Source organism: Sciurus carolinensis, chromosome 16 (assembly GCF_902686445.1).
Source record: "Sciurus carolinensis chromosome 16, mSciCar1.2, whole genome shotgun sequence".
Classification (NCBI taxonomy): domain Eukaryota; kingdom Metazoa; phylum Chordata; class Mammalia; order Rodentia; family Sciuridae; genus Sciurus; species Sciurus carolinensis.
The window spans coordinates 57,248,925-57,531,440 of NC_062228.1; the positions used below are offsets into that span (position 1 = coordinate 57,248,925).

Here is a 282,516-nt window from a genome sequence, read left to right on the forward strand (position 1 = left end):
GAGATCCTGTCATTCTGTCCCTGAAATAGAGTCTCTACTGGCCAGACCCAGCCTTTCCAGGACACCTCACTGTGTCAGGGACGCTGATTGCCTGGAACAGGGACCCAGCAGCCCTCAGCCTCGAGAGAGTGTGAGGTGGGAGCCCTTGTCTATATTCCCATTACCACATCTGTGCTACTGTCCTTCAGATTCTTCTTTGGGATATTATTTGTTAGAATACACCTGTATTTCCTCCTTTATTTTTATTGATACTACTTCTCTTTTCCTTCATGCGTGCTTCTATTGTCTTTTGTTTAATACCTTAGCCTCTGTTATAGCCTCCATATCTGCCTGTCTTCAGTCAGGTGAGTTTAAAACCGCATTTCGCCTCCTTGGTTGTGTCTTGACCTTTCAGGTCGGCTAGTGGGCGACAATCAACACATATTTGAAAATCACATTCTGTCCTACTTGTAAATGTGTATGTCTTGTATTCTATGATTTCTTTTATGCTCTTGTCTTCATTTCAATTGCTTGATTCATATTTTTAAAATGCTTTTATTAGTTGTTGATGAACCTTTATTTATTTATTTCTATGTGGTGCTGAGAATTGAACCCGGTGCCTCACACATGCTAGGCAAGTGTTCTGCCACTGAGCCACAACTCCAGCCCCCTTGATTCATATTTACTGACATTTAAAATACTTTCCACCTAACTTTATTTATTTTTTTTTCTTGTAAACAAATGGGATACATGTTGTTTCTCTGTTTGTACATAGAGTAAAGGCATACCATTTGTGTAATCATAAATTTACATAGGGTAATGATGTTTGATTCATTCTGTTATTTTTTTCCTTCCCCCCACCCCTCCCACCCCTCTTTTCCCTCTATACAGTCCTTCCTTCCCCCATTCTTGCCCCCCTCCCTAACCCTAACTCTAACCCTAACACTAACCCCTCCCACCCCCCATTATGTGTCATCATCCACTTATCAGCGAGATCATTCTTCCTTTGGTTTTTTGAGATTGGCTTATCTCACTTAGCATGATATTCTCCAATTTCATCCATTTGCCTGCAAATGCCATAATTTTATCATTCTTTATGGCTGAGTAATATTCCATTGTATATATATGCCACAGTTTCTTTATCCATTCATCAATTGAAGGGCATCTAGGTTGGTTCCACAATCTGGCTATGGTGAATTGAGCAGCAATGAACATTGATGTGGCTGTATCTCTGTAGTATGCTGATTTTAAGTCCTTTGGGTATAGGCCAAGGAGTGGGATAGCTGGGTCAAATGGTAGTTCCATTCCAAGTTTTCTAAGGAATCTCCACACTGCTTTCCAGAGTGGCTGCACTAATTTGCAACCCCACCAGCAATGTATGAGTGTACCCTTTGCCCCACATCCTCGCCAACACCTGTTGTTGCTTGTATTCTTGATAATCGCCATTCTAATTGGGGTGAGATGGAATCTTAGGGTGGTTTTGATTTGCATTTCTCTTATTACTAGAGATGTTGAACATTTTTCCATATGTTTGTTGATTGCTTGTACATCTTCTTCTGTGAAGTGTCTGTTCATTTCCTTAGACCATTTGTCGATTGGGTTATTTGTAGTCTTGGTGTTGAGTTTTTTGAGTTCTTTATAGATTCTGGAGATTAGTGCTCTATCTGAAGTATGATTGGCAAAGATTTTCTCCCACTCTGTAGGCTCTTTCTTCGCATTGCTGATAGTTTCCTTTGCTGAGAGAAAGCTTTTTAGTTTGAATCTATCCCAGTTGTTGATTCTTGCTTTTATTTCTTGTGTTATGGGAGTCCTGCTGAGGAAGTCTGGTCCTAAGCCGACATGTTGAAGATATGGACCTACTTTTTCTTCTATAAGATGCAGGGTCTCTGGTCTGATTCCAAGGTCCCCTGCTGCCCCAACGACCTTGTTTACTGGGCCTCATTTTGATGCCTGAGAGGAGCAATGGACCCTCTCCCAGTGCACAGTGACTCTGGGGGTTACTGGTAGGTTATTAATGAGGAGTGCTGAGTCATCCCTGGAGGCTGTGTTCCCTGGATGAAAAAATAAATAAATAAATAAATAAATAAATAAAGTTAGGTGGAAAGTATTTTAAATGTCAATAAATATGAATCAAGGGGGCTGGAGTTGTGGCTCAGTGGCAGAACACTTGCCTAGCATGTGTGAGGCACCAGGTTCAATTCTCAGCACCACATAGAAATAAATAAATAAAGGTTCATCAACAACTAATAAAAGCATTTTAATCTATTTTGAGTTTAGTTTCATGCATGGTGAGAGATATGGGTTTAGTTTCATTCTGTTGCATATGGATTTCCAATTTTCCCAGCACCATTTGTTGAAGAGGCTATCTTTTCTCCATTGCATATTTTTGGCACCTTTGTCTAGTATGAGAAAATTGTATTTATTTGGGTTTGTGTCCGTGTCCTCTATTCTGTACCATTGATCTACCTGTCTATTTTGGTACCAATACCATACCGTTTTTGTTACTATTGTCTTGTAGTATAGTTGAAGTTCTGGTATTGCAATACCCCCTGCTTCATTTTTCCTGCGAAGGATTGCTTTAGCTATTCTGGGTTTCTTATTCTTCCATATGAATTTCATGATTGCTTGTTCTATTTCTGTAAGGTACATCGTTGGGATTTTAATTGGAATTGCATTGAATCTGTATAGCACTTTTGGTAGTATGGCCATTTTGACAATATTAATTCTGTCTATCCAGGAACATGGGAGATCTTTCCATCTTCTAAGGTTTTCTTGAATTTCTTTCTTTAGTGTTCTGTAGTTCTCATTGTAGAGGTCTTTCACCTCTTTTGTGAAATTGATTCCCAAGTATTTTATTTTTTTTCGATGCTATTGTGAATGGGGTAGTTTTCCTAACTTCTCTTTCTGAAGATTCATCACTTATGTATAAAAATGCATTAGATTTATGAGCATTGATCTTATATCCCGCTACTTTATTAAATTCACTTATGAGTTCTAAGAGTTTTCTGGTGGAATTTCCTGGTTCCTCTAAGTATATAATCATATCATCAGCAAATAGGGATAGTTTGAGTTCTTCTTTTCCTATTCGTATCCCTTTAATTTCTTTGGTCTGTCTAATTGCTCTGGCTAAGGTTTCAAGGACGATATTGAATAGGAGTGGTGAAAGAGGGCATCCCTGCCTTGTTCCAGATTTTAGGGGGAATGCTTTCAGTTTTTCACCATTTAGAATGATATTAGCCATGGGCTTAGCATAGATGGCCTTTACAATGTTAAGGAACATTCCCACTATCCCTGTTTTTTCTAGTGTTTTGAGCATAAAGGGGTGCTGTATTTTATCAAATGCTTTTTCTGCATCTATTGAAATAATCATGTGATTCTTGACTTTAAGTCTGTTGATATGGTGAATTACATTTATTGATTTCCTGATGTTGAACCAACCTTGCATCCCTGACATGAAACCCACTTGATCATGGTGCACTATCTTTTTAATATGTTTTTGTATGCGATTTGCTATAATTTTGTTGAGAATTTTTGCGTCGATGTTCATTAAGGATATTGGTCTAAAATTTTCTTTCCTCGATGTGTCTCTGTCTAGTTTAGGAATTAGGGTGATATTGGCTCCATAGAATGAGTTTGGGAGAGTTCCCTCCTCTTCTATTTTATGGAATACTTTGAAAAGTATTGGAATGAGCTCTTCTTTAAGGGTTTTGTAGAACTCGGCTGAGAACCCATCAGGTCCTCGACTTTTCTTTGTTGGTAGGCTTTTGATGACTTCTTCTATTTCATTACTTGAAATCGGTCTATTTAAATTGTGTATGTCCTCCTCGTTTAGTTTAGGCAAGTCTAACTTTATTTATTAACCCCCTCTCAGCTCCACTCTTATTCTTGCTTTGTTTCCCTGGACCCCTGTTTTTATATCTAGTACCCTTCATTTCAAATCAATGGAAACTCACTTTATTAGAAATGATGTGGTCATATCTTGAGTAATTTATGCATTATTCCAGTTGCAGGTCTTGCCCAGTCGCAGACTTGTCGTGTGCTAACTCTGAGGCTCTACATAGTTTATTCTACTTACATGGTGTCTTTTTTTTTTTTAATTGAGGATTGAACCCAAGGGTGCTTTACCACCAGCCATATCCCCACCCCTTTTTATTTTTTATTTTGATACAGGGTTTTGGTAAGTTGCTGAGCTGGCCTGGATTTGGCTCCTCCTGCCTCAGCCCACCAAGTTCCTGGGATTACAAGCTTGGGCCACCATATCTGGTTAAATGGTGTCATGCTTAAGTGGTATTTTTTTTTAAGTTTCATGCTAGTATACAGGTATATAACTGATTTTCATACTGACTTTGACCACAGTAACCTTGAAAACTCTTCAAATAATTTCAATAATTTTCACAATGATAGTATATTTTTTTTTACTTAAGGTCTATACACTCTGTTAATGGTTTAAAGATAATGCTAATTTCTTTCCAATTATTATAAATTTAACTTTCCTTCTTAACAGTAAAGACTGTCCAGAAACATGAGGAATAGAAGTAGTGAGAGCAGAACATCTTCACTCATATCCAAACTCAAGGGAAGGGCTTTCAACATCAACCACAAATGTGATGCTCTTGACATTGCAGGTGCTTTTCATAGCAGCATATTTATTTCTATTGCTGCATCATAAAAATTTTAAGCACATATATGCTGAATTTTATCATGGTATAATGTATCCATTAATGTGATTATAAATCCTTCTCCTTTGATCTACTGAAGTGGATAATCATTTACAAGTTTAGAATGTTAATCCTACCTCAAGTCTTGGATAATTCTCCTTCTTGATATTGCATGATGTGGGATTCTTGTTTACAGTTACTGGGTTCAGGTTGTTTTCATTAGGTCTGGAAACAGATGTTCTTGTCACTACTTTTCAAACTGTAATGCATTTTGCTACCAAGGCCGTCCTTCCCTCATAATGTGATTAACAGACTACTCTTTTCCAGCCTGCAGCAAGTGCTGGTAGATTCTTTTACATTTGGTGTGCTTGACTTTCTTGACTGTTGAGGCACTCTTTGGGATTCCTAAGGAGTGACTATTCCCACTATCCAATCTCAGTACAGAGAAAACTGCACATTTATGATTTTCTACAATTTTAAAACATCTTCTGGTATATGAAGTGTTCTAGGAATTTGCCTATAACTGTAAACCTTCTAAATTTATTGGAACAATCAATCACAATATCATCTTTTAATAAATATTGTCAGTTTCTCAGTTTCCATCTCTAATTTTTTTTAATATTTTGTTTTACTTGTAGGTAGACACAATACCTTTATTTTATTTTTATGTGGTGCTGAGGATCAAACCCAGGGCCTCATGCATGCTAGGCAAGCACTCTACCATTGAGCCACAGCCCCAGCCCCCATCAAACTAACTCTTGAACTTTGCTGAATCTCACTCCAATACTGGTTTTATGGTCATGTTTACTACTTGCTACATATGTGCCTGGGAAGAATAATGGGTGTTGTAGAGGGAAAATGTATGTGTGATGTTTTTTATGGCATTTTGTTTGACAGCATGAATTGACCTGATCAGTTCTTACATATCCTTAGTGACATTTGTGTGTTGGTTCTGTTAATTACTGAAAAGTAATTAACATGTTGCGGCTGCATTTCATGTTGGTTACACTAGATTGATGGGTATTGTTATATTTGGTTGCAATTCTATATACATTTGCATTATATAATTGCAAATGCTATGTATTTGAATACACAAATTTAAAAACTTTAGGGTTAATGAAAGGGCCTTCTTCATATCTAGTAATTCTATTCCCTTACTGACTTTTTATCTAACATCATAAATTGGAGGTGAAACGGCTTCCTCTTGATGATTTCTGGTTTGTCATCTTCCATGTTCTCATCTTAAAAGTGTCTGTGCCTTCTTCACTGGAAATGCAACTCATAAACACGTGCAGCAGCCTTGAGGTCTAATGTGCCTGACATTCATGTGCACATTCCAGCTTTCCACTATAGGTACAACATCTCTTTTTCCGTCTTTTGCTTTTGATCTATGCTTGTGTTCTTGCTAAAGTCTGGATGTATCAGCACATTCCTAGGATGTGGTATTGTTCAACCTTGCATGCTCCGTCTCATTTAGTCTGTTTATTCTATTTTCTTTTTTAAAAAAGCCATCCTGGCTGTACTGAAGCCTGATTGACAAATAGCACATATAGTTTAATGTGTGCAGTGTTGCTAGTTGACCTGAGTGCTGGCAGAGGCGGTGTAAGTCCCCACTTGAAAAACACTGTGTTCTGTGAGTGTTTAATGATCAGTGAGTTAGAAGACTTGTGTGTGAAGTCAAAGCTCTAAAATGCATTTCAAGTACACATTATTCTCAAAACATTAGAAGAAAGGGTAGACTGTAGAACACAATTAAAGATACGATACCATCTGATACTCTGAAGAAAAAAAAATGCCTTTTAAGATGCATATTTGTGGGGTTTCAAGATGGCAAACTAGAGGGCGGCTGCATTTCATGTTGCTCCAGGACGCAGGATTCAAAAGAGGACACAGTGAGATACTTGGGACCAACTCAAAGCCGCCGGGTGAGTCTCTCCCGTTGGGGAGGCGTCCCAGATGGGGCAGTAGCCCCGGAACGCAGGGAACTTTGTGAAGTAGAGTTGCTCGGCGAGACGCCCCTCCCCCCACAGGAGCGGTAAACACAGACAACTGGGATCATCGTAGAGGAGGCAGCTCAGCACAGCGCTTGGACTCGGAGCAACCACTGGGGCTCCGGGCGGCTGCCTGAGGAGGAGCTGCGTGGCGAGCTGTTTGGACTCAGAACGACCGCTTCTGAACACCGAGGGGGCTGCCCAGAGGAAGAGGAGGAACGTAGCGAGTCGCTTAGTCTAGGAGTGACGGCATCAGAGCCACAGGCGGTTGCCAGAGGAGGAGGTGAGTGGTGAGTTGTTTGGACTCAAAGTGACCACTCCTGAACACCTGGGGGCTACCCGGAGGAGGAGGAGGAACAGGGTGGGTCACTTGGAATCGGAGTGACTGCCTAGGGCTATGGGCGGTTGGCGGGAGAAGGAGACACAAAGTGAGTTGCTTGAACTCCAAGTGACTGCGTCGGAAACCGGGCGGCGGTCCAGAGGACGAGGTGTGTGGTGGGTCTCTGGGTCTCGGAGCTATTGTACAGGGCTCCAGGTGGCGGCTCAGTGGAGGGGCCGCATAGCCAGGCGATTAGGTGCAGAGCAGGGTCCCAGGACCGGCTTCTTGCTGGAAGAGCTGCACAGAGACACGCCTAGGGGCGGAGCAAAGTTTCCAGGACTGCGGGCAGATTCTCTGAGGAGAGGCAGCCTAAAGAGACTCGTCTGCAAAGGGTGAGGCTCCCAGGCCCAGGAGGTAGGTCCGGGCCCCTGGGAACGTTGCAGAGGAAGACAGCCCAGTCCAGGCGGTAGTTGTAGATTGAGGGGAACCTCTAGGAGGGGAACTGACCAGCAAGACCTCCCCAATGGGTGAGTCTTCCCTGCCGGGTGAGGATTTCCCACAAGGATGGTAAAACCAGAAACACAGGCACAAACAGGCCTTGCCTCAGCCTGCAGCCTAGTTCCCCTTTGGATGACCACTGGTCAACAAGTGGAGGCACCTCTGTCCACTATCAGGGAATATACCCCACCTGAGGGTCACCATCCCTAGAGAGGCAACTTCCTTGTGGAGCACCACATTATCAACTTCCTCCAAGACTGCAGGCTACTGAAGGATAAGAGGGGATATACTAGCAATCCTCAGGGACATTATAAGTCAATAGAGGAAATCTGCAATATCTTAATGACCCACTGATTCCTGAATATGAGAAAACAAGGGAAGAAAATGCCCCAAACAAATCTAGATGTTACATCAATAAAATCCAACGACAGCATGGCAGAAGAACTGACAGAAAGGGAGTTCAGAATGTACATAATTAAAATGATCAGGGAAGCAAACGATGAGATGAAAGAGCAAATGCAGGCACTGAATGATGAGATGAAAGAGCAAATGCAGGCACTGAATGATGAGATGAAAGAGCAAATGCAGGCTTTGAATGATAGCACCAATCGACAGTTAAAAGAGCAAATACAGGAAGCAAAACATCATTTCAATAAAGAGTTAGAGATATTGAAAAAAAACAAACAGAAATCCTTGAAATGAAGGAAACAATAAACCAAATTAAGAACTCCATAGAAAGCATAACCAATAGGATAGAACACCTGGAAGACAGAACCTCAGATATTGAAGACAAAATATTTAACCTTGAAAATAAAGTTGAACAAACAGAGAAGATGGTAAGAAATCATGAACAGAATCTCCAAGAACTATGGGATATCATGAAAAGGCCAAATTTGAGAATTATTGGGATTGAGGAAGGCTTGGAGAAACAAACCAAAGGAATGAACAATCTATTCAATGAAATAATATCAGAAAATTTGCCAAATCTGAAGAATTAAATGGAAAATCAAGTTCAAGAGGCTTATAGGACTCCAAATACACAAAATTACAACAGACCCACACCAAGGCACATTATAATGAAAATACTGAACATACAAAATAAAGACAGAATTTTAAAGGCTGTGAGAGAAAAGAACCAAATTACATTCAGGGGGAAACCAATACGGATATCAGCAGATTTTTCAGTCCAGACCCTAAAAGCTAGAAGGGCCTGGAACAACATTTTTCAAGTTCTGAAAGAAAATGGATGCCAACCAAGAATCTTATACCCAGCAAAACTTGCCTTCAAATTTGACGATGAAATAAAATCCTTCCATGATAAACAAAAGCTAAAAGAATATACAAAAAGAAAGCCAGCATTACAGAACATTCTCAGCAAAATATTCCATGAGGAAGAGATAAAACACAAAGAAGCAAATCAGCAAAGGGAGGAATTATCCTAAAGGAACTGTCAAATAAAGGAGGAACCAAGATGTGTCAAAAAAATAAATAAATAAATAAAATTTAAAAAATGAACCACATGACCGGGAATACAAATCATATCTCAATAATAACCCTGAATGTTAATGGCCTGAATTCATCAATCAAAAGACATAGACTGGCAGATTGGATTAAAAAGAAAGATCCAACAATATGTTGCCTGCAAGAGACTCACCTCATACAAAGAGATACCCATAGACTAAAGGTGAAAGGATGGGGAAAAACATACCATGCACATGGACTCAGCAAAAAAGCTGGAGTATCCATCCTCATTTCAGATAATGTGGACTTCAAGACAAAACTAGTCAGAAGGGATAAAGAAGGACATTTCATACTGCTTAAGGGAAGCATAAATCAGCAAGATATAACAATCATAAACATCTATGCCCCAAACAGTGGCTCATCCATGTATGTCAAACAAATCTGTCTCAATTTTAGAAACCAAATAGACCGTAACACAATAATACTAGGTGATTTTAGAACGCCTCTCTCACCACTGGACAGATCTTCCAAACAAAAATTGAACAAAGAAACCATAGATCTCAATAACACAATCAATAATTTAGACTTAACAGACATTTATAGAATATACCATCCAACCAAGAGCAAATACACTTTCTTCTCAGCAGCACATGGATCCTTCTCTGAAATAGACCATATATTATGCCACAAAGCTAATGTCAGCAAATACAAGAAGATAGAGACACTACCTTGTATTCTATCAGATCATAATGGATTGAAGTTACAAATTAATGAAAGAGTAAAAAACAGAAACTACTCCAACACCTAGAGATTAAACAATATGCTACTATATGATGAATGGATAACAGAAGATATTAGGAAGGAAATTTAAAAATTCTTAGAGGTAAATGAGAACAAAGAAACATCATATCAAAATCTCTGGAACACTATGAAAGCAGTACTTAGAGGAAAATTTATTTCATGGAGCACATTTAAAAACAGAAGTAAAACTCAACAAATAAACAACCTAACACTACAGCTCAAAGCCCTAGAAAAAGAAGAGCAGACCAATACCAAAAGTAGTAGAAGACAGGAAATAGTTAAACTCAGAGCTGAAATCAACGAAATTGAAACAAAAGAAACAATACGAAAAATTGACAAAATAAATAGTTGGTTCTTCGAAAAAATAAACAAAATTGATAAACCTTTAGCCACACTAACAAAGAGAAGACGGGAGAAAACCCAAATTACTAAAATTCAGAATGAACAAGGAAATATCACAACAGACATGACTGAAATACAAAACATAATTAGAAGCTATTTTGAAAATCTATACTCCAACAAAATAGAAAATTTCGAAGACATCAACAGGTTTCTAGAGACATATGAATTGCCTAAACTGAACGAGGAGGACATACACAATATAAATAGACCAATTTCAAGTAATGAAATAGAAGAAGTCATCAAAAGCCTACCAACAAAGAAAAGTCCAGGACCTGATGGGTTTTCAGCCGAGTTCTACAAAACCTTTAAAGAAGAGCTCATTCCAATACTTTTCAAAGTATTCCATAAAATAGAAGAGGAGGGAACCCTCCCAAACTCATTCTATGAAGCCAATATCACCCTGATACCTAAACCAGACAGAGACACATCGAGGAAAGAAAACTTCAGACCAATATCCTTAATGAACATTGACGCAAAAATTCTCAACAAAATTTTAGCAAATCACATACAAAAACATATTAAAAAGATAGTGCACCATGATCAAGTGGGTTTCATCCCAGGGATGAAAGGTTGGTTCAACATCAAGAAATCAATAAATGTAATTCACCATATCAATACACTTAAAGTCAAGAATCACATGATTATTTCAATAGATGCAGAAAAAGCATTGATAAAATACAGCACCCCTTCATGCTCAAAACACTAGAAAAAATAGGGATAGTGGGAACATTCCTTAACATTGTAAAGGCCATCTATGCTAAGCCCATGGCTAATATCATTCTAAATGCTGAAAAAACTGAAAGCATTCCCCCTTAAAACCGGAACAAGGCAGGGATGCCCTCTTTCACCACTTCTATTCAATATCAACCTTGAAACCCTAGCCAGAGCAATTAGACAGACCAAAGAAATTAAAGGGATACGAATAGGAAAAGAAGAACTCAAACTATCCCTGTTTGCTGATGATATGATTATATACTTAGAGGAACCAGGAAATTCCACCAGAAAATTTTTAGATCTCATAAGTGAATTCAGTAAAGTAGCAGGATATAAGATCAATGCACATAAATCTAAGGCATTTTTATACATAAGTGATGAATCTTCAGAAAGAGAAATTATGAAAACTACCCCATTCACAATAGCATCGAAAAAAATAAAATACTTGGGAATCAATCTCACAAAAGAGGTGAAAGACCTCTACAGTGAGAACTACAGAACACTAAAGAAAGAAATTCAAGAAAACCTCAGAAGATGGAAAGATCTCCCATGTTCTTGGATAGGAAGAATTAATATTGTCAAAATGGCCATACTACCAAAAGTGCTATACAGATTCAATGCAATTCCAATTAAAATCCCAATGATGTACCTTACAGAAATAGAATAAGCAATTATGAAATTCATCTGGAAGAATAAAAAACCCAGAATAGCTAAAGCAATCCTTAGCAGAAAGAGTGAAGCAGAGGGTATCGCAATACCAAATCTTCAACTCTACTACAAAGCAATAGTAACAAAAACGGCATGGTATTGGTACCAAAATAGAAAGGTGGATCAATGGTACAGAATAGAGGACATGGACACAAACCCAAATAAATACAATTTTCTCATACTAGACAAAGGGGCCAAAAATATGCAATGGAGAGAAGATAGCCTCTTCAACAAATGGTGCTGGGAGAATTGGAAATCCATATGCAACAGAATGAAACTAAACCCATATCTCTCACCATGCATGAAACTAAACTCAAAATGGATTAAGGATCTCGGAATCAGACCAGAGACCTTGCATCTTATAGAAGAAAAAGTAGGTCCAGAGCTTCAACATGTCGGCTTAGGACCAGACTTCCTCAACAGGACTCCCATAGCACAAGAAATAAAAGCAAGCATCAATAACTGGGATAGATTCAAACTAAAAAGCTTTCTCTCAGCAAAGGAAACTATCAGCAATGCGAAGAAAGAGCCTACAGAGTGGGAGAAAATCTTTGCCAATCATACTTCAGATAGAGCACTAATCTCCAGAATCTATAAAGAACTCAAAAAACTCTACACCAAGAATGCAAATAACCCAATTGACAAATGGGCTAAGGAAATGAACAGACACTTCACAGAAGAAGCTCTACAAGCAATCAACAAACATATGAAAAAATGTTCAACATCTCTAGTAATAAGAGAAATGCAAATCAAAACCACCCTAAGATTCCATCTCACCCCAATTAGAATGGCAATTATCAAGAATACAAGCAACAACAGGTGTTGGCGAGGATGTGGGGAGAAAGGTACACTCATACATTGCTGGTGGGGCTGCAAATTAGTGCAGCCACTCTGGAAAGCAGTGTGGAGACTCCTTAGAAAACTTGGAATAGAACCACCATTTGACCCAGCTATCCCACTCCTTGGCCTACACCCAAAGGACTTAAAATCAGCATACTACAGAGATACAGCCACATCAATGTTCATAGCTGCTCAGTTCACAATAGCCAGATTGTGGAACCAACCTAGATGTCCTTCAATTGATGAATGGATAAAGAAACTGTGGTATATATATACAATGGAGTATTACTCAGCCATAAAGAATGATAAAATTATGGCATTTGCAGGCAAATGGATGAAATTGGAGAATATCATGCTAAGTGAGATAAGCCAATCTCAAAAAAACAAAGGACGAATGATATCGCTAATAAGTGGATGATGACACATAATGGGGGGTGGGAGGGGTTAGGGTTAGAGTTAGGGTTAGGGAGGGGGGCAAGAATGGAGGAAGGAAGGGCTGTATAGAGGGAAAAGAGGGGTGGGAGGGGTGGGGGGGAAGGAAAAAATAACAAAATGAATCAAACAGCATTACTCTATGTAAATTTATGATTACACAAATGGTATGTCTTTATGCCATGTACAGAGAAACAACATGTATCCCATTTGTTTACAATAAAATAATTTTTAAAAAGATGCATATTTGTCTTTGATACAAGACAGGATCCTCCATGCTGGTACCCTACAGTGCAGTTCGTTCGTATGGAAGTTCACCCCGTCAGGACACCAGTTCCGACTTCTGCACCCTAAGCTTAAGAAAACCTCAATCCAGTTTTGGTAAGTGTCCACCTGAGGCCTGAAATACAAGAGAACTGACCATCTCTCCCTCTCCGCACCAGCTGAACTGTTCATCAGTTCCACATTTTTAATTATCATTCCACAAAATAAACTTTTTGGCAGTTTGGTTTATCTAATTAAAGCATCATTAAGATAATGTTTCCAAGCAATAAGCGTTTGGGTTTTTTCCTCCTATTTCAGGTGTGTATCAGTGTCATGGGGAACATATTGCTCTTCATATCATGTGTGCACACCTTCTTAGTTCAGCCTCAACTGAAGAAGCCCGTGGATTTGATTTTCACACACCTGACATTGTTTTGACCACTGTATTCTGTCGTTTACCAGGTATCATGTCATCCTTTGGAATAAGGCAGTTTTTGAATGGTCTTGATTACAAAGCAGTTTTGTATAAAGTCACAGTGATCCAGGGTGTTTCTATCTGCACCTCCTCTCCCTTGAAGGCATTTAAAGCCATCATGGTCAGTCCCAGTAACTCTAAGTTACTTAAATTTAGGCTCCCTACATGGATGTGTCCCTCATTCCTTTTCTTCTGGATCCGCAACGTGCTCATTGACATCCACATCATTGAAACCATAACAGCCAGGAGCAATCTCACTCTGGTAGGTTGTAGCTACATTGTTGCACACTGTCGAGCCAGGCAGTTTGGCAACCAGAACTCAGGGATGTTTATGAGTATGATAATGATTCGAGATCTGGTGTTTGTACTCCTCATGGTCTGCACCAGCCTGTACCTGGTGAGTCTCCTCCTCAGACACCACAGGAGAGCCCAGCACGTCCACAGCCTGGTGTCTCCTCCCAGTCATCTCCTGAACACAAAGCCACCCACACCATCCTCCTTCTTGTAAGTTGCTTTATGTTCTTTTATTTCTGAAACAACTGTTTTACACTTTATATCTTTTATACACCTGAGAAAATTCCAGAATCGTGGAACATTTGTATAATGTTATCATCATGCTACCCAGTCATCTGCCCTATTTTGCTAATGAGAAATTTAAAAAATGATTTCCCAATTGCTTTTTTCCTTTTCAATGATTAGGGTTACCTGCTCTTGAGGAGCGTTTGTAGCTGATCTGATGCCCCACACTTTTGTCAAAGACAGGAGGGTTGTAAAGACTTACACAGAAGAAAAATACAAAAAGAAGCCAGGTGGCACTGAGCACTTGATACTGGCTTGTTTGTATGCGATATGCTATAAACTTAGGTCTCAGCATGAATAAAAGTGCATACATATCACATTAATAATTTCCATATTGATTACATGTTTAAATTATGATATTTGGGTAAAATATATTTAGATATACTACTTAAACTATTTAATCTCCTTGTTGTTACTCTTTTTATATGCTTATGAACAAATGTAAAATTCCATTTGGATCTTGCATTATATTTCTATTAAACTGTTCAGGTTTTTGGTAGTTATGTTATCCATTCAACAAATACACATTGCTCACCTGGTGAAGTTCAGGAACTATTTTAGGGGTTGGACATAATTAGTATCCTAAAAAGGTAAAACATATTAACTAAAGGGACTATGAAGAATGCCTACAAGCACACAAGAAGAGAGCAGTATAGATGGAGCCAACGAGCAGAAGGGGAGGGCTGGAAGGCACTCCTTCACCTGCAGAAGGCAGTGGTGCGTCTTCTGGTGTCTGGATAAGTCCACCCTGGTGAAATCTCTGCCTGTGCTCTGTTGGTGTATTTGTACTTTAGATAAACATGACTGCGTTTCAACGATTCTTCATCAGCAATGGCGAGACGTGTTCTCAGTGCACACTAGTCCATGGGCTGTAAATACAGACTGCAACCTTTCTGCCCAACACCATTTTCTTCCATTTTCATCTTGCCCATCTGGAAGCCACTGTTGTCAGTGAGATACCTAAGACCAAGATGATGCTTCACTATGATGAAACTTGTGTTTCTCCATGAGCCTTCGAGGATTCTTCTTTCTCCTGCTGCATCACAGTGCCATGTGGGTGTGCAGTTCAAGTGATCTTCAGCTTAGAAACTATCTGTCTGTTGACATTTCCCTCAAGAGTGCCTGCCTGCGTTACCTCTGGCACTGTCACTCTTTGTTAGCATGTGAGCAGCAGCTCCCAGAAGCTCCCTACACCCTTCTCCACCTTCCTACCCTGATGAATATCCCTTGCCACCCTCCATTCAGATTTCGCATTGGCCTTCCTGTCTTTCAAATGTACCCACTATTTTTTGTAAACATTTTTAACAAAAAGCTACAACAAATATGCAGAAATTTTACTGTTCCATGAATTTTCACACTGGACAACACAGTAACCAGATGATGGAACAGCAGCTTCCTTAAACCTCCACCTACCTCACCTTGTCAGTTCCTCTAAGTGTGTCCACTAAGTGGGCTAAAACCACCAACTGCTGTCATTGACTTCAGCTTATATACTTTACAATTCTTTGATTAATGCATTATATTATGCAAAATACTGAGGTTCATTCTGACATGATACAAGCATGGAATATAATTTGTTCCATTCGGTCTCCAGTACTTCCCTTCTCCCTTTCCTCTACTCTACTGGTCTTCCTTCTTTTTATTTATACTTTTTTTAAAAAATTAGTGTATTATAGATAGAAAGGTGAAATTCATGGTATATTCATATATGTATTTAGGAGAGCTTGGTCAGTTCCTTCCACCATTCCTCCTTTTCCTGTCCCTCTTCTGTCTCCCTCAATCCCCATCCTCTGCTCCACTGATCTCTCTTCTGTGCATACTATAGTGATCAGTCACATCAATGTTACTGCAGTGCAATTCACGATGGCCAAGTTACAGGACCAAGCCAGGTGCCTGTCACCAGATGAATGGATAAAGAATATGTGGTATATATACACAATGGGGCTTTACTCAGTCATAAGGAAGAATGAAATCATGGCATTTGCTGGTAAATGGATGAAACTGGAGAACATCATGCTAAGTAAAATGAGCCATACTCAGAAAGTCAAGGGTCAAACGTGAAAGCTAGAAAAAAATGGGGAGGATCTCAGCTCATATTCTTGATCATGAATTCCTGTCATCTCTATTGAGCTGTATCAAAGACTTCTCACGTTACAAGTTCATTGACCCTAATCTGAAGATCTTAAATCTAAAATGCTCTGAAAATGGAAACATTTTGATCACTGACATGATGCCACAAGTGAAAAATTTCATACCTGACCTCATGGGTGGTGAGTCTCATTCAGAATTCAGCCCCACTAAAAGTACTGTATAAAATCACCTTCAGCCCATATGTACAATGTGTATATGAAACATAAATAAATTGCTACTTAGGTATGACTCCTAGCTCCAAAATAACTCATTACATATACACATACACATATACACATATTATATATGCATATACATATACACAGATATATATGTGTATGTAAACATCTGTATATTTTATATGTGTGTGTGCAAATATGCAAGAATCTAAAAAGATTTTAAATCCAAACCACTCCAGTCCCCAGCATTTCTGGGGCAAGGGATGCTCAGCCTGCACTGTTTACCTGGTGAAGTTCAAGGCTGTGCCTAAGGTAGGCTGAGGTCCTGCTGAGGCCTCTCCTGCTGCAGCTGCTGGGCTCTCCCTGGTGCCAACAGTCTTCTGCCTCTGCTTGCTAGTGCCCAGGTGCAGAGCACATCCCGAGGCTACAGCCCTGTGGATGCAGAGTACAGTCATGGATGCACTGCATGATGATCTGCCTGTCCCCTGCTGAGGCCACATGCAGAAGCCTCTACATCCTCAAGTATGCTGGGCACCTATGGTATACACACTGTACCACATGTGAAAACAAAACACACACACACACATACATATGCACACATGCACACACCAAACTGTACAGGGATTCACAAATAAAAAAGTTGAAATTCATTAGAAATCCTGTGGCTTGAAGTGACCACCACTGAAGGACAGACTTCATCATGGAAATGCATTTTGTTGAAGCCACCATCAGAAAGCACTGTGGACTGAGTGCTTAAAGAATGAGAACTTGGGCTGGGGTTGTGGCTCAGTGGTAGAGCACTTGCCTTGCATGTGTGAGGCACTGGGTTCAATTCTCAGCACCACATACAAATAAATGAATAAAATAAAGGTCTATCAACATCTTAAAAATATTTTTAAATTGTTTTGTTGTTTTGTCTAAAACTGGGTTTTCAATTGCCCTTATCCTAGACCACTGTTTTTAAAGCCCTGTTTGAAGAAGATTCTGCCTTGGTTTTTCTACTTGAAAAACTTCATAAGATGTGACTGCAGGTGAGCAGAAACAGACCCTTTCCTTCTCTGATAATTTGTCTTTCCAAAGTTCCTAATAGGCAGAAACTAGAAAACTGTGTTGAAAGTTCATCAAACTGTGAAGTTAGCCAAGACGAGCAGTGTCAAAGCTAAGAACATGCTGAAGATCACGCACACTGAAATGTTGGCTTCAGGGTTAGATGCCACTTCCAGAGAAGCTTAGGGATCCTGAAAAGAGAGTCACTGCTCTGTTAGGTAGATGCTAATAAATTTAAAAAGGCACACTGAAGTTAGGGTTTGGATCTTAAATGTCCCTTGAAGACCCATTGCCAAAGGCCTGATCACTGCTGGGAGGTGGTAGAACCTTCAGGAGGTGGGGCCTATTGGGAGGAAATTGGGTCACTGGGGGCATGCCCTTGAAGGGGTGTTAGGAATCAAGCCCTTCCTCTTTCTTTCCAAAGTAAAACTATGAAGTTGCTTGATCCAAAAACTGTTCTTTCCAGTTGCCATGGGGTGAACAGTTTTGCTCCCCTATGTGCTCCGTGCCATGATGTTGTGACTTGTCACAGGCCCAAAACCACAAAACCAGGAGCCAAAATAAAACTATCTTCTTCAAGAGAGATCAAAGATGACAGACTAGAGGGAAGCTGCATTCCTTGTCGCTCTGTGACTCAGGATTCAAGCACAGGAAATGGTGTTTCTCTGTGAGGTGGTTTACCCCCAATTTATCCACCATGGTCACCCGCCATCTGCCAGCATATCACCTGTCTTTTGAGTGCAGATCACTCACTGACTGCTGCCTATCATCCACCATTTGCCCACTGCCTGCCTCTTGCCTGCCCATCACCTGCCTTTCACCTACCCATCACCTACCACCTGATGTTCATCTGCCAGTTGTCCACCATTAGCCTGCAGACTATCCACAGACTGCCAGCAGATCACCTGCTGCCCATTGTTGCCTTGAAGTCCATTATCACAGTACCTGCAGGTTTGAGTACACGCAGCCGCCACCACCTTGGGACACCAGCCAGGGCCTTCAAGTTTGCCAGTGCCTCTGCCACCATCTTGGGGCACAGTCACCTCCCTCTGGGGATACTGGCCAGGGACTGCGGATATACTGGGTACCTGCAGGTCTGGTTGCACTGAGGTCTTTCTGCCCCATGTGGTACTGACTGCCATCTGGCTGCCTCCTTGCAGGGTCATTCCTTTGTGTGAGCACATCCCTGGGTGTCTCTTTGTAAGTTGAAAGGGCATTGAGATCTTGGGACTGGAGCAAGACAGGGCCTGGGGAAGCTGAAACCCAGGTCCATCAGATTGCAGCTGGGTCTGCATGGGCCAGTCTGCATCTGGCAAGTCTGTGGAAAGTCAAGAGACCAGGGGCAGTTCCCTGGGGGGAGCATGGGTTGGAGAAAACTGAACTCTCTCCAGCGCAGGGTGTCCTGAAGTGTACAGGGATGGAAGGGGTCAGCTACAATGGGTGGAAAGACCAGAAAAGGGTGTGAGGGCATCTTGCTATCGGTCCACCCACGCAAATGGTACAGCACCCACTGGAATAGAGCTAACATCAAACTTCAGACAACCCCACCTATGGGCAGAGAAGAGAAGCTGAGAAATTTTTTGAAATTCAATGAAAGCAATCATTCAATTTTTCATTGAGACTTTCCTTCCTTTTTCTTTTTTTTTTTTCACTCTCTCTCTCATACCTCTACCATCTTTGAATCCAAATATTTTTCATGAATTGATTTATTGAGGAATGGGATGTCTGAATGGTATATTACAGTTTTGTTGTGTATTCTTATATTTTTACTTTTTTTAAATCAGCATACATTTTTGCTCTTACTTATCTGTCTCCCTGAATTCTCTTTCTCACTTTACTCATACTAACTGCCAACCTCTATTCATTCCTCCCTTGCTCTTACTATAAATTTTTACCTCTATCTTCTCTCTTTCTCCGTCATGAACATCACATCTTACACTACTTCTGTTCCCTCATTGTTCATCATTTAAAATGGTAAACTCTTTTAGCAAACTTACTGGTTATAATTTAGACAATTGAACACTTCATTTCTGCTTATTGCAACAAAACTGTAATTGCATTAATGGGAGTCATTTGGTTTAAGGCAGTATACTTTTTGCACTGGGTACTGTTAATATTGGTCTCCCCCCTTAAAGGTGAGGTATTGAAAACCTTTAGGGACACTCTAAGTCTACAGGGAAGAATCTGTACTGCCTCTGATACATACCAGTAGATGAGAGAATGCACAAACAACATGAAAAAAACATGGGAACAAAGAACTTCAAACAAACCAAGATGTTCCAACAACAGAATCCATAGACAACACAGTAGAGGAAATGTCAGCTAAGGAGTTGAGAAAATATAGTTAGATTGATCTTCAAAATAAATGATGGCATCAGAGAAAAAATACAGAAAGTGAAAGATCACTTCAATAAAGAGGCAGAGATTATAAAAAGGAATCAAGCAGAAATCCTTGAAATGAAGGAAACAATAAAACAAATTTAAAATTCATTGGAGAGAATCATCAACAGACTAGATCACTTGGAATACAGAACCTCACACAATGAAGACAAAATATATAATCTTGAAAATAAAGTTGACCACACAGAGAAGATGGCAAGAAACCATAAACAGAACTTCCTAGAAATATGGGTCAACATGAAAAGATCAAATTTAAGATTTATCAGACTAGATGAAGGCATGGAGATACGAATCAAAGGAATGCACAATCTTTTCAATGACAAATCTTCCCAAATCTAAAGAATGAAATGGAAAATCAACTACAAAAGGTTTACGGGACCCAAAATGTACACAATTATAGCAAACCCACGCCAAGGCACATTATAATGAGAATGACTAATACAGAATAAGGATAGAATTTTAAAGACTATGAGAGAAAAAAAATTACATATAGGGGGAAACCAATACAGATTTCAGCTGATTTCTCAACCCAGACTCTTAGTGCCAAGGAGATCCTGGAATAACATATCAAGCTATGAAAGAAAAGAGATGCCAACCAAGAATTTTTTATCCAGCAAATTTAAGTTTCATATTTGAAGAGGAAATAAAAACCTTCCAAAAATTCTTAACTGGACAGCCTGCACTACAGGACATTCTCAGCAAAATATTCCAAGAGGAGGAAATGAAAAAATAAAAAACATCAAAGGAAAGAACTATACTAATGGAAAGGTCAATCAAAGGAGAAACTAAGTCAAGTTAAAAACCAAAAATAAACTGAAATGACTGGGAATACAAATCATATCTCAATAATAACCATGAATGTAAATGGCATAAATTCATCAATCAAAAGACAGACTGGCAGATTGGATTTTTAAAAAGACAGAGCAATGTGCTGTCTTCAAGAGAGTCACCTTCTAGGAAAAGACATTCACAGACTGAAGGTGAAAGGATGGGAAAAACATATCACTCACATGGACTGCATAAACAAGCAGAGGTTTCCATCCCCATATCAATCAAAATGGACTTCAAACCAAAGTTAGTCAGAAGGGACAAAGAAGGACATTACATACTACTTAAGGAAATCATACATCCATAAGACATAACAAACATAAATATATATGCCCCAAACAATGGAGCATTTATGTACATCAAACAAATCCTTCCTCAATTTCAAGAATCAAATAGCCCACAACACAACAATACTAGGTTGTCGGGATTTCGGCCGGACCCCTGGCCCTAGGTGTGGCAAGGCTAAGATGGCGCCTGGCAGTGAGCCAGAGCAGTTAACTTTTGCACAAACAACTGACATCGTATTGAGGAAGTTTGAGGGATTGGCTGAGCTCCCTGATGGACAGTGCAGGTCCACTGTATGCCTGCCTTTGCTGCCTGTATCTGTGCATGCTCTCCCCTCGTACTCAAAGGCTGATTGGTTACAAGTACTGTATATATTGGAGTGTAAGTTCCTCAAAAAGAGAGAACAAAGAAAGAACTATGAGGAAGTAAGCGCGCAAAATAAAGAGCTCAAAAGAACTAGGTTTGGTCTCGTTTCTCTGCGGGCAGGGAGCGCGACACTAGGTGACTTTAACAAACCTCTCTCACCACTGGATATATCTTCCAAACAAAAACAAAACAAAGAAACTACAAAATTAAATAATACAATCAATGATTTAGACTTTAATAGACTATAGAGTATTTCATCCATCATCAAGTGAATACACTTTCTTCTCAACAACATGTGGATCCTTCTCTAAAATAGACCATAGTTATGCCACAAAGCAACTCTCAGCAAATACAAAAAGTAGAAATACTACCAAGCATTCTATCAGATCATAACAGAATAAAACTAGAAGTCAATGATAAAATAAAAAATACATGATACCCCAACACCTGGAGACTTAATAGCATGCTACTGAATGATGAATGGATAAAAGAAGAAATCAGGGAGGAAATAAAAAGTTACTTACAGGTAAATGAGAACACAGATACAACATATCAAAATCTCTGCATGATGATACATAACATGGTGGCAGGAGGGTAAGAGAAAAATGGAGGAACTTTGGATGGTGTAGAGGAAACTGGGGTGGGAGGGAGTGGGGGAAGGATAGATAGTAACTGAGATAGACAGTATTACCCTATGTATATGTATGATTACATGAATGGTGTGAATCTACATTGTGTACAACTATAGAAATGAAAGTTGTACTCCATTTGTGTACAATGAATCAAAATGCAGTCTGTAAAAATAAAAATTAAAAAGAAATCTCTGGGACACTATGAAGGCAGTGCTAAGAGGAAAGTGCAATGCATTGAACTCATTCATTAAAAGAATAAAAAGTCAACAAATAAATGACCTAACATCACATCTCAAAGCCCTAGAAAAAGAACAAATCAACACCAAAAGCAGCAGAAGACAGGAAATAATTAAAATGAGAGCTGAAATCAATGAAATTTAAATAAAAGAAACAATTGAAAAAATTGACAAAACAAAGTTTGTTCTTTGAAAAAATAAATAAAATTGATAAACCCTTAGCCACACTAACAAAGAGAAAGAAAACTCAAATTTCTAAACTTTGTGATAAAAAAGGAAATATGATGACAAGATACTACTGAAATACAGAAGATAATTAAAAATTACTTTGAAAATTTATACTCAAATAAAATAGAAAATCTCAAAGACATAAACAAATTTCCAGAGACATATGATCTACCCAAACTGAAACAAGAGGACACACGCAATTTAAATATATTGATTTCAAGCAATGAAATAGAAGATGCCATCAAATGCCTATCAACCAAGAAAAGCCCAGGACCAGATGAATTCTCAGCCAAGTTCTACAAAAACTTCAAAGAGAACTAATACCAATACATCTCAAAGTATTCCATGAAATAGAAAAGGAGGAAACCCTTCCAAACTCATTCTATGAGGCTAGTATCACCCTGATACCAAAACCAGACAAAGACACATCAAGGAAAGAAAACTTCAGACCAATATCCCTGATGAACATAGATGTAAAAATTCTCAATAAAATTTTGGTAAATTGAACACAAAAACATATTTAAAAGTTGGTGCACCACAATCAAGTGGGGTTCATCCCTGGGATGCAAGGTTGGCTCAACATACAGAAATCAATAAACATAATACATCACATCAATAGACTTAAAGACAAGAATCATATGATTATCTCAATAGATGCAGAAAAAGCATTTCACAAAATACAGCCTCTTCATGCTCAAAACATTAGAAAAACTAGGGCTAGCAGGAACATACCTCAACACTGTAATAGTTATCTATGCTAAGTCTAAGGCCAACATCATTCTAAATGGTGAAAAATTTAAAGTATTCCCTCTAAAAACTAGAACAAGAGAGGAATGCCCTCTTTCATCACTTCTATTCAATATCGTCCTTGAAATTCTAGCCAGAGCAATTGAACAGATGAGAGAAATTAAAGGGATAGAATAGGAAAAGAACTCAAACTATCATTATTTGCCAATGACATGAATCTACATTCAGAAGATCCAAAAATTCCACAGAAAACGTCAAGAACTCATAAATGAATTCAGCAAAGTAGGATATAAAATCAATACTCATAAATCAAATGTACTTATATACATAAGCAATAACTCCACTGCAAGAGAAATTAGGAAAACTACCCCATTTCACAACATTCTTAAAAAAAATAAGACTTGGGAATCAATCTAAAGAAGAGGTGAAAGACCTCTATAGTGAAAACTACAGAACACTAAAGAAAGAAATTAAAGATCTTAGAAGACAGAAAGATCTTCCTTGTTCTCGAATAGGCAGAATTAATATGTCAAAATGGCCATGCTACCAAAAGTATTATACAGATTCAGTGCAATTCCAATTAAAATTCCAATTACATTCTTCATGGAACTAGAAAAAGCAATCATGGCATTCATTTGGAAAATAAGAGGCTCAGAATAGCCAAGGAATCCTTAGCAAGAAGAGTGAAGCAGGAGGCATCACAATACCAGACCTTACACTACACTACAGAGCAACAATAACAAAAACAGCATGGTGTTGGCACCAAGACAGACATGAAGACCAATGGTACAAAATAGAAGACACAGAGACAAACCCACATCAATACGGTTATCTCATACTGGACCACGGTGCCAAAAAGATACATTGGAGAAAAGATAGCCTATTCAACAAATGGTGCTGGGAAAACTGGAAATCCATATGTAACAAAACAAAATTAAACACCTTTCTCTCACCCTGCATAAAAATCAACTCAAGTGGAACAGTGACTTAGACACTAGAACAGAGACCCTGGGTCTACTAAAAGAAAAACCAGGCCCAAATCTTCATCATGTCAGCTTAGGACCTGACTTCCTTAACAAGACTCCTAAAGTGCAAGAAGTAAAATTAAGAGTCAATAAATGGGATGGGGTCAAACTAACAGTTTCTTCTCAGCAAAGGAAACAATCAATAACATGAAGAGAGAGCCCACAAATTGGGAGAAAATCTTTACCACATACACCTCAGATAGAGCACTCAACTCCAGAATATATAAAGAACTCAAAAAACTTAACATCAAAAAAACAACCAAGAGATTCCAAGATGGCGGACTAGAGGGAGGCTGCATTCCTTGTCGCTCCATAACTCCAGTTTCAAGCAGAGGATATCTGTTTCTTGGTAAGGCAATTTTTGCTGCTTATCGATCCCCTGCTGTTTACCCCATTTGTCTGCTGTGATCACCTGCAGTCTGCCAGCATACTGACGCATTTTTTGAGTGCAGATTGCTCTCTGTCAGGCGCCTATCATCCGCCATTTGCCTGCCTCTCGCATATGTCCATCACCTGCCTTACTCCTATCCATCACCCAATGCATGAGGTTCACCTCCCGATCGTCCAACAAGAGTCAGCAAACTGATCGCCGACCACCAGTGGAGCACCAGCTGCCTGCTATTTCCTGGAAGTTCACAGTTACAGTACCTGCAGGTTTGATTACACGTGGCTGCCACAATTTTGAGACAACAGCCAGGCCCCGCAGGACCCCTGGCCGGACTGACTGAGCACCATCTCCAGGATCCCTCAGCCCGACCGATCACTCCCTGCCTCTGGGGCCCTCACATCGACTGACTGCTCCCTGCCGCCAGGAACCCCAGACCAACTAACTGTACCCTATCACCGGGCACCCGGCATCCAGGATCCCGCAAACACACCAAACACACCGAAACTCCAGGACCCCTGCCTGACCAACCACATCCCGCCTCCAGGACCTCCAGCTGACCACATCCACCCCTGAGCTGCAGCTCCCTGTTTGCCAACACGTTTCGAAGCCAGAACAGCCATCTTGGATAATCCTGGAAGCCGTAGCTCCGATCTTTAGGTGGGGCAAATCCCATCCTGAGACACCTGCTGGAGGCTTGAAGCTCATTATCAGGTACCTGTCAGGCATCAGGCTACTGAACTCTGAGAGGTTTCATTACTATATGACTGTTATACTGTAGATTTTCTTTTTTCTCCTTATTGAAAAAATTTGTTTTTATTTCGTTACTTTTCTTGCTCTCTTTTCCTTTTGTTTACCTGTTCCCTCAGAGTCTCGTTCTCCCTTTTTGCATGCTAATATCCAATTTCTTTTCATTACACTCTCATCCTATTATCTAGAACTTCTGTATATTCTTTTCTTATCCCACTAACAGCCACATTCTACATCCCTCTGCATCCTCTTTGTCCTCCATTAGAAACTGTAGACTTTATTGCAAATTTGTTTTACTGAAGATAATATTTGAACTCATTCTGTTTATTATGACAATTTTGTTATTGTCCTCATAGGGGCTATTTGGTTTAGGGTTGCACATTGTCTGTACTGGGCACTGCTAATATTGATCTCCCCTTAAAGAAAGGGTTTGGAAACCTACAGGACCACTATAAGCCTATAGGGGGAAATCTGCAATACCCCAGATCTGCACTGCTACAGGGGAAGATACATGAACAACAGGAAAAAACAAGGGAAGAAAATGATCCAAACAAATCTAGATTCTATATTAATAGAATCCAATGACAGTATGTTAGAAGAAATGTCAGAAAAAGACTTCAGATTATACATGATTAAGATGATTCACAAAGCAAAGGATGAGATAAGAAAGCAAATGCAGGCAATGAATGATAATACCAATAAGCTGAAAGAGCACCTGTAGGAAGCAAAAGATCATTTCAACAAAGAGAGAGATTCTCAAAAAAAAACCAAACGGAAATACTTGAAATGAAGGAAACAATAAACCAAATAAAAAACTCAATGGAAAACATCACCAAAAGACTAGACCACTTGGAAGGCAGAACCTCAGACAATGAAGACAAAATATTTAATCTTGAAAATAAAGTTGCCCAAACAGAGAAGATGGTAAGAAATCATGAACAGAATCTCCAAGAACTATGGGACATCATGAAAAAAACAAATTTAAGAAGTATTGGGATTAAGGAAGGCGCAGAGATACAAACCAAAGGAATAAACAACCTATTCAATGAAATAATATCAGAAAATTTCCCAAATCTGAAGAATGAAATGGAAAATCAAATACAAGAGGTTTACAGAACACCAAATGCACAAAATCACAACAGATCCACACAAAGGCACATTATAATGAAAATGCATAACATTCACAATAAAGATAAGATTTTGAAGGCCACGAGAGAAAAGCATCAGATTACATATAGGGGGAGACCAATACAGATAGCAGCCGACTTCTCAACCCAGACTCTAAAAGCTAGAAAGGCCTGGAACAACATATTTCAAGCTCTAAAAGAACATGGTTGCCAACCAAGAATCCTATACCCAGCAAAACTTACCTTCAGATTTGAAGATGAAATAAAATCCTTCCCTGATTAAAAGAAAAAAGTTAAAAGAATTTACAAATAGAAAGCCTGCGCTACAGAATGTTCTCAACAAAATATTCCATGAGGAGGAAATGAAAAACAACAATGTAGGTCAGCAAAGGGAGGAACTACCTTAGAGAAAAACCACTCAAAGGAAAAACCACGCCAACTTAAAAACCAAAAATAAGCCAAATGACTGGGAATACAAACCATATCTCAATAATAACCCTGAACGTTAATGGCCTAAACTCAGCAATCAAAAGACATAGACTGGCAGAATGGATTTAAAAGAAAGACCAACAATATGCTGCCTGCAAGAGACTCATCTCATAGAAAAAGACATCCATAGACTAAAGGTGAAAGGATGGGAAAAAACCTACAACGCACATGGACTCAGTAAAATGGCGGGGGTTTCCATCCTTATATCAGATAAAGTGGACTTCAAGCCAAAGTTAGTCAGAAGGGATAAAGAAGGACATTTCATACTGCTTAAGGGAACCATAAATCAGGAAGACATAACAATAGTAAATATTTATGCCCCAAACAATGGTGCATCCCCTCACATCAAACAAATCCTTCTCAATTTCCAGAATCACATAGACCACAACACAATAATTCTGGGTGACTTTAATGCACTGCTGTCACCATTAGATGGATCTTCCAAACAAAAACCAAACAAAGAAACCATAGAACTCAATAACACAATCAATAACCTAGACTTAATAGACATATATAGAATATTCCATCCATCAACGAGCGGATTCACTTTCTTCTCAGCAGCACAAAACAGCCCTTAGGAAATGCAAAAACATAGAGATACTGCCTTGTGTTCTATCAGATCATAATGAACTGAGAGTAGAAATCAATGACAAAATAAAAAACAGAAATTACTCCAACACCTGGAGACTAAATAATATGCTATTGAATGAAACGTGGATAACAAAAAACATCAGGGAGGAGATAAAAAAATTCTTAGAGGTCAATGAGAATGACAATACAACATATCAAAATCTCTGGGACACTACGAAATCCATACTAAGAGGAAAATTCATTGCACGGAGCGCATTCCAGAAAAGAATGAAAAGCCAACAACTAAATGACCAACTTTACAGCTCAAAGCCCTAGAAAAAGAAGAACAGAATAACAGCAAAAGTGGTAGAAGACAGGAAATAATTAAAATCAGAGCTGAAATCAATGAAATTGAAACAAAAGAAACAATTCAAAAAATTGACAAAACAAAAAGTTGGTTCTTTGAGAAAGTAAACAAAATAGACAAACCCTTAGCCACACTAACAAACAGAAGGAGAAAGAAGACTCAAATTACTAAAATTTGTGATGAAAAAGAAAATATCACAACAGACACCAATGAGATACAGAACAAAAGGAGAAGCTACTTTGAAAATCTGTATTCCAACAAAATAGAAACTACCAAAGACATTGACAAATTTCTAGAGACATATGCTCCTCCCAAACTGAACCAGGAGGACATACACAATTTAAACAGATCAATATCAAGCAATGAAATAGAAGAAGCCATTAAAAACCTACCATCCAAGAAAAGCCCAGGACCAGACGGATTCTCAGCCGAGTTCTACAAGACCTACAAAGAAGAACTCATTCCACTACTTCTCAAAGTAATCTAGGAAATAGAAAAGGAGAGTACCCTCCCGAACTCATTCTATGAAGCTAATATCACACTCATACCCAAACCAGGAAAAGACACATCAAGGAAAGAAAATTTTAGACCAATATCCTTGATGAATATAGATGCAAAGATCCTTAACAAAATATTGGCAAACCGTATCCAAAAACATAATAAGAAAATTGTGCACCACGACCAAGTGGGGTTCATCCCTGGAATACAAGGATGGTTTAACATCAGTAAATCAGTGAACGCAATCCATCATGTCAATAGACTTAAGGATAAGAATCATATGGTCATTTCAATTGATGCAGAAAAAGCGTTTGACAAAATACAACACCCCTTCATGCTCAAAACACTAGAAAAAATAGGGATAGTAGGAACATACCTGAACATTGTAAAGGCTATTTATGCTAAGCCCATGGCCAACATCATTCTTAATGGAGAAAAACTGAAAGCATTCCGTTTAAAAACTGGAACAAGACAGGGATGTCCACTTTCACCACTTCTATTCAACATTGTCCTCGAAACTCTAGCCAGAGCAATTAGGCAGACCAAAGAAATTAAAGGGATACAAATAGGAAAAGAGGAACTTAAGTTGTCACTATTTGCAGATGACAAGATTGTATATTTAGAGGATCCAAAAACCTCCTCCAGAAAACTACTAGACCTCATCAAAGAATTCAGCAAAATAGCAGGCTATAAAATCAACATGCATAAATCTAAAGCATTTTTATATGCAAGCAACAAAACAGCTGAAAGGGAATTGAGGAAAACAACTCCATTTGCAATAGCCTCAAAAAAAAATAAAATAAAATACTTGGGAATAAATCTAACCAAAGAGACAAAAGATCTCTACAATGAAAACAACAAAACATTGAAGAAAGAAATTGAGGAAGACCTTGGAAGATGGAAAGATCTCCCATGTTCTTGGATACGCAGAATTAATATTGTCAAAATGGCCATACTACCAAAAGTACTATACAGATTTAATGCAATTCCAATTAAAATCCCAATGACGTACCTTATAGAAATAGAGCAAGCAATCGTGAAATTCACCTGGAAGAATAAGAAACCCAGAATAGCTAAAGCAATCCTTAGCAGGAAGAATGAAACAGGGGGTACTACAAAACCAGAACTTCAACTATACTACAAAACAATAGTAACAAAAAAAGCATGGTATTGGCACCAAAATAGACAGGTAGATCAATGGTACAGAATAGAGAATATGGACACAAACCCAAATAAATAAATTTTCTAATACTAGACAAAGGTGCCAAAAATATGCAATGGAGAAAAGATAGCCTCTTCAACAAATGGTGCTGGGAAAACTGGAAATCCATATGCAACAGAATGAAACTAAACCCATATCTCTCACCCTGCAAAAAAAATCAACTCACAATAGATCAAGGACATTGAAATCAGAACAGAGACCCTGCATCTTGGAGAAGAAAAAGTAGGTCCAAATCTTCACCTTGTTGGCTTAGGATCAGACTTCCTTAACAGGACTCCCATAGCACAAGAAATAAAAGCAAGCATCAATAACTGGGATAGATTCAAACTAAAAAGCTTTCTCTCAGCAAAGGAAACTATTAGCAATGCGAAGAGAGAGGTTACAGAGTGGGAGAATATCTTTGCCACTTATACTTCAGATAGAACACTAATTTCCAGAATATATAAAGAACTCAAAAAACTCTACACCAAGAATGCAAATAACCCAATCACCAAATGGGCTAAGGATATGAACAGACACTTCACAGAAGATCTACAAGCAATCAACAAACATAAAAAAAATGTTCAACATCTCTAGTAATAAGAGAAATGCAAATCAAAACCACCCTAAGATTCCATCTCACCCCAATTAGAATGGCGATTTTCAAGAATACAAGCAACAACAGGTGTTGGCGAGGATGTGGGGAGAAAGGTACACTCATACATTGCTGGTGGGGCTGCAAATTAGTGCAGCCACTCTCGAAAGCAGTGTGGAGATTCCTTAGAAAACTTGGAATAGAACCACCATTTGACCCAGCTATCCCACTCCTCAGCCTATACCCAAAGGACTTAAATCCGCATACTACAGAGATACAGCCACATCAATGTTCATAGTTGCTCAATTCACAATAGCCAGATTGTGGAACCAACCCAGATGCCCTTCAGTTGATGAATGGATAAAGAAACTGTGGTATATATATACAACGGAATTTTACTCAGCCATAAAGAATAATAAAATTATGGCATTTGCAGGCAAATGGATGAAATTGGAGAATATCATGCTAAGTGAGATAAGCCAATCTCAGAAATCCAAAAGACAAATGATCTCACTGATAGATAAGCGGATGATGACACATAATGGGGGTTGGGAGGGGGGCAAGAATGGAGGAAGGAGGGACTGTATAGAGGGAAAAGAGGGGTGGGAGGGGTGGGGGGAAGGGGAAAATAACAGAATGAATCAAACATCATTACCCTATGTAAATGAATGTTTATGCAAATGGTATGCTGTTACTCCATGTACAAACAGAAACTACATGTATCCCATTTGTTTACAATAAAAATAAATTTAAAAAAAAACAAATAACCCAATCAATCAATGGGCTAAGGAACTAAACAGACACTTCACAGAAGAATATATATAATCGATCAACAACCATATGAAAAAATGTTCATCTCCACAATTAGAAAAATGCAAATCAAAACTAAGACTTTGAGCATTGTAGAGGAGGCCACTCAGCACAACACTTGGACACGGAGCAACCCACCGGAGCTCCGGGCGGCTACCCAGAGGAGGAGCTGTGTGGCGAGCTGTTTGGACTCAGAGCGACAACTCCTGAAAACTGGGGGGGGGCTGCCCTGAGGAGGAGGAGTGCAGCAGGTCGCTTGGACTTGGAACGGCCGCACCAGAGCTCCGGGACGCTGCCCGGAGGAGGAGGCATGCAGCGGGTCACTTGGACTCAGAGTGACCCCTCCTGAACACCGGGAGGGCTGCCCCAAGGAGGAGGAGGAGCGCAGCGGGTCAATTAGACTCGGAGCGGCTGCACCCGAGCTCAGGGCAGCTGGCTGGAGGAGGAGGCATGCAGCGGGTCGCTTGGACTCAGAGCGACCGCTCCTTAACACCAGGGGGCTGCCCAGAGGAGGAGGAGGAGCGTGGTGGGTCACTTGGACTCGGAGTGACTACACCAAGGCTACCAGCGGTTGTTGGGAGGTGGAGGCACACAGTGAGTTGCTTGGACTCCTAGCGACTGCAGCGGAACACTGGGTGGCTGCCCGGAGGAAAAGGTGTGCGGCAGGTTGCTGGGACTCGGAGCAACCGTACAGGGCTCCAGGTGGCTGCTCAGAGGAGGGGCCGCATAGCCAGGCGATTAGGTGCAGAGCAGAGTTCCAGGACCTAGGAGGCTTGTTGGTGGAAGAGCCGCACAGAGACAAGCTGAGGGGCGGAGCGAAGGATCCAGGACTGCGGGCAGATTCTCTGAGGAGGGGCAGCCTAAGAAGACTCGTCTGCAAAGGGCGAGGCTCCCAGGAGGTAGGTCCAGGCCCCTGGGAACATTGCAGAGGAAGGCTGCCCAGCCCAGGCGGTAGCTGTGAATTGAGGGGAACCTGTAGGAGGAGAACTGACCAGCGAGACCTCCCCACTGGGTGAGTCTTCCCTGCCGGGTGAGATTTTCCCACAAGGACGGCAAAACCAGAGACACAGGCACAAACAGGCCTTGCCTCAGCCCGCAGCCTAGTTCCCCTTTGGATGACCATTGGTCAACAAGTGGAGGCACCTCTGCCCACTAGCAGGGAATATATCCCACCTGAAGGCCACCACACCTAGAGAGGCAGCTTCCTTGTGGAGCACCATATTATCAACTTCCTCCAAGACTTCAGGTTACTGAAGGCTAAGAGGGGATATACTAGAAACCTTCAGGGACATTATAAGTCAATAGAGGAAATCGGCAATATCTCAGCAGTCCACTGATACCTGAACAATATGAGAAAACAAGGGCAAAAAGTGCCCCAAACAAATCTAGATGTTACATCAATAAAATCCAATGACAGCATGGCAGAAAATATGACAGAAAGGGAGTTCAGAATGTACATAATTAAAATGATCAGGGAAGCAAATGAGGAGATGAAAGAGCAAATGCAGGCATTGAATGATAGCACCAATCGACAGTTAAAAGAGCAAATACAGGAAGCAAAACATCATTTCAATAAAGAGTTAGAGATATTGAAAAAAAAACAAACAGAAATCCTTGAAATGAAGGAAACAATGAACCAAATTAAGAACTCCATAGAAAGCATAACCAATAGGATAGAACACCTGGAAGACAGAACCTCAGACAATGAGGAAAAAATATTTAACCTTGAAAACAAAGTTGAACAAACAGAGAAGATGGTAAGAAATCATGAACAGAATCTCCAAGAACTATGGGATATCATGAAAAGGCCAAATTTAAGAATTATTGGGATTGAGGAAGACTTAGAGAAACAAACCAAAGGAATGAACAATCTATTCAATGAAATAATATCAGAAAATTTCCCAAATCTGAAGAATGTAATGGAAAATCAAGTCCAAGAGGCTTATAGGACTCCAAATACACAAAATTACAACAGACCCACACCAAGGCACATTATAATGAAAATACCTAACAAACAAAATAAAAAGAGAATTTTAAAGGCTGTGAGAGAAAAGAACCAAATTATATTCAGGGGGAAACCAATATGGATAACAGCAGATTTTTCAATCCAGACCCTAAAAGCTAGAAGGACCTGGAACAATGTTTTTCAAGCCCTGAAAGAAAATGGATGCCGAATCTTATACCCAGCAAAACTTGCCTTCAAATTTGACGATGAAATAAAATCCTTCCAGGATAAACAAAAGCTAAAAGAATTTAAAAATAGAAAGCAAGCACTACAGAACATTCTCAGCAAAATATTCCATTAAGAAGAGATGAAAAACAATGATGTAAATCAGCAAAGGGAGGAACTACCTTAAAGGAATAGCCAAATAAAGGAGAAACAAAGTCTTGTTAAAAAAAATAAATAAATAAAATTTTAAAACTGAGCCAAAAGACCAGGAATACAAACCATATCTCAGTAATAACCCTGAATGTTAATGGCCTGAACTCATCAATCAAAAGACACAGACTGGCAGATTGGATTAAAAAGAAAGATCCAACAATATGCTGCCTGCAAGAGACTCATCTCATAGAAAGAGATACCCACAGACTAAAGGTGAAAGGACAGGAAAAAAGATACCATGCACATGGATTCAGCAAAAAAGTCGAGTATCCATCCTCATACCAGATAATGTGGACTTCAAGTCAAGTTAGTCAGAAGGAATAAAGAAGGACATTTCATACTGCTTAAGGGAAGCATAAATCAGCAATACATAACAATCATAAACATCTATGCCCCAAACAGTGGCTCATCCATGTATGTCAAACAAATCCTTCTCAATTCCAGGAAATAAATAGATCGCAACACAAAAATACTAGGTGATTTTAACACACCTCTCTCACCACTGGACAGATCTTCCAAACAAAAATTGAACAAAGAAACCATAGATCTCAATAACACAATCAATAATTTAGACTTAACAGACATTTATAGAATATACTACCCAAAAAACAGCGAATACACTTTCTTCTCAGCAGCACATGGATCCTTCTCTAAAATAGACCATATATTATGCCACAAAGCTAATGTTAGAAAATACAAGAAGATAGAGACACTACCTTGTATTCTATCAGATCATAATGGATTGAAATTAGAAATAAATCAAAGAGTAAAAAACAGAAACTACTCTAACACCTGGAGATTAAACAACATGCTTTTATATGATGAATGGACAACAGAAGATATTAGGAAGGAAATTTAAAAATTCTTAGAGGTAAATGAGAACAAAGAAACATCATATCAAAATCTCTGGGGCACTATTAAAGCAGTACTTAGAGGAAAATTTATTTCATGGAGCGCATTCAATAAAAGAAGTAAAACTCAACAAATAAATGACCCAACACTACAGCTCAAAACCCTAAAAAAGAAGAACAGACCAACACCAAAAGTAGTAGAAGACAGGAAATACTTAAACTCAGAGCTGAAATCAATGAAATTGAAACAAAAGAAACAATACAAAAAATTGACAAAATAAATAGTTGGTTCTTCGAAAAAATAAACAAAATTGATAAACCTTTAGCCACACTAACAAAGAGAAGATGAGAGAAAACCCAAATCACTAAAATTCGGATTGAACAAGGAAGTATCACAACAGACACAACTGAAATACAAAACATAATTAGAAGCTATTTTGAAAATCTATACTCCAACAAAATAGAAAATTTCGAAGACATCAACAGGTTTCTAGAGACATATGAATTGCCTAAACTGAACGAGGAGGACATATACAATTTAAATAGACCGATTTCAAGTAATGAAATAGAAGAAGTCATCAAAAGTCTACCAACAAAGAAAAGTCCAGGACCAGATGGGTTCTCAGCCAAGTTCTACAAAACTTTTAAAGAACTCATTCCAATACCCCTCAAAGTATTCCATGAAATAGAAGAGGAGGGAACCCTCCCAAACTCATTCTATGAAGCCAATATTACCCTGATACCTAAACCAGACAGAGACACATCGAGGAAAGAAAATTTCAGACCAATATCCTTAATGAACATCGATGAAAAAATTCTCAACAAAATTATAGCAAATCACATACAAAAATATATTAAAAAGATAGTGCACCATGATCAAGTGGGTTTCATGTCAGGGATGCAAGGTTGGTTCAACATCAGGAAATCAATAAATGTAATTCACCATATCAACAGACTTAAAGTCAAGAATCACATGATTATTTCAATAGATGCAGAAAAAGCATTTGATAAAATACAGCACCACTTCATGCTCAAAACACTAGAAAAAATAGGGATAGTGGGAACATTCCTTAACATTGTAAAGGCCATCTATGCTAAGCCCATGGCTAATATCGTTCTAAATGGTGAAAAATTGAAAGCATTCCCCCTAAAAACTGGAAAAAGGCAGGGATGCCCTCTTTCACCACTTCTTTTCAATATCACCCTTGAAACTCTAGCCAGAGCAATTAGACAGGCCAAAGAAATTAAAGGGATACGAATAGGAAAAGAAGAACTCAAACTATTCCTATTTGCTGATGATATGATTATATACTTAGAGGAACCAGGAAATTCCACCAGAAAACTTTTAGATCTCATAAGTGAATTCAGTAAAGTAGCGGGATATAAGATCAATGCACATAAATCTAAGGCATTTTTATACATAAGTGATGAATCTTCAGAAAGAGAAATTATGAAAACTACCCAATTCACAATAGCCTCGAAAAATATAAAATACTTGGGAATCAATCTCACAAAAGAGGTGAAAAACCTCTACAATGAGAACTACAGAACACTAAAGAAAGAAATTAAAGAAAACCTTAGAAGATGGAAAGATCTCCCATGTTCTTGGATAGGAAGAATTAATATTGTCAAAATGGCCATACTACCAAAAGTGCTATACAGATTCAATGCAATTCCAATTAAAATCCCAGTGATGTACCTTACAGAAATAGAGCAAGCAATCATGAAATTCATCGGGAAGAATAAGAAACCCAGAATAGCTAAAGCAATCCTTAGCAGAAAGAATGAAGCAGGGGGTATCGCAATACCAGATCTTCAACTCTACTACAAAGCGATAGTAACAAAAACGGCATGGTATTGGTACCAAAATAGAAAGGTGGATCAATGGTACAGAATAGACGACACGGACACAAACCCAAATAAATACAATTTTCTCATACTAGACAAAGGGGCCAAAAATATGCAATGGAGAAAAGATAGCCTCTTCAACAAATGGTCCTGGGAGAATTGGAAATCCATATGCAACAGAATGAAACTAAACCCATATCTCTCACCATGCACAAAACTAAACTCAAAATGGATTAAGGACCTCGGAATCAGACCAGAGACCCTGCATCTTATAGAAGAAAAAGTAGGTCCAGATCTTCAACATGTCGCTTAGGATCAGACTTCCTCAACAGGACTCCCATAGCACAAGAAATAAAAGCAAGCATCAATAACTGGGATAGATTCAAACTAAAAAGCTTTCTCTCAGCAAAGGAAACTATCAGCAATGCGAAGAAAGAGCCTACAGAGTGGGAGAAAATCTTTGCCAATCATACTTCAGATAGAGCACTAATCTCCAGAATCTATAAAGAACTCAAAAAACTCTACACCAAGAATGCAAATAACCCAATTGACAAATGGGCTAAGGAAATGAACAGACACTTCACAGAAGAAGCTCTACAAGCAATCAACAAACATATGAAAAAATGTTCAACATCTCTAGTAATAAGAGAAATGCAAATCAAAACCACCCTAAGATTCCATCTCACCCCAATTGGAATGGCGATTATCAAGAATACAAGCAACAACAGGTGTTGGCAAGGATGTGGGGAGAAAGGTATACTCTTACATTGCTGGTGGGGCTGCAAATTAGTGCAGCCACTCTCAAAAGCAGTGTGGAGATTCCTTAGAAAACTTGGAATAGAACCACCATTTGATCCAGCTATCCCACTCCTCGGCCTATACCCAAAGGACTTAAAATCCGCATACTACAGAGATACAGCTACATCAATGTTCATAGCTGCTCAATTCACAATAGCCAGATTGTGGAACCAACCCAGATGCCCTTCAGTTGATGAATGGATAAAGAAACTGTGGTATATATATACAATGGAATTTTACTCAGCCATAAAGAATAATAAAATTATGGCATTTGCAGGCAAATGGATGAAATTGGAGAATATCATGCTAAGTGAGATAAGTCAATCTCAAAAAACCAAAGGAAGAATGATATCGCTGATAAGTGGATGACACATAATGGGGGGTGGGAGGGGTTAGTGTTAGGGTTAGAGTTAGGGTTAGGGAGGGGGGCAAGAATGGAGGAAGGAAGGACTGTATAGAGGGAAAAGAGGGGTGGGAGGGGTGGGGGAAAGGGAAAAATAACAGAATGAATCAAACAACATTACCCTATGTAAATTTATGATTACACAAATGGTACACCTTTACTCCATGTACAAACAGAGAAACAACATGTATCCCATTTGTTTACAATAAAAAAATAAAAATAAAAATAAATTTAAAAAAATAAATAAAAACTAAGACTTCATCTCACTGCAGTCAGAATAGCAATTATCAAGAATACAAGCAATAATAAGTGTTATTGAGTATGTGGGGGGAAAGGATCACTCATACTTTGCTGGTAGGACTGCAGGTTGATGCAACCACTCTGGAAAGCAGTATGGAGATTTCTCACAAAATTTGGAACAGAACCACCATGTGACCCAGCTATCCCACTCCTTGGTTTATACCCAAAGGACTTAAAATCGGCACACTACAGTGACACAGCCACATCAATGTTTATAGGAGCTCGATTCACTACAGCTGAACTATGGAACCAATGTAGATTCCTTTCAACAGATGAATAGATAAATAAAATGTGGTACATATACACAATGGAATAATAGCCTTAAAGAAGAATGAAATTATGCCATCTGCCAGTAAATGGATGGGAGTAGAGAATGCTAAGTGAAATAAGCCAATCCCAAAAAGTCCAAAGGTCGAACATTTTCTCTGATAAGTGGAAGCTGATCCATAGTGGGGGGTTGGTAAGGACGAATGAAGGAACTTTGAATTGTGCAGAGGGGAGTGAGGGGAGAGGTGGGGCAGCAGGGAAGGGAAGGATGGTAGAATGAGACAGACATTGTTACCCTCTACACACGTATAATTACATTACTGGTGTGCCTCAGCACAATGAACAGCCAGAGAAATGACAAGTTATGCTCCATTTGTATGCAATGTGTCAAAAATGCATTCTACTATCATGTATGACCAATTAGAACAAATTTTTAAAAAATTTTTAAAACTTTCTTCTTCATAAGTAGACTATCTCAGGTATTTTGTCACAGACAAGGAAAACTGACTAACATAAGAAACATGACAATCTTTTCTCTGTGAGGATTCTAGACATTAAAGAATGTGCACATTAAGATGAAGGCAAAAATACCTGTTGAACAGTAGATATTCCATATAAATTGAAATGTAAATATACATATTTTTACACATTCATCAATCAAAATGTAACATTTCAAAATGCTCTGGACAGTGAATGTTAAGTAGTAATTTACCAAAATAATTATGAAGAACACACAAAAAGCAAGCAGCCCTCTCTCTGCCCTAGACACTTTCTGATCTGAATTATACATGGGGTATTAGTCTGTTGATGAGTCTATACTCAGAAGAAACTCTCTTCAAACCTCATTTGCTCTGGCTCACAGTCAGGCCCTTTGTTGCAAGGACCTTAACAGGAAATGTCTTTTCCTTTGGTTCCCTGCCGAATGTGTGTGCCATGGGCACACCCAGGGATGAACTAGACCACGTGCAGCATGAGAGGAGAGGGCAAATGTACAGAAAGGAAAACCACCAAGCTGTGCTTGATCCAAAGACAGTCCTCACAAGATAAGAGTATCTGAATCACATTTCATCCATTTTAACACCCTCAGTTTTTCAGTTTAACCCCTCTGAAAGCAGAATGCTTTATATAATAAGTGGTATCTCGGGTTGAATGGAATATGGTATATTGATTCATAGCATCTCAGCCTCAGATGTTAAGAGGTTTCACTTTAAAATCTGACAAGTTATCATTTATCCTTTGCTTAAACATTAAGTACCTTCTTTTTGGACAGCAGAGCATTTCCTCAAGAGTCTCTTCCTATTTTGTGTTTTGGCCTTCCTGCCTCCTTCTTAGAAGGACCTTTGTGGTCACATCACTGGGTCCACACAAATAACTCAGATGTTCTGAGTCCTACTTCAAGATTGTTAATTTAATGACATTTGCAAAGTCCCTTTTGCTGTACAAGGAAACATACTAAATTCACATAAATAATGAGTGAGATGCTTTATGGCATTTACCCAAATGAATTAAAGTCAGCATACTACAGTGACGCATGCCCATGTACATAACAGTGCAATTCACAACAGACTAGTTAAGGGACCGACCTAGGTGTCCATCAACAGATGACTGAATAAAGTATGGTAAAAATACACAATGGATTTTTACTCAACCATAAATAAGAATAAAATTATGGAATTTACAGGAAAATGGATGGAACTGGAGAACATCATGCTAAGTGAAATAAACCAGACTCAGAAAGCCAAAGGTAGAATGTTTTCTCTCATATGCAGAAACTAGAGCAAAATAAGGAAATAAAAAGGGGAAGATCTCATAAAAGAGAAGGGAGACCAGTGAAGCCAAGGAAGGGAATTGGGGGCAGGGGAGAAAGGATGAAAATGGGAAGAACCACTGAATGAAATTAACCAAATTGTGTTGTGTACATATATACATATACCACAGTGAATTACACCTTTATGTATATCTAAACATTAAAAATAACTTCAATATATCCAACGGACTTAAAATCAGCATACTACAGTGACACAGCCACATCAATGTTCACAGCAGCTCATTTCACAATAGCTAAACTATGGAACCAACCTAGATGCCCTTCAATAGATGAATGAATAAAGAAAATGTGGCATATATATATATATATATATATATGACTTTAGTCTTAATCATTTTTTATGTCTTTATTTTATTTATTTATTTTTTATGTGATGCTGAGGATCAAACCCAGTGCTTCACACATGCTAGGCGAGTGCTCTACCACTGAGCCACAACCCAGCCCCATAGTCTTAACTATTTTTTTGTAGTTATTATTTATTTATTTATTTTTAAATTTTATTTATTTCGATTAGTTGTACATGACAGTAGAATGCATTTATACATTTTATATATATACATATATATATATGATGGAATATTACTCAGCTTTAAAGAAGAATGGAATTCTGGCATTTGCTGGTAAATGGATGGAGTTAGAGAATATCATGCTAAGTGAAATAAGCCAAACCTCAAAAAAACAAAGGCCAAATGTTTTTCTGATATGCAGAAGTTAATTCACAATAAGGTTGGGGAGACAGGGAAGAATAGAGTTACTTTGTATTAGAACGGGAGTGAAATGAAGGGAAGGGGTATGGGGAAAGGAATGACAGTAGAGTTAAACAGACATTATTACCTCATGTACAAGTATGACTGCATGACCAATGTGATCCTGCAATATGTATAGTTTGAAAAATGAGAGATTATACTATTTATGTATGAGCTATCAAAATGTATAAATGCATTCTACTGTCATGTACAACTAATCGAAATAAATAAAATTTAAAAATAAAAATAAATAAATAAATAATAACTATAAAAAATAGTTAAGACTATGGGGCTGGGTTGTGGCTCAGTGGTAGAGCACTCGCCTAGCATGTGTGAAGCACTGGGTTTGATCCTCAGCATCACATAAAAAATAAATAAATAAAATAAAGACATAAAAAATGATTAAGACTAAAGTCAAGAAACACTGGGATCCAGATATGTAAAGATGTGGATGCAAAAGGTTAGCAGGGAGAAAGGTGAGACATGTAGATGGTAGGTTTGGTGAATAGGGTCTGAGCAAGTATAGTAGTCCTGCAGCCTTCCTTCCATCCCCAAAGAGAAATCTGTCACAGTGTATGGTCCATGAAATTGCAACACGTGCTGGGGACATGTCCCCTGTTCACAATGAAAATTGGGAAGTATGACTGTTGATGGTGACAGATTGTGAGAACAGAAACTACTATACATAGGGATCACAATACAAGGGTTAGGGCTGGATGCAGAGGCACTTACCTGTAATCCCAATTACTCAGGAGGCTGAGGCAGGAGGATCACAAGTTCAAGGCCAGCTGCAGCAACTTAGTGAGAATCTGTCTCAAAATAAAAAATATAAGGGCTTGGGATGTAGCTCAGTGGTAAAGCACCCCTGGGTTCTATCCCTGCTACCACACACACACAAAAACAACCAGGGTCACACAATACTACTATCGAAAGGGACATTCAAGAATGCACAGCCCGTTCCCCTCAACCCGTGGAATTCTCTACATTCTCTTCTTAATGAGTGAATACTCATACACTCTGAGTTATGGAAACGGAAAAGCTTCCCTGGCAGTGGTGGTCTAAATTCCACTGCTGATGGGAAGTATGTTACAGCCTCTGGATTCTATCTGTGCACTGGGTGATGGAAAAAAACTACTTTAGTCAGTTCCATCTGCGGAAGTGGATTAAACCTTATTAGCACCTTCGGCAGTCACTCAGTTGGCTGAGCTCCTAGCCCCTCATTCAACACCACCTAATAGTCCCCAGACTCCTTCTATAGATGCACAAATCTCATCTTTCTTCCGGAATATTTCAGCAGAAATTTGTAAACAAGAGTTATTCGCAGGTATTCTTCCCTTGGTTAGAGGCCCAGTCTAGTTCTTTTTCTGAATCCTCTTGTGCTGGGTCTGGACACTGGAGCTCAGCTGGATCTTAGCACAGGGTTGCACAATGCTGTTGTCCTGCCTCAGTGGCCACTGTGGATACCCATTCAGCAGGCACTTGCAGAGCACCCACTCTGCCTTTGTAGCACTAGCACATCCATAACCTGACTCTGCTGGAAATGGAGCAATGAGAAATGGAGGGTGATACAGAAGGAAGAGGCAGGAATACAAGAGAGACAGTCTCAGAGGAAAACATATCGAGTTTGATGATTCACGAATTCGTGCAACCTCACTGGAGAAGCAATTTACAAAGAAGGAAGAGGTTTCTCCACCAGTGCTGGCAAATACTGTGTTTTAGCTCTGGGCCGATTCTATCTTTGAAGAATGGCACAACATTGAGACCTCACTAGACAGATTAAACCACATATTAGGAAAAGCTCTGAAGAGATAAGTAGAAATCAGGAGGTGGTTTTGGAGAAATTAAACATTTTAATCTGTTTGACAAAGATGACCACTGAGTGTACTGGAAACAAAAAGAATCCCTATAAATTCGTAAGTGACTTTTTTTTCATCCTGAGCCCACCTCAGTTCCCAGCCTTGACTTGCTGTTTCTCCTTCTTACTTCACCCCCAAATCACCTATGATCACTTCCCTCAGATCCCACTGCTACCCCACACACGAGTCCAGGTGGAAATGACCTCGTTCCTTCCCCAGGCACCATCTCCACCCTCTGGCTTTGTACTCCTTACTACTGTGTGAGGGAGGCCTCGTGGAGAGCTCCCCACAACCCCTCTCTGCCTTCTCCTCTGGTGGCTTCATCTCGTTGATGAGCTACATTGTGAATTTTTTCTTTTGCTCAGACTAATTCAGCTTTCATTCCTTTCTTCAACTGTACTTACATTTTTTTTTTTTCTTTTTTTTGGGTGCTGGGGATCGAACTCAGGGCCTTGTGCTTGCAAGGCAAGCACTCTACCAACTGAGCTATCTCCCCAGCCCCTTGTACTTACATTTTTAACTCAAAAAAATATGCAACTGATTTATTCCTCTGCCATTTTCACAGTGGACACACTCACATCTCCAGCACACAGATCAAAAAAGAGAACATCACCAGTTTCCCCCATACCCCCTCTTTTCCCCTCCTACCGCCCTCAAAGGTGTCCACTAACTGGACTAGTACCACCCCCATCATCATTGTTTTTAAATTCTGGCTCATCAATTTCATAAAGTCTCTACTGTGCTTCATCTGGGAATTCTCAACAGTTACTAGTATGTAATTGAATTCTTTCCTCCTTTAACCTTAGTGTCCCAAAAAGGAGGACTAGAAATACTGGCACCTAAACTCTCTTGCTTTTCTCCACCCTTAGTCTTTCACTCTTGGTCTCCCTGGGCCCCAAACAGGAAAAACATACATCTATCCAAAAACATTAACATCACAATTCATCAACCTTACTAGCAAAGAACTGAAAAGTGAGATTCGTTTCCCCATTTAAAATGGAAAACAAATTTTTATACTTTATTCTAGAGATAGTAAAACATGTCAGACTATCTTATTCTTTACTTTTGATTTTGCACAATGTGACTTGTGCAAAAACTTTGAAAATTAATTTGGAAGTACCCTAGCTGCAAATTGGTTAATACTCTTTTAATCGGTAATTTCACTTAGGGTGCTCTAACCCCACAGGCAAAATATAAAACCATATACGTGGAAATATTTATTTAGGACATGTGTTATGAGAAATTGCCAGGAACTCTGCGCTGGATAATAGTGGTGTGATTAAAGAAGCTTTAGGGTTTTAGCTTACATGGCATGTTATGTCCCATTAAACTGCACAGAAATATACAGTAATCCCCAGTCAAAAGTATGAAAAGAAATCTTTGGTGGCTGTTGAGATAGTTCAGAGGGCTGCGCTTGGTTCCGGCTTCTGGACCTCTCAGAGGTGACGTCACTGTTCCCCAGCTGCTCGCTGGTGCGCAGGCGCAGAACTCCCCATGAGAAAGCAACCGCACGTACTCAGGGACCACCCAGCGACTCCGGAGGCTGAGGCCCAAGGGTCGTGAGTTCGCAGCCAGTCTCTGCAATTTAGCGACTTTGTCTCAAAATAAAATATAAAAAAGGGCTGGGGAATGTGGCTCGGTGACAGAGTGCGCGTGGGTTCACACCTCATCCGCCACAATCGGAGCTACCCACGACAACCAGCCCCTTCCCGGGAAACCGGAAGGAAGTCTCTCGGTCCCGGTTTCATAAACACCCAGCACATCTTTCCACACTGTGAAAGGAAATCGAACCCCGCTGGGACTGACAAGGAGCGGTTTACCGGAAACCCGGAAACCCCGGGACTGCCACGCGCAGCTCCGCCTTCGTCTCTGTCCTTGGGGACAGTGCACGTCCACTCGGTCAACGGAACCACATCACACGTTGTTTAACGCACTCTGCGGAGAACTCCTAGCCCGTTACTTTTGCTTACTTGCTTTCTTTTCGCTTTATAATGTTTGTCCCTCTTCTCCCTCGGTGGTGTGCGTTGCGGAACTCGTCCCCAGAGGGACCCCTGAACTCTGGTTCCGTTGTATTCTGCTCACCTGGAAATAATGCCCTGGCAGAATTCGAATCTAACTCAAAAGATTTCAGAGTAGTTACTACTGTGGAAACAAGTGGAAGAATCTTGGCAAGTTGCAACATTTTTCTTTACTAATCACAAATATGTTCTTTAAAAAAAAAAATCAAAAAGAAAAACTGTGTTAGTCATTTTACGTAGTTCCAAGACACCAGGTTCAGGTAACCGTTCAGCATTTTCCGAAATCATCTGTGGTTAAAATCATAGATTTCGGGCTGGGATTGTAGCTCAATGGTAGAGCGCTTGCCTAGCATGTGTGAGGCACTGGGTTGGATTCTCAGCACCACATATAAATAAAATAATTAAATAAAGGTCCAGCAACAATTTTGTAAAAATTTAATCATAGCTTTAGTTTCCTTTTAATAATGAAATTTTCCATTTTCCTGGCATAGTGGTGTCTAGGAGTGACATCTTGTCTCAGACATTTAATATCTATTTGTTAAAGTTGTTGCAGAGCTAACTTTACATTATATATTTCCTTTCATATTTTTGACTGGAGATTACTGTATATTTCTGTGCAGTTTAGTGGGACATAACATGCCATGTAAGCTAAAACCCTAAAGCTTCTTTAACCACACCACTGTTATGCAGCTCAGAGTTCCTGACAATTTCTCATAACACAAGTCCTGAATAAATATTTCCACGTATATGGTTTTATATTTTGCCTGTGGGGTTAGAGCACCCTAAGTGAAATTACCGATTAAAAGAGTATTAACCAATTTGCAGCTAGGGTACTTCCAAATTAATTTTCAAAGTTTTTGCACAGGTCACATTGTGCAAAATCAAAAGTAAAGAATAAGATAGTCTGACATGTTTTACTATCTCTAGAATAAAGTATAAAAATTTGTTTTCCATTTTAAATGGGGAAACGAATCTCACTTTTCAGTTCTTTGCTAGTAAGGTTGATGAATTGTGATGTTAATGTTTTTGGATAGATGTATGTTTTTCCTGTTTGGGGCCCAGGGAGACCAAGAGTGAAAGACTAAGGGTGGAGAAAAGCAAGAGAGTTTAGGTGCCAGTATTTCTAGTCCTCCTTTTTGGGACACTAAGGTTAAAGGAGGAAAAATGATCTTTCTGAAGTCACACCAACAAGAAGATGTAAAAGCCAGTTGTAAATACCAATTTAGCGCTCTTTGTCTAAGTATATCAGAGTGTAGGAATTTAATAAGGTGTCAGCCTTGCTCTGCTCATAGTGCCTAGTCCCCTTTAACTCCAAACAAATCAGCGCTCAGCAAGGGGCATCCCCCAGAGTCCCCCTTCAGACAAGATGCATTCCTGGCTATTGCAGGCAGGACCTTCTGTAACCATGGTTGACACCAAGAATAAGACACAATGTGTCCCTTCAACAAGAATGCTGTAATCATGAGGTAAGAAATGGCAATTGTAAAATGGGGTGCAATCGCTCCTCAGAGTCATCTTCCATTCAGAAAGATTTAAAAGCTAGACTCTCACCTCTTACAATTCTTTAAATTGTTTTTTTCCAGGAGTTATGGAGCTTGTTCCATAAGCACTTGGAGATTGGCATTATCAACATTTCTTTTTAAAAGTTCCTTTTAGCAGTTTCATTTTTAAAATAAGCATGAGCCCACCTTAATCTTCGAATGGCCATATTTAGTAAATTGTAATATCCCTATTTTATTTTTCATATTCTTAATTGACATAGTACTGGTACATTTTGAGGGTCTACAGTGTGATCATTTAATACATGTATATAATATGGAATGGTCAAATCAGGGTAATTAATATTCTTATCTCCTTAAATCTTTATCATATCTTTGTGTTGGGAACGTTTGAACTCCTCTCTTCCAGTTTTTTACAAAATATTGTCTAAATTGTTGTACACTTTTGTCAACATACCCTGCTGAAAAAGAGCTGATTCCTCCCACCTGACTACTTTGGCACCTGCTATCCAGCCTCTCTCCACCTCCTCTCCCCACCCAGTCAGCCTCCCCAGTAACCACGGTTCTCTGTCGACCTCAGGCTTAGTTCTGTCTGGCAGGAAGGTTAGCACCCATTCCTCAGGCCACTGTCCTTAGGAGTCCTGGGGCAGTGGGGTGCAGAGAAGAGACAAGGACCTAAAATCGCAGAGGCACAGGCTGATGCAGGGCTTCCCAGAGAGGCTGGACAGGCCTGATAACGTTCCTTCGGCAGAACTCTCCCTTCTCTGTCAGGTCTCAGATTTTGATCTGCAGAGGTAAGATGGTATCAGTAACCAGGAACCTTAGAATCTAACCCTTGTGGCTGGGTGTGGCTGTAATCCCAGCTATTTGGGAGGCCAAGGCAGGAGGATTGTAAATTCAAAGCCTGCCTCAGCAACTTAGCAAGACCCTAAGCAACTTAGAGAGACTCTGCCTCAAAACAAATTATTTTAAAGGGTTGGGGATATGGCTCAGTGGTTAAGTACCCTTGGGTTCAATTTCCAGTATCAATTTAAAAAAAAAAAAAAAAAGAAGCTAAGCTTTGTGTATTTGACCAGCAATGTGATGTTAAGACCTATGCTACTCTTCTTCCATGGAATATAAATATTTCCTGGAACAGTAAATTTAAAAGTATGCTGACCTCTCTCCCTCTGTGTTCACCTTGGCTAGAGATGAGATTGTGTGGAAAGCAGGGGCTGACCTCCACAGGTCAGTTGACTAGGAAACTAGTTGCCGACCCCATCACTTCAAGTCAAGGGGCTTGTTTCCTCTAGAAGCTGACATTGTACTACAGGAGCCCCGGTGAAATCCAGACCTTCTCTAAATTACATCCTGGATGCATGAAGGAATTGATTTAAATTGAAATTACTGAAAACACACACACACACACACACACACACACACACACACACACAGAAGACTTTGGTGAAACCATGTGGATAAAAATGTGAGACTGACATTTCTGGAGAGAGAAAAAACATGAGCCTCTACCACAGAGTTTCAGAGAAAATTTATTAATGGTTCCATCTCAGAGAAGAAAGGAAAGCTACTATCAGTTTATGCACAGCATGAAAGGCGGTGGCCTTGGTTCATGTCTGGGGAATACATGCTCCATGACGAGAGAGTGGAACTGGACGTCAGGGCAGAGAATGCCCACCTCTCAGACCTGGTGTGCGAGAAATAGGAGATCCCAATTATGAGAGTCAGAGGACCATAAGACTACTTCACGCCATGTGGGTGCAGTTTAATGGTCTCTCCTATACACCACCTTTCTTCAGTGTGGGGTGTTACTGCATTAGACAATCTGGCAGGAACCCCTGTAAAATGTTTTATGTATTCATACAAATTCAAGATCATGAACTTGATTTCATGATGTTTAAAAACTCCCAGAATACTTGCCGTAAGTCTGCTTCCAGGCTCTTGAGTCCCTGGATCACGTCCCTCACAGAGGTCACCTCTACTTGAATATCTACAATGATGCAGAAATCAGCATCTAACGGAAATCAATCATGGCCCTGAGCAACACGACAGGGAAAAACTCAGTAAGCTGTATGAAGAGGAGGGCATTAGAGTTTGCATAGCACATATAAATTGCTTTAACTTCTAAAATAGTAATATGGATGTACATTAATTTACAGAATCATCCATTGAACCAAAAACCACTTTTAGAAATCTGTACTACAAAACCAAAGCACCCATATGCAAAAAAATAGGATACAGTGATATTCTTTGAAGCACCATTTACAGATGAAAAAAAAAAACACCCTGTGACCACAAGTGGTATTATTAGTCCAGTTTGTGGACACCTTTGTGGGGCACTGGGAGTGAGGAGTGGGAGGGGACTTCAGGGAAGCTGCTAATATTGTTTCCTGATCTGGGTGCTGAAACCAGGATATGTCCACTGAGGATGTTCATGGGGCAATGTCAGTTTCTGCATATTTGTTGTGGTTTATTTTTTAAAGGTCAAGGAAAGAGCCATTGGTTATGTCTGAAGGGCAGGTGGTCTAATGTTGAAACCTGAATTGAGTTTGAAAGATCAAAGAAAAGAAGTTTTTTTTAAAAACGTATTTATCCAGGAGATGAAACCATGATGGGAAAGAGGGCAGAGGAAGGCGGTGAGAGCTATCCAGGAGGTTCGCATGTATGCCAAAAAAAGAGTGCAAATTCCAGAAGGCTATAAAGGAGCGGGTGGAGGAAATAATTTAATAATGAAATAATTTCCTTTTTCCCTATTTTTATTGGTGCATTATAGTTGCGCAGAATGGTGGGGGTTTGTTGTTACATATTCATATGTACACATGATGTGACGATGCAGTTTGGCCAATATCATTCCCCAGTATTACTCTTTGCCCTCTTCTGCCTTCCCCTGGTTTCTTTCCCTATTCTACTGATTTCCCTTCAGTTTTTGTGAAATGCTTACCCCACTGCTTTCTTTTCCTTTTTCCTCTCTAACTTCCACATATAAGAGAAAAACATATGAACTTTGACCTTGGTACATTATCTCGAAGACCCTATTTCCAAACAAAGTAACTCACAGCAGGGCTTAGGACTTCATCTGAGGATGGGACACAGTTCTACCCACTACGTGATTTCTTGGCAGAGTTGATCAAAGGTGACAGAGGCTCTTTGGCTCCAGAGCCTCAAATGACCCTTTCTTGAACTTTCTTGACCCTTTCACTCACTCCCAGTGCCCAGCAAAGGTGTCCACGAACTGGACTAATAACACCATTTGTGGTCACAGGGTGGTTTTTTTTTTTTTTCATCTGAAAATGGTGCTTCAAAGAATATCACTGTATCCTATTTTTTTGCATATGGGTGCTTTGGTTTTGTAGTACAGATTTCTAAAAGTGGTTTTTGGTTCAATGGATGATTCTGTAAATTAATGTACATCCATATTACTATTTTAGAAGTTGCATGCCAACCCTTTCTTTAGATGGTCAGTTTGGACTTCCAGCTTCTGGTCACACACATAAGGAATATGGAAGTCACCTGTCCCTTCCATACAACAAGGGGAAAAAAAGCTAAACAGAGTGAAAATCAATCATTATTCTTAGAACCATCGGGGAATTCAGGGCACAGGCTGGTCATTGCCCCCCAAATTGGAGAGAGAGACAGGCAGATACAGAGAACTACAATTTGACAGCAGAGACACAGGAGCAGAAACTTGCATGGAAACCAGTCCTAGGCAGGAGAAGCTAAGTATAATGGATGAATGGCTGGAGGCTTTGTGTGGACCAGGTGGAAAGCTGGAAACTCCAGGTGAGGGGCCAGTCTTAGGGGGAGGTGCCAAACTTTGGGGAATGCTCCCTCCAGCGACCCTACCAGATTTTCACAGTGAAGAACTGAGAAAACCCTCATCCTTCTATCAGGAGGAGGGGAAGCAGCCATTTTTAAATATACCAGAGCCTTCTATTCTTAGCAAGTTCTACCTTCAAAAGAGAATCAGATTAGACATTTAACTGAGTCTGAAAGGTCAGCGCCTTCTCTGGGTGAGATTGGTTCCAAAGTGTATAAGCCCTGGAAAAGAGCCTCTTGCGTCCACACCAAGGGTAATTACAGCCATCTGACCTGAAAATTTTACACCAGATGCATGTTCTTTCTTTCCAGAGAGGAACAGAAAATATCTTCAGGGCATTCACGCCTTTAATTTCTAGGCAAGCAACTCAATAACTCACAGAAAAATAAATCAAGCCCAAAGATTATTTTTTCCTCACACCTGGAATGTGCAGAGACAAGAGAAGAACAACGTCATTTGATCTCCTGAGATATTACTGGAGCTGCCATCAACTTTTTTGAGTCTTTCTCTTTTAATTGCATTATTTTGAGAGACAATTGGCTCAGTGGATCTACTCCTTTATAAATCATACTTCCATGTAAATGTCAGGAAAATAAAAATAATTAGCTGTGTATGTATATAACCTTCATAAGTTGATCAGCCATTTTAACAAAAAGATCCCTGATCCCTCTAAAGAATTGACTCCGGGAGTTGAGTGAAAATTTCGTAACTGAACTGCAAATCAAGGGCAAGCTAAACAAGGATCATTCTCCAGAGTTCATTGTAATTGACTAGGCAAGGCTAGCAGCTTCTGTTGTTCGATATTGCAATTTTGATTATTTAACTATGGAATCCACTATTCCTCCTCTAGATCTCTTTCCTTATATTTAATGTTAGATAAATGGTGTATTCCTGTCCTCTAGCTGCTGTGACAAGCTTAAAGCAACAGAAATCTATTCTCCCACAGATTTGGAAGCCAGAAGCCTGAAGTCCAGGTGTCAGCAGAGTGGCGGTCCCCCAGAAGAGAGTCCTCCTTGCCTCTTCAAGTGGCCACAAGTGTTCCTTACCCTGCAGTCTCTTTCTACTCCATCTTCATATCTCCCCTTCCCTATGTTTGTATGTCTCTCAAAACTCTACCTCTCTCTTTTAAGGATACAAGTGATTGCATATGGGCCCCTGTTGTGGGGATCACACAAGAAGCAGTAAACGGCCCTCAAAGAGTGACAGAAATCAAACTTTCCACCAGCAAGCCCAGAGGAGATCAGCACTCCAAATTCTGAGTGCCTTTACTAGTTTTTCACAACATTTATAAGCTATCTAGTGTCGAAATTTTTCTAGTTTAAAATGATACATAATTGGGCACAAGGTTTCAAAAAACACCATATAAGATTGTATGTAAGGGTTTTCAAGAGGGAAGTGTGTTTACAAAAGCAGTGTGATAAGGGAGGCTGGCTCCTCTTACAAGGCCTTCCTAAATCTCCCGCCTTCAGCCAACCCTGAACCTTCACAGGGGCATTTACACTTCAAAAGGACGTGGTTAGGTCCCAGGGAAGGTCCTATATAATCCAAAGGGAAGGACTAAATGGTTCTACTTAGGTCCCCTGAAACCCAGCTAGTGGGAACAGGGAGGAGAATTCTCTTTCCCAGTCACTAATTCTTAGAGACAGCATCCTTAGTTGACTTTACATCTAGGCCTGGGTCAGTTACCCACTACACCCCCATGGGTAATCCATGATGAATTCCTCCTCCTAACTTTAATTACATCCTTTGTTCTATAAGCTAACTAATATTCACAGCTTCCAGGGATTTTATACAGATGTCTACTTGGAAGCCATTGTCAGCCCACCCCAAAATGGTGCATTTTTAAATTCATCAACCAGTAAGGAAAAAATAGTGTAGGGATGAAGAGGAAATGTCCCCCTTTGCCCTCCAATGGTTCACTGGAATGAACTGACTACAGACAGATTAAAAAACATCCACATTCATTCATGTGCATGGAGCCGACCACAATTGCGTGTTGGCCCAGCTCAATTCAGACCCTCACACACCCCTCTTCAAAGGGGAGGAGGAGAATGGAGAACAGATACCATGTTTAGGTGGGTAGTAAGAGACTCTGGGAATTCAGTGGGCTTGGAGAACATAAAAAGACCTGGGCCAATGTCTGTTGGCCACAAGAGAGACAATGGTTTATAAATGGTTTTATAAATGGTTCTCTTGCATGCTGGATGGGACGGAAATAAAAGACAACGGTGTATGGACAAAACTTGGTTCAGGTGTGTTGACCTATTTCAGTCTTCCCTGCTGCTGTTTGAGCCTGATTTCTCTGGCTAATGAAATTCAGTAGGAATAGTTCAACGCAAGTATGCTCCCCTTTGGGTAGATCTGGTCAAGTAGATAAGGAAAGGTTGCAGAAAGCTGCCCCTCACTAGCCATTTTATGCTCTGTCTACCACTACAGTAACAGAGAGGAAGGTGAAGGGACCTTTCACCAAGAGGAAATGGGCTTGCTGTTCCCAGTGGGAGCAAGAGTGGTGTACTGTTTGGGAGCCATAGATTCAATGGGGTACCCTATTACTGCTCTACCCAGAATAACTGACAGTCATGTTATTTTTGGAGCTCCAACTATGATGTCTACATTTCAATTAGTAGGGAGGAAAAGCCAAGAAAGGAAGCCACGTGTCCACTAAGTCAGTTCTTTTTTCAAGAAACATAATGGTGTTGGTTTACAAGTATCTGTCACACGCCATAGTCTGATTACACAAACATTTCCCCCTAAGGAAGACTTAGAAGAGTCCGTTTTCTCAGCCTGGCATGTTGCTTAAAAAAATTCAACACCTCCAAAATTTCAGGTTTCATATAACAAGGCAAAAAGAGAAGGCGGATGTTAAGTGAACAACCAGCAGACAGAATGTTGGTTTTCCTGAGATGATCAATGATCCAGTCTGTCTTCAGAGTAATAGCTGAAGTGCCATGAATAAGAATTACTCGTGGTTTAATTTGCCTGTGTCACAGGATTTGACAACAATGATAATTTATAGAAGTTTTCTTGTTGCATCAATGGCCATAATGAAGGTAGAGTAACTCAAAAGCATCATCAAAGAGGGCACACACTTGGCATATCTCTGCAAGCACAAGTTCACGACCCAGAACAGAAAGGCTAGTGCTTCACAGGAGGGAGACTCAACCCTTCAAAGCCAAGAGCCTGTATCTCACTGCTAGTTGCATTGCAGAACTTAAAGCTAAATGCAGGGTAGGTTCTGTTTGCAGGATGACTGGGGCTTTCCAAAGTACAGCTTACTCTCAAATATTTAACATCTTTCATCCACCACCACACCAGAGCTCTCCATCCCCAATTTCATTGTGGGTGATTTTTTTATTTTTTCAGAGTCACATGAACATTTGCTGTTGTTGTTGTTATTGTTGTTGAATCTAAGTTTTCTCCATGAGCTGGATTTTAACCCCAAGCCATAGTATACTCTGGTGAGTTCTCTAATATGACAAGACCTCACACCTGCAATGGTACCCTCTCCTCATATAAGAACCTTTGACATGTCATTTCTTTTTTAAAAAAATATTTTTAGTTGTAGATGAACACAATGCCTTTATTTTATTTATTTATTTTCATGTGGGGCTGAGGATGGAACCCAGTGCCCCACATGTGCCGGGCAAGTGCTCTGCCATGGAGCCACAGCCCAGCATGTCATTTCTTCATCAGACCTCTTGTTCAATCTTTAAAGGTCATTTAGCTGTCCACTACTTAATGAAACACACCCTTTCCTCCTGGAAACAACTGATCAGTGTTCCTCCTATATCGTTATAGACGTCGAGAGCAAATCAGTGGTTCCCAGAGGCTGGAAAGAGTGGAAACCAGAAGGTGAAGGGGAAATGGTCAGTGGTTGCTAAGCAACTGTTCGATGGGAGAAATAAATTCAGGCATTCTACAGCACAACAGGGTGATTATAGATGATGTATAATATAGAAGGAAGGGTTTGCAATGTTTTCACCATCAGGCAATGACAAATGTTGGGGCAGGAGACATGCTTGCCTGATTGGAGTTTTACACAGGTGTCCAGTGCTGAAACATCGTGATGCCCCATAAATATGTGCGACTATTGTGCATCAAACAAACATGTGTGTGCTTCTCTCTGTCTAGCAACACTGGTCACACTTCCACTGCTATCGTTATTTGTTCAAATATGTACTGTGAATTGTAAACTTTTATACAGACAAGACATAACACAGCACCCAGTTAAAATTAGGGGAGAGGTAGCCTTGGGTGTCAAAAATTGTTTCTTGGACAGCAAATTAGAAGTAGTCTTAATCTTCCACATGCTGTTGTACAACGCGGAATAAAACTCATGGCAATTTGCTTTAATTTTCTATTTGCAAGACAGAAGAGCTCTCATTAAATGGACCTTAAAATGGAGGTATAAATATTTAAGGACTGGAAGTCACGGTGTGCACGTAATGTCTTTGACCCAAATGAACCAAAGAGAATTCTGATTTTGAATCAAACAAAAAAAAAAATCTGGTTTTTGAAATGGTTATTCATACATTGATTTGTGATTATGTTTGTTAATCTAAGATCTCCAACTTCATTTTCCTGAATTCTTCAATTACAACTCTATTGATTGCACTGTTAAGAGTTACCCATTGAGGACCAGAGCGACGCGGAGGTGGAGGCGGCGGTGTGAACACTCTCCTGGCTGTTCTAGGTGTTCGGCGCCCTCTGTGCTGGCTGAGGAGGGGGCCTCCCGCCGCAAGGTCACCGGGACCTCATGTCTCACTAAGTTGCTTAGGGCCTCAGTATGTTGCTGAGGTGCCTTTGAACCTGTGAAATGTCCTGCCTCAGCCTCCCAAGCCACTGGGATTACACACGTGCACCACCTCGCCCAACTAGATCTGGTTTAAATGTAATGCTGGCTTTTTTTTATCTCCTTTTAAGCTATATTAATGCAGCAAGTCCTAAAGCCATAATGTGGCATGCTATCCCTTTTGAGAGGTGAATAATATTGAATAAATTGAGTGACAGAAGTGGGAAGATGGTTCCAGGACAAGTGTATATCAGAGTGGAATATGATTATGAATATGAAGCCAAGGACTGAAAGATTGTGATAAAACAAGGGGAGCAGTACATCTTGGTGAAAAAGGCCAATGATGGCTGGTGGCAAGTTAAACTGGATGAGAATTCCAAAACCTTTTATGTGCCAGCCCAGTATGTCACGGAGGTCACCCACAAAGCTCTAATGCCACCTGTTAAAGCAGCTAGTTGGACTGCCAAATAATTCTGTGAAAATGATGCAGAGTCCACACCTTCAGAGATCGACAGAAAATGTGAACAAATTGCCTGAGCTTTCAAGGTTTGGAAAGCCACCATCGTCTGTTCAAGGAACAGGTCTTATTTGTGATGCCAGTCAGAATTTTGGACCCAATTTTAATCCAGGTCAGACTCTCAATCTAAGCCTGGACCTGACCTATAATAACGGAAAGTTTAACAGTGACTCACATTCTCCTAAAGTTTGTAGCCAGAACAGGACACGCTTATTTTGTCACTTTCCTCGTCTGGAGTTCTTGGACATTGAGAAAACTAGCTTTTCCCAGGAACAGTCTTGTGATTCAGCAGGAGAAGGCTGGGAAAGAATCCATCAAGATTCTGAATCTGGAGATGAGCTTCACAGGAGTTCCACTGAACAGGACTGCTCTGCATTATGCCTGTGTCTATGACCAGCCCAAAGTGGTGACACTCCTGATAAAGATGAATTCTGATGTCAACATCTGTGACAATGATAAGAGCACAGCACTCATTAAGGCTGTACAATTCCAGGCAGAGGAGTGTGCCATGATTTTGCTGCAGTCTGATGCAGATCCAAATGTGATGGATGCCAGTGGCAACACTGCCCTGCACTATGCCGTCTACAGTAAGAACACGTGCACAGCAGCAAACCTGCAAACCTGCTTAGGCACAAGGCGATGATTGAAGCAAAAAACAAGGACAGCCTCACTCCACTATTACTTGCACTGAAAGAAAACAATCAGCAAATGGCAGAATTCCTAGTGGACATGGGAGCGAGCATCCACGCGACAGATCATCACGGAAGAACATCACTGATGCTCGCAGCAGGACACAAAAGCAAAGGAACAGTCAGGCTGCTTCTGCAAAAAGGAGTTGACGTGTGTTTGAAAGATCGCTCTGGTAGGACCGCATTGTCCTATGCAGTCAATTGCAGTGATAACCTTAAAGAAATAGCTGTTGCATATGAAGAAAAGCAACATGAAATGTTTCAAAATAAATACCCAGAAGTACTTGCAGGAAAGACATCAGAGGAAGAACAGGCAAGACTTGATGTGCGTGAAGTTAACGAACTAAAGGATGAACAACACTGCAGGGGACCTGAAATAGAGGAAATCGAAACCCCAGCAATGTGGGAAGGTGGTGGTGCTGCTTCTGCCTCTAGTCATGACGAACTTCTAAAACCCAATAAACAGCAGTTGGCTCTTGAGAAGGAACATCACGATCAGGCAAAAATCGATATGGACAATGAGAGGGACATTGTCGAAGAGATTCTGCGCAATCAAATTTTCTATGAAAAGGAGTTGGATGATCTTAATGAACAGCTGCAATATTCATCTTCACAACATGCATATCTAAATATGGAAAATGAATTCCTGAGGCAGGAGGCTCTGTCTCTGGAAGAATTAAAAATTACGTGTGGAAAACTGGAGGAGGAGAAGAAGGAATTAGAAGAAAAACTATTAACCCTTCAATCAAGGGAAAATGATTCGGTGGAAATTGATCCAAGAGGACAGTATGAAGCAGCAAGTGAAAAGACAGAGAGGGAGAAAACATTGGAGGAAACGGTCTTTACAGGACGAAGGAAAGGCTAGCGGAAGTGAGTAATGAGCTTGGAAGACGTTGTAACGTTCAGGAAACATCAATGATCCTACTGCACACCAGCCATGTTGAAATGACAACATGCAGAACTGTGACTGCAAGCTCTACCTCTCTTTCAAGTGAGCAGTATTTTGAAGAAGAAACATCATAAAGTCAAGGAAGAAGAAAACCTTTCCGAAATAGTAAAGAAACCCATCTTGCAGGATGACATTGAAGATTGGTCTTCTGATTATATAAGATGATTATTTTATAAAAGACTTTCTAGTGTATAAGACACAGTAGTTTTCAACTGTATATAGTGGCCAGTTTTCTTCATTTTTACTTTGTTATCTGTGTTATGGCTGAATATGGATTTGTGTTTATACAAATTTTACTTGTATGATTTCCTGTTAAACCTCATATATATGTGCTTGCTTATGTGAAAAAAGAGGCACTATGACTTTGATACCTTTCTAAATTAAAAACAAATAGAACAGTGAAAAAAAAAAAAAGTTACCCATTGAATACCAGGATCTGGCACCAGGAAGTTTGGTGGCTGAGGGTTAGAGTTAAAAGTTTCCCTTAATGGAGTGCAGGGAGGGGGTTCCATCAAAAGAGAAGAAAGGTCAGTGGAGGAGAGGAAGGGATTTGGGTGGAATAAAGGAAGAGCAGTGGAATGAATCTGACCTAACTTTTCTTTCTTTTTTTTTTTTATTATAAACAATTGGGGTACAACTTGTTTCTCTGGTCTGACCTAACTTTTCTATGGACATGTAAGAACATACCACAGTGACTCGCACCTTTACATATATCCACAAGACACTGATTTTAAAAAACAAAAACTCTAAGTAAATAGTAGAAAGATCAGTAGAGGGAAGGGAACTGGGAGGAAGGAGAAGAGGAGTAGAGGAAGTCCTGGGGACTGATTTAGAGCAAGTTATATTCCATGCTTTTATAATTATGTTAAAAATGAATACTTATGGGGGCTGGGGATATAGCTCAGTTGGTGGAGTGCCTGCCTCACATGCACAAGGCCCTGGGTTCAATCCCCAGCACCGCAAAAAAAAAAAAAAAAAATGAATACTTCTGCATAACTAAAAAGAACCAATTTAAAAATACAAGAAGAAGACTCCCTTGAGCATTAACTATACTACCATGTTCTATGTAAGACCCTCAGAATACATTTGCAAAAATTTAGACTAGGATTGGGTCTTCAGCAGAGAGAAGTGATGTTGTATCCAGCTCTGAAAACCATAAAAGTATCAAATAACAACCACAATGGTGAATAGAAATTCAGAGAGGTATAGTAAGCCTTTGCCTCCAGACCTCTTGTTTTCTTATTTATTTTATATCGACTTTACTAAAATGTAAACTTGGCCAAAGCTATGTCAAGATGACTTATTTGTGTTGGATGCAGTCTGAAGGCACACTTCAGTGGACCCAGGCTGGGAGTAGATGGGGCACAGTTAGGAGGACCCAACAGTCGACAGGAAGAGTGAACACACCCCTGCCCAGACCCAAAGGGGAGCCCAGGCATGGCCAGCCACGTCCCTCCTGTTCTTTTTCCACCCTGCATGTTGAGAAGTGGACTGGAAACACACTGTCCTTAAATCTCACTTATCAATCGGAAAACTGTTTGTTTAAGGATCAAGTGTCAAAACTGACCCCTTTCTAAAATGCCACTTTAAAGTTCACTCCTCTGTACTCAGCGCCATTCTGGTGGCTGTTAGATGACGTGTCAGCAAATTAGAGCACGTGATCCGTAAGTGCCACATCAACACAGGGCCTCTATAAAAGCAGCCAAGCTCTCCTGCCGACCAGCAGTAAATTCACAAGAGCTGGAAGAGAGTGAGGACTTCATCGGGATGAAGGTGCGAGTTCTGACTCTCGCTCTAGGCCTGGCCTACGTTGCCCAGGATTTGAATGGAGAAACAGCATCAGGTCAGCAGAGAAAGGTACCAATGGGGAGGCCTGATTCAGAACTGTAGAGATATCTGCGAGACTTTCTGTTCCTTTGCATGTGTGAGTATAGTATGCCAACGTATGTGCATGCATGTGTGTGTGCATGTGACGTTGGGTGCAGAATTCAGTTTTACCTTGGCTTGCCTCAGTGACAGAAATCACTGAAATTATGACAGTACTTGTCACAATAATCAATGGCCACCTTCAATCTACAAGCTCATCACCCACAATTCTCCATGCTGTTCACAAGCACACACTCAAGCCTAATTTCACCAGTCTTGCTATATTTTCAGTTTTGCCCCTGAGTAATGCAGCAACATCAGAGGGGTTTTTGTTTTGTTTTGCTTACAGTTTTTTTGTTTTTGTTTTTGTTTTTTAGTACTGGGGATTGAACCCAGGTGCACTTAATCACTGAGTCACATCCCCAGCCTTTTTTATATTTTATTTAGAGACAGTTTGGCTGAGTTGCTTAGGGCCTCGCTAAGTTGCTGAGCCTGGCTTTGAACTTAGGATCCTCCTGCCTCAGCCTCCTCAGCTGCTGGGATTACAGCCACCATGCTGGCTCGTCAGAAGTTTTTATTAATCCAACAATTGGATTTGTTTAATTTTTTCATTTTTTGAAAGTCATGCACAGAGCAAAGGGCATCCTAATATGTCTCCCGTGAATGTTCTTTGCAGTTTTTAAAAGATTGAATACTGTGTACTTGGTGGCCAACAAACCGAAAATGATAAGCGAAAATGGACCACTAAGAATTTACCTCCGTAGCTTTGAAAAGCTGTTCAACAGAGACCTCAACATCACGTTTTATCTCAGGTGGGTGCTCAGTCACGGACCAGCAGAAGGTTAACGGCTTAAAAACCCAGAGGAAGAGAAATGCGAGATCACGTAGGCCTAGGAATGTTCACGTGGAAAATGAAAACACTTGCGTTGATGCTTCAGACGAAGAATCAGCACAGTGTGGGGGACCAGCCTATGCCAAAACACCAGAAAAAGAAATAACGGGGTGCGTTTGTGTCAAAGTTACCTGGTTAACTATGAGTGAGTAGTCCCCGTGAACAGGGCAGGAGTTTGAGTGGAGAGAGACAGAATACTTCGTGAATAACCAAGTAAGTCTTCACTAATTTGTAGGAAACCCTTGTGAATTACTGAACACAAGAGGGGCACACCCAAAGGCCACCCCGATGAGAATGGGCAGAGGCTTGTGCATTTCAGAACTTGCCAGGAAGTTGATCATTGTAACTTGCTGAGCAGAGCCTCAAAGGCAGGCAGAGGATGGGGAAAGTTTAGAGTGGAAAAAAAGAAAACCTCCAGGCGTGACCTGATTGGAGACCGCTGACACGAGGAAGCTGCAGTTTGTCCAATCAGAAGCAGTATCCAGTGGGATTGGCCAGGGATGCAAACTTGGCTTTCTCCCAAGTGGCCCTAAGTTAGAAGCAAATGCTAAAAATTAGGGAAGCCAGTCAGCTTCCTGGGCTGTTGGCTGCAGATTCTGGATCAGTTTTGTTTTACATCTGTATAGTCAGGCCCTTGTCCATTGGTACCCAAGTCTCTCCGCAATGAGATATAAGATTATTCAAGAGTTCCTCTGGATTGCCTGAAGAGAGAGTGTAGTCAAGCAAGAATTGGCAAGCCATGACCTACTGCACCTGGCCTCTGTCTAGCTTTTGGTGGCCACTCAGCATGAGATAGCAAGATCCTAGTCAAGCAAGAATTGGCAAGTCATGACCCACCGCACCTGGCCTCTGTCTAGATTTTGGTGGCCACTCAGCATGAGATAGCAAGATCCTAGACTTCCACAGCAGCAGTGATAGGAGAGACAAAAACAACTGTGAAAAGCATTTAGAAGATCAGTTAGGAGGAAAAGCAAAATGTGTACAATGGAAATCACACTCATCCAGGTTATCTGATTCTAGTCTCTGACCTATTTAGCAGCTCTGCAAATTGTAGATAACTGATAGCAATGCAAAAAGTAAATCTTGCCCAAAGACAAGTAAGTTCTGTCCTGTCCCTAGAGCTTCATGGACTTCCCTTGTTTCAACCAACATTCCTTTACTCCCTTCAGAGTTGTGCTCTTTTAGGCTTCTGTTCTGAGCCATTTGTACCATTCGCCTAGTTACCTTAATGACTAGTGGATTAGATAAAATCTTAACATGTAGATTTATGTAAAAGAAAAATCATAGCATGTTCCGTAGTACACAAACTAGAAACAACCAGATGTGCATTAGCTTTAAAATATATGAACCAATGGAGGTGTTCTTTTAAGCTGGCATATTTTATAGCATATGTGTTTTTAAGCTGGCATATGTGTTTTTATAGGCATAGCAGTGGAGAGGAGCAAACGGATACTACATACATGAACATGGATTAAGCTCACAACCACAATATTGAGTGAAAAAAGCTAGACAGAGGCCAGGTGCAGTGGGGCACGCCTGTAATCCCAGCAATTCGGGAGGCTGAGTCAGGAGAATTGCAAGTTCGAGGCCAGGCTCAGCAACTTAGTGAGGGCCTATCCCAAAATAAAAAATAAAGGTCTGAGATATAGCTCAGTGGTAGAGTGCCCCTGGGCTTAATTCCCAGTGGAGGAGGATGAGGAGGACGAGGAGGACAAGGAAGGGGAGAGTAAAAGAAAGCTAGACAGAGCTCACACATTGTACTCCATTTGAGTAAATCCAAGGCAGACAAATTAATGTGCGGGAATAGAAATCAGAATGTGGGTTAGTTTGGTGCACTTTAAATGGAAAGACGTAGAAGAGTCTCCTAAATTTCTGGAAATGCTCTTTTCTTAATCTGAGGACACATGGTTGTACACGTTTGTAAAAACTAATCTTTCTATTCACATATGCACACTTTAATGCATATTTCTCACATCTCAACCAAATAAAGGCAATAAAAGCACTCTGTGCTGCAGCACAGCTATATAATGACATAACCTGGGCGGTCTCTTCTACACTATAGGTGGCATTTTCTTCAGAGACACGGTTTTCATAGACCAAAGAACTCTAAGGGAGTGTAATGAAATAAACAGATCGCTTGTCCTGGCAGAATGCTACTCATAGATATTAAGTATTTCTTTTAATTGATGAGTTTAGTGAACATTTCACTAATTCAAAATTACTTTGTTTTCAAGGGTGAATTGCACATGCCAAAAATTCAGCCTCCTTGCCTCAAAAACTGAAGACATGTGGTACAGCATGTCCTGTGAGTATGATCGGTCCTCTGCAGTGCTTTTGTTTTAAAATATGGTCACGCCTTGCACAACAGCCTTTCGATCTACGACTGACCAAACATGACTGATCCCACGAGATTTCATTGCCTAGTGAAGTCCTCACTGTCAGCGTGTATAAGCACACACTATGATTATCAGACAACAGTGAAATCGCCTGAGGACTCCTTTCTCAGGACAAGTGTCCTTAAGTGAGGTGTGATTGCAGGAGTATGGAAAAATATTGTACTGCTTTGTTAATATGAGGTCAGTGACCGCTAAAGAGAGGCTGGGATTTCTACCAGGCTCCCAGGCAGCTGGTGCTGGGGCCGGCCTTGCATGACTTACTGTATTTGCTTCCCTGTTTAGAGAAGTAAGAAACGGGCACATAGACAAAGATTTGGAAAACTTCCCAAAGACATATAAGGTGGCAGAGCAGGACTTCCACCCCAAATACCTGACTCCAAAGTCATCTTCCTTAATATCCAGGCTATTTATTGGCAGCCAAGGACCCAGTATGTGCGTTCTGCCCTATGCAACAAACGAGGCTCACGATCACTCAGGTCCTCAATTTTTCACAGGAAAAAAGGAATTAATGTTAATGATAGTAGCTCATCATTGGGTCTGTGGTTTGGGGTGTCTCTTGTTGGGGTGGGGGTTGGCGTTGCTATTTGTTTGTTTATTCGTTTGAGACAGGATCCCCTAAATTGCTGAGGCTGGCTTTGAACTTGCAATCCTCCTGCCTCAGCTTTCTGAGTCTCTAGGATTACAGGGGTGCACCACTGCATCCAGCATGGGTCTGTGTTTTTTTCTTTTCTTTTTTTTTTTTTTAATTATATAAAGCACATTTACTTATTGTGTTACACTGATATTTAAAAAAAAAATACTGCCAGGCATGGTGGTGCAGCCTGTGATTCCAGCAGCTTTGGGAGGCTGAGGCAGGAGGATGGCAAGTTCACAGTCAGCCTCAGCAACTTAGCCAGGCCCTAAGCAACTCAGCGAGACCCTGTTTCTAAATAAAATACAAAAAGGGTCTGGGGATGTGGCTCAGTGGTTAAGCGCCCTTGGGTTCAATCCCTGGTACCAAAAAAGAAAAAAATTAATCTGTATAATAGTAAAATTCTTGAATGGTTTTCAAATAGGATCATGAGCAATGCAAAAAAAACATTTTTTTTGTAATCCAGACAGAAAATAATTCACATTTACCTTAGATTATCTTGCTTTCTCCTTAATCTCACTTAAGATCTGTATTTTTATTGAAATTCTAAAATAACAATAATACAGCATATTCATCATTATAGAGAAGATAACACCAAAATATTTGTATTACACAGACTTTCTTTTTTTTCTATTAGTTGTAGATGGACACAATACCTCCATTCCATTTTATTCATTATATGTGGTGCTGAGGGTCGAACCCAGTGCCTCACATGGGTAAGACAAGTGCTCCACCACTGAGCCACGATCCAGCCCCTACACAGACTTTCTTTAAAACCAATAGGACATCAGCTCTGACCCACGAACCTACTAATTGGAAAGAGCTCTGAAAGATGCCATTCTTGACCCTTCCAGCATAAAAGTTCTCAAGTTCATGACTGGGTATGCTTGTCGTTAGATAAAAATAATGGTTTGCATCCAAGTCTCATCTGTGTTGTGTGTAATTCTGTCCACAACCGCGTGAGTTGCCAGCCATATATGCAGCAACCAGAAGAGACGGAGTTGAAATAAATTAAATGTGCATTTTATTTTGAACCTTGCAGTCACCATTGAGAAGCCTGGTCTCTAGATCTTAATTTACTTCCCATTTGTTTTCCTATTTCAAAAACATCTTTGTTTTGTCTCCTCAATGTTTATGTTTTCCCTTCCAGATTTACTTCTCTTATTGCCTTTATCTTCCATGTTGTAGTTTTTGGGTTTTTTTTTTTTCTACCATCGTTTCCTCCCTTTTCACCCTTCTCTCATACCTCTGGTACAGCTGTCAATCACGTGGAGAAATGGATTTTCAGGCAAGATCTCTAAATAACTGCCTACAAAACTCACTGAAAAGAATTCAAGGAAAACCAAAGGCTTTATTGCAAGATAAGAAGAAAACAGTTTGCAAACATGGAAGAAGCAGCATTCAACACAAAAGGAAATCGAAGGAACAGAGGGAGGGGCCAGATTACACAAGGAATTCCCCCATCTTCTCCATTTGCTTATGCAAATGAGGGATGCAAATACAGGAGATGCAATCATGCTTATTTCTGATTGGTTGATATTTACGTATGACAGGCAGTTCATTAATCAGGCCTGGGTCGCAAAACTTTAGTGAGGTATGTTTATCTAAGCAGCTGAAACAGGAGCCAGCCTCAGAGAGGCTCGATTCGTGGTTCTTCCAAGAACACAGGACCTGTGACTACACCATCAGCAAATGGCTCTCAGGTTCTCAGCCACTTGTGACCCTTCTTGAAGATTCAGGTTTTTTGTTTGATTTTTATGTCTGTAGCACTGGAGATTAAACCCAAGGCTTCATCACACCTGCTAGGCAAGCACTCTACCACTAAGCTACACCCCAGCAAACCCCCAAGCCACCTTTGGTTTTTTAAGGCAGGATCTCACTTAACTGTGCATCTTGCCTCCACCTCCCAAGTAACTGGGATTACAGGCATGAGCCACAGCTCCCAGCTTCAGTTCTTTGAATAAGGAGAGATATTAAACAACTGTGACTGTAAGATCTGTAAACAGCCTGAGACCGCCCATTAAACTAGGAAGCCACAGAAGGAAGGTTTCACTGATCTATCGTCAGAAACATCATTTGGAAAGTTTGTCTGAATAATTTGTCTGTTGGTTGCTAGGATGCTCAGTATGAATACAATACAAAGGTGCACAACCTCACTAAATTGTTAATTAAACTCAAATTAATTAATAATTTGAATTTGAAAGTATAAAATATAATGTATATGCCAAGATATTATAAATTTCTAAATTAAGGAAAATACCTGTACTCCCAATGGCAGGAGAATCACAACTTCAAAGCCAGCCTCAGCAATTTAGCAAGGCCCTAAGCAACTTAGGAGACCCTGTCTCAAATTAAAAAATAAGAAGGCCTGGGGATATGGCCCAGTGGTTGAGTGTCCTGGTATGAAAGAAAGAAAGAAAGAAAGAAAGAAAGAAAGAAAGAAAGAAAGAAAGAAAGAAAGAAAGAAAGAAAGAAAGAAAAGAAAGGAAGGAAGGAAGGAAGGAAGGAAGGAAGGAAGGAAGGAAGGAAGAAAAGAAAAAGAAAAATAGTTTATAAAAAATGTTAGTTAGGGGCTGAGGATATAGCTCAATGGTAGAGCACTTACCTAGCATGCCAGAGGTCCTGGACTCCATCCCCAGCACCACAAAAAAATAATGTTGAGTTATAAAATATAATTCTACAAACACTCAAGATTCAGAGTTCTACAGAGTGCTTGTTTGATAAAATGACTGAAACTTAGACAGCAGTATGAAAAATCAGAAGTTGTTCTAATTTGCTGGAGAAAATGGTACTATTTTAATTGTTAGTGTTTCAAAGACAAGCATGCTGCATTAGGCATTCAAGGATCTGAATGCTTTGGGGGTTCAAAAAAGGAATCATTCATGCTAGGGTACAAGTTTCAGAATTTTAAAAAGTCATCATCCTAACTCCCTGAAATCAAGCACGGTACAGTAAAACATCATAATTTTTTTGCCAGGCATATCTGAGTCCATATTCTAAGACAGTCCTGTCAAAAAGAAATATACTACAAGACACAAATGTAATTTTAAGTGCTCTAGTGGCCACAATAGAAATTAATTTTGATCTTATATTTTACTTAATAGGTTCAATTTTTCATACAGCCAATATAATTAAAGTATTCATGAGATATCCTCAGTCCTGAAATCCTGCACCTACTCCACTCACAACACATCTCAGTTTGAACTTGCGGCATTTCAAGGGCTCAACAGCCATATGTAGCAAGAGGTCACCATATTGGATACCAGCAATTCTAGAATTTACCACTCATTAGTAAAGGAGCCTTACACATCTGTTTTCAACTGTAAAATCAGAACAGTACTAAACTTCCAGGGTTGTGGGTAGATTTATGCTAATGCCTACAGAGCTCCAAGGGTAATGCCAGGCTCATGGGTTCCCTGGGACCCCAGCTCACTCCTGCTCTTGGATGCCTCTGGGCTTCTCTCCAAGGCTATACCTTACGTTTGCTTCACCTCAGACACACAGCCCTCTGTCCTCAAAACACTGGCCATACTCATTTCTTGAGGATTTTGCATATGCTTTTCCATCTTTCTAGAACATTCCCTCCCTTCTTTCCTAAGCAGCTCTGCATTACATCCTCTTCAGCAACTGTCACAACTCCCCAGCCCCCTCAGAAACTCCTGTTGAACTCTACTTCTTGCTCCATCTTTAAATAAAGCACATAAACAGGAGATATTACCACCTTCCAAGTCCTATTACATCTTTATTTTCTTCTCTCAACAAAGGGAGCACTAAGCAGATGTGTTGATTCTGTGCAATATTCTCTTTGATTCAAACATGCCTGGCTTAAAAATTATTAATGAATAAATGAGCAAAAGGATAAATTAATGAAGAATACGAAGTCAGCCCATGTGAGTCTTGAGTGCCTCTCAGAACTGAAGGGAAATTCTCAAATATGATTTGCTTTTAGGCCATGATGATGTCTCACCCCTGATAATAGAGGATAAATACAAGGAAATTTCCAGTCTAACTTTAAATCCAAAAAAAAAAAAAAAAAAACCTCAAGATCTTAAGCATCTTAAAGGAGTGATGACCTCATGAAGAAATGCTTCTCCGGGAATATTTCTTTAGCATTAACCCGCAGAAAAGTTGATCAACATAAAAAATTGGGGAGTACAGTGAACATTTTCTTGCTTCAGTTTCCCTCCAAGTGAATTCCTAAGGTCCCTGATGCACTGTTGGGAAGCAGACGACCTTGCCACCCTGGGATGTCCTGCCTGTTACCGGCTACAGATGAGTCATGACTATTCCTTCAATGCTACAAATGAATCTTCTCTATCATTAAGGCAAGACTGTCTGTCTCTCTTTCACTCGCAGACTCCGGGATAAGCTACTTCTATTTCATAGAATATTTCAAGAAAGCGTATGCGATTTATCTCGTCAATATAAGCAAGGATGGCCAAGTGACTTCCATGATGTCTGCCTTCGGTAAGTGTGACATCCCTGCTTCTTGGGAGTAAGGAGGTGGTGGCAATAAGGGCTCTTCTCCCACCTGCTGTCACCAAGCCCTGTGCATGGTAAAGAGGAGGCTGCTCTCAGATTTGCCTTGTCCGGAGATCTGGGTGGAGCATCTGGAAATCCTCTGAGAGGCTGTAGGAGGAAAGGCGCAGTCCTCTGTTCTTGAGATTGTGGTATCTGAGGAGATAAATCCCTCCATCCTCCCCACCTGCATCAACTTCCCCTAACAAAACCACTTAATTTAGGGAAGCGTGTGCTGGAAAGGAGATAAAGAGGTCCAGGTGACCCAGTAATTCCACTCCTTGGAATTCATCATAAAGAAATGAAACCCCTTCGGGGGCATGTTTATAGCAGCTCTATTCATAGGCCACAAGAACTGGAAGCTCCTCAGATATCCTTCAGTGATCAGATGGATAAAACAACCCTCTTACATCCACAAATGGAGTCTCACCCAGAAACAAACGGCTGAAATGCCGTCCATCTGGACAAATCTCAAATGCGCCCCACCTAGAAAAAGAAGGCAGATGCAAGAGGCTGCATGTCGTGAGGTTCCCATTCAGGTGACCTTCCGGGAAAGGCAAAACTTTAGGGACAGAGAACCATCAGAGGATGACAAAGCTTAGTGCCAGGGAAGTGTAGGGCCCTGGGGCAGCGGGTGGGCACTGGGAGGGCTGGGGTCGTCGGGAGCACCTTCCGTGTCTTGGCGTGCTAGTGATTCAGAGACCCTACACTTGCTGAAACTTATAGAAATGCATCCTTAAAAGTCTGGATTTCACTGTATGTAAATTCAAAACTGAATGTTAAGGAGTTTAGATCCACGGGAAATGACACGACACAGCAGACCCAGTGGCTCCTGACAGCCACGTGATTGCCTCAAACCAGAATTTCCCATTTCTTTGGAATTTCCCCTGCAGAGTAAAGAACTGGGTAACATAATTCTTTAATTTGGCGGTTCCCAAACTTTTCCCCCACAATGAATCACCTGGGCAGGGGTTTATTTTTTTTTAATTGTGGTAAAATACACATAACAGAAAATGTATCATTTTGACCATCTGAAAATACCCAATTCAGTGGCTTTTCATACACTATGTTGTCCAGTCATGACTTCCAGGACCCTTCCATTACCCCAAAGGAAGCCCCACGCCCCTGAAGCAGTCACTCCCCGTTGCCCACCCCCAACCCCAGTCCCTGGCAATGGCTAACCTGCTTTCTGTCTTTCATACAAATGGAACCATAGGCTGTGTGGTCTTCTGTTTCTGGCTTCTCTCACTTGGCAAAATGTTGGTCATATCCATGTTGTACCTGCATCCACAGTCGGTTCCTCTTTACCCGTGAATATTCCATTGACCTCTAACCATGTCCTGTTCATCCATCTATCCGCCCACTGATGGAGACCTGAGTCGCTCCCGTCTTTGGGCTGTTGTGAAGAGTGTGCAGCGAGCACACATGTGTGTGTTGCCGTTTGATCTTGGGGTGTGTGCCTAGGAGTGGAATTGCTGGGTCCTGTGGTGACTCCACATTTAACTCACTGAGGAAATCTGGTACCTACGTCTCACCCCCAGAGATCGGAACCGAAGCTTGGGAATTTTCCCAGGGAGAAGACAAGTTTGGAAACCTCAGCTCTAGGCAGCATCCTGAGCACAAGCCCCGAGTGTTCAGCAATCACTCCATAGAGCAGATCTCCAAAATGTCCCACAGGGCATCTGAGAGATGTCCGTCAGTGTTCCACACAGTGGGATCCACATCTAGGAAAAAGCAGATGGGAATGAAGGCAGATGCAATAAGATCCAAGATTATGAATGATTTACTTTTTGTATAATTTTTAATTGGCACATAATTTGCAGGTACACATATTCAATAAATGTGATTGTTCAAGAAATATGCACAATGTGTAATGACCAGATCAGGATATTTAGCATTAATTATTATTAATTATTAACTAATAAGGATAATTTTGAGGGGGTGCCTCATTTATCAGTTCTTTTCCAAGAACATTCAAGATCTTCTCCCATCAGTTACTTTGAAATACGCCATTCATTATTGTCAACCACAGTTTTTATCCTGCTGTGCTATGGAGCATTATGTATCATTCTTATCCAGCTGTCCTGTACACACTGACCATTGTGTCCTCATCTCCCCTTCCCCTTGCCAGGCTCTGGTAACCACTATTCTGCTTTCAACTTCTGCAAGACCAACTTTTTCAGCTTTCACATATAAGTGAAAACAAGTTGTGTTTGTGTCTCTGTGCCTGGTTCATTTCACTAGCATACTGTCCTCCAAGCTCACCCATGTTGCCAGAAATATGGGATTTCATCCTTTTTATGACTGAATAATATTCCACCTATATATGGAACACATTTTCTTTATCCGTTCATCCACTGTTGGACACAGGTTGATTCTGTATCATGTCTGTTATGGATTGTGCTGCCATAAACATGGGAGTGCAGATGACTTTTTGACATCCCAATTTCCTTTCCTTTGGATATATACCTGGTGGTGGGGTTTCTGGGTCTGTGAATGACTTTCAAATCTCCAAATCACCCACAGGACATATGACAGATTCTCTTTAGTATTTCCAGTAGTAAGGATCAGATTTTGGAAAAATGGGAGAGAATTGGTGTCATGGGTGTCTTCATCCATGAGTTATTTCCTCATGGGGCTTCCAGTGACCCTGTCAAATGTCCCGCTCTTCCTTTCCAGCAGAGAACAAAGAGCCAGGGATCAGTCACCTGGGGTTTGACTGCAGGAGAGAGGGAGAGGAAATGATGCCCATTTTGGTGTTCTGACCTCTATGCCCGAGAGTTATGGTGTCTTTCTCCTTCCTCTGAACTCATAGCTGGAGTTCAGAGCCTCTTAAGAAAAGAACTTGATGAGTTTCTGGAAAGGAAAAGGGGGAAGGGTTCCTTCCATCAGAGAGGAGGACAGGCTGCCACCCTCTGAATGGCTCAGAAGAGCCCGGATCTCTGCCGTAACTGGCCTTGGAACTGCTTTTCCCTGGGAAACTACTTTGCATTTCATCTCTAATAAATAACCTTTTGGAATTCTGTCCTTTAACCCAAGCCCCAGTCCCAGAGCAGGATCTGATCCCTGAAGACTACAAGCAGTTCGAGGACAACATCAGAGAAATGAAAGTTCCACTCAAAAATATCATCAAAATCAGTGACACGGGTAAGTCACCATCTTCCTTTCAGGGTATTGCTCATGAAATAAACAAATGTAACGCTAAACTACAAACTGACCCTACTTCAGGTGATATAGTTCCCACATTTCATTAAGTTCTTAAGTGGTAGAAAAGCATTCATCTGCTCATCTCTTTTTGCAGACACCTGTCCCCACGATAACAGTTAGGTAAGTGGACGTCGATTTCACACAGACGGCTCCTGGATTGTGTTAGTAGGTGGAGATGTCTGATAATCAAGGGTCAATCTGTGGATTCTCAGACCTTCAATGCTCCTACACTGTTCTTTCCCAAAGTTATGGTTTACCCCTTACCCAAAAGCTGAATGTCTGCCCTCCAGAGAATTCCTTTGGTTCTTGAGTTTATTTTGGTCTCCAAGTTTCCATTCCTAAAGCCATGTTCTTCAGCCATGTGCTAATAGTGCAGCAGATGGGTTGGTTTGTGAATCCCTGAGAATCGTACTTATAATAAGAACTTAGGAGAGAGTCGAAAGAATCTGAATTTATCAAAGTACATGGGAAGGGGGGTTGACGTTGATGAAGACAGCAGAGATCTTCAGAGTTTGGCTGAGACTAGTGCCTATCTTTTATTAGTCCATGGCTTTGGGACAGGAGTTCATGAAGGAAACCACAGACAGATAATTCTTATTCCTATTTTTATTTTCATTTTTTGAGGACCTAGTAAGTATCACTACTTGTTCCAGAGGTATAGACACAGATAGAGATGAGTAGATAGATGGGGAGTTAGACGATGATAGATGATAGATAGATAGATAGATAGATAGATAGATAGACGATAGACTAACTATAAATCAAATGTCATTGTTGATTATTGATGAGTTAAGAAAATCAGCAATTTCAGAAGCAGGATTTAGGGAAGGGACAACAGACACCATGTGACTACGAAGGTGGCAAGAAGAAGCCCAAGAAGTTGGCCGAGGAGATGGACAAGGAACACAAGGCTTCCAAGCAGAACTCAAAGAGCAGCAGAAAAAATTTGAGGTGGTGGTAGTACACACCTGTAATCCCAGTGGCTCCGGAGACCAAGGAAGATAGAGTTCAAAACAGCCTCGGCAACTTAGCAAGGCTCTAAGCAACTCACTGAGACCCTGTCTTTAAATAAAATATAAGAAGGGCTGGAATGTAGCACAGTGGTTAGGCACTCCTGGGTTCAATCTCCAGTACCAACGGGGAGAAAGAAAAGATTTGAGGAGCTCAAAGCAAAGGCTGCAGGGAAGGGCACCTGGCCAACAGGTGCAATTAAGAAATCCAGCAAAAGAGGAAGCTGTCCCTTGCCTGGTGTGAGGGGGATTTTCCATTCCTATTTGAACATCGGATTCCCTGCCACCCCCTCTTTTGCCACCAAGAGCAGGAATAAGATGCGGTCTTAGGGCCTGTTTTACACTTTTGTTTAAAAAGAATTCTACAGTGGCAAAGGAAGGAAGGGGAAAGTCCATGAATTGAAGAGACTTAACACCATGCCTAATTTTTTAAATGGGAGCCAGGGGGTTTCCCCACCTTATGACACCCCAGCTTCCCTGAGAACACTGAGCTTCCCAGGGTTCTGAGGGTTCAGGGCACCAAAGGCAAGACCCGCTGCCACTATCACCACCCCTCACCACCCCCGCCATCCTCACTGCTCTGCCAGCTCCTGGCTGGGAACCACCCAGTGGCCCTCTATCCCTCCCATTTGAATCAGAGCCTCTGACGCCTCAGCCAGCACCCAGGGTGGCCGATGGGGCTGTTCCAGCCCAAGCAAGGGAGCACTTTCTCATCTGGCTTTTCTTTTTCTTCTATGACCTCCCTCTTCTTACTACACAGACGACACACTAAGCGGATCACACACTTTCCAGATGTTTCACTGATGAAAATTAAAGGAGTAAATACCCTGAACTTCAAAAAGTAAAAATTTTAAAAATAATAAAAATGGGAATCAGGGCTCCAATTTCACACAGTCAGTCGGACATGGTGTCTCACCCCTGTCTTCAGAGCTACTCAAGAGACTGAGACAGGAAGGGGTTTGAGACCAGCCTGGGCAATACAGTGAGACCCTTTCTCAAATAATAATAACAATAAAAGTTAATGTAAAATAAAAATAAACCTTAAATAGTACATGCAGTTTAGTTTTTCTACAATGATCTAAAGGTTTGACATCTGCACGATCCAGTTTGGAATCCACTAGCCTTGTGTGACTCTGGAACATTTGACATGTGTCTAGCACCACTAAAGCATTTAAGTTTGATTTCATTTAAATGTATTTCATTTTGCTGTAATTAACTTAGCTGAAATGACTGCATGTGCCTGGTGGCTGCTCTATTGGTCTGCTCCAAGCTCCATGAAATAGAGGCAGAACCAACATTTTCTCCAATTTATCTCCCACACCACTGAGACTTTCTATACTCTACACAATAACAGTGTTTTCCAGATGTTAGCTTTCAACGTATCACGACAACAAATTTTAAACCTTGTTTTGGAGTAGGGGAGTAAAGAAGTTCTAGGGGTCTATAGGGAATCAGGTAACCTCAGCCTACAACAATTAATTACACATTTTAAATAACTAGGGTAGAAGAGTTAGGAGGTTCCCAACACATAGCAAATATACTAGATTAGGAGATGGAAGTGCTGTTAATTACCATGATTTGATCATGACACATTGTACATAGGTATCGAATTATAATGCTCTATATCATAAATAAGTACAAATATTGTGTCAGTTTAAATACTTTCAATTTTAAATCATGTTTGGGGACAAAATTGGAAAGAAAACCTTTAATCCATGAATAATTGGTAAGCACATGACTGCCAGATCCAAGGGATAAATAATTTCTAAAGCTTAACTGGAGCAGAGAGAGGACCAAGGAATAACAGATAATGGCTGGGCATGGCAGCATCCCTCTCTGATCTCAGCTACTCAGGAGGCTGAGGCAGGAGGATGGCAAGTTCCAGGCCAGCCTCAGCAACTGTTTCAAAATAAAAAATAAAAAGGGCTGGGGATGCAACTCAGGTAGAACACTCCTGCCCAGTGAAAGAAGAAAGAAAGGGGAAGGAAGGAAGGAAGGAAGGAAGGAAGGAAGGAAGGAAGGAAGGAAGGAAGGAAGGAAGGAAGGGAGGGAGGAAGAAGGAAGGAAGGAAGGAAGAAAAAGAGCCATTTCTGGTTATCTTCTGGCCATTAATAGGCAAATGAATAACCACTGAAGTTTGAGCAGAGAACTGCCCCTGAGGTGCCTCAGATGCACTCACTAATGTCACCTTTTTGCTCTGCAGCTACTCCTTCCTCTTCTCCTGTCCGTTCTTCCTGAGGTCACGTCAGTTCAATGTTTTCTACACTTCAAAGATACAAACATCCACATCCATCATGAACTTGACACAACATCAGAAACCTGCCTTTGCTTTCAAAGGCGTTTTCTCTTCCCCTTTCCCCAAGGACATGGTAATCCCCCGGCCACACCTTTCTCCCAGGCAAGTCCCAGTTTGTTTCTTCATTTTAGATTTGTCAACCTCCACTCAGGAGTTGAGAGCAGAGGCAGAGTCCACACTTGGCATGTGTGAGGTCCTGGAGTCAATCCCCAGGGGGGGAAAAATCAAATACAATTACTTCTTATAAATGTCCTTGGAGACCACTATCTTGTTACAGGCAGAATAACAAGCCCAAAGATTTCCATGTCCTAATCCCAAAATCTGTGACTATGTTATCATACATGGCAAAAGGGACTGGCATTGTTAAGCAAGGGACCTTGTGTGGGAAAGATTTGCCTGGATCATTCAGATGGGCCCAATAAGCAGAAAAGGGAAGCAGAGGAGTTAAAGTCAGAGGAGAAGGGGCAATGGAGGCAGAGACTGGAGCACTCTAAGGATGGAGGAATGAGACATGATCTAAGGGAAGGAGGTGACCCTCCAAGTCAGAAAAAGCAAGGAAACGGATTTTGCCCTGGAGCCTTCAGAAGGAAACAGCCCAATGAGACTCACGCGGGACATCTGACCTCTAAAAACACAAGATAATTTGTGTTATTTCAAGTCACGAAGTTGGTGGTGGTTTGTTATGTATAAATGCCTGTGGGATTTTTTTTTTTTTTTTTTTTTTTTTTTGGTGGTGGTGGTGGTTTTTCTGTTATTAAAACTCTCAATCCTATGTAGAAAGCAAGATCCATTAATACTAACATGAAAAGAGCAAAAACTTTTGAATGTCACAGTGAAGGAGAAAATGCTAAACCATCACAAGGAAATTCTCACTTCTTTTGTTTTGCAGGGTTGTTCTTCCCCTCCCCCAACAGATTGGATCACTTTCAAATAAAGAAACAGAGTCATGTAGCTACACAAAATTATTTTCCAGTTTTTTAAAGAACACCCTAATTCAGTGTTTACCAAACAGAATCAAAGTTGGTAGCATTTGTGACTTCCGGCACCTTTTCCCATGTCAGGGGTAAAAAAACCTTTTCTTCTACCGGCTTACTTACTGTGTCTGGGGTCCATGAATTAAACTAACAAGGACACATTAACAGGAGGAAAGGCATACAACATTGATGTGTGTGCACAGAAAAGAAGGAAAACTCAAAGAAGCAATTAGACTTGGGGGTTTGTATGCTCTTTAAACAGAGGAATGATGAATTGTGGGAAATGACTAGGAAATATAAAGGGGGAGTTAACGGAAGATGAAGTTATCTCAGTAAAATTAATTTGTGCAGCTGGGCTTGTGTCAAACACCTATAATCCCAGTGGCTCGGGAGGATAAGGCAGGAGGAGCATGAGTTCAAAGCCAGCCTCAGCAAAAGTGAGGCACTAAGCAACTCAGTGAGACCCTGTTTCTACAGTAAGTACAAAACAGTGCTGGGGATGTGGCTCAGTGGTCAATCCCTGGTACACTTTGTCTGTGCAAACACCTCTTTCTTGGTGATGAGTCGCTTGATGATGAGTCGCTTTTCTCTCAGGTCCAGGGAGGGAGAAGGACATCTATCACAAAGGAAACCAATGCCCTGCTTCAGAAAGAGCGGGGGAGGGCAGAGGTCTCCTCCTGCACCTGTTGATTCCCAAACACTTTCAGCTCCAAGTACTGGCCAGCCAAACCTAGGTCTTATTATGGACCTCTAGAAGTAGACTTTCCTACTTGCCAACATTGAAACAGTGTGAATCAGTTAGACAAAAGGTCTCCGGAATCAAGATGCAGAACAGAAAAGAAATCCTTCCCTGCCTGTGGCGGATGAGGCTGGGGAAGTTTCCAGCCTCAGCGGTCAGTGCTGCTGGCTGTCTGCACACATCCTGGGTGGCATTGAGGTTGGAATGTGAAGCAAAAATACCACCTCCCTGTGGGACCTGCAAAGAGCAAAGAGATCCCAGCAAAGAATCCCTGGAGCTCAGCCTCCTGGGACAGACCACGGGCCAGAAGGTAAGAGAGTAAAATCAGAAGGCTCAGTGGAGACCACAGAGAAGGGTGGTGCTTTCCAGCCCCCAGCGTGACCTTGGTCTTCATGCGGCTGCAAAATACTCCTGTGTCTGAGAGTTTCCCCACCTTCCCAGCCCCCAGGCACTGCTGTATCTGCTTTATTCTCCTTCGAGGTCTCCGTTATTTTTCATCTGGGTACTTAAATTGACCTTAACTGGGATGCCCGCAGTCACCCCATGTTCTAGTGTGCCCATCACAGGCTCCACCCACCTGCTGTACTGCAGAACACACAGGGGCCCCAGGGATGCTTTATGTCTTCCTTTGTTTATTCTCTGTCTCTCCACTTTGAGTGAAGAGTTTGCTTTTCACTTACCGTTGCAACCTCATTATGTTGCACAATGCACAGCGCACAGTAGGTGCACAATACATATTCACCAAAGGACTCTGGGGACAACCCGACCGAACTCCCACTCAACAAAGATCGGGCAATCTGAGCATCAGTAAAGACAATAACTTGAACTTAGTGTATTTAAGTTCATCTGTTCATAGTGATGCTTAAAAAAAAATAGTCAACTTTGAAGAGAGCCACTTCGTTAATTAAAAATTGGCAAATGAACAGGGAGAAACTAAAGTACTATTTTGTCTTACCCGAATGAACTATTCTTTAGGGTAACCAAATCTAAAATGAAGGCATTTTCTCCTTTTAGAATAGTTCTAAGACTCTGGGTGAAGCTCAGTGGAAAAGCTCTCACCCAGCATGTACAAGTTCCTGGGTCTGATTCCCATCAATGAGTAATCCAGTGAATTGAATGATGGATGGAATGGTCACCAACAGCTACTAAAATCCAAACAATGATAAAGACATTGTGAGCCTCCCCAGGGGGAGTATCCCACCTTAACTTATAAACTAGATTCATTCTTCAGAGAGAATCTCTAACCACGAAACAGAGGCAGCATCGGGCTGATACATTTGCAGGATTTTGAGTGTCTCTGGTTGGTTGAGATGAAAGAGTGGGTTGAAAATATAAATTTAAAACTCAACTGAGGATTTGAAGTTATTCTAGTCAAAGATCCTTTGGTAGGAAGAATTGGAAACTCAAGTGTACACATAGTTTTTGTTGTTTTGTTTGTTTTTTGTTTTGGGTTTGTTTTGGTTTTGTTTTGGTGTGGTGTGGGGTTTTTTGGTGTTTTTTGTTTGTTTGTTTGTTTTTGTTTTTGTTTTTGTTTTTGGAGGGAATGGTACCAGGGATTGAACTCAGGGACACTCGACCACTGAGCCACATCCCCAGCCCTATTCTGTATTTTATTTAGAGACAGGGTCTCCCTGAGTTGATTAGTGCCTCACTTTTCCTGAGGCTGGTTTTGAACTCGCTCCTCCTGCCTCAGCCTCCCAAACAACTGGGATTACAGGCCTACGCCACCGCACCCCACCAAACACAGTTTTTAATTATGTAAAATAAGATAGGGAGATTCAAGGGGAAAAAAAAGTACAATCAGGCCTCACTAAAACTTCTTGTAGGAAATGTTAGGGGCCCTCTTTCCAGTCCCCAGCAGCCATGGAGTCTCTTGCCTCCACTTAGCTCCTCGGCCTGCCCTTTCTCTTTCGCTTGTGAGTTTCCTGTGTTTGCTTGTTTTTCCTCAAGGCTCCGCCCAGGATAGTGGCTCACCTCTCACATGTGATGAGTGAGGCCATCTTGTCCCAGTCTCACCACTCCAGGTGTTGCAGGACAGACTCACTGGTCATCTTTGGACAATGTGTCCACCCAGTCAGGTCACCTGGGGCTGGAAGGAGGCATCAGGAACCCGCTGCCAACTGAGCACACTGGGCTCCACCCTTGGAATGGAGTCCTGGCGAGTCCTGGCGGGGCTGAGAATCAGAGGCTTGGGTTTACTTTTTGCTAGGGTTGCTTGTTGCTCAGTTTTGTGAACTTCCAGCAACATTGTTACCCTCTTAAGTTGTGTTAACCTTGCCAATGTGAGTAAGGGCTCAACTGCACTAGCTGCCTCCCAGGGGCTGCCCTCCCTGGGGAGACCCCTGCATTCCATTGTTTGTCAAGTCCCTCTCCCTGGTCAGCTGTGGGTCCCTCAAGGCAAGGAGTGCACCCCAGAGGCCCACGGAGGGCCTGGCACATCACAGGACCTCCATCGATGTTGCTGTTTCTAAAAACAAATAACGTGTGTAAACTGGACTCTTAAACCCTGAACATGAATCAGGTCAAGGTGCTACATCTAACAACCAATTTTAAAGAAATTCAAGGGCCAGAAGGACGTGTCACATGACAACAAAAGGATGGAACTGGCAAAACTGAAACTAAGAAAAGGTGACGGAACAAACGTCCTGGTTTCTGCAGCAACAGGAATGACCACATTGGGGCAGGGAGAGGCTGCGATACGTAGAAATGCACGTTGACAAGTAGCCAGGAGACACAGAAACTTACTCCGTGGATGATTCCCTCCCTCTGCCAAGCAACAAGCTAAAACTAGATCAGACAACCAGGGGAGCGACCTTGCTTGGATATTGTATGAATTCATGAATGGTGGTCAGTTTTTAAACATGTCTAGAATCTTCATTGCTTAATCATGTATAGTGAGATACTTAGAGGTGAGTTGATAAACTGTTCTGTTTTCTTCAAAATATGCACCTAAAAGTGAGGGTGTGGGTGAAACAGGGCACTGGGACACCAGGAGAGAAGCAGGTTTTTAGAAAGGCAGGGTAAGGAAGCAGGAAAAGAAGTCAGGGCGGGAGGGAGAGTCCACCCAGAGCCGCAGAAGGGACTCGGACGCCTCTGGTCACTAGAGGGCAGGAGAGGACTACGCTTTGATGCCCTGAAGCCTGACTGGCTTCTAAATCAGGGCTCCTTGGGTCTTAACCTGAGATCTCCCAGGTAGGAGAGACTGCGGCAAGGGCTTATGTGCAGGGAGGAGGTCAGATGGGACAGGAATGGGGATAGGACTGGGATGGATAAAACGGGAAAAGAAAGAAAGCCAGTCACAACCCCAAGGTTGAGCTGGTTGCTGCTTTAAGAATCTGGACTAGTCAATCTGCGGCATTTTGAGGAACCTCTGGCGAAGCCACAGAACTGTCCTGACAGAGGAGGTGCAGGGGCATGTACTCTCTGGTCCCCATGCTCCCTCTCAGTGAAGGACTGTCTAAGGTTTAATTCCCTCCCACTTTCAGGTTTGCACACACAGATACAGTAGTCCCCCTTTTCTGAGGTTTTACTTTCTGGGGTTTCAATTACCCATAACCCAGCACCATTCAAAAATATTAAGTAGAAGATTCCAGAAATAAACAGTTGTAAGTTTTAATTTGTGTGCCATTTTGAGTAGCGTGATGAATCTCTACCATTGCGCTTCATCCTAGCTCAGACGTGAACCCTGCCTTTGTGCAGAGTATCCATGCTGTATACACTACCCACCCATCAGACACTCAGGAGCCAACTGGGCATCACAATGCTCGTGTTCCAAAAAAGCATCATCCTAACACTGCAGCAAGGGCCACTTCATTCACTTTACTTCGTCTCATCGTGTAGGAATTGTGTCACCTCACACTGTTGTCATGGAAAAGGTGACCACAGTACAATAAGAATCTAGAGAGAGAGAACACATTCACTTAACATTCATTACAGCATATTGTTATAACTTCTATTTTATTATTAGCTGTTATTGTGAACCTCTTACTGTGTCTAATTGATAAATTAAGCTTTATCATAGGTGTGTATATAGAAGAAAAAGACAGTGTCTGTAGAGTTCAGGACTAGCCAAGGTGCTCCAGCATCCCTGGAGTTCTTGGTAAGGCAGAGGATTCTGCACACCAAAATGGTTGGCCACACTGGTCGCTGCAGGTGTCCCATGTACAGCAACAGAGAAAGCCTGGGGTAAGTCTTGAAATTAAAGCATTTTTATTAATAATTCTCATCAATTTTATTAATAACCTCAGATTTCACATAGCTGAAATAAATAATAAAGAATTAGAAGGTAGGTAGAGAAAAAAATCCAAAATAGATCATGGTGTAAAAAAGAATGGAATATGAAAAAGAATGGAATTTTTAAAATGTAGAAAAGAGATGGGTTGATGTCTAAAAAGTGTTGGGAGCAAATGCCAATTCTGAATTCTAAACCCAGGAAAATGCACTTTAAAAATCAAGGTGAAATAAATTATTTCCAGGCAAACAAAATTCAAGAGAAGTTGCCACCAGCACCCCTACACTGAAGGGAAAAAAGAAGAAAATTAATAACAGGTAGAAGAGGAAATGCAAAAAGGAGAAATAAAGAACAACGGGAAAAGTATGTGGGCAAATTTCAAAGAATATTGGCTATAAAACAGCAATGGTGGCAACTCACAGGACTCACAATCAATAGGACACAACATCAATAGGTCATAAGTCCAGAGAAGGTAAATGCATTTGAGTTCTAAAGTCTATACATGATCTTTCCAATTTCACATTAGATGTTGTTTCAAGAATGCATTTTGGGCTGGGTGCAGTGGTGCACACCTGTAATCCCAGCAGCTGGTGGGTAGGGGGCTGAGGCAGGAGGATCTCGAGTTCAAAGCCAGCCTCAGCAACTCAGTGAGACCCTGTTTCTAAATAAAATACAACCCTACTTTTCCATGGGACAGGATCACCAGGTGGCTAGGAGATTCAGAACCAGCTATGCAGAGCTCAGCCACCAGCTGCAAACCTTGCAGAGAGCGGAGGGAACACGCAGGCCAGGGCTGGGTTGCAGCCCGACATCGGTGTTTGCTGGAGTTTTCAAGTCTCAGGGTTGTGTGGGGAGAAAGTTCTGCACGAAATGTGGATCTGCTGGTGTCTGGGTCAGACCCTGGATCCGCTCCAGTCCCAGCGGCTTGGCTCCACCCTCCCCACCTCTTTCTGGATCTAAAAGGTCCATTTGGAGGAGGGGGTCGGAAAGCATCTCTGGTGGGGGTCCTTCCTGGGGGACTCCTTAGGCTGGTTTTTGTTTAGTAGCATTACACGCCATCCCTCCTGTCTGTGCAAAGCCCTGCAACCCTCCTGGGCTGTGCCCACTCTTGGAGACATCTCGAAACCGGTGCAGATAACACGGTAAGTGTGCCCAAGTGTCGCACGTGTCCATGCGACAGCGGGACCTGGTTGGGACCTGGGAAAGCCGGATACTCACCTACCGGGGTCCAGCCCTAGCAGGGGTCGTGGTGGTCACAGGTGATGGAGTAGGCGTCGGCGAGGTGGAGAACAAAGCAACACAAACTCAAGGAATGGATGCTAAGTTCTAAATTTTATTTTTCCCAACCAGCTTTTTATACATTAAAAGGTTGACAGTTACACATGTTTTTCCAGAACAGAAAAAGATCACAAGGAAAAATAACAAAAATATCTTGTATAATCACTACTAGACCAGGTAATTTTAGTAATTTTTAGTAATTGCTTACTCGTGATAACCTATAACTAAACAATAAGTCATATTAATATTGCTTAACTAGTCATAAAGGTTAAAGCAAGTTCAGCAGGGTTGAGTAAATGTCAGTTGTGTGGCTACTGCTGTGGTTAATAAGTGCTAGACAGTTTAAGCTAACAATAATATGACATCATCTTATACTGTGTGAACTTAACATTGAGGAACTTTTTCTCCGGAGGATAGGTGGCCAATAATATTTACAGCAGTTAGTAAATCCTAATCTTTAAGAAATGGAATATCTTGCACTCTTGTATGTATACTTTCAAACCAGATTATAACATGTCCTGATTTTACATCTAAATATCCCATGGGAGATAAAGGAGGGTCTAAATCCGGGGGCTTAAGAGGCATCCCTCTGTAAGGATGTCATGGCTTTCCATTAATTAAATAAGCATTGTCATAAGGCGTTTTAACTGTAGGAACTCTATTTTCTTTATTTCTTCTGTTCCTGTTAATCATTCCTGATGGAGTTGGAGTTATTTGCCTACATACTTGAGGTCATCTGAGAATAGTCAACAGGGGATCGGCAGCTAGAATCTATTTTTGTATTTTCTCATAACATTCTTGGTTACTCAAAGTTTCATTACAAATGACTAAATCTGAAATCACTGTTCCATTAGATGTCTGGTTTTTATGTTTTAACCCTGGTTCTGTTAAGACCCCTGTTTTCAGGGAAAACACATAAAATATTAATAGTAAACCTACACATATTAAGCAAGCAAGGAAGCAAAGTCTGCAACCAAATTCCCAATATGATGAGACTTTGCAAACACCTTTGTTACTCAGCGGAATCCTTGTCAAGCACTGAGGGAAATTGCAGGTGGCGTAACACTCACCTTCACTCAGGTAAAGGGGGAAGACAGCATGTGACCTAAATGCTCAAGCCAAAATGCGCCAGGCGCCTGGCCAACTCCAGGCACCCTGTATCCCTGAAGACTCTCCTGCAGGCAGCGGCACTGGACATTCGTCAGGGACTGTGTTATTTGCTTGCATTAGTGTCAGGGCCTACTGCAATTAGGGCAAACTGAAAAACCTGGTACTGCCACTCCTAGAAGTGCCCACCCAGTCTTCTTCTAGGGAAAGGGCTTGGGGCTTTGAGTTGCTTTCTTCCTGTGAACTGAGACCTCTGTAAAGGAAGTTAATATAAAGGACAAGCCATAAGCGGAGTTGCCAGAATCAAACCCCATGACCCTAACAAGTTGCATTTTTATCTTTAATGGACTCAGGTGAGATCCAGTTCACCGGAAACTCAGGGCAAAAGTGGCTGTCTTTCTTTGGCCAGGTGTGTATGGTTTTCAGTTTCCTCCAGGACTGTCAGGTGAAAGCCAGCCCCGGTCTCCACTTGCTCACCTGAGCCAACCCAGAATGATGCTTCTTTTCTTTTCTTTTCTTTTCTTTTTTTTTAATCCTATTGTTCCAAGCTAATGTGCCTGGGATCACCAGGGAACAAAAACGCAGCACCAGTTATACTGGTTATTTGTGAGGAGGAACCTGCTGAAGCAGAAATGGAGATATTGGAGAAGTGGGGGAAGAGTAGAACTCAGGGGGAAGATATGCGAACATAGGTTCCTCTGTCTTCTTAGATTAAATAGGCTCACAGCTGAAATGGGGTTACTATCCCTCCCAACCTTGGGAACTCCAGGGTCAAGATCCATGTGGTGCTGACAGACTAAGCCATGGGAACATGAAGTTAAGGGAATAATTCTATAAATGGCCCCCTGTGCCTACCCCCACATGCTTTCACTTTTGAAAAGCAACTTCCCTGCCGCCCTCCCTGGTTTATGTGACAGGATATGTTAACATTCCTCAACAAACCCTGTTTTCTGCAGGAGAAATGCAGGGCTGAAATGTAGATAAGAACACAAGTTATTCTGAAGGTAGGGACTTTTATAAACCCTACCAGTGACCAGATCCCAGAACTCAGGGAGATACACATAATTCCCCCAGCCATAAAATCTGCAGTGTGGGCCAAAGCGACCCAGAGTTGTCATTGGCAGTGGGGACTTAAAAGTCTGATGTCCTCTGCTGTCAATCAAAAGTCAAGAGGTAGACCTGGGTGGGACTCTCTGGAAACTTCACTGGGATCCCCAATAAGACTGGAGGGCAGGAGAAGTGTGCCATCCCTCTCCTCTCTGCAAGGACCATGTCCCCCTTTCCCCTTTCCTGTCTCTTCTAATTAACTTGTGCCTTTTACTCTGGGTGACATGTCTGAAATTTTTCTGACTTGATCCCAAGAATCAATCTTTGAAGGGGGTCCTTCATGCTACCTCAGTATCCCATGTCACAGTGCACTGGTGGTACATACTGTAATCCCAGCAACTGGGGAGGCTGAGGCTGGAGGATTGCGAGTTCAAGGTTAGCCTCAGCAACTTGGTGAGAACCTGTCTCAAAATAAAATATAAAAAGGGCTGGGGATGGTGCTCAGTCGGGGATAGGAAGGTTTTCACACCATTGCACAAAGCAGTGATACCTCTGGTTTGCCCCAGCATTTAATAGTTTTATACACATTTAACCATCACATTTCTTTTTGTTTCATGAAGAACCAAGTTAATGTGGACTCCAGGGTGGTGAATACAAGGAGATCTCAGAACCCCATGGAAAGTTTTTTGATCCATATGTCACAGGAAAGCAGGGAGCTGAAACCCCAAACCTCAGTTGTGCTCCAACAAAATAAAATTTAAAGTCAGACACAAAAAGCCATGCAAGAGAATTTTATTATAGGTGAAAGTAAAGTAAAAGCAAAGTGAGGCTTAAGCAGAGAGCACTCAAGAGAGTGGCCATCTCTGAGCAGAGAACAATAAAGAAGACAATGCTGTCTCCAAATATATCACTCTTTGATGTTTACCAGGAGAGCTGGGGACCACCTTCAGTGCTCTGCCAATCAGTTGTTCACTTCCTTCTTCATGTCAGGTTTTGGTGTTTTTGACCTTAGTTGGTCCTCTCCAGAACTGTCATGGTGGCCATCCTATTTGGAGGAGGGATTCATCTACAAGTCTTTCCCATGCTAATGTGGGTACTGGGATCAGTAACTGGTCAGCAGCTACCTTAATGCACCTGTGCTACTAAAGGAATCATCTTTCCTGGACAAATGGAGACACCTATAGCCATATTCCCTAGCTTCACATCAATGTCATTGGACCATGTTATGGTTTGGATGTGAGGTGTCCCCCAAAATCTCACATGAGAGACAATGCAGGGGGGTTCAGAGGAGAAATGATAGGGTTGGAAGAGTCCTAAAGCAGTAAATAATCCCTGGTGGGATTAATTGAAGTGGTAGGGTATGGCTGGAGGAGGTGGGAATTGGGGACTGGCTTTAAGGTATATATTTTGTATCTGAAGAGTGGAGTCTCTCTCCCCCTCTCCCATTCTCCCCACCACCACCTCATGATGATGTGAGCTGCTTCCCTCTGCCACGCCCTTCCGCCATGATGTTCTGCCTCAACTCAAGCCCTGAGGAATGGACCCAGGCTTCTGTGGACTAAGACCTCTGAAACCATGAGCCCTCAAATAAACCTTCCTTCCTCTATAATTGTGCTGGTCAGATCATCTAGCAGCAGTGAAACAGCTGACTAAAACAAACCATCAAGAGTTTGTCCCATTAAGAGTTTGTCATTTTCTTTTGACATAACTTCCCATTAGCTCCTTTGCTTCTACAAATTAACTACCAGCTTTGCTTTCTTGTCTCTGAAAATAGTTTAAAGACCCTAAAGTAATTTAAAGGACATTCATGACCTTCACTTCTCATTGCTAATACCTAACACACAGTATACAGTAGGCCTCCCTTTGTGATTTGCTTCCCTCAATTTCAGTTCACAAGGGTTCATTGGAGTCCAAACATTAAATGGAAAATTCCAGAAATAATTCATAAGCTTTAAATGCCTTTTATTATGACATATAATTTTTAAAAATTTTTGTTGTCAATGGACCTTTCTTTTTATGTGGTGCTGAGAATCAAACCCAGTGCCTCACACATGCTAGGCATGTGCTCTACCACTGAGCCACAACCCAGCCCTCGTTATTATAATTGATATATCTTCTCACAGGTTTTCTTGTTGTCCATCTCTTACTGTTGTTAATTCATTAATTAAACATCATAGGTGCATGTGTATAGGAAAAAACATAGTATGCATGGGGTTTGGTACTATCCACAGTTTTAGGCACTCACTGGGGCTCTTGAATGCAGCCCCAAAGGATGAAGGGCACTCCTTGCTGCATTTAGAATGATGTGGGGAAACAGTTTAAACTGACTTCCAACTGTTGTGCTCCTGGTGAAATCTGAAACATAAAGGTTGTTAGAACTCTCAAATAGAAGAAATTGCTATTGAAACCAGAGTTTTCAATAGCGATTTTGTCAATTTCCTCTGGGTTCTTGTCTTGCAAATTTTGAAGAATAAAATCCACAGACAATCATGGAAAGGAAGAGAAAACAGAGCAGGATTTGTTTAGGTGGAAAGAGATAGAACTCCCACCATGCAGGAGGGGGCCTGAGAGCAGAAAAAACCATCCTGGTGTTCCAACTTGAGCTGAGAGCTGGCTCTGGGCAGGGCATGGAGCAAACTCTGCAAAATCGCTGTTGAAACTGGTGTCCTGGCTGCCATCCGGGTTCCATCCTCCTCCCTGTAACTTCCCTCTGTGTCCCCCTTGCCTTCTGTTTTCCACCTCTAGGACAGAGGAGCTGACTGGAGGTGTTCCCACAGGTGAGCCCCAAGGTCTTCTACATTTGAAACAGGCTTGATGGTGCTCATGAACATGTCTGCAGGACAGCCTCTAGGGGTGGTGAATGGGGCCCACTATCCTGACTGCCTGGGCAGTTTACTATCTATTCTAATTTATCTCCCTTCACTATTTTAACTGGAAAATATGACATAAAGTAAAAAGTTAAACTCAAGGAGTTTAAACTTCATTTGTAAACAGCATTTCATGGGGTATTTTATTTGAATATATAACAGACCAAGTTATTCAAAACAACTTTGAAACGATTGAGACAAATCTTAAGTCCTTCCTCCATTCCTGCTTTAGTTTACTCTGTTCTGGAATCCTGACCACCCAGAGGTAAGTATTTTTATAAATTCTTGCGTATCTTCCCAAGGCTCCTATTTCCCCTCTATTTCATTTAAATGAGGTCATTAGACACTTTGCAGCTTGCTATTATGACTTCCCATTGAATCATGGGTGTTATTTTCCCCATATTAACTACTTAAAAAATGGTCAGCCACCCCCATTGCTTTTGCTTGGTTGCCCCACCCAACATAGTATCATGTGGACATAGCTTAAAATATTTAATCATCTCCTAGAGAGTGCCTTTTAAATGCTGCAATGGATATAATTTTATACATATGCATATATACATTTTAAAGACTTTACAACTCTTTTTAAAAATTATGACTGGACATGGTAGCACACACCTGTAATCCCAGCAGCTCAGGAGGCTGAGGCAGGAGGATCACAAGTTCAAACCAGCCTTGGCAACATAGGAGGCCCTAAGCAACTTGGTGAGACCCTGTCTCAAAAATTTTTTTAAAAATAATTAAAAAGGACTGGGGATGTGGCTCAGTGATTAAGCACCCCAGCCATTGGTCCATTGTTATTAGCCTGCAAAATTCCACTACTTAAGAATAGCTCCCCTGCCATTTTCTATCTCTCCCCTCCTTGCTTTTACTCTCCCTCACTCTTGTGCATGCCCTCTCTCTCTCTCTCTCTCCTTGCTTTCATTCTTCTCCCCTCCTCACTCTCAAGCGCACGCACTCTCTCTCTCACCCTGCACAGAGACACTCTGTCCACTTAATAAACTCTTGTGTGAATTACCACGTCCAGAGTAGTTTCTGGGTGCTTTCATTGCTGCTGTGACTCGGATGGGCTCTTCTTCCGCCATCTGGCAGGTGGAATCCCATCTGTCCCAGACCCGAGATGCTGGTCCCACCTTCCATTCACCCAGACACTGGCTTCAGATTGGTGAGTTTTCCCCTAGGTCGGCTTAAACACTCCTCTGCTGACCTGAGACATGACTGTTGATCATCTGGCACCCTCGAGGCAATTGAGGGGTCGGAGTTCCTCCAGCCTCAACTTTTGTAGTTATGACTTGTCCCCTTAGTTGACCTTATCTGATGGGTGGGTCCCTGATCTTTATGGTAGAGATTCTCTCTCAGGGTTGAGTCTCTTCTTCAAGCTCACTCTCAAAAATCCTGATATCAGGTCCTCAATTCTCTCAGCTTTTTCCCAGCACACACTGATGGCTGGGTGACGACCCATCACTGTGCTGCCTTCTCATCTCCAGCCAACTAGTCTGTGACCTCCGGACGCCCTGGACGCTGACTCGGCTGTATCAGTCTCCACCATGGGATCTGGGTCCTCCATTCCAGCAGATTCACCCCAGGGGTGCCTACTAGACAATCTTATGCCCCTTTACCTGTCCCCCAGTCTAAAATTCACCAACACTTATCCTTTAGATAATCAATCCAAAATGGCCACATAATGGCATACAACTTCTATGAGTGAGCGGGCAGATGGAAAGGACAGAACTTCAAGCTTTCTCTTTCTTGCACACTAAACCTGATCTTTGCTCTTCCTGCAAACCCGAACACCTCCTTTTGGCTTCTTCTCCCCCTCCTAATCCCTCCTCCTCTGACTTTCACTCAGCTAACAACCCCCCCATACCAGACCCCTGTGGCAGACGCCCCTCTGGCTCCTGCTCCTCCATCTCCTCTGCCCTGTTCTGTTTCTGCTTCTGTTCCCCTGCCCAGCCCACCCAGGCCTCTTGCCATGAGGACCTGCACACATAATCTAGCCCCCCAATGGGAGGTGGCTGGTATGGAGGGAGTAGCCCTAACCAGCCAACAGCCAGTGGCATGTCACAGTAAGGAGTATGATATAGCAGCCCCATTCCTCAAAAGTAGTGGGAGATAATGTTTCACAATTTTCTGCATCCAAACCTGAATTGATTAACAAACAGGAAAAAGGGTGAAAAAGCCTTAGTCAATTTCTCCTGCCTACCCTTGCTGAAGCCTGCATTGGAATGTAGACTGCAGCAGGCTCAGCAAGGGACCAACCTGAGACTGAAAAAAGTGTCCATTTTAAATTTCTCCTGGTCTGCAACATAGAACTAACACTCTCTCTCTCTCTCTCTCTCTCTCTCTCTCTCTCTCTCTCTCTCCCCACCTTCCTCCTCCCTCCCCCTCCCTCCCTCTCACCCCTCTCCCTGCCTTTCTCTTTCTCACTCTCTCATGCTAAAATTAATGACTATTATCATTTTTTCTTCTAGGACTCTTGTTTTGTTTTTCTTAAAATGCTATATTTTTCAAGTTCACAATTTTGATCCTACATGCCTGGGCTAATGGTTTTTTGATCAGTTCTATTTTTATTCAACTCTAGAGTTATTTTTGAACATCTGTTACATTGCAATGGAGATTCACCTATAAAAGGCTACACGGCCTTTGCTTTTGAGTTATGTGTATATCATGTTGTCTAATGTTGTGCTATTTATGTATGTACATGATAAAATTTACATAAATAACAAATGCTCATAAAATGTAAATTTAAAAAATGGGTCCAGATACCTTAATTCATGTAATTTTAAAGGTTCAAATTAAATTGGGTAAACAAATGAAAGTAAAATGTCCTTGAAATTACTTACCTCACAAGTCTCTAGGTGGTCAAATTAATAAAATGTTGATATATATAAAATGTCTGATATCAATTGTTTCAAGGACTTTTCTTCAACAGGAAAGAGACAGCAGATACCATTCAATACATTTGTCTGTTTTTTTTAAATGGAGTAATTTATCTAAATTCAGAAATCTCATGAGTTGTTTCAGAATGTGAACAAAAAGGGGTCAACATATAGGAAAGAAAAATAAAAGGCTCTAGGTATGGAGATATATTTAGTAGAAGGGAGAGGAAAATGTTTCTGGGTAGGAAAGTCTTTCTGTGATGAAACCCAGGATGGGACCCATGGTCATTGCCTGCTGGCTCTCCCCTCATGGGGATCCCAACCACCTTGACCGTGCCCCCTCCTCCCTGGACAATATCCACCATAGGGGGTTTCTGCCTCTTGCTGTTGCCAACCTCCTTGCTCACCACAGAATTCAACTCTGGACAGCCTTCCCTCTACAGTGAGTCCTCAGAGCTCTTCTATGGTGGCCCTGAACTCATGCGCGCGCGCGCGCTCTCTCTCTCTCTCTCTCTCTCTCTCTCTCTCTCTCTCTCTCTCTCTCTCTCCAAAAACCCCAGTGCTGGCTCAGGGTCTCTCCCTTGGCTTTGGCCACAGACCTGTCAGGGACAGTGATGACCCTCACTGATGACCCTCTGCTCCTACATGGGAAATCACAGAGGTTTCAGGAACACCCCTTCCTCTCCTGTCTCGCTTCTCTGGGCCCTTGAGAACTCTTAGCCATGGGCTCTGCCCAATTTAAAATTCCCTGCAACCCCCACCCCCTTGGCTGTCTCCTCAAAAACATTTAGCCTCTCCATTTGACTCCAGATCTCAAACCTCACAGGCTCATTTTCCATTGCAACACAGTCTGACCCCAATATAAGTTAGACTTCTCTTAGCCAAAGAATGGTACTTATACAACTTCTGTCACCACAGCAGCAAGCAGGTAGAGATTCCCTATGTTCAAATCTTCTCTTCTCTTTGCTCTCACCCCTCTTTGTGTCAATAAAAATAGTATTGGGGATTTATTTATATCATTTAATGTTCTATAACAGGACCTGTTAGAGCCTGATTTGTTTAAAGGTTAATATCCTGAAACATGAAAGTATTTCGCCACTTTGCCACACAAAAGGAAAGTTAAAAGCTATTTCAGCCTTTCTTTGATTCATGTTTTAGATATAATGTTACATTGTGTTAACTAACATTCACAAAGACTCAGGAAACAATACATGTAAACTTTTTTAAATGACATTTAAGAAAGAGGCAAAGATTAACTTCAGAACTAGAGCACATTACCTAAGATTTGTGAAGAGCCCTGCCTTACCTGAGATAAGGCTTGGCCTCCCACCCTGCTGCATGTCAGAATGGCTCCAAAATAAGCCAGACTTCAGCTTATTTAAAGTTATATTCAAAAGATGGTTTTTTGTTATAAATGATCTCAAACAGGGGACCATAGTATAGCTCAGCCAAAATTCAAGATAGCTGTTATACAAACCAAATGTTTTCTGTTGTTAATTCCATTTTGTATTTTCCTTGTAAACTCTATAACTGTTGCCTGATTAATGGTTTGCAGAAGTACTGCTTCAAGAACAAATGACCTAAATTAATTTGAGATAATAAGCCATCACCTATAGGACAGATAAGATAATATAGACCCCAATTAAATAAAAGGGGGTAAATAACTATAAAATCATAAATACTAAAGTTAAAGCCCAGTACTCTTACTTTATGATGGTGAGACTGGCTTGCTGGATGTTTAAGATCAAACTTAAGAGATTGAGAAATACAGAAGTCAAGAAAACCAGTATTTGGCTCTTGCCCTCTGAGTCAGCCTAAACCCAGGGAATGGGAGAGTTTCTCTAAGGAGCTTTGCAACTCTGGGTCACATAACCTTCCAATTAGGGAGATTAATGAGATCACTAGAGAATGAAAAGCCAATTAGTGTGCCTGCTACAGAAGAGGGTCATTGAAAAAGGGAGACATCCCTGGTGTTTCCAAAGGAAGCCACCTCATCAAGGAGACCCTACCTAGAAAATGGCACTAAAGGAGCTAAGAAGCTGCTCTCAAGTTCTCCATAAACAGCCCCTGTGGGAACTCAGCTGACCCTTAACAACAGATAAGAACAAGGTCAATTTGACCAGCTTGATCTTGAATGCCTAGCAAAACAGTTAAAACCAAAACATAGCCATTCCTGGGCATTTAAAAGAAAAAACAATAGTTAAACATAACTTAAAACCTGCACTTGTGTTAGCCCCAAGAATAAGTAAGATTGGAGGCTACAAAAGAGATTATTAGGCAGGAGCGCCTGATAACCATCAAGAGAAACTGCCAGAGTCAGAAAGTTTTGGTCATTTTAACGTCTACAGATCTTCCTAAACAGGACCATGCCTGATAAATTGCCTACAGAAGTTCCTACAAGATCAGATACACAAGTTCTGGAGCTAGCAAACACACACAAGTTCACCGACCAATCAATCAACCACTTCTCCTTCAAGACTATCAGTCCCTGACACCCAAAGTCAAGACTTGCGATTCACTATTGACACCTCCAACTCCAAAAACTCTGCTCCCACCTAAGCCCTCCCTAATCCTCTTTTTTACGGGAATGAGACTTTTCACCCCTAACCAACAGGGAGAAGCTACAGAAGAAAGACCATTGTCCCACCCCCGGTATTTAAAAAAACAAAATGGGAAGAATATTGGCATCAGATCTGCTATTTTGCTGCCCCCATTATTCTCCCTCCCCCATACCACTTTACAACCCAGATTATTAGCCCTCGAACTTCCTAGCCAGTAATTGGCCCAAATTGTTAGCCTGAGAACCTCCTCACCAGCCACTGGTCCGTTGTTATTAGTCGGCAAAATTCCACTACTTAAGAATAGCTCCCCCCCACCCCATTCTCTCCTCTCTCCTCCTCACTTTCACTCTCTCCCCCTCCTTACTCTTGCTCTTGCTCTCTCTCTCTCTCTCTCTCTCTCTCTCTCTCTCTCTCACCCTGTCCACTTAATAAAATCTCTTGCCTGAGTTCCCTCCTACAGAGTGGTTTCTGGGTGCTTTCACCTGGTACCAAAAATACATACATACATAAAATTATGAAAACTTCCCAAGCAAGAAAAGCACCAACACATACTGTGTCTGCCTCTCCTCTAAAGATGAAATAGTCTCAACTCTACTAAGCACATGCCACAGCATGGGTCGGGGGGCAGTAGGAGGGAAGCCACATTATAAAGGGGATGTGAATGGGCTGGGGGCGGGGCTCAGAGCACTGGCTTGGCAGGTGCACGGGCCCTAGGTTCCACCCCCAACACCACCTAAAACAAAATGAATAGAACTGAGTGTTCATCAATTCTACACATGGCACAGACAATAACCCCACAGGGCAAGTGCATTTTGAAGTATGGAAGCTAAGGTGTGGGGCACCAGCCATGACCTGCAAATAAAACCAGGCTTGGAAATCTGGCTCTCAGGAACTAACAATTATGAGACATTGTTCCAGATCGCCTAGAGTATGTGGTTTGCGTGTAGGGGTTCACCGCCAGAATTTGTAGGCCTGGTTGGGATGACCCGCTAGAGCAAAATGGTTTGTTTAGCCCCACCCCATCCTGTTTCTCATGGAAGAAGATCCTACCAGCGCCCCCTTTGATCTGTAAATAAAGAAAACTGGGCTTCTCCATTTTGTTACAGTCAGTCCCTTATGGATGGCTCAATTGGTCATGCCCCTGATTCAAAAGATAATTGTCCCTGTCTTTCTTGATGATAGATAAATTTCTTAGCAATTATTTCACAGCCAGCACATCCCTCTGACAGGAACCCTTTTCCTCGCCCACGCAGGACCTGCGTGAGACTAAGGCACTAAAATAGTACTGGTAGAATTTGACAACCCATCAAATGCATAATGCTTCGTGATCAAATGGAGCTTGTTCACAGGATGCAAAAAGGTCTGGCGTTAGAGGAGCCTTCATCTCATCCATCATGTTGATGCAGAGAAGAACTTTTCCAGTCAGCTTTGTAGCTGTGGCTATGCCATTTGCAAAATCTGACACTGGCTTTTGTTCCTAAAATCTTAAAATATAGATTAATAATTTTTGAATGAAATTTAATTTGTGTGTGTGTGTGTGTGTGTGTGTGTGTGTGTGTGTTTTATACTGGAAATTAGATCCAGGGGTGCTCTACTGAGAGCTACATTCGCAGTTCATTTTTATTTTTTAATTTGAGCCAAGATCTCACTAAGTTGCTGAGGCTGACCTTGAACTTGCAGTCCCCCCTGCCTCAGCCTCCTGAGTCACTGGGATTACAGGTATGTGCTTCCAAACCTGATGAAAGTGAATATTTAGATTAAGGAAAGAAGTCAAATAATTACGACTTTTTTTAAAAGCTGAAAAATAACAAAACCATCACAAAATCAGGAAAAAATAAATTTAACATCTGTAGTTAGTAATCATCTATCTTCTATTGGACTGCATACTCTTTGAAATTCCTGTTTTGTAATATCCTTGCTGCTTTGCCACTGCAACTTATTTATTTTAATTTGTCCTAATTGGTTACACATGACAATGGAATGCATTTTGACACATTGTACACAAACAGAGCACAACTTCTCCTTCCTCAGGCTGTACATGGTGCAGAGTCACCCCAGTAGTGTAATCACACATGTACATAGGGTTATCATGTCCGTCTCATTCTATAATCCTTGGCAAATTATCTTTAAAATGGACATGTTACAACCATAAAAATGAAATGATGTATACATTTGTGTACAATGAATCAAAATGCAGTCTGTAAAAAATAAAAAAATAATTTAAAATAAATTTAAAATAAATAAAATGGACATTTTTTTTCTCTTCCTCTCTCCCTGTTCATCTCTAATCTTCCCCAACCCCCTAATCTCAAGGGAAACAGGATTGCCTTTCTTCCCCATTTTAGGCAGACTTATCTGTCCTTGAGCACACACCTGCCACAGGAACGATGTCATCCAGACTTTAGGGATGATACCAGAAGATCTCAGAAATGACTACCTCCCTAATTAACAAGTGAATCACACTCCAACAGAGAGCATGTGAATGGAGCCTTGGAATCGCCTCTTTAAAAGCCCCCTGTTCCTGTGAATGGGAGAACCACAGCCTCTGGGACAGGAGTCCCCTGTGTTTCTCCTTTGCTAGCAAAGCAATAAAACTTTTTTCCTTTTTCTCAAAACCATGACCTCATTTTGAAATAGCATCAGGGACAAGGACTGAGCTTTCAGTACAAGATGATTTCATTTTATTTCATTTTTCCAAAACAGATTGTATTTAAGTATCTATTAATACTTTATATTTAAAAAATCTTTTATGACTTCTAATTTTATTGTAGTATGTAATCTGATGCAAAATAAAGGTTAACATTGCTTCTCCAAAGCACACTTTTAATCAAAGGTTTGTTTAAGAAATGCAGATTTCTAGAGCCCTTTGAAGTTCTGATTAAATAAGTTCTGTGGAAACCACAAAAAAAAAAAAAAAAAAAAATTGCATCAGCAAATTCTGCAGTCCAGCAAAGTGGGCATCAGCCTGGAACTTGTCAGAAGTGGCAGCTGAGAGGCTCCTCCCAGACCTAGGAGATCAGACTGCATTTGAAAAGATCCCAGGGGATCCCTATGCTGGCTAAATTTGTAAAGGGCAATTCCACAATATAGACCTCAGAGTAGAATTGCTGGGTAATAGGTGTGGGGATATTAAAATTTTCTATATATGAAGAAAGTTGGACTGGGGACGTAGCTTGGTGTTAGAGCACTTGCCTATCAAGTGCCAGGCCCGGGGTTCCATCCCAGCACCAAAAAAAAAAAAAAAAAATCATGAAGTGATTGTACCAATTTACATCCAAATAAGTTTTACATATAAAATTAAATGTAACATACATCCTATAAAGTTAATTGTTAATGAAGATATATTTAATCTATGCCAATCCTTGTTATCATCCAACTTTGTATGTAGACATTATATGCTTGTATGTATGTTTGAAAATACAAAACAGAATACGAAATGTGGAAACAAATCCCACAATACAGAATTTTCTACATACCAAAAATAACGCATCTCTAGAAATCGAAGTCTCCACGATATCAACATCGTGCCTGAAAAAAAGAAGAATAAATAACTTATAACACTAATGCATGATCAGAGTTCAAATGTCAACTATTTCTCCCAAAAATATCTTTCGGAGGGAGATTTCTTTCGTCAGGTGCAAACACATTGCAGGGCGTTTCTCCTGGAGTTCTTCTGAAGTGTCCCGGTCTCCTCATCTTGAGCCCGCCTCCCTTTGTTACCAGCACTGACCCGCTGGAGCGTAGGGTCACTGTAGGGTAGCGCACGCCAGCCAGCGAGTTTGAGAGATCGCTCCCTGGCGTCGGTGCAGGGTAGAGACCTCAGCACCGGATGAGGTGAACGTCTGCAGTGATCTGCAAACACCTGAGACACCGCGTCCTTCCCGGAGCATCGCCCGACAGCTGCAGAGACTGCTGGTTTCTGTGCAGGTGCTGCTGATGTTGCTCAGCGATTTCTGCTGGGTTTCTGTGGGAGAGAGGACCAGATGCCACCTGATACTTCCCCCCTCCTCTCCACCGTACAGGGAACTGAACCCAGAGCCGCTCTTCCGCTGAGCTACAACCCCAGGCCTGTGCAGCTGTCACTGATAAGGACTATTCCATTTCCTATCAGAAAGGCAAAATAAAGGCTTAATTCTTGCTCTTGAGTAACCACGTGCTGTTCCCCCTTGGGCTCTCTCTCTTTGGGTACCTGAGTTCGTCTTCAGTGCTTTTCCAGTAATTACAGTGATTCACTTTGTGCCTGGGCGGTCAGGAGACTCTTCCAGCTGGCTTGGGTAGCCTCCGCACAGTGACTTCCCTGCCATCTGGCACTGCATGATAACCCAGATGCACATCTGAAATACCCATCTCTGCCCCTCTGTGTGTTTTCATTCACGATGGAATTCTGAAGCTGAGTGTTCTCAGCTCTTTTCATTTTACATTTGAATCTTTTTTCTCCTTATGCTAAAAATGGTGCTTCCTTAATAATAAGTCTTTCTTTGATCCTGCAATATGCATAAAATATTAATTTTAAAATGCCTAATATTACCGCTAGCAATAAAGCCACTATGAAGTGTGCTTTTTTTTTCTTCTTTCTTTTTTTTAAAGTAGAAATTACACACTAAGGTTTTAGAGTCATTCATATTAACTTTTTATTCCAAGTGGTTAAACTGCCAACCTATGATAGACCCTCTATCATTTCAGTTTCTCAATTTTAGGTATGACTTTATTATTGACTATGGAACTTAACATGGTTCCCAATTAAAACCTATAGAATGAGGCGATACTTAGAGAAGGTCTCTATGCTTCTGCTCCACCCAGTTCCTGGTTTATAATACATTTCTCTGCCTTTTTTTTTTTTTTTTTTTTTTTTGTACTAAAAATTGAACCCAGAGATACTTAACCACTGGGCCATGTCCCCAGCCCACCCCTCACTTTTTTTTTTTTTAAATCTTGAGACAGGGTCTCCCTGAGTTGCTTAGCACCTCACTAAGTTGCTGAGGCTGGCTTTGAAATTGCAATCCTCCTGCCTCAGCCTCCCAAGCTGCTGGGATGACAGGCATATACCACTGTACACATCTCTTTTTCTTTTTACTTAAAATATGAAATAAAACCTGGAAACCACATGATCTTACTTTATATCAATATGAGGAAGATTTTACTCATTCTTGTCTATGACTTATAGTTCTTCATAATGCAAACTTATTGTTTTTAAGCACTTCCCATTATTGGTTATTTAGAGGTGATTTTCAGTCATTTACAGTAATAAATAATCTCCAAAAATCCATATATCATTTGGTATTTATCCAGGGATTTTTGGAATATCTCCCCACAAAGGACAAATACAGGATCAAGGGAGAGCAGCATACATAATTTTGGTTTTGTGCCTAATTTTCCTTCAAATTAATATGCAGAGTGCAAACAAGCCAGACTCACCAGGCTAATCCTTTACTGTGCAAGAAAACAGCTCATTACAGCTCTGAATTGCTTGCCGTGTGGAAACTGATCCTCTGCAGGTTGACAGCCAAGAACGTGTGCTTTTCTATAGATGGGTATTGCTGGCGATTCATTCGTGGAACAGAGTGCCAGTTACTACTGAACCCTGGGGATTGAGGACCAACAGCCATTGGCAGACATCCTGGAGGACCATCCTGACCCCACAACTGCCGATTTCACCTGAGACTGAATGGCAGGCAGCCTCAGACCAGCCCCTGCGTGGGGGAGGCATTCAGTGTGTTTCTGCTCAGAGCACAGACCTGACACAGCCACCAGGCCCCATGGGTCCTGGGTCCCACCTGTGCCTATGTGCAAGTTAGAGTCAGGGGACTCGGAAAGAAGGAAGCCTGGGTTACCACGGTCCGTTTGGACCACCTCTCTGGACGTGGGATTCCTTTTCTGTAAAATGAGACTTTTCATCATGTTCTCCATAGCAACAAACTCACGACCTTCTTTTCTGGTTTAGGGAGAAAGAAACTGGGCTGCTCTGGGCTGCTGTAAGGAAATAGCATAGGCCGAGCGGCTTGTAACAGATTTACTCCTCACGGTTCCAGAGGCTGGAGGCCCAGGTGTCGTGTGATCAGGATGGAAAGGAAAGCGGTTCCTCCCACACAGCACCTGGGCCTCCAGCCTCCAGATAGGTGCTTTCTCACAGTGTCCCCACAGGGGAAGAAGGGGGTCTGGCCTCTCTCAGGCCACTCTCAAGGGGCTGCTAATCCCGTGCATAAGGGTTCCACACTCAGGACCCTATCACCACCCAGAGGCCCCACCTCCTAATTCCATCACCTGGGATTAGGATTTCAACATGAATTTTAAGAGGGACAGACGTGAACATTGTGGTGGTCAGTTCAGCGTGGTGGTCAGTTCTTCACTGTAACAAATAGCTGAGATAAATCAATTTACAAAAGAAAAGATTTATTTGGCTCACAGTCTTGGAGATCTCTGTCCTGATGCTTTGGGCCTTGGCAGAAAATCACATCAGGAGCATGGGCAGAGCAAAGCCATTCACCTCGTGGCTGGGAATGGAGTGGAGAAAGAGGAGACTGTGGTTCTAACACCCCCCTAAAAGGTATGTCTCCAGTGACCAGAAGACTTTCAACTAAACCTCGGTTCTTGAGGATGTCCACCACCTCCCAATAGCTCCACCTGGGGACCAAGCCTTGGACTCACAAGCCTTTAGAGGGACATTCCAGATCCAAACTGTAGCTGCTGTAAACCTTCAGACCATAGCACGGAGTTTGATAATTCCTCAAAAAGTTAATGTAGGCCAGGTGTGGTGGCACATGCCTGTAATCCCAGTGACTCAGGAGGCTAAGGCAGGAGGATGGCAAGTTCAAGGCCAGCCTTGACAACTTAGTGAGCCCTGTCTCAAAATTAAATTAAAAAAAAAAAAAAAAATAGCTCAGTGACAAAGTGTTCCTTGGTTCAATCCCAGTAACAAAAAAAGAAAAAAGTGGCCAGGTATGGTGGTGCACACCTGTAATCCCAGTCACTCGGGAGGCTGAGGTAGAAGGATCAAGAGTTCAAAGCCAACCTCAGCAACTTAGTGAGGTGCTAAGCAACTCAGGGAGACCCTGTCTCTAAATAAAATATAAAAAAGGGCTGGGGATGTGGCTCAGTGGTTAAGCACCCTGGGTTCAATCCCCAGTACCAAAAAAAAAAAAAAAAAAAAAAGTTGAACAGAATTCATGTGTGTGCACATTCCCACAGGAATGTGATTGCTTGCTCAGATTAATGTTTAGTAAGTGTGGGGAGTCTGAATCTTCATGGCTCCTTTCTTCTTCCAAACTCTCCTTGCCTGCTTCCTTCAAGGGACACAGAAAAGCTAGGACTGGCTGCCGTGTTAGTGACACTGTGCCTGCAATGGCCCACCAAAGGGCAGAGTGGTTCCCAGTGACTGAGGGTGCCTCTGCCTAAGGCTGGGAGTGGTCAGAGCACATGGGGCCAGGCAGGGCCCATGCCCCACGTGTGCTCCCCAGGCCCTGCACCTCTGGTTGAGGAGAGATGATGCACGGGGGATTCTACTGGGACCCCTTGCCAAATGACAGATACTTTCCACTCCTCATCCGGGGCCTGTGGGTCAGATGAGGTCACAGAGCATTGTCTTTAGAACCCAGGGTCTCGCTGTGGGTGTTACTCAGTTCCGAATCAAGCCTGGCTTTCCAGCAAAGGCAGCCCCCAAGACTGAGGTGGATCTGGGAGTGACAGGGAATAAACAGGGGCTATAAACTGAATTGTGCGTCCCTAAAATCCATAGTGAAGCCCCAGTCCCTAGTGTGACTGTATCAGGACACAAATCCTTTAAAGAAGTGATAAAGTCAGATGAGGTCATAAGGGTAGGGCCCCAGTCCATGATAAGGAGACACCAGGGAAGTGCGAGCACAGGGGAAAGACCTCGTGAGGACACCAAGAGAAGATGGTCCTCTGAAAGATGAGGAAAGGGGCCGTGGGAGAAATCAAGCCTGCCAGCACCTCAAACCTGGACTTCTGGCCTCCAGAACTGTGAGACAATACATGTCTATTACAGAAACCTCCCTGTCTGTGGCTTCTTGTTATGCGGCCCTGGTAGACTAATAGAGAGCACACAGTCTACCCGTGGAGTGGGACATTCCTGAAGCTGTGACTCGGGAAGCAAGGATTTAGGGAATGAGGACAGACAAGAGAAGCAGAAGCAGAAGCACAGCCCTGGTGCAGCTGAAGCCACAAGCCATCTTGTGGTCATCTTGGGAGTGAATGTGGACAGAGGGGAGAGGGTCTGATGGCAGAGCCTTCAGTGATGGAGAACCAGCCTTGAATGAACCTCCTGAATGAAGGGAGGTGCTCCTTTGCCATAAGCCACTCTCCCTATGGGAGTGTTGTGGGAGATTCTTCAGAGACATCCTGGGGCTGCAGCAGAGTACCTCACACCGGGGACCGTGAAATGACAGAAATGTATTCTCTTACAGTTCTGGAGGTTGGAAGTCTGCAGAGACATGTTTGGGTAGCCCTAGGATGGCAGCTGGCATTGAGCCAAGAGGTGGCGCATAATTAGTGTTAACACGGTGTGATCTACTTTTGCCTAATTAGTTAATGTCTCCTTTGTGCTAGTGGTCAACAGATGTTCCTCATTCTTTCTTGATTGGTACTGTGGCGCATGCTCCAACCATGCTACTTAATCCTAAGCTGATTGGTTGCCTTACGGTATATAAGACATTCTCTTCACCTGGGAGGAGATCGCAGAATGAAGGTTGCAGTTTGCAGAACGCAGGACTAAAGCCACACCTCTAGATCGCAGATCGCAGAACGCAGGACTAAGCAGACAACTCTAGGTCACAGATCGCAGAATGAAGATAGCAGAACACAGAGGTCACAGGTTGCAGGACGCAGGCTGTATGCTGCATGCCACACCCCACACCTCCAAGAAGCGACCCACCTTTAAGAAGCAGTAGACCTTTGATAAACGTAGCCTCTCTGAAAGAGTAGCACCTCTAAAATTAAGCAAAGTCTTTCTTCCTCTAAGCAAAGTCTCTCTTCCTCTAAGGAAAGTCTTTCTTCCTCTCAAAGTCTCTCTTCCTCTAAAACTAAAAGTAAGCAAAGCCTCTCTTCCTCTATAAACTAGTGAACAAACAAGCAAGCAAGGAAGTAGCCCAGATAAAGATAATAGAAGTAGTTCAGTTCCAGTCCACCTCCAATAAATTACCATGGAATTGTTGCTGCGGGCAACAACAGAAGTCCAAAATCAAAATGGCAGCAGATGGTTCCTTCTGAGGCTCTGATGGTCAGTCTCTTGCCTAGCTTCTGGTGGTTGCCAGTTGTCCTTGGCACTCTTGACCATAGACCCACTCATCCCTCCAATCTCTGTTGTCATTGTCACATGGTGTCCTGCCCTCTGTGTATCTGTGTCCAGATTTTCTCTTTCTTCCCATTGGATAGGGCCAACCCTACTCCATTATGACCTCATCCTAACTCCTGACATCTACAAAGACCTAACTTCCAAATCAGGTCACCTTTAAAGGTCCTAAGGGTCAGGACGTCAACATGTATTTGGGTGGGGAGGCACAATTCAACTATAACAGGGCCCCACCAAACCAAAATGGGAATGTCGTTTTAGGACATGGTGACCTTCATGGATGTGGCTGTGAATTTCACCAAGGACAAGTGGACCCTTCTGAGAGGAAGTTCTTCGAGAACACGATGCGGGAGAACACAGCGTCCACAGCCAAGGATGCCCCACCTGTATTTAGTCAACAATGGGACCAGTGCTGGTTTAGTACCTCCTACGTTCTGAGAGGTGTGTGAGATATGGGAACTGGGTTGTTAAATGACAGACACAGTCACTGCCCCCCAAGTAGCAGACATTGAGTTTCCCCAAGAACCTGGAAGTCTGTCAGTTGCACGACATTTTTATGCCTTTCATGATGAACAAGCCTGTGTGGGATCCATAAGTGGGTATAAATGGAACACAGGAAAAGGGTCATTCTAAGGCACTAAGCTGACTTAGTCTTGGGTTCTTCCCTTTCCCATCTTTTCATCATTTGTAAAGAAATCCACACAGGTATGGCCGTTTTCCCTCTCTCACCCACCTTCAATTGGAAGTAAGAATTTAATCCTTGTGCCACTTTATTTCAGATTGGGTGACTCAATGTAAAACCTCTCAGCAGGATGTTCTTGCTACAGGCACATTTCAAGAAGCCACCAGATGTCTCACTGGCAACATGTGGTGGCCTTCCCCATTAGATGTCCAGAAAAGCCACAGCACGGAGGAGCCACAGAAGCCAGGGGAACAAAACGTGAGCAAAACTGCAGTTGCCTATGAGAAAGGTGCATCTCCAGTTGTGTCCTGTGGGTGTCATGACATGAGGGACAGCTCGAGGCTTGTGCCTTCACAGAGAGAGTCCCCAAGCAAATACAGCCCGCCATGTTCCTGGAATAGCGTGACGTATTATCCCATCTTAAACAGTCAAGAAATACCTGAAAACAATGGCTGTGACGGAGTCTGCTGGCAGAATGTACAGTCAGTCCCACAAATGAGAACATGCACAGAGCAGAAATCACACCCATGGATCGGCGATCAGAGCTACGTGCACCGTGTATATGATAAAATTGGCACAGGAGTGGCCATTCAGCCATGGAATCTACCTGGAAAAGCCTTTGGTGGAGACGGATCACCCAAGGCACCCAGGACTCCCAGCACAGGGAGAATGTTTGCTTCTGATCAGTGTGGAAGCACCTTTGGTCACAACCCAGTCTTTGCTTTGCAGGTAGGGTCCTACCGCATGGAGACAGAGGCTAAGAATCCAGGTGGGAAAACCTCCGCCCACACTCACCCTTCCGGTCCACGCAAGAGAACTAATACTGGAGTGAAAAGCTACAGGTGCCGCCAGTGCGGCCGAGCCTTTGTCTACCAGTCCTTTCTCAGGAGACACATGGACATTCACACGGGCGAGCAGCCCTTCGAATGCGAGCAGTGTGGGAAAGCCTTCAGGTACTCCCTGCATCTCAACAAGCATCTGACAAAGCACATTGTGAGCAAGAACTACGCATGTCAGGAATGCGGGAAAGCTTTCCCAAAGTCCTCAAAACTTACTGCGCACATCAGGACACATACTACCGAGAGACCCCATGCGTGTGAGGAATGTGGGAAAGCCTTTGCTAAGTCTTCAGGACTCCGGAGGCATCTGAAGACTCACAGATGACAGGCTTCCTGTGGATGGAAGGAGAGTGGGGTCAGCTTCATCAAGGGTCTCGCTGTCCTGAGCACAAAAGGAGGACATACTAGAAGGAAGCTCATCGAGTTAACCTGCAGGAGGACATCTTTCCAGAACTCTTGAGTGAAAATTAAGCCCCTCCCAGAAGCTCCACCACCTCCCAACAGCACCACAAGCTGGGGGATATGATCAAAGTGTGTTATTTGCATATATGAATATACCTTAATGAAACCTATATTCTGTAAATAAAAATGCACTCATAGATGACTCCACCCCCAAGATGACCACATTAATCCAATTGTGAAGGCAGAAGCCTTGTGCCCAATCACCTCTTAAAGGCCCCACCCCTCAACACCATGGTATTGGGGATTGAGTCTCCAACACTCGAGTTTTGGGGGACACATTCAGGTCATAGCAAATTCCATCTGCCTCTACTGTGTTCCTCCTTCAATTGTGTGGGCAGGGGCAGTACTGGGAACTGAATCCAAGGCTGCTCTGCCACTGAGCTACATCCCAGACCTTTTTAAATTTTATCTTGTTTTATTTTGAGACAGGGTCTCACTAAATTGCTGAGGCTGACCTTGAACTTGCAGTCCTCCTGCCTCAGCCTCTGCAGTCGTGGGGATTACAGGAGTATGCCACAGCATCCAGCTGTGATCAACGTGCATTATTTTGCTCTGTGATCAGACTGCGTTATTTGCATATATGAATTTATGAAACTCATATTCTGTAAATAAAAATACACTAATCAAATACTCCACCCCCAAGAATGGAGGGGATTTTTTGTTTTTGTTTTGATTTTTTTGTTTTGTTTGTTTGATTTTGGGTTTTGGTTTTGTTTTTATTTTTGTTTTGCCTTTTTTTTTTTTTTTTTTTTTTTTTTGGTGGTACTGGAGATTGAATGCAGAGGTGGCGTACCCCTTTGTAGCCAGAGGTGGCTATACCCCTAGCCTTTTTTTTACTTTTATTTTGAGTCAGGGTTTCTCTAAGTTGCTGAGGCTGACCTTGAACTCGTGATCCTCCTGCCTCGGCCTCCTGAGTTGCTGGGATTGTAGGCATGCACCATGGCCCCCAGCTCTGTCTCTTCTTTCTGATTGCATAGTAACATGTTTTTTATTCCATTTACACAGGAGCACCCAATCCATACACAAGCCAACCACCTCCCCATCTTACTCTCATACTACACCAGTATCCCCCTCACACACACCAAACTAAATCACCCTGGGGCCAGATACCACACAAGGTACCTGCTCAATTTTATTTTTATGTCTAGCATAAATCCCCAGTGTCCTACTTCTTAATTTTGGTTCTTTTTATAATACATATGATGGTATCCATTGAATATTTCTTTGTATCTCTTCTTTCAGAGAAAGATTCAGCCAGGTAGGTGACAGGTAGAACATGTTCTTACATTTTCACTGCTCTGTAGGTTACTTCTTAGACTAATTTCAAAGAGATTTATTCTTTCCTTCACTGCAGAATTTATAAACACAGCTGCTGAAACCACTCTTGCATAGGCCTCACGACAAACTGCAAAAGTCATTCTTGGACTGAGTGACTTTCTGGATTCTGTGATTCACATACGTTCGATGCAAAATTATTTTAGACACAGCAGGATTGTCTGATTCCATTTATATGGTATTTGCAGAGGAAGCAAATCTGGAGAGACTGAAAGCGGATTAGTGACGGCCTGGAGCGGGAGGTGGGACGGAATTGACTGCAAGCTGGCAATAAGGAAGTTAGCAGTGGAGACACTTTAAAACTGGATTGGGGTGATGCAAACCTATCAAGACTCATTGAATCATACCAGACCATGGGTGGTTTGCCGTCTGTAAAATACAACTTAATGAACCTCTGAAGGAAAAAAGAAAGAAAAGGGGAAGGAGAAGAAAGGGCAAGAGGAAAGAGAATTCCAAAGTTCTGCCAAGATCAGCCTTCGGTGTTTGGGGAACACCTGCCTGCTAGGGAGTCAGCCGGTAGAAGGGGACTCTCCAGCCTGGCCCCTGTGGCCTGCTTTTCCTAGGGGTCTGCTGCTTTATCGGAAAGTTGGGCTGCATTGGGACTCCTGCCCATCTTGGAAGGAAAAAGATGATCTGCAAACTGTTAGCCTGATTCAGTCCCAGGTCATGTAAATGGGGCTGAGTCCTACCCCTATGGGAAGGTTGGGCACAGGGAAAGGACTCAGGCGGGAGGCCGGAGCCCTGGGCTCAGTTCGGAGAGAGGAGGCAATGTGATCTTAGGTTTCCCCACCTCTACCCTCATAGGTCCTCAATTCCTGCAGGGCTATTAAATGAAAGCTTTAAGCAATTGGTTCAGCAAATCTACTAAGTACTTTGCAAATATTAACTCAGGGGGCATTCACAACAACCCTGTCAGGTGGGTGCTATTATGGGTCCATTTTATAGCAGGGGAAACTGAGGCACAGCCAGGCGAAGCAAGATGCTCAAGGTCAGTTGTGATTGCCAGAAGTTTTGCTCTTAGTTCCCAAGCTGGAGTGTCCTTGTGTTGGCGGGGTAGTACATTTAGGAGGTGTTTGTCCTCCCCACTGGGAGGAAGGGCCTCATCTGGAGCACGGAGGCATTTAATAGAAGGTGTGGAAGGAAGGAAAGCTGGACGGATGTGTTAGGAGGGCCATAGCCCATATTCGGTTTTTAACCGCGGAGCGCCTCTGCAGGGCTGTGCTCTGGGAACTACTTTCGAGATCAGGGCTTCTCTCCCAGAAAAGAGGATCTTCAGGTCGAGGTGGGACCAGAAGGAAACCACCTGCTCCAAGAGTCGAGAAAGGAGCAAAACCCACTTCGGACGGGGCACGGGCGCCACCTTGCGGCAGAGCTCTGCTAAGGCAGCGCCTCAAGAGAAACTTGGTGGTGTTTGGGGTGGAGATTGTGCCCGAAAGACAGGCGGTGGCCGGTGCGATAATGGGAGGTTGTCAGAAAACCAAAGTGCAACCCCGGCTTCCCAATTTATCTGGCCGTAATGTCCAGTAAGAAATAATTTGGCATCAAGGTAGTCTCACAAAATGATCCACGTGATGCCTTTTACTCTATTCTGTCCCCTCGATGATAGGCGCAAAAAGCCCCCGGCGTGCACACCCAATCTGGGTACGAATCTCAGAAGGGTTTCTTTTTGCTCCTGCCTGCTCTGTCTCCTGAGTATCAGCGGCCCACTGACGCCTGTCTCCTAACAATTCATGGCACACCTAAGCAAGCTAGGAATGCACAATCCCCCTGCGGAGCAGTCCCCAGGTACTGCAGAAGGTCGCAGCGGGAAGAGCGTTAGCTGGAAACACCCTCGGCAACCCAAACCAGGCGCGAGTCTCTAAGATCTACATAGACACTGCAGTCATTTCTCTCCTTGCCACCCATTGGACTGCAGCTCCCTGACCTGTGGACGAGATCAGAGGTGGCCGAACCGCGCCGCAGAAGACGCTGTTTTTCCTAACACTGACAACGCAGGTGCCCACCTGTCTGGGACCCAGATACCATCCCACATGCCTTCCCTTGGAAAATCTCTTTTTTTTTTTTATTGTAAACAAATGGGATACATGTTGTTTCTCTGTTTGTACATGGCGTAAGGCATACCATTTGTGTAATCATAAATTTACATAGGGTAATGTTGTTTGATTCATTCTGTTATTTTTTCCCTTCCCCCCCACCCCTCCCACCCCTCCCCTCCCTCTATACAGTCCTTCCTTCCTCCATTCTTGCCCCCCTCCCTAACCCTAACTCTAACCCTAACACTAACCCCTCCCACCCCCCCATTATGGGTCATCATCCACTTATTAGCAATATCATTCGTCCTTTGGTTTTTTGAGACTGGCTTATCTCACTTAGCATGATATTCTCCAATTTCATCCATTTGCCTGCAAATGCCTTAATTTTATCATTCTTTGTGGCTGAGTAATATTCCATTGTGTGTGTGTATATATATATATATATATATATATATATATATATATATATATATATATCACAGTTTCTTTATCCATTCATCAATTGAAGGACATCTAGGTTGGTTCCACAATCTGGCTATTGTGAACTGAGCAGCTATGAACATTGATGTGGCTGTATCTCTGTAGTATGCTAATTTTAAATCCTTTGGGTATAGGCCAAGGAGTGGGATGGCTGGGTCAAATGGTGGTTCCATTCCAAGTTTTCTAAGGAGTCTCCACACTGCTTTCCAGAGTGGCTGCACTAATTTGCAGCCCCACCAGCAATGTAAGAGTGTACCTTTCTCCCCACATCCTCGCCAACACCTGTTGTTGCTTGTATTCTTGATAATCGCCATTCTAATTCGGGTGAGATGGAATCTTAGGGTGGTTTTGATTTGCATTTCTCTTATTACTAGAGATGTTGAACATTTTTCCATATGTTTGTTGATTGCTTGTAGATCTTCTGTGAAGTGTCTATTCATTTCCTTAGCCCATTTGTCGATTGGATTATTTGCATTCTTGGTGTAGAGTTTTTTGAGTTCTTTATAGATTCTGGAGATTAGCGCTCTATCTGAAGTATGATTGGCAAAGATTTTCTCCCACTCTGTAGGCTCTTTCTTTGCATTGCTGATCATTTCCTTTGCTGAGAGAAAGCTTTTTAGTTTGAATCTATCCCAGTTATTGATTCTTGCTTTTATTTCTTGTGCTATGGGAGTCCTGTTGAGGAAGTCTGCTCCTAAGCTGACATGTTGAAGCTCTGGACCAACTATTTCTTCTATAAGATGCAAGGTCTCTGGTCTGATTCCAAGGTCCTTAATCTATTTTGAGTTTAGTTTCGTGCATGGTGAGAGATATGGGTTTAGTTTCATTCTGTTTTTTTTTTAACTTTAAACAAATTTTTATTACACAAAGGTTGCACATAATTGGATATTTCTTCTACTTTGTACACAATTATTCTTATTCTCCAGAAAGGCTGCTTCTGAACTTCTCATCTGATGATGGCAAGCACTAAAATCCTGGTTTTAGCAGAATAGTAGTAGAAATGCCTCAGTGATTTAAGTTGAAAGCAGTACACTGGTACATGGCTCTTGCACCCAGTATCAGGAATGTACAAATGTCTTTTTATTCAAAAATACAAAATAAATTATCTGTAGGCATGGACAATGACAGCAGTAAACCATTATATATTGTCAACTGAAACCAGTAACTGATGGTTATAGTGATTTTCTTAAACATCAACCAGCCTTTTCTTCAGTCATTTTCTTCACTGACTTCTCTGAAGTTATTGGTGAGGAACCCTGCCTTGAGCTTCCTGTCACAGTTCATTAATAATGGTAAAGCACTATTCTGAGAGTTAGAACATGCCACCTCCCATACCACCTCCCATTCCACCCATTGCACCCATTCCAGGGTCCTTTTCTTCTTTAGGAATTTCTGTAACTACAACTTCTGCTGTAGTTAACAGAGAAGCAACTCCAGCAGCATCCAGTAGAGCAGTTCTTACAACCTTTGTTGGGTCAATGATTCCTTTTTCCACAATATTCACAAAATCTCCAAGCATAGCATCATAACCAACTTCTGAGGAACTCTGTAGAATTTTCTCAACTATCAGAGATCCTTCAACACCTGCATTCTTAGCAATGGTCATTGCAGGAATTTTGAGTGTTCTTTTAATGATTTTTATGCCAATTTTTTGATCTTCATTAGCTGGAGTTAATGAGTCCAAGGCTGGAATGCACCGAAGCAGAGCACAACCCCCACCCAGAACAATGCCTTCTTCAACAGCAGCTCTTGTAGCATTGAGGGCATCTGTAACTCTGTCTTTCTTTTCATTCACTTCGACATCACTTGTCCCACCAACCTTCAGCACAGCTACTCCATCTGAAAGTTTTGCCAGTCATTCATTTAGTTTTTCCTTTTCATATTCACTAGTTGTGGTTTCTAATTGTTCTGCGATTTCTTGAATACGCTTTTCAATTTGAGCTTTATCACCTTTTCCTTTCAAAAGCATGGCATCATCTTTGGTGACAATGACCTCTCCAACTTTTCCTAAGTCGTGAGGCTGAACATCTTCAATATTTAGGGTCAAACCCTCCTCACCAAACACTGCGCCCCCAGTAGCAATAGCCATATCTTTAAGTTGGTTTTTTCTGTTGTCACCAAAACCTGGAGCTTTAACTGCAACAACCTGAAGACCAACTTTTAGCCTGTTCAAAACAAGTGTACTTAGAGCTTCTCCATCAACATCTTCAGCAATTATGACCAAGGGTTCCCGGTGAGCATTGGCAATTTCAAGAGCAGGTACGATGGACTGGACGCTAGATATTTTCTTTTCACTCAATAGAACATAAGCATCCTGGAATTCACATTTCTGACCTTTTGATGTATTAATGAAGTAGGGAGAAATATAACCTCGATCAAACTTCATGCCTTCGATAATTTCTAATTCATCATTGAGTGTTTTTCCATCCTTTACTGTGATCACACCCTTTCTTCCAACCTTTTTCATTGCATCAGAAATGATGTTGCCAATTTCTTTGTCTCCATTTGCAGATATTGTAGCAACCTGGGCAATTTCTTCAGGAGTTGTCACAGGTTTAGACTGCTTCTTAAGTTCCTCAATTACAGCATCAACGGCTAACATCACACCTCTTCTGATTTCCACAGGATTAGCACCTTTGCTAATCTTCTCAAAGCCTTCCTTCGCAATAGAGCGTGCCAGTACAGTAGCAGTGGTGGTACCATCCCCGGCCTCTTCATTTGTGTTATTGGCAACATCTTGAACAAGTTTAGCTCCAATATTTTTGTATTTATCCTTTAAATCAATTGACTTTGCAACAGTCACACCATCTTTTGTTACTTTGGGACTTCCCCAACTCTGTTCAATAATTACCGTTCTTCCCTTTGGCCCCATTGTAACAGCTACAGCATCGGCTAAAAGGTCTACACCTTGAAGCATTAAGGCTCGGGCATCCCCACCGAATTTTACATCTTTGGCATAAGCCCGAGTGAGATGAGGAGCCAGTGCCCTAGACACTGGTCTCATCTGGCGAAGGACTGTGGGTAATCGAAGCATTTCTGCGGGGCATCGGCAGCAAGTGCACGCAGCAAGGCAGGCCGTCTGCGGCGAGTGAGGGCTCATTCTGTTGCATATGGATTTCCAATTCTCCCAGCACCATTTGTTGAAGAGGCTATCTTTTCTCCATTGCATATTTTTGGCCCCTTTGTCTAGTATGAGAAAATTGTATTTATTTGGGTTTGTGTCTGTGTCCTCTATTCTGTACCATTGATCCACCTTTCTATTTTGGTACCAATACCATGCTGTTTTTGTTACTATTGCTTTGTAGTAGAGTTGAAGATCTGGTATTGCGATACCCCCTGCTTCACTCTTTCTGCTAAGGATTGCTTTAGCTATTCTGGGTTTCTTATTCTTCCAGATGAATTTCATAATTACTTGCTCTATTTCTGTAAGGTACATCATTGGGATTTTAATTGGAATTGCATTGAATCTGTATAGCACTTTTGGTAGTATGGCCATTTTGACAATATTAATTCTTCCTATCCAAGAACATGGGAGATCTTTCCATCTTCTAAGGTTTTCTTTAATTTCTTTCTTTAGTGTTCTGTAGTTCTCATTGTAGAGGTCTTTCATCTCTTTTGTGAGATTGATAAAATACTTGGAAAATCATTTGAAAGACTCCCATTTCAAAGGGTGACGATGGTCACCGAACGCCATAGCCTGCCATCTGTTGCTTATAAAGCTCTGTCCTTCTCCATCACTGCTTCTCCAGTCATGGATGCCCCTGGGCAGCAGCAGGACCACACCTTGAGCTCTCCTTAAAGTGACTTCCTATCTTCTGAGTCTCCTCTGTTCTACGTTGTCTCCGCTTTTCTCAGCTGACACGGACTCTGATGGAAGGAGGGCTGATGCCCACACCACTCCCCCAATGACTGTCCCCCACTGCCTCGCAGACAGCTCTGATTTCAGAATGGTGGATGGGACTCAGAGAAATTAAGACACTTGCCCAAGGTCACACAGCTCAAATGCCACAATACCAGTTTCTGCCTCACTCCTGGAGGAGAAAAATCACTAAATGTTCCTGATTTCACTGCTACTGGGTAAAATTTAGTTTAGTCCTACTTCCCTTTTCACCATTAAAACTGTAGCAAATGTAACAAAATGATCCAAGAAGGAAATAAAGAGCCTGTGTAGGTGACAACACCATCAGCTGATATTGCCACCTCCCATTCCCACCACCACCACCTGTCACCAGCAGTGTCACCATCTTCAACATGGTCACCAATGTCTCCAACACCCTACCACCACCTCGAAGCAACACCGGAAGCCACCCTTGGTGACTCCCAGCCACCCGTTCTCATTCTCCATCCCACTCTGCAGACTGAGTCAAAGGGGATGTGACTGTGACATTGGAGGAGATGCTGCTAAGCTTGGGAACCAAGAGGACTCTCACTTGGACTCTCTGGCTTCTCTGACATGGCCCCAGATGTACCTGGGCTCACAGCTGCAGGATTGGCCACCGACAGGTGAACCTGGGGAAGGTAGCAGAGGGTCCAGGACCTTGAAGCGGTCAGCAGCTGGGGTTAGCCTGGTTCTGTCCTGCTGTCCTGGTTGAAGAGGCCACTTTGGAGGCAGGGGTGGAATCTGAGGTCCGGGGCCTGCTGTGCACACCTTCCTATTTGGAGAAAAGAAGGAAGTCACTCAGGGGCGGGAGGCAGAGTTAGTGGCCACAGCCCTGCTGCACACCCAGGTGAGACCTGCGGGGCCAGAGGACGATGAAGGGTGAGCAGCCGCACTCCAGCAGCGTGTCCCGGGGGATCGGCCATCTCCATCTCCTTCCCTCTTCTACACCCCAGAACCGAGGACGACCCACGGCACATAGGAAGGACTCAACAAACACTTGTCAAATGAAAGGGTAAAGAACTAGAGATGCTCTGCATCCCACAGCCCAGTGGGAGAAGAGACTGGAGCCCAGAGGCGAGATGCCTGCTGTCCACTGGGGGGCTGTGGCATCAACAAAAGCACACCCTGGATTACCTGTAGCCTGCTCACCTTGGTCTCCTCCCGGCACCAAGCAGGCTGCAGCTCCTTGCTGTTTCTTGGTAAAGGTTTAGAAGTGTGTGGCATTAGCTTTGTACCCTGGAAACGGAGTCTTTGTGCCCTAAAGATGTAAGGCAGCTTCCGTTCTTTTCAGCTTTCAGTGTTTTTAGAATTGAAGGCAGTTGCGCTGGGGGCGCTCTCTGTGGGAGTCCGGGGAGGCTGGGGCACCTTAGACAGGCCTGACCTCACCCATCTCTTCCAACTCTGAAATCAGCCATAGTGGGAGAGAGTATTGGCCCCCCAGAACTGGCAGACACTCCATGAAGAACCATCAAGAAACACTGATTGGGAGATAGCTGGGTACCCTTCACCAGATCCAGGGATCAGATGAGGAGGGGTGACTGGATTGTCCCGGGGCTCACAACTGCACGCAGGCCTGGCCCATGCTGGGCAAGCACTCTAGCACGGAGCCCAGCCCAGCCCCTGCTCATCCCCTCCTCACCGGCGTACACTCAGCCCTGTGCGTCCATGGGTTCCGCATCTGAAGACTCAACCGATTGCAGATCTAATTTTTTTTAATGGTGCCAGCCAGACACTGTAGCACACACCTGTAATCGAGTGAGACCCTGTCTCAAAAATAAAAAGGACTGGTGATGTGGCTCAGTGGTTAGGTGCCCCTGGATTTGATCCCTGGTATAAACATCTGTGACCTTGGTATTCATGCAGTTCCTGGAACCAATCTCCTATGAATACCAAGAGATGACTGTACTCATCACAGGTACTTTTTTAACCTTTATTTTAGTCATGTATTTATATGTGGTGCTGACAATTAAACCCAGTGCCTCACACATGCTAGGCAAGTACTCCACCACTGAGCCACAGCCCAGCCCAATCACAGATATTTTTTGAGTATTAGCTCTGCCAGGCTTTCCATGTGGCAGTTCATTGTCACACACGCACACCTCAGAAGTACATTCTATTGTCACCCATTCTGCCTACCTGGGTCAGGAGGGGGACAAGTCACCTGCTTGGACGTGGTGGGATGAGGCTTTGACAAGGCATTAGGCATGACTACAGGCAAGAGTCATCCACAGTGGCTAAGTCCCCAATCCCGCTCCACGGCCTGCAGTGGGCAGTAAGCCTGCAGACACATGAACCAACTGTACTTCCCCAACCCACCCCAGCCCTTCAAAGTGAGGCAGGGTCAGGTGCCCTGCCTTGGATGATAAATTTGAGTTAAGGTGATTGCACTGTGTCATATCCAGGTAAAAGTTTTGTTTGTTTTTTGGGTTTTTTTGGGGGGAGGTTGTACAAGAGATTGAACCTGGGGGCACTTGACCACTGAGTCACATTCCCAGCCCTTTTTATTTTTTTGAATTAGGGCCTTGCTAAGTTGCTCAGCGCCTCACCAAGTTTCTGAGACTGGACTTGAACTTGCAATCCTCCTGCCTCCTGAGCCGCTGAGATTCTACGTATGCGCCATAGCGCCTGACCCAGACAAAAGTTCTAAGAGCCTACTCTTTCACTTTCCCTTTCCCAGTGCCAAAGGAGACTGGCATCCCTCCAGAGGAAGGTTGTTCTGTCAGCCTGGGACACAGGGAGCAGAGCTCTTAACTGACCCACACAAAGCAGCAGCGATGGAGAGAAAGAAACCTTTCCTGCATTAGGGTTACTGATTCTGGGGGTGTTTGTTACTGCAGTGTAACCCAGCCTATCCTGCCTGATTACAGTCCCCAGCAGAACCAGGAATGTGCAAGTTTCAAAAAATGAGTGAATGACAGGGAACAGGGACAGGGTCACACATTCTCCCCTGGACTGGCGGTAGAGGAAAGAGCCATGTCTCAAGCTGACTGTCTCACACACACACACTTGTAACCAGGCTGGGGTAAGAGCTGAGCTCCAGACCTTTATTTCCTGTGGTCACAGCTCATCTGGTCAGTATGGGCAGGGGGCTCTTGGGGAGTGAGAACTAGGAGCTATAAAGACGGGGACGTGGGATGCCAGGAGAGCCTGGGAGATGGAGAGGAGGAGAGGGAGCTAGAGAGGGAGAAGCAGGGCAGGAGTGGGGACACAGGTGGTTAGGGCTGAGTGCTGACGGGCAGAGGAAAGAGATGGGGAGGGACAAAGAGACACAGGCCTGCCCGCGCCGGGGGAAACGGAGATCCCCAAGGCAAAGAGGGAGGCTGAAACAGAAAAGCTGCACAGAGCAGGGCAGGGTGTGGCTGGATCCCCTAGAAGCACCGGGAGTCCTTGCTGGTGGAGGAGGCAGGCCTGGGGCTGGAGGTGACCCCTCTGCTGGAGACAGCACCTCCGCTGGATTCTGACCCAGTGCCTCTGCTCACCGTGCCACCTCCAGAGCTCTCTTGGCCTCTGCTGGACTCCACATAGCCAGTGGACGCCAGGTTGCTGCCAGAACTCATGGACCTGAAGGTTACACGGCCCCCACTCGAGGTCCGGCTGGACCCCAGGGCCCCACTGGTGCTAGAGGAGCCGAAGGTGGCCTGGCCTGTGCTGGAGTGGTGATCCCTGGACAGCTGGCCTATGCCGGAGTTGGGGATGCCGAAAGTAACATGGCTGATGGAGCTGGTGCCGGGATCCCTGCTGGTCCTGTGGCTCAGGATGGACCCCGGCATCCCAGGCATCCTGCCAGTGGCCCCCGCACTGGCCACTCTGGTGCTGGAGAAGCCCGTGCTCGGGGTGTTGTCCATCTTCCCCACCGCCTCAGCCAGCTCCTTCTGGCGCTGCTCCTGGGCAAGCTCCTGAACCTCCACCTGGGGCAGGTGGACAGTTAGAGCCCCGAAGAATGGCCGAGGTCCTGACCACAACCCGCCGGTCCCACTCTCACCGCCTTCATCACTTGGCTCAGCAGCTCCTCCTTGCTCATGGGATAGTCGTCTTTGGCCACAAAACCTGGGGGGTCCTCTCTAGGGTTGTGGGGAAGGCAGGAAAAGTCCAGAGTCATGTCCACAAAAGGCCAGAGGTACCTCCCTGCCTTGACAGAGGCCCCCAGCTCTTCCCCATGGGAACAACCACAGTCTCCTCTTCCCACAGTCCCGAGTCCCTCCAAGCACTGTGTCAGCCCCTGTCCTCCCAGAGACACACCCACCACCTAGTCCCCAGCCCTCTGGCCTACTTGCTCCCTTTACCCCAGGGACGTGCCTGCCCACTCCCCTGCCCCAGGTCTCACGTGTTGTCAGGGGGCTGGAGTGGGGCCGTCTTCTTGGGAGGATCCTCATAGCTCTGACCCAGCAACAGGAGGGCAGTGTCAGTCACGGAGGCTTGGTTCTGGAATGTGAGAGCTGGGGTCAGCTCAGGCCCAGTCACAGGCCAGCCCCCAGTGCCCTGTCCCTTGCCTGGACCACCTGGGCATCTAGAAAGGCCTGAACTGTCAGGAGGTACACCAGTCGCTTCTCAATGAGGCTCAGGAAGAGGCTCATGTCCCGATCCCGCATGTGGGTCTTGACCCCGAGGAGTTCATCGATGACACTACTGTCACAGCGAGCCTTGGTGAAGAGCAGCTGGATATCTGGGTCAGAGAGGACCTACTGTCACTGATCCAGCGCAGCCCACTGGTCACCAGCCCTCTCCCTGCTCAGGTCCCTGCTGTGCATTTTGTGGAAACAGCAGTCCAGGCTCAAAGATTAAAAGGGACTCACCTCAGTTCAGACAGCCCAGCCCAAGGACTCAGAGGGACAGAGCTGACATGGGCCTTGCCTCCATCTAAAACCTTAGCCAGAAACAAACCCAGCACACACAGCCCCCCATGCTCCAAGAGCCCCCAGGGCCCCTCCTGGTAGTGGAGGGAACCAGCAGCCGCAGGGCTGTTTCCTGTTTCTTTCTAACATCAGACCCCAGTTGCATACAACCAGATTAGTCACTGTCTTCCATGCACAGGTCAGTGTCAGGGCCCAGTTGTGCTTAGTTATCTGGCTCTCATTAATGAACTAAGATGCACCCGTGACCTTGACAGAAACCTGCACGTAGCCTTCCTGCAGTCCCAGGATCCCGCACACAAGCATCCATCATCCCGGATCCTCCGCCCATCAGTCCCCTGCTTGTTTTTCATGTGGCCTCGTGGCATGTCTGCATATTCTTTAAGTATACATGACATGTCTCTGTTTTAGTTGTGTTAACTTCTTAAGAGAGGTCTCATGCATTATTGATAGCAGCAAACAATTGGAAATGACCTAAATGAATAACTCTGGGACAAATTGTTATGGATTGAATTGTGTGCCCCCAAAATACCTGTGTTGGAGTCCTAACTTCCCAGTACCTCAGAATATGACTTTATTTGGAAATGGGGTCACTGGAGATATACTCAGGATAAGATGAGGTCAGAAGGAGTATGGTGGCCCCCCGCCCAACATGACTGGAGTCCTCATAAAACAAAAAGGGAAAAATGCAGAGACAGGAGTGTGTGAAGAGAGCAGAGCCATCTGCAAGCAGAGGACAGATGCCTGGAACAGATCCTTCTTCCCCAGCCCTCAGGGGGAACCAGTCCTACAGACAAGTCAATTTCAAGCTTCCGCCTCAGACTGTCAGACAACACATTTCTGCGTTTAAGCCTTCCTGTTTGTGTTGTGGTATTTTGCTATGGCAGCCCCAGCAAGCGAATAAACCTAGTCACATTACAGAACATAGCTCACCAAGACCGAGAATGAGATAGCACTACTATTCCATTCTACTTTTATCACATTACCATATCACTCTATATTAATATAATTTGATTACTGAAATGGCACCAAGATATTGGTGAGTTGAAAAAAAAGCAAAAGAGCACAGAAATAAATGGACATCCACAGCATTTATGTAAACATGACCAACCAAGAATGTACAAATTGCCTGAGTGCATGTGTGTGTTTGTAGATTCCAAGAAAAGGCTACATAATTGAGTCCCACTGTACACCCCACAGTGATCTTCTGCTCGCTCCCCATCACCACAGCCTTCCTGTCCCTCTCCTGCTGTAGCTTCCATCACTGTCACATCTGGTTTCCATGAGGACACCATGCAAGAGGCAAGGCACCCCCATTTCCAGAAAGGCTCAGAAAGAGGAACCACATACCAAGGCTTAGGAATGGTGGCAGTGGTTCAAAGCCAGGGTGGCCCAGCTCCTGAGTATTCTGAATGGCTACTTCCTAACAATAAGAAGGAAGGTAGAGAGATGGCACAGCTGGATACCCCAGAGGGGCAATTTTAGCAAAATAAACTCTAGGCTCCCACCTCATACAGATTACTTTGTAATGTGGAAGCTAAAACAATAATGTTTCAGCAGAAAACAGGAGAGTGCCTTTGTAACCTCAGAGCAAGCCAAGACTTCTTGGGCAGGCCACTGAGTCACATGACAACAAAAAGAAACGTTGGTAAATTAGATATCGTCAAAAGTAAAAATAAATTTAGGTTTATTATAAGAAAGTGAAAACATAAGCAATGATATGGGAGAAAACATGAAAAAGAAACACTTTTACACTATTGGTGGGGTTGTAAATTTTTACAACTGCTCTGGAAATCACTATGGTGGTTCCTCAAAAGACTAAGCCTGGAACCACCATATGACCCAGCTAGACCACTACTCGTTATTTATCCTAAAGAATTATAGGCATCTTAACTACAGCAATACATGCATTCCCATGTTTATAACAGCACAATTCACAATTGTCAAACTATGGAACCAGCCTAGATGTCCATCAACCAATGAATGGATAAAGAAAATGTGGTAGAGCCAGGTGTGGTGGCACACACTTATAATCCCAGAGACTCGGGAAGCTGAGGCAGGAGGATCACAAGTTCAAAGTCAGCCTCAGCAACTTAGCTAGGCTCTAAATAACTTAATGAGACAGTAGAGATGAAAAGGAAAAGAAAGGTGGGGTGGGGTGATCACGTGAAAAGCAAAGGGAGATGAGAACAGAAGGAAGGGAGCGGGGAGTAGGGAGGGATATTGGACAAATCACACTGCTACACCATGTGTAAGTACTAATACGTAACAACCAGCCCCACCATTCTATGCAACTGTAATGCTCCCATAAAAAATGTGGAGGGAAAAAATGCTACTATTCAGAATATGCAGTGAACTCGTACAAGACAAACACCCTAATTTGTTTTTAAATGCACAGGATTGAACAGGAACCTCACAAGACATCCACATGGCCAATAGGGTGCCCAATGTTATTAGTCATCAGACAAACACAAATTAAATTAATGAAGATAGTACTGCAGGTACATTCACACGCATAATGTCAAAACAGGTGACAGGTGACAGGTGAGCATCTGGAACACTCTGGTGCCCTCGAGGGGTGGGTCTAAAATGTAGTCACCAGCTTGGAGAACTGTTGGCCATTCTCTAATAAATCTCAGTATCTACCTGCCCTGTGCCCCAACAATCCACCCCTAGGCATTTAGGGACAGATGGCTGGATGATGAGTATGGGTATGGATGAATACCAGATGGATGCAGTGCATGAATGGCTGACAGTGTCCGGGACAGCCAGACAGACCCTGGATGCACAGAGATGGATGTCCAAAGCCAGCCAAGTGTTCGGCCCAACTGGACCCTCTGCCCACTCACTGCACCCTTCCAAATCGAAGAAGCTGTGGCTGGGGGAGGGGCTGCCACGGGCGCTCACCAGCCTTGAGCGTGTCCACCAGACCCCGCAAGTCCTGCAAGCGGGCCTCGAGCTGATCCGACTCAGAGCGCGCTGCATCCAGGCGCTGCTGCAAGGCTGCCTGCTGCTGCGCCTGCTGCTCCTGCTGGGTGCTCCCGCTGGCGCGCACGCTCACCAAGGCCTCCTGCATCTGTGGGGACAAGGCCTGGACGCTGGGTGGGGCTTCAGGAGCCAGGGAGGGAAGTGCAGGGATTGGGAAGTGCGGGAACCAGAGGCGGGGGACGGAGAGATGGGGGAAGGGAGAAGGTGCGGAGGCTGCGCCCACCTCTTTGATCTCTTCTAGAAGATGCTGCAGTTCCCAGTTTTGCTCGTTGATGAAGTTAAACTCCGCGAAGTTGCGCTCCTCAACTGGGGGGAAAGTCGGGAAAGGCGGGGTCCAGAGAGACAGAGGCAGATAGGAAAACAGAGATCACAGACAAGCAGAGAGAGATTAAGAAAGACCACACAGAAAAGAAAAAATAAGGGGCTGGGGAGATAGCTCAGTCGGTAGAGTGCTTGCCTTGTAAGCACAAGGCCCTGGTTCCATCCCCAGTACCCCCCCCCCCAAAAAAAAGAAAGAAAGAAAGAAAAGAAAAAATAAAATTTCTTTTTAAAAGACCACAAAGTAAAGAGACCAGCAAAGAGAGAGGCATTAGCAGAGGGGCACAGAAATCCAGAGCAAATCAGAGTGAAAGTGACAGCAACAGAGACAAAGAGACACCGTGAGAGAAGGGGATATTGAGGCTCAGAGAAACAGACAGATGCGAGAAAAGAGGAAAACAGGCTCGAGAAACTGCAGTAGGGACAGAAGAGAAACAGACAGGGACACGGAGTTGAAGGAAAGAGTCCACCAAGGCAGGCATGGGGCAGGGGATGTGGAGAGACAGAAACAAAAGACAGATGCAGGGGCTTGTGGAACCCAGGGGGAAGGGTACAGACCTGAGTTGGGAGAGTTTGGGGAAGAAGTGGAACAACCGAATGTAGACAGCAGAGAAGGACAGAGACACGCCATAGTCCTTTCCAAGGGACCAGACGTTATGTCCCAGGCCTGGTTCATTGTTCCTGTGCTGTGAAAGTCCCCAGGCTGGGAGCTGCCTAGCATCTTGACCCACAACAGTCCACACGAGATGCAGGGTGCTGGGCCACTGAGCCCTCTCCCTCTGCCCAGTGCCACTCACTCTCCAGGTATTTCTGTACCAACTGGTCCGGGTCGCTCTCGCCGGTCAGCTGGGACAGTTTACTCAGGGTGTCCTCATAGCGCATCACCAGCTTCTCCTGGGAGGTCTTTCGGAGTCCTTCGGCCACCTCCCGGGCTGAGGGAAGAGACAGCTGCGTGGTGGGTGGGCACTAGGGGCCCGCAACCCAGAGTACCCACTTCCACCTGGACACCTGGAGCGCCAGCCCTGTCCACCCAACCCTGGAGAGGTGACCTCACCCCGCTGTTCACGCTTCTCGATGGTGGGATCCCCCCGGTCGTTGTTCTTGAGCATGAGGAAACTGTGCAGCTGATCCAAATGTGAGATCTGCCGCTGCAAGATCTGCACCTCTGTGTCGTTCTGGGCTACCTCCTTCTCTGTCCGCTCCCGAAGCACGCCCATTTTGGTCTTTGCCTCCTCCCTGTGGGGAGAGATCAGCAAGGACTAGGAGGTCGGGGCTTGGATCGAGGTCTGCAGTCCTGGTATAAGCAATGTCAGCCGGGGTCCTAGGGATGGGGTAGAGTTAGCTGTAGTCACTGGGATGGGGCCAGGTCAGCCTGGGACAGCAGCTTATCTTGTAATCACAAAGAGCATAGAACTTTCTAGGCTCCCAAGCCAAATCAGGATGGGGTTATGGGGCAGTCAGGGCCTGTGGGGACTGACAGCCTCACCCACTGACAGGCACTGCTACTGCACACGGGCATCTGGGAGGCCAGACGTCACTGTGACTGTGGAACGAGGACAAAGGTTGCGAAGATGCCAGTGAGAGACCAAGCCTAGACTACCAAACGGGTGATAAGGTCACTGTACGAGAGTTTGGAGGTTGTGAGGTTGGAAATGTAAGAGGCTTGGACAGCTCAGGGCCTGGTAAAGCCAGGGAGGTGACACCACCGCCACTGGAGCATGTCCCATTAGGGTGTCGGGACACCTGGAGGCCTCACTCAGCACACCCACACCTTGCTCAGTTATGAACGTGGCTTTTCTGCTTTTGGCATAGTACAGCCAACGGTGAATCTGACATACACCTAGCCCACTGCGAGGTACAGGGTCACTGGGGTGGGACATACAGTGGACCAGTCTCCTGAGGGTCTCTGCCCAGGGTCATTCTAGTTCCCACCTCCATACCCTGCCAGCCTCGGTTGCCTCCACCCAGAGTTCAGCTTCTTGCTGGATTTCGATTCCGTCAAGGCTAGTTACAGCCAGTCCTCCTAGGTGGACAGCCTCCCCTGACATACTATGCCCCAGTGACAACTCCAGCCTCTGCAGCAGGACTTGCAGATCTTTCTGTTCTTGGGACTCCATGCAACCCAGAGCCAAGGAAGAGGAAACCCAGTTTCCTGGGAAAGGACCTTCAGGGGTCTGCCTTACAACAGTAGCTTGCGGAGGCAGATAGCATCACGACCACCATGCCACAGCAAAGGAAACAGGCTAAGAGAGGGACAGGGACCTGCCCAGGTCATCCAGCAAGGAAGCACTAGAGGCACAAGCTGGTATGACAGGAAGTGTGGGCCATAACACCTGCCAGGCCTTCGAGCTAAAACTGCCCTGAACTGTACCCAGTCAGCACACCCACTTCAGGTGGCTGGAAGAGGTGGCAGAGGCTAGTTCCTGGAAAGGCATGGACAGGCTAGCAAGGACTGGGCAGAAAATATGAACTAGGTCAATCAGATCCCCTCCCTCAGAATTTGAATTGGGAAATGCTAAGAATGAGAGAAGAGGAAGTCAAAGCTAGAAGGATGTACAGAGAGAAAGCAGAGGGGCCAGGCTGTGAAGAAGCCAGGGCTGTGTAAACAGAAGCCACTAACTAGGCATAGATCAGGCCCTGAGGGTCATGGTGGAACAAAGCTAAGAAGTCACAGAATCCGTGGAATGGAGCAAGCACGCGGCTGCCCTGTGGCTGAACCTCAGAGGCTTCACACTGAGCGAAAAGCCCAACACAAAGGTCAAAATGACCTGATTCCACTTACATGAAGTGTCCAGAACAGGCCAGTCGACAGACAGAAGGGAGACTGGAGGTCAGCAGGGGTGGGAGAGTGAGCAGGAGTTGCCTTGCGGGGATGGGAATGTGCTGGATCTGGAGAGGAGGGGGGCGACACCACACTGGGAAGGTCCTAAGTGCCGCTGGGCTGCACACTTGAAAATGGTGAGTTTTGTTATGTGCATTTCAAAGAAAGGAGGAGGAAGGGAAAGAAATCACAGACACCACGCAGTAGACCTGGTCTTTTACAGATGTCATGGTGTTGGGCACCGTGAGGAAGCAGAAGTCAGGAGGTGGAAAACAGATCCTAAGCAGAAGGTGAGAGAGCAAGAGGCAAGCAGGCAGAGCTGAAAGGAGCCAGGGAGGCCAGCACCCAGCTTCCCAGCTCCATCCCAAAGCTGATGCGAAAGAATCGCTGTCCCTTTCAGCCAATACTGACCAACAATCTTATTGTTCTTGCTGCTGGGTGCCTCCCATGTCCCAGGTCCCCTGCTGCGAGCACCATACATGCATCATCTGAATTCTCTCTACGGCTATGAGCTGGAAGCCATTAACAGACAGGGTGACCTAAACTCTTACTCTAATCACATGCCAAGAGAGGCAGAGAGGGAAACAGACTCGGTATAGGGAGCTGGCTCTGGTGGTCTGTTTCTTCAGTCCTGAGCCTTCCTGCCATTGCCACCCGCAAGCCCCAGGGCCCTACCTGACAGTGTAGGCGGAGGTGGAGGAGATGATGAGGGCGCTGACCATGTGCCGCAGGTGGCGGATCTCCTGCCGAGAGGAGCAGGAAATGAGTGCTGCTTCTTCCAACCCCATCACAAGCCCACAAGCAGAGAAATTCCTGAGCCTGCAACAGTGAAGCCTCCTCTTGAGCAGCTGCCTGTGGAGGGGTCTTAAAGAGGTATGTGGGACAGGAGGAAAGTGGAATGGATGAGCAGCAGAGGTGGCTCAGAAAGCCACCCGTCCAGGGAAAACACCTAGCCAGGAATAGCCCAGTACTAACTTTCCTGTTGGATTGGGAAATCTGCATGAATTCTATCACTGTGCCGCAGCTGGGATGTGGTTTGTCCCCAAGAGGTTCGCATGTTGAAAGCTTGCTCCCAGCATTATCATGTTGGGAGATGGTGGCACCTTTAAGAAGCAGACCCTAAGTGCAAAGTTATTAAGTCGTTGGAGTCACTGCTTTTGGAGGGATCCCTGAGTTCACTCTTTTGAGAGCAAATATGGCTCCTTCCCTGTCTCTTGGTCTTCCTGTTTCATCACATAATGTCTCCCTCTTGCCTGTGCTCCACCATGATGTGACATAGCCAAGGGGGCCTTACAAGAGCCAGCACTGTGCTGTTTTGACTTTCAGCCTTCAAAACTGTGAACTGAATAAACCTCTTTTCTTTATAAAAGTATCCAGTCTCAGGTATTTTGTCAGAGCAACAGAAAATGGACTAATACACTGTGACCACACTTCTATTTTCTATTTTCTAGTTCCACAGATATTTCTGCAATGTTATGGGTAAAAATCATTCTTTCAAAACAAAGGAAGGGCCGGGTGTGGTGGCACACACCTATAATCCCAGCACATTGGGAGACTGAGGCAGAAGGATCGCAAATTCAAAACCAGCCTCAGCAAGGCCCTAAGCAACTCAGTTAGAACCTGTCTCTAGGTAAAATGCAAAAAGGGCTACAAATGTGGCTCAGTGGTTAAGGCCCCTGGGTTCAATCCTCAGTACAAGATAAAAGGAAGGAAGGGAAGAAATTTTATATACACACACATACATGTACAGATACACAGATATGTAAACACACATTCAGGTGGGCATACCCAAACATACACGTTTAATTTTGTGAATAGAAACCCAGGATGAAGAACTAAGAAATATGTAACTTACAGGGGCTGTGTGGCAACCAGGTTGAAGAGGCGGGAGGCAATGATATATCTTTGGGATACTTTTTAGAAGAGGTTTTTTGTTGGGTTGTGTTTTATTTTGTTTCATTTCAGTATTGGGGATTGAACCCAGGGATGCTTTGCCACTGAGCCACATCCCAGTCTTTATATATTTATTTTTAACTTTGAGACATGATCTCTTTAAGTTGCTTACAACCTTATTACGTTTCTGAGGCTGGCTTTGAACTTGCGATCCTCCTGCCTCAGTCTCCTGAGTGGAACAGTTTTGATTTGGAAGCTTGTTAATGTTTTACTTGTTCATAAAAGAAATTAAATCAACAAAGAGAGAACAGAAAACTAAACTTGAATGCAAAGAGAAGTAATGAACTTCACTGTATTGCCCATGAAGCACAACTCACATAGAAGACCAAAGAATGGGAACTATCCCAAGAAACTTCTGAACACAATGATGTGAAGAGACATATAAATACTTATAGGTGCCGAGAAGAAAACAAACTAGGAACCAATCTTGACCCCTACTTATTGTACTGGGGCTGGGATAACACAGCTGCAACAGTTCTGAAACTCTTTCATGTATATCATATGATTGAGCTAATAAGTAAATATACTGATTGATGCTGTTGGGAGCCAGGGTTCCCACTGTGGGAGATGAGAGAGATGAAGAGGGAATGTCCAGTCAAACACCAGTGCTGCCAGACTGGAATTCAAAGTATTAACAGAAATTCATGATTCTAAAATATATGCATATGTTTCCTGACTCAGAAGGAAGGTCTTTGAAGTCATGACGCTCCAAAGTAATGAAGACTCAGTGTCTGTATCCTGGATCCCCAGCACCTGCTCCCCATTAGGAAAGAAGAGGACTCCGTGGAGGAATGGAAGACCCCAAGGTCAGCACCGAAGCACAAGATCACTTGTATTTTCTGACCAGAAAAAAAAAAAAAAAAAAAAATGATGGGACTTGTCCAAAGGTCACAGAGCCAACTTGAGGGACACGAACTAGCCAAATCTGGGACAATCTGAATATCAAAATCAATGATGACAGAACAATTTTAAAAAGTAGGGGAGATCAATGATGACACTGTAGGTTATCACCCTAGAAAAACTAAGAATGCTCACCGAGGACACCAACACTCAGGGGAGGGGAGCTTTTCCTTAGGGAAAACGCAGCCTTAGAAAAGCAGAAACGGCAGAGTAGAGACACCTCCATGCAGCAACTGCCGTGCCAATGATGCAGGCCAAACCCTGAAGGCCCTAAACAGGCCAGTGAAGGAGTGTGGGAGGCAGGGTGTCACAAAACCAAAGAATCTCCCGCAGGCTACAGACCCGCTACCAAGAGAACTTCCCCAGGGAACCTAACTAACGCAGTGGTCAAAGGCACACTCCAGTCAGGGGACAAACCAACGGCAGATGCCTCCTGCCGGAAGGCACTCAACACAGGACTGCGCTCCACCAAAACTGCATCCCTGGAATCAGAACATGAAGAAAGGTCAGACAAGCCCCTAGCAATGGATGTGGCACAACACAACTGGCCTGGATGCTTCCAAAATGCCAAGGTCGTGGAGACAAGGGGAGCGAAGGCAGCATTCCAAATGGACCAAGCCAGAACAATCAAATGCAGTGTGGGATCCTGGACCAGAGCCTGGAGTCGGAAAATCAAATGAGCTACAAAGGACGGCATGAGTCAATCGGGGAACTTGCAGCGTGGACTGTTTAGAATCTCAGCAACGTCAAAACTCCTGACTTGGATAACTGCACTGCATTTATGTTTTAAAAATGGCATATTCGTAGGAAATAAACGTCGAACAGTGAGGAGCATAATGCCTGCGACATACTGTCAAATAGATGGACAATCCTAACAAGAAATCGCTTTCAGCAGCACGCCAGCAAGCATGGGGCAGATCACCCATCCTGGTGAAGGAGTGCTTTGTAGGCTTCTTGCACCTTTTCTGTGAGACGGAAGTTATTTCAAAGTAAAAGTAAAGAACTGGGGAGGACGAGAAGGGGTGGGCAGATTCCTCAACAGACTGTGAAGCTTCACAGGTCCCTGTCCCCGGAACTACAGCAAACCTGTGGCTCTGAGCAATTCCACGCTTGGCTGGAGCACTGGCACAGGAAGGGTGCGCAGCAGCAGGCAGGACCAGGTCAGGGCCCTCCCCTCTCACTGACCTTCTTCATCCTGCGGTCCACATTCAGATAGCGGCGCCTCTCAATGCGCAGCAGGTCCAGCTCCTCCCGCAGGGCTGCATTCCGCACCAGCTGGATGTCAAAGTGACAGGTGACCTGGGGTGGGGGTGCAGGGGTCTGTGAGCCTGGCTGCCTCCCTCCTCCAGACTCAGTCAAGGAGGGGGCACTTCACAGAGCAGAGATGGGGGTCACAGGAACCAGCCTGTTCCTTCCTTGGGGACCCCGAGAGGGACCACCTCATCAGTCTCCTTTCCTTGGGATCCTCCAACCCTCCAGGGTCCTTTCTCCCGATACTCCCCACCCCACCATTTCCAGAACCTCACTCCTATGCACAGCTCTTCCCTGACCCCAGAGTCCAGGTCTGGAGAGCCCAGAGGCCGCCCTCACCCTGTTCAACTGGTCTTCCAGAATCTTGATCCTTCGCTGGACCTTGGCCTTCTGTTTCTGGATGAATCCGGGAGCCTTGGCATCCTTACCTTGGGTAAAGATGCGGGTCTCCCATTCCTGGATCTGGAAGAGAGGATGTCATCTGTCTGTTGCCTTGAAGAACCTGAACGGCCAGACAGAAATGAGTGACCAGCAGCACCCCAGAGCCCAGAGGATGGGCGGGGACATGCCCTCACAGCCCTCAGGAAAACCAGCTCTGCTGACACCTCCGGCCTGGACTTTTGGTCTCTGCCCTGCATCTGTCCTGTGAGCCACCCAACCCTCCCTGTGGTTCCAGGGCTTCAGATCCAAACACAACCTACCACCCTGCCCACCACGAGACCCAGGTCTGGACAACCACGGTAGCTGGCCTAGCAAGGGCCTGCAACAGAGTCGAGCCAACCGGGTTCTGTGCTGGCATTTTGGGGGAAAAGCACGAGATGGAAGGAGGGGACTGCTGCTGTCACCATCCCTGCCACAAATTGATGGCAGGAGAACAAGGCCAGCAGACTGAAGGCGAATCCCAGACATGACAACAGGAGCCTGATGACAGCAGACCCTTGGGTCAGCTTGTCCTGAAACCAGCTCCCACCCAGCCGCCTCCTTTCTCTCCTGGTCTTTGCTGAGTGAGGTGTGCCACCTGAACTGTGGCTTCAATGGGGCAGAGACCTTTGCTTTGCCTGTGTCTCTCACAGAGGAGAGTGACTCCTCTGTGCAGACTTCACAAATTGCTTAGTCCAGTTTCCCAGTTTGTGCTGTTATGGGTTGGATTGCGCCAAACACTCATGCCCAAAGTCCCACCCCCCACCTAAGAATGTGACCTTATCTGGAGACCTTTACAGAGGTCATCAAGCTAAAAGGAGGTCCTCAGGGTGGGTCCTAATCCCACCTGCCTGGGTCTTTATGAAAAGGGGAAACGTGACTATAGACGGGCGCACAGGAAGGGCGCTACATGAGGACGAGGCTGAGGGACCATCAAGAAGCCAGAGGACTCTTCAGATGGCCAGCAGCACCCCAGAACCCAGAGGAGGGGCGGGGACATGACCTCACAGCCCTCAGGAAAACCAGCTCTGCCGACACCTCGGGCCTGGACTTTTGGTCTCCACACTGCGTCTGTCCTGTGAACCACCCAACCAGAGGAACCCCACCATGCAGCCCGGTCAACTGGGGTCTGCACAGGACACACCTCAGGGCACCACAGCCACCTCCAATCTCCCCTTAGAGCATTCTACCTGCAAGAGGAAGACATGGACACTGGTCAGACACCGCCTGCACCACTGGCTCAGGGCAACGTGCAGGCTCAACACCAGGTGAAGTCATTTTCCTTACAGTGATGTCACACCTGTGTGACCCGGGTTTTCAACAGTTGGTGTGTTAAAAATAAAATTAAAACCCCCAAAATATTACCCTTGGGGGAAACTGAGCAAAGTGTACATGGGCTAGCTCTGCATTAGTTCTTACAGCTGCATACAAATCCACAATTATCCACAACTCAATTTTCTACTAAAAATTTCTTTAAATATTCCATTCTTTTAAAAAACAGCAAGTCCATCAGTAGAGGAATGGAATCAGAAACCATGGTGTATATACACAATGGAGTTCTGCTCAGCCATGAAGAGCGACGAGATCAGGGCATTTGCTGGTGAGTGGATGGAAATGGAGACCCTGGGCTGAGTGAAATAAGCAAGAGCCAGAAACTCAAAGGTCAAATGCTTTCTCTCACACATGGAAGGATGGGAAGGATGAGATGACGTAAAGGTGTGAGAAGACGGGCAGTACAGACGAAGAAGACCCAGAGGCAGCATTGGGGGACAGGAAAGGGGAGGAAATGTGGAACAAATTCTTAGAAAACAATGTCACCTGCATAAATAGACACCACAGGGAATTTCACCTTACATACAGATAAAAAGAACCAACTAAAAATAAATAAGTAGATGAGTGAAAGGAAGTCTAGGAGAGTTGAAAAAGGAGACCAGGGGTTGGGGGAGGATGGGAGAGGAAAGGGGGAGATGGTGAACTGAAACTAAATTCCACACATGTATGATTTTGTCAGAATGGACCCAACTACTATGTGTAACTGTCATACTCTAATTAAAAAAAAAAAAAAAAAAGCAAGTATCACACAATACAGAAGCAACACAGAATCCCATGAGATCACCTGGGAATGAGGGTGGCAATGCTCAGTCTGAGGTCAAGAATTTGAACAGCTGTATAATGACCAAAGGCACACCATCCCGCTGGTACTCATGACTTTCTTTTGCAGGGGATCAGGGGTGGAGCTGGGAATCGAGCCTTCCACGTACTTGCTGGGCAAGTGCTCTACCACTGAGCCACATCCCCAGCCCAAGAATGAAATACAAATTTTTAAAATTTATGTATATTGTTCTTACAAATGGTTTACATAAACAGGTTTCTAACTTGTCAGGACACAAACATAAGATTATGTTAAACTAGTTAAGAAATACAACTGTTAGCAGTACATACTGGGATCACCTGAGACAACTTAGAGAGCTGATTAGTACATTTGCAGGAATTCTGTGAGCCAGTTGATAAACTGTTGGTAGTTAAACTGACCCTTGTATTAGTTTTCTATCATTACAAAACCATATCAGTCATCTTTCTATTACTATAATGAAATGCCTAAGGAAATTAACTTAATAAGAAAAAAGTTTGCTTAGATCACATTTCTGGAGATTCTATTCCAAGATTGGGTGACCCCATTGCTTTAGGCCTCTGGTGAGGCATTATATGGCAATAACAAAGGGTACACGTTGGACCAAACTAAACCATTATGAGCCAGGACAAGAGACAGAGACCAAGGTCCCACAATCCCCTCAAGGGCACACCCAAAGGAAGGGGATCATTCAAAGGCATGGCTCATCAGGTTCACCTCTGAGTATATTCATCACAGCCCAGAGGGGAGTGTTGACCTTGTGAAAATTAACAAGTGCTGCAGATTAAGGTGCTTTTTACCCCTACAGCCTACTTCCCAGGACACCTCTGACTGACAGGGATTTCTCTAGGGGTTAAAAAAATTACTAAGAAATCAACAGAGTTTAGGACCCACTAGTTATTCTCCCCAACATTATAAAACCCTCTTATAATTTTTAAAAATATTCATATTTCACATTTATATTCTTAATCCAAGTAGAATTGAGGTTTTTATACAGTGGGAGGTAGGAATTTTTAAACAGTTTTATTGAAGTGTAGCTGACATCTAGTAAAACTGCACAGATTTGCTGGGTGCTGTGGCTCAGGAGGCTGAGGCAGGAGGATCATGAGTTCAAAGTCAGCCTCAGCAACTTAGGCCCTAAGCAATTCAGGGAGACCCTGTCTCACAATAAAAATAAAAAGGGCTGGAGATGTGGTTCAATGGTGAAGCTTCCCCGGGTTTAATCCCCAGTAACAACAACCAAAAAAAAAAAAAAAAAAAAAAAACAGTAACAGATTAAAATTTTTTCAATTGACCCTTCAACATATAGTTTGAGAAATGCTAATGGAGAATCACCACTAGTAAAACTCTAACTGGAGACTACATTTTTCTTTGCCAGGAAATTTCTCCTCTGTTCTCTTGTTCTTGAATGATATTTTCACTGGTATAGTCCTTTGACAGTTTTCTCCTTCGGCAAGGAAATTATAATCTCTTTCTTTTTCTTCTTTGAGTGTGTGTGTGTTTGTGTGTGTGGTGCTTGGAACTGAACTCACTATTTTCTGTTTCTTTTAAGAAATCAGCTGTCTAGCTGAGCATGGCGGTGTATGGCTGTAATCCCAGCATGTCGGAGGCTGAAATAGGAGGATCGTAAGTTGGAGCCCTCCCTCAGCAATTTAGCAAGGCCCTAAGCAACTTAGCAACACCCTTTCTCAAAATAAAAAACAAAAAGGGCTGGGGACGTGGTTCAGTGGTAAACGCCCCTAAGTTCATTCCCCAGTACCACAAAAGAAAGGAAGGGAAGAAGGAAGAAATCAGCTTTAAATCTAGCTATGGTTCCTCTGAAAGTTATCTTGTTTTATTTTCTGACCACTTTTACATTCTTTCTTGACCTTGTGGGGGACTGCCTGGGTCTCTACCAACCCCCATCTGACCTACAGTTCTCCATAATCAGGTTTCTTAGGGCAAAAGAATCCACGGTATCAAAATGAGCACATCATCCTGCTTGAACCTGACTCAACTGAGTTTCCATGGAAGAGGAAGGAAATCAACTGAAGCAGACCACACCCACTAAGCCACTGTGTTCCCAGAAACAACCACAAGTCTAAAGTGAAAACCTGAATTCAGCTTCCAAAAGTCAATCAATGATATCCAAGGCTGTTCAAACAGATGACTGAAATTCAATGGAATAAAATCATGAACCATGTGACAGAGTAAGGGTCACTGAAGGCATCCACATCCTAATTCCTGTAATCTGTGAACATGTTGTTACCTTAAACAGCCAAAAAGACTTTGTGATAAAGTTAAGGATCTGGAGATGGGAAAATTATCCTGGCTAAACTAGAGGGGGCCAATTTGATCAGAGGATCCAAAAAAGTGAAAGGGGAGGTATGAGAGTCAGACAGAGAGTAGCAGTGAGGTGACACAGCCCAAGAAAGACACGACAACCACGGCCAGCTTTGAAGGCAGAGGAAGGGGTCAGGAACCAAAGGATCCAGTGGACTCCAGGAGCTGTAAAAGGTATGGAGACAGATTAACCCTGAAGCCTCCAGAAAATGCAGCCCTGACAACTCCCTGATTTTAGCCCAGTAAGACCCCTCCAGACATCAGCTGTTTAGGGCTGCCATCTTTTGTGGTCCTTGTTACAGCAGCAATAAGAAACTAATAGAGACCACTACACAGCAGCAACTTTCAAACTACCATTTGTGAGTCAATAATGTGCCAGAAAACATTTGCTCTAGACAAACAATGCTCTTTAATCAAAAGTAGATGAAAAAATAGCAGAATGAATCCCTCATAGAATAATGTGAATATTGGTGAAACTTCAGTTTCAGATATGGATGTGCGTGTTTATAGCTATATGCATCTGGATGCATACAAACTGTATCACAATGAGTCATGGTCATAAAAACTTGAAAGAATACTAGCCTAGAAAAATCACATTGTTTGCAAGGACAAATAGCAAGGTCTCAAAGTGACGAATTAGAAATCTCTCTAAATTCTACTGTATTCCATCATCCTCTTTTAGTAGATGAAAAAGGGGGTCCACAGAGGTGAAGGCTTTCCAGGGCCACACAGCTCTGATGTGGCAGGCCAGGATTCCCAGGCAGGTCTGCTGACTCACGAGGTGAGCCTTTCCCAGTGAACTGCACCAGCCCCTCCCCCACCTTGAATGCCTGGGATTGTGCCGAGCACCGATCACCCACATTCTCAATGACCAAAACTCCATCAGGGAAATATTTTTGAAGACCCCATTTTTCAGAGGAGGAAACTAAGGTTCAGAGAGGTTACACTGTGCCCTGAGTAGATCCACAGAGCCTGTGATCAGCACCCACCTGCTTGTCCAGGGCCCTGGTCTGCTCCTGCAGCTCCTCCACCTTGGCCTGCGCCCGGGCCCTGCACTTCAGCAGGCGGTCCATGTTCTCCAGTCGCTCGCTGTCCCGCAGCCTCTTGACTTGGCTCTGGGCAATGCTGATCTGCATCTGGAGCTTGGCCCGCACCTGCTCCAGGTGCTGGATCTCCTCGCTACCCAGGCAGGGAGCAGGAGGAGAGGCCACCAAGTGGACAGAGCTCAGCATCTCTAAAGGGCAACCCTCTGCTCCAGTCCTCCCCGCTCAGCCCAGGAGCCAGGGCCAGCCCTTTTTCTACTCTCCTCCAGCCCAGGCCCAGGTGCTCAGCTCACAGTTGCTTGTTGATGCGCTGGTGGACTTCCTTGCTGTAGATCCGCCTTTCCCCTTCCATCACCTTGCACTGTCGCTGCAACCTGCTCAGCTCCCAGTCCACTGAGGGAGGAACCAGGCAAGGGACTTAATAGGGATGGGGGCCACCAACCCCCTTCTCCCCATGACCTGGAATCCTGGTCCCTTTGGGGGTCTCACAAACTACAGATGAACTGCAGACCCAGCCCCAACACCTCACTAGGACTGCATCTCAGTTCCTGCACCCCTCCAGCTTCCCTGTGCATTCACACTCCCTCTACCCCAAGCTATACTCGGTCTTTCCCCTAAACCCACTCCACCCGGAGTTTGGGCACATATCTGTCTACCCACTAGAGGGCGCTCCTGGAACACCTCTTGGTCCTCTGGAACCTGGAGCATCGACGTGGGACTTGAGAAAGCTCTGGCTCCATCCTCCCCTTCAGCAAGGACCACAGCAGCCCTCCGCCCCATTCTCCTGCTGCCTCACTCCCTCCGCCGGTCCCCTAGGCTAGCTTCATCCCTTCCAGCCTGAACCATCACCCAGTCTCCTCCACAGCCTCCATTTACAATCTCCAGGATCTTTCTACACTCAGAGTAGACCCTGACCTTCCATGCTCGAGGGCCTCCCCAGGCACAGTATGCACAGGACAAAGTCCCAGCTCCTCAGCCTGGCCTTCAAGGCCCCATATAACCTGACCCTGCCCATGTCTCCAGTCTTTGCCACCACCTCCCCACCTCCCAAGACCCAGTGGTTCACCAGGCACACTTCTGACCCCACAGATATTTGACAATATCTGGAAACATTTTTATTGCTACAACTTGGGCTGGGTGTGCTACTGACATCTCATGAAGAGAAGCCAGGGATGGCTGCTAGGAATCCTACAACGCACAGGATATTCCTGACGACGACGAACTCTCCCACTCCAGGTGTCAACAGTTCCAAGAGAAATCCTACTTCGGGCACCTGCTGTTCTCTCTGCAGAAACAGCCTTCCCTGCCTTCTTCCCAGAGCAATTCTTGGGAGAAGTTCTGGGCCCCACTCAAATTTCTGCTGCTGCTAGTGTTCCTGACGCACCCCTCAGCTCAGGTCCACCCACCCCCCATCTGCCTGGCGCCACGTCCCGTCGCACGCATGCCTGTTCCCCACTAGAGGGCGCTCCCGGAGCTCGACCCGGGACCGGGAACTTAGCAAAGCTAAGGACAGGAAAAGGATGAGCGGAAAAAAGAATGTATGAATTACTCATTCCCTCCAGGAAGGACTCGCTTCCATCCTCCGAGCGATTGCTCTTTGCTGAGAGTTCCAAAGGCATCTTGGCCAAAGAGGGCGGGGCTCCTGTCGGAATTGACGAGAGCCTTCAGAAAGCCGGCAGTTCAGGGAGGGGAGAGAACGGAGAGAGAATTGCCAGGGACTGGGCTTTAGAAGAGGAAGACACTACAACCACTCTGACCTCTCTGAGTCTCAGTTCCTCCCAGGGTACTTCTCTCAGGCTGGGACCCCACACCCCTCCTGACCTCCCATCTCTCACATTCTAGGACTTGCGTGCAAGGGACAGATCCCGTGAGCTGTCGGTATCTCCAAGGACAGGGCTGTCTGATAGAGGAGGGGGAGCCCCAGCCCTACCTGCTGGAGTGCCTGACCTGTGTCCTTAGTGCTCTAAGCTCACAGTTGTGATCACTGTTGTGATCTGGTTACTGGGGAGATAAAGGACCAATGAGGCCAGAGGACAGCGTCCGGGGAGGGACCAAGGTAGCGGGGGAGAAGCTGGGAAGGAAAGGCGGAGGAGGGGCAGAGGTGGCGGCAAGTGAAAGACTCGTGGGACTCTGGGGGGCTTAGACTGACCGGCTGCAGGGCCTGCGAGGGCGGGGCTGGGAGAGTCAGGGAGGTGTGGGACCCAGGTGGTCCCGGGCTTCAGGGTTGCTGAGGGGAGGAGCAACGGCACCTGTAAAAGGTGGGGCTGCCTGGGCCTGACGGGGAAGAACCAGGGACCTGTAAAGGGCGGGATAAGGGGAGGAACCAGGGACCTGTAAAGGGCGGGGTGAGGGGGGGAGCCAGGGACCTGTAAAGGGCGGGGTGAGGGGAGGAGCCAGGGACCTGTAAAGGGCGGGGTGAGGGGAGGAACCAGGGACCTGTAAAGGGCGGGGGGAGGGGGGGAGCCAGGGACCTGTAAAGGGCGGGGTGAGGGGGGAGCCAGGGACCTGTAAAGGGCGGGGTGAGGGGAGGAGCCAGGGACCTGTAAAGGGCGGGTGAGGGGAGGAGCCAGGGACCTGTAAAGGGCGGGTGAGGAGAGGAGCCAGGGACCTGTAAAGGGGGGGAGTGAAGGGAGGAGCCAGGGACCTGTAAAGGGGAGAGTGAGGGGGGAGCCAGGGACCTGTAAAGGGCGGGGTGAGGGGAGGACCCAGGGACCTGTAAAGGGTGGGGTGAGGGGAGGAGCCAGGGACCTATAAAGGGCGGAGTGAGGGGAGGAACCAGGGACCTGTAAAGGGCGGGGTGAGGGGGGGAGCCAGGGACCTGTAAAGGGCGGGTGAGGGGAGGAGCCAGGGACCTGTAAAGGGCGGGTGAGGGGAGGAGCCAGGGACCTGTAAAGGGCGGGGTGGGGGGGGGGAGCCAGGGACCTGTAAAGGGCGGGGGGGAGGGGGAGCCAGGGACCTGTAAAGGGAGGGGGGGGGGGGGGAAGCCAGGGACCTGTAAAGGGCGAGGTGAGGGGGAAGATCCAAGGGCTTGCGGCGGGCGGGGATGGGTGGTATTTAAGGGGAGGGGCTGCACTCGAGCACTGGAGGGGCGGATCCCGAGAGGCGGCCTAAGTGTCCTGCGAAAACATGGGAGGGGCGGGCTACCCGGGAGGCGCTAGAACCCGGAGGGCCCTTGGGAGGTCGGGACGGTCTGTGTTGGGGTTGTGAGGGTCTGAGGAGTGTGGCGGGCCTGTGAGCGGCAGGCTGTGTGTTTCCGGGAGGGAGAGGCAATAGTTGAAAGATCCTAGAGAGAAACGTCTGGAAGGCTTTAGGCTAGCCCGAGGTCCTTTAGGACCGGTCGGAGAAACACGTGCCTCAGGCTGATTAAGGCCACGTTATTTTGAGACTTCATTAGCAAGGAGGCTGTTCCAAAGCCGGGAGTTGTAGCGGGGACGAGCGCTCACCGCTGCCTCTGGTCCTCGCAGAAGCTCACTACTCATGCGCGGCCAACGGCTTCCAGAGAAGCCGCCGAAAGCCCTTGGCCACTTACCGCGTCTGCGCACTGGGAGGCGGAAGTGGGCGGGACCTCGGCGCAGCCGCAGTTGCACCCTCTGACCACGCCCCTTCTTAATCACACCCACTTTCCGCAGGACACGCCCCCTCCACGCCAGCTATGCCCACGTGGGCCTCCCTCGCTGGCGGCCAGTGGGCGCCTCTCCCTGCAGGCTGGGTGTGTCTGACGCTGCGGTTTCCTGTGGGAGGAAGCGACCCGCGGACGCTCAGCTCAGCTCGTATCCTCAGAGGCCGGGGAGAGGGAGATCCCGCCACTGCCCTCGCGTCCGAGTTCTCGCCTTCCACAGAGGCCCACCTTTCCTCACCCCCAAAACACTCTCCAGCGTACCTAAGTCTGGCTCTGATCCAATCCTGCGAACCTGGCTCAGCGTGTGGTCTCACGGCCACAGCTCAATTTACATCTTCCTGGTCCCTGATCCCCTACTCCTCCCAAGGCTGGAGTGCGCGCCCCCCTGCACTCCCAGAGGAGCACAAAACACCCTCCTCCAGCCCATAAGTTTTCCTTCAGTGACCCAGACTTTTAAACTTCCTTGAGGAGAGTTCAGTCCTGGTCTCTGTCCTCAGCAAGAGTTTGGGACTACTTATTTCCCTCCCCCAAAGACTGATTTTTGGATTCCAGACTTTAGCCCTGGGACCCAATGGACCCCCAAAATTTGCAATTCACCGATTTGGAGATTGAGGCAGGAAGATCACAAATTCAAATCCAGCCTCAGCAATTTGGCAAGGCTCAAAGCAACTGTCTTAAAATTAAAAAGATAAAGTAAAAAGGGCCGGGATGTAGCTCAGTGGTTAAGCACCCCTGGGTCAATCCTCGTTATCAAGAAAATAAAATGATTGACTGTGTCCCTGGACCCTGAATCAGGGTCCAATGTCTGATGTAAGTAGCACATACAATTATTAAGAACTACACTATGATGGATTTACTATCATCCCTATTTTACAGATGAAGAAACTGAGGTGGGGACAGGTTATAGTAACTTGCCCAGAATGAGTACAACAACTTGGACTTGGATCCAACCACTCTGGCTCTAGAGTCTGTGTTATACTGGTACCCCAGCCTGTGGGTCTGTCAGATACCCACCCAGTCACTGAATTGTAAATCCCTTATCCCCTCAGGGAGCCCAAATCAGCACACCCAGCTCTGGCCCCATCAGATACCTAGACATCTCAGCATCCATTCCCCAACACTCAATTCATTAGGACCCTGACACCTGGTCCCCTTCAAAGAGATCCAGGTCCATAGTAGTAATCACCCCCACACACCCTAAATCAGTATCCCAAGAGTAGACAATAATAATAGTTAACATTAAGTCCCTGGTGCCAGAGTTCTGTTAAAGCCCTCTAGTGGCTTCCCACTGCACATAGAATAAAATCCAAACTCCTCCCTGGGTCTTCAAGGGCACTCTTTGATTCCCTTCCCACCACTCCCTCTGGTTTCCTTTGCTCCAGCCACACTGGCCCTTCTGTCTGCTGTCCAAACAGCCGGAGCTTGTTCTTAAAGTTTTTGTACTTCTGTTTCTCCACAGCACTCAAATGATTCCTGTCTTTGGGTCTCAGAAAGTGTCGTCTCCTCCAAGATGTCTTCCCTGATTACCTGTTTCAAATAGCCTCCCCCACCCAGTCATTATCTCCATTGCTCAATTTCCTTCAAAGCACTTATCACTATCAAATTTGTCTTCCTCACCAATATGTTTCTTTCTTATTGCCCATCTCCCTCTGCTAGAAGACAAACTCCATAGCCGTTTATGTCTGCTTTCTTTATTATTGATTTCTGCTTCACAGTGTCCCTTCAATAAACGTTTGATGAAGAAAGAATGTCTCCAGTGTATCAATCTCAAGTATGTCTCAAGTCTGGTATTGCCTTATTCATTCAGAAGTAGCAGAATTATTGTTATAAGCTTATTAGTTATTGTCAGAATGATGATTCCCACTACATAGATTAGGAAACTGAGGCTCAGAGAAATGAAATAATTGGCCCAAGTTCACCCATTCAGGAAATGATGGCACTGGGACTCTAAACTTCCACCCACCCCTTGCAGAGTTTCACAAGGGTTCCTCTGACCCTCACCACCAGTCCCAAGCCCAATCCCTGTCACAGGAATCGCCTCCTCCCAGAGACTCCTGTCCGCCCACTATCCAGCCCCAAAATCCATCAAGGAAAGCAGACATCTGATCCCAGCACAAGACCCAGTCTAGCTGGCCTGAGAATCGGACCCTCCTACCCCTGTTGCCTGCCCCGAGGACCCGAGGATTTCACATCTCGATCCTGGGAGGGAGCCCCAGAGGATGCCTGTCTGGGGGCACTGGGTGGGGGCCCAGAGAATGAGGAACCAAATGCCTGGACCCTCCCACTGACTGCAGACCTCAGCTGGGTGCGGTGAGGGTGGGTATAAAAGGGTCAGTATATATTGAGAGGAACAGAGAAGAAAGAGACAGAAGAGAGAGGGGCCCAGGCAGTGAGAGGGAGAAGGAGAAAGAGAAAGAGGGGGGGGGAGAAGGAGAAAGAGAAAGAGAGAGAGGGGTGGGGAGAAGGAGGGAACCCGACGGAGGGGAAAGCGAGGGAGGGAGGGAGGCGGCGAGGGAGGCGGGGGCCTCGAGAGGGTGGAAGGAGGGAGGAGAAGGGCGGGGCACGGAGGCCCGAGCAAGGGACGAGACTCCAACTCTTGACTTTTTCCGCGGCTCTCGGTAAGTTTCCAGTCCGTTATTCGGGATGGGATTTATTTATTTACTTGGGAGTGCAGCAGTTTGGGAAAGACACCCCCAGGATGGGAAAGACCCCCCTTCTCGCCCCCCCCCGCCGTAGATACCCTTGTAATTTAAGAAGCGTTTCAGCACTTGGGGTAGAGATCCAGGAAGGGGTGGGGCCGGCATGAATTTTGGGGTCCCAGTAGAGTCCCGGACAGGAAAGCATCATGCAGTTTCTCCCCAGGACTGTTCACTCTCTCCCAAGGGCCCCGAGATCAAGAGGTGCGCGTGAACACCTCCAGTCTGAGGACCCTCCAGGCCCCCATTTCTGGATACTGAAATGAGCTGGGAGGCTCTTCCTTCCTCTCCAGCCTCACTTTCCCAACCCATCTCATCCATCTCCCCAAGAAGGTGTCTGGCAGGCACCAGTCTGGCAGGAGGGTGGGGTGAGGACCTCGTGGACATAGCCAGGGGCTGGGGTTTCCCTGGTGCTTAGAGGCAGAGGGGTGGATGAGTCACCAGATGAGTCACCCGGCCCCCCTCCTCCCCACCCCAGGAGGGGAGTGGTGTGAGTCAAGGATGCCTGTCTCCTAGCTCCTGATAAATGGGGGAGTGGGTGTCAACTTGAATTTTCATATGCTGACCCATATGTCCCCAGGGACAGGGATCTGAGAAAACTGGGGCCACATTGCTGGTCCTACTCATTTCAGCACCCAGGATCTGAACTCTTAGCAATCTCCAGCCCCGTGGAAATGCAGGAGTACAGAACTCAACTTCCTCCTCCCTGAGGAGTTCAGGCCCAGCCTCCTCCCTCAGACCCAAGGGTCCAGCCCCAGCCCTCCTCCCTCAGATCCAGGGGTCCAGGCCCAGCCCTCCTCCCTCAGACCCAGGGGTCCAGGCCCAGCCTCCTCCCTTGGGATTGGAGTATCCCACCCACCTTGGTGCCAACCTCCAGAGCCTCCATCTCCTGACTACCCACTCCCCAGGCTCCCATCACAGCCATGTCGCTCCTCCTGCTGGTGGTCTCTGCCCTTCACATCCTCATTCTCATCCTGCTTTTTGTAGCCACTTTGGACAAGGTAAGCCTTCTTGGAGGCGGAGCCTCCCGCTCCCCTGCAGACAGGTCACACCCCTCCTCTAAAAATCACTCTGGCGCTACCCCCTTTTTCTAGTCCCCACCCCCTCTCCTACTCGCTCTGTGCCCTCCCTGTGCCCCCTCTTCACACCTTGCTCCGTGTCTAACCTTTCCTACAGTCTTCCTGACCCTGCACATCTTCCCTTCCTAACTCCTGACTCCGCCCTTTCTCTCTCCATCCCAGTCTTGGTGGACTCTCCCGGGAAAGGAGTCCCTGAACCTCTGGTATGACTGCACGTGGAACAACGGCACCAAAACCTGGGCCTGCAGTAACGTTAGTGAGAATGGTAAGGACCGAGGGGTGGGGACTAGTCTACAAAAGGGTAGGGGAAACCCCAAGTCTCCTCCCAACTCTGGGACTGAGTTGAGAACCCCAAAGTTTGGGCAGGCCGCGGGCGGTGAGGCTGAGTGGGTGGGGCTGATGCGGCCACAGCGGTCTGGAGAGCAGACCCCATTGCTACTGTTCTAAAGAGGTTGGGCTAAAAGCCCCGCTCCTAATGACTCGGAAGGGTGAAGACCACATGCTGTAAGTTTAGGAAACATGGAGAAAGTTCCAAAGTTTTAAGGAGATAGAGATGGTGTCCTGAGTGGAGCATGGGAACAATTTGTCCAAGTTCCAAGGGGGTGGAACATTAAGTCTCTTAAAGGGTGGGACCAGAGGAACCCGAGTTCCAAAGGAATGAAGCTTCATCCGTCTAAAAGTGAAAGAAGTGGGGATGTGGCTCAGTGGTGGAGGCTTGCCTAGCCTGCTAGAGGCCCTGGGTCCCAGCACCAGCACCAGGGGAAAAAAAAAAAAAAAAGTTAAATGCTTTTCCCCTAAGATCAAAGCAAATGGTTTGCTCTCATTTCTATTCAGTGTTGTACTGGAAGTAACCAAGGCAAGAAAAAGAAATGAAAGGAATTAGTAAAAAGCATCTCACTGGGAATGTGGCTCAGTGGTAGAGCACCTGAGTAGTAAAAAGCATCTCTATTCCTAGCAGACGTTTGTTTGTGTAGAAAAATCCGTTTAAATTCTGCGAAGCAACCACTAGAATTGATAAGGGAATTTAGCAAGGTCACAGGGCTCAAGGTCATGTGACTATACTAAGTATCTAAACTCCCACGCTCTAAATGGGGGAGGGGGATGGAGGAAGGGACAGGGCAAATGATGAGCAAACAGAAAGTGGGACCAGCACTTCCACCTCTCTCTCCTCCTGCAGGCTGGCTGAAGGCGGTGCAGGTGCTCATGGTGCTTTCCCTCATCCTCTGCTGTCTGTCCTTCATCCTGTTCATGTTCCAGCTCTACACCATGAGGAGAGGAGGGCTCTTCTATGCCACTGGCCTCTGTCAGCTTTGTACCAGTGAGCGTCCCCGTCCCCCCACTGGGGCATTGAGGGGAAGGCTGGGGAGTGTCAGGATGCCTGAGGTCCAAGGACATCTAGTGAAAGAAAACAATGTCCAACATTTGGAGAACCACCTGAAGTGTCCCAGTGAACTACCTCTCTGCCCCCAGGGGTTGATGGGAGTTGTAGTTCTCAGTGTTTTGCCCTGAGTCATGGGGGAGCTGGCATGAGGTAATTTAGGGTTTCAAGGAGTCAGAGGATGGGTAAATAATTTGGTCCCAGGAATGAGGTATAGCTATTGAATACCCCAAAGGGGAGCTGGAGATCACAATGGTAATGGGATTTCAGCAAGCTGTTATCTCTGGTGTAACTACTCTTATGTCAGACACTTAAGGGAGTTTTATTTACTTTTTTTTTACACGTCAGGTGCAAAGAGTTAAGTTAATCATAAGCCCTGGCTTTGAAAACATTATCTTTCTGAGTTCATGCAAAGCCCCTCTCTGGTTTATTAATTCATTGTTGTATGCAAGGGTTGTAAAACACACACACTCAAAAAATTCCATGGCTGGATGAAGAGACGGACAGATGGACGTCATTGTCCCATTCTACGGAGAAGCAAATAGGAGCCACAGATTAAATTAGTTCTCAAGGCCCCTCAGTAGCTCCATTGCCTGTCGCGGGGGGAGAGAACTACGACCCCAGCAGGCGGCAGATGGTGCTGCACCCATTCCCTGGCAGTTGGGAAGCATCATCTGCCGGCACAACGCGACGCCCCCTTTTCCCGCAGGTGTGGCAGTGTTCACAGGGGCCCTGATCTATGCCATTCACGCCGAGGAGATCCTGGCCAAGCACCCCCGTGGAGGCAGCTTCGGCTACTGCTTCGCCCTGGCCTGGGTAGCCTTCCCCCTCGCCCTGGTCAGCGGCATCATCTACATCCACCTGCGGAAGCGGGAGTGAGCGGAAGCCCCCATGAGTAATAAAATTGTTTAAACACGGGCCCTTCCCTCCCTCCTTTCTTCCTAACTCCTCCAGAGACCCAGGTGCACACGACTGCCCTCCTGAACCAGGGCAGACCCACCTCCAGCCACTCCACCCTCAGAATGCCCATCTCCCAGCCCACAGCACCTTCCTCCCTGGGAACGAGCTCCCTTATGCTCCCACAGACTCAAAAGCTGGGTCCTCCCCTCTCAGGCCCAGACTCCTAAGGAGCACCTGAGTTCAGACCTTCAGGCACTTCCAGGAAGAACCAGCAGTCTGAGTCCCAGCAAACCCTGTCAGAAATCAGAAACCTGGAGTGTCTGTTCTCTCTGCTTACTCAAGCTTCTGTCACCTGGTGCTCAGTCTCTGCAGCCCACACATGCTCCTTCTAAACTGGTGATTTTTTTTTTTTTTTTTTTTTTTTTTTTTGTACCAGGTATTGAACTCTGGGGCACTTAACCACTGGGCCACATCCCCACCCCTGTTTTGTATTTATTTAGAGACAGTGTTTCACTGAGTTGCTTAGCACCTTGCCAGTGCTGAGGCTGGCTTTGAACTCTCCATCCTCTTGCCTCCGCCTCCTGAGCTGCTGGGATTACAGGCGTGCACCACCACATCTGGCTAAACTGTTGATCTTTTTTTATCCTCTCTGACCCTCCCTCTGGGAAGAGTTTTTATTTTTCCCTGTTGGAAATCTGTCTTCCTCTTCTCTCTAGGACCCAATACTTCCTCCCCATCCCCAAAGACTACCCTAGCCCTTAACACCTTAGTAAATACTACAGGGCATGCCCCACAGCACGCTGACCTAGTCCCACAGCAGGACACTGGCATGGACTGGACTTCACAGGCCCTGTTCCCCCTGGCTATGGGAACAATCTGCACAACTGCACTTGGCACCCTATCTCCCCTGTTCATGAGACCCAGACTCAAACCACGCCTTCTCCTCAGGAATCAGGTCCCTCCAAGATCCTCTTCTGAACCCACAGACATTCTGTTTCAACCACCACAAATCCAGCCTCTAAGGCTCTCCTCTGTCGGGGAACCGTCGCACGCACTAATACCCCCAAGACCCAGAGTCCCCTCTTTCCAGGATTCTGATACAGCCCTTCCCTCCCAACTCCTGTAGCCACCCTACTCAGCCAGACTTATTAAACACGATTTATTCCTTTGGGAGACAGGAGAAGTTGATAGACCAATAAATATTGCACATGGCACTGGTGGTGGGGAAATCCAGGAAGAGGTAGTTTCTGTAGAAAGGGTGAAGGACCCAGGCAGGGAAGGCACCTGAGGCTGTTGGGAGCCTAAGCTTGGGGTGGGGGTGGTCCTCCAGGCCCACAGCTTCTGCCTGGCACCAGGTTCCCAACCCCTTCAGCCAGAACACCTGGTCAGCAGTTATCAGATGGCCCACCACACAGCAGCAGCAACGGATGCGAAGTGCAGGTTCCTTTAGAAATTCTGATTGGTTGGTTCTCTGCAGACAACTGGCTGCGCAGAGCTGATGGCGCCCAGCAGCTGTCACTGGCTGTTTGCCAGAGGGCAGGGCCAGACGGCTCTCATTGGCTGCCGCCTGGAGCCCGGCCCAGGTGTACTTGGTGGGCAGTTCCCCCCAGGAAGCTAAGAAGACAGTGATATACAGCCTCGGAGGGCACATCTTTCACAGCTGGGCCTGGCAGTTCATAGAAGCCAGAGCTTAAGGGCTGCGATTGGCTGACACCCTCATCTCCTCAGCCTCACCACGTGTGGATGTTACAGAGGGGTGGGACTAAGAAATGGAACTGAAACCCAGCTAAATAGCTTTGATAGGCTGTTCGTGAGAAGTGGGGATGCCTAGCAACCGCTGCTGCCTTGGTTGGCTGCTTTAAGTATACAGAGTAGCAAAAATAATTGCCTGTCAGTAACTGGAAGTTGGAGAATGACATAGTAGCCATGATTGACAGCTTGGCGTGGAAGAGGCGGGTCTTGGTTTCTAGCCAGGTGGCAGGCGGACTGGGCAGGGAGGGTGTAGTCAGTTGTTGCTACTACTGGGTGTGGCCTGGGAGGACTCAGAAGTGACTGGAGCTAACTGATCTAGTTTGGGGAAACCTGGGGGAGGGTACAGCCCCGTGGTGGGGGTCAGGGCTTGCAGGTGGGCCAGGGCCCGAGGTCCGTCGAAGGCCACGTCACAGCCTGACTGGGCCAGAAGCCAGTTCTCCACCTCTGACTGGAGCCACTTGGCGGTCTCTGCAGCAGGACAAGCAGGTGTGAGGTCAGACTGGGACCAGCAAGGGCTAAGAGCAGCCACAGGGAGAGCCCGAAGTTTGGGAGAGCCCAGGGGTACACTGGAAGCTTGGAGGGGAGTGGAACAGGCCTAGAGGCTCCACTCTGGGCCCTCATCTGGAGACAAGCCATGGCCTCATGCATGTCCCAATGGGGACCACCTAGGGCTAACACAGGGCGGGGTCGAGGTCTTTGTGGGAGTGTGCAGAAGAGGGGCCATGGTCCAGGACCCTCATTCAGACAGAGGTCAAGAGAGGCAGGTCACACCCAGACCAAGATTGGAAGTTGGGTTCAGGGTCCTATCTGCCGAAGGACAGAGTCTCCTTGCAAGTTAGTCAGGTTCACCAGTGGGAACCAGAGCTGGGGGCTGGAGGGAGTAGACAGCATGGAGATGGTGTCTCCCTGGGCTGGGGTCCCTGGGGCAGGGACATGGCCTAGGGGCTCAGGACAGAACAAGGCCTACCTTCTGGTGGGCCACACATACCCTCTGGCCGCCGGGCCAGAAAGCTGTGCGCCAGCAGTGCCTCCTTGGTGTGCTCCACCTGTGCGCGCAGGGCCAGGGCACTGAGCAGCTCCGAGTTGTTGGACGTGCTGCGGTAGTACAGCATGTGCGCCAGCTCCAGGGCCTGCATGCTGCGCCGCTGCCCGAACATCTGCCGGACGGCTGCAGGGTCAGAGGGCCCCTGGCTTGGTCCTGCCCAGTCCCCGCACCCCTGACCCTAGAGCGGACCCCACTGGGAGGTAGAGGATGCCGTTGAAAACCTACAAAGTCCCAGGCCACTGACCTCCGAATCAGCTCCCCCAGGCTGGGGCTGGGGGCTGGGGAGGTCATTGTTTTTGGGGGGACATTGTTTTGGTAGATGGACAGAATGCTTTTATTTTATTTATTTTTATGTGGTGCTGAGGATGGAACCCAGTGCCTCACAGGTGCTAGGCAAGTGCTCTGCCAGGAGCTACAGCCCAGCCCATGGAAGGGTGTATTTTTTTTTTGCGGTACCGGGAATCGAACTCAGGGCCTTGTGCTTGCGAGGCAAGCACTCTACCAGCTGAGCTATTTCCCCAGCCCGGAAGGGCGTATTTTTAACACACATTCTCTTGCCCCAGGGGCTCCCAGGCAGCCCCATCAGGAAGACGGTTTATACCAACCCTGCACTGGTCGGCTCATCGGCCGAGTTAATGGATCTGCCCATGGATTTCTAAGCAACCTGAGTTTTAGCCTTGGAAGTGCCTACTACAGCAAGCCCTCATCTTTGACTGACACACTTCCGCACTTCCAGATGAGATGTCTAGGGTCTGCTTCAGAATGATGCAGAGGTGGGGGCCCTGGGTGAGTTCAGACTTGCTCTTGGTGCTGGGTGCTGCCTACTTGGGAGCTCCTCACTGCTCTATTTCTGCTTCTGTGTGAATTTTTGCACAATGAAAAAGGGGTTTACGTATTAAATTGTAAAGAGAAGTGAGGGAAGAAGAGGCAGGCCTGGAGCCCAGGTGTCCTTCGCTATCCCCTCCCTCCTGGACACCTCCTCGCTTGGTGTCCCTGAGGAGCAGAGGGAGAGCCCGCCCCAGCCCTCGGTGCTCACCCAGGAAACCTGTGCTCAGATTCCTCCATTCACCCACAAAAGGAGCTCAAAGCCTTTAGGTCTGCAACCACCATGGCGCCAGTCACCACCATGCCCCTGCCAGCCGCAAACCCCTGGCTAAGACCTTGGTCCTGGGGTGACACTGTAAGTGAGGTGAGGCTGACGCCCAGAAGGGTCCAGAAGTCAACCCAGGGAAATGGAAGGCTCAGGACAGAGCCTGGCCCAGCCCAAGCACTCAAACAGCTACCATGGGACAGCCACCCGCTGAGGGTGCTGCAGAGTGCCACCGCCTCCTGTGAGGTCCGGGGTGACCCGCCGCTGAGGGAACACAGCCCAGAAAACGGCTGAGTGGCCCACGTTACGCCAAGGACTCAGCTCCGTATGAGGTGCCTGCTCGCCATCCCAGCACCACTGGTTTATGTCCTGCGTGGAATCAATCGCCGTTTCCTCAACTGAGGGCGAGATGCAGGGACAGGGCGTCAGGGACCGGCTCATGTGAAAACAGTAGGTGCTGTGCCTTTGTCTGCAAGCCTATGGAGCGGACTCCTCTCACATGGAAGGAGGGGTCCTGCCCCTCCACCACATGCAGATGAACCCAAGGGTCCCCTGCCACCTGGGAGGTCCTTTCAACACAGCACTGCCCACGCTGACAGCATCTCCCCAAACCCCCTGGAATGGCATCTGGGGAGGCCCCACCGTCTACTCAGCCACCGCCAGACCCCTGGCCCTGCCCTGCCCTGGCACACTCCTCGCCAGCTTCAACCCCAGTGCCAGCCCTTGAGCCGAGCTCCACCCTCCCCCACCTCCAGCCCCTGGCTCAGGCCCATCCCGCTCCTCCAAGTGCATCACCCCAGCCCCTCCCTGGCCTGTCTCCCGCTGTGGTCGTCCCTACAGTCCAAAGCTGTCCCTGCCCCTCCCCTGCTCATGGCCCTCCCATGGCTCCCTAGAGATCTGGACATGGCCCCTCCTGTGCCTCCCTCTGCACGCAGGCCTGGGGACCAGGCAGGCCTCCCTGAGCAAGGCCTGCCTTCTGACCAGTCAGGCCGCCCCCAGTCTGCTCCTGGAGAATACTCACCACCCCCTCCTCAAGGGGCAGCCTGGGCTCCTGCACTGCCTGCCACCACCTCCCTAGGCATGTGACCATCTGTGTCCATGTGCCCAGCACCTCTCCCTCAGGAAAAGATCAGGCCCACACATCTCTGGGGCACCAGTTCAACATCCTCAGGCTGCCCAGGGGCCTGCTCTGCAAGGGGCTCAGGGGACTCACAGGGAAGCCAAGGGTGCAGCAGGGCCCCCAGGAGCACCATCTTGGTCTGAGCTGCCCAGAAAGGCTTCCCAAGCAGCCTCGGGGTCAAGGGCAGGGGTGAGTAGGAGTTGTCTAGAGCAATAGGCAGGAAAGGACATTTCAGTCTATAGGAACAGCACATGCAAAGGCGGAGTGAGAGGAAGCAGGGCAGAGGTGGGCACAGTGCCCAGGAGTCCTGGGCATGCCAAGCGAGAAGCAGGAGTGAAGCTCAGTCTGCTGAGGCTGGCGCTGGGGGAAGGGCAAGGCCAGCTCTGGGTCGCATGGGCTGACTGGAGGCGGGAAGCGGGCAGGAAGTTCCAAGGTACAAAGGACCATCACGGGTGGGAAACCTGAGCAGAGGCATCAGGAGATCTGTGCTCAGCCCGGCCATGGGGCCAGTGTAAGGGGCCCTGTGGGGAGGGCTGCCCCCCCAGTTGCTCCAGACTGAGCACAAAAAACCCAGCTGGGGCTGTGGTGGAGAAATGCCTGCGAAAACTGAAGAAGCAAGGCGCTCCGGAGGGGAAGAGGGGGTCCCGAGCCCTGCCGGGGTCTGACCTGTACAGCTGGGGCAGCCAGGGCAGGAGGCGCCTGGGGAAGGGGCCTGAGGAGGACAGGAGATCCAGGAGCAGTGACAGGCAGGGGGAGTGAGCCACAGGACACAGGCGGCCGGGAAGGGAGCGCGTTCAACCAGGCACTAAACCAACCAGAGAACGGGGCCCTGGAACCTGTGAGGCCCCCACGTGTGAAGCACTCCCTCTGAGCCTTCCTGCAGGTCCAGGCAGCCAGCAACCCCTGGGCCAGTGCAGCCTGATTATTATCTGTGGGATTTATGACCAGTCTTCCTCAGAGCTCATCGCGATGGCTGCAAACAGCTTGAAAACTAGTGAGCCAGCAAATGAATGATCAGGTACAGTGGATACCTCACACCCGCCTCACTCCTAGAACCAGTGCCAACCCTTGGGAGAATCAGTAAGACAGTCCTCAGGCCACCTGAGACACAGCTCAGCAAGCAGAGCAGCTGCCAGGGTGCCAACCTTCGCTGGCCCCTGCGGCCATGAATCCTTAGATGGTGAACAACCTGAGCAACTGTATGAGGCGGTTCTGCACTCACACGTAGCAGAATCTGGAAGGGAGCTTATTAAAATACAATTTCCTAGGCCCTGGTCCCAGAGTTTCCAATTCAGTTCATCTGGGCCAGAGCCCAGAAGGCTGCATTTGTAAACCATCTCTCCCAGTGATAATGATACCCGGCTAGGGTGGAAACTCATGGAACAAATAGTCCAATCAGTAATAATAACCATCATCTTAATAGCTAACTCTCAAATGGTACTTCCGGTACTGTGTGCCAGGCTCTGTCCTCAGCCCTATATGCATATTGATTCACTTAATCCCCACTCCAACCTATGAGTTAGGTCCTGTCATCAGCCCCACTTTGCAGATGTGACAATTGAAATAGAGAGGTTAAGCAATGCGCTCAAGATCTCACAGCTAGAAAATGGTAGAGTCAGATTCAAAGTCACGTAGTCTGGGTCAAGCCACATGCCCTCTTCCACTCCGTACAGAGCTTCTCACAGCAGGTGCCCCAGGAGGGGTGGCGCGCTCTCCCAGGGCCTCTCACCTACCTGGCAGGTGCCAGGCCCAGGGCCTTTCCTGGATTCACTCATTTAACCCTCACAACAGCCCTGCCCGGCAGGCCTCACCATTACTCCCATTTTCCAGAAAAGAGAACTGAGGCACAGAGAGATTAAGGAACCCGCCCAGGGGTGTGGAGTGCATCCAGGAGGGCCCCAAGAAGTGCGAATAACGCCTGAAAGAAAGACAGGTGGCCTGCCCATCTGGTGCCAGGCGGGGACACGGGAGCGCGGGGGCCGGCCACGTACCTTGGAGGCCCGCAGGCCCATGAAGATGGCAAAGAGCAGCAGCAGCAGGGAGGTGGCCATCTTGAGGTCCGAGAGCACGACCATGCCCACGTTGACGAAGAAGACCAGGCCCGAGGCCACCAGGGTGAGGTTGAGCAGGGCGCGCTGCAGCGTGGGCGTGCGCACCTTCAGCTCGGGCAGCAGCTGCTCCAGGCCCTCCAGCGGCGTGTCCTTGAAGCTCTTCAGCACCAGGTGTCCCCGCTTGGTCCGGGCGGCCAGCACCACCCTCTTGAAGTACCTCCTGACGGACAGCCAGAGGGACGCGGGTCAGGATGCCGAGGCACCCGGCCAGCTACACCCTGGGCTGCACAGTTGCGGCGGATGGCCAGGAGCAGGTGTGTCCACCATGGGGATGCCTTACGGGAGCAGCCCGCGGCTGAAACACAGGCCGTCCACCAGGATCCTGCCAGGCCTCCCTCTTCAGGACGAGGCCTTCCCTCCCGAATCTCAATTTCCCTCACTTGGAAAAATGGGGACAACTGGTCCTGCCCTCTCTCCTCCTCTGGGAGCACTACTGTGACTCACGTCCCTTGGGAAGGAAAGGCAACATCTGAGTGACTCACGTCTCCCCTTTCCTCAGCTTCCCACCCAGGCCCCAGATACCCAAACCCAGACACTGACCTGTCAGTCCCCTCTCGACTCTAACCTTGTTCCCTCTTGCTGCAGCTGGGGAACAAGGGCCGCCTCACCTCTCTGCAGGGGGCAACTTGGTGAAGAAGCCACGCTTGGAGCCCACACTGGACATACGAGGCATCTGCCCGACTCGCTGGCCCAGGGCCCAGAACTGCATGTAGATGTACTGATCCAAATTTATAGTCACCTGCCAAGGGGGATGAAGGAAGCAGAGGCAGCTGAACCCGGCGGGGGGCTGAGGGAGGAGTGCCAGAACTAGATCCCCTCCCTCCCAGAAATGCTCTCCCCATCACCACTCATCATTCAGTGTCTGGGCCACACGTGGTTGTTCAGGTTGTGCACTGCACACCAGCACTCCATTCAAGATGGAGCCCTGCACATCCCAGTCATCTTTACTACTTGTCTTTCCTAGAATCAAAGATGCCACTGATTTTTTTTAGATTTTTTTTTTTTTTTTTTTTGGTTCTGGGAATTGAACCCAGGGGCACTTTACCACTGAGCTACATCCCCAGCCCTTTTTACTTTTTATTTTGAGACCAGGGCTTCACTAAGTTGCCCAGGCTGGCCTGGAACCTGCGTTCCTCAAGCCTGAGCCGGTTTCTGGGATCACAGGCAGGTGCCACCACATCTGGCTGAAGGTGCCACTGATTTAAGAGATGCCACTGTTTTATGAACCAACTATGAAAGAAAATACACCACAATTAAAACTGCCACATCTCACCACCGCCTGTGAGTCACATTCCAATTTCAGAGGTGACAAAATATCACTGGAAGATGTTCATTTTAAAAATCATGAACATGTGAACCTTTAAAAGATGTAGTGTTTTTATTACAATGTCACTGACTTTAAGGATGAGCACTTTGTATTGTTTTCTGTTACAATTTTACAGCAGGTGGCGACAGGATCTAGTCCTGGGAAGCTCCACAGTCACAAGGCTCTGTGTGTGCGCGCGTGTGTGTGCGTGTGTGCGTGCGTGTGTGTGCGTGTGTGTGCGCGCGTGTGTGTGCGTGTGCGTGTGCGTGTGTGTGTGCGCGCGCGTGCTGGGATGGAACCCAGGCCTCATGCACACTAGGAAGCGCTCTGCTCCTGAGCCCCGCCGGCCCTGGGCACTGATGCAGCCTGGTCTGTCCGCCAGGCGTGCTGCGTGGGCCCTGTGCTCAGGAGCGCGACCCCTAGCAGCCCCTACCCCAGTGCCTCCTAGGCTTTGGTCCTCTGAAGACAAGTACCTGGACCTCATCCTGAGGGTGGTGGACCACCAGCGCGTAGGCCAGGGCGTCCTCAGAGAGAGGGGAGAAGTTGGCCTGGGCCAGCAGGGGCTCCAGAGCTCGCAGCACCTCCTGCTCATTGGACAGACGCTGGGGGTCCGTGAGGGATGGCTGGTCGAGGGTCTCCCTGTCAGGGTTGATGGGATCATACAAGGCCTGAGGAGAGAGTCACAGAAAGAAATGGCCTGGGTCAGGGCATGAAGGGCCATGGGGACAGCTGTAAAGACATTTACCCAGGACACTGAAGCAGGGCATGTAACGAGGAGGTTCGGTAAGTGTGCCCTAGAGTCACAGGGCTGGGTACCCACGTCCTGCTCTCCACGCGTGCCCTGCGCTGCTCTGCCATTCACCGCCTTCCAATGCCACTGTGCGGGTGACAACCCGCCTGCTCCGGCCTGGCCTCTCCTCTACCAGCACCTGACGTCCAGCTCTGCTGTGTGAGCAGCACACCGCCTGTGCAGAAGGCCAGGGCTGCACAGGTGCAGGCTACACTCCATGTGGCCCTCAAGGGGCAGATGACCAGGAAACTGAAGTTCCATCCAAGGTCCACGAGCGGAAGTGACATCTGCTCCCTGACTCCCACTCTTGCTCTTCTGCCAGCTTAGGCTGCTGTCTGGCTCACTGCACTAGGAACAGTTTTAAGTTTTCTGTACATTCTGACATTTTGAGACCTTAGAAGACCTTTCAGAGAGACCGTCCCCCAGACCCAGTCAATTCTAGAGACAGCAAGGGGCCCGGTGAGAAGCTCACCCTGCCAACCACTCCACGCCAGACCTCCTCCCTCAGCCCTGCACCCCAGCAGACGTCGTCCTCCAGGGACATCATCCAGGGCCAGAGCAGGCGATAAGGACCACACCACAGCCCAGAGCCCAGAGCCAACAGTTACCCAAACTAGGGATCCTAAGCGTCACCCGCCCTGCCCTGCCCTGCCTTCCTGTGGAAACCCCGAGGGCCCTGCCCAGCACTGTGTGACTCCAGGACCCGAGGACAACAGCTCTGTCCTTCCTGAGTCTCCCCTGCGGCCCCTCTGTGGCTGCAGCTGACTGACCACCTTGTAAAAGAAGACAGAACACCCACCACCCGGTGGTGACCACAGGGGACAAAGACGACGCCTAAGGGGGTGCAGGGCCACAGGACGGCAGGGGCTGTGCTCAGATCACCCCACGTGGCACACAGACCACGCACCCTGGCCCACTCGCCTCCTCTGAGCCAGCATGGGGGCCGTGGTGACAGTCACTGAGCTGCCGCACCGACCCCAGCTCCGTACATGGTACTGGAGGTCAGTCACCAAATCCAACACACAGAGCCCACAACCCAATCACCCCACCAACCCCAACCTCCCGGGAAAACGGCCCTTCCAGGGTCCCTCTCCCAACCCTACGCCCCACGACATCCCAGGCCTGTGCCCTGAGGCCAGACTGAGCTCCAACCTCTCTTGACTTCCCAGCAGGGTGTCTAATGGCATCGGGTACCTAACCTGGTCCAGAGAGACCCTCCTCCCCCGGCCTCAGTGCAGATACCCCACGGGAGACCCTGGGGCACCCGACTCCCTTCTCACTGCCCTCTCTGCAGCCCCTCACCAGTCCACTTGCTGACCCACTGACTCATGACTCCGCCTCCTCTCCAGACGAGCTTCATCTCTCACCTCCACCATGACCCTGGCCCTCTGCTCACCCTGCTTCAACTCCTGCCAAACCAGTCCCCACAGGAAGCCCCTGAACTGTCCACAGATCCCCCCACCCCAACAGCGTCCACTGCATTTGGAATAGAATACAGACCTCCCCATGACCCTCCAGGCCTCTCCCCGATGGGCCTTGCCCACCTCATCCTAGGCACCTACACCCCTGCCCCCCAGAACTGCTGAGTGAATGAAGACGACGCGTTTCCAGTGGTGCAGCCTGCTCGGCTGGTGGAGCTGGGGCCTCAGGAGGACAGAGACAGCACGACGAGCCCCGGAGGGAAACTGCCCTCTGCAGAGCCAGCCCACACCCAGCCTGGCGTGGCCTCAGGGCAGGGAGCCTTCGGGAGCAGCCTGAGAGGGCCAGGTAGGACTTTGGATGTGTGGAAGGGAAGAGGGTAGGGTCCTCCAAGCGGGCGGAGTGGCCTGCCCAAAGGCCTGCTGGTGGAGAGCCAGGGCCGCGCAGCCAGGGAGAGACAGAAGCGGAAGGGCCGAGGGGACGGGTCCTCATCTCCGCGAAGGGCCAGGGCTGGGAAGTGCGGGCCAAGCACAGGGGCCAGGTGCCTGGCTCCTTCAAGCCCAGGCTGACAGTGGGTCCCTTGGGCCACCCTATCAGAGGCACGGCGTGACCTTGAGAGATTCCACTCTGGGCCGAGCTGCAGACTGAGACGAGAGGCTTTCAGAGCTGGCGAGAAAGAACTCTGCATTCATCAAGCATCCCCGAGCCAGCTCTCCTGGGGAGCTTCACATTCGCCCAGGGCTTCCAGCCAGGAACCCGGACAACGCACGTGACGCCTGCTCCCTCCTCCCCACAAACCCTGCCTCCAGAACAGGTCAGCACTTCAGCCAGCTCTCTCCTCCCCACCAGCCCTGCCCGGTCATATCGCCACTGCCTCCTCCATATGCAGCCAACACCTCTCTCGATGGTGTCCTCAAAATCCCAGGGGCCCCCACTGCCGACCCGCTCTCCACAGAGCCGAAGAGATCTCGGCGAACAAAGACAATAATAAATGAAAATCACAAAGCACATTTCAATGCCTGCTTACCGTGTGCCAGGCACACTTGGAAGCTGATCGTGCATGCATTCTCCCAGTATGGAAGCGGTACTATTGTTAGCCTCGTTTGCAGATGTGGAAACTGAGGCACAGAGAGGTCCAGTAAGCACCCAAGGTCACACAGCCAGGAAGTAAACCCAGAATCATGCATACCCCATGTCCATCACCTACTAACCCCTTCCAGGGCTCCTCTGCCTTCAGGAACCAGGGCCACACCTGCAGGGCCCCAGCACCAGCAAGGGCTCCCAGTCACGCAGGTGTTTGTTCCTCCAGTCTGGGCGCTCTGCACACGCCACTGCTGGGAGACTGTCCCGGTCCCACCTCCCTCCCTTCACTGCCAGACCTCACTCCTCTGTCACACTGCAGCTCCACCGCCACTCTCAAAAAGCCTCCCCAGGCCTCGCTGAGGAGGCCAGGCAGGTGTGCACCACACAAAGGTGCCAGCTCTGAGGGTACTGTCATCGACACCGTCACCTTCAGAGGAAAACAAAGGGCACAGAGCAGCGCTGTCCAACAGTCTAGATCTGCACTGTCCCATAAGGTCACCGCTGGCCACATGGGGCTACTAAGCACTGAAACATGATGAAAGCAAGTGAGGAACAGACCATTTACAATTTATTTCATTAGGAGTATTTTACACTTAAGAGCCACATGAACCTGGTGGCTACCACACTGATTAGCACACGGACCCTGGTACAGACGGCAAGGCCACCTTGGCGTCTGCCTGCACAGAACTGCCCTTGACCCTCCCTGCTGCACCCATCATCCCCATGAGTTCACTGGAGACGGCATCCGATTCACAACTGTCCCACCACCCCTGGCAGCTCCTCGCGGGAAGGTGTGGGCCTGACTCGGCTCCTCAGTGGAGCCCCAGCACCTGCCCCAGACCTCACTAAACATCTGCTGGAGGAGCGAGACTTCACTGGGGCTGGGCGAGGGCTGCTGTTGCCATTTCTATCCCCAGGCGTTCCCTCGGGCACTCAAATACCCCTGCCTACCGAGGACTCCCAGATTTCTGAGTACAAGCCTGACATCCCTCCCGAGCGCCACACTCATAGGGCCCGGGCCGACCCAAGGAACCCCTGAGGACATCAGCAGGGCTCCCTGTGCCTCCTGCAGGGTCGTCCAAACCACTGTCTCACGCCAAAGCCCGCCCCCAAGCCTCCTCTCACCCCCTGCTCTTCCCAGGAGAAGCCTAGGACCCCTCCCTTCCCCACACATCCACCCCTTCCGACAGTCCCCACCACACCACAACTGAAATAGATCCAGGATCTGAAGCTTCTCGTCCCCTGGTCTGAGACAGATGGGGGACAGTCAGCTTTGCACCCCTGAACTCATCCATTCCCTGGGGATGGCACCAACTCACACCCACCTTTGCAGTGGCCCTGGGGCTGGGCTCCCTGTTCCAGCCCTCGCCCCGTCTGTTCTCCCACCAGCCGCCAGAGGGCGCCTGTCCCTGCTCACCGTCCCTCTCTGCTCAGAACCGTCCCTGGGCTCCTAGGGCTCCCTCACTGTGTCCCTCACACAAGTCACTCCTGGAATCTGTCCTGGTGTCTTCTCTGCCCTCATCCCCAGCCCTCAGTCCTTGTCTCACTCGGCTCTAGCCTCCGGGGCCTGCTTGTTCTTCCTCCTACACACCATGCACATGCTGGCCTCGGGTCTCTGCATTCACTGTTCCCTCAGATCTCGTGGCTGGCTCCTGGCCTCCTTCAAGTCTCCACTCAAATGTCACCTCCTCAGGGAGGCCCTTCCTGACTACCTTACCTAAAATTGGAAAACATCCCCTAGCTCACTTTATTTTTCTCCTTAACTACAGTTGCCAAATCAAGGGTGAGAAATGGCAATTAATTGATTGATGGATAGATAAAATTTTGAAGTAAGTGCAATATTTGAGGACCATATTACACAAGACATACTTACACTAAGTAAGTTCTTTGTAGTTTATCTGAAATTCAAATTTAATGGGGTATAGTGGGTTGATGAGTAGTCCCTAAAAATTCATGTCCCCCCACAAAGGAAAAAAATAAATTTTAAAAAATTCACACATATCCCTACCAAGTGCAGTGACTCATGCCTGCAATCCCCACTACTCTGGAGGTTGAGACAGGAGGATGGCAAGTTTGAGACCAGCCTGAGTAACTTGGTGAGACTCTGTCTCAAAATGAAATATTTTTTAAAAGGACTGGGGGCATACCTTTGTGGTACAGTACTCCTGGGTTCAATCGCCAGTACAGAAAAAAAAAATTCTCAGCCCCTCAGAATCTCAAAATATAACCTCATTTAGAAAGAGAATCTTTTCAGAGAATTAGGAGGTAAAGATCAAGAGGAGATCATGCTGAATTGGAGAATGAATGCCCTTATAAGAGACAAAAACGAGACAGAGAAAGGCATGTGACGCTGGAGAGGGGGTGCTGGAATGAGGATCTACAAGCCAAGGAACACCATGATTGACACCACCGCTGCAAGCTAGGAGAAAGGCATGGACCGTTCCTGCCTGGGAGACGGTAGGAGAAACCAACCCTGCCAACACCTTGACCTCAGACTTCTGGCCTTCTAAACTGGAAATAAATGTGTTGTTTTAAAGCCACCTCATTTACAGAAATTTATTATGGCCGCCCTTGGAAATGAATAAACTGGCTGTCCTGTGCTTTATCTGGCGACCCTAATCCGTAGTCCTTAGCACCTTTTGATGTATGGTGTTTCTCTCTGCCTCTTTAGCATGAGAGTCCCCAGGAGGCAAACACACACATCTGTCATGCTCACTGCTGTGCCCTGGGACCTGGAACCATTCGGAGGACACCGTAGGAGCTCAATAAATATTTATCGAGTAAAATCAATGAATGAATAAGAGAAAGAAGGTTGAGAGAGAGGTCACCCACCAAGGTCACCAGCACCACTACTGAACAAGTAAACTAGTGTCTGAACCGAGCCACTCTGATTCTGTCCCTGCTCCAACGACTTCCTTGAGAGACAGATCATCAGCAATGATCACCCCAGGGCTTGCCTGCCTCTGCCACTTCCACCCTGCTCCCAGCACCTGTGTTTAAAGTCTTCTGCTCAGAGATACAGGTAGACTCATTTATATTCTTTCTGCCTTGCTGAATGTTTTAATGTTTATATAAGAAAATACTTTGTAAAACAAGAAAAGCAAAAACAACAACACTGCCTCTTGAGGCCAGAGGTGCCCCCCCATGGAAAAGAGGGATGATGCACATGGACAGGGGCTCAAATTACATCTCCACCACTTGTGAACAGTGTGGTCCTGGGCACTTTCTAGGCCTCCCAGAGTCTGGGTTTCTGCTTGGGCAAATGGGGCCGATGGCAGCTGCCTCTTGGGGCTGCAGGAAGGAGACACAGCACTCTGAGCCTGGCACAGAGTGGTCAGTAAAGAGGGCCATTATGACCACCATCGTTACTTTTCAAAGCAAGGAGGGGCGCCATCAGAGCACAGTGGCAGGGTAAAGTGAGGGTGAACTCACAGACCTTGGGTGTCCAAAGGCCTGGCCCTTGACCAGCTCCAGGGAAACCCTAAGTCCTTGCAGTGTCTTGCACAATAAAAGTGTCTCAGTTTACCTGGGCCATAGCCACTCCAAAATCTATGCTAACACTGACCTCTGGTCGGGGCTGAAGGCTCAGGTCAGTCACCATGCCTACAACTGCCTGGACACCAAGGCTCAGGGAGCATCCCTGGTTGGCAGTCCACCTGCTGTACCATCACACGCCTGCAGTGGACTGACTTTTCCAATCTCCCCCGTATTCTTAGGTTGAGATCCTAACTCCCAGTGTGATGTTAGGATGGAGTACCTCTGGGAGGGGATTAAGGCATGAATGGGATCAATAAAAGAGACCCCAGAGAGCTTTCTCACCCTCTTCCACCATGTGAGGGCACCATCTATGAACTAGGAAGCAGCCCTTATTAGACACCAAAGCTGCTGGACCCTCCATCCTGGACATCCAGCCTTGAGAACTGTGAGAAATAAATATGTTGTTTAAGCTCCCCTTCTATGGTCTCCTTTAGTACCATTCTAGATCCTTCCAGAGCTTCCTCAGCCCAGACCCACATATTCCACTCTTCTTCCCACCTGCCTGTCTTACAGGCAGCTCATATTCCTAAGTCTAAAACGAGCTCCCACTTCCTCCTGCCCCGCCCCAACCACAGTCTTCTGCATCTTAGGTAATGGTAGCTCCATCCTCCTGGAGGCTCAGGCTGGGGCCACTTGTCTCCCTCCTTGTCTCCCTGCCTTGTCTCCCTCCCTCACCAGCTCCCTCCAACAGAAAATGCGGATGCCTGCCTTCCAACCATCAACATCGTCTGATTACTTTTCACCACTTCCGTTGCTATTACTCTTTCCGGAGCTTCCATTATCTCTCACCAGACAAACATAACAGACTCTTTAATAGCTCTCCTTGCCTCTGACAGGTTGTTCCCGACACGAAAGTCAGAGGGATCCTGTCAGCACCTAAATTAGCTCATAGCTCTCTGCTCGGAGCCCTCCTGTGGCTCCCAGCCCACTCAGAGTCCATGTAAAGTCTTCCCGTGGCCCACAGGCCCAGGAGGATGTGTCCCATCCCCTCTGTCCTCGTCCACTCCCGTCTCTCCCCCGCTCCCTCCAGCGGCACTGGTCTCCTCGCTGTTCCTCCAGCACCCCAGGCCAACTCTCCCCAGGGCCTTTGTACTTGCCCCTCTCTCTGGAACACCCTCCCCAGAGTCCCCTCTGTCTTGTTCCCTCTCTTTACTCAGGTCTTAGCCTACTTGTCACCTCCTCAGAAAACCCTTTCCCAACCACCCTGTCTAGAGAGGCCCCGCCTCATCCCTCTACCCCACTCGGCCATTTTGCTCTTTGGGGCACTTACTCTACCAGGCATCACACGTACTTCCCATCAGGAATGCCAGCTCCAGAAGGGAGCGGTGACACCTGTCCAGTTCACTGCTGTATCTCCAGTGCTTAGAGGACAGCCAGGCTCCCAGCAGGTGTGACTAGCTGAAGAGATGAGCACGACAGGGTGGAAGGGCACGTCCTCACCTGCAACTTGGCCAGGATGTGATGGTAATGGAACAGGGTGCAGAAGTCCACATGGGCTGAGAACTCCTCCAGAGCCACCTTCTCTGACGGGCTGGAGTGGAATTCCTGTCACCTCGGGAAGCAAAATCTCTTTAGGCCTCTTTCCTCTGTCCTGTGGGAGGAACACTTTCCCTGGTGGCCCACACACAATCAGGGCTCTCGGCCTTTTTTTGTTGTTGTTGTACTAGAGATTGAACCTAGGGGCTCTTTACCACGGAGCCACATCCCCAGCCCTTTTTATGTTTTATTTTGAGACAGGGTCTCACTAAGTTGGTGAGGGTTTCACTAAGTTGCCAAGGCTGGTCTTGAACTTGGGATCCTCCTGTCTCAGCCTCCTGAGTTGCTGGGATTACAGGAATGTACTACCAAACCCAGCAGAATTCTAGGCTTTTAAAGAACTGTTTACTTGGGGTTGAGGGAGGAGATTTGACCAATTTTTTGGAACAAAAGCCAGGGCAACCCAATACAGTAGAAACCAGATGACTTAAAGAACAGGGGTCTGGAGCTCCCATTTTGACACTTACTTACCAACATTCACACTGGCCGTCTTGCATGCCACCTGCTGTCTGCTGGCATGTCATCCTCCAGAGGATGGGGCATGAGTGAGAGAATTATAACCTCCATTCTCCAGAGAGGGAAACTGAGGCCCCGTGAAAGTCATTTGCTTCACAGTTTCTGTGTGACATGACCCCAATCCAAGCCTGTATGACTCCAGAGCACTCATGTTGAACCACCTTGTTATAAACCCTGTTTCAGTGCCCTGGATAAATGTCTTCACTTCCCAGAGCCTCGGTTTCCTCATAGGCAGTAGGGAATCACACTGTTTCTCAGAAGACTGAGGGGAGAATCTGATGAAGTTTGTGTGTGTGTGTGTGTAGTCTCATGAAGGACTTAGTACCTTCAGCAGGCGTTTGGTAAATGATTGTTAGACAGGTGCTGGTCCTCAATAGTGACAGGTATGATGGTGCTGGTGGGTATGAGAGCTCAAGCTCTGGAGCAGCACTAGGACTAGGGTGAGGTCAAGAAAGCAACCAAGGGCATAAAAGAAAGAAGGTCCTCACTCTTAAGGCCAAGTAAATGCCCCACCTAGTCCAGGCCCAGTTCTGGAATTAAGCCAAATGGCTCAAATCTAGGCTATTAGGCCAGTGCAGTGGCACACACCTGTAATTCCAGCACTTTCGGAGGCTGAGGCAGGAGGATTGCAAGTTTGAGGCCAGCCTCAACAACTTAGCGAGGCCCTAAAAATTCAGTGAGACCCTGCCTCTAAATAAAATATTTAAAAACATTGGGGACATGGCTCAGAAGTTAAGCACCATGGGTTCAATCCCCAGTACCAAAAAAAAAAAAAAAAATCTGGGCCACTATATTTGTGGCCTTGGTTAAGTCACTTTCCTTCTAGGTCCTTTTTTTTTTTTTTTTTTTTTTGCAGTGCTGGGACTTGAACCGAGGGTTTTAATGCTTGTAAGTCAAGCACTCTACCAACTGAGCTATTTCCCTAGCCCTCCCTCTGCACACTTTATCTACAAAATGGGGGTGATAGTGGTATCTCTCTTACTGGGTTGTTCTGATAATTCAATATGTGACAAATTCTCAGCACTGTGCCACAGAGTAAGAATTCAAATAGTGTGATAATAATTATGATTATAGCTTTGTGAATTTGTAAGTATAATTTTTATTAGATTGTAGAAATAATATTGACAAGAATGATTACTATGCCCATTTTACAGAGGGAAACCCACACATCTGAGAGTGACTGTTAGGCCCGAAAGACAGCCTGAAGCCTGAATCTATGCTGCATCTGCATCTCAGAGCTCCCGCCCCTGCATCCCTACTCACCTTGCGCCCACTTGGGACGCTAAGGAGACCCCGGAACCACAATTCCCAGGAGGCGCCAGGGCTGTCCCTTACAGCTTGCAGGGCCCCAAGGCCGCGAGGCCTGCCGGGAATCGTAGTCCCCAAGCTCTTGGACCCAGGACAGGCGGTACCTGAATCAGAAGGCGGAGCAGCTGCTCCTTGGAGAACGGAATGAAGCGCTCGCGGTACTGCTGGGCCCAGTCACGGGGCTCCGTGGGGTTCCACATCTTTCGGTACACCCCCATCTTGTCCGCCAGGGACGACAGGGCCCGAGGAGTCCCGAGGAGCGCGGGCAACAGGGGCCATACTCGGACCCTGGACGCCCAGACCCCTCGGGTCACATGCAACATAGCCAGACCCTTTCCCTGGAGCCTAAACAGAGGCAAATGAGCAGGAGTCAAATGACACCTGTAGGAAAAGCTCTCCTCCATTTCCCGCCCTCCAGGGGACGTCCCTCCCCAGGATGGGCGCAGAACCCATCTGCCCACTTCGAGACCCCTCTTGCCCGTCCCCTCCAACACTGCTCAGCTGGTGTGACTCCTAGACTGAGGTCAGAGGTCTTAGGGTCTAGGATGTTTTGAAGGCCCAGAGACCCTATAGTGATACAACTGGCTTCCGACAAGGTGGATCTTAGGAACACAGGAAATGCTCGGAAAGGCTACGCAGGGGGTGCAGGGCCGCCCTCCCCCGGCCATGCAACCCCCCGCCCTTCCCTCACCTTAAGTCAACGTTCGACTGTCATTGAACCTCCTGCGCATGTGCGAGGAGGTGCCCTAGTCCCCGAAGATCGGCTTCAGCTAGCAGTAAAAGGCATGCGCAAAGCCCAGGTCATTTAGAAACGCCCATTTTCCCCCACTTCCCTATCTCAACTGCGCGTGCGCAACGCGCAAAGTTTCCCCCTCCCCCGCTCGTTCGTTTGGGTGAAGCGCATGCGCCACAGTAGTGTCTCCTTGTCAGCTAGCTTCAAAGGAAAGGGGCGGAGTGGGCGCGAGACTCCCGAGAGGGCTAGGGCGGTGCAGGGCGCCCGCGCGCAGCCCGCCAACGGCGAGCTGACCAACGTCCGCCCAGGCCACGCCCTTGCGCAAGCTGGCTCCCGAGTTGGCGGAAACGGAAGAGGGCGGGACTTGGGCGCAGCCAATCAGCCGTGGAGGAGCAAAAAGGCGGGAAAAGGAGGAACCAAAAGAAGGCTGAGGTGGCGCCCCGGACTAAGAGGGGAGGGCAAGCAGAAGGAAGTGCCGGGCTCCAGGTGACGTATTTCGGCCCTCTAGAGTAGGGGTGACCCTTTGTCAAGCAGCGTCACCCCCCGAGCCCCAGCGGTCCCGTCCCAAGTCTCTACAGGGGGGACCCTCATTCTATGAAGGTAACCTAGCCCCGGGGGTGTGGCCTTAGGCGAGGGGACAGCTCCGTCCGAGCTCCACACATCGAGGACAGGACCACAACTTGAGGAAATGCACATTATGAAGATGATGAAGACGTTACCGAGTTCTAAGAGGAAATAACCCCCCAAACCACAAGGACTGCCTAAAATACACCATGAATGCCGCGTCCTCCTTTATGGGGGTTGTCACCCAGCCTGAAAGGGATTCCTAGTCTTCAGAGATCCTGCCCCCTATCCCTTGGGATCCCATACTTTCCAGAAACTCCCACCTAGATCCTCTCAGAGAAGGTCACCTTTAACTGGGCCCTCAGGCTCCTGTCAAGGACATGGCCCCCAAATGCCCTCTCCAGGCCCCAGCTCTTTGGCCTGGGCTCCCTCACCCTGCCCTCCCACCCTGGTACCCCTGGTCCACAGTCCCCTCACCCACATGCTGAATTCTGGGACCTGAAGCAGCCACTTCACTTATGGGCCCCCTCTTGGGATCACCAGCAACCCTGTAACCCTGTGCCCCATTTTAGTACCTCCAAAAACAACCTCATTCCTATCCCCATATCCTGGAATGCCCAGCAACCCTTTCACCCATTCCTGGGACCCCTTGCATCCTGTCACCCCACATCTCCCTCATCCCACATTCCTGACCCTTAGCAGCCCCAGAAATCCCCTCACCCTGCCCTTCCAACTCCTGGGGACTGAAACCACCCCTTCAGCTGTCATCCCATTCCTAGGACCCTCAGAAGCTCTCTCACCCCTTATCCAGAGCTCCTGGGACCCTGAAGCAGGCTCGTCACCCCATATGCCCCATTCCAGGAGCCCCTCACTCCATCCCCCACCTCTGGAATCCTCAGTAGCCCCCTTACCCTATACCCCAATTCAGAGGACCCGTAACAACTTCTCATCCTGCACCCCAGCAATGGGCCCCCAGCAGTCCCTTCACCCCAGACTCTGACTCCTAAGACCTCTGGCAGCCCTGCACTCCACACAATCCCACTCCTAGAACCCCATGCCCTGACACTGATGTCCTGTGTCTGTACTGTCTTGCAGCAGCAAGCCCCAGTGTGGGCCTGGAGCAGTCAGGTGGCGGCACACAGCAGGCAGTGCCCAGAACCTCTGTCCCAACCTCCACCCAGGGACCCCAGAAGGAGAAGAGCCGCTATGCACCTCCCCGAAAGCCTGCAGGACCTGGCTGACAGTGAGGCTGTGCATTTTCTGAAGAAGCCAAAGAGCATTGCACGGATCTTGGAAGGGGTGAGGCCCCTATGGCCCACCTTTGGGATGTGGGATTGTGACCCACAAGATGGGAGTCAGAGGGAGGGGGCAAGAAGGGTCAACGATGAAATGGAACAAAAGGGAGATAATAACTGATGCCATCTTTGAGCACCCAACTGTGCCCCACATTGTTCCTAGCACTGATTGACTCTTTGCAAGAAAAACCCTTCAAAGGAGGTGCTGCAAGCCCCATTTTGAGCTAAGAATACTAAGGATCAATGAAGTGAACTAATTTCTTGTCTTGAAGACTGTGCTGTTCAATGGGGTAGCAATAAGTCACGTGGCTATTTCAATTTGAACAAATTAAAATAACATAGGTTACTCCTAAATCACTAAGGCCACATTTCAGGTACTCAGCAGCCACATGTGGCTACTGGTTCTCAAATTGGACAGCACAGATATGGAACATTTTTTTGTCGTGCCAGAAAGTTCTATTGGACAGCATTGACTAAGGTCACATAATAAGAGACAGTGCCAGGGTTCAAACTTGGGACTGTGAGATACTAGAGCCATTTCATTTTCCTGCTCTCTGGTTAGGGTTGTGGGAAGAGAATATGTAATGTAGACCTAAGATACCAGATGTACAGTGGCCACTGTGTGTCAGGCACTGTGCTGAGGCTTTATATGCATCTTTTGTCAGGGAGGTACTGAGAATTGAATTGAACCCAGGGGTGCTTAACCACTGAACCACACCCCCAGCCCTTTTTATTTTTTTATTTTGAGACAGGGTCTCGTTCAGTTGCTTAGGGCCTCACTAATTTGCTAAGGCTAGTCTAAAACTTGGAATTCTTCTGCCTTAGCCTCCTGAGTAGCTGGGTTTACAGGCAGGCACCACCAAGCCCAGCTATATACATCTTTCAATCATTACTACATTCCCATGGAATCTGTACACTAGAGTCAAATCCTCACTTGATGAACACCTGTAATCCTGGCTACTGGGGAGGCTGAGGCAGGAGGATCACAAGTTTAAGACCAGCATTAGCAACTTAAAGACCCAATCTCAAAATAAAAAATAAAAAAGGGCTGAGAATAGAGCTCAGTGGTACAGTGGCCCTGTGTTCAGTTCTCAGCACTAAAAAAAGAAAAAAATCATCATTCGGCTCAGACTCTGCTGTGTGACCTTGGACCAATCACTTCTCTGGACATCAGTACACTAGGGGTCAGAACTATGGCTATGGGTATTGCATACTGTTGACATAACTGGACACAGCCCAGGGAGATGATAAATTTGATGCAAGTCAGAGGAGTAGGTAGGGTGCCCTATGTCAGAACTTAGGGTTTCCTGCCAGATTCCTGTCTCCCTGCCCCTTCTGGAACAAAGGGACCAAGCAGGCCTAAACGAATTCTACCCTAGCCATGTGCCATCTGTTAGAGGGGTGTACTCCCCAGTTTGCTCAGCTGGCCCTGGCATGACTATTAGTAGTACCACTTTTCATTCCCAGAAGTACCCATTTTGTTCCATAGCTCACATGGTCACCTTATGTCTGTGTGACCTGAAGCAAGTTCCTTGACTCCTCTGAACCTCTCTCCCTTGATCTGTAAAGAGAGTGTCCTCTTACCCTGCTTGAAGGAAGGGCTGTTGTGAAAATGAGACAAGTTAATGCCTATACACAAGGAGCACAGGCCTGGCGAGTGGCAGGCTTTCCTGAAATAGCGACTATTAGTGGAACAAATCATGACTTGTGACGGAGGAGAGGGATGGGTTTCAGCGCCCAGGATGATAGGGATTTGTGTCGCGTTGTCCTTCTTCCCCAGGGAAAGAGGAGAATCGCAAATGTGAATGTGCCTCTTCCCCCAGTGGTGGAGGCTCCTTTATTCCTCACGGCAGCCCTATGACAGGGACATTACCGTCCCTGTGTAACCCAAGGGGAAACTGAGGCTCCCAGAGGTTGAGTGACTTGCCCAAGGACAAGACCCAGCTGGTGGGCAAGTCAAACTGGGATCTGCCCGCCTGTTTCCAAAGCCTGGGCAGGAAGGGCGCAGCAAGGCAGGAGGCCCAGCTGGTGTGGAGGGGTGCGGACAGCGGGGGGAGGGCTGCTGACTGTGCCAGACGTTCTGGTCACGGACTTTGCCCGCCATTCCATCCTCCCTCCTGCCCGCCCTCTCCGCCTTCCCCCCTGGCCTGGCTCCTCAGTAGGGAGTCTCTGGGCAGCTGGTGCTCTGGTCCTTCTCACTGCCGCCTGCCAGCTGCTGCCTTAACTGATGAATCTTTGCTCCCTCCCTGGGGACAGGCCAGCGAGGGCGTGGAAGGAGGTTGGACTCAGGCTCCAGTTGACTAGGGTCTCTTGACCAGCTGAGCCCCCTCCCAGAGCCTCCAGTTCCCTGGGCTCTATCATAGCCACAGTCTTCTGGGTAGTGGGCAAATAGCCCAGAGGCCTGGAGGTCAAGAGAGCTGGATTCCAATCCCACCCCATGTCGACCTTGAACAGACAGTTCCCTGGCTTTGGTTGAATCCTGAGAACCACCATTTTCCTGAGCACCTAGGAGGGCTGAGCCCCCACCCCCACATTTCCCCTCTTCAGAGCATAGTGACAGATTGAGAAACTGAGGCTCCAAGAGCTCAGTGCTGTGCCCAGGGCCACACAGCTGGCAGAGTAGGACGCATCTGGCTCTTTCCACTCCACTGTAATGGCTTCGATTTATCACCTGTGAAACAGAAATGAATTAATAACACCTCCCGCGTGGGCTTGTCCTAGGTTCTGGGAGGTGGTGCAGCTGAAATGGTTATGGGCTCAAAAATGATTGATGCACTTTCCCATCCTAGACCTGGCTCTGCCTGGGACCAGCTGCCTCAGCTGGGGCTCATCCTACAACCTCCCTCTAAGGGTAGCTGCGGGGTCAAATGAGACATTGCTATGAAGGCAAAGTGCTTGGCAAAAAGAGGGACTCCTGGTTGTCGTCGTTGTGGTGGTTATAAAGCTGTTAAGACAAAGGACAGAGAAAGGAGAATGGGCAGGATGAAAGCTGAGGAGTTTAGGGGCCGGTCCTTTGCCTCCTCCACCCTGCTCCAAAGGACAGGCAAGAGCTGGAAGAAGCCAAGGCCATTCACTCTTTCACGCCTATTTGCTGAAGTCCAATCTGGTACTCGGTGCTGGTCCTAGAAGGGTCCTGCCTCGAACTTGTCCTGCCGGACTTCAGATTCTAATGAAGGGCCATTTGCAGTGGCACACACCTGTAATCCCAGCTGCTCTGGAGGCTGAGGCAGGAGGATCACAAGTTCAAGAAAAGCTTTAGCAATTTAGTGAGACCCTAAACAACTTAGTGAGACCCTGTTTCCAGATAAAATATTAAAAATAGGGCTAGGGATGTGGCCCCATGGTAAAGCAGTCCTGAGTTCAATCCCAGGTACCCCCCCAAAAAAATTGTAGTGACAGAGTCATTTTTAACATGTCCCTTCCCTCAGCCTACCCACCCCCCACCAACTCCAATTTCCATCACTGCCATATCCAATCAATCACCAAGGCCAATTTTACATCCTAAATATTTCTGGATTCCCCAGGGCTCCCACCTCAGTGTTTCTCACCTGGGCCCCACCACCAACCTGCTCTCAGGTCTGTGAGCCTCTTGTCTTGTCCTCCTCTAGTCGAACCCAGAGGACTTCTCTAACCCTCAGGTCTGATCCTGGCCATCCTCTGCTCAGAACCCTTCCATGCATAAAATTAAGTTCAAATAAGAAATTCAACTTTCCATGGCTCCCAAAGTCCAGGTCCCTAGGACTGGCATTCAGCATCTCATAGGCCTCGCTCCTGCCCACCATTTCAGCCTCATCTCACACCAGATCCCTCAAATGAGATTCCTCTTTGTCCTGAAGAATGCCTGCTCTGCAGCTTCTGACTTTTTGCTCATGCTAGTCGCCCTGCTTAGAGTGCTTTCCTCCAGCTGGGGACATAGCTCAGTGGTAGAGTGCTTGCCAAGTATATGAGAGCCTTGGGTTCAAGCCCCAGCTCCACAAAGAAAAGGAAGAAAAAGGAAAAAATGCCATTCTCTTCTCTGCCTGGGAAAATCCTCCTCCTTAAGGTCCAGTTCAGATCTCAACTCATTTTCTCCTAAGTGCAGCCCCAGGATCCCACTAGACCTTGACTGTCTTCTCCAGGCACTCCTCCATGACCTCCCCATCTCCAGACACATGCCCTCCAGCCATCTCCACACAACCAGAAGGGCTCTTTACACACCCAGAGCTGGCCCTGCCCCTCCCAAGGCTCCCTATTACCCTCCAAACTATGTTCCCATTCCTCACCCTTTAACACTCCTTGTAAAAATATCATCCAAAAGCAAACATCATCCAGAAAGCCCCCTGAACCTGCTCCATCCACCCTCGACTCCAGATACACACCTGCTCCTCCTGCTCTGGCATAGACCTTACGACGTAGCACTGCAGTAATCTGAGACAAACAACTGGGGCTTCAACTTTTCACACATTGCACCTCAAAGCATTTGGCCCAGTGTGAGGTAATATAATGAGGGGTTAGAGCAGAGCGAGGAGCCGGACTGCAAGGGTTCAAATCCAGGCTCTGCTGCTTCCCAGCTGACCAAGTTCAGCCAACTCCTCAATCTCTCTGCCTCAGTTTCATTATCTGAAGAACAGGGCCATAAATAGGGCCCGCCATAGGGTGGTGTAAGAATACGTGTAGAATAACAAATGAACATTACAGAAGATAGACATAGACTGTATTCTCCATCTATAATCAAGGGGTACAGGAAAATTGTATTTGTGGGGTTTTGTTGGGTTTTGGTACTGGGAATTGAAGCCAGGGGCGCTTAAGCACTGAGCTATATCCCTAGCCCTTTTAAAATTTTATTTTGAGACAGTTACTAAGTTTCACAGGCTGGTCTCAAACTTGCGATCCTCCTACCCTGAACTCCCAAGTTGCTGGGATTACAGCCGAGTACCACCAGGCCCAGCTTTGTATTTGTTTTTGAAAAAGTTCTGAAACTTGCTGGGGTTGTGGCTCAGTGGCAGAGTGCTTGCCTAGCACATGCGAGGCACTGGGTTCGATTCTCAGCATATAAATAAATAAAATAAAGGTCCATTGCCAACTTAAAAAAATATTAAAAAAAAAAGTTCTGAAACTGTGCTGGGGTTGTAGCTCAGTGGTAGAGCGCTTGCAGAGAGAGGAGCTGGAGGCAGAGAACACTCGCTCATTCAGCTCTCCACGGTGGATGCTGAGCATTCAGCATGGGGACTTGGGTGTGGTGGCAAAAAGCAGGAGTGAATGGGGAGAGAGGGAATGAGGAGAGGGGGAGAGTAGAGACCACAAGGCCCCAAAGACAAAACTGGGGGGCTGGGACTCAGTCCCGGGGGTCCGGGGATCATGCGGGAGGGCCAGGTTGAGGAAGGGTCCCTGGGAGTTTGTGGGGAGTGGTCTGAGGAGGCAAGACTGGAGGCAGGGGGGCAATGGAGGGAGGGGCGGAGAAGAGGGGATGAAGGGCAGAGGCTGAGGACTCTGAGGGTGTGACAGGGAGGGAGAGGGCAAGAGTGCAGCAGGACTGTCCCAGCCAGGGAGGAAGAGCCGCTCAGGGGAGTCGCTGAGCTCCACCCTGGTCCTTGGGGGCCCACAGATCTTCTCCCTCGTCATCTTCTCCTCCCTGCTGACTGATGGCTACCAGAACAAGACGGAGTCTCCTCAGCTCCACTGTGTACTCAACAGCAACAATGTGGCCTGTAGCTTCGCTGTGGGGGCTGGCTTCCTGGCCTTCCTCAGCTGCCTGGCCTTCCTGGCTCTGGATGCCCACGAAAGCCGCATCGCTAGCACCCGCTTCAAGACAGCCTTCCAGCTCCTAGACTTCATCCTGGCTGGTGAGCCCCCGGGTCCTCCCACCCAGAGCCACCCTCCTGCGCACAACCTGACTCCCAGGGCCTACAGGACACAGCCCCTGGCCACCCATTTGGCCCCTTACCTGACAGTCCTCTCATCCTGAGGGTCTGACCACACATGGCCCCATACTTCTCACTGCTAGTCAACACCTGCTGTTTCCTCCTAGGGGACAATTAAGCATCCTCCAGAGCCAGGCATGGCCTGCCCCCGGGCTCATTCCCTTCTGTCCACTTACCTCCACCTCCCCCATTCATCTCCCTCATTTACTAAACATTTCTTGAAAAGTCACCTGAGGCAGGAAGTGGGGTTTGGAGCTTGGAGCCAGATGGACCCCAGCACCTCCTTGCTCTGTGGGCTCGTACGTCTCATCCCTTCTTTCACCATCAGTAAAGACTGGAATGAAGAGCAGGGGTTTCTGAGGATGAAAAAAGGGAGACCTGTGATTACGCGGACATTCAGGGAGTGCTTCCCCAAGTCAGGCACACCGTCAGGGCACACAAATCCTCTCCTTTAAAGGTCCTCAGAACCACCCTAGGAGGTGAGTCCTGCTCATTTTCCTGTTTTATAGAGAAGGAAACTGAGGCTTGAGGAGGCTCTGTAACCGGGACGCTGCTGCCGAGTGAGTGGCAGGTCAAACACTCCTCACCACTGCCAGATACTCTGCATAGAGCCTGGCACACAGTAAGCACTAAATAAATGCACATTCTTTATACTTACACCCCGGCTTCCTCCTCCTCTGTCGGATCTCTTCTCTGCCCTCCTCCTCCCTACAGGGCTCAGGGAGTCAGCACAGGTCGCTGAATCCAGCTCTATCTGAGAGAGCTTTCCGTGAGAGGGGAACGTTCTGTACCTGTGCTCTCCAGTGCAGGAGCCACTGGCTACACTTGGCCACTGAGCATTTGAAATGTGGCCAGTGCAACAGAGGAACTGAATTCTTATTACCTTATTTATTTATTTTTTAGTACCAAGGATTGAACTCAGGGGTACTCATCCACTGAGCCCCATCCCCAGCCCTATTTTGTATTGTACTTACAGACAGGGTCTCACTGAGAGTTGCTTAGCACCTCACTTTTGCTGAGGCTGGCTTTGAACTCGCGATCCTCCTGCCTCAAGCTTTCGAGCCGCTGGGATTACAGGCATGAGCCACTGGGCCGGCAGGAACTGAATTCTTTTCAAATTCTACTTGAATTAATTGAAGTCAAAGCAGTCACATGTGGCCCGTGGCTCCTGTGTTGGACGTTTTGGACTGCAAGGCTGTGTTCCAGCGGTTCACTCCTAGGAGGGATCAAAGGGACTGGGTAAAACCAGTGGGCAGTCACACAAGACCCCTCACCCCATTCTTTGCACATCCCGTCCCTCTTCTCTCCTCATGCCGCAGTCCTCTGGGCATGCATCTGGTTCGTGGGGTTCTGCTTCCTGGCCAATCAGTGGCAGCATTCACAGCCCAAAGAGTTCCTCCTGGGGAGCAGCAGCGCCAAGGCAGCCATCGCTTTCTCTTTCTTCTCCATCCTTGTCTGGGTGAGGTTGAGCCCCAGCCCCCACCACATCCCAGGGACCCTCTGCAGAATGGGGTGGAGGGGATAGAACATTCCAGCTCTGTGTCACTCCCCTGGCGGTCAGTGGTGGGGCTCTCCCAGGGCCTCCATTGACCTCTTCCAGGCTCACCTTCCTCTGAGCAGCCAAAGCCCAACATGAGGAATGATGCCTTGGCTGGGTGTCCCTGGGCAGTGAGCAGCTACACAACTGATCCCTGTCACTCCCTCCCAGGCCAGTCCCTAACCTGTCCCTCTCCTCCCCTGCCGCCCAAGTCAGCCTACAGCCACCCTTTTCTGCCCACAGATATTCCAGGCTTATCTGGCGATCCAGGACCTCCGAAATGATGCTCCAGTCCCCTACAAGCGCTCCCTGGATGAGGGTGGTGTGGTGCTGACCACCCTCTCCCCACCCTCTGCCGCCAGCCCTGTCAATTTGCCTACCGGCCCCAACAGCCTGAGTTACTCCAGCTCCGCCCTGTCCCCCTATCTGACCACTCCAAAGGCCCCTCGCCTTGCTATGATGCCTGACAACTAAACATTCTTATCCACATCAGTAAAGAGATACTCCTCCCTCCAGAAGGGTTTCTGAAAACAGCCCTGTCCTTCTCATTTCTGTTCTGCTTATCCTTTGAGTGACTGGGGGTGAGGGGAGAAGTCCCACCAGTGACCTGAGGTCTCTGCAGTGGGTCACATTTCTGTAGCACCTCCAGGCACCCCCTTTCTGGCAGCAGGCAGGAAGCATTTTTCAGGCCTGTTAAGTACCACGTCCTGTCACGTCATCTGCTCCTCGAGCCCCTGACACCGCCACAGGAGGGAAGCACAAGGCGCCCCATCACACAGGTGTGGAAGCCGAGGTTCAGAGACAGAAAACGTTTGTGCTCATGGAGAGAGCACCAAGAGTCGGGCCAACAATGAGACCCAGCCCTGTTGCTGTCGTCAAAGACTTCACTCCTTACAGTGACAAGGGGCACAACACAAACCATGCTGCCTGAAGCGTCAGTGAAGGGACAGGGTACACTGAGTCCATGAACGAGGTTCAGGGGGCATTCTTGTCTTCCAACATTTCAAAGTCTGTGTTAGGAAAGAGGAAGGGGTTTCTGCTCTGGTAGAACCCCAGTGCTAACAGGGCACTCCGTGCACAGGCCACAGTGCTCCTGCCTCCAGGGGCCAGCAGGTAACCCCGGCGGGGGAGCACCTGTCAGGTAGTAGCAAGGACTGGGGGCCTTGTCTGGGAGAGGCAGCTTCCACCTGCCATTGAGCCATGGGGCCTGGAGATGCTAGAGCAGCGCTGTCCAATTGAAATTGGCTAGTAGCCCACCACATTGACAAAGCAAAACAAGTAAAGTTAATTTTAATAGATTTTATTCAACCCAATATGTCCAAAATAGTATCATTTCAACAGGTAATCAATATAAAAATTGTCAGTGAGGTATTTTATATTCTTTTACACTGAGTTTTGAAATCCATGTGTATCTTATGCTAATAGCACAACTCATTTTGGATTTGCCACATTTCAAGTGCTTACTGGTTATGTGTAACTGATGGCTACCACATTGGACAGTGCAGCTCTAGAACCTCCTGGTTTTTCAAGAACTGGACATCCATTGTGTGTGTGTGTGTGTGTGTGTGTGTGTGTGTGTTTGTGTGTGAAATTAGTGGGCAACAGATTTTTTAAAAAGTAATCATTGTGTGCAGGCCAAACAAAACACACCAATACAGGGGGCCACTGTGGCCGGCAGAACGTTTGCTTACACCGGTGTGGGTTGTGGGGTCCCATTGGTCTCTTTTGAGGCTTCATGTGTGTCAGGCCCTGTACTCAGTTCTGGAGGTACAGAAATGAATATGGTATGATCCCCGTGGGCATCTGGAGGAAATGACTGTCGTGCAGTGGGACAGGAAGCATTCCAACCTGGGAAATGGGATGATTCTAAGCCTCTGCTCCTCATTCTGTCACCAGCTGGGTGATCTTGGGTATGTCACTTAATTTCTCTGGGCTGAGTTATGTTGGCTGTACAACTGAAGAATTGGATTAGATTTAGACAGGCAGTTCACCCAAGCAGCCCTGCTCCTGTTTCCTTTACCAAGTTTCTAAACAGAGGTCCCACCACACAGAAGCAATTAAACACAAGGTCTCTGGTGTCAGGAATTGCATATGCAAACTCCATTTTTGCCATTCACCCTGCTAAGCCTGTTTCTTCATCTGCAAAGAGCTCCCTCTTTAGGAAGGATAAGAGTTAAATGAGCTTATCCATGTGATGCACAGGGCCTGGCACCTATTAAATGTTCAGAAAATGCCAGCTCCCTGCCTGCTGAAGCTTCCATGGTCATCCTGCAGAAGATCTGGAGGCAGCAAAGCAGAATTAGGAAGTTCGCACAGAATATACAGGAAGGCTGACTAAAACGAGGGTCAAAATATAAATGCTCACAAGAGCCAGACAGGTCACCTAAGGGTAGGAAATAGGCCAGGTGTGAAGCCAAGTCAGAGAGAGACCTAGAAAATATTTCATTTGCCTTTTAACACTACACAAACAAATCAAAACAAGACACATGGTGTGAGTCCAATGATACACTACAGCAGTCCCACAGCCAAGTCCTGGGGACTGTGGTGAGACGCTCACATCCCCTCCATTCAGTGCCAGCCATCTGCCACCATCCAGAAGTGCAGGCCCAGCACCATCAGGCTGACAGCTCTCTTTTTAAGAGAAGCCAGAAATTCAGACTTGGATATGAAAATCTGGTTTTGAAAGGCCGGCAACCCATTCTTTTTCCTTTCTTTTTTAGAAAAAAAAAACATCATGTGGCTCAACAGAATGCAGCAGAGTGCCAATCGAGGGAGGGACTGGGGCTGCCTGTGGCCTCTGACATACACGTTCTGGAAAGTCCTCGGCAGCCCTGAGGGTCTGGAGAACTGTAGGCAGCTTCTACGGCAAGGTAAGAATCTTCAAGATTTTCTCCAAAACCTCTTCCCCAGCAGAGCCATAGGAATCGGGGTGCAGCTGAGTCTTGGGAAACCCCATTTCTCATCTTCCTGTTCCTCCCAGGCCTCTGGTCACCAGGGACAGTCCATAAAGAAAAAGCAGAGCAGAGAGGTGTTGGGGTAGGACCCCGCATATGCAGGGAGAGGGCAAGGAGTAGCAAAAGAGAGGTATACTTTTCCTGTTTATTTCAAGAGAACAAAGAAGTAACCATCAAATTCTGTACAAAAACATGGCATTAGAGCTGTGGTGCCCATATGCCAGCCCCCTTCCCATGCCTGAGCCCAGAGTCCCCCTCGTATGTCAAAAAAAAAAAAAGGAAAAGACCAAAAACCCAAATTTTTGGGGGGTAAAATTTTTATGAAAAATCAGGGGAGACCTTCCTGGGCCTCCCTTCTTCCCTGTCCCCAACCCAGGAACTTGGGTGGAGGTGCTATGTCCTGGCCAGGTGAGCGGTGGGGCAGGCAGTGTGGCAGGTGTAGTGTTTGGCAACCAGTGGGGCTGGGCAATGCCTGGAGAGGACCTGAGGGGCTCGAGGAGGGGAGACCTCTGGCCCTGCCTTGGCCCTGCCTTGGCCCATAGGACACTTGAAAACAGTTTATAAAAATCAGGGCCAGAGAGTAGAAGAGAAAGGAGTCATCAAAATCAAAAACTAAATAGTGGAAAGATTTTTTTTTTTTTTTCTTCTCTAAAAGGCAAAAAACTACAAACAACCCAGGTCTGGAGCTTCCCAAGACGTGGGTCCTCCACTGCACCCCCCAACCCGGTGGGAGTGGGTATGGGGAGCGAGGAGAGGTGGATTTTTTAAAAAGTCACCCCTGGACGGGAAGGCTCTTGTCTTCTGTCACCTTCCTCTGCCTTCCACCGCTGCTGAGGAGAGGGCTGGTGAGGACCAGCGCTATGCCGGCAAGCTTAGCTTCTTCCCCTTTAGGACTGTGAAGAGAGAGAAGGGGTGGTGGTTAGCCTTGAGGCCCTGCAGAAAGGGGACAACTTCCTGCCCCCAGAGCAGGGGCTCATGCATTGAGCTGGGCAGACATGCAGGAAGGGACAACCCCCAGGACTTAGGATCATGAACTGATTGCGGAAGGGGCGAGGTTGGGAACCCTGTTCTCATCCTAGGGGCGGAGCAATGGAGGCCAAGAGGAGGCCCCATTTTTTCAGTGCTGGTTGTTCCTCTTTCTCCCTTGAAGAACTCTGGCAGGGATGTCCAGGTGAAACCACCTGCTCCAGCCCTCCAAGATTTAATCCTGGGGACTGGGGAGTGTCTCCAAGTCTCTGCTTATCACTCTCTTTCCTGACTCCTAGGTTTCCGGGTCTCTGCTTAAATACTACCTCCTCCAAGAGGCCACCCTGCCCATGTGAAGTAGCCCCCACCCTTCACAGTTCTCAATGAACATCCCTGATTTCTTTCTTCCATAGCTCTCCAAACACTTTCTCCTTTATTCACACACTATCTTTCCCAGTAGGATATAAGGGGAGGGAAGGGCCTTGACCATCTTTTTCCCTTCAGCTACATCCCCAAAACCTAGTGCTGAGGAGTCAGAAAGGCTTGATGAATTTGTTGAATGAATGAATGGAAGGATGAAGGGATCAATCCCAGTGCACCCAAGTTCTTGTGGGGCCTAAGCTATACTTAAGTGATCAATACAGTCTGAAGACAGGAACTCCTTGGTCCTTGGGGAGAAAGGGACTGGAGGCATGAATTCTTAGCGGACAAAGGGCATGGGCCCCCAGAAGCCAGGAGAAGAAGCCCTCCTTCCCTTGAGTGATACGGGGCTGAGGAGATGGACACCAGGCTACGGGGAGGGTAGGGGAGGAGGAAAGGCAGGTTCCCTCCAGCCAGCCCTCCCTCCTGGCTACCTTTGGTGATATAGAGGTAGAAGAAATCGCAGTACAGGACTGTCTGGACCAGGCCAGCCACGATGGCGATGAGATCGAAGAAGCCCTCGAAATGGTAGCGCCAAATCCAGTTGAAGAGATAGAGGGTGCGGTAGACACCCAGCGCAAACAGGTAGTGGCTCGTGATGGTCTCCGCCTCACCAGTCTTGCTCACCATGAACAGCTGCGGCAAGATGGCCACTGACTCCAGGTAGATAGAGAAGGTCCAGAGGATCTGCCAACAGGCCAGGGAGTAGGAGTGGAGGACAGGATGAGATGAGGGGGCAGGGCAGGGGAGGAGGCAGAGAACTCGCTGCAGTCTCAGGCACAGTGAACTCCATCCCGGTGCTTAGCACATGCCCAACACCATCCTTCCCCGTGAGGGGATCATAACTATCAAACCATCCATCTACATATGTGGAAACTGATGCTCAGAGAAGGTAAGACACTTGCTAGTAGCTAGTAAGCAGCAGAACCAGGGACTTGAACTGGAGTCAGTACCCATGAACTCTTTGCAACTGGCCTCTCTAAAGATGGACTGGGTCAGAAACTTGGCTTGGAGATTTCCCATGTGCAAGGGCTAGGGTTCAAATCCCCAGCACCACCAAAAAAAAAGAGAGAGAGAGAGAGAGAGAGATTTCCCTTCTGAGACCCTGGGCAAGACACACAGACTCCACAAGCCTCTGCTTCCACCTGTCTAAAATGGGGCTGCTGTCCTATTCTCTGAGCATCACCATTCAATCTTTAGAGACCTCGATTAGGTGATGTTGATTCCCTGGCTTACAACCTTCCAATAGCTTCTTCCTATCACCTGAGAATCAAATGCTAACGCATTGGCCTTCAATACCCTCCCAATCCGACCTCCTCTCCCACTCCCCCCTCACTCTCTGGGCTGCAGCCATCTGGGCCACCTCTCTGGTCCTCCAACATATCATGCTCCTTCCTGCCACAGGGCCTTTGCACTTGTTGTTGCCTCAGCAGGGAAATCTCTTCCCCAGATGGTCATGTGCCTACCTCTTCCCTGGCCATCCTTCTCTCAGGGCTGTCAAATCACCATCTTATCTCCTTCCTGGCCCTCTCACCAGAACTAACTCCATGAGTCCTGGGAACCCAGCACCTAGCACAGTTCCCAAATGAATAAGAGAGTGAGTTGGCAGGAGGAAGCATCTATAAAGGGCTCCCCATGTGTTGGCATAAGCCACCATTTAAGGAGCAGTGAAAACTATCTTCATGAGCAGGACAAGGGTATCACAAGACAGGGGAGGAAGAGACTGCAAACATCTGCCAGTCTCCTATCAGTCCCCAGCTCCCGAAAGTCCCACCTGTGGTTGATCTGCGAGACACACAGAAACCTCCCCTCAGAGAACAAACCAGGTGGCAGGTGTGGCTCCTCCCCAGCTGTTTTGGTTTGTGGGAAGGAAGTGGAAAACATGAGGATGTATTCATAGCAATTCGGGCTTCCAGAGCATTACTGCCTCAAAGGCACTGCAGTGTGTACCTTAGAATTCAGCCTCAACCCTGTGAGGTAAGTCCCTTATCATCCCTGTTACACCAATGAGCAAACTGAGACCCAAGAGATAAGTAACTTCTCCAAGGTAACACCAGATTCCCATCCAGGCAGCTGGACTCTAGGGTCTGCTACCTTAACCATCCAGAATCCTCCAAGAGTCTTATAGCAACCAAGTTGGTTGAGGTTCTTGAGAAATGTACCTAAATTGATGTACGCCCAACTCTCACCCCTAGGGCTACCATTGAGGAATGGAATCACAGCATAGGAGGAGACAGATGGCCTACTGCATTTATCTATTTCATGATATCTGACTTTTTTCTCCTGGTACTGGGGATTGAACCCCAGGGGTGCTCAGCAAAACCCTTACTCAAGTAAAAAATTAGAAGGGGTTTTGCTGAGTCTGGCCTCGAACTTGACATCCTCCTGCCTTAGCCTCCCAAAGCAATGGGATTACATGTATGTGCCACCATGCCCAGCATGATATCTGAATTTGTAAAGAGTATCTTCCTTCTGTGATTAAAAGCACCATTAAAGTAGCAGACCTGGGTTCAAATCTTACAAATTCTCCAAGTCTCATCTCAGTCCTCTGAGAAATCAGGATGAGTACACCTGCTCCCCAGGATGACCAGGGGATCCGATGGGATGAAGACTAGACTAGCCCGCTAGTTGGGAAACACAAAGTCTACAGTCAAGAGTCCAGTTCTGGTCTGGCTCCCACCTTGAGAAAGCCCCTTTGTCTCCTGCAGCCTCAGTTAGCCTCTCCATCTGCAAAATGGGTCCAGTCACCTCTAGTTGGCAGGGTAGCTATGAGTTAGTCAAGGGTGTGGCTGAGCTCTCTCTGCAAGGTGGTCACGGTATGTTTGCAAAGTCAGCACCTGAAACTAAGACCAGCATGATCTGACCATGGCATGATCTGACCCCCTGTACCATTTCTGAGGACCTGGTGGCTATAGCTACCCCCTGTTAGATTTATCTACCCTACACAGTGCTTTTACTATTTTGGATCTGTGGCTAAAATTTACATTGACATCTATTCTGAAAACTCCTGAATTATAGCTTCTGTCAAGAACATCAGCAGGTCAAGCCACCCAGAGCCAGTTTCCTACAAGGCAGGAGTGGGGAAGGAAGGGTTGCCCCAAATTTACAACTCCAAACAGGTTCCAGGAGGCAGGGGATGGCAGACTTATCACTGGCTCTCCCAAAATCCCTCCCAGGAGTTTGTACAGGCCCCACCAAAATGCAATGGAATAAAGATCATGACAGTTAACATTTTGAAGAAAAAGTATCAGGTACCATACAAAACACTTAAGTCACTGAACACTTGCTGTCATGGCACTTCCCACATCATGTCAGACACTGGGCCTTACAGACATCAACCCCTCACTAGAACTCTGAGAGGGGCAGGGCTGCAGCTCAATGCCTGACTGCATACTTAGCGTGCATGGGGCACTGGGTTCCATCCCAGCACAAAAAAAAAAAAGAAAGAAAAAGAAAAAAACGAAAGAAAGGAAGATCCCTATGAGGTAGGAACAGATTATCCCCATTTTACAGGTGAGGAAACAAACACAGAGAGGTATACATGACTTGCCCAAAGTCCCACCACTGCTCAGTGGAAGAAGCAGGCTTCCAATCCCTGCACCCTGGTTCTAGAGTCTCAGGGTGTTTAACCAGAGGCAATGTTGTCACATCTCAATAAATCTTCACAGTGACCCAATTCAACTTTACAAACAGGGACATTAAGTTATGGAGAGGTCAAATCACAGGCCCAGGTTCATACCAGTAGAAAAAGTAGATCTAGGATTCAAGTGCATGCATCCTTGCCCCAGGTTCCCAAGTCCTGAGCTATTCAGTCTGGTACTTGCTAGGCTGGTGACCTTGGACATTTAGACTCCCTAGATTTCAGTTTCCCTACCTCCAAAATGGGGCTGTTGTAAAAACTGGTGAGACCACATCTGTGAACTGCACAGAGCAATGTCTAGCACACAGTTACTGCTGCTACTGCCCTTAACATATCTCCTTCCAGATCCTGTGTGATGAGCATGAAGGGCCTAAAATAAGGAGGCCTCAGCAAACCCCATGGAAGGAAGCACTGGAGACTCCCTGCTATCTATCAGCAGTCATTCCACCACAACCATCTGACCACTGCAGGGCCACACCAGTGGCCTACCTCCAGAGGGGTGAAGTCGTGGTTGACCAGGAATGCCAGGATGGCCGTAGGAACGACAAGGAACTCCACCCGGAACGTATCATGGTTCCCATCATAAGTGGCTTTGAACTTGCTGTAAATCATCCAGACCGTGGTGAAAGAGCAGGCTATGTAGACCACCTGATGAGGGACATGATGACAGGGTAACTCAACTCACAGGGCAGGGCCTGCACATCCAACACAGGATGAAAGCACAGCCCCCTCCTCACTCAGAGGCAGAAATCAAGTCCCCAGCCCATCACCTGTCAAGAGTCTGGATCCATCCCTCCTCCCTCAGACCCAGGAGCCCAGGCCCCACACCCACTCTTGCCCACTCTTCCCTGGGACCCTCACCTGGTTCCCCTGCCTCAGGGGGCCCAGGGAGGTGGCATGGAGCCTTTACCTTCATGCATGTGTTGTAAAGTGAGATGTAATTGGTGAAGAGGTCCAGATAGCGGGCAGTGAACACCACAGCAAACAGGACCTGGCTCTTCCCTGAAATCCCTGTGGTCAGACAGAGAGAGGAGGAGGAGGAGGAGGCTGATGGTGGGTTGCATAGGCAATAAACTAAAGCAGCACGGTGCCTGGGACCAGCCCGAGGCAGCTCTGGAGCACAGCAGTCCCAGGAGGCCTGCCCAACCCTCTTTGCTTCAGCAGGGCCCTTTCCCACCGCCCACAGCCAGGGGGCAGCCAGTCCCAAAGCTACTCTAGCCCGAGGCTTCAGTCCTAGTCTAGGCCTCACTGCCACCCTGGCCCCCTCAGGGTCCTCCCACCATCTGGACCCAAGATGGGGCCAAAGGAGGACCCTGCCTGACCTCAGCCCCCGGAACCAGTCACCTCCCTCCCGCTCCCTTCCTGGCCGCCGCGGTCCACGTCACCAACTCCCAGCCATCTCCCCGCCTTCCGTGGTTCCCTGTTCCCTGCCCCGGAACCCCACAGCTGCCCAGACTGGGGCTGTAGGAGGCTGAACTGAGGTCCAGGAACCATCCCCACTAAAAATGTATACATCCCCGCCCCCGGCCTGGGGGAGGGAGTTGACCCCCTGCTGACCTCGGACATGGAAGAGGGATCCCCAGCAAGCAGTGGGGGTTGGAACTTGTTCCCCTAGTGCTCCCAAAGCCTTCCCCCTGTCCTGGGACGCCCCCCGCAGTCTGTCCCCTTCTGCCCGGGTGGGCCTCTCACCGGCACACGAGCGGGACTTCCAGATTTTAAGCAGTAGCAAGATGATGGCTAGGAGGTGGGAGAGGTCTCCCAGAAATCGGAAGAGATTCATGGCTGGGGGGGCTCTGGCAGGGCTGAGCTGGAGGGAGGCAGGCTGGCGGGGGCTGCCCCCCGGGGCTGCTGTTCTGGCGGGCGGCAGGCAGAGGGGCGGGAGAGGGACCCTCCGGTGGGCTCCACTCCCGGGAGGGGGCTCTATGTGGGGGAGCCGAGGCCAGAGCTGGTGGCCGAGCTAGAGCGGGGAAAAGGGAGGAGGGCGGAGGGGGGAGGAGTCCGGACTCGGAGGCCCCGCCCCTAGGGGCGGGCTCCTGTCTCTCCGGCTCCCCCTGTCGCCCACCTCCTGCTTTGCCGAGCCGGCGCCGAGCAGTGCCCAAGGCTCTGTCCTATGAATTTGCAGGGTCGCTGGGATCTGATACTCCCAAATCCGGTACTTGATCTCCTAGGCAATCTGTGTCTCGATAAAAGACGGACAACAGCAGCCACGCCTCTGCCCTTACAGGGATTCAGGAGGATGGCCTCTGAACTTTAAAAATCCAGGTCCCAAAATATCAACAAAAACAATAACAACAAATTCTTGACCAAGACCCAGAGGCTGGGCAGTAGCTTCTGACCCTCTCAAGGGTCAGCTCCAATACACCCAAAAGAAAAAAGGTGACCCCCAACCTCTCCTGCCTCGTGCCCACCTCCCTCAGACCTAGGGGTCCAGGCCCAGCCCACCTCCCTCAGCCCTAGGGGTCCAGGCCCAGCCCACCTCCCTCAGACCCAGGGGTCCAGGCCCAACCCTCCTCCCTCAGACCCAGGGGTCCAGGCCCAGCCCTTCTCCCTCAGACCAGGGGTCCAGGCCCAGCCCTCCTCCCTCAGACCCAGGGCTCCAAGCCCAGCCCTCCTCCCTCAGACCCAGGGTTCCAGGCTCCAGCCTCCTCCCTCAGACCCAGGGGTCCCAGAGTTCCTTCTCCACTGGGACTCAGGAATCAGGGCGCCTCCTTCAAGCCTTTTAGTGCTCAGCATTTTGATGCTCCCTTTGACAAACTACTCTCAGGAACCTGAGACACGTGGATAGAACCCTGGGGAAGGCAGTCTGCTCAAGCCTCTGAGGAATGACTTCGTGTATCCCTTCTTTTTAAACCAACAAAGCATAATCTCCAACATCCAGAAGGAAAGCAGTGTCTGCTCCAACACAGACAAAGAGGTCCAGACCACAGCCCATCTTATCCTTCAAGTTGGAGTGTTCCTGGCACTTCTGTAAAGCTTCCCAGACAGTCCTGGGATGCTGTGTGGTGCAGGACACCTGGGTCTGAGGGTGGAGGCCGAGAGAGGGAGAGTGAATGAAAGAGAGAGAATGTAGGGGTACCTGGAGCAGGAATGGGAACCTCGGTCAGGAGCTCCTGAGGGAGTCTGAGTGCAAGTTTTGCCCTTGAGCACATTAGGTGAGACTCTTGTTTCCTTCATTGCCAAGGTCTGGGAGGGCAGGGCTGAAAGTGCCCATTCCTGAAAAGGAAGAGACTTAGGGCCTAAATTTTGAGATGTTAGAGGGAGAAAGGGATCGTGGATCTAGATTCCTGTGGTTAGGATGCTTGAGCCATAAAATGTTTGGGATGAGACCCTGAATTCAAGGAAGGGGGTCATGGAGGGGAGGGTCTGGGGCCTGTACCCCTGGATCTGAGGGAAGGAGGGCCTGGGGGTTTGGACACCTGGCTCCACCATGGAGACCTAGTTTGCAAGCCTGACCTTCTGGAGCAATAGAAGCCAAAAGATGGGTCTTAGCATGGTAGATACTGAAGTCAGAGAAAGGATTCCTGCTTCCCATCCCTCAAAGTGGGGAGAGTGCAGAGCCAGCAACCCCTGGCCCTGGAATCTAGTCTGGAGCTCATGCCTCCATAACAGGTTCTGAGTCCTTGCCTGCACCCACCCCCCGCCTTCTTCCTCCCTTTTTATTTGCAGCCCCTCATTGCCTTGTCCCAGGAGGAAGGTAGAAGCTGGGGGGGGTGGCCCCCTCCCCCAGCCCTGGCAGGAGGAGGGGTCCCCAGGGAGGCCAGGAGGGGGGGCTGTGGGTCTCCCGGCAGGGACGGACGGGGACTGAATGTTAATCGCATCCCAAGTGAGTGTGTGTGTGCGAGAACAGCGAGTGTGCGAGTCCCTCCCGCTCGGCTCCTCCAAGCCGCGGCCGCCGCCGCCGCCACCCTCCGCCCGCAGCCTCCTTCGGCCACCGGTGCCCAGCTAGGGGGTGTCGGCCTGGGTGGGTCCGCCCGGCCCCCAGGGGTCTCTCGTGTGACTGCCATCTGCCCGGTGAGGATGTGTGTCCGGGTGTCGGGGCTGGTTGTGGGGGGGTGTGTCTGTGTAAGGGCTGCGGCGACCGCGGGAGGAGGGGTCTGTCTGTCTGTACCGACCCTGAGCCGCCTGCTGGTATGTCGCGGGCCCCCCAGTCCTTCCCCTGAGCCCCCAAACCTGGATGGATGGTGTATACCTGGGTTCTGTGCCTCCTGCCTGCGTCCGGCTGGGTGTCTGGAAATCCCGGGCTGCCTGTGTCCTCCTGTCTGTCCGAACAGCCCCTGACGGCAGCGGCAGCTCGGCCCCCATTGGACCCCTGTGCGTGTGTGTCTCCCTCCTTGAGCTCCGGGGGTGTTGAGGGGGAATCCCAGGGAAGTGCGGTTGTGCGTGTGTGCGCGTGTGTATGTGTGTTCCTGGCTGTGTTTGAGAGTGGGGGCGCCAGGGGAGGGGTCTGGAAGTGATCAAGCGAGGAAGGGGCAAGTGGTCGGTCTCCAGACAGGCAATCTCCCGCTTCTCACACTAACATACACACCAACCACCCGCTTCAGAGGTGACCCAGACAGACAGACGCTGGAGGGGGGGCGCAGAGGGCACAAAGCAGGGGGGTGCGAATGAGCCAGGGAGAGGCGGGATGGGACACATGAACTGGGGGAGGAGCTGAGGCTGAAGCGGCAGAGGGGGGCACCCCGGGTGGGTGGAGGGGGGGATCCCCGCGGGGTCGGGCCGCAAGAGGACACCCCGACAGCCTCCGCAATGTCCGGGGCCCAACTTCCAGCGCAACATGTGTAGCCTCGTCCTCGCTTAGTCCGGGTGGCCGCAACCTTGGGGGACAGACAGAGCAGGTCAGGACCAAGGAAGAGGAGGGAGAGACGGAGCCAGGCACAGGCAAGAGGTCCCCACCACCGCAGCTACTGCCACCGCCGCTGCTGTTGCTGCCGCCGCCCCTGGGCCTGACCCCCCCACACACCCCATCGGCTCCCTGAGCCCTGCGCGGAATCTTCGGGTCGCTGGACGCCGGTTCCGGTCCTGGCACCCCCGCAATTCCCCCAACAGAACAGGGTCATGAAAAGGTAAGGTCGGGGCAAGGGGATACAAGGGTGGAGGTGGGGATGTGAACCCCCAAATCTAGGACAGGGAAAGTTGCCCAAGGGCCTTATGGAGGCAAGGGGCTTGAATGGCAGGCAGAAGTCTTTATCCCCAGCTCCCGTGCCTCTTGGGGACTCTTCTCCACCCCCTTTCTTCCTGAGCTCCTTTTTCCCAGGTGTCTATACCTCAGACCTCCTAAGCCCCCCCCCCATTTCTCTCCCACTGCTCCTCTAGCCAGCTGCACCTACCTGACACCCCATCTCTCTGACTCTCCAGCTCCCCTCTGCATCCCCCTCCCAGCGCCAGTCTCCCCATCGCTGTCCAGCCCTCTCCCTCTCTCCTCTCCTCTCCCCTCCCATCGTGGAGCTATGAGTCTGCTATTAATACTCCTGCCAAGGACCTTGAGGGCATCCAGGCCCCCTGCACCCCTCACCCCAAGCCACCACCCCTTCCTCAAGGTTCTGGAATGCCCTTCCAACCTCTTGCAAGCACCATGATTGGGGTGGGAGAGGCAGGGCTGTGTGTGTGTGGTTGTGGGGGGACAGGATGCCATCTGCAGCACGACTTGCGGGGGGAGCTATTAATCAAAGTGGACTCTCTTCTGTGATGGATGGGGGAGCAACAGAGACAGGGACACCCCAGGAATCTCTGGCACCCTCCTCTTCAGCTTGGAGACAGACTTGTGCCATGTACAGTCTGAGTGGGTTGACTGGGGAGGCCATAGCTGGGAGGGGGTGCCCAGGATGGTGGGACTGATTGGGTTTGAAATAAAAAGGGGTTCCTTAAGGGAGGACAGGACTGGAAATCCAGACTCCTGGATCTAGAAGCAGGAGGGAGCCAGGATTCCTGGGTCCTGGGAAAGAACAGAGTGGAACTCTGGGGGAAGCGGGGGCTAAGAGCCAGGACCAGGAGTCTTTTAGGAGAAGTTACAGGGCAGTGCTCCTGTGTCTGAGGAGGAGGGCTGGCAGCTTAGGCTCCTGGCAGAGTGGGGGATGAGGGCCTTTTCAGCCTCAGTGTGGGGCCAAGATTCATGAGCAGGTAGAGATTGGGAGCTTGGTAGCCGTCATCCTTGGGGGTGTAGGCTCTGGGGATCAGGCTTCCAGGGCACTGGATGGCTGTGAATGCCACCCCACAGTCCCTGAGGATTGGGAGTTTGCCCTCCCCAACCCCTCGTGGGAAAGAACTGAGCCTCCAGCCTCCAGCCTCCAGAGAAGGGTGGGACTGGGGGCTGCCCTCCTGGGCCTCAGAAGGGAGCAAGGCCCTGGGGTCCCAAAAGACAGAGGACAGGCAAGGGTGGATGTGAGAGGCAGAGGAGGGGGCCATGGGTGAGCAGCCACCATGAAGGGAGGGGAGAGCTTGTGTTAACCCTGCGGGGGCCAGGCCACAGCTGTGGGTTATTTTGGGGTGGAAGGGGGGCTATTCTGAGCACTGATTGAGCCAGCTGCTTGGGGAAGGGCAATGGAGAGGAGGGGCAAGGAGGAACCAGGATTTGGGAGGGATGCCAGCAAGGAGCACCCACCCCTTTCTCTGGGGAGACAGTGGCCCAGTATCTCTGGAAAGGTGGGGTAGTGGGCAGAGGGGAGGGGCCGAGGCCTCCCCAACCAGGGCTGGCTGGCAGGCTGTAGGGTGGATGAGGCCTGTGCTACCATGGTAACTGGACAGGAGACTGATTGACAGCAGAGAGAACCCTTACCTGTCTGGACCTTCGCCCTCCAGGAAGCCCCTAGTTCAGACTCCAGCATCACTCTGGGAGCTAGAAGTCCAGTCCCTGGTGCCCTCCTTCCTCAGACGCAGGACCCAGGAGTCTGGGCTCCCAGCCCAGCCACTCCAGGCAGCTAGTATGCAACAGGGAGCTCCTGAGGCCACGCTGTGTTTCCTCTAATTTATTAAATTGCTCCAGGCTGGGAGCCAGGGACCCCCCCTCCCCAACTCTCCACAGCTGTGTCCCCCCAAACCCCAAATCCTAGCATGGCCTGTGACTCTCTGAGAATATGGGGACAGGGACAGTAATAGGGAGCAAAAACAGGCTGGGGGTCATGATCTGGGCGAGGGGAAAGGTCATGGGGCATTCTCTTTCCTTGGGACGTCCCACTAATCTCGCCCCTCTTTCTCTCCCCCCACACATCTGACCCCTTTTCTCTCGCTCATTTTTTCTCTCTTTTCTTTTATTTTTGCTCCCTCCTGCCACTCGCCTTCCTGGCCTTCCTTTCATGTCTGTGCCGGGCTCCTTCCTGGTGGGGGTCTCGGTCTTACCGGGCCTCGCTATTTCTGTCCTCCTGTGTACTCTCTGCTCTGCCTGCCTCCTCCATCTCCATTCTGTTTCCCTGCCGCTTGTGTGCATGTCTCTTGGTGGCTGTGGGGTCTCTGTCTATGGCTTCCTGGCTTGTTTCTATCTTCCTCCCTGTCCAACTTTCTTGCCTCTTATCTCTCCTGCCTTCCTGTGTCTACCCATGCATCTCCCCTGCATCTCTAACATCCTCTCCCTGGGTCTCCATCACTCCCTATTTCTGTCACTCCTCTCTTCTCCCTGCCTCTGTCACTCTGAGCCTCTCCACCCTGTGTGTTTCTCCTGTCACTCTCTCCCTGACCATTTCTCTGTTGCCATCTCCATCTCCTTTCCTCTGTCCCTGGATCTCTTTGTGCTCCTATTTTGGTCCAATTTCTGGGGGCCCCTCCATCCCCATCTCCTCTTTCCTTACTTCTCTATCTTCCCCTGACCCCATTTGCACCCCCATTCTCCCTGGTTGTGCCCCCCACATTCCCACATTCCACCCCCGACACCTCTCCCTCTGTATTTGGGCTCCCTTCCCCATATCTCCCTTCCACCTCCCTTCACTCCTTCCTTGTTTCTCTCCTTCGGTGTCTCTCCCTTTGTCTCTGCATCTCTGTCTCCCTTCTCCTACTTCTGTGTCTCTCCTGTCTGTCCCTCCCTCTCCCTCGGTCCCCAACTCCGCATCTCTCCCTGTGTGTGTGTCTCTCTCCTGTGCCTCTCCCTCTCTGGTCTCTTCCCCTCCATCTCTGTCTCTGCCCTTCCCGCTGCCTGGCTCACCCCAACCTTTCCCTCTCCTCCCTGTGTGTCTCTCCCTCTCTGTAACTTCTCTTCTGTGGCTCTATCTTGTCTCGCTTCTCTGCGCCTGCCCCTCTCCTCTCGTGTCTCTCCCCGGTCCGTGCGTTCAGAGGCCGCCCGGCGGGGCCCGCAGGCGATGCGCGGCGCCGGTGGCCCCCGCGGCCCTCGGGGCCCCGCTAAGATGCTGCTGCTGTTGGCGCTGGCCTGCGCCAGCCCGTTCCCGGAGGAGGCGCCGGGGCCGGGCGGGGCCAGCGGGCCCGGCGGGGGCCTCGGCGGGGCGCGGCCGCTCAACGTGGCGCTCGTGTTCTCGGGGCCCGCGTACGCTGCCGAGGCGGCACGCCTGGGCCCCGCCGTGGCGGCGGCTGTGCGCAGCCCGGGCCTGGACGTGCGACCGGTGGCGCTGGTGCTCAACGGCTCAGACCCGCGCAGCCTCGTGCTGCAGCTCTGCGACCTGCTGTCGGGGCTGCGCGTGCACGGCGTTGTCTTCGAGGACGACTCGCGCGCGCCCGCCGTCGCGCCCATCCTGGACTTCCTGTCAGCCCAGACCTCGCTGCCCATCGTGGCCGTGCACGGCGGCGCCGCGCTCGTGCTCACGCCCAAGGTGCGCGCGACCGGAGGGGAGGAGCCAGTAGCAGTGGGCGGGGCATTGAGGGCGGGTCAGTCCTGGAGGTCAGCTTCTAGCGCCGTGGTGGGAGCAGTAGGAAAGATAGGGGTGGGGTCTACAGGGTGAGCAGGGCCTTCCAAAGGGGTCACCCAGAAGGATCAGAAAGAACATTCAACAATGTTCAGGTCATGGGGAGGACGTGGGCCCAGTCACTGCAAGGGAGCAACTATGGAAAAGCCAAGTTGAGCGGAGGACCTGGAGAAATGGGCCAGCCAGCGAGAAATCAAAGGGGAGGGTCGGGATCTGGGATGAGTCAGTTGGAAAGGAATGGGGTTCAGAAAGAAGCCAAGAAGCCAAGGAGAGGGACAAAGAGAGAAGTGCATCATAGACAGGGTCTTGGGAGGAGACAGACCAGATGAGCTGAGACCAGCAGTTCGTGAAGGAAGATAGAACCATCCAGTGAATGGAGGAGACTGAGAGGTGATCCTTAGAGGTGGGCTGAGGAAGAGTAGAACCAGACCTCAAGAAAGTGAGTGTTGGGGAGGATCAGTCTGGGAGAAGGTTGGGCCTAAGCTCTTTAGTAAAAGGGTGGGGTCTAGACTGGAAGAAGGTCCTAGAAGTTGGGTTTGAGAAGGCTCAGACCAGCTGTGAGGTGTGGGAAATGGGAATCCAGAGGTTGGGCCTCAGAGAATGAAGGCCTTGAATAGAGGCGGGTAGAGCCAATGAAAGGCCAAAGTCAGAGCCTGCAGGGGAGGGGAGAGGAGAAGCTGAAGCTGCCTATATCCTGAAGAGAGGCCTCCCTCTTTCTAGAGAGGCCCGGGAGTGGCCTGTTGTAGTGGACTTCTGGTAGCAAAGAAGAAAAATGAACCAAGGGGGGTCTCCAAACTGAAAAGGCAGAGCCTGAAAATGGGTGGGGCATTTTAGCTGTGATGGAGCCACCTGAATGTCTGAAACCTAGATTGGCCAGGTCCCTGCCGGGTGAGCCTTTGGCTTTGTGACTGGATCACTATTGCATTCTGGGACTCGTAGTTCTCCTGTCCAGAGCATTCTGGGAAGAACCTCCTTCCAATTTTCTTATTCTCCTAGGCATAATGTTTTCAGAGATTTCCAGGTGGATTTGTGGACCTTTTTATTTCCTTGCTGCCACTTTTGTGGAATACCTAGCAAGGTGGTCCCTTGTGCCTCCATTGCTGCTAAATGTGATCCACTGTTCACTATCTGTTGGGCACTGTGGCCAGCTCCGTGTACACCCGTTGCCTTCAGGGGCATGTAGTTCCTTCACTGTACCTGGAGAGAAGAAAGAGTGGTCATCACATCTCCATCTGTACCACAATGAATGCTGGGAACATGGTTCCCTCACCACACTTCCACCTGCTGATGGGTGAGGTCTTCTTAAGGTGCCCATTGCATGTGAGAGACCACCTCCTCAGGACAACTGCCCTATCCTCTACACTCATAACCACAGGCACATGTCTCAGGAGAAAGTCCACTTGCTGTTCTCATTGCATTATAGGAAGGTTTATTGAGAGCTGAATCTGTGCCAGGGCCATTTTAGGTTATGGGAAATAAAATTGTTGGGGGTGGGGACAGGACAAGGCCCTGCCTTATGGAGCTTGCGCTCTAATGCTGGAAACGGACAAAACAAACCACACATAGTAAATGGACAAGATGTTGTCATGACTGAGACTGGCAGTCAGGAAAGGCCTTCCTAAGAAGGTGACATCTGATCTGGACCTGAGGAATGAGAAGGGGTAGGCTGAGGAGGTGGAGAAAGTGTCCCTGGGTGGGACAACAAAGCAAAGCTCTTGAATTCAAAAGGAGCTTGGTGTGTTTGAGGAAGGGCAAGGCGGGAGTGTGGCTGGAGTCAGTTGGAGGATTGGGAATAGCGGGAGATGAAGTGAGAGGCAATAGGGGTCAGTTCATGCAGGGCCTTGTGGGCCTCAGAAAGGACTTTGGCTTTGATTCTGAAGAATCATTGGAAGCTTTTCAACAGAGAAGGGATGTAATCCAATTAATATTTTGAAATGATCACTCTGGCTGCTGTTTGGAGAATGAACTGGAAGATGCAAGAATGGAACAGAGATGGGCTGGAAAGCCATAGATGTCCAGGCAAGAGAGAAAGCAATGTCAATGAAGACTGTTGGGGATATAGCTCAGTTGGTAGAGTGCTTGCCTCCTATGCACAAGGCCCTGGGTTCAATCCCCAGCACCGCAAAAAAAAAAAAAAAAAAAAAAATTGAGATTGTAACAGTGACAGCAATGAGGAGCAGACACCTGGGCTTATGGTGTGAACACAGAGCCACAGAGACTGGGAGATGGCCTGGATGTGGGCCTGAGAAGAGACAGGGAAAGGGTGGCCCAGGTCTACACCTGAGCATTGGGGTGAAAAAGGAAAGGAGGACAGGGAACAGGTCTGGGGAGGCAAGAATTGCACATTTGACATGATGATTTTAAGATACTCTTGAAAATCCAAGGGAAGAAACTGACGAGAAAGTCGGACAGGTTTGTCTGGAGCTCACGGGAATGGCTGTGACGGGATGTGAGCCATTGGCGTCTCCAGCCATCCCCAGGGGAACTTCCTGTTCTGGTGAAGATGGTCTATACCTGGTGTGTCCAATAGGCTAGCCATAGTCCAGGTGTGGCTGTTGAGCCTTAACATGTGGTTAGTGCAAGTAAAACTGAATTTTAAGTTTTATTTAATTTTAATTAACTTAAACTTGAATAGCAACATATTGAAGGAGGTAGTATTTAAACACATGGGTCTGAATCAGGCATGGTGACACACACCTGTAATCTCAGCATATCAGGAGGCTGAGGCAGGGGAATTGCAAATTCAAGACCAGCCTGGGCAGTTTAGCAGGAGTCTGTCTCAATTTTTTAAAAAAGTAATTGATTAAAAGGCTGGGAATGTAACCCATTGGTAAAGTACCCCTGGGTACAATCCCCAGTACTGAAAAAATTAAAAATAAAGAAATACATGGGTCTGAATGACGTAGCTAGCAAGAGAGGACAGAGAAAATTATACCATGTATTCCTACATTTAGAATTCTGGCTAAGGAAAGGGGTCAGCAGCAGAGATAAAGAAGGAGGGGACAGAGGGGTAGGAGGAAAATTCAAAACAGAAAAGTCTACTCCACTGGGGAAATACAGTATCTTTAGCAACCCTGCTGCATGTCAGGAGATGTAGTCTCCCTCATTGCATACAGAAAAACAGTCCTTCCCAGTGGATGTTGGGAACTGTAGTTCCCCAGTGGATGGTAGGTGTATTAATAACAATGATGTTAGTTGCTACAAGAGATAAGCCCTCAGATCTCAAGGCAATAGGTTGCTTCTCATTCATATAAAATGTAAACAGGTGGTCCTGATTGGGGGTGCCTGTCCTTGTGGTGACTCAGACTCAGGCTCCCTCCCTCCATGGCTCTGTAATTCCTGAGGTCTCCAGAGTTCTATTCTGGGGCCTCTTCATCCACCTTCAGACAGGGAGGATAGTGAGGGTCTTCGGGGACAGTTTTTAGGGGTGGCCCAGAAAAACTCAGTCGTGTAGCTAAACCTAACCTAGGTCTAGCATGTGTTGCAGGAAGAAAAGTAAATGAATTTGGTGAACAGCCAGTCTACCATATTGAGAGCTATGACCCACGCTGGCACTGGGAATCGTGATCTGCTTGTCTGTTGCTGGCAGATGAGGTCCTCACACCAGGAGGCCTGACATCCTCCTCATGCCCCACAGGAGAAGGGCTCTACCTTCCTGCAGCTGGGCTCCTCCACCGAGCAGCAGCTTCAGGTCATCTTTGAGGTGCTGGAGGAGTATGACTGGACGTCCTTTGTAGCGGTGACCACCCGTGCCCCAGGCCACCGGGCCTTCCTGTCCTACATCGAGGTGCTGACTGACGGCAGCCTGGTGGGCTGGGAGCATCGTGGGGCCCTGACCCTTGACCCTGGGGCAGGCGAGGCTGTCCTGGGCGCCCAGCTCCGTAGCGTCAGCGCACAGATCCGCCTGCTCTTCTGCGCCCGTGAGGAGGCTGAACCTGTGTTCCGGGCAGCTGAGGAGGCCGGCCTCACTGGGCCTGGCTATGTCTGGTTCATGGTGGGACCCCAGCTGGCTGGAGGTGGGGGCTCTGGAGTCCCTGGGGAGCCCCTTCTTCTGCCAGGAGGCGCCCCACTTCCCGCGGGGCTGTTTGCAGTGCGCTCTGCTGGCTGGCGTGATGACTTGGCCAGGCGTGTGGCGGCTGGTGTGGCTGTAGTGGCCAGAGGTGCCCAGGCCCTGCTGCGTGACTACGGCTTCCTGCCAGAGCTGGGCCATGACTGTCGCGCCCAGAACCGTACCCACCGCGGGGAGAGTCTGCATAGGTGAGTGGGGCTGGGGCGGAAGGCGTGTGGGGAAGGTTCCGCAGCCTGACTACCTGCAGTACTCACGAGCTGAGTGGCCTTGAGCCAATCTTGTGCCCTCTCCAGCCTCAGTGCCCTCTTCTATAAAATGGGTCTAACTGGGTCTCTTTTCTGGAATTAAATCAGGTAATTTGGAAATCACCTGATATGCAGTGAGTGTATTACTATATTTTATGACTCTAAGATGCCTAATTCTTCACATTTTAATGTCTTTCAAGTCAAGGTATGTTTTATAATTGGCGGCTTATCATGGTAGTGCTTTTTTCTTTGTGGTAGGTATAAAATGTACATTTTTACAATTGATAGCATCTTAGCATAAAATATCCTAGTTAGACTAGGAACCCAAGCACCTAGTGGCCCATACAAGGTAGAAGTTTGTTCCTCTGTCACATCACAACCTAGAGATAAGCAGTCCAGGTTTATCAGTAGACTGCTGCTCCAGGTGATCATTTGGGGACTCCGGGATCTGCCCTCCTTGCTGCTCTGGAATCTCCAAATAGTCGAAGTTGGGTTGTGGGCATGAGTGCATGGTCAAGCTCACCAGAAGAGGGATAGAGCAAGCAGAGAGCAAACCATTTCCTTCCAAGTGAGGGAAAGGAACAGGTCTCATATCCTATTGTGAGAAGGCAGTCACATGGCCAAGACTGAGTCACCACTTGTTTACAGCAAGGTCCATTCTGATTGGCTGGACATCCATTCTGATTGGTTAATGCCTGTACTGACTGTTCTATTTTGAATGCCATCTGTGCACATGGCCTGGGTTAGCCGCAAAGAAGGCTCAGCAATGTGGACCCTAGCTGGACGGCTATACGCCATTATCGTTTTGGAAGAGGAGAACTGAGTGTGGTGGAAAACAGCATCTCCATCATAGGAAGTGCTGGGAGTGGGGAAATGGATGTGTCAGGGGGTAGAACAGCAGAAGGAGGGGTCATTGATCCTTAAATGAGCTGAGTTTGGGAGGAGGTGGTGGGTGTGGAAGAAGACCTAAAGAAGGAGAATTGAGAAGTGGTAGGTTGGGAATCAGGATCCCAGAACAAGAGGGTGAGAAAAGCATCCCTTGTTCATAAATACTGAGCACCCGCTAGGAACCAGGGCTCATGCTGGGCACTGGGAACGCAGAGATGAATAAGACCATGGACTTCTTCAAAGAACGCAGGGTCTGGAAGGGGTGGCAGACAGGGATGGGAATAATGACAGCACAGCATGATGCTTGCAGTAATGGAGGTAGCACTGGCCTTGCAGGAGCACGGGGGAGGAGAACTGCCTAAGCCAGGACATTTTTGGTTGCAAGAAGCAGTCTCGTTTAAGTTTCCTTAGGGAAAAGGGGGTTTATTGGAAAGATAAACATGCATAGAAACACAGACATCAGGAATTGAGGCCAAGCCTGGGGCCAGCTATTCTTTCATCTCTTTCTGCTTCTTTGCTCCTGTCTCTCTTGTTCTCTCAGGCTTGTCTCTCCCAGAGGCTGTTCAATGTTTTACCCAGCATCTATCTATCTATCTATGTATCTATCTATCTCTGTACTGAGATTGACTCAGGGGCTGTCTACCCTGAGCTACATCCCCCCAGTCCTTTCTATTTTGGGGACTTAGGTACTTGCTTAATTGCTGAGGCTGTTTCCTCAAACTTACCATCCTCCTGCCTCAGCCTCCTGATTAGCATGCACCACCATACCTGGCCTTTACCCAGAATTCTTCTCCCTCATAATTTTAGCCCTTCCTGGCCACCACCCAAACCCCACATCCACAGTGAAATGTCACTGCAAGAGAGAAAATTGATTGGCCCCAGACAACCTTCTAAACACACACCTGGGATAACTCTATGGAGTCAGGGATGTACCAGAAGGAGGGGACACCTAACAGAGACCCAGAGGATGAATTGCTCATCCATCCATCCAATCATTCATTGAAAAGCTCTTTATTGAGAATCGACTATGTGCCAAGCACCATTTAAGCACAAAAGAATAGTGTGGTATAAACTATTGTCTCTGCTGTCACCGAGACAAGCAGTGAACAAATAAGAAAAGAGAAAATATCAGCAGATGGTAACTTCTGAGATGAAAATATATCAGAGGAAAGTGACAAGAACAGCCTAGAGGGCTCAGTTAAGTGGGGTGGTCAGGAAAGGCCTAAGTAGGTAAAATTTAGAGATTTTTAAAAATGGATAAAAATCCAAACATTGGAAGATCTCCACGAAGAGAGGGAAGAGCAGATGCCAATGCCCTGGGGTTGGAACTGTTTGGGAGCCTAAAGCACCAGTGTGACTGGAGCACCGTGGGCCAGAGGGAGAAGGGCTGTACAAAAATGAATAGAAGCAGGGGCCCAGCTCACGCAGACCCCTTTAGGCTGGGGGAGGAATTTGGGCTTGATCAATGGTCAATGGTCAGGGAGTTCACCAGACATGGAGTATTCCAGGCAGAGAGGAAACAGCATGTGCAAAGGTCTGGAAGGAGAACTTGGGCCACACTGTGGGTGAGGCCACACTAGTTCAGAGCAGATGAGGGCAATAGAATTAGGGGCTGGGAAAGCCTAGGCTGGAGAGGTGAATGGGGCCAAGTCCTTGCCTTGGATGCCAGGTTGGGAAGACTCTGTTCCAAAGCCCTTCACCCTTTTGGGGCCAGGTGGGATACAGACTAGAGGAGAGATCAGAGGCTGGTGGTCAGGTAGGATACTGGGCTGTGGATCCAGGAGGGCTGTGGGGGATGGAGGGGGATGGCGCAGGAATGATGGGGCTTGGGGACTGATGGCCTGGATGAAGGGAGCAGCACCTGCAGTGAGAGTCGAGCCCGCAACTGGATGGGTGATGGGAAGGGCTGTCAGAGTTCAGTGAAGTTATCTGGGTCCAAAGACTTCCCAACAGAAGGGACACTTGAGCTGTCTTTGTGACATGTCAGAGTTGGTCAGGGTGAGAGGGTGGTAGAAGGGTTTTCCAGGCAGAGAACAGCACCTGCAAAGGCCTTGAGAGAAAAGCAGCCCCATGCAGTGGTGCAGGCCTGTAATCTCAGTGACTCGGAGGCAGAGGTAGGAAGATCGGATTGTAAGTTTGAGTAAATAGGGTTATGGGATGTATTTCAGGGGTGGAATGCCCTGGTTCAATCCCCAGTACCAAAACAAAAACAAAAAGGAAATCATTTCACATGTGTTCAGCATTGATAGAATAAAAAAGGGGTTTTGAGCTGGAAGTAATCAGAGATGGGCTTCAGAGGCAGGTGGGGCCACCAAATTGAGGGTCTGGGACCTTGTTCTGGAGGTGAAGGAGAAGAGATTCCAGTCACAGGCTAAGACTAGGGGGTAGGGGGCTTGGCCCAATCCTGGTGCCCTTCCTTCTGGGCAGGTACTTCATGAACATTACCTGGGATAACCGGGATTACTCTTTCAATGAGGATGGCTTCCTGGTGAACCCCTCCCTTGTGGTCATCTCCCTCACCAGAGACAGGACTTGGGAGGTGGTAAGTTGCATCCCAGACCTCAGGAGTGGCAGAAGGCCTGGAGTCCTAGGTCCTGGCAGAAGGGGGTCCAAGGCCCTGGACTCTAAGGGATCAGGGACTGGGGCCTAGACCCCTGGATCTCAGGGAGGAGCACTGGGGTCTTAGGAGGGTTGGGGCCTGAACTTTGGGTCTGAGGGAGGAGGGCTGGGGCCTGGACAGGGAGGAGGGGCTGCCCAGTCCTGGAGGGAGATGGGGCTCATATTCCTAGATCTGAGAGAGGAAGAGCAGGGAAGCCAGGACATCCGGGAAAGTCACCCCAAGTAGTCTTACCGTCTTTTCTCTTTGACCAAGGTGGGCAGCTGGGAGCAGCAGACTCTCCGTCTCAAGTATCCCCTCTGGTCCCGCTATGGCCGCTTCCTGCAGCCAGTGGATGACACACAGCACCTCACGGTGGCTACGCTGGAGGAGAGACCCTTTGTCATTGTGGAACCCGCCGACCCCATCAGTGGCACTTGCATCAGAGACTCTGTCCCCTGCAGAAGCCAGCTCAACCGAACCCACAGGTGACATTCCCGGATCCAGGAGTTCCAGCTTTGCAACTCTCCTCCTTCCAAGCCCAGCAGTCCCCGCCCCCGGCCCATAAAGCTCTCCAGCCCGGTACCTTGAGCCAGCTGAGAGGCTACCTCGAGCCTCAGTTGCCCCCAGAAGGCGCTAGCTGCTGCCTGTCACTTTCTTCATACTCTCAACTAATGGGAGGGCCTAAGGGTGAGGAGTCCCCAGCCTCCCCAAGCCTGGTTGCTTCCCGCAGTCCTCCACCGGACGCCCCCCGCCCGGAAAAGCGATGCTGCAAGGGCTTCTGCATCGACATTTTGAAGAGGCTGGCGCACACCATAGGCTTCAGCTACGACCTCTACCTGGTCACTAACGGCAAGCACGGGAAGAAGATCGACGGCGTCTGGAACGGCATGATCGGCGAGGTGAGGCTGGCCGGGACAGGCGCGGGAGGAGAGGGGACGGGGCGGGGCCAAGAGGCGGGAATCCTGTTGGGTGTGGCCCAAGGGAACCTGGTCAGGCTCTGGAGGGCGGGGCCAAGAGCGTCGGCTCCTCGGAGCGGGGGCGGGGTCAGGAAGCTCGGGGGTGGAGCCAGGAGGAGATCCGCGCGGGGGCGGGGACTCGTGGTGGGCGGGGACTGTCGGGGTCGGCGGTGGAACTTTTGGAGCTGGAGGAGGAGGGGTAGGAGGGTGGGCCTCCTAGGAGAAGGGGGCGGGGCCGAGAGGATGGAATCCAAAGCTTGAGGAGACTTGTTGGGGGTGGTAGGCCGGGGCGGGGGGCTACCGCCTCCCTCCTCTTCCCTTTCTCCTCCGCTTTTCCCTGCCACACTGAGTCCCTTCATCCTCCTCGCCATCTCTCCCACCGGGAGCCAGCCTGTCTCTCACCGGGTCATTGGTCTGGGGCGGGAGTCTTTGTTCCCTTTCCGCCCTTATCCACCTCTATCCACCTGAGCGGGCTTCGCCTGCCCACTCCTCGCCCCCGCAGGTGTTCTACCAGCGCGCAGACATGGCCATCGGCTCCCTCACCATCAACGAGGAACGCTCCGAGATCGTGGACTTCTCCGTCCCTTTCGTGGAGACTGGCATCAGCGTCATGGTGGCGCGAAGCAATGGCACTGTGTCCCCCTCTGCCTTCCTAGGTGAGCTGGGTCCCCGGAATAGAAAGCCGGACCTAGGCAAGGCTGGCCCATCCGTGTGGTCCCTGCGGTCAGGAAACCTGGGTTCCTATCCCAGGATCTCCTGTACTGGCTGTGTGACCCTGGTGAAATGGCGTCACTTCTGAACCTCAGTTCCCTATCTGGAAAATGGGAGCAAGAATTTCCCCTATCAGGAGTTTTACCTTGAAGCTAAAGACTGAGCTCCGGAGCCTTCTCTTACCTTGGCTCTTCCGAGGCCCAGAGGCCAGTTTTGTTTTTTGAGACAGGGTCTAAGTTGCCAAGACTGTCCTCCAACCCTCCAACCTCCTGCCTCAGCCTTCCCAGTAGCTAGGATTAAGGATGAGCACCACTGTGCTCAGCTCCCAGTTTTGTATTCAGAGTTGTGTTCTTTTGTCTTTAAGAGAGACCTCCAAATTGTGTACACTTCAGGCCCTACAAAACCTGAGTCTTGGCTCATGGTGGCGCCCACTCCTGTAGTCCCACCTACTTGGGAGGTTGAGGTGGGAGGACACTTGAGTCCAACCACTCAAGACCAGCCTGAGCAACATAGGGAGACCCTGTGTCCAAAAAAAAAAAAAAAAAAAAACACACACACACACTTTTTTTCAGGTATGTAGACGCGAGATGAAGAGGAAAGATTAGCACCCATGCCTGCACAATATAAGTGCTCAAGACACCTATTGGTGTTAATGAGAACCTACTATGTGTCAGGCTCTGGCAGCCTGATGGAAACACTGTGGTGAACAAGACAGACAAGTCCCAGCCTGCTAGGAGCTCTAGGCCTCATCCCAAACTTTAAGGACTACATAGACAAGATCACTTCATATGGTGGTAGATGTGATGAAAAATGAAGCCAGGGTGAAAGAGGAGGAGAGGAACTGAGTTTGTGCTGGTGTGGTCAAGAGGAGAGGCCCAGGCCTGCGTGGATCTGGCCAGACTGGGGGAACAGCAAGGGCAAAGGTCATGGTGTATTTGTGAAACTGCCAGAGGCCTCTGGAGGGGCTGTGAGGGTAAGTGGGTGGGAGGAGAGGACTGGGAGGGAGGGGGCGGATCTTGGAGGCCTGGGTACTACGATGGAAATGTGGGTTTCATGTACAGCAGAGGCGACACTTTTCTTCCATAAGGGAGCCCCTGGCAGCTCCTCGGAAGCTATAGGCTGGCAAGGACGCTACTGAAAAGTTCATCTAGAAAAAGAATGGGGTGTGCAGTCGGGCAGTGGGGGGGCTGGAATAAGGAGACAGATCCAAGGTGTGGTTAGGGAGCTGCACCCAGCTGAGCTGGTGGTTCTGTGGTAGACCAGGTAGAAGTTCCATTTCCTGAGCTGGAGAAGACAGAAGTGTACATAGGTCCAGTGCTACAGTTTACATCACTTGCTCTTTGGAGTCTGAGCAGAGCTCTGGAAGAGGCAGGAGCTGGAAGAAGAGACCTTCCATTTCCTCCATATTGGTTTCTATGTATTTTCCATTCAGAGTGTCTGGTGTCCTCCTTGCACCCAGGTCTCTGCAGGACACACAGGGAGCACTGTGTGGGGCCCCTACCTTCAAGCAGCACATAGCAGGGCAGTGACAGATCTCCTCCAGTTACCCAGCAGAGGCAACAGGCATGTCCCCAGAGCTGCAGTGACAGTCCAGGGTGGTGACCTGGCTATGACAGGGACAGTCCTGGCAGCTCTACTCAGTTGGCTCTGAGAGGCACACTTGATACTCATTGGCTCATTGTCAGTGAGCTCCTGGAGGCAACAGTTATCAAATGTAAGGAGGGGACATGTGAATGGGATGCCAGATGATGGACAGGTCAAGTGGCACCTCTGACAGGGAGGCTGAGACTTGATGGGGCAGTGCTGTGAGCACTGGCTGGTTGGGATGGGTGACTGAGAGATGAGCAGGCCAAAGAGGAGGGTGGGACAAGGCTGAGCCACAGGACATTGTCCTGGGGGTGCTGGGGAGCCATAGGAGGGCCATGAACAAGAGAGGGACAGGGTCATCTCTGGCCATATCTGGGATAGGCTGGAGCCAGAGAGCAGGTGTCAGGAGGCCAGGGAGATGATCCTGGGGAGGAGAAGGGGCCTGAGTTGTGTCATCGTGAGAAGGGAAGGGAAGGGACAGGCAGGACAGGCAGTAACATCTGGCAGGAGAGCCAGCAGAACTGGGATAGGCTGTGGCAGGAGAGGGCGGAAGGAGGGAAGTGGCAAAGGGGGACTGGATGGGTGGTTCTCCCAAAATGGGAATCCCGGGAGCTGGCGTGGGCGTAGTGTGGGACATGATAAATGGCCTAGTGGGTAAGTGGAGGCGGGCCTGGGCTCAGGCGGCATCTAGGAGGCGGTTGCCTCTTAGGGAGACTGTGTGAGAAAGGCCCCCTACCTGAGGGGAGGAATGGGGAATGGAGCAGAATGGCAGGAGGTGAAGCCAGGCTGCAACTGCCCGCATTCCGTGTCCCCCGCCCTCCCCCCACCCTCCCCCAACCCCGCGCCCCGTCCTTTGCCTGACAGAGCCATGACCACACCTCCCTTGTCCCCAGAGCCCTACAGCCCTGCTGTGTGGGTGATGATGTTCGTCATGTGCCTCACTGTGGTCGCTGTCACCGTTTTCATCTTTGAGTACCTCAGTCCCGTAGGCTACAACCGCAGCCTGGCCACGGGCAAGCGTGAGTCCCCTCCCTGCATCACCCTACCTGCCCTGACTGCGCGTGCAGCCTGTGGGATGGAGCAGAGGTCTCCGGGGTGCCCAAGGCCCTGGTGGCCACTGGGGGAACTGCAGTTTTATGCTCCCTAGTTGAGCAGAAGGGACTTGGGGTCCATGACCCCTGTCCTGGTCCCCTGCAGGCCCTGGTGGCTCAACCTTCACCATTGGGAAATCCATCTGGCTGCTCTGGGCTCTCGTGTTCAATAACTCGGTGCCCGTGGAGAACCCCCGGGGAACCACCAGCAAAATCATGGTGCTGGTGTGGGCCTTCTTTGCCGTCATCTTCCTCGCCAGCTACACAGCCAACCTGGCCGCCTTCATGATCCAGGAGGAATACGTGGACACTGTGTCTGGGCTCAGTGACCGCAAGGTGCGTGGGCGCGGAAGGGAGAGGCTGGGGTTGGAGGGCAGAGTTGGCAGGAAGTCCCAGGGGAGTCACTTCCCAAAGAGAATTTCAGAATGACAGAATGGAATGTTCTAGAAGGAGAAGGGACATGGCTTTACAATGGACTGTTTCAAGTCTTCCCGGGGAAGAGGATATCTGTCCCCCAGTGTTCCAGGGAGAGCAGCACCAAATGGGATTTTCCAAGCAGAGCATCTCTCAAACTATAGTGAAGGACTAGGTTTTGAAACTTCTAATCCATTGAATGTAATGCTTTTGTAAAATACAATAGCAATGAATTACTAGAAAAGTAAAATAAAATTTAAAACCAAGACATTCTAGCTGGGCATGGTGGCACACACCTGTAATCCCAGCAGTTTGGGAGGCTGAGGCCAGAGGATGACTAGTTCATAGCCAGCCTCAGCAACTTAGTGAGGCCCTAAGCAACTCACTGAGGCCCTGTCTCTAAATAAAATACAAAAAGCACTGGGGATGTGGCTCAGGGGTTAAGCATCCCTGGTACCAAAAAATTAAATAAATAAAGTAAAAATAAATAAAACCAAGACATCTTAAAGTCAACCCCAGATTTTCATTTATTAGACTCAAAAGGCAAAAACTATTTCGTCGCTTCAGTCCAAATGCTCTCTTGATGTCTGGGACCTCGCTGCACCTGCAGTGTGACCAGGGACAGGCAGTCTGCAGGGAACACTTTGAGACTGAGGTGGTTAACTAGTGTCATGACCTATTAGAGAGTTCACAAATCAACTCTGTGAGTTGCAGTAAGCATTTCCCCCAGCAGAATGGAATAGAATAGCATAGAAGAAAGTGTTGACTCTACTTTATGTCATAAGGGCGAATATGGTTTTATGAAATTTTTAGTCATAAACACACCTGCCATTGAGCCAGCACACACCCATTTGGTTACATCTGTTGTTAAAATAGCAAACAACTTCCAAATAGATTGGTAAAAGCAGCTGCCCTCAGCCCCAGCACTGGGACCTCCCCTGATCCAGCAAATTAAGGGTCAATGCCTGGCACATCAGGGACCTCTAGGAGTTTCTGGCTTCTCAAGTTCTGTGGCCAGTGGCCTCAGTTTACCTGTCTGCAGCCACACGTGCTAGGCAGGAGTGAAACCATGTTTCCTACTGTGCTGAGAAACACTTCTGAGACTGGGGTGCTTGCCAGTTGACGGTGTCCCCCAGAATGGGGCACTTGGGTTGGGATGTCCCTGGGTAGGGGGCACCTTAATAACTTTGCATTCTGCCCCAGTTCCAGCGGCCCCAAGAGCAGTACCCGCCCCTGAAGTTTGGGACGGTGCCCAACGGGTCCACGGAGAAGAATATCCGCAGCAACTACCCCGACATGCACAGCTACATGGTGCGCTACAACCAGCCCCGCGTGGAGGAAGCACTCACGCAGCTCAAGGCAGGGTCAGCTCAGACTGGGGCTGGGCCAGCGGGTGGGGATGGGAATGCTCAGAGATGCCTGGGGTCAGGGCTCACTCATCAGTCAGACGGGTGGGTCAGCTTAGAGGGCGGAGGTCACAAAGGGCCATAGACTGGCTCTCAGGAGGAGGGTCCTTGGCATGTTTCAGAAATCTAGAATCCACTTGCTGGGACTTACACCTTGGCTCTTTGACTCACCCCTTCTTTGACTTTGTGACCTTGGGCAACTTACTCAACCTCTCCAAACCTGTTTCCTCCTCTGTAAAATGTAGATAACAAGGGCATCTTCATTATAATGATCATTAGGTCGTATGAAAATTAAGTTGGTTAATCCATGCAAAACAGTGTCTGGCACCTGTAGGTGTTTGCTGATATTATTATTGGTGTTATCATTATCATTAGATCTGAACAACAGAATCAATACTTGGATGGTTATTTTTAATTATCGTCTTTTTTGTGTGTGTGTGTGTGTGTGGTACTGGGGATCGAACTCAGGGCCTTGTGCTTGCAAGGCAAGCACTCTACCAGCTGAGCTATCTCCCCAGCCCTTTAATTATCTTTATATCAGTTTCCTAAATCATAGTTAAATTCAGTCCCTGAAGTCCAGCCCACAAGTACAACCAAACAGAGTGCAGGCCAGGCGTGGTGTTGCACATCCAGTCCCAGGTCCTTGGGAGGAGGCCAGAGGAGCACAGGTCCCAAGCCAGCCTGGGCAACTTAGTGAAGCCCTGTCTCAAAATAAAATAAAATAAAAAATAAAAATGGTTAGGATATAGCTCAGTGTCAGAGCACTTGCACTTACTCAATCCAGGGAATCCCCAGTACTACCAAAAAAAAAAAAAAGGAAAAGCAGAGCTGAGAACAGCTCCCTGTCCTGTCCCTCACTATCTAGTTTTTCAACATGCATTTTTTAAAAAAATTTTTTGCAGTACTGGAGATTGAACTGGGGGGCACTCTGCCATCAAACTATATGCCCAGTCCTTTTCAGTTTTTACTTTGAGACAGGGTCTCACTAAGTTGCTGAGGCTGGCCTTGAGCTTGCCATCCTCTTGCCTCAACCTCTCAAGTCACCGGGATCACAGGCCTGTGCCACTGAGCCCAGCTTGCATGCATTTATTTTTTTACCCCACCTTTGCCAGTCAGTGAGCAACAATTCCTGCCCTGAGGGGGCTTAAGGTCTGGAGGTAGGAAATGAACATTAAATAGGCAAACAGAAGAATCAGCGAGGTCATTTCAGAAGGGGAAGGTGCACTGCAGAATGGCCGGGTTGGAATAATTTTACCTGGGTGTTCAGGGAGGGCTTCTCAGAGGAGGTGGCATTTGAGCAGAATCCTGAAGCTGGAGGGGGCATTTAGGGTGGACCTGAATTTGAATAGGGAAGGGTATGATCTGATTTGTATCTAAACTGTCTACTGCAGTGTGGAAAATGAACAGAGCAGACCCTAAGTAAGTGGGACCAGTGGGGAGGCCATTATGTTACCTAGAACCTTCCCTGAGCCCCACCCTCTGCTTGCCCCTCAAGTAGCTAGTCCTGACCAGATCTTTGTTATCTTCTGTCTAGATTAGAATTGGGGCTGCAAGAAAAAGGAACCAGTCAATGCATGTTAAGTAAAAGGGGCAGCTCAGCTCAAGGCTTAGGTGGTCTCAGATCCAGTCCTCAAAAGTAGAGGCAGGCCTTGTGGAAATGTGGAAATCATGCATTCATTTAAAACTTTTTAAAGAGCACCACCAACTCTGTGCCAGGTACAGTTCCTGGATTACAAAAGACAACAACAAAAATGTGAATTTCCCAGGTTGGTCAGGAGTATTTAAAGAGACAGAGGTTTCTTTCACTTACAATCAGAAGTCCAGGGCAGCATGGTAGTCCAAAGAGACCACCAACAGGCTGAACTCTTCCCTCTTTTTCGTTCTTCTAAGCTTGCAGCATAGACCTCCATGCTCATTTTGGTTGTCTCATGGTCTCAAGAAGTCGCTGCCCCTCTGTGGAGCACATCCTACCTAGTTCCAGGCAAGAAGGAGAAAAGGTGAAAGACTGGAGTGTTTTCTTCTGGCAAGACTTTGCCTTTGTATTGGGGAAAATGAGTTGTTCACAGGGACTTCTGGCTGTTTCCCAGAGCCTGTCAGATGGTCACTCCTAGCTGCCAGGGAAACTGGGAAGTTAACTATGTTAACCACCCAACATCTCTTGTGGAAAATGGTGAAGGAGGAGGTCATAGGTGGAGACACGGTAGCCAAACCACTGCCAGAATCCAGCCTGCATGGAGTCTGCATTTTGCCACCAAGCAAGTTCTTTCCTGCACCTTTTTCTTCTGCACCTGTCAGTCCTCTTTTCTGGGGTCACATGGGCTCTTGGCTCCTAAGCTCCGCATGTCTGCTCTGGGCAAACCTGCAAGCCTCTTCACTGCTGACTGATTTCAGCACTTTCCTATCAGTCTCCACTTTATCGTACCCACAGGCACTTCTGCACTTTAGGGCATCACCTTTCTCCTTGGCCCTCCCCCCTCGAAGGTCTGTTGACAGGACTAAGGACCACAACGTGGTTGGTGACAGACTTTTCTTTGTTACCTGAGGCTTTGGGAGGTGCACTACAACCTTTTTCTAAGGCCTGGTCAAAAGTACAGTGGAGGCTCCACTGCATATGTAACTATATAAGCCTCATGAATCAAGCTAGCAAACCGCTTGATATGTTGGGTCCTCCTGCCAGGACAAATATACCTTCTTAATGATCAGAAAGGCTCTTAAGTTCAAGTTAAGCCTGGGATGGGTGGGTGCAGTGGTGCTCACCTGTAATCCTCGGGAGGCTGAGGCAGGAGGATCACAAGTGCAAAGCCAACCTGGGCAACTTGGTAAGGCTGTCTAAAAATAAAAAATAAAAGGCTGAGTTGTAGAGCACCTCCTGGTTCCATCCCCAGTTCGACTGCCAAAGAAGAAAAATAAGAAAGCCTCTCAGGGTCTCCCTGCCTTTCCTAGCGTCTAGAGGCTGCCCGCACTCTTGGCTCATGGCCCCAAATCACTTTGACCTCCTTTTGTATCAGCTCATCTCCTCCTCTGACCAATCCTCTTGCCCTCCTCTTCTAAGGACCCACATGACTGCCAGGCCACCAGAATAAGCTCCCCACCTTATGATCCTTCACTTGATCACATCTGCAGTGTCTTGCCATGTGAAGTAATATATTCACAGGTTTCAGGTATTAGATAGTGGATACCCTTGTGTGGGGGGGGGCACCATTCTATCTGCAACAGGTCTCCAGGACATAATCTTGAAGTGAGGTGTGGATCCTGGGTGGGCACAACCCCTTACTCCCAAGGGAAGTCCTAAAAAAAAGGCGGGGGGGGGACCCAGGCTGGGTGTGGTAGCACCCACCTGTAATCTCAGCAACTCAGAAGACTGAGGCAAGAGGATCACAAGTCTGAGGCCGGCCTCAGCAACTAAGTGAGGCTCTCAGCAACTTAGTGAGACCCTGACCCAAAATTAAAAATAAAAAGGTCTGGGGGGTGCACTTCTGGGTTCATTTCCCCAAAACCTGAGGAAGAAAAAAAAAAAAAGGAACCCAGAACAGCACCCAGTATTGCCCAAGTTCTAAGGGAAGTATTGAGTATAGGGAATCAGAGGTATCAGAACACAACACCACAGAATGAGGGACTTTTTTTTTTTTAACGTAGTGCATCCATCCATTCATTCATTCATTCAACAAGTACGCAGGAGAGCCTCTGATGTGTCAGGCGCTCTGCCAGATGCCGACCTCCCGTGGACTTGAAGGTTCCGCTGGAGTGGGGGTAGGCAGAAAACACAATGTCCAAAAACCACGTCCTCTAAAATGTCTCAGCTCTCGAGTATCTGGTCACAGGGACTTCCTCTCTGGCCATCTTCCTCTGCAGCTCTGCTTGCTTCCATGTTGCCCCCATCTGCTTCCCTTCTCCCTGGAGAACGGCATTTCTGCATCTTCCCATTCCATGGCCTCCAAGGCCTGGGAGTTCCTGTCAGTATCCTGGGGACACCTAACAGCAGTGTTTTCAGAACCAGATGGTCCTGGATTTGAAAGAGCTGCACCCTTACTTGCTGTGGACCCTGAAGTACACAATTCAGGTCCTGAGCATTAATTTTTGCCGCCATAATATGAGTCAAGGATTCCCCCGTGTTGATCAAGTGGCTCTGGGAAACCTGTTCAATCTCACATTCCCAGTAGGAAGGATCTGATTGGCCCAGCTAGGGTCAGGTGTCCAGGCAAGCCCAATCAGCAGCAGCAGGGTGGACCTGGTCACGTGGTTGTCCAGCTGCCCTTCCCTCAGCAGGATAGGTTCTCCCAGTTGTGGGGCCACCTGAGGACCGGAAGAACCTTGCGTTCCTTCGAGAACACTCTTCCTACGCTGGCTTTCTGCCTTTTCTTCAGGTTCAAATCCTGGTGAGCCCCTCAGCCCCTTTTCCATGGCTGCCCCATATGGAGAAAACGTTTGTGCCCAGTGCTTTTGGCTTTCTTATTCTCCTTACTGGGAACTAAGTTTCCCCTTTAAGAAATGTCTCTTTTCCCCTCTCATTAAATGATTTGTTTGGTTGACCTTGCTTGTTAAAGTGAAGATCTCTCCCTCTTTCTCCTTAATGTCTTGCATCATTTCCTTCCATTCTTTTTTCTAAAACAGAGCTGAGGAGCACGTTTGCAATTTAAAATGTTTTTCTTGGAGCCACACTGAAAGAAAAAGATGATATTGATTTTCATATTATATTTTATTTACTCCAGTATTTTCAAAATGTTATCATTTCAACATGCAATTGATATAAAAATCGAGGTGATGTTTTACCACATGGAGGGTTTCAGTGTGTATTTTATGGTCAAGGCCCACTTCAATTTGGATTCCCCATATTTCAGGTGCTCAATAGCCCCGTCTGATCTGTGGCTGTCATATTGGACAGTACCCATTTAGAACCGTTTTTGACTATTATCCTTCCTCTCATCTCCCCCCCCCCCTTCCTTCTCTTATTCTTTCTCTTGTATGTACTTCTTTCCCTGGGGACAACCCTTTCTTTTCCTTCCCCAACCTCAGATATCCAGGGTATCCCGGCTCCTCAGGATCTAGATAACATTGTTTCAAGTTCCCCCTTCTGAGAATCCTGTAAGTTCCTGGGTTTCTCAGGTTCACCCTGGCTTCAAGCTCCTCTTTGCTGATTTAATTAACTTTCTTGGACCATCTTGCTGGTCCTAGAGTGCCTTCCTGAGACCAGAGTCTATGAACCAGAATTGGAACCCAGAAGCCCTCCCTCTGCCCCATGTGCACAGGGGTCAGTGACTGAAGACTGGGCATATGAAGGACAAGTAGACAGCACTGTCCAATAGAAGTGCAGTGAGCCATGAGGAGTGCTATTGTCCAGGGGCCACAGGAAAAGACATAGAAAGAAGCTGGTGAAATAATTTTCATACTATGTTTTACTTAACTCAATATGTCCAATTTATTACTTGGACACATAATCAATGTGTTGAGACCTTTTACCCAAGTTTCCCCCACACGCATTCTTTGAAATGCAATGTGCATTTCACACCCCCAGCACTGACCAGTCCAGAACTTCCCATCTCAAGTGCTCAGAGCCACAGCAGTGTGGGGCCACCACATTAGACAGCCTGGGTGTGCACCACCCAGATGAACAGCGTCATGGTGATCATTATGAACACACGACATAAAGGAGCTCAGACCACCCCCAGCTCCTGGGAGACTTTTTCACTTCCTTACTCACCCCTAGAGTATTCTCCCCAACCAGCTGCTGACTCACCTCCCCGCTTCTTCCGTTTCCCTCCCCAGCTCCTTCCTCCAGGAAGGCTCCTGGGAATCCCAGATCCTCTCCTGGGCAAAGCAGGGACTGTTTTCCCAGCTCTGCTCACCAAGCCACCCTGACCTCACTAGCCCCTGCCAGGAGGTGCAAACAGCCTCCTTTTCTTCCATAGGGATTCCTCACACTGCTTGTCCTTGGCCTTGGAGAGCAAGAATTCAGACCCTACTTTCCAGATCCACTCAGTTCCTGAGTTTTGGGTAGCAAGAGTGAGAATGTGACTATCCAGGGAGACTGTGCCCATCTCACAAAAGGAATCTGTCCCCTCCCTGACTTGGGAGAACCAAGGATACCTGTGTGCCCCCTTCCCCATAAAAGTGTGAGACACATTTCCAGCTTTTATTGAGTAAAAATAGCTTGGAGACCTCATTCCATGTCTTTTTATAGATTTTCATCATTTTTTTTAAATTGAGGTATAGTATACATACAGTGAGGAACAGCAAAGTACAAAAAGTGTACTACCCACCCATTGTTTATACATGCATATGCGTCCATGGGACCACAACCAGGTGAAGCTATGGAAGTCTTTCCATCTCCCTGAAGAACTCTCCTCTGCCCTTCAGTCACTATAAACTTCAAACAGCCATAAACTTTTGCCGGGTCTTAAACATCTTTTTTTTTTTTTTTTTGGTACCAAGAATTGAACCCAGGGGCACCTGACCACTGAGCCACAGCACCTTTTTGTATTTTATTAGTGGTCTTGCTGAGTTGCTTAGCACCTCACTACATTGCTGAGGCTGGCTTTGAACTCGAGATCCTCCTGCCTCAGCCTCTTGAGCCGCTGGAATTACAGGCGTGGGCCACCTCACCCAGCTTGAACATCATCTTAACAGAATCAAACAGGGCACATAATTTCTTTTGCTCAACATTATTACCAGATTGCTGGTTCTTTGCCATGTGTGCCATTGAGTATACCCTTACATGAATATACCACAGTTCTTTGGTTCTGTTGGTGGACATTTGGGTCATTTTGAGAGTTTGGCCATTATGAATATGCTGCTATGGTAAGTCTGGGGGGGGATTTATGCCTCATTTTTCTGAGGCATATTCCCATGGGTGGGTCGGCTGGGTCACAAGGAGGGACACACGCGGCTGTGTTAGCTTCTGCGAGGTATTTTCCAGTGTTGTGGCAGCTCACTCTCATTGGCAGTACAAGTGTTCCACCTGTTCCTCATCCTTGCCAAGGCTTGGTCTCATTTCCACTGTCTTTTTAATTTACTATAGTGTTTTATTACATTCCAAGTCTGTTTTAAATCATTTTGGCTCATAAGTAGTTCGCTAGGGCTACTGTGACAATTTTTTGGCCTGTAGTTCTGGAGGCTGGAAGTCCTGGTTCCTTGTGGGGGCTGGCAGGGAAGGATCCATCCAGGCCTCTCTCTCCTTGGTCCACAGGTAGCTGTCTCTTCTCTGTGTCTTTTCAGATCATCTTACTTCTGTGTCTATGTGTCCAAACTTCCCCTTTTTATAAGGACACCAGTCATACTGATTTAGGGCCCACCCTGTGACCTCATTTTAATTTGATCGCCTCTGTAGAAGCCCTTTCTACAAATAAGGTCACATTCTAAGGCCTGGAGGCTAGGGCTTTGATAGGTGAATTTTGGTAGGGGACCCAATTCAACACATTACATTTCATAACCATTTTAGGTTAATATTATTAGAAACAAGCACAGCAAGATTCCCACAGCTGCTAAGCTGCAGGGCTGGAACTTGAACCCTAAGCTGATTCTGGAGCCCAGGCTCCCAGCCTCTGGGCTGCACTGCCTTATGTAAACAGTGAGAGACCCAGAGTTGCTCCCCTGACCCCCTCCCCAAAGCTTCCCTGATTCACAAAGGACACCCCTGTGTTTCTCATTGTCACCTCTTGCTCTGATTTCCTGCTTCTGCTGAGTTCTTTCTTCCCCCAGTATCCTTTTTACATTTTTCCTAATTTTAGTTCTGTTTTTATCAGTTGTCCATCCACACAGGTTAGAAAATGAAATACAAGATTTTTTGAAATGAAAGACAACAGGCCCCCATCTGCTTACCTCCCATTTCTCTCACCCCAGAAGAATCTGCTTCCACCTTGTTCATGTAACATTTTGCTATTTCTCTAAACCACTTTTGTACTGCTACCTCTAGATTTTTCAGTTTTAGGCATTTTCCATCCACTTCTCACTATGGAAGGTACATACTCATGCTCCTATTTAAATCCTATCTGCCTCCCACACTGTGATTCTGACTAGATGAATATTCAGTGTTTACATGTTATGACTATGTAAATGCTCTCACAGCTGCCACAAGTAGTAAACCGTGATTACATTCCTCTCCTACACAATTCTTTGTTGTTGTTGTTGTTGTTTCTTTCTGGAGTTAATAATTGTCTTTTCCCCCTTCAGTTGCTTAGTTGTTGAGTTTTCCTTGTGCTTAATTAATTCAAACCCAAATTCTCTATTAACTACCTGAATCTCTTTTTATGTTCAGAAGCACCAAATGCTCTGTCAATTTCCTCCTACTGAAGAGGTCTCTCTTGGACTTCAGGCCTGCTCCCAGTTTGGATTCTGTGGAATCACTGATTCTTATTTTATCGGGTTTTGCTCACATGTCCTTTTAAACTTCCAGACAAAAGGCACATAGGAGGAATATTTTTGGAGATATTGCATATCTGAAAAGTCTTTATTTTGTCCTCATACTGAATGGACAGTCTGGCTGGGTATAGAATTCTGCAGTAGAGATTATTTTCCTTCAGAATTTGGAGGCATGATTTCATTGTGTTAGTCCAGTAATACTGTAGAGGAGCCCAAATCATCCAGACTTCCAGGCCTTTGTATGTGGTCTGTTCTTTCTTTTCCTTGTCCTTAGTGCACTGACATTTATAAACAACATGCCTTCATCTATTTTCATTGCTAGACCTTTCAGTTGTATTCTCATGCCATTTATTTTGAGAAAATTTCTTTTCATGAATTCTTTCATGTACAGTTTCTCCCCTCTTTTCATTTCCCTGTTTTCTTTTTGGTTCATATTAATTTGATATTGAACTTCTCAGACTGTTCATTTCTTTTATTCTCTTCCTTATTTCTTTAAGCTTTTCATTTCTACTATTTCATACAACACACACGCGTGCATGTGCGCGCACACACACACATTTATTTATTTACTTATTCATTCATTCATTCATTTATTTTTGTGGTGGGGCTAGGGATTGAACCCAGGGCCTCAGAAATACTAGGCAAGCACTCTACCTCTAAGCAACATGCCCAGTCCTATATATTATTAATTTCTAATAACTCCTCTTTGGTCTCTGGATTTTTATAGTATTTTATAAATTTCATATAAGCTATATTATAGAATGCTATCATGGTTCAAAGTTGCAGTATCTTCTTTCTCCTACACTATAGTTTTTTTTACTTTTAAGATATTTTCTCATCCTCTGTTTCCACCAAATCTCCCTTTCCCTCCCCCATTTATTCATTTTGTATCTTTATCTGATGTCCAGTAATCCGCTCTATCTGTTCATATTTGGGAGTGGAGGTTTAAATTCTGAAAGTGGTAAGCTTGTAAGTGCTGAGCAGGGTTGCTGACTAGGAACTTTACTGTAGGGTGATCTAAACTGTATTTTTCATGGAATTCCAATGTCAGTATTTTTTTGGTCTCTTTTCTTAGGATATAAAATTTTTAATATAGAGAGGAACAAAGAAGAAAACAGTAAGCCATGATCTCCTTGACACGATAACCCTTTTAAAAAAAAAATAACATTTTAATTATTTTTTAGTTGTCAAGGGACCTTTATTTTATTTACTTACGTGCAGTGCTGAGGATTGAACCCAGTGCCTCACACATGCTACACAAGTGCTTTACACACTGGAGCCACAGCCACAGCCTGACAAGATAAGCCTAATGACATGGAAGTTAAAAGGCATTTATTCACTCATTTATTTATTTAGGTCTTCCGGAGCCAGAGTACTGAGGCATAGCAGTGAACAAATCCAAGTCCCTGGAGCTTCCATTGCAGACTGGGAGGGGCAGCCCTCCAGTAAACAGGACATTTCTGCAACCATGGGAAGGTTCTAGACTCGTGCAACCCCCTGGGCAGGCACCAGCTATTGATCGCTCAAATGTGCTTGGTGTGACTAAGGAATGAGATTTTTAATTAAAATTTCAATGTAAATAGCCAGATGTGGCAAGTGATTTCCACAGTGGACAAGACTAGAAAATACCATCCTCACAGTGACAGGGTAGAAATAAACACTTGGGAACAGAGGCAGGGGGATTTTTATTTTTCCCCAAACGTACTCCAACAAAAGTTGTTGGAAACAGCTGAGGTTTTTTTGTTTGTTTGGTACTGGGAATTGAACCCAGGGGCACTTAACCAACTCAGTCACATCCCCAGCCCTTTTTATTTTTTGAGACAAGGTTTCGCTAAGTAGCTTAGGGTCTCTCTAAGTTGCTGAGAATGGCCTCAAACTTGCAATCCTCCTGCTTCAGCCTCCTAGTCACGAATACAAGCATGCCACCACTGCACCTGGCAAATAGCTAAGTTTTAATACCAGCTTAGATCTGGGGAGGTGGTAAGGGCTGGGCATAAGATCCCAGAACAACTGAGTAAAAAATTAAAAATGAACGGTGGGCTGAGGTGTAGCTCAGTGGCAGAGTGGCAGAGAGACATGCTCAAATTCCTGAGTTCCATCCCCAGAGGGCGCCCCCCCCAAAAAAAAAAAGTGAACATCATTTGATTCCAACTTCTTAAAATTCCCTCAGTTATTTCCATCACTGGAAGCCTTGACTTACAGTTTTCTCTAAAATGCTCTTCAGTCTCTCCCTCTGCCCCCATTTCCTTAAGGACCCTTGAAGATCTCCTTCCTTCGGATTCTAGTCTGCAGCCCCTCCCTTCCTCCTCTTCAGGCTGACTCTGGAAACTCCAAGGTTTTCCCACTCACCAGTGGAGAGCAATTCACCTTTCACCCCCAAGGGCGTTTTCCTTAACAGAGAAACGTAGAGAGAGATTAGTTTTCCTACCAGGCGGAAGTGCCCCCAGGCAGCAGAGGCATTTTTCTTGCCTGCACACACACTTCCGATGTCAGCTGGAATCTCTCTGCCCTTTTGGATCTATAGAAAACTAATCCAAATCCCACTCTTCAGCTTTGGGACTGGACTTGGGGCAGCCCTCCCCAAGACCATGCTAATTCTCAAACTCGGTGTTCTTTGCTCCACTCCAACTCTGCTTCTGCTCGCAGTCTGTTTCCTCAGTCCAGAGGCATGGACTAATTCAGTCCTTTCCCTTATTCCCACATACATAAGGCATTTATGTGTGACAACATGAGTGTGTAGAGCTTTTCTGAGTTTGGGACACAGGATTTACATCAATATATAGGCTAAAGGCTGTGTAGAAAGCCTGCCTGACAGGAGTGTGTGTGTGCATGTGTGAACTCTGAGGCCCTGGGTTCCATCCCCAGCACCCCTAAAACAAAAACGGGCTGGCAATTCAAAAGTAAGGTTAAGCCTTCTTCCCTGGAAGACCCTTTCCTTTCTCTGCAACCCAGCATCCAGCCATATGTCATTACCTATCTTGTCTTCCCTGGACCCTCACACTGTCTGACACTATTTCAATTCAAACTAAATAAACTTTAAATTCCATCCTTTCATCTCACTGGTCACATTTCAGGTGCTCAAGAGGCATAAGTGGCTAGTGGTTGCCCTGTCAGATAGTCAAAATGGACCATCCCATCACTAGAAAAGGTTCTTTTGGACAATGCTAGACTAGACAAAAACGGGTATCTCCCTCTCAGAACGTGTCTGGTGTCTCCAGAGGAAATGACCAAAATTTCACTCCACTGCCTGTCATTTAAAAAAATAAAGATGAGGTCATATTCTAAATGGAATTCCAGGTCTAGCTTTTGTATTAATACATCCTGAACATCTTCACTGGACAGATCATAAACATTTATATGATAGCACAGAATAGTTACAAAGTGTTCCTTGGCCTGAACTCATTTATTCACTTATTCATTTATTCTGACAATATTTATCAGCTGCCTTGTATATGTCAGGAACTGTACCCTGGTCTTGGCTGGGAATGAGACCAACTGGGAGCCTGGAGCTTCAGTCTCCTGGGAGAGGCTGAGATTAGTCCAGTAATCATGGATTAATACAACATGGCCACAGCTGTGAACAAGTGATGTTTGGTGTAGGCCACAGTGTCTCCATCGTGAAAACCAATTCCATACCCCTGCTTCTCTTCCCACCAAGTTTTGGAAATTAGGGCCTGGTGGGATGACCCAAGCATGTTAAGGTATGTTGCTGGCCCTGTGTTTCCCCAACTGAAAAAAATGAACATCATAGTTTCTATCTCATTGGAATGTTGTGAGGCTTAAATGAATTTCTAGACTAGATAGATTAAGCCTGGTATGGTCTATGTGCAACATAAGCGATCATTCACATTATCATCATTCTTTTTTTTTTTCTTTTTTTTTTTTTTTGTGGTACTGGGGATCGAACTTAGGGCCTTGTGCTTTCGAGGCAAGCACTCTACCAGCTGAGCTATCTCCCCAGCCCATCATTCTCTCTTTAAAGCCCCAATCCTCCTCTTTAAAGTGCAGGACCTTTTTATTTATGTATTTTTAAATTCTTGTTCATTTTATTTTATTGTAGTGTTGGGGGTTGAATCCAGGGCCTCACTCATGCTCTAGTTCTGAGCTACACCCCCAGCCACTAGAACCTTTTTGAAAAATAGATTTTCTACTTAAAAAAAAAAAAATAGGATTTTCTTTGGAGGGCTATGTTGAAGATTACAAACAGTAATTATTTCATCAAAAGTCACAGTTAACATTTCTCTGACACCTTTGCATCACGCACCATCTAACCTTTGCAGAAACTCTGGAATGGAGATATTGCAATTATGCCCACTTTACAGAGGTTGAAACTGAGGGACAAGAGACACTGACTGCTCAAGAGTTCCAGGTCGTTAGGGTTTGGAGCAGCTGGTGATTAGGGGTGAAAGAGGTTCCAGCCTGGGCCATGATGGCAAGTGAATGGGACTGACCCTGCCTTCATGCCCTCTGTCCTCAGGAAGCTGGATGCTTTCATCTATGATGCTGCAGTGCTCAACTACATGGCCCGAAAGGATGAGGGCTGCAAGCTTGTCACCATTGGCTCCGGCAAGGTCTTCGCCACCACAGGCTATGGCATCGCCCTGCACAAGGGCTCCCGCTGGAAGCGGCCCATCGACCTGGCACTGCTGCAGTTCCTGGGGGACGGTGGGGCTGCCTGCAGGGACTTCCATTTCCACATGGGAGAAGGGAGAGTGGGATCCCTGGGACCTGGGGAAAGAGAGATGGGGGATCTGGACACCATAGTCTGCTAGATGAAAGGTTTGGGGGCCTGGACTCCCATGGCAAAGGGAGGAGGATCCTGAGAGGGTGCTCTGACTCCCCTCTCCCCCTTCCCCAGATGAGATCGAGATGCTGGAGAGGCTGTGGCTCTCTGGGATCTGCCACAATGACAAAATCGAGGTGATGAGCAGTAAGCTGGATATCGACAACATGGCAGGTGTCTTCTACATGCTCTTGGTGGCCATGGGCCTCTCCCTGCTGGTCTTCGCCTGGGAACACCTGGTGTACTGGCGCCTGCGGCATTGTCTGGGGCCCACCCACCGCATGGACTTCCTGTTGGCCTTCTCCAGGGTATGCGGGAGAGGGAGCGGCTGTGAGGCAGAGGGGGAGACCCGCAGAGACGGAGATACAGGCAGAGTTGGGGAGAGAAGGGAAGAACATGGAGACGCAGGCCCAGACGTAGGGACATAGAGGCAGGGATTAGTGATAACGGAAGGGTCCAGGGCAGAGGCCTGGAAAGGAGGGAGGCACCCAAGGAGGGAAGGATGGCTTCCCCGGGATCCCGCGCTGACCCCATTTTCTCACCCTGCCCCACAGGGCATGTACAGCTGCTGCAGCGCCGAGGCCGCTCCGCCGCCAGCCAAGCCCCCGCCGCCGCCTCAACCTCTGCCCAGTCCCGCGTACCCCACTGCGCGGCAGGCGCCCGGCCCTGCACCATTCGTGCCCCGCGAGCGCGCTGCCGTGGACCGCTGGCGCCGGGCCAAGGGCGCGGGGCCGCCGGGGGGCGTGGGCCTGGCCGACGGCTTCCACCGTTACTACGGCCCCATCGAACCACAGGGCCTGGGCTTGGGCGAGGCGCGCTCGGCGCCCCGGGGTGCGGCCGGGCGCCCGATGTCCCCTCCAGCTGCGCAACCACCACAGAAGCCGCCGCCTTCCTACTTTGCCATCGTGCGCGACAAGGAACCGGCCGAGCCTCCCGCGGGCTCCTTCCCTGGTTTCCCGTCGCCGCCCGCGCCCCCGGCCGCCGCGGCCACCGGCGTCGGGCCACCGCTCTGCCGCCTAGCCTTCGAGGACGAGAGCCCGCCGGCGCCCGCGCGCTGGCCGCGTTCCGACCCCGAGAGCCAGCCGCTGCTGGGACCCGGAGCCGGCGGCGCAGGGGGAGCGGGGGGCGCGGGCGGCGGAGCTCCACCCGCCCCGCCCCCGTGTCGCGCCGCGCCACCCCCCTGCCCTTACCTAGACCTCGAGCCGTCGCCGTCGGACTCGGAGGACTCGGAGAGCCTGGGCGGTGCATCGCTGGGCGGCTTGGAGCCCTGGTGGTTCGCCGACTTCCCTTACCCCTACGCCGAACGTCTGGGGCCGCCACCGGGCCGCTACTGGTCGGTCGACAAGCTTGGGGGCTGGCGTGCCGGCAGCTGGGACTACCTGCCCCCGCGCAGCGGTCCAGCCGCCTGGCACTGTCGCCACTGCGCCAGCCTGGAGCTGCTGCCGCCGCCCCGCCATCTCAGCTGCTCGCACGACGGCCTGGACGGCGGTTGGTGGGCTCCGCCACCCCCGCCTTGGGCCGCTGGGCCCCCGCCCCGGCGCCGGGCCCGCTGTGGATGCCCACGGCCTCATCCTCACCGCCCGCGGGCCTCGCACCGCGCACCAGCCGCTCCTGCGCCACATCACCACCGGCACCGGCGCACCGCGGGGGGCTGGGACCTCCCGCCACCTGCGCCCACCTCGCGCTCGCTGGAGGACCTCAGTTCCTGTCCCCGCGCCGCCCCTGCACGCAGGCTCACCGGGCCCTCCCGCCACGCGCGTCGGTGCCCGCACGCCGCGCACTGGGGGCCGCCGCTGCCCGCCGCGCCCCACCGGAGACACCGGGGCGGGGATCTGGGTACCCGCAGGGGCTCGGCGCACTTCTCCAGCCTCGAGTCCGAAGTATGACGCGGCCCAGGGGGCCCTAATGCCCCCTCGGTCAGCGCAGGCCACGGCCCGAGGGGGCGCGCAAGAGACAGGACCCGCGTGGGTTGGGAAGGAAAAAATGGAACTGGCCGGACCCCGCCTGGAGCAGCGTCCTGCGTCCCCTCGCATTGGGGGAACCACGAGCCAGAGATTTGGTTGTCCGGATCTCACCCAGCCTGATAGCGAGGGAGCGGGGGGTCATGAAGCCCACCCGACTTTTTTTAAAACCCGACAAGGGCTTTTTAATGTCACCAGATGGGGCGGGAGGTGGGGGGGTCACGCCACGCCCGCGCCCCGCCCCCACGCCCGGGGCCGTGGTCCCCACATCACTGTGCAGCTCCCCGGCCCCAGCCACGCCTCCGGGGAAGCCCGTTTTTAACCTTTCATCCATCGGGACTCAAAACTGTGAGACGCGTTCGCCAAACTGTGACCCCAGACCTTGGCCCCGCCACACAGAAACCCCTGACCCCAGACTGTGACTTCCGACACCTAAAATGGTCATCTGACCCCAGACTGTGACCCGAACCCCAGACTGTGCCCCGACCAGACTGTGACCCTTGATGTCAAACCGTGACACCCCACTCCTCCTCTCCTTTGCCATTCTCGTTGGCTTTTCCCTACTTTGACCTAGACCTGTTCCCAACGGAAGCCCCGCCTTCCCCAGACCCGTGGTGATCCCAAACCTCCTCAAGCCCAAACGTCCACCCTTCCCATCTCCCTACCACTCCAGGTGTCACCAACTACATCCTCTCTAAACCCAACCCTTGTGACCCTTCAGTGATGACCCAGCAGACACACCCCCAAGCCTCCTCTTCCCAGATCTCCAGCCGGGTCTGGGGCTGGGTTGTGAAGGGGAGGATCTTCACACTTCACCACCAACCTTCCTTCCCACGTTCCTGTTCCACATTGCAGTGTTTGGAATAAACCATGTTTTTATGCCACCTCAGTCCAAGCCTGAGCTCTCTATCTGTCCCTTAGTTCCCCCTAACTTCTCTGGAGAAAACAAACTGAGAAAAATCCCACAGGGGAAGAGGAGACAGAATTAGAACGGACTCTGAGGGGAAATGGAAAAAAAAAAAAAAAAAAAAAGGAAAAGGAGGTGGGAAAAGAACAATGGAGAGAAGACGGGGGTCGAGAGGAGACCAGGGCAGAGAGAGACTTCAAAAGAGTGCTGAGAAAGATCCAGTATACAAAACACTTCAGGATCAAACTCAGGGTCCCATTTCCTATGGCTAAGAGCAACAAGACTTGCTAGATTCATAATACCCTGCTCATGCAAGCGAGGAGAGTCTTAACACATCCCAGCAATCCCCACTCTTGGATGCCGTTAATCTCACCAATGAGAATCTATTTCTAACATTTCATTACGCCAATTAACCAAACTTCTGGTGCCGATGGGCGATAAAGAGAGCCGACGCACTTGTAATAGCTGCCTCCAGAGGGTGGACTTTCTGATTAAGTGCTCGCTGACCAGAGCTGCAGCATAAACGCCTGGTTAGGCAATTCACTGTCCCTAGAGGGTAGATTCAACCGACTAACTTACACACAATATCCAGCTTGTCTACACTAAAGCCTTTTGAAATAAATTCAAGTCATCAAAACGGGGAGAGAAGAAGAAACCGGCTTTATGGGTCCTCCGGGAGCAGAAACTCAGTCACCCTGCCAGTAAGTGCTCGAGTTTGCATACATGAATAATTAATTAAGTGGAAAGACAGCTCTGGGAATCATAGGTGGAAGATGGAGGCGGGTTCGGAACTCTAGTAAATGGGGGGGGGGCGGTAAGAGGAGGCCTCCCGTAAAACTACGACTCCCAGGAGCCTTTGCCACCGTCACGGCAAAGGCGCCCCAAGGTCACGCGGAACACGGTTTCTCCGTAGCCGCAGGCTTCTTTCCCTGGGCCTGCATGCCGTACCTTAGTTCTGGGTCTCTCACTGCACCGCCCAGTCTAATTGGTGGTCCGGGAGGTTTCCAGGGTAACTGCGCAGTGGGGCGGATCTTGGAAGGTAGGAAACGAAACCCGGAAGTGACGCTCTTACCCTGCGCCGGCGGCGAGAGGAGTGGAAGATGGCGGCGCGCAAGGGTAGGCGGCGCACGTGTGAAACCGCGGAACCCATGGACGCTGAATCCCGAGACGCAGGTTCCGAGGGTCCGCCCCAGGTCTACCTGCCCGGCCGGGGACCGCCGCTGCGCGAAGGAGAGGAGCTGGTCATGGATGAGGAGGCCTATGTGCTGTACCACCGTGCGCAGACTGGTAGGGCTGAGGGCCCGGATTCCTGGGTCTGGAGTAAGGTACTGGTCCTGAACCTTAAACTTAAAACAGATGCCCAGAAAGAGAACGCTGGGGTCTAGGAGAGGTGGTGTCAGTCAGGAAATGGTCCCTGAGGGAGGTGAAAGCAGAATTCTCTGTCCCACCCTAAATCCTTTGCTTCTATCCTGAGGCGCTCCTTGTCTCAGCTTCGACATAGTCCGAGATCACCTGGGAGACAACCGAACAGAACTTCCTCTTACACTTTATCTGTGTGCGGGGACCCAGGCGGAGAGCGCCCAGAGCAACAGGTGAGTGAGGCCCATGGCTTTCCTTCCTGGGAGCAAGGGTCTGAGTTCCCTTCTTCCTCAGGACCAAGGAGTTAGGGCTTCCTCATCCGGACCCGAGTCTTGAGTTTCGAACTTTCCTTTGTCCTAACTCTTGACATTCACTAACATTTTGACATTCACTTTCTGATTCACCCCGTACCTCCCCCAGATTGATGATACTTCGAATGCACAATCTGCATGGGACTAGATCCCCATCCTCAGAGGACAGTGATGATGATGAGGAGGAAGATGAAGAGGATGAAGAAGAGCGGAAACCTCAGCTGGAACTGGCCATGGTGCCTCACTATGGTGGCATCAACCGAGTTCGGGTACATATAGTCTCAGTAGTCTGCCTTGTACTCTGAGGGTTCCCACCGCGTTCACAGGTCTTCTGGCACTTCCTCATACCCTTCAGCTTTTAGAAAAGTATTTGGCAGTTAGTTAGACATTGTAATTGTCATGTGCTAGGTACTGTTTAAGATTATTGTTTTTTACTTTCCTTTTATGTAAAATAGTAATAATTATAGAATTTAACTTATTGGACTGATGTGAGGATAAAGTGAAATAATATATAGTGCCCTGGAACAACACCTGGTTTTAATGCGAGATTTTTTTTTTTTTTTTCTTTTTCTTTTTGTGGCGCTGGGGATTGAACCCAGGGCCTTGTGCTTGCCTGGCAGGCACTCTACCACTGAGCTGTATCCCCAGCCCGTGTGAGATGTTTTTTGTTAAATGATTACCTAAGGATGATTTTGGAATTTAGAGGTTTATTGTTTGCTTCAGAGTTAAAAATCTTGTGATCAGGTAGATGCACAAATAAAATGAGATGGTATACTTTGAAGAACATTTAGAGCAGTATTGACCTGGTCCTGTGTTTCCAGTAAGTTATTACCATGGTTCAGGTACTGTCCTAAACATTGAGCACTTAGCAGCAAGCAAAAGGTCTCTGGCCCTGTGAATTTATTTGCTAGTGGGGGAAGGAATAAGAAGAAATTAAATACATGTATAACGTGTCAAAAGGTGCTAAGAGTTGCGGAGAAGAATTTCATTTAAGCAGGGTAAGGGAAATAGTGTTCCTGGTGTGGTGTTGTTATTTTAAATAGCCTAAGTAGGAGAGAATTCAGTGAAAAAGTGCCCTTTGAACAGACCCCCAGGAAGTAAAGGAGTGAGCCCAGGATATCTGTGGCAATAGATTTGCAGGCAAGGCAATCGGGTGCAAAAGGACTTGGGATGGACTTGGGATATTTGATAACTTTCAAGGGAAGCTGGGGAGACCAGTGTATCTGGAACAGAGTGGTTGGAGGGTGGGCACAAAGGAAAAAGATTGTTTAGGTCATTGAAAGGATTTGGATTTCAGGATGGGCACAGAGGCACACACCTATAATTCCAGTGACTGGAAGGAGAGATAGGATGGCAAGTTTGAAGTCAGCCTTGGCAACTTAGTGAGGACCTGTCTCAAAATAACAAGGACTGGGGGTTATAGCTCTGGGAGAGCACCTCTGGATTCAGTCCCTAGTAACACACACACAGGCACACACACACAAAGGACTTAGGCTTCTGCTCTGGAAAAATTGGGAACCACTGGTGACTTAAAGCAGTGAATGACAGAATCTGTCATTTGTTTTAAAAGGCACCCTCTGGCTGCTGTAGAGAATCATCTGCAGGGAGACAAAGGTTGAAGGCTAGAGAGGCTGTTAGAGTAATTCAAGGAAAGATAAAATCAGTAGTAGAATAAGTGTCAGCAGTAGAGGTCAAGAGAAAGGGTGGGGAGCGTTCTTTTTTAGTGTAGCCAGTGTGAGTATTGGGTGTGAGAAAGAAAAAACCAGAAGTTCTGCAGTTTGGGCCTGAGATGGAGAGCATCGGGAAGGAGGCAGCTGCAGTTGGTGGATGAGGAAAGAGTCAGGCCTAGGGGATGCCGGAAGTCTTGAGGCTGGACGAGATCTCCCAGTGAGCAAACACAGGGTCAGAATGACCTGAGGACTGCGCTCTGTGACCCTCCAGCATTTGGAAGATGAAGAAGAGCAGAATCCTCAGCGGGAGCTGTCCGTGTCCCTGGTGCCTCACTGTGGCAGCATCAACCTAGTTCAGGTCCACGTAGCCCAGCAGAATCTGATCACACTCCTGAGAGCTGGCAGGACTTAGCCAGCCTCAGTTCCCAGGTGTCTCAGAGCTTTGTCCTCTCACCTGCACTAGCTGCCTCTGCCCTAGTCTGGGGAATTGATCCAGTTATCCACTGGTCTTGCAGGTTGTAATCTCTTTCCCACAAAGGTTTTGGGGAGTCGGAGTGCCAACCTGTGGGTATTTGAGGAATTGTAGTTCAGAATCTCAGGTGCTGGGAGCTTGTGGTCCCACCCTGAGCCACCTCCCTCTATTTCATGCATCCCTCTCCTGCAGGTGTCATGGCTGGGTGAGGAACCTGTGGCTGCGGTGTGGTCAGAGAAGGGCCAGGTGGAGGTGTTTGCACTGCGGCGGCTTCTGCAGGTGGTAGATGACCCCCAGGCCATGGCAGTCTTCCTCCGGGATGAGCAGGCTCGAGTTAAGCCCATTTTCACCTTTGCCGGCCACATGGGTGAGGGCTTTGCCCTGGACTGGTCTTCTCGGGTACCTGGTGAGTCCCTGGGGTTTTCACATGATTTGGGAAGGTGGGAGAGAACAAGGTCCACAACGGGAGTGGGTACTTAGATTCCAAGGAGGGCAGGGAACTGTGGACAGGTCAGGTGAGGAGGTATCTTGATTCCCCCAGGTCGCTTGCTGACCGGTGACTGTCAGAAGAATATTCATCTCTGGACACCTACAGATGGTGGTTCCTGGCACGTGGACCAGCGGCCATTTGTGGGCCACACACGCTCCGTGGAGGACCTGCAGTGGTCCCCAACTGAGGATACAGTGAGGGAGGACTGGGGGGCTTAGGTCTCTGGGTGATGTGGGGCAGAATAGGGACCTGGAGTCCTTGGTCTTGAGGGAGGAGGGGACTGAACTGGGGTCTCATGTATTCCATTTAGGCCAAGCCCTAATCGGGGGATAGAGAGAGACAGTAGCTGATAGTTGAGTTTCTGTCTTCAGGGAATGTTGGGGGTTTATCTGAGCACTCTGAATTACTCCGCCTTGTCCAGGTATTTGCCTCCTGCTCAGCTGATGCCTCCATTCGCATTTGGGACATCCGGGCTGCCCCTGGCAAGGCCTGCATGCTGACCACAGCCACTGCCCATGATGGGGATGTCAATGTCATCAGCTGGAGCCGCCGGGAGCCCTTTCTGCTCAGTGGTGGGGATGATGGGGCCCTCAAGGTCTGGGACCTGCGGCAATTCAAGGTATTTTCCCAGCAGTCACCAGGACCTGTAGGTTCTTCCCTCCTTAAATAGTCTAAGCCAGCCTCTCTTTTGGCGGGGGGTGGGCAGGGTGTACTCAGCAGTGCTTAACCACTGAGCCACATCCCCAGCTGTTTTTTAATTTTTTACTTTGAGACACTGTCTCACTAAGTTGCTGAGCCTGACTTTGAACTTGCGATCCCCTTGCCTTAGCCTCCTAAGCCAGTGGGATTACAGATGTGCACTGCTATGCCTGGCCTTAACCAGCCTCTTTCTGATGCAGTTGAGGAAACAGTCTCAGCAAGAGGGGGTTTGGCCAGTGTGGGATCATTGACTCCCCCTGTGATAGCTGATAAGTGGTAGAAGTGGTTGGGGGACAACAGAGGTGACAACTAAGAACTGCAGCTGGAGGTACAGCCCTGGGCTTGGGGGCTTCCAGGATTGTGGGTTGTATTAGTGGGTTTTATAGCACTGGCCAAGTGGGAATTGGAGCCCACCTCACTCATTGCAGGAGAGGAAACTGGCACCAAAGGGCAGGAGCAGATGCCATGTGACAGCTGAGTTGGCTTTGTAGAGCTGAGAGGCACCCTAGGCAGGAGAAACAGCAACTTCTAATGTCCCTCTAGATGGAGCCAGGGCTTCACCTGTCTGTCTTCCCTGCACCACCACATTGCAATCCCTTTTTCTCCTTCCATTTAATCAATCTGTAAGATCAGTCTGGGAAGCTTCCAGGCCAGCAGGCCCCAGGGCCGATAGTGGACCCTCCCAGCTAGTGATATGCCAGTTCCAGCAGCACTGTCGCCTACCCAGGTGCTGTCATCCTTTGAACCAACCGCCCAGAGCGGTTGGGAAGCGGTGCTTCTGCCCTGTCCAGGCCTCAGTGTTGGCAGCAAGGACAGCACTAGGAAGACCACCCCTCCTTTATACAGGGAAATCCAGGCAGGCCGAGGGATGGTCGGGGCAGTGCTCCTGTGTCCCACAGCTGAGAAAGGCTTTGCACATGAAACCACAGCCCCTGGGACTGCTCTGTCCTTAGTGCCATGTACCTTTTGGGGCTTGGGGGTTGTGGGGCTTAAGGGCAAACACCCTATGTGAACCCTGACGTTGAGTCCCCAGGACTTAGGCTGGAGTGTTCAAAGCCCTTGACTCCCCATCTTTTCTCATAGTCCGGCTCCCCAGCGGCCACCTTCAAGCAGCATGTGGCCCCTGTGACCTCCGTCGAGTGGCACCCCCAGGACAGTGGGGTCTTCGCGGCCTCAGGTGCAGACAACCAGATCACACAGTGGGACCTGGCGGTGGAGCGGGACCCTGAGGCAGGCGACACGGAGGCTGACCCTGGGCTGGCGTCCCTCCCCCAGCAGCTGCTGTTCGTGCACCAGGGGGAGACGGACCTGAAGGAGCTGCACTGGCACCCGCAGTGCCCCGGGGTCCTGGTCAGCACTGCTCTGTCTGGCTTCACCGTGTTCCGCACCATCAGCGTCTGAGGCAGCCAGAGTCCTCTGGCCTTGCTTCTACTTGGGAACTGAAGCTGAAGTTGGTTCCCCTGGAAGGGGCTCCTTCAGGTCCCTTGAGTGGCTCCCCAGAAGAAGGGCTTAGTTTAACTGGCCCATTGAGAGCAGAAAAGATGGATTCTGCTCTCTTCAAGGACTTGGTGTGACCCTGGCTCTGTAAAGTCATGCCCATCAAAGACTTGATTCCACCTCTACCTGTCAGGGTGCTTGGTTGGCCTGCTGTGGCCTGAATACGGAATTTTTGTCAGATTCGATGCCTGGCTTGACCCTTTGACCTCTGCCCCAGGCCTAATTTTGACTACTGGTCTCCCCCAGGGACTTCAAGGGCTTTACCATGGCCGAACCAACTTTGAGGTGTGGGCTTCTCTGGCAGAATTTGGTTCTGCACCCTGTCTTCACCTTGTCTTCTGGCCAGCTGGGTTTGGCCAGAATTTCCCAGTGTGGGGATCCCTAGGGCACCCTCTCCTCCCTGAGCTGAGGGGCTGGTGCTGTTGGGGGAGGAAGACCAAAGAGGCAATAAAGGACCCAAATGAGGCCTGAAGTGCTCCTGAGACTGGTCCTTCCAGCCTCATCCCTGTGAGAAGACTGAAGTGGGTGGAGAGACCAAAGGTGGCACCCAGCTGTCCTAGGCCACCCTGCTGGGAGAGGCCCTAGGATGTCACTGTCCCTGCAGGCCGACCCTCAACCCCTGGGTACTGCTTCCCCTGAATTTTCTTCTATCTGGAACTCACTCTGGATCAGTGATAAGTGCTTTGCCACGTACAGCTTCATCCCTGGGGCACCAGGGAACCCCCACTTCTCTCATTTCCATCATCTTACCATTTCTTTGTGTTCCCTAAACTGCTGTACTCTCTGTGCCCCATCTTTCCATGTCTTCTGCCTCCATTGCTGCCTCCCTACCCCCCACTGTCTCCTCTCCAGCCTGCCTGGGCTGCGGCCCAGCTGCCCTGCCTGGCCGGCCTCCCTGGCTCCCCCTCTTCAGCTCTGAGCTGGCCCCGCTCCCGCCCCCTCTACCCAGACCTCTGATCTGCTGTGGACTCCAAGGTTGGGTGCCTGGCTCAGGCCCTGGGGACCGAGAACAAACCGCAGTCCCTCAGCCCAGGCCAAGGAGCCCCCAGCACAGGGCATGGGGGTGGACCACCCCCCCAGGTATGTGCCTCATGCAAGGTCGGGACCTGAGAGCCAAGCCGCCGCCTCCCCTCCTGCCTCCTCATCATCTCAGGGATGCTCCAGCCGGGAGAACCTCCCTACCCTGGGGTCTGGTCTTAGTTTCCTTCCTTCTCTCACCACCCCTCCTGGCAGGCTGCCTTTCCTTGCCTGTCTCTTTCCATTTCTTAAGACATGATCTCCATTTCTCTTTTCCCCAGTTGCTCTTATCTGCCTGTCTCTTCTCTGTCCCCTGTTCCCTTTGGGTCTCTGACCCTCTCTGTCTCTCTCTTACTGTCCCCTCTCTGAGTTTCTGCCCCCTTTCTCTGGGTCTGTCTGTCCTCAGGGCTCTTTCCAACACTCCTTCCTGCCTGTCTGAGTCTGCTGGTCTGTCTTCTCTCTGCCCCACAATCCTCCCAGTCAGTCTCTGTTCATCATCCTCCTATCCAGGCCCCACTAGCTGGGGGGAGCCTCCTTGGTTTCGGGGGAATGTTGAAGATGTGTGTACATTTGTGGGGCAGAAGCTGGTACTGAGGGCGGGGCCTCTTAGCCCCAGATTAGACAGTGACTTTGACACGAAGTTGAAGCACCTTAAGCCCTGTGTCTCCTTTATATGGAAACATTAAGCTGCTCTCGCGGGTCAGATGGAGGATGGGGGGGTTTGGGGCTCGGGATTTCTCCCTCCCATTCTGCCTTTGCAGGGGGAGGAAGGGGAAGTGGTGTCCGGAGCCCGAGTCTCATTCACCAGCCTGGGAGCTGGGCCATGTTGGCTGCAGACAGGGCCCCCTGGAGGTGAAGGTCCCCCAGCATCCCTGTGAGATGGACATAGTCAGATCTGCTCCACAGGGTGAGGTGGCACCGCAGGACTGAAGAGCAGACTCCTGGGCAGAAAGGCTCAGGACCCAAAGCCGCTTCCCACCTCAGCACTCTGTGGGCCCAGCAAGGCCACAGTCCTCTCTGACTGTTCCTTGGCTATGAAATGGGATAATGGTCTTGACCTCCCGGCGTCCTAAGCAGTCAAGGTGAGCTTCGGGGGCTGCTGGATTCAGTGGGTGGGCTGTGGGCATCCACGAGCATCCAGGCCCCAGTCCACGTAAGTGCCCAGGAAACTGGCTGTGGTTTGTGGCTGGCACTCTGGCACTCCAGAGGCCTGGGTGGGCGTCTAGGTTTTGAACCCCTCTTGGCGGAGGCAGCTGAGACGAGGACTACCAGAGCCTTGGTTGCTTTCCCGTGAATGTGGAATGGTTGTGGGTAGAGCAGGTGAGGGGCCCATAGTGGGGCAGTGTGTGTTCCGGTCCTCTCCCCAGCCTGCTCACTGGGGAGATGCTGGACAGGGACTAGTGCAGAGAGGATGTTCTGGGCTTGGGACGACTGCACGTGCAGAAGTCGCATCCTGGACTCTGCATCCCCATGCTTTGGGCAACTTGGTGAGCCTACTTCCCCTTTCCAGGCAAGCAGTCTCTAACACCCAGGATGCTGAGGGACTGAGTCCAGGCTGAGGCACATCATGGGTGCCGGGCACAGCCCAGCTCTATCCACTCTGGCTGTCCAGGTGGATCCTGGAGACTAGGAGAGGCTGTGCAGAGCTCTTGGGTGGGGGAGGGAGGAAACTGTCAGTGCCAAACACACAGAAAAACAGCCCTCAGACAGAGCATCCCAGGCCAAGATGCCCATGAGGATCCCAAGAGAATGGCCTGTTAGGCACACAGGACAGTACTGGAGTGTTGGATAAATATCTGTGGAAGCGGATAGGAACACTTTAACCCCTGATTGCCTCCTCCCAGCCTCACTAGGTATTAGTTAACCTTGCAGTTGCCAAAGGGTGTGAGGTGGGCGGGGCACAGACTGTGCCCCGCCCACCTCTCCTGCCCTCTGCCCTGTCAGGCTGCCCTCCTTTCCCAGATGAGAGAACCAGAGGCTGACATGCCGCTAGGAGTGGCCAGGCAGGGATTCACCTGGGAGCCACCTATTTCAAAAGCCCCAGGTCTTCTAGACCCCTCTTCCTTTCAACTGAGAGTTTTATCTCCATTCCACAGATGAATAAACTTGAGAAAAGCAGGGATTAGAGGTGCGTGATGGGTTAGCAACTAACCCAGGATCAGGCCTTGGATCTTTAGGATGGGGAGGCACTTCCTGCTGAAGTCTCAATTTCTCTATTACAGTTGACCAAACAGACCCAGATCAGAGAGTCAGAGCCAAGCCAGTTTGTTTAAGAAGTTTCACTGGCATGTAATTCACATTCCACACAATTCTCCAACAGACGTGCAGTGTGTTTTAGTATGATCACAGCTGTATAGCTGTCACCCCCAAATGATTTTAGAATATTTTCACCACCCTGAAAGAAATTCATGGCCTTGATTATTTCCCAATCTCCCTCTTTTTTTTCTTTTAGTTGTAGATGGACACAATATCTTTATTTTTTATGTGGTGCTGAGAATCAAACCCAGTGCCCCACATGTGCTAGGCAAGTGCTGTACCACTGAGCCACAACCCCAGCCCCTTGGTGTACTTTCTTAATTTGAAGACTTGCCTGTTCTGGACATCTCAAATACAGTCATCCCTCAGGATCCACAGAATTTGTTCCAGGATTCCCTCTGATACCAAAGTCCTCAGATGCCCAAGAGCCTTGTATAAAATGTCCTACTATCTGCATACAACCTACACACATCCTCCCGGGTATCTAAAATCATCTCTAAGTTACTTCTAATGCCTAATACAATGTAAATGTTATGTAAATTTCTGTTATATGGTATTGCGTAGGGGATAATGACAAGGAAGAAAAAAGTCTGTACGTATTCAGTACAGGGGAAATGTTTTTTCCTAATATATTCTAAGTGTGACTGAGTTCATGGGTATGGGAGCCGTGGTTACAGAGGGCGACTATAAATGGAATCATACCATACATGGCCCTCTGCAATTGGCTCCTCTCACTTAGAATGTTCTCAAGGTTCATCCTTATTGTTGCATGTATTACATTTCATTTCTTTTTATTGCCAAGTACTGTTCTTCAGAGGAACACGCCACATATTTTAATCCATTCATTAGATGCTGGCGTTCCTACTATTTTGCGTTTGTGAATGATGCCACCAGGAGCATTTGTGTGCGAGCTTTCGTGTGGACATTCTTTTTCATTTTTCTTAAGTACACAGATGCCTAGGAGTGGAATTGTTGGGTCACAAGGTAACTCTTTGTTCAGTCATGTAAGGATCTGCCAGATGGGATTCCACAGCAGCTGCAAAATGTGACATTCCCACCAGCAGTGTATGAGGGTAACAGTTTGCATTCTCACCAACACTTATTGTTCTTTTTTTTAAATAGCCATCTTAGGTTTATGGTGTATGTTATTGTGTGAGAAGCTGTTTCTATTTATTTCTTAATTTTTATTTTTTGATGCTGAGAATTGAACGCAGGGTCTCAAGAATGCAAAGCACACACTTTCCTACTGGATTACACCCCGGGCCTCACTGTGGGGTTTTGCTGGGTTTTTTAATTTTTTTTTTTTTTTGGTAAGGGGTGTTGAACCCAGGGGTGCTTAACCACTGAGCCACATTCCCACCCCACCCCCACCCCCTTTTTTTTTTTTTTTTTTTGTATTTTATTTAGAGACAGAGTCTCACTGAGTTGCTTAGGGCCTCACTAAGTTGCTGAGGCTGGTTTTCAACTTGTGATCCTCTTGCCTCAGCCTCCAGAGTTGCTGGGATTACTCACTGGTTTTGATTTGTGCTTCCCTAATGACCAATGATATTGAGTAACTTTGTGTGCTTTTTGGCCATTCACATATCATTGGAGAAGTTATACAGATCTTTTGCCCACTTTTAAATTGGATAATTTGTCTCTGCAAATACTGCAACTCAGTACTCTACACTTTAGAGAAGATCTGCAACAGTTTCCTGCCATTGTGACTTGTTTCCATTTTCTGGAAGTGTTCTTTGAAGCACAAGTATTTCATGTATCCATTTTTCTTTTTGTTGCTTGTGCTTTCTGAGCCTGTTTTGGAGGACAGCTGACCTCAGAGCTTAGCTCATCTCTGTGTGCTGAAAGCAGTCACACCTCAGCCCCTCAGAGTAGGTGCAGATTGGAGAGCTAGACCGCTGGCCTCCAAATCCCAACTTCCTTTGGTGCAATTGTGGGCAAGTTACTTTGACTACCTGCACCTCAGTTTCCTCATCTATAAAATGGGAATAATAGCTACCTCAAAAGTTTGCTCTGGGGCTCAAATATGTAAATTCACATAAAGTGCTTACTGCATATGCAGTGTCTAAGCCATATAAATTTAGTATGATTCATATAACATTATAAATTTAGTATATAAATTCAGCACAGAATAAATGTCTGCTGCAATTATTGTGACTGTTGCTGTTATCACCACACATTCTCCTACAGCATTACTGTTCTTGTTGCTGAACTTCTCAAACGTGGACATTGCTTTTGCTTTGCTAGGTGAAGCCACTAAGGCCCAACAGACCACATGCTGCCCCACGAGCCCACCAATTCCTGGCACCCCTGACATTCCTGCCTGTTTCTTATCCCCACAGATTCAGAGTGCCTGCACCCCACTAGGCCAAGTGGAGGGGGTCACCCCACCCAATGGGCCTGGCCAGGGCCCTGCGCCGCCTCAGCGGCGCCCAAGAATCAGGGGACAGCCGGGCAGGTGATGAAGAGGAGGCTGGGCCCGGGCTGTGCGGCAACGGGTGGGCGCCAGCACAGTCCCGGGTGGGCCGGCGCCGGGGCCGCTTCGTCAAGAAGGACGGGCACTGCAACGTGCGCTTCGTGAACCTGGGCGGCCAGAACGCGCGCTACCTGAGTGACCTGTTCACCACGTGCGTGGATGTGCGCTGGCGCTGGATGTGCCTGCTCTTCTCCTGCTCCTTCCTGGGCTCCTGGCTGCTCTTCGGCCTGGCCTTTTGGCTCATCGCCTCACTGCACGGCGACCTGACCGCCCCTCCACCACCTGCACCCTGCTTCTCCCAGGTGGCTAGCTTCCTGGCCGCCTTCCTCTTTGCGCTAGAGACGCAGACCTCCATTGGCTATGGCGTGCGCAGCGTCACCGAGGAGTGCCCGGCCGCCGTGGCCGCCGTGGTGCTGCAGTGCATCGCAGGCTGCGTGCTCGATGCCTTTGTCGTGGGTGCGGTCATGGCCAAGATGGCCAAGCCTAAGAAGCGCAACGAGACGCTCGTCTTCAGCGAGAACGCCGTTGTGGCACTGCGGGACCACCGCCTCTGCCTCATGTGGCGCGTGGGCAACCTGCGCCGTAGCCACCTGGTGGAGGCCCACGTGCGGGCCCAGCTGCTGCAGGTGCGGCCTGGAAGAAGGGTGCTAGGGGTTGCACAGATGGAGGGCCCAGGGACAGGGATGCCAGGGCCTGCAGGGCGCAGGGACTGCGATGCCCAGGGGTGATACCTTTTTCTAGAGGCCTGGGCTTGAGAGAAACTGAGACGTAAAGAGCTTCCAGAGAGCCAAGTGAGGGGTACACACCTGTAATCCCAGTCACTCCAGAGGCTGAGGCAGGAGGATCAGGAGGTTGGAAAGTTCAAAGTCAGCCTGGGCAACCTTGAGGGACCCTGTCTCAAAAGGGCTGGTAGCTCAGTAGTAGAGCTACCTTGGGTTCAATTTAGTATAACCAAAAAAGAACTTGCTGTGGTTTGAGTACAAGCAACTGAACATCCCCTCCTGGCTTCACTGGCTCAGGACCCCAGTTCCCAGAAGCCTTGGGGCAGGGGAAATGCCTGGATAGAGTGGTCTGAGAAGTCTGTTTTTGGAGGGTTGATGGGGATTCTGTGACTTTTTCATGGCTCAGGTTACAATTCCCAGTAGACAATGGCATGGCTGGTTTATGACTTAGGGCAAGCCCCCTGGGATTGTAGAGTGGTGTGCAGGAGGTTACCTGCAACCCATAGCTGCAGAGCTGTGGAACGTGATTCTTGGGCCTCTGGGCATTTGTGGGTGACTTCAGTCCCCACCTCAAGGGCAGAGTCTCTGTCACCAGTGTCCTGCTAGGGGACTGGGGATATAGCTCAGTTGGTAGAGTGCCTGCCTTGCAAGCACAAGGCCCTATGTTCAATCCCCAGCACCGCAAAAAAAAAAAAAAAAAAAAAAAAAAAAAACAGTGTCCTGCTAGGACAGTGTGGGGTTGGGGCTGGGAAGCCCTCTTGAATCTGCAACAGGCAAAGTTACCGCTCCTATCAGCCCCTGGGGTAGCAGCTTTCTCCCAGAGTCTTTACGTTCTGAGAATTGTGGTCAAATTGCTTGAACATCCCTGTTCCTACAAACTGTGCCTTTGCCCCACTAGGGATACTTAATATTTTTCCCCTCTGGTATTAGGGATTGAACCTAGGGGCACGTTACCACTGAGCTATATCCCCAGTCCCTTTTTTAAAATTTTCAAGTCTCACTAAGTTGCTAAGGCCAGCCTTGAACTTCCCATCCTCCTGCCTTGACCTGGGATTGCTGGGATTACAGGAGTGTGTCACTGCACCCAGCCCATGTAGAGACACTCAAGATCTCTGGATTGAGGCTGGACTTGGGGTGAGAGGAAGGATGGATGCAGGTAGGAACTATAACTCCCAGCAGCCTCTGGTGCACTCAGGCAGTTGCAAGAGAAGAGGTGCCCACCCCCCTTCTGGGTCTCCTGCCTGGCTAGGACTCATGACTAGGAGGAACACTCCCTCTTCCAGAAGTCTGTAGGGCAGTGACATGACAGGGGAGGTGGGTGTGGACCCCATGGTAGATGGGGCAAGCTACCAGTATTGACCCCTCAACCCACACACAATGGTGCTGACTAGTTGGGTTGGCATTAAGGATAGCCTTGGGGTTAGCCTGAAGCAATGGTGGAGTATAGAACATAGGACCTAGATCGTCCTCACCCCCCACTTGTGATAGTGATCACACATTGAAAGCCATTTTTTTTTTTTCCTATCCTCCTCCAAATCCTTGTTGGGTGTCATCCTTATCTTCTGCTGTCTCTGATTTCATCTGTCTGGGCAATTCCTATGGTTCTGCCACTGTTGCTCTGACCCTCCCTCCCTCCTTTCTCTTCCTGCCCTCCTTCCTCTGAGTGTCTGTCCTGCTCTCTTTCTCTGGGTCTCTGTCCCCTCCCACCATTCTCTGAATCTCCATCCTTTTCTTCCTGAATATCTCCCCCTCTGTCTGGATCCGTGTTCTCACCCTGTTTCTCACCCCTGCTGGTCTTTGCTCTTTTCTTTCTGTCTCTGTTCCTCTCTGTGCTCCTGCCCTTTGTCTTTGGCTCCTCGCCTTTTACTGCAGCCCCGTGTGACCCCGGAGGGTGAGTACATCCCGCTGGACCACCAGGATGTGGATGTGGGCTTTGACGGAGGCACCGATCGCATCTTCCTCGTGTCTCCCATCACCATCGTGCATGAGATCGACTCTGCCAGTCCTCTGTATGAGCTGGGACGTGCGGAGCTGGCCCGGGCCGACTTTGAGCTAGTGGTCATTCTCGAGGGCATGGTTGAAGCCACAGCCATGACCACACAGTGTCGCTCTTCTTACCTCCCCAGTGAGCTACTTTGGGGCCATCGTTTTGAACCAGTCCTCTTCCAGCGTGGCTCTCAGTATGAGGTCGACTATCGCCACTTCCATCGCACTTATGAGGTCCCAGGGACACCTGTCTGCAGTGCCAAGGAGCTGGACGAACGGGCAGAGCAGGCTTCCCACAGCCCCAAGTCTAGTTTCCCCGGCTCTCTGGCTGCATTTTGTTATGAAAATGAACTTGCTCTGAGCTGCTGCCAGGAGGAAGAAGAGGAAGAGGAGGCCAAGGAGGGGCCTGGGGAAGAGACAGAAGATGGAGCTGCCAGCCCCCCAGTTCTTACACCAACCCTGGAGCTGACTCTGCCCCCATGAAAAAGCTGAGGTCCCCTTCCCCACTTGTGCCCCTTTGCCATAGAGAGGTTGGGCCCTCTTATTGGGATGGGGACATGTGTTTTCCAAGACCAACAGGAGATTGGGTAAATCATTAGCTGGTGAGGTTTTGCCATTTCTAGCAGACCCACCACAGATATATTACTGGACCTTAAATCATCTGCTTCTGTGCTCCCTCCTCAGACCCCTTCATGAACCCAATTCCTGAGTCTTAACAGAGCCGAAAGATCCAGAAATTCTGAATCCAAAAGGCAAGGACTGGTGGTTCTAGAGTCCTACAAGTTTGGGCTGGTTGTTGAGCAGGGTCAGAAATCAATGGGACAGACTTCCTCTGGGGAGGAAGTGGACAGTTCCTGGACAGCAACAGAGCTCAAGAATCTTTAGGTCTGGGTTGACCTAAGATTCAAGGACTGCTGCTGCTTAACTCAACCAACTGAGAAGCAAATCATTTCTCCAGACCACCTCAGGAGGGAAAGTCATGGAATCCTCCAGGTATTCAAGACCATCTCAATTGACCAAAGATAAAGAAGGCAACTGTATGTCAAGAAAAGACCCTGTGATTCCAGAAAGCAGGAGTTAAGATTCTGTGAGTCTCAGTTGACCACAGAGGCAAACCACTGGTGATTCTAGAACAGGTTGACCTAGAATTGCACTACTCCAGATACAGAGTGATAGGTCTAGAATGCATGAAACAATGATGAGTCTGTGGCTTTAGGAGGACCAAAGTGACCGAGTGGGTCACTTTGATATTAGAAAACTTCAGACTGCTGGTTTTAGAACACCTGACTGAGGGGATACGCACTGCTGGTAAATGTTTCTGGCTGAAGAATGTTCTAGAATGTCCAAAGGAATCAGGATTCTGTGGCTCTCAGTTGATCACAGAGTTGGTGAAAGGGTGGTGTTTCTAGATGTTTGCTATTTGCTGGTCCAAGTTTGCCCAATAGAGTTGAGAACCTTGATGACCCTAGCTAACTTCTTGTGGTTCTGTAATGCCAAAGGCATCAAGGCTCCAGGGATCCAGAGTATCCTTCCCCAAAGACCAGAGGCTCTAATTGCCTCCAGATGGGCTGCTGGCACTTCTAGGAGGTGGACTTGGGACTTGCTAAGTAGCATTTCTGATGTCTCCTAGCAGATGAGGGTTCAGGTGAGTCCTGGATGTCACAGGGCTAAGTAGCGGGTGAGGCAAGGGGGAAGCCCAAGGCTGGTAAGTCTAGAATGCTCTGGGACACTGCACCTAGTGATGTGTCTCTATTTCTTAAATGTATTATACATACATGTATTATATATGTACATATATAATATAAATACAGATATCAATCTATTTTTCCCCTGGTTTCTACAGCAAGGTTAGAAATTGATTTCAAGCTAATTGGAATGGAGTCCTTTTCAAGGATCCAGGAAGCTTTGCTCTAAATCCCAAGTGCCCCAATTTACTGTGCAATTTTGGGCAAATCATGTCCCTCTTTGCCTCAGTTTCCCCGTCTGTGAAAATGGGGCATTGGAACCTGAAGTCCTCCAAGGGCCTTTCTAGCAGATGACTCCTCCCCTTGTGGGGGGTGTGGGTCCTGGAGATTTTCCAACTCCTGGTGCTGGAACACATGCCCTTCTGGGGGCAACTGGGATGGGAGATGATCTTAAAGGTTGGCTCTGAACTTCAGTGTCTGAATCACAGGGCCAGCAAGAAGTAGCATGAACTGGGCTATGGGCCAGAGTCCTCACTTCCCTCATCAGCTCAGGGGACCGGGGAAGGAGAAGAATGCCAGGGATCATCCCACTGCGGGCAAAGTGGGTGTTTTAGGGGAGACCTGTCCCCAGATTAAAGACCTGGGAGCCCTTGTGGGTGTGTCTGAGTGTGTTTCTGGGGCATGGGCCCTTGGGGCTGATCTCTGTCCATGCTGCCATCCACCTAAGTGCCCAGCAAGGTGGGAGCCAGCCGCAGACGGAGGTAGTGCCAAAAGAAGGACACGTTCCCACCCCTGTGTTCCAGACTGAGGTCAGGCACTGTCATTGGCCATCAGCCTGCCCAAATGCTGCATCAACTCAGGTCCCCTCTTCTGGCTTCCCCAACTCTCTTTATCCTTCAGAATCCCTATGTAATGACCGGATGGGATTAATTAGCTGGCTGCTCTCCCAGCACAGAGTGCCTGGGACAGGGACTGGGACAATGGAAACACAGGGGGACAATGGAAACAGGGGGGACAATAGAAACAGGGGTGGGGAGGATGTTAAGTTAGGGGTGAAGGAATAAGAGTGGTTCAGTTTGGAAGGAGGAAGACTAGGGGAAGGGCTGGCACGCACAGCCTGGGTCTCTACTAGGGAGGGCAGGACCTGGGCCACTCATAAAGGTCAGTGAAGGGATTAGGAGGCTCCGTGTCTAATCTGACAGCTTAACCAGGTCCTGGCCCTGAATCCGTCCCCACTTGCGCAGCCCAGGGACGACAAATAAGGACGAGGCCTAGACACCATATCAGTACCTTTTACAAAGGTCCTCCTGTTCCCCATTCCGACTAGGTCCCTGAACCTGCTTTCCCTGCAAGGAACCCAAGGAAAGGCTGGGAAGAGGAAGGGCCTCAGATGTGGGCGGATTCTGGGAGGAAGGAGGGGTTTTCGAAGCGTGTGAGGACAGGTCGAGGTGGGGGTGAAGGGTGGACCAGAAATAAGGAGAGCTGGAGAGGCACCTAGAGAAGGAAAGAAATCAGAAGAAAGAAATCAGGATGCTAAGAGAAGGGGATTTGTCATAGGGGAGGATGCATTGGGGAAGAGAGGAGTCGCAGGAGGAAGATGCTAAGATAAGGGGAGGAGTTTACGGGAGAGAGGGAGGAACCTGAGAAGCAGAAGGCGCCAGGAAGGCGGAGCCCGTACTTTCACTGTATTTGCCCTTCCACTACTGTTCCACTCTCCATGATAGTTACCAAATAGCATAGCATTTGGAAGAAGCAATAAGTCATTTCACCCCCCCTTGACTCTGAAGAGGCTGAGGTGGATGTGGAAGTCATAGGCGGTGGTAAGAAAAGGGTTTAGACTGTAGGGGATTGAGAAGAGAGGGAAGTACCCGGAGAACCAGGCAAAAAGAAAGGCAGGCCAAAGTGGCTAGCGGTTGCATAGCAACCACTGCAGTCAAAAGCAAGCGTGGTCTGTGAGGAGGTGTGGCTCACGGGAACAACCCACCGTTGAGGCTCCGCCCCAGGCAACAAGACTAACAAAGTACCGCCCCCTAGCAACGTATTGCTAGAGGCGGGGCCTAGTTGACCTAGTCTCCTAGTGCGCGGAGTCCTTAGCGCAGACGCAGTCCTCTCTGCACCTCAGAGCCCTACCTTCTTGACACTCCTTTCTGAGGCTTCTCATTGGGAGACAAGCCTGCCAAGGGCTTTCTTTTGTTTCGGAGGCGGGACCTAGCGCCCTGCCCGCACTCCGATTGGTCCCACAGGCCGTCTACCTCCACCCGGACATTGCTACATCTGTTTCTTGTGCGTCTATTGGTCCTGGAGAACGATCCGTTAGTGTCGGGGGCGGAGCAGACGAGGGGACCCGCCGTGGATTGGACGGTGTCAAGACGAGGGGCGGTCCCTACTGGCCGGGCGGTTGGGCAGTGAAGGGAGAGTCTTTTCAGCGCTGAGGACTGGCGCTGAGGAGGCGGCGGTGGCTCCCGGGGCGTTTGAGCGGGCTCACCCGAGCCCGCGGGCCAACGCGGATCCAGGCCCGACCGGCGGGACTGCCCCGGACTCCCCGCGGGCCTTCCTAGCCGCCATGGAGGACGGTGTCTATGGTAGGTCGGGGAGGGGCGGGGCCGGCTGCGAGCCGATCCAGCATTTCCTCCCGAACGTTCCGCGGCGAAAGTCCGCTCCCGACGGGCGGCGCGCGGAGCCCTTCGGCCCCATAGTCGCTTCGCTTTTGTGCGGCGCGGGACGGGCTTCCGGCGGGGCCCGCGAGCGGGGCGTTCCAGGCCATTGTTTGGGCTGAGCCTGTTTCCGGTGGCGGCGGGAGGGGGCGGGATGGAGCGGCGGAGGCGAGGCCCTGGCGGAACCATTCCCGCTGGAGCGGCCCGGCGAACCCACTGCCTGCCGAGGGCGGGGAGAGGGGCTGCGGGAGTGGGGGGTGGAGAAAAATCTTTCGGGCGACGGAGATACCGCTAAGGCGGGGGCGAAGGCCTTGGATGCCCCATTCCTGTTTCCCAACTCTTACAAGCTGACAGCAGCTTCCCTTGCCCTAGTTACATTATATGAACTCAGGAGTCTCGACGTCCAGGCCTGTTTGTACTCCAGACCCTCAGCTACTCCACCAGTAATGGAGTCAGAAAACCAAGACTTCAGCCCCTTTTCAAGTAATGGATCCCAGAGTTCTGACTTGCATCCTTTTTCTTACCCCAGACCTAAGCGCTCAGGCACCCTCTTCTCCTTCAGACTCAGGAGCCTGGTCTCCATGTTCCCTTTTCCCCTAGAACTCCTGGCCCTAGTCCTTCCAACGCTGGAAAGAGGAATCCAGGCCCCCAGCTCCTTCTTGCATCAGACATGGGAAGGAATCCAGGTCCCCAACCCTGGATTGCAGGAATCTAGGCTTCTAGTCTGAGAACTAATTTGCAAACTCTGATCCTGGCCCACAGAGCCCCCGGACCTGACTCCGGAGGAGCGGATGGAGCTGGAGAACATCAGAAGGCGAAAACAGGAGCTGTTGGTGGAAATCCAGCGCCTGCGGGAGGAGCTCAGTGAAGCCATGAGTGAGGTGGAGGGTCTGGAGGCCAACGAGGGCAGGTGAGGGCTGGGTCAGGGAACTTGGGAGTCATGGGACTTGGCCAGGGCCGGGAGGCCCAGGCATTGACCTATGGCTCCCCACCCCCACCCTGCTCTCTGCCCCTGCAGTAAGACCTTGCAGCGGAACCGGAAGATGGCAATGGGCAGGAAGAAATTCAACATGGACCCCAAGAAGGTGCTTGGGGTCACAGGGCTAGAACCAGCCAGCAGACATCCAGGCCTGGGGTTCTGGCACCTCCAGGTTCCAGGAGTGTTATGGGTACAGGTGTACTCTAGGTAGACAGACTTGGATCCTGATCCCTGGATTCAGATACAGTCTACCCATTTGTTTTGAGACCACCAACCAAGTCTTCCAGCCTCCTGACTCTTGCTTATGTTGTGTCCCTTGCCTGGAAGGACCTCTTTCCCTCTCTGTGTGAATTTCTGAATGTATTTATGGCCCTAAGAGAGTCTTAAGTCTAACAGGACTTATGAACAAGGTCACATACTCAAAGGAGAGGGCCAGTGCCATGGCAGAGGGAGATACCAGGCTAGTGGGCACCCATAAGAAGGAGCCTGGTGGAATCAGGAGGGTTTCCCTAAGGAGGAGACGTTCACTCAGGTGTAAAGGTTGAGTAGGTGTTCATTAGGTGGAGCAAAGACATTTGTTCACTTGTTCATTTCACACCTGTTTGCTGAGGTCTCTAGAGGGCCTCACCCTGTGCTAGGCCATGCTGGAGACCCAAAGAAGAGCCAGACCCCGTCCTACCTGCAGGACAGTTACCTAGACATAGGTACTGCAATCCAAAGTGAAGTGTGACTGTAATGGAGGGATCTTTGTGACCTAGAGAGCCAAAGAGGCTCTGATCCAATCTGGGACTTTGTGTTCACAACCTGCATGGACTACTGTCTATTAACAATTTCTTACTTTATTCTTGCTGAAAGCAGGTAGAGTTTGTTTACTTGTTCAAACATTAAGCACCTGTTCCTTGCTGGACCCTGTTCTTGGTGCTAGAATTAACTAGGTAGGGAAAGAGGGAACAGGTCAGGAGGTGGGAGGGGTAGTAGGTAAGGATCTAAACCAGGTCCTACTCTGTTGAGGGTTGGGTGCTGAGATTGATGGGGAGGCACAGGAGCTTTCTAGCCCTCCACACTGAGAACTGGCTCCCACCTACCAGGGGATCCAGTTCTTGGTAGAGAATGAACTCCTGCAGAACACACCAGAAGAGATTGCCCGCTTCCTGTACAAGGGCGAGGGGCTGAACAAGACAGCTATTGGGGACTACCTGGGAGAAAGGTGAGACACCTGTTTGGCACCTGCTGGGACTCATCCCTGTGCCCCACCTGCCTGGCTCCTGCCCTCACATTGGCAACTCATTGGTGGAACCGCCCTGCAGTCCCCACGAGGATGGCCCTTGGTACACCCGCCTTCCACCTCGACTGTCACAGAATGAGCTGACTTGGATTTGTGGGAACCAAGAGCATGTGGGGGTGTGGGGACTTTCTGTGGATGTCCAGGAAGTGGGGGGACATCCATTTATATCTGGGGACAGTGGTGAACACTTGAGTGCTGTGCAGTGAGCATCCATGTGAAGAGCGGGCATCTATGGGAACTGCAGATGCTATGAAGTGTGGGGACCCCGGCAGCTCTTCAGGGATCCAGGGCCCCTATGGACATCCAGGAGTCCTGAGGGCTGCCTGGACGTCTAGGGGATGAGCCGGGTTGTAGGTATTTGGGGACCTTCTGTGAACATCTGGGTGTGTGGGAATTGCCTGTGGATGTCGGGAATGTGGGGAACATTTGAGAGCAGCAGTAGGTGTCCTGCCTGTTCGCTGCACTTCTTCCACCTGTTCAAAGATTAACAACCCAGGGTCCCTCAGGCACGTGTTTCTCCTACGAGTGTGTTCAGAGCTTCCCCACACTGGGCCCAGGCTTGTAATGGGGGCCAGGAAGAAAACCAACCCACTCAGGTGCTGCCGTGCACAGGATGTGGCTGACTGCCTCAGTGCCTTGCCCTCATCCTCTTCTACTCCAACCTCCTCAGTCTCCTTTCCTGTGTGCAACTTTGTCTTTCTACCCAGGGAAGAGCTGAACCTGGCAGTGCTGCATGCTTTTGTGGATCTGCATGAGTTCACCGACCTCAATTTGGTGCAGGCCCTCAGGTAAGGGGATGGTGTTGGAAGGACAGGAATGTACCTATCAGGGCTTTCTTAGTTGGGAGTGACAAACCCTACTCAAACAAGCAAAACTAAGGAATTGGTTGTCATCTGTAACACAAAAGTCCATGTATAGGGCCTCCATCAGGCATAGCTGGATCCAGGTACCCATATGGAGTAAGAGAGTCAGTGTTCTGTCTCTTGGTTGTACTTGCCATTGTGTTAAAATTACTCTTCGTAGACCCTCCTACATGATAACAGAAGCCCCTGGTAATTGCCAGGCCTGTTTAGCAACTTTTGCATAGATTTTGTTCAGATCCACCAGAAGTCTCTTGGTCAATACTTATTTGTCAGATTGGGTCATGTGTCCATACTTGAAACAACTGCTAAGACCAGAAGGTTTGGGTTTCTTTTTGGCCAGTTCCTAACAGAGACAGTGTTCTGTCAGCCCTGACATCCCTCCTGGCTCCTCCCTAAACCAGGCAATTTCTTTGGAGCTTCCGCCTCCCTGGAGAGGCCCAGAAAATTGACCGGATGATGGAGGCCTTCGCTCAGCGATACTGCCTGTGCAACCCGGGGGTTTTCCAGTCCACAGGTAGGGCCCAGGTTCCTGGGAGGAGGACTGGGTCGGGACCCTGGGTCTGAGGGAGGAGGCTGGGTCTGGGGGAGGAGGGTTGGAAGCTGGCCCCTGAATCCTGTGCAGGGGCGCCTGGGTCCACACAATGGTGGTCACACTTGTCCTGTCTGCACAGACACGTGCTACGTGCTGTCCTTTGCCGTGATCATGCTGAACACCAGCCTTCACAACCCCAACGTCAGGGACAAGCCGGGCCTGGAGCGTTTTGTGGCCATGAACCGGGGCATCAACGAGGGCGGGGACCTGCCTGAGGAGCTGCTCAGGGTCAGGCCCACTGTTCCCTGCCCCCAGCCCTCTTCCTGCCATATACAGCCCCTTCCCTGGGGCCCTGCTCCCCTCCTACAGATGCTGGGATCCCACCTCGATTGTTTTCCAAGTTTTCTTTCCCAGGTTTCTCTCAGGGGCTAGCCCTTGGTTTGGGGCCTATTTCTCTTCTGGCTCTCCCAGGGTCTCGGCCATCATCTTCTTCATTCGTCTGTTTCTCTGGGAACCCAGCAGACTCTTTGACTGTCCTCATACTTCTTTTCTTTCCTCCCTGGCCTCCTCTCCTCCCCAGTCTATTCCTCTCCCTCCTGGCAGGGGTCACCTCCCATGGTCTTACTGCCTCTGAGTAGTCCCAGCAGGGCCCCAGGTACCCAGAATTACTGACCTAGTCTTCACCCTACAGAACCTCTATGACAGCATCCGGAATGAACCCTTCAAGATTCCTGAGGACGATGGGAACGATCTGACCCACACCTTCTTCAACCCGGACAGGGAGGGCTGGCTCCTGAAGCTGGGTACGTCCCCTCCCGACCCTGCTGGCTGCCTCTGCATGGGGAAGTTTATGGGCATAAGCCCAGGACTCAGCTTCCACACATGCCTGCTGTGTGACCTGAGGCAAGTGACTCGACCCCTCTGAACCTCAGTTTCCACACCTGAAAAATGGGACTGAAAACAGGATCATTCCTGTGTGCTGGGCCCTCGCCTAGGTCTGCTGTGGAATGTACTCCTCGGCCCTCTTCTTCCCCACCAGTGTCTGTGGGGGTCTTCCCTGAGCCAGACCTTGGTCTCAGCATGGAGGATGCCGTGAGCATGAGCAGCTCAGCCCACATCTGCTGCACAAGTGGTCTCCTGGACACTCTGCCACATTTAAGGAGACCAGCTCCTGGGAACCTGTTCCCTCCCTCAGAGGGAACCCCCAGGATCCAGGGCAGGGCTCCTCTGTCCCACAGCTGGTTGGCCTCATTGTCATTAGTGCACTGGCTGTCCCCCTGTGGTGTCCTGCTCTCCTCAGAGCAACACTCGCAGGCAGAGGAGGGCTACCATGAGTGAGGGTATGGGCCCCAGGGTCCTGCAGAGGACGTCCCCTCAGGTGGATCAACGCCTGGTCAGGGAGGGAACCACTGGGACTGGTTTATATGAATCTAGAGTCCTCAGCCCCGGGATGGGGTCCAGTCCTCCTTGAAATACTAGATTCTGAGGGAAAAAAAAAAAAGGCAATCTAGATACCCACAAAATGAGGGCCACCGAGGGCCACGGCAGGACTGGAGTCATTCCCTTTTGTTTCTTTTTGTACCCAGGGGCACTTAACCACTGAGCCATGTCCCCAGCCCTTTTTGTATATTTTGTATGAGTAGCTTCATGCCTCATTAAATTGCTGAGGCTGACTTTTAAAATTTATGTGTGTGTGTGTGTGTGTGTGTGTGTGTGTCTCTGTATGTGTATATGTGGTGCTAAGAATCGAACTTAGTGCCTCACACCTGCTAGGCAAGCGCTCTACCACTGAGCCTCAACCCCAGCCTCTGAGGCTGGCTTTGAACTCTCCTGCCTCAACCTCTGGAGCTGCAGGGATGTAGGGTGCACCACTGCGCCCAGCTGGAGTTGTCCTTACACCCTGCTGTGTATGAGATTCACCTCAGCACTCTGGAAACCCTGAGACCAGGCCACAGCCTCCTAAATTGGGGATCTCAGGGGCAGAGGGGCCGTCGGTTGTTTTTAAAGCTCCACAGGCGCCTACAAGGCAAAACCAAGATCAAGAACCACAGCTTGGAGCCCTGCCTGGGACCCAGCAGTTGGCACTCGTGTGCTGGATGTGGTTTTTCGTGGAAAGGCCATGAATGGCTGCCCCAGGGGGAGACGTGGTGAGGGATCACAGTGGCCCACCACCTGGGGGCTGGGCTGGGTGGCTGTGACTTCCCTGCATATCCCTGCCATGTGAAATTGTACTCTCTGGCCAGGGCGTCACCTCTTCAGCAGGGGCAAACACTAAAAATGCACCCAGCGCCTGGTTGTGGTTGCTGCACTGCATGTAGGGGAAGCAGGCCAGTGGACTGGGGCCCTAGTGTCCTCCAGAGTGAGTGATGTTCCTGCCTGAGCTGGTCCCCTCCTCACCGCTCCCAGCAGCAGGCATTCCATTTTCCAGCTGAGGAAACTGAGGCTCAGCCACGGGACCACAGCTGCAGGGCTTCTGACCAGAGTGCAGCCATCCCCTTGGGGCTGTTGGGAAGGGCTTTGCATTTCTTTACCATGCTGAGTTTCGTGCTGTGGTCCTCACTCAAGTATGGCTAATGAAAGCTCTTGCCACCGTCAGTAGTTTGTCCTCCTGGGCCCACAAGGAAGCCAGAAGCAGGCAATTTTGCTGCAGGATGGTGTGGGCCCAACTGGATCTCCAGGTGGGAGTCAAGAGAGCGAAAGAGTCTTAAGGTCACACAGCACGTTTGTGCTGGAGCTGAGGGCTAAGATGAGTCCCCGGCCCCCCCGTCAGGCCGAGCAGGGGGGTTGTGTTCTTCCTGGTGGGGGCAGTCACCATGCAGTGGAGGTCCTCCTGGCAAAGACATGTCCTGGGTGGGCTGGAGCTGAGCATGGAGGTGAGGGGGTAGGTACTCCTTGGCTACCTGGGAGGGAGAAGCCTGGCCATTCCTCTCCCATGTGGATGTAACTGGTTTTCTTCCTCTCTCCCCCTCCCTGTCTCCTCTCTGCCTGTTCCTCTCCCTGTGTCTGTCTCTATCCCACCCCTGCACATCCCTTCACTTACCCCGCTATTTCTGTCGCGGCTCTTGGGGGCATCCCATTCTTCCGCCTTCCCTCCTGCACCTGGTCCTGCCTGCTTTCTCGCTGTCTGCCCCAGGAGGTAGGTACATGCCCATCCTTACCCCCATACTAGATGAGGGGTGGGGGTGGCCAGGCCTCCGCCCTCAGGGAAGGCACTGGGGGCTGGGTCTGCTGGGCCTGAGCTGGCAGACGGGTGCAGACAGGGCAGATCCCCAGCTGGGCGTGGACCTGTTCCTGGGGCCCAAGCTCGCCTGTCCCTGCTTGTCTGTGTCTTCCCACATGCTGCTTTGTCCTAGGCCCCGAGCGCCCCACCTCTCCTGCTCTGCCTCTCCCTCCCCCTCCCAGAGGCCCTGTCCCCCGTTGAGCCCAGGCCCCCTCCCCCCCTTCCCTTTCAGGGGGCCGGGTGAAGACCTGGAAGAGGCGCTGGTTCATCCTCACAGACAACTGCCTCTACTACTTTGAGTACACCACGGTGAGGGCGCGGGCAGGGTGCGGGCAGGGTGCAGGCTGGGAGTGGCCACGGCAGGAGTGCTGCAGAGAAGGTTTGGAAGTCTGAGTTTTGTCCGTCTTGCTCATTCAGGACAAGGAACCCCGAGGAATCATTCCCCTGGAGAACCTGAGCATCCGAGAGGTGGATGACCCCCGGAAACCGGTGAGATTCTATGTCCCTTCCTGCTCGCACAAGGGGCCTGTTGCAGGCCCAGGGCTGGTCTTACCTGCTGTCTTCCTCTCACATTTCCTCAGAACTGCTTTGAGCTTTACATCCCCAACAACAAGGGGCAGCTCATCAAAGCCTGCAAAACGGAGGCAGATGGCCGGGTGGTAGAAGGGAACCACATGGTGTACCGGATCTCAGCCCCCACACAGGAGGAGAAGGACGAGTGGATCAAGTCCATCCAGTGAGCCTGGGCTGACTCCTGAGGAAGGGTCTGAGGGAGGAGGGTTGGGACCTGGACTCCTTGGCTTTCATCTGGGACCCTCCCTTCTGCAGGGCTGCAGTGAGTGTAGACCCCTTCTATGAGATGCTGGCAGCAAGGAAGAAGCGGATTTCCGTCAAGAAGAAGCAGGAGCAGCCCTGACCCCCTGCCTCAAATCCATTATTTATTTCAGAGCTGCCCCGCCCAGGTGGCCGGACCCCTGGGCCCTGGGGCTGTGGATCCTGTTTCCCATTTGGAAAAATGACCACCTTTAGCTCCTCTCTCATTATTTGTAATTAACATGCTGTTGGTAATCTTATTAATTATTTAACCACTCGTGCCTGCAGACCCTCATTTCTTGGTTTTGGCAGAGCTAGATTTCCCCATCCCATCCACTTGACAAGGTCCAGGAACTAGACCAGTCAGGCACCTAAAAAGGAACCACCCTGGAAGGTCACTTCTGGTTTCACCCCAACTTGCAGAAGTGGAAAGGGAGAGAGTTCCCGTGGCAGGAGAATGGGCCCACCCTTAGGGCTGGGGATATAGCTTAGTTGGTAGAGTGCTTGCCTCCATGCACAAGGCCCTGGGTTCCACAGAAGGGCAGACAGAAATGCGGTTTATGGGGTGGGAGCCAGAGCCTAGGGTTCCTGACTTCCACAGCACCTGTGGTTCAGGGGTTGTGAGTACTTGAAGGGACTGGGAACCATGCTGAGTGCCCAGAGGGGCACTGAAAGACCTCTGGGAGAATCTAGGGTCACTGCAAGGAGGCCCAGTCCTGGGTCAGCAAGCGCAGGGCAGTGCTGACAGTTTCTGCTGAAGGTTGCAAAGCAGGCAGGGGTCGGGGCATTGCTGCGGGGCCGTACCACTGAGCCACGCTTTGCCAAGACGTTTAGTTCTTTTGGAGGACGCGTTATGTCAAAGGGCTTATGACCTGCATTTTAAGTATCTGTGCTGGGAATGCGACCTTCTGAGGAAGGAGTTCACCTCTTTAGAAGTCTTGTGAGCGAAGCCTGGAGCCCAGGATTTCGATTGCCCCCTTCTTGCCCTCTAGTTTTGCCAGTTAGTGATGAGTTAGAATGGTTTGATCCCAGGGGATGGCGTTTAAAAGGCAGGGGCCAAGGAGGCGAGGCCTCACAGAACAAGTGTGTCTCCAGAGATGGAGGGGTCACGGGTCCCGAGACCGGTGGGCTGGGGGAGACCCCCCTGTCACTCCTGCGCCCGCCTGGGGAAGCTGAGGGCTACTTAGCGGAGGAAACTACTACTCCCGACAGGCCCTCTGTCGCATATGCCCCTGGGAGCGAAGCCGTCTCCGCCGGGCCTGCCGGGAATTGTAGTTCCTACTGTGCGCCGCGCTGGAGGCGCCGGTCCCCCAATTGTGGAGCGCTTGGGTGGAGAATGTACCGAATCTCCGGCCTTGGCTGTTGGTACCTGCCAGCGCCAAGGGCTCCGGAGCTGTGTGACTACAAGGCCACTCAAGAAAGCGGCCCTTTCTTAGCGAGCTGTGCGATGCCGCCCGCCCCTGGCGGAGATCCAGGCTGGTCTCCACCGCGCTGCGTGCTGTGGGGTTTACCTTGTCTGGTCTCAGCCCACGTGGAGGTGGGGGAAGCCCTGACCGCTTCACAACCTCAACCTAGGAGCCGGTGCGAAATGGAATCCCCAAGTTCTCCCAAAGGTTCCAGGGAAATGGAGTTATCGACACAAGTATGTCCTAGGAAATGAGGTCCCTGCGTAAATAGAGCGTCCCACCACCGTCACTCATGGTGCCCGCTGCTGTAGCATGAACCCATGGGTACTGTGTGCCTACTGCGTGGAGAGGTGGTGCCCTAGAGATACCGAGGCGGGAGAACATGCGCAGAGGCAGGCAGGGGACCCGCATGCTGGGGTGATTGACGGTGGGAGGATGTGTCTGGAATTTGGCAACTGCAGAGGTGTGGGAGGAGGGCAGAGGGAAGGAGTGGGCTGTCCTTGTGCACCCTTGTCAGCTGTGACAGGGACTTTGGCTGCGTTCTTAACTGGATGGGCCGGAGTGTGATTGAGGTTGTGGAGGGCCCCCTGGCGGCTGCAGGGGGAATAATTGAGTTCAGCAGGGAGGTGAGTGAGCAGCAGTGTGGTTCCCAGCCAGTGTGGCCAGGGAGATGTCGAAAAGTGGACTCAGGTCACAGGTTTCGGAAGACAAGCCACCAGCACTGTTGGAGGGCTGGTCACCAGTGAATGGGAATACCATTGACTGTGAGGGTTCAAAGGGAATTTTTTTTTTTTTTTGGAAGGGGATCAGTAAATCTGGTTTGGCTGAATTAAGCTGGAAGTTCATGGGAAACATTCAAGCCAGACTGTAGTCACCACAAAATCGTCCTTCAGTTTTGTCTGGATCCCACTCAAGGATTGAGGAGTCTGGGTTCCAGCTCTCTCCTCATCCAGGGCCCCAAACTGCCAACCCCCTTTTAACAGGATGAATTGTGACCTTCCAAAAATTTTAAGTTGACATCCCCTGGGGTCTCAGAATGTGATCTTTTTTGGAAATAGAGTTATTGTAAATATAATTAAAGATGAAGTGACTACTGTGGGGCCCTAATTCAATATGACTGGTGTCCTTATAGAAAGGAGCAATTTAGATGAGTGTCATGTGGAGAGGAAGGCAGAGACGGGGTGAAGCATTTACAAACAGATGAACCCAAAGGTAACCAGTGACCACCAAGAGCCAGGTTTGGAAAGGTATGCAGCAGATCCTCATCACAGCCCTCAGAAGTAAGCAACCCTGCTGTCGTTGATCTTGGACTTCTAGCCTCCAAAACCCTGAGGTGATGAATTCATGTGGTTTAAGCCACCAAATTTGAGATAGTTGTTGCGTTAGTTCTAGTGAACTAATAAACCCCTCCTCCCTGGGACCCAGGGGTCCAGGCCCCAGCCCTCCTCCCTCAGAGCCCTCCCTGGTTGAGGCCATGAGACCCCACCCTCAGCAACACCATGCGCACTGGAAGTAGCTGTTGGGGGAAGAGGAAAACCTCTCACCCTCTCCATCCTCCAAGCCCCAGGACTTACACATGACCCCAATACCCTTACCACCTTCATTCCTAAGCCAGCATCTACAACCCACACCCTCCCCCTTTCCGCTACCTTCATCCAAATTACCTCCCTCCAATATGCCAGTGGACCTGGTCTCAAGGTGGTGGGGGACAGCCTGGGGCCAAGAGATCAGAGGTGCAAAGACAACCCCAGTCACAGGGAAATGGACAGAGATGGAGGCAGAAACAGGAGAAATGGGGGGAAGGAAACTGACAAAATCAGATGCAAAAGGACATAATAGAGACAAGGAGAGATGACGGGGAGACCCAGAGGGAGAAAGCAGAGGAAGGAACTCAGACACAGAAACAGAAACAGAATTAGGCAGTGAGTGGAGGTTGAGCAGGACCCGGATGGAGAGATGGGGAAACACCAGGCAGGTGGGGAACACTGGGCCGGAACCAGAACTGTGCCTGGGACTCGGAGAAGACAGAAGAGTGTTCAGGAAGTGGACAGTCACATGCAGAAATGGGTACACTGGACTGGGTGTGTGGCACACACCTGTGATCCAGTGACTCTGGAGGCTGAGGCAGGAGGATCACAAGTTCAAGGCCAGCCTGGGCAACTTAGTGAGACCGCTTCTCAAAATAAAAAGTAAAAAGGGCTGGGGGTGTGGGTCAGTGGTAAAATGGATTCAATCCCCAGTACCAAAACAGGTAAACTAAGGCAGAGCCACCGTGGGCAGGGCAGTTGACTGACTTGTGAGGACGGGCAGCAGTGATCTGAGAAGGCATCTGGATCACGGTGCAGTGTGGGCATCAGAGTCATTTCTGAGCCCCCGCCCACCTGCCCTGGCCCTGGGGCAGCTTCCGGCCCCTCCTGCTGGCCACCTGGCCGACCCTCGCCGATTCCTCGTGGCTTCTTGAATGATCGATGTATTGAGGCTGCAGCCAAAGTCGGGCACGGCTCAACCAGCCTCCCGCAGGGATGGAGGGAAGCGGAGGAGTCGCCCTCTGCACCGGCCTTGCTGCTGCTGGGAGCTCCGGTGTCCCACCTGCCCAAGGGGGGCCGTGAGGACGTGTCCTCTGCACAGCCCCGCCCCCCGTGTTCTCCCCTCCCCGCTTCCACCTCCCCAAGCACACACAGGCCCCACGTTCCTCCAAAAAGTTGTTTTTGTCTTTTTTAAATAATGTGAAAATGCCACGCGAAGGTTGGAACCAGAGGCCCCTCCAGGGGCCAGGCTGGGGAGGGGAAGGGAGGCGCGAGATGGGGGGTCCAGGTCCCCGAAGCCTGCGGCCCCTGCACGGGGCTGGGGATGGGCGAGGTGGGACCTTCGCTGTGCCCAGGGGCGCCAGGCCCAAAAGAGTTCAGTTCAGTTCCAAGAAAGGCGGCTCTCCAGGAAGGGGCGGGGGCTTCCTGCCTCATTTGGCACCGAGGGGGTCTGGGGGGTCAGGGGAGCCGTCCGGGGGGCTGGGGGGCGGGGGGCCAGGGCCTCCCGTTTGGCACATGGTGGGGGAGGGGGAGGGCCCAGCCTCAGGGGCCTCCCCGGAGTCGGCGTCTGCGGTGGTGGCAGTGGCTCCCTCATCCACAGAGGATTCTACTCTCAACCCCTCTTCTGGGGGTGCAGGGGGGTCAGGTCTTTGGGGAATCAGTTCTCCACGGGGCCTGAGGATGGAGAGAGAGGAAAGAGAAATGAAATTACAGGAGGTCAGCCTCATGGGCTCCGACTCAAAGTGAAAGCAAAACCAAGGCGGCCCCCACCATCTGTCCTGTCCCTTCTCTGTTCTCACCTGCCCCTCTGCCCATGTGCCAGCCAGTGCGTCCTCACTCTTCTCTAATGTTCTATTTAGAGAACTACCCCAGGGCCTTTGCATTTCCGGGTCCTGCTGCCCTGAAGGATCTTCCCACTTAGCTCAGGTCCCTGCACCACGTGCCCCTCAGAGGCCTTGCTCAACCATTTTGAATCAAGCAGTTACCCCCTTGGGTGTCACTCACTTCCCTCTGAATAATGTGTTTCACATTTCTCCCTCCAGGGCCACCCCAGACATGTAGAGGACCTTCCAGTCTCCCTGCTCCTCTCCAGTAAGCAGCTCAGTGAGGACAGGCACGGTGGTCACTGTCTCCAGCATCCAGCCAGTCATTACGTTCCCTTCTTTCCCATGGAAAACTCTCCCCAGGAGCCTCCCACCAGACTTTCCCACCACCAATCCTCTGGTCACTCCAAGCCACACAAAAGCTTGTCCAGCCCACAGATCCACATGACTAAGACCGGTGGGTGAAGGGTCTTGCCAAGGCTGCTGCCAGCTTCCAACACCCCACCCTGGACTGCTCCCCAGGGGCCCCACTCTCTCTCCTTACTGCCTGTCCCAGGGCCTCAGCTTTATGGGAAACACGGTCCTACACTCCTTTTCTTTGTTTGGTACTCAGAATTGAACCCAGGGGCACTTAACCACAAAGCTATGTCCTCAGCCCTTTTTAAATCTTTTTATTTTGAGACAGGGTCTCACTAAGTTGCTGAAGGCCTTGCTAAGTTGCTGCGGCTGGCTTTGAATTTATGATCCTCCTGCCTCAGCCTCCTGAGTTGCTGGGATTACAGGCCTGCGCCACTGTGCCCAGCCCTAAGTTCCTTTTCAAGAGTGGGGAGACCTGGGGACATGTGGCATCACTCGGCACCCAGGAAGTGTCTAAGTGGGCAGAGTGACGCTGAGCACAGAGGCGGTGCCTGTGGGCCCGCCATGGCCTGGGGCTCAGCAGCCTCCCAGCCCGTGCTGCACTGAGAATATATGTCAATTGTGTGCTGGGATTTGGGGTTTCGCACGACTGGGCCCTCCGTCTCGATTCCTGGTGACTAAAGGTGAGGTCACCCTCGCTGACTGGCCCTGCTGGCCTCAGCCCTGACTCATCATTTGGCTGGTGTCCCTGTGCCCTGGACCCACTCCACCTCTCCTCGTGGGGGCCCTGGGGGGGGTGTCAGGGAGGAAGTGACATTTGGGGTGAGGCCTGAAAATGCAGCCAATAAAGAGTCTGCCCCAGGCCTGTCCACTCTGCCCTTGACTCTGTCCTGCCCCTCTTCTCTGTCCCCATGGCCCCAGCTCACCAGCCTCTCTCCTGGATGCTTGCCTCCGCCTCTCCCTGCCACCCGGTTTCCACTCTTTCCCGTCTTTGGACCCCTCATGGCCCCAAAGGGTTTTCCTACACCCAGTGCTGGCCCAGCCCTCCCCTCCCTACAGCCCTCCATGGCTCCCTAGCGCCCCCAGGACTAGGTCCCAGCCCCTCAGTCCACACCAGACCCTCCAGGGTCTGCCCTGCCCCTCTCACCTCGGCCACGCTGTCCTCCCTTCTGTTCCAGGAACTGGCCAAGCTCTCTCTCCTGCCTCTGGCCCTTTCTGCAAGCTGTTCCCCTGCTCAGTGCCCTAGCATGCTGTCCCATCCCCAGCCCTTCAAGTCCCTGGCCAAGTGACACAGCTACTGGGAAGACAGAGCCCTTTTCTCTTGCCATTTGCTTTCTCAGTGATTCTGAGGCTGTGTTTGGGGGCACAGCCAGGCAGTCTCTTGGTTAGCCCTGAATCCCCCCAGACCGCACAGCCTGCACACAGTGGGCACTCACTCAGTAGACATCCACCCAGTTAACTGTGATGGCAGCTAATGGTTAGCGACCACTGCTACACAGTCAGGCTCCTGGCTTTATACACAGGACCAAACAACCTCAACAGTCTTAGGAGATGCTATTCATCATATCCACATTCTAGAGATGAAGAAGCTAAAGCTCAAGAGGGTAAGTGACTTGCCCTAAGTCATCCAGCCGAGAAATGGTGGGGCCAACTTTTGGAATCAGGCAAGATTTGGGGGAGTAGGAATGAACCCTTCCCTGAAAAGGCCCAGTTGCATCTTCCACGTTCTCAGCTGTGTTTGAATACAAGGCCACCCGTAGCCTGGGGTGTTCTCTGGATCGGCAGCAGAGGGCAGCAGAGAGCTCAGTCCAGCCCTGGTTCTGCCAGTGAGCCAGGTCGGTGCCCTTTCAGTGGCCTTGGCTTCCCGCAGTTACCGACTAAGGATGCCCGAATCTTTTCCCAGGATGTGAAGTGTGTGAAATGGCCCAGGAAAGGGACCTGACAAATGATGACTAGTGGGGAGGGCATGGACTCAGACCATCGGTGGGGGGTTTGAATCCCAGCCCCTCACTCCTTACTGTGCCTCAGTTTTCCCTTTTGTAGAATGGGGACAACACTAGAATTGACCCCATGAGATCACAGTGAGAACTAAATGGGTTAAATGCTGCATGCACAATGCAGGTCTATATGGCAGTTTGCTGCAGTCACAGCAGCAAGCTGCCATCACTGCAGTGGGACTCCCTGGCCACCTCCGCTGCTGCGGTCCTTACTAACCAGCTTGGAGCATGCTAGGTTCTTCTCTGCCTGCCTGATCAACATGCCTCTATTAAAGAAGATGGAAGAGATCCAGCAGGTGCCAGGCAGGAGTTGGAGCCAAGAAATGGGACAAAGATGGGCAATGTGTGTGTGTGAGTGATCTTCAGAGAAAGGAAATTTCAGGCTCAGGGAGGGGGCGTGGCTGCCCAAAACCGTCTGTCGGACTGTCTGGTTCCAGAGCTGAGTGGGTGTCAGTGGTGACTGAGAGGGATTAAGAGAGAGACTGAGACACAGGTAAATTCAGAGATGGGCCAGGTACGGGGAAACATGCGGACACAGACCCGCAGAAGCACTGTACCTGCGGGCCGGGCGTCGGGGGCCCGGGCGGGCGGCCCCGGGGTCTCCAGTGCAGGCGAGACGGAGAAGCGGGAGAAGCACAGGGGGGGGCCTGGTGGGGGGAGGAGGGGGAAATCCTCCGCCCACTCGAAACTGCCTCCTGGAGGGAGAGGAGAGACACCGCCAGGCCCTCGGACACTTGCGGGGGGCGCACTTGGGCTCCCGCCCGCCCCTCCCTCCACGCCCCGCCCCGCCCCTCACCAAAGCCGCTGTCGTTGCTGGGAAACCCATCTCCGGGGGTGGCGGGGTGGGGAGGCGTCGGAGGCGCTGGGGGCGTTGACGGGTCCGTGTCCCCCTCGGAGGGGCCCTGGACGCTCAGCTCGTTGGTTGGCGTCTCCTGGAGGCAGATGAAGGGACCCGAGAGGGGACGAGCCGTCACATCCCACCCACCGCATCCCTAATAAGCAACAAGCCCCGCTAATATTTCTGGCGCTTCAGCTATCCCGATTTATCATCACGGACTCGTACTCAGTGACGAGGTGGCCGGGACCCCCAATCTGCCTTCGAAGTCTCGGTAGCCCTTAGCTTCTACCTGGCCCAAGGTTCCTTACCTGCCTGCAGAGCCCTGCCCACAGCTAAACCCCGCCCAGGGCAAGTAGCCTCCGCAGGAAATCTCTCCTGCTTCTTATCGCTCTGCTTCCCCCGGTGCCCCTAACACAAAACCATCTCCGTAAGCTCCTCTCCATCTTCATAGGTCCCACCTATCTCCCAGATTTAGGTCGCAGGCGTCCAATTTTGTACCCCAGAACTACCCCAACCTGAACATATCCTGCTCCAGGAAGAGAGGATCCCTGAGTCCCTAAGCCCCGCCTTCAGAAGTGGCCCCAATTCAGCCCTCCAAGTTTCACCGCCCCACTGTTTTTTTCAGTGGGCTAGTTCTAGCTCTTGACCCTGTTCTCATCATCTTATGACCCAGGTTTATCCTCAGTCCATAAGCACCACCATCATGCCCTTCCTCTTTATCTTCTACATTATGCTCCCAGCCCCAGTTACTCCCCCACCCCCACCAGGGATTGAACCCAGGGTGGGTTTACCACTGAGTTGCATCCTCAAACCTTAAAATTTATTTATTTATTTATTTATTTTTATTTTGAGACAGATCTCGCTAAGTTGCTTGGGGCCTCGCTATGTCGCTGGGGCTAATCTTGAACTTGCGATGTTCCTGCCTCAGCCTCCCAAGCTACTGGGATTACAGACATTAGCCAACACGCCTGACTTCTCAGTTCATTTTAACATAACCCTCAACCCATCTCTCTCTGACCCCCCAGTCATTAGTTTCTCCCATTCCTGATCCCACCCCAAAATCTTAAGTCCCACCTGGTTAAGACCTGCCCCATCCTGACTCGGCCTAGTCGACAAATTCCTCCCCAAACCGCACTAGTCTCAGCCCCCACCATCCAGGCCACACCCTAATTTGCTCAACATTTTCTCCCTAGTCTCTCCAGGTTCCTCTACCAAGATCCGCTCCCATTCTGCAGGCCTCTCTTAGCTCTCCAGACACCTCCACACCACAGGTCTCCCCCTCAGTCCAGTTCCAACTCCCTCTCTAGGCTTGGTCCACCTCCCAACCCCTTTCCATTCCTGGCCAGTCTCTCAAGCGCCTTCCTACACTCCAGGCCGCGCCCACACTGACCCTCCTCGTTCCCGCCCCCTCAAATTGTGTCCCTTCTAGGTCACGCCCTCGAAGGCCCATCCCGCCCCACTCTAGATAGGCCTCCTTCCAGACTCCGCTCTGGCTGGTCCGCCCCCTCTAACCCCGCCCCAGTCGAGGTCGGCCTCCCTTCAGGCCGACTCCACCCCACCCCAGATCCCGCCCCATCCTCATGGTCCCACCCCATCGCTAGGTCTCATCCTGTCTTTCTAGACCTGCCCTAATCCTTGACCAGTCCCAGGCCCCGCCCCATCATCTAAGCCCCGCCCTCGACCTTCAGCCCCGCCTCGAGGCTTGGCCTCCCTTCAGGCCCCGCCCCGCCGGCCAGCCCCTTCCCACTAGAGGCTCCGCCTCCCTCCAGGCTGCAGACCCTGGCGACCCGTGCCCTTCGGGGCTACCCACCTACCTGGTCGAAGAGGTAGACGGTCACGTCCCCGTGGAAGGAGACCATCTTGCGTTTCCTCTCCAGCTCGCTGTCCTCGGATTCGTCGGCCCCGCGCGGAGACTTGAGCAGCCCCCGCAGCGGGCGGGCCGCGTCCGCGTCGGCGCTGCTCACCACGACGGGCACCGGGGCTGCCCGCGTCCTCCCGGAGCCCCGCTGCCCCGCCGCCGCGCCCGCCGCCTCCTCGTCCTCGTCCTCCTCCTCGTCCTCGTCCTCCCCGTCCTCCGCCGGCCCCGGCGCCCCCGCCCCGCCGGCCTCCCCGCCAGCCGCCCCGACGTCCGCGCCCTCCCACGGGGGCCGACGCGGGCCCGGCCCCGGGAACGGCGTGAGCGTGAGCGGCGGTAGCGCCAGGGAGAGCCGCGAGAGCTTGGCTGCGAGGGGAGAGAGCGGGTAAGCGCCTGTCCCGGGGACACTGAGGCAGGCCCTCCCACCTAGTGTGTCCTCAGGTAAGCCCTGAGCACAGTCCGGACCTCGGTCTTCCTGCCTCCACCGTGAACTGAAGGGCTGCACTGAGGCTGTCTCCATGCAGGGTGAGAAAGATCTTTACCCACTCCATTGCTTAATCTCCCCATGGCTCCCCAGTACCCAGAGCATCAAGCTCCAGCTTCTCCTCACAGCCAGTCAGGACAGAGTGCCCTGGCCAGGTTTAGCCCTCACCTCTGTCCCCAGTTTACTCTTAGTCCAGCCACATCCCCCCCCCGCCCCCCGCCCCCCGCCCCCCGCCGCACCTTCCTCACGGTCACGTGTGCCTTCTGCCTAGAAGTCCCTTTTATAGCTCAAGTCCTGCTCCTCCTCCAGCTCTGGGCTTTCGACCCTTCAGAGATCTCCCAAGAGGTCAGGCACAACTGCTGGGTCCCACACCTCAGGTCCCTCTCCCTCCCAGCAGATTTTCTCAGCATCAACTGTGTTTCTGTGGCATTGTGGTTAGTGTTTGCTGAGCCACAGGACAAACACTTGAGTGGGGCTCGTTCGTGGCACCTTCCCAGGCCCTGAGCACACAGAGGTACTCAGTCAATATTTGTGGGATTAATGAATGATGTCCCCTATTATTTGACAGTGAGCAAAGTACTTCCCCTCTCTGGCCCTTGATTGCCAAAGCTGGGTGTCTAAAAGTCCCTTCTCTAAGCCCCTTCTCTGTCCTAAGACTTCAGGTTCCTGGAGGAGGGCGCCTGGCTTTGAATTCCAAGTCTAACCTGCTCCCTCGCTGGTCTCCTTGGACAAGAAGGTCCACATCTCTGAGCCTCTGCCCATTGGCAAATGAGCAGGGGCCATTCATTCCTCCACAGATGAACTGTGTGCCAGGCCCTGAGGGTGGGGTGGGGTGGGGCAGTGCTGGGGATGGGGGGGTAGGGAGAAGGATGGATGTGGTCTGGGTTGTCTTGTTCCCCTCATCCACTCTATTCTAGTTTCACTGACCTTTTACAGTTCTCTAAACATGCCTGACTCGTGTCCTTCTTGATGTCCTCTACCTGGACACCTTTCCTTCAGATGCCCACCTGGCTCACTCCCTCCTTTCCTTTACAACTGTCCAGAAGTCACCTTATTGAGGTCTTTCATGACCAACCGTCTCAGGGTGATGCGGTGGGGAGAGCACTATCAGGGGCCATGGGTACCCAGGGAGAGGATGGAGCGTCAGCCCTTAGAAATCAGGAAGGCTTCCCAGGGAAAGAGAAATTTGGGTGGGGTCTTGAAGGGCTAACGAGAGTTCATTGGTGGAAAAAAGGAAGCCAGTTCCAGCTTCTCCTCACCCAGCAACCAAGCCCACCCCAGATCCTCTGAGGATCTCAGTTGCTAACCCTCAACATTTTCATGCTGCTCACAACCCCAAGAAAGTGGTAGTGTGTGACACCACAGGCCCTGAGGAAAGAAAGGCTGGTGGGCAGCCCCCTCCCTGACCCTTGCCCAAGGACCCACAGGTCACCCTTCCTTCAGTGCAGCTGGGAGGTGACCAGTGTAAAACAGGCCAGACCCTTAAAACTTCCACACCAGCATTGAAGGCATTCTGGCCTCCCAGAGACTGGTGACTGTCCCTCTATCCACATCCAGACGGGGCTGCTTATCTTTCCTGTTTATCTTCTCTTATGAAGCCCTGCATGTGGCAAAATGCTTCCAGTGTCCCACATGGGCACTCAGCACTCAGACGCTCCCTGCCCTGCAACTCAAAGTGCCCAGCAGGTGGGGCCTCAGTTCCTGAGATCCTGGCATGCCCAGAGACAGCTTAGCTTATTGGCATGTTTAAATCAGAGATCACAGGCCAGCAGCCTGGGGCCCCGACTGCCCGCCTTGGGATTGGTTAGCACCATTAATAGAGAGCCAGAGCTCTGGGTATCACCATTGGGCTTCCTGAGATGGCTTCTCCTCTAGACAAGACACTTACTCCCAACCCTCTTCCCTCCCCCAGCCCACTGCACCATGGCCCTAAATGTGTGGCCCTGTGGGCACCTGGCTTTGAGACCCCTGGTCTGACTGTACTGCACTGACAGCAGGCTGGGACTGAGTCCCCAGCACGGGGACGAGTGCTGTGGAACTCCTAACCCAACCCTCACAACCACACAATGAAGCAGGTGACACCTCTGCCATCTGTTCTTGGCAGATGAGGAAACTGAGGTGCAGAGCCATAAGAACATTTGCCCAAGATAGCCGTGAGCAAGGGAGTGAGCAGGGTGTGAGCCCAGCAGTGGCCCCAGGGTCGGGCCAGCCTGACCTGCCGCTCTTCCCCAGGAGCCCGCTGCACCACACACCCCAGCAGGAGCGGCCCCTGGGCTGCCCACAGCCTCCTCACCTTTGATCTGCTCGCTGTTCCCCTGAGGGGGTCCCAAGTCCAAGAACAGTCGTGGCATCTCGGGGCCCTTCCTCTCGGGCTTGGGGGGGTCCCCGTCTCCGCTGGGTTCCGTGTCTCCGACGGCCCTGCTGTCTGGGACCCCGAGTTCTCCCTCGGGGGCCACCTCCGGCCTGGATCTCTGGGGCGCTGGCTCCGGCCTCCTCAGCTGGGCCTCCAGTGGCGGTGGTGGCAGTGGCTGTGGCCTCGTGCTGTCTACCCATCCGGCCTTTGCGTCCACGCCGCTTCCGGGGCCGCCGCCTGGGGCCATCCCCATGCCCACTGGGGCTTGGCCCCCACTCCCGAGGTCCAGCCTCCCAGCCCCGGGGACTCTCAGCACCCCCCCAGTCCCGTGGGCTCTCCTCTCGGTCCCGGGTTCCAGTGTCCCGCTCTTGGGGGCTGGGCCAAGGGCGCCAGGGGCTGTCTCCAAGCCGTTCTGGGGCAAGGCCACCTCGCCGGGTGTGGGGGCTCTCTCCAGCGAGGTCTCTGGGGCTGGCTCCCCGATCGTGGGGACTGGAGCCCCACTCTCGGGCATCTTCTCCCAGGGCCCTGGGGCTCTCCAAGGCCCAGTCTCTGGTGGCCTCTCCATGTTCCTGGGGAACCTCAGGCCCCCATTCTCTGACACCTTCTCCTCGCTCTTTGGGGACACCAGTCCCCCATTCACCAGCAGCTTCTCCCCGTCCTCTGGGGACCTCGGCTCCCCATTCTCCAAGGCTTTCTCCTCCTTCTTTGGGGGTGTCAGCTCCCCATTCTCCAGCACTCTCTCTTCTCTCTCTGGGGACTCCAGGCTCCCATTCTCCGCCGCCTTCTCCTCGACGCCCGGGGCTCTCTGATCCCCGTTCTCCAACACTGTCACCCCGTTCACGGGGAGGCTCAGGTTTGGGGCTTTCTTCTCGCTGCCCAGGACTGTCAGGTCCCTGTTCAGGCCTGGGACTTTCTCTCTGTTCCCGGGGCCTCTCCCCGCCTTCCTGGGTCCTGTCTCCCGGGGTGTCACCCCCTTGTCCCCTAGGAGGTTCCTTGTCACATCCTCCCGCAGGGACATCAGCAGCTGCTCGGTGCTCACTTGAACTACGAAAGTCGGCTTCTCCTGGTTCCCTGGGGGTGGGTGGGGACCCGGGTCTGGGGGTGGCCGGGGCGCTCCTGGGTCGGGTGGCTCGGGGGGAGCCCGCGGCCGAGGGACCCCTTCCTCCTCGGCCGCCCCCCCACCTGGGAAGGCTCCCTCGGGGGAAAAAGGGGTCTCGGTCTCGTAGCCGCTGTCCCCCGGCTTGGGGCCCGGAGACGACAGGCCTGAGCCTGGACTGGCCACGGCCGACGGGGGGTCGGGGGACGCAGCCGGTTCCGTGGAGGCCCGGGGAGGTGGCGGTGGGGGGGGGGGAGCGGGAGGTGGCCCCCGCCCGGGGTACTGGGGTGCTGCGGCCCCCATAAGGGGGTCCAAAAACTCGGGGGGGGCTGAGGTGGGGGGGGCCAGGGGCAGGTCGGCCAGGGAACCCCGCTCTGCCCGCAGGGACGAGTCGTCCTCGGGGGGGTGGGGACAGCCAAGGGCAGGGTGGCCCCCCCAGCCAGCCACGGCGTCTCCCCGCTCCAGTGGCAGGCAGGAGCAGGCCCCCTCGCGGCTGCACAGAGGGCAGGGCAGGGGCCCCCGGCGGCTGGGGCCGCCCCCAAGGCTGCTGCTGTCCTCCCCAGGGGAGCTTCCCTCTTCCTCCTCCTCCTCCTCCTCGGCCCATGGGGCAGTCCCCCGCTCCCCCAGCACCTCGGCAGGGTCTCCTGCCAGGGTCTCCCCAGCGCCCCGGCCCTCGGGGTCCCAGCCACTCAGCAGGAAGCTGCCTGATGCTGAGGACTGGGCCGGGAAGGGCCGGGGCACAGGGAAGAGGGGGGACGCCCAGGTCTCGGACACCAGCTGGGGCACCTCGGAGGGGGCCTGAGGGGCCTGAGGGGCAGGCACACCTGGGTCCAGGGGGTCCCAGTCATTGGGGAAGAGGGGCTCCGGTGGGGAGCCATGCTCCTCCAGGCGGATGTAGTACTCGCTGCTCACTGAGGGGCTGCGGGCGCTGATGACCGGCAGCACACTGGGCGTGGACAGTGCCTCATAGAAAGGGTTGGAGGGGTTGGCATGGGGGGCCGGGGGTGCAGACGCCGGCTGCCAGGGAGGCGCCCCTCCGCCCCGGCCAGCGCCACGACGCGCCTTCTCCCACAGGCACTCAAGGTTGAGGCCCCGGCTGCTCTCGGTGACCGTGAGCACATCATCAGGGTCAGCCCCAGGGAAGCCATCCAGAAGGGGGAACGGAGAGGACAGGGTCCCTGGGCGGGGTGCACTGTGCGATGGTGGCCAGGGCCAGGGGAAGGGACCATCTCGGGGTGGGGGTGGAGGGGGTGGGGGCCTGGGGGGCCGCTCGGAGAGCAGGTACGTGAGCTGCAGCTGGAGTTCAGAGGCTGAGGGGCGCTGGGCAGGCGGCCGCCAGCAGGACTGCAGGATGTCATACCTGGAGGGGAAGAGACAGGCCAGTGTGAGCAGGGGGAACCCCCAAGAGGACAGAGGTCCAGAGAGAGGGCGTGAAGCCTTCAGGGGGGACAGGGTCCCAGAGAGAGTGGGACAGTGGAGTCAGTGTTGAGAAGGGGCTTAGGGCTGTGAGTCTGGGATCAGGGCAAGCAGGAGTCTTTCAGTTAGTGAAACTACAGTCCAAATCCCTCTGCCACTCCCTGCCTCAGTCTCCCCCCTCCAAGTGGCAGATGCTGGCAGAGGTGCTGAGGATGTCAGTTCTCCATTCTTGGGAGCAATGAGATTATAGGTGGTGGGGCTGAGACCATCCTGCAGTGGGATGGGCAAGGTCAGGGGCCCAAGAGTCAGGGCCTGGTTCTCACCAATAGTCGGCATAGGGCAGCTTGAGCCTGGGGCGGGCTAGCTTGACGTGCTGCTGGCGGACAACAAAGGCGAGGACCTCCTCGTCTGACAGGTGGCGGTAGGGCTGTGCTCCAAACTCAAACAGCTCCCACAGGGTCACCCCCAGGGACCTGTAGGGAGCAGAGGCGCAGAGGGCTCAGCCCGGGCCTGACCCTCAGCGGTCCTCCCGCAGCCGTCCTGTTTCCCCAAGGAAGGCATCCAGTCATCTTCCACCTTCCCTGCCCTCCGCGGCCAGACCCCTTACCAGATGTTGCTCTCTCGACTCTGGTCCACCACCATGAAGGTCCCATGCAGCTCCCCGAGGAGCTCGGGCGCCGCCCAGCGCAGAGGGATCCACAGGCGCTCCGGGGTCAGGTAGTAGTCCTCCTGGGGGGCGGGCCGGGACAGGGTCAGGCGGGTCAGGGCACCCCCACAGCGCCCCGCCCCGGCGGAGGGCCGCCCCCACCTTGTAGTTGCTGTGGGCCAGCCCGTAATCTCCGATGCGCACAGTGAGGTCAGAGGTCAGCAAGCAGTTGCGCAAGGCCAGGTCGCTGGGGGCGGGGCGAGACCAAGTGAGTGCAGGACCACGCCCACTAGCCCTCTGACTCCGCCCCTCGCTCCTGCCGGGTCTCCTCTCCGCCCTAGCTGCTCTGCCTCCTGGTACCTCCTCTCCCCTAACTCCTCCTTTTCCTTACCTGGTTCCTCCCCTCCTGGCCTCTCCCGTCCGGGGCTACCTTCTCTCCTAACTCCTCCCCTTTTGGCTCTTCCCGCCCCTCCTGGCTCCTGCCTCCCCTGGCTCCGCCCCCTTCTCTCCTTATCCCCTGTCGCCTCCCCATTCTTTTTTTTTTTTTTTTTTTTGGGGGGGGGTGCTGGGGATCGAACCCAAGGCCTTGTGCTTACAAGGCAAGCACTCTACCAACTGAGCTATCTCCCCAGCCCCTCCTCCCCATTCTTCTGTCCCCCATTTCTCCTCCCCAGCTCCCCTTTCTACTGTGCCTCCCGGGTTTCCCCACTTCGTGTCAACCACTCATGACGCCTCCCCTCCTTTAGCTCCTCTTCTGTGGCCCCTCCCAGCGGCCGCCTGGTCTGCTCACCTGTGCACGTAGTTGTGGGAGTGTAGGTGCGCCAGCCCTCGGGCGATCTCCAGGCCCATCCTCTGCAGTGTGCGCAGATCCCGAGGGGGCAGCTCGGGGGACAGGCCCTCGGGGGGCCGCTGGGCACGGAGGTAACGCTTCAGGTCTCCCTGGGCCGGAGACAGGAACAGGTCAGCACAGCAGCCCTTCACGGGCACAAACATATGCAGCTAGTCTGAAGCGAAGAAGGGGGCTAGGAAGCCCCTCCGAACCTCAGTTTCTCCTGCTTCTCGAGGGGAGTAACAACAGAACCGCCTCCCTTTGCTAGTTCAGGGTCGCCACACGCCCTGACACACTGACCACACTGGTGTCTCAGGATGATGCCAGAGGGCCGGGTCCTTGGGTGCCCCACCCCTCCCTCCTCCAGCTCCCAAGTCTGCCCCCCACCCCGACCCTTACCAGCTGACAGAACTCCATGATCAGGAGGAAGGGCAGCGTCTCCACACAGAGGCCCAGGCACTGGAGGACGTTGGGGTGCTGCAGGCTCCTGTGGGGGAGGTGGTGGTGAGGAGAGCAGCCCTCTTGTCCACCACAGCTCCCCAGCAGCACCCAACCTGGTCAACCTCTTGGGTCCATTTCCACACTCAGAGTCCCTCTGCCTTCCCTCACTGGCCCCCAAGTGACCCCTTCCTCCTCATCCCAGCCTCCATCCTGCCTGTCCCCATCTCCCAGCCCTGCCTCCAGTCCCCCCCCTTCAGTTCGTCCCTGACCTGCCATTTACCTGCTCACAGCGCTGGTGGCTTCCCAGCACCCTTGAGAGAGCCCTCTCTTTGGTGTCCTCTGCCCCTAGGGCTGGCCTGTCCCCTCTTCACCTGATGTACATCTTCCCAAACGTGGAGGCTGGTCTGCTTAGGCTCAGGCCTTCGCACTTATGATTCTGGAGAATGCCCTCCCTTCATCAGAGACCTGCCCTCGGGCCCAGCTTCCACGTGGCCTCCCCAGGGAGCATCCCTGCCCCCCTCAACCCTGTGCTGGGCCCAGTGCCCCTCCCCCGCCCTCACTGTCAGTTTGAATCCTAATTCCAACTTTCCCAAGGGTGTCTCAGCCCAGTCACTTCACCCCTCCCTGTCTGTACTCCTCTCCCTGTAAGGTGGGGGCTGTAATGGTCACTCCCTGGTTGTGGAGAGGAATTCCAGGGGATCAGAGGAGCGGGTCTCTGGGGAAGGGTCCTAGCCATTACTGCTGTTTTCACTTTCACATCTGAACCAATTGGCTGCGTTTTCGCCCTTGGTTCTAGCTGTGCTTCCAGGACAGCTGGTGCCCAGCCTTGGCATCCGCCGTCTCCTCTGCCTGGAACGCTTCCCTCAGTGCTATGCGTGGCTGGCACCTCCAGGTCAGCCCTGGTTCTCAGACACTCCCCTCCAAAGTAGCCCCTGTCTCTGTCACATACTGTCTCATTTCCTCATGGTGCTTATTCTCTGATTTTCTTCTTAAAATTTAGTTCTTTACTTCTTTTTGTGTCTCCTCCACTAGGTGTGGTGAGCTCCTCCAGGGCAAGCACATGGGGGCGGCTTGCTCACAGCTGTGAGCCCAGTGCACAGATTAATAGGTGCTCAATAAAAACGCGCTTGACAAAGGACTCGGCCCTCATGCAGGCCTGCAGCTGGGCCAGGATTACGCATTTCAGGCTTGCAGCCTGGGTCTGACCAGAGGCAGAAATATGGTGACTGCTCCCAAGGCCTGGTGGGAAGCAAGGGTCACCTGGGTGCTGTTGGGGCCAGAGCCCAGGCCCCAGCCGTCCACTACCTGCATTCTAAAAGTAGCTCTGTTTCCTGTAACCCCCGCCACCTTAGAGAATAATGCTTTCTGTCCAATTAGTTGAAGAATCATGTGACTATGTTCATGAAGCACCCACCATGTGCTGGGGCTTAGGAAATGGCCATCGCTGGGAGTTTTAGGATGACAGATAGAGGGAGGCTTAGATTCCTTGCACACCTACTAATCTGAGCCAAGGCCAGCCATTCCCATTGTCAAATCCTCCCAGCAATCCTGTAGGTTGATGGCCCATTTGGTCCAGAAGGAAACAGAGGCTCAGAGAGGTGAAGTGATTTATATGGGGTCACACACCTGGAAACACAGGAAAGTTGGGGTTTGAGCTCAGGTTTGTGGCTCGCTCAGTAAAAGTCTACTAAGACAATGGCATTTGTGCTCAGATGACAAGATGGGTCCTGGGCTGCCAGTGTAGACTTGTGCTTCCACGAAGGTGGAAAGTTCTGGACCTACATGGGGACCGTTGGCCACATGTAGCCACAGAACACTTGAAACGTGGTGAGTGCTGCTGGGAAGGTGAGTTTTCCTTTGATTTCACTGTATTTCGTTTAAATGTAAATGGCTATATTTGGCTAGTGGGTCTGGAGAGAGAGCGGTAATAAGCAAGCAGACAAAATAATGACCACTGAGATACGGGTGGTAAAGAAAGCTCCGGAGACGGACGGGGTGGACACCCCAGGGCGGTCCCTGTGTGGAGTGAGGGAAGGCCTCTGAGCTGAGACCTGAGAAGGGGAAGGGAGCCCCCAATTCAAAGTCGGGGTGCATGAACAACAGGTGATATTCTAGAGGCAGGGAAGAGCAGGTGCAAAGGCCCTGAAGCAGGAAAGGGGCTGCTGTGTGGGAGACTCAGTGACAAGGACAGGGTGGCTGGAGTGAGGGGGACGGTGGTGGAAGGGGCAGGGCAGACAGTGCAGGATCCGTGGGGTGTAGGGAAGAGTGACTTGACCTGTGGGCAGCAGGCCATCATGGGAAGTTCTGAAGCACGGGAGGGCCCAAGTCCAAGGTCTGTCTCTCAGGTGCACCCCACTCGACCGCTGTCCTCACAGGAGATCTCTGCATACACACCCTTTCCAGGACAGGAAACTCACTATCTCACAATGCAATTATCTGACAAATGTTTACCTGACCTCATCTGAGGAGCCCATAGAGGGGGCCAAAGAGGAGAGGCACAGAGTCTAACAGGGAAGGGAGGCAGGGGCAGAGCTGCTCAGTGGCTAGCATGCCCTCCCAGGACTGGTGGTCTGTGATTCTCTCTCTGTCCTTCCTTACCCACAGCAGGGGCCTTAGGAAGGGAACCACTGTCAAGTACCCAGCACTTAACACAGGTCATCTTACATCTTCCTCTCTGACATCTTCATGGAGATACATGGGCTTCCTGGCTCACTTGCCAGATGAAGATCCTGAGGTTCAGAGTGGAGAGGAGCTGGCCTCTAGCTAAACTTCATCATACTTCATATCCCCAACTCTATCCAAGGAAAACCCTGAGACTCTGGAGGAAAATCCTCAGGTCAGAGTTGCACAGCCAGGAAGTAGATGTGAGATCTGAACCCAGTGTGACCCTACATTGTGTTCCTTCCACTCCCACATGTAACCTCTCTGAGGTGCAAACCTAGACCCTGGGCCCCCAGGACCCCATCTGGAGAAGCCTCCCCTACCTGTAAGGCTGAGCTTCTGAGATGAACTTGCGCTGCTCCAGCGGCCCCGCGCTGGCCCGGAGCTCCTTCACCACCACCTGGGCGGGGGTGTAGTCCGAGAAGAGCTCTCCCAGGATCACCTGGCAGGGGCACTGGGGGTCAGCGGCTCCACGGCTCCCAACGCCCCCTCCTCTCCAACCCCCACTTCGTGTTCCCACGGTCCCCTACCCGATTCGGAGTGAGAGACTCACAGGCCCAAGGTCCGATGGACGCAGGGATAGATGGAAGGATGGACAGACGGACGGACTCGTGGAGAGCCGGGTGGCGAGGCAGAGTGGTCAATGGAGTGAGGAGGGAGGCGCTGACCGACAGATGCAGACGATGGGGCGGGAGGATGCAGGCGAGAGGTGGACAGAGGGGCAGGGGCAGGCTGGGGGGGCGGGGCGGGGAGGCGAGGGACAGATGAGAAGTGGTGAGAGCAGGGGGATGGACACAGAACGGAGGACAGGCTAAGGCTGTATGGACACCCTACCTCCCACCCCACCCCCACTCACCTTCCCAAACCAGCCACTCCCAATCTCTTGTAGGTAGCTGAGGTGCTGGCGGCTAAGACCCAGGGGGGTGGTCATGTCTGGAGAGGGAGGAAGAAGGGGAGACCTCTGAGCCTCTCTTCCCTCCCAGGTGCCACTGCCCCAACACTTAGTGGGGACTGGGGTCATAGGAGACACCAATCTCTTTTCATTGGCTATTTCTAACATTCCATGACAGGATCTCAGTTTCCTCATTGGCTGCCCACAAGATTCCACCGTCCAATCAGCCCTTTCCGTTGGCATCCCAAGCTCCAGTGACTTGATGTCAGCCTCCCATTGGCTGCCTCTGGGATTGAGATCTAGGCTGATCTCACCATTCAGTGCCCCACAAGAATCTGCAATTCCTGTTTTGGAGTAAGCACTGACTTCCACCAGGATGATCTCTCTCCCCACAGGCTCCTTCCAAGAATCTGGGCTCTCACCTCTGCCTTTCCAGTCTTAGTTTCCCTGAAGGGAAGACACTCAGGGCCTTCTGCCCTGTCCTCTGGGACCATGGGATCCTGGTCTGGGTGTGAGGCAGTACCTGAGTGTGAAGGCTGCGGAGCAGGCATTGGCAGGGAGACCTCAGCCAGCGGGAGAATGTAGACATCAGGCAGTGACTGTGATGAGGAGGTCTCCTCTGCTGGGGGAGTGTACTCCCCAGAGCAGTCCTCCCCTTCAGGGTTCTCAAACTCCTGTAGCCGGGAGAGGTGTGAAGAAGAATGCAGGGCTGAGAGATGCACCATAATCATTCTCCTACTGGTGTCTCCCAGCTTCTCTTAACAATCCACATCCCAGCCTAATTTCCAGCCCGATTCCCAGATCCCAGGGCTCCAGGTCTTGCCATAACTTTGGGCCAGGGTGGGCTGTTGGACTTCTGCCCCTTCTCCACCAGTCACCTGGTTTGAAGGGAAAGGCCTGGTTTGGACCTTCCTCCCCAAGTTGGTCCCTTCAGGCACCTCACCTTGAAACCGACATCGCCCCTTTTGCAGCACAGACAGGTGAGGAGGAGGAAGATGAAGGCCAGCAGACCCGAGCAGGAAATGAGGACCACGGCATAGGGAGGAGCCAGAGGGGCCCGGCCCAGGGCGAATCCATCTGTGGGCACAGGGCTGGGCTGGGGTCCCGGTCTCCAGCCTCTTGCCCCTGAACTCCATGCCCCTCCCATCCCGGCCAGTCTTGGACTACAACTCCCACGTTGCTCTGCAACCAGGGTCCCCCTTGGCAGAGGAGCCGGTTGACCCAGGGCATTGTGGGAATTGTAGTTTGAGGCCTTCCCAGGTGGTTGAGCTGGGGGTGGGGTCCTTCTTCTCGCCCCGAGCTGAGACCCCGACCGCATCCCCTCACCCCATACTTGGACGAATTCCAGTGAGGACTCAGGGAGGCAGCAGTAGTAGTGAGGCCTGGAATGCTCAGAATTTAAAATATGCTCCCACGGACAGTTTCATCTCCCCCCACCCCCCATTTACGGAAGAGGATGAACCCCAACTGCAGGCTGGTGGAAGATTCTTGCCCCAAGCCGAACAACCCCCGCCCCGGTCAAGGGGGCTGAGACCTGCCTCTTTTAAGGACGCTTGGAGTACAGACTTGTCCTCTATCCCCAACCCAAGCCCCTGAGAAGGGAACTCCGCAAGCCCCGGGTCTCCCCCAAAGCCAGAGACAGCCTCCGGTGCTGTGTCTACCTTCAAAATAGTATTCGTCCCCTCTGCCCCAATTCTCCCGGAGCCCCCGTCCTTCCCCAGCTCCCTGCACACACCCGCACACACACATGCGTGCACACATACACACATGTTGCCTAAACAGATCCCCCTCCCCACCCAGCCCCCAGCCTGCCTCCCAGGCCCTGTTGACAGAGACACCGTCCCCGCGGCGGCTCCAGGCCCAGTTTGGCTGCAGAGAGACGCGCACAGGTGATGCAGCCCGAGCCCCGCAGACAGGCCCCGGGCAGGCAGCGAGGCCGCGGTGGGGGTGGGGGCCGCTGGACAGACGGATGGCCGCACAGACTCACCGGGATGGGCCGGGGACGCCAGGCAGCCGGAGGCGGAGACGGCCGCGAGGAGGATGAGGGCGCCGGGGGCAGGCATCTTGTCGAGGATGGAAGGGAGGTGGAGGTGGTGGCGGCTGGGGAGGAGGGGGGGCGGGCCCTCAGCCCCCAGCCATGGGGACCCGCGCGACCCTGGCCTCCCCCCAGCCCAGGAGTCGGGCAGGAGACGCAGGACGGGGGAGGGAGGGGTTGCTTATTGACTCAGGTACCCCCCTCCCCCTCTTTGAAGGGACAGACAGATGAAGGGATGGAGAGGCGGACAGAGGAGAGGAGCTGGGGAGCCGGGGTTGCTGGGGTGGGGGGGGGAGAGGGTAAGATGGGGGGGCGAGACTGAGGGCCCCGCCCCCGAGGACAGCCAGGATTGGGGGAGCAGAGAGCCTGTCAGAGGAAGGGTGGGAGGAGGGAGGCTGGAGGGAGGATGGAGCGTTGTCATGGCAACTGGCTCCCGGTAGCATTGGCTGCCGGGAGGGAGGGGAGACAGGGGAGGGGGAGGGACAGATAGGGACCAGCAGACCCTTGGAGCGGGGAGCAGTGTCCACAGTGCCTGACCCTGACTCCACTGTGACACGCCACTGTCATGGACATGTTTGTTACACACTGAGATGCAGATGTCAAGCATACGCAGCCCACACACAGTGACACACGTTGCAGGAACCCTCTTGGACAAGTCTATCACATACAAAGGTGGACAGCCATCAACAGACGGGGACACGTACACGTCACACACAAAGACGCAGGGACAGGCCGCACTGGGAACACACAGGCAGGCCAGCCCCCGACACAGATGCACCCAGCCACGCAGGAACGTCAAAGCATCACAAAGACCCACACACGCCACAGACAAAGTAAAGCTCCAAATCCACAGACACGGGTGTCTCAGACAAAGATCCACAAGGACACCACAGTGACACAGTGAGGCTCATCGTCACGAATGCAGACATCCATACACCAATGGGCAACAAAGAGCACCCATAGACACAAGTACCACATATATACACATCGCACAGATATACACAGACGTTGCTTGCACAGAGACAGAAAAACATGTACCACATCCGGGAATGCACAGGGACACAACGCAGACATGCACTCAGACAGGCACATCACATACGTGAATACACAGAAACGCAACGTGTGCCTGTCTACGGGCAAGATAAGATATGCACATCGTTCACAAACACACACTTCACTCCCAGGGATACACACAGATACATCACATGCATAGACACACGTGGGCACATACAGCTCAGGCATATAGAAGCTACACAACTGGTAGAAAATACACATAACTACACAGCACACCAATACATTCAGACACATCACGTGCAAACACACTACTCATAAACACAGGTGTGAACATCAGGTATATATAAAAGATACATATATCACCTAAACGGGGGGGGGGGGAACACATGTCACAAGTATACACACATTTCACTTAAGGTTACAAAGATTACCCCCCCCCCCCAGAGTCACACAGCAATACCTACACACACAGGCACACAACACAAAATTTCAGAAACGCACTACACATAGGACACACGCAGCACGCACATCCATATCTCCTGTGAGATGACACAGACATGACACGACCACAAACGCTGGCCTCATACAAAAGATACATAACCACGGTTGATTTTATTTATTTATTCTCATGAGTATCTACCGGCGCCAGGCATTGTTCTCGGCGCTTTCCACCTATTACCTTTTAATCCTCACATCCACCCTCGGAGACGGGTACTGTTATCGTGCCCCTTGTACAGATGAGGAAACTGAGGCACGGAGAGGCAGCCGTCACCTGCCCCAGGGCGCACAGCCCGGAATAGCAGAGCTGGGACTGGAACCCGGTCCGTCAGGACACCGACACATCAGACAAGGACACACACACATCACGTGCCAGGCCGCCTCTCGGGGTCCCACCCCACCCTCCGGCACCCGGAGCTGCAGACACACCCGGAAGCGCGGACTCCCGCCCTCGGCGCGGACGTCTCCATGGTCCGGGAGCACCTGCGACGCGTCCCCTCCGGGTGAGGCTGGGCGGGAGCTGCACACCGCAGACGCAGCCTCGGCAGCACGCGGCGTGGGCGACCCGGACACCCCCTCCCCAGCGCGCGCACCCAGCCCCGGCCTCCAGCGGGGCCCCGAGCTTGGCAGCGAACGCGCAGCGGTGGCGCAGTCGGGACCCGCGGTGACCAATCCCGCAGCGCACAGCCTCGTCGGCGGGGACACCGGGGACCGGGAGGGCTGCCTCTGGGGGAGTCTCACCGGAGAAACTGAGGCAGGCTCACCAGGAGAGGGGGTGCTCCGCCCTGGCGGCGGGGGGAACGGAACCAGGGGGCGGGGAGGGCGGGGGGCGCAATCGACTGCCCCCGCGGCTGAAGGGCACAGAACCTGGCAGAAGCCAAGGCTTATGGACCGTGTAGTCCCAGCGCTGGGACTTGTGGGAAATGGAGTCCTCGCTGGTCCAGGAGGGAGGCTCGGGTTGAGCATCTACCAGGATGAGGTTGCAGTGGCGGGGGGGGCCGCCGCCTGGATCTTTGGGAATGGTGTTGGCAGAAATACTGAGTCCTTCGGTATGTCAGGAGAGTGGCACATGCGGGGTTGCGGTCCCAACTGTCTCCAGCTGGCTATATGTTCATGTATTCACTCAGCAAACATCGAATGAAAGATGAAGCCCCTACTATGTGATTTGACCTGTACCAAAGCGAGGGGTGCAGCAGGGAAGAAATCAGACCATGCCCGTTTTTTCTGGAAATCTCAGGGGCTTACGGACCATGGCTGTGAGTAAAATGATTGCAAACCAGGACTGTCCAACCACTACTGAGGCAGGGGTGTCACAGAAGGCAGTCCCAGAAGGTCCCTGAATTAATTAATTAATTAATTAATTAGGTACTGAGGATTGAACCCAGGGGCACTTTACTGAGCTTTAGCCCCAGTCCTTTTTATTTTTACTTTTATTTTGAGGCAGGGTCTCATTAAGTTGCCGAGGGTCTCACTAAGATGTGTGTGCTATCCTCAAACTTGGAATCCTCCTGCTTAGACCTCCAGAGTCCCTGGGATTACAGGCAGCCTGCTCTACCATTCCTGGCCTCCCCGAGAGTTTTGCAAAGTAGAAGGATGGAGTCATTAGTGGGGTGTGACCTCAAGTTCCTCAGTCACGACCAACATTGGAAAGAAAGAAAGAAATAGAATAAACTAGAATGATGGCACACGCCCGTAGTCCCAGCGACTTGGGAGATGGAGGCAGGAGGTTCGAAAGTTCAAGGCCAGATTCAGCAATTTAGCGAGACTCTCAAAACTTAGCAAGACCCTGTCTCAAATTTGTGAACACTAAAAAGGGCTGGGGATGTGGCTCAGTGGTTAAGCGCTCCTGGATTCAATCCCCTGTACCTAAATGAATAAACAAAAATAAAGAATAAAGTAGAACATAGCAGGCAGTCTCCCTGTAGGGGAAATGTCTGGGTGTGAGACCTTCCCATCTGGCAGGTCCCTTATCTGAAAGCCCAGGGCCAGGGTGGCATGGGGGGCACAGAAGTGTCTTGGAATTGGGGGGTTTTCTGGTTTTGATGAGGTCATAGGGAGGTGTGCTGCATGCGCTGGGGCCTCCGGGTTGTCACCCGCTGCTTCTGTGGGGATAGTATGGGGATAGTCACTAGGGGACTAAGTGAGTTGAGACTGTCTTCAGGTCACATCTTGATGCCAAGCTTCCAATAAAACTCTTTTGTTTTTGGAAGTTTGTTAATTTCAAAACTGGGGACCCGTACGTCACCAGCCTTCAGAGTATGGTGTGGGGTTCCCTAAGGGGTCTTTTCAGGGGTCCACAAGGTCACAGTTGTGACCTGGCACTGCAAGGTTCCTGGGAGCAAGAGCCCCACTGAACGCAGAAGCAGCTCCGGCACTGGCCAGGCCACCTCAAGGAGGTTTGCAAAGTGGTACTAATGAGGCCACTCCGTGCACTGGATCTTTTTTTAAATAATTACTTTATTAAGTTATTATTTTTATTAAATAATAACTTTATTTAATAAAAAAATTTAATTTATTAAATTATTATTTTTTTAATAATTACTATTAAAATAGGCTTATATGCTCACTCACAGTGGGTTTATTATTTTGGATGTCTTAGTGAATAAATATTTTTAAAATCTGCCAGGTTAAATTTCGAGTGTGGCATAACCCGGATAAACGGAAGCCCTGGCGTGTTAGCGATTTTTAAGAGTGTAGAGGTCTGAGAGCTGCACATGTGCGCCTTGGTGGCAATGCCTTTTCTTTCCTTTTGGCGGTAGGCCACAGTAAAAACTCAAATGCTGTCTGAATGTGACAAGAAATGGGGGCACCCTGGGAGGTGGCCAGAGACAAGGAGAGGGAACAGCATGTCGGGGCCCAGGGAACAGCACGGGCAGAGAGGGAGTTAGGAGGTGGCGGTGGCTGCATGTGAACTGGAGGCAGCCAGGCTCCCAGACAGAAGCCCCCTCCCACTGAGCCAGGGGATTCGCTGGGGGAGGAATCAGGGCAGGTGATAGTAAGGCCCAAATCTGAGAGGTGGGAGGAGGTGGGTGGCTCCAGTAGTGGGTGGCACTGCAGGTGGGAACTGTGAAGCCACCTCCCGCAAAGGTCGAACACAGTTACCCTGTGAGCCAGCACTGACCCCATATCTCCCCGTGCCCCAGAACTCAAACCACGTCCACTCGAAACCCTGTAGCAAACAGCGAGATATCCCCAGCAGACCACAGGGTAGATGGCCTGGGAAGGAAGTATGGTCCAGAAGACAGTCCACAGAGACAGGAAGCAGAGGCCGGGGCCCTAGGGCTGGGGCAAGGGTGAACTAGGGGTTTCATCTGAAGGGGATGAAAATGTTCTTTTAGTTTTTGGAGTTTTTTTTTCAGCAGAGGGGATTGATCCCAGGGACACACTCCCCACTGAGCTACATCCCCAGCCCTTTCCATTTTGAGCCAAATTTCTGAGTTGAGGCTGGCCTTGAACTTTCAATCCTCCTGCCTCAGCCTCCTGAGTCTTGGATTATAGGCATGTGCCACGCACATGGGTTGAAAATGAAAATGAAAATGTTCTGAACTCAACTGTGATGCTGGTTGCATAATTCAGTGAATACACAAAAAAACGACATCCACTGTCTCTAGGAATAAGCCAGGGGATGGCGGCTTCTCCAGGACCTGAGACGCCCTCTCGTGATCCCAGCTCTCAGCAGGCTGGGCAGGAGCATAACTTGAGCCCAGGAGTCCAAGACCACCCTGGGCAATATAGCAGGAGACTTTTGAGAGAAAGAAAGAAGAAGAAAGGAAGGAAGATGAAAAGCATGATTAACACATTGCTTCCCCTGCTCAGAACACTCCCATGAATCCCTTCTGAACTCAAATAGAAGCAAAATACTCACCATGGCCCAGGGGATCCTGCACCATGGCCCCCTACCCTCTGTTCCCTCTCTGACCTCAGTTCCTGCCTTCTCTACCTCTGCTCACTGTCTTTGGCCATACTTCCCTCCCTGGAGTTCCTGCCACCTACTAAACACACCCATACCCCAGGGCCTTTGCACTTGCTGCTCTCTACCTGTTATCCCCACGACTTCTCCTTCCCCTCCTTTAGGTTGCTGCTGAAATGTACCTCCGCAGTGAGGCCCTCTTCTCCCTCCCTCCCCATCCTACGCACAGAATCCTGCTCCCTCTGCCCTGGCCATTGGACGCACTAAAGCTTTCCCTCCTCCATCTTGGTTGCTATCTCCCTCCCTAGAGCCCAGGAGGGCAGGGATCTGTCACACTGGTTCCCTGCTTTCTTCCCATTGCCTACTGGAGTGTCGGCAGGTGCTCAATAAATGTTGGCTGAAGGGAAGAATTTGAAGTCATTTTCTGTGGACAAATTTGCTGACGCGTTAAAGGCCACGGCCCCTCCTCTACCTCACAGCTGTGGCCCACTTGGTGTGATGGGCTGGCAGGTGGACTCTGACCGTCCCTTTCAAGAAACAGGACATTCCGCCCACACAGGGTGGGCTGCACTGAGCAAGTGCTCGTAGAGAGCTCGAGAGAGAGTGACGTTGGGCCTGGCTGTGATGGAGAGGGCGGAGCTTAGGCTGGAGGTGGGAAGGGGCGGGGCCGCAACGGCTTGGGACTCGGAGGTTTCCACCTGTCCCACCCACGGCCTCCTGGTCCCGAATCTCACAGGCATTGCCGTCTTCTGACGGTTGTCAACCCCTTATCCAGCCAAACAACTGGCTCCATTTCCAAAATATTCCCAGAATCTAGCCAGGTGCAGTGCACACCCTGTAATCCCGGCAGCTCGGGAGGCTGAGGCAGGAGGATCATAAGTTCAAAGCCAGCCTCAGCAATTTAGCGAGGCCCTAAGCAACTCAGCAAGACCCTGTCTCAAAATAAAATGTTTAAAAAGGGCTGGGGATGCGGCTCAGTGTTTAAGCGCCCTGGGTCCCATCCCTGAATCCGACCACCTGGCACCACCTCTGTTCCCGTCATCATTCCTTGCTTGGACCATTGCAGTAGCCTCTTCTCTAGGCTCTGTCCTTTACCCTGCCCCCCATCCCATAGTCTTCTTTCTGCCTCAGCAGCCAGGGGAGCCTGCGAACCCCTGAATCAGCTCACATACCACCTGGTTCCTATCTCACGGCTTGAAACCCGAAGTCCTCTTCTTGCCACAGAGTCACAAATGATCTACCCCTTGCTCCTTTGCCCCACCTCTGGTCCTCTCCCTCTTGCCCACCCCCTCTAGCCACTCCCCTCTGTCCCTCGCACACTCGCTTGGCCCTGCTGGTGGTCCTCGGTAGGATGCCGCCCGGCCCCACTCGGCGGTGCACCCTGACTTGTGTGTGGTCCCCCCAGAGCAGCCTTCCTGGCCACCAAGGCGGCAGCGGTGACCCTTGCTTCCTCTGCCCCTCAGCCCTGCGGCCAGCCCACGCACTTGCGTCTGAAGTCCCTGAGAGCAAGGATCTCTGCCTGGAAGGGAAACCCCGAGGGCCGCGCCGCGGTGCGGTTGCCAGAAGGTTCTGTCTGCCAAGCCCAGAGGCTGAGCATCCGCTGGGCAGACGGCTAGGACGCCGGACTTGGGGCCACACAGCCTCCTCCGTTAGCAGGAAGGCCGCAGCCACAGGAGCGGCAGGAGGGACACTCCGCCTGTCCAGGCTGCTGCCCAGACCTCATTCCACAAACAGGCCTCCATTCCACCAGGCCAGCTGGGCTGGAGACCAAGAGGGAAGCATCAGGCACGGCAGTAGAACACTATTTTATTTGACTTTTAATTGAGTTATAATAATAAGTATGGATTTTATATGTGTGTGTGGACTGGAGATTGAATTCACGGGTGCTCAGCCCTCTTTATTTTTTATTTTTTTATTTTTATTTATTTATTTATTTTTGTGGTGCTGGGGATTGAACCCAGGTCCCTGTGCTTGTAAGGCAAGCACTTTACCAACTGAGCTATCTCCCCAGCCCCTTTATTTTTTATTTTGAGACAGGGTCTCACCGAGTTGCTGAGGCTGGCCTCAAACTTACGATCTTCCTGCCTCAGCCTCCTGAGTCACTGGGATTATAGTTGTGAACGCTGTGCCTTGCCACAAGCATGGGTCTTCAGGGCAGTTCACTGAGTTTTGAAAAATGCCCCAATTAAGAGTCAGAGCATTGCTGGGCGCAGTGGGTCACGCTTGTAATCCCAGCGACTTGGGAGTCCAAGGCAGGAGAATCACAAGTTCGAGGCCAGCCTCCATATTTTAGCAAGGCCCTAAGCAACTTAGCAAGACCCTGTCTCAGAAGGAAAAGGCCTGGGGATGTGGCTCAGTGGTTAAGAGTCCCTGGGCTCAATCCCCAATAATGAAAGAAGAAAAAAAAAAAAAAAAAAATGGACACAGAACATTCCTGTATTGTAGAACATTCACTTGCACCCTCCCCAGTCAACCCCACGTCAGCAACCCTCAAGCTCATTTCCTTCATTTGTGGATGATCTTGCCTGTTTTAGAACTTCAGATTAATAGGATCATAAAGTTTGGCTTTGTTTGCACAAACAACTTTGAGGTCACCCACGCTGCTAAATTACCCACTGTTTGCTGTTTTCATGCTGATGTTGGAGACACCGCAGTTGGTTCATCCTCCTCCTGCTAAGGAGTACTGGGTGTTTTCCAGTTTGGGGTGATTTTGAATAAAGCTGCTGTAAACATTTGCATGCAAGTCTAAGGTGGACCTGAGTCCTTCTTCACTTGGTAAATAACTGGGATTTCTGGGTCAGAGAGCAAGGGTATGTTGAATGTGATAAGGAAAGTGGCAGTGGCCCCTCTTGGTGGCACATGCCTGTAATCCCAGCAGCTGGAGAGGCTGAGGCAGGAGGATTCAAAGCCAGTCCCTCAGCAACTTAGTGAGGCGCTAAGCAACTCAGTGAGACCCTGTCTCTAAGTAAAATACGAAAAAGTGCTGGGGATGTGACTCAGTGTCCCTCAGTTCAATTCCCAGTACAAAAGAAAGAAAAATAGCAGCATTTAAAATTTTTAAATTTTTAAAAATTAATGTGCAAAAATTGTGCATATTTATTGCAGCATCCTTTTGAGTGCTTCCACCAGGCTGAGCGGGCTCTGGGGTCGCAGCAACTCTCAGGAGCAGATATGATCGGGAGCCCATTTTATAGAGGAGGACATGGAGGTTCAGAGAGGTTCAAACCTTTCGAGGACGTCACAAGCACAGGAAGTAACAGGGCTGGCACTCAGACCTAGCCAACATCCAAGAGGAGTGTCGCTAAGTTGTAGTTACTAGATTGTTGTCATTAAGCTTTTTAATTGACAGATAATAATTATACATATTTATAGGGCATAATGGAGATTGCACTCAGGGGCACTCGACCACTGAGCCACATCCCCAGCCCTATTTTGTAGTTTATTTAGAGATAGGGTCTCACTGAGTTGCTTAGCACCTCGCTTTTGCTGAGGCTGGTTTGAACTCCCGATCCTCCTGTCTCAGCCTCCCAAGCTGCTGGGATTACAGGCATGCACCGCTGCACCCAGATGAAGTTTCTTAAAATGAGGTCCAGGGACCCTCAAAAGGTTCGTAGATAGGATTCATGGAGTCCGTAAACTTGGATAAGAAATATTTTTGCATTCTTGTTTTCCCTAACCTCTAGGTGATGTCTAGCATTCCTTTTCATGTTTACAGCAGATTTTTTTAAAATATTTATTTATTTATTTAAATTTTTTTGGCAGTGCTGGGCCTCATCCTTGCTAGGCAAGGATGTAGCTACCACTTAGCTACATCCCATCCTGGATTTTCCAAAGATGACCTCAACATCTCCTATTCCACTGGCTCTTCCAGACCTTGCCACTTCCCCATTAGGAAGTGAGGTCTACAACTCTACACCTTGAACCTGGGAGATACCTTGACAAATGGAGTTTAATGGAAGTAGTCATGCTGTGTCACTTCTGACGCTGTGTTGTAAAAACACCATGTCTCGTTCTCCTGGAATGAACAGTCTTACTACTCCACTTCCATGCTGGGAGGAAGCCCAGGAGTCCCCCAGGAGGCCACATGGAGAGGAACAGGGCCACCTTGCCAGTCCTGTGAGAGAGCCCACCTGAACATGGCTTCCCAGCTCCCAAGGTCGCGGCCTCAGATGTTGGCCATGGATCAGAGGTAAACTGTCCTTTCTGAGCTCCACTGGAATTGCAGATCCAACAGCAAAATAAATGATGGTCGTTGTCTTAAGCCACTAAGTATTGCAGTGGCAAACAACTTACACAATCACAAAGTGGGTAACAAGCTACAGGAGCATTAGCAAACACTTGTGATCTTGTTTATTCTGGAATCTACTACTCTGGCCATTGACATTGCAGATATTTCCAAATCACATCATGATTATTGCAGATACGTGAAGTATCATTTATCCTTTTTGCCATGATTGTAGTCACTACCAGACCTACTGCTATTAGGCCTGCTAGGTCTCATTATTTAATCTTAATAAAGAAATATATAGGGCTGGGGTTCTAGCTCAATGGTAAAACGCTTGCCTAGCATGCATGAGGCACTGGATTCGATTCTCAGCACCACATATAAATAAAATAAAGGTCCATTGACAGCTAAAAAATATATATTTAGGGGCTGGAGTTGTGGCTCAGTGGGGAGCGTTTGCCTGGCACGTGTGAAGCCCTGGGTTCGATACTCAGCACCACATATAAATAAATAAAACTTTAAAAAATCCATTGACAACTAGAAAATATTTTTTAAATATATATATATATATATTTTTTTTTAATAGAAGTATATATAGGTGGGCTTAGTGGCACTTGCCTGTAATCCCATCAACTCAGGAGGCTACATCGGGAGGATTGCAAATTCAAGGTCAGCCTCAGCAATTTAGCAAGGCTGTCAGCAACACAGACACTGTTTCAAAATAAAAAGGGAAAGAGAGTGAATGAGACAAACATCCTTACCCTATGTACACGTAGGATTGGATGAATGGTGTGACTCTACATGTACAACCAGAGAAATGAAAAGTTGTGCTCCATTTGTGTACAATGAATCAAAATGCATTCTGCGGTCATGTATAACTAAATAGACCAAACGATAAAAAATTAAATAAAATAAAAAGGGCTGGGGATGTGGCTCAGTGGTTGAGCACCCAGGGGGGTTCCATCCCCAGTACCACACACACACAAAGTACGTATATTATAAAAAACCTATCTTTTAAATATTTTGATAGCAGTTTCAGTTGGTTTCTTCTGTAATTCTACATTCATGTGGGTTGAGGTGCTGGGGATAGAACCCAGGTCCTTGCATATACTAGGCAGGTGCTCTACCACTGAGCCACACCCCAACCCCTGTAATCCTACAAATCAAAAAAACATTTTTCAGAGGGAATTATGAAAATAAAATTTTCCAAAAACAGTTAAAATATGATTCATGCAAATTTATAGTGAGCATGTGTCAGAGATAATGTTTAACACATTGTGAGAGAAGCCAAGAATGACAGACTTGTCAAGGGAGAGGCCAATGGATATACAGTTCCACAAAGAGAGAATTCCAGAATGAGGTGATAACATCTGCAACAAAATAGCTAATGGTTTGTGAGCCAATATCTTTTGGGATTGTCTTTCCATTTGAAAATACTGGTTGTTCCTATGTATTGATTTTGAACAAGTTAACATCTGATTACCGAGTTGGGACACCCGTGGTCTCTTCACCTCATCCCCATGGAAGAGACCCGCAGGCGTAGACCTGGACATCTACGCCATCCGGAAGGGTGGTTTCTTGGGACAACCACAGGATGCAGGGTGCAAAAATAAGTTGAGAACCCCTGATTTGAGTTCACACCTGCTGAGTGAACCCCTTTACCACGCTGAGCTCCACCACACGTGGAGCCTGGCAACCCCAGCAGTGCCTGGAGCTCAGGCGGATGGAGACTGGTTGGTGCAGGTTCTGGGGCCACAGGCTCCCGGCCCAGGTGACAGGCCGGCTTCTCTCCCCTCCAGCAAGAATTGAACTGGGGGCAGGTGCTTTGCACGACAACTCTTCTTTGGTCCAGGGCAGTGTCTCCAGATCTGGGCTCCCCTGTTCCGAATGTCCCATCAGCCTCTCTGGTCTCCCTGGAATCTTGTCTTCCAAATCTACTATCTATACTGGCCTGGCTTTTGAATCTCTCCTTTGTGACTACATTCTGTCTTTCCCTGAGATGGGGCCTCACAGAGCTGTCGCCTGAAGGGATGGATATGGACACCAGGAAATATCTATATATTGGTTTCTTATTTATTGCTGCATGACGAATCACCCCCAAACACCAAGCAGTCCTTACTCAAGGATCCCATGACTTCTGTGGGTCAGGGGCGTGGCAGTGGTTCAATTGCACGGATCAGTGTCAAGGTCTTCTGCACAGATGCAATCAGATGTGGGCAGAGGCTCCTGCCATCTGAGGGACAGACCAGGGCTGGGTGGCCCGCGGGTTCCACGTGGCTGGGGCATGGAGCCTTTCTGTGGGCTGACTGCCCTTCTGACCTCACCCCAGGCAGCTTGTTCCCTAGAGCAAGTGATCCTAGAGACCAAGGCGGAAGTCACTGTGCCTTTTATGACACACACAAGGCTCATGAGTCACTTACTATCATTTGTTACATCCTTTTTTTTTTTATGTAAATAAATGTTTATTAGACAAAATTGTTAGCAGCATAATCATTTGGTAAACTTGGTGAAATCCCATTCTTTCCTCTTGATGCTTCAACCACACCTTCCACAGAACGTTCTCTTTATGCAGAGCAACAACACCCTGAAGGCCTGACTAAGAGTCACCAGGCCAACCGAAATCATCCAAGGACAGCGCCAGGCCTGAGCCTGACCCTGACCCTGAGCACCCTTCTGGAAGGCGGAGGCTGTAGGGTTCCTGGATCTTACACCTCCATCTTAAGGGAGGGAGTACCTTACATAGTTCACATTTATCGAATACCACTGGTTTCAAGGACCAGCCAATTTCTGGCTTTAAAGGTGACCTGAGAGCCCCAAAGTGCACAGAGCAGCTGCTTTGGGTGTGTGGCCTTTCTGATTAAATGCCCGCTGAGCACCCCTAAATCCGTCACCTAATTGGATTTACATAGCAATTGGAAGTATGTTTAATAACAATTAGATTTTTTTTTCAATTGGGCAGTTAATTGTATTTGGACACCTTCCTTACATTATCTCATTGAGTCCTCACAACTATCATAGGAGGTAAGTGGTGCTATCTCTATTTTAGAGTTTGAGGATGCTATCAGTTGACGTTCTGCCAATACTCCAAAACCTCTCTGAGACATTTAGTAAGAGACTTAACAATTAGATTTTTTAAAAGAACAGCAAATAAGAAAGCAATCTTGAGAATTTTTGTTTGGTCCATTGCTGTGTCTGAAATAATGCCTGGCCAGTGACGAAGGTTCTGTCCAACAAGTCACCATCACACTGACTTTGCAGAAGTACCTACGTAAGTTACAAGTACTGTAAAAGCAAAGGTTTTGGACACAAGCATACTCTTCGCTCAAGATCTTAAAAAGGTCACTAGTATCCAGGGAGGAGGACATGCAGGTGGGCTTAAAAGACAGTTAAAAGAACCTGTCAGACGTTAGCTCCTTCAGACCATAGACCTGCTGACCACAATGCACCTTTTCAAAGGACATGAAAAGACCGTTTAAAAACTAAGCATAAGCCAGATGTGATGGCACATGCCTGTAATCCCAGTGACTCAGGAGGCTGAGGCAAGAGGATCACAAGTTTGAAGTCAGTCTTAGCAATTTAGTGAGGCCCTGAGCAACTTAGCAAGGCCCTGTCTCTAAATAAAAAATAAAAAGAACAGGGGATGTGGGGATGCGGTCCGGTGATTAAGTGCCCCTGGGTTCAATCCCTGGTGCCAAAAACAAAAACAAGCAAACAAACAAAACACGTGAAAAACTAAGCCTATTTTGGGGCAATACATTGTGGACTCTATTTTCTGGACAGCTCGTGTTGGTTACAGCCTCTATACAATCTAAGAACACAACTCTCAAAGTCCTTCTCTTGCTTCTGAATAACTTTTGAATTTACAAATACTTCTCCTCGCCTAGTTCCACGCCCCATCGTGGGACTGACTTTCACCCAGCTCAACCCTTGAGGCATTAGAGACATCACTGTACTCTGGGTGAAGAAGCTCAGCTTTGAAGTACAGATCCTCCTACCCCAGCCTCCAGAGAACCATCGGGTGTTTGAAAAAAGTTCATAGGTGAAGCATCGGATTAGCTTTAAGATTAGCTAGGAATGAGCTCAGTACTCATTGAAGATTCCCCAAGTGAGTTAAAAGAACCTGTAAAAGGAAAGCAAGTTCCTTGGAGCTGTGAAATTCTGGGGCCACACAATCCTATCTTCTTTGCTCAAGAAGACAGGAGTCCACTCCAGAATCTGGTGGCCTTGAGATGTCAGTAAACCCGTCAGGGAATGAGGACCAGCACCACGTGGAAGAGCATCAAGAGCCAGGGGTGTGGCCAGCAGGAGTACTTGGGCAGCCCGACCGGGTCCTGGTCCTGCTGGGTGCTCCAAGGTGGCCCTGCCTTGTGCGGGGGCAGCCTCTGCCCAGGATGAACTCTGTGTGGTGTTGTATCTTTTTTTTTTTTTTTCCTTTTGGTACCAGGGATTGAAGCCAGGGACACTTAACCACTGAGCCACATCCCCAGCCCTTTTTGTATTTTATTTCGAGACGGAGTCTGGCTGAGTTGCTTAAGGCCTCGCTAAGTTGCTGAGGCTGGCTTTGAACTCACTGTCCTCTAGCCTCCGCCTTTTGGATCCCGTAGGCCAGCCCTGATTCAGTAGGGAGGAGATTCCACAAAGATGTGACCACGGGGCAGCGGGGACCATTGGGTGCATTGTGGAGGCCACCTGCTTGCGGTCTGGAGTGAGGTCATCCGGGTTAGAGCAACCCAACATCATCCAAACCTATCTGTCTGCAGCCGACCTTTCGGAGCTGTGGTGAAAATGTTCCCCCTGACCAGCGTCCTCCCACAGCTCTGGGGGGACCCCAGGACTCTGTTAAGAGTGAGCTGGCTGCCCTTTATACAATCACCTGCTTACTCCAATGTCACCTTCTGACTTTGGGCCAGAATATTTGCACATCTCCTGTTAAACAGACCCTCATGCTCTCTGAATGCACAAAATAAAAAAGTTGCAGATTCAGTTGTAACTTTGGCATCAAGGAGAAAATATTATGTGTGCTAATAATCCACTGTTGACTTAACAAGGCAGTTGATAAATGAGACTTTGGAATTCAAAGTTGCTGGTTAAAGTCTGACTACTAGATTTGAGAAATCAAGATCATGATTACCTTGAGAAGCTAATAATGTGGATCCTGGCCCCTGGGATTATCACCTGGGTATGTACTTTCTTAAAATAAATAAACAAATAAATCTGAGAGATGGATAATTGGTACATTTACTTGGAATTAATTCATCAAGCTGTATGCTTGTGCAATGTGAAATGTTGAAATGTGTTCTCATGTGTATGTGTGTCACAGCCCAATAAAAACTCAAAATGTTGTTGTCAGGGAATCAAGTTGTCAAATAAGATAACAAAATAGTCACAGGGTTTGTGAAAACACTAGCCTGATGGTCAAGAGCTGAACTGTGACTTGGAACAAGTTACTTAACCTCTCTGACCCTCAATTTGAGCATCTACAAAACGAAGCCAACAGCTAGCGGGCAGAATCATTTGCAAGCAGGAGAGTGACATGTCCAGCTAGTAGTTGTCACAGAGCTTCAAGATGTGCTAACTGGGTAAAGAAAGAGAACATGCTAAACTGCTATGTCAATGTAAGACGGGCAAAAGACATGGACAGGCAAGTCACAAGATGGAAATGCGGTGGATTGCAAGCTCGTGGAAAAGCCATTTTGTCCTCGCTCTATCTTGGTTTTGCCATTTGCAGCACTGGGGATGGAACCCTAGGCGTGATGAGCGAGTGCTCTTCTTCAGAGCCACGTCCTGGTCTGGTCCCCTGAGCCTGCTTCCTAACGCCCACCCCTCCTCCCTGCCCACCCCTCCTCCCTCCTGCTAGAGCACAGGTGCCCCTCCCGAGGGGAGGGAGGAGTCCTTGGTGTGGGTGTTGTTCGGAGCCGGCCACGTAGTAGGTGTTCAGTAAATACCTGTAGACTGAATGGGTGAACGTGTACATGAAAAGGAGGGTCGGTCCCTCACTCGCCACTGAGCAAACTCCCTAAAACGATGGGGGTCTTTGCTGCCAGCTTACAGGGTGACCCACCCACTGCCTGTGCTGATGGGCAGCCAGCAAGAATTATGGCTTGGGCCTCATATGAGAAGGCCCATTTCTGAGACTGCGTGCTGAGAGAAGACTAGAAGATAGGCACTAAGTTTCCCCTCAAAGAGTTTCTCCATTATGCTAAAAAAAGAGAGACAGAGAGAGGGAGAGAGAGAGAAAGAAATACCCAGGCACAGTGGTGCAAGCCTGTAATCCCAGTGGCTCCGGAGGCTGAGGCAGGAGGATCATGAGTTCAAAGCCAGCCTCAGCAATTTAGCAAGACCAGCAACTCAGCAAGATCCTGTCTCTAAATAAAACATAAAAAAGGGCTGGGAATGTGGTTCAGTGGTTAAGCACCCCGGGGTTCAATGCCTGGTATGCGTCTCCACACACAAGCAAAAGGGAAATAGTTTAAATACTTACTTAATCAGCTTCACGTATTTATAGGGATAGGTGCTAGAGGAGAGTCTTTGTAATTAGGAAACATCACCTTGGTGGAACATCTGGAACATCATGCAGTCATTCACAATGAAAGGGTGGTAGGGTTGGGTTTGGTTTTGTTTCTGGTACTGGGGATCGAACCCAGGGCTGCTCTGTCACTGAGCTCCTCCCCCCAACACTTTTTGTATTTTATTTGGAGACAGGATCTCATTAAGTTGCTGAGCTGACTTCCAACTTGCCATCCTCCTGTCTCAGCCTCCGGAGAAGCTAGGATTTTAGGCAGGTGCCACTGCACCTGGCTGGGGAAATGTTTTTATGACCTAATAAGTAAAGACAAGCAGGACTTGCTTTCAGCAGGATACAGGAAACGGATCCACAACTTGGAAATCACTGGAAGAACCCACAGGATACAATCCTGACAGAATTGCTGGTGGTCTTTCTCTGTGCCTACTGCCAATCTGTACTTTCCTGGCTCTTGATATCGTGTGATTGACATCGTGTGATGATTTTGGTAAGATGCCAAGAAAGAAAACCGTCTTCA

At 48.9% G+C, this 282,516-nt stretch overlaps 12 protein-coding genes, 1 long non-coding RNA gene and 1 pseudogene across 33 annotated transcripts; 8 read left to right on the forward strand and 6 right to left on the reverse strand.

Moving 5' to 3' along the window:
• Positions 1-55,270: 55,270 nt before the first annotated feature.
• On the forward strand, positions 55,271-56,490 carry LOC124966160 (POTE ankyrin domain family member B-like). Its single transcript, XM_047527212.1, is given in 2 exon segments — positions 55,271-55,543; positions 55,546-56,490. Coding segments are annotated over 2 exon segments (1,218 nt in total).
• Positions 56,491-83,542: 27,052 nt separating this feature from the next.
• On the reverse strand, positions 83,543-133,255 carry Odad1 (outer dynein arm docking complex subunit 1). Of its 15 annotated transcripts, XM_047528647.1 has the most exons (22): positions 132,921-133,048; positions 132,635-132,747; positions 131,379-131,478; positions 131,032-131,221; positions 125,509-125,631; positions 125,104-125,217; positions 121,741-121,808; positions 119,299-119,480; positions 119,042-119,176; positions 118,150-118,232; positions 117,846-118,014; positions 114,588-114,751; positions 114,413-114,510; positions 114,071-114,149; positions 113,568-113,996; positions 111,238-111,489; positions 110,678-110,860; positions 102,115-102,231; positions 96,489-96,654; positions 94,804-95,037; positions 94,550-94,601; positions 84,343-85,121 (listed from the first exon to the last, which is right to left on the reverse strand). In XM_047528647.1, coding segments are annotated over exons 1-16 (2,163 nt in total). In that variant the 5' UTR covers positions 132,923-133,048; the 3' UTR covers positions 84,343-85,121; positions 94,550-94,601; positions 94,804-95,037; positions 96,489-96,654; positions 102,115-102,231; positions 110,678-110,860; positions 111,238-111,375. The 15 variants fall into 15 exon arrangements, with proteins under 15 accessions (XP_047384605.1, XP_047384603.1, XP_047384615.1 ...); XM_047528649.1 differs by lacking the exons at positions 84,343-85,121; positions 102,115-102,231 and adding an exon at positions 83,543-83,811; XM_047528659.1 differs by lacking the exons at positions 102,115-102,231; positions 132,921-133,048 and adding an exon at positions 133,235-133,255 and having other exon boundaries at positions 132,635-132,727.
• On the forward strand, positions 100,627-102,223 carry Znf114 (zinc finger protein 114). The gene is given in 2 exon segments (XM_047527213.1): positions 100,627-100,797; positions 101,789-102,223. Coding segments are annotated over 2 exon segments (606 nt in total).
• Positions 107,265-109,278, reverse strand: LOC124966867 (60 kDa heat shock protein, mitochondrial-like; annotated as a pseudogene).
• Positions 133,256-137,196: 3,941 nt separating the features above from the next.
• On the forward strand, positions 137,197-140,775 carry Emp3 (epithelial membrane protein 3). The gene is made up of 5 exons (XM_047529340.1): positions 137,197-137,322; positions 138,309-138,401; positions 138,642-138,744; positions 139,657-139,797; positions 140,567-140,775. Exons 2-5 carry the CDS (start codon positions 138,324-138,326, stop codon positions 140,734-140,736), a joined length of 492 nt encoding a protein of 163 aa, XP_047385296.1. The 5' UTR covers positions 137,197-137,322; positions 138,309-138,323; the 3' UTR covers positions 140,737-140,775.
• Positions 140,570-160,140, reverse strand: Tmem143 (transmembrane protein 143). Of its 4 annotated transcripts, none has more exons than XM_047529337.1 (8): positions 160,062-160,140; positions 159,475-159,715; positions 157,451-157,555; positions 149,655-149,849; positions 148,484-148,614; positions 147,756-148,035; positions 143,477-143,666; positions 140,570-140,718 (listed from the first exon to the last, which is right to left on the reverse strand). In XM_047529337.1, the coding sequence occupies exons 2-8, from the start codon at positions 159,691-159,693 to the stop codon at positions 140,705-140,707; spliced, it is 1,134 nt and encodes a 377-aa protein (XP_047385293.1). In that variant the 5' UTR covers positions 159,694-159,715; positions 160,062-160,140; the 3' UTR covers positions 140,570-140,704. The 4 variants fall into 4 exon arrangements, with proteins under 4 accessions (XP_047385293.1, XP_047385291.1, XP_047385292.1 ...); XM_047529335.1 differs by lacking the exon at positions 140,570-140,718 and adding an exon at positions 141,317-142,977 and having other exon boundaries at positions 143,477-143,677; XM_047529334.1 differs by lacking the exon at positions 140,570-140,718 and adding an exon at positions 141,520-142,977.
• Positions 160,141-160,623: 483 nt separating this feature from the next.
• On the forward strand, positions 160,624-169,873 carry Syngr4 (synaptogyrin 4). Its single transcript, XM_047529338.1, has 5 exons — positions 160,624-160,703; positions 161,763-161,966; positions 167,547-167,784; positions 169,182-169,321; positions 169,643-169,873. The coding sequence occupies exons 1-5, from the start codon at positions 160,698-160,700 to the stop codon at positions 169,871-169,873; spliced, it is 819 nt and encodes a 272-aa protein (XP_047385294.1). The 5' UTR covers positions 160,624-160,697.
• Positions 169,874-172,486: 2,613 nt separating this feature from the next.
• Positions 172,487-179,357, reverse strand: Kdelr1 (KDEL endoplasmic reticulum protein retention receptor 1). The gene is made up of 5 exons (XM_047529942.1): positions 179,069-179,357; positions 178,290-178,390; positions 177,869-178,027; positions 174,174-174,426; positions 172,487-173,246 (listed from the first exon to the last, which is right to left on the reverse strand). Exons 1-5 carry the CDS (start codon positions 179,157-179,159, stop codon positions 173,212-173,214), a joined length of 639 nt encoding a protein of 212 aa, XP_047385898.1. The 5' UTR covers positions 179,160-179,357; the 3' UTR covers positions 172,487-173,211.
• Positions 179,358-180,795: 1,438 nt separating this feature from the next.
• On the forward strand, positions 180,796-215,365 carry Grin2d (glutamate ionotropic receptor NMDA type subunit 2D). Of its 2 annotated transcripts, XM_047528559.1 has the most exons (14): positions 180,796-181,390; positions 182,148-182,442; positions 185,636-186,126; positions 189,857-190,476; positions 193,849-193,963; positions 194,294-194,505; positions 194,751-194,919; positions 195,479-195,632; positions 198,168-198,293; positions 198,472-198,701; positions 199,983-200,143; positions 213,018-213,205; positions 213,399-213,631; positions 213,878-215,365. In XM_047528559.1, exons 3-14 carry the CDS (start codon positions 185,662-185,664, stop codon positions 215,207-215,209), a joined length of 4,005 nt encoding a protein of 1,334 aa, XP_047384515.1. In that variant the 5' UTR covers positions 180,796-181,390; positions 182,148-182,442; positions 185,636-185,661; the 3' UTR covers positions 215,210-215,365. The 2 variants fall into 2 exon arrangements, with proteins under 2 accessions (XP_047384515.1, XP_047384516.1); XM_047528560.1 differs by lacking the exon at positions 180,796-181,390 and having other exon boundaries at positions 182,121-182,442.
• On the reverse strand, positions 187,281-194,985 carry LOC124966831 (uncharacterized). Its single transcript, XR_007105420.1, has 3 exons — positions 194,857-194,985; positions 194,273-194,401; positions 187,281-187,416 (listed from the first exon to the last, which is right to left on the reverse strand). It is a non-coding gene; the product is annotated as an uncharacterized LOC124966831 (long non-coding RNA).
• A 1,917-nt stretch (positions 215,366-217,282) lies between the features above and the next one.
• Positions 217,283-223,151, forward strand: Grwd1 (glutamate rich WD repeat containing 1). Its single transcript, XM_047528562.1, has 7 exons — positions 217,283-217,478; positions 217,666-217,783; positions 217,971-218,130; positions 220,196-220,409; positions 220,545-220,687; positions 220,915-221,112; positions 222,276-223,151. The coding sequence occupies exons 1-7, from the start codon at positions 217,292-217,294 to the stop codon at positions 222,591-222,593; spliced, it is 1,338 nt and encodes a 445-aa protein (XP_047384518.1). The 5' UTR covers positions 217,283-217,291; the 3' UTR covers positions 222,594-223,151.
• A 498-nt stretch (positions 223,152-223,649) lies between these two features.
• Kcnj14 (potassium inwardly rectifying channel subfamily J member 14) lies at positions 223,650-233,409 on the forward strand. Of its 2 annotated transcripts, none has more exons than XM_047528564.1 (3): positions 223,650-223,769; positions 228,302-229,061; positions 231,030-233,409. In XM_047528564.1, exons 2-3 carry the CDS (start codon positions 228,354-228,356, stop codon positions 231,624-231,626), a joined length of 1,305 nt encoding a protein of 434 aa, XP_047384520.1. In that variant the 5' UTR covers positions 223,650-223,769; positions 228,302-228,353; the 3' UTR covers positions 231,627-233,409. The 2 variants fall into 2 exon arrangements, with proteins under 2 accessions (XP_047384520.1, XP_047384519.1); XM_047528563.1 differs by lacking the exon at positions 223,650-223,769 and adding an exon at positions 224,663-224,788.
• A 1,782-nt stretch (positions 233,410-235,191) lies between these two features.
• On the forward strand, positions 235,192-243,454 carry Cyth2 (cytohesin 2). Of its 2 annotated transcripts, none has more exons than XM_047529775.1 (12): positions 235,192-235,410; positions 236,245-236,392; positions 236,501-236,567; positions 237,550-237,668; positions 238,454-238,534; positions 239,011-239,123; positions 239,281-239,429; positions 239,833-239,944; positions 242,594-242,670; positions 242,779-242,850; positions 242,943-243,097; positions 243,190-243,454. In XM_047529775.1, exons 1-12 carry the CDS (start codon positions 235,392-235,394, stop codon positions 243,275-243,277), a joined length of 1,200 nt encoding a protein of 399 aa, XP_047385731.1. In that variant the 5' UTR covers positions 235,192-235,391; the 3' UTR covers positions 243,278-243,454. The 2 variants fall into 2 exon arrangements, with proteins under 2 accessions (XP_047385731.1, XP_047385730.1); XM_047529774.1 differs by lacking the exon at positions 235,192-235,410 and adding an exon at positions 235,769-235,965.
• A 4,173-nt stretch (positions 243,455-247,627) lies between these two features.
• Lmtk3 (lemur tyrosine kinase 3) lies at positions 247,628-266,103 on the reverse strand. Its single transcript, XM_047527064.1, has 15 exons — positions 265,782-266,103; positions 264,738-264,871; positions 264,318-264,468; positions 263,759-263,835; positions 263,226-263,344; positions 260,200-260,287; positions 259,762-259,910; positions 259,134-259,218; positions 258,933-259,054; positions 258,649-258,798; positions 255,754-258,269; positions 252,936-253,342; positions 251,080-251,215; positions 250,841-250,978; positions 247,628-247,780 (listed from the first exon to the last, which is right to left on the reverse strand). Exons 1-15 carry the CDS (start codon positions 265,855-265,857, stop codon positions 247,764-247,766), a joined length of 4,365 nt encoding a protein of 1,454 aa, XP_047383020.1. The 5' UTR covers positions 265,858-266,103; the 3' UTR covers positions 247,628-247,763.
• Between the last annotated feature and the right edge of the window lie 16,413 nt (positions 266,104-282,516).

Bases quoted from the DNA above. Each gene is read 5' to 3' on its own strand.
- Syngr4 (XM_047529338.1), top strand. The intron at 161,967-167,546 runs GTGAGGCCCCTA...GGGGGCCCACAG, and splicing joins TTGCACGGATCTTGGAAGGG to ATCTTCTCCCTCGTCATCTT. The intron at 167,785-169,181 runs GTGAGCCCCCGG...CTCATGCCGCAG, and splicing joins CCTAGACTTCATCCTGGCTG to TCCTCTGGGCATGCATCTGG.
- Grin2d (XM_047528559.1), top strand. From the start codon at position 185,662: ATGCGCGGCGCCGGTGGCCCCCGCGGCCCTCGGGGCCCCGCTAAGATG. The intron at 190,477-193,848 runs GTGAGTGGGGCT...CCTTCTGGGCAG, and splicing joins CGCGGGGAGAGTCTGCATAG to GTACTTCATGAACATTACCT. The intron at 194,920-195,478 runs GTGAGGCTGGCC...TCGCCCCCGCAG, and splicing joins GGAACGGCATGATCGGCGAG to GTGTTCTACCAGCGCGCAGA.
- Cyth2 (XM_047529774.1), top strand. From the start codon at position 235,929: ATGGAGTCAGAAAACCAAGACTTCAGCCCCTTTTCAA. The intron at 242,671-242,778 runs GTGAGGGCGCGG...TTGCTCATTCAG, and splicing joins ACTACTTTGAGTACACCACG to GACAAGGAACCCCGAGGAAT. The intron at 243,098-243,189 runs GTGAGCCTGGGC...TCCCTTCTGCAG, and splicing joins GAGTGGATCAAGTCCATCCA to GGCTGCAGTGAGTGTAGACC.
- Odad1 (XM_047528649.1), bottom strand. The intron at 119,177-119,298 runs GTGAGGTCACCT...CTCTTCCCTCAG, and splicing joins CGAGAAGCGTGAACAGCGGG to CCCGGGAGGTGGCCGAAGGA. The intron at 118,233-119,041 runs GTGAGTGGCACT...CTTTCCCCCCAG, and splicing joins GGTACAGAAATACCTGGAGA to TTGAGGAGCGCAACTTCGCG.
- Tmem143 (XM_047529334.1), bottom strand. From the start codon at position 159,693: ATGTTGCATGTGACCCGAGGGGTCTGGGCGTCCAGGGTCCGAGTATGG. The intron at 157,556-159,474 runs GTACCGCCTGTC...CCGAGGTGACAG, and splicing joins TGCTCCGCCTTCTGATTCAG to GAATTCCACTCCAGCCCGTC. The intron at 148,615-149,654 runs GTACTTGTCTTC...CCCCCTTGGCAG, and splicing joins ACCCTCAGGATGAGGTCCAG to GTGACTATAAATTTGGATCA.
- Grwd1 (XM_047528562.1), top strand. From the start codon at position 217,292: ATGGCGGCGCGCAAGGGTAGGCGGCGCACGTGTGAAACCGCGGAACCC. The intron at 217,784-217,970 runs GTGAGTGAGGCC...TACCTCCCCCAG, and splicing joins GAGAGCGCCCAGAGCAACAG to ATTGATGATACTTCGAATGC. The intron at 218,131-220,195 runs GTACATATAGTC...CCTCTCCTGCAG, and splicing joins GTGGCATCAACCGAGTTCGG to GTGTCATGGCTGGGTGAGGA.
- Kcnj14 (XM_047528564.1), top strand. From the start codon at position 228,354: ATGGGCCTGGCCAGGGCCCTGCGCCGCCTCAGCGGCGCCCAAGAATCA. The intron at 229,062-231,029 runs GTGCGGCCTGGA...CTTTTACTGCAG, and splicing joins TGCGGGCCCAGCTGCTGCAG to CCCCGTGTGACCCCGGAGGG.
- Emp3 (XM_047529340.1), top strand. From the start codon at position 138,324: ATGTCGCTCCTCCTGCTGGTGGTCTCTGCCCTTCACATCCTCATTCTC. The intron at 138,402-138,641 runs GTAAGCCTTCTT...TCTCCATCCCAG, and splicing joins TTGTAGCCACTTTGGACAAG to TCTTGGTGGACTCTCCCGGG. The intron at 138,745-139,656 runs GTAAGGACCGAG...CTCCTCCTGCAG, and splicing joins CAGTAACGTTAGTGAGAATG to GCTGGCTGAAGGCGGTGCAG.
- Lmtk3 (XM_047527064.1), bottom strand. From the start codon at position 265,857: ATGCCTGCCCCCGGCGCCCTCATCCTCCTCGCGGCCGTCTCCGCCTCC. The intron at 259,055-259,133 runs GTGGGGGCGGCC...CCCGCCCCCCAG, and splicing joins TGGCCCACAGCAACTACAAG to GAGGACTACTACCTGACCCC. The intron at 258,270-258,648 runs GTGAGAACCAGG...CTTCCCCTCCAG, and splicing joins CTGCCCTATGCCGACTATTG to GTATGACATCCTGCAGTCCT.
- Kdelr1 (XM_047529942.1), bottom strand. From the start codon at position 179,159: ATGAATCTCTTCCGATTTCTGGGAGACCTCTCCCACCTCCTAGCCATC. The intron at 178,028-178,289 runs GTAAAGGCTCCA...GTCCCTCATCAG, and splicing joins TTTACAACACATGCATGAAG to GTGGTCTACATAGCCTGCTC. The intron at 173,247-174,173 runs GTAGCCAGGAGG...CTCTCTTCACAG, and splicing joins CTACCTCTATATCACCAAAG to TCCTAAAGGGGAAGAAGCTA.